This window comes from Ranitomeya imitator, chromosome 1 (genome assembly GCF_032444005.1).
Source record: "Ranitomeya imitator isolate aRanImi1 chromosome 1, aRanImi1.pri, whole genome shotgun sequence".
Classification (NCBI taxonomy): Eukaryota; Metazoa; Chordata; class Amphibia; order Anura; family Dendrobatidae; genus Ranitomeya; species Ranitomeya imitator.
The window spans coordinates 660,937,508-661,225,865 of NC_091282.1; the positions used below are offsets into that span (position 1 = coordinate 660,937,508).

The 288,358-nt window shown below is 46.3% G+C and overlaps 2 protein-coding genes across 6 annotated transcripts; both read left to right on the plus strand.

Annotated features, from left to right (window-relative positions):
• The first annotated feature begins 16,214 nt into the window (after window positions 1–16,214).
• Window positions 16,215–37,384, plus strand: LMNA (lamin A/C). Its single transcript, XM_069728881.1, has 12 exons — window positions 16,215–16,917; window positions 28,811–28,967; window positions 29,044–29,169; window positions 31,509–31,679; window positions 34,097–34,222; window positions 34,297–34,517; window positions 34,587–34,800; window positions 34,886–34,993; window positions 35,098–35,217; window positions 35,324–35,419; window positions 35,505–35,750; window positions 35,842–37,384. The coding sequence occupies exons 1-12, from the start codon at window positions 16,571–16,573 to the stop codon at window positions 35,869–35,871; spliced, it is 1,962 nt and encodes a 653-aa protein (XP_069584982.1). The 5' UTR covers window positions 16,215–16,570; the 3' UTR covers window positions 35,872–37,384.
• Window positions 37,385–82,410: 45,026 nt separating this feature from the next.
• SEMA4A (semaphorin 4A) lies at window positions 82,411–228,252 on the plus strand. Of its 5 annotated transcripts, none has more exons than XM_069728884.1 (15): window positions 82,411–82,739; window positions 134,516–134,655; window positions 137,357–137,517; window positions 139,802–139,861; window positions 140,149–140,247; window positions 140,800–140,911; window positions 141,101–141,217; window positions 141,380–141,519; window positions 143,167–143,339; window positions 157,304–157,454; window positions 157,632–157,821; window positions 157,964–158,085; window positions 158,186–158,349; window positions 158,424–158,533; window positions 227,101–228,252. In XM_069728884.1, the coding sequence occupies exons 2-15, from the start codon at window positions 134,565–134,567 to the stop codon at window positions 227,742–227,744; spliced, it is 2,334 nt and encodes a 777-aa protein (XP_069584985.1). In that variant the 5' UTR covers window positions 82,411–82,739; window positions 134,516–134,564; the 3' UTR covers window positions 227,745–228,252. The 5 variants fall into 5 exon arrangements, with proteins under 5 accessions (XP_069584985.1, XP_069584984.1, XP_069584986.1 ...); XM_069728883.1 differs by lacking the exon at window positions 82,411–82,739 and adding an exon at window positions 105,079–105,213 and having other exon boundaries at window positions 227,101–228,212; XM_069728885.1 differs by lacking the exon at window positions 82,411–82,739 and adding an exon at window positions 113,655–113,673 and having other exon boundaries at window positions 227,101–228,212.
• The last annotated feature ends 60,106 nt before the right edge of the window (window positions 228,253–288,358 follow it).

The following is a 288,358-nucleotide window of genomic DNA, read 5'->3' on the forward strand; positions in this document are numbered from 1 at the left end:
AATGCATCTGCTGATGCAAAGTTTGACGCACATAAAGGATCAGGCGTCTGCAGCAGAGGAAGAGGAAAGCCTTGATGACAGTCAGCCATTGTCTGGCCAGGGCAGTGTACAGGACGAGGTAGCGGGCGAAGAGGAGGAGGAGAATGAGGAGGATGATGGGGATGATTATATTTTTAATGAGGAAGCTTTTCCGGGGCCATTGGAAATTGCTGGCATGGCAAGGCCGGGTTCGGGTTTTTTGAGGGACACAAGTGACGTAGATTTGCCTGAAACTGCCCCTCAACCAAGCACAACCACAGATTTGACAACTGGAACTTTGGCCCACATGGCGGATTATGCCTTATGTATCCTCAAAAGGGACACACGCATTACTAAAATGATGAACGATGACGATTACTGGTTGGCCTACCTCCTTGATCCTCGCTATAAAGGCAAATTGCAAAATATAATGCCACATGAGAACTTGGAACTAATATTAGCAACCAAACAATCAACTCTTGTTGACCGTTTGCTTAAGGCATTCCCAGCACACAGCGCCCGTGATCGTTCTCACACGAGCTGCAGGGGCCAGCAGACCAGAAGTGTTAGAGGTGCAGAAATCAGAAGTGGCGTTGGACAGAGGGGTTTTCTGACCAGGTTGTGGAGTGATTTTGCTATGACCGCAGACAGGACAGGTACTGCTGCATCAATTCAAAGTGACAGGAGACAACATTTGTCCAGTATGGTTACTAACTATTTTTCATCCCTTATCGACGTTCTCCCTCAACCGTCATTCCCATTTGATTACTGGGCATCCAAATTAGACACCTGGCCAGAATTGGCAGAATATGCATTGCAGGAGCTTGCTTGCCCGGCAGCTAGTGTCCTATCCGAAAGAGTATTCAGTGCTGCAGGTTCAATATTAACCGAAAAAAGGACTCGTCTGGCTACCCAAAATGTAGATGATCTAACCTTCATTAAAATGAACCACAACTGGATTTCAAAATCTTTTGCCCCACCTTGCCCAGCCGACACCTAGATTTCCTATAAAAAGGTCTTGCCTGTGGGCTATTCTGAATGACTTTTCCAATCTCGTAATTTGCAGCACCTGATTGTCCAGCATACGACATGTTTCCACCTCCCTAAATGGCCAAACTCCCCACACGGGGCCGTGGTATCGCCACTTGGCGCCAGCACCCGTGAGAGTGCTGTTTGTCTGAAGAGGTGGGTGTGCCCGCTTTTGGTCGACGGCACTGCCACTGGGTCCCTCATAGTACAATAAAGTGTCTCTGGCGGTGGTGGTGCGCACCCAACGTCAGACACACTGTTGTAACATGAGGGGCCCTGGGCCTGTACCGCCGGCCACGAGAGTTCCCCCACCCCCAGGCTCAAACATTGCTAAACCACTTGCACAATTATCTCTCACAGTTCCACCAATGTTTAGTCTATGCGCTGACATCCGTAAATTCCTGCCACTGACAATACCATTGTGTTGACATGTATGATGGTACTTAACATAGTCAGGGGCAGTGTCCTATATTTACCCAAGTAAATACTTTGTGCCAAATTACTAGGTCTGAAACTACGCAGAGGAGCCCACCCCAGTACCGAATGATTGCACCCTTTGGTGGTTTCGTTTTGTTGTCATGCGAGAGATTAACATGTATTTATTGTTTGGGACTACTAACTGGCAGACACTCATTACAATCGGCCTCCGCTGACAACACCAATGCTGCCCGTGTACCCCTGGAACCAATTATAAATTGCCTACAGCCCAATTTTATTATGTTAGGCCTTCGAAGCCTGTCTGCGGTCCCTTCTTTCTACTGCTACTCCACTGACCTGTCTACTGCTGCCCGTGTACCCCTGGAACCAATTATAAAGTGCCTACAGCCCAATTTTTTTTATGTTAGGCCTTCGAAGCCTGTCTGCGGTCCCTCCTTCCACTAGGCCTCCACTGACCTGTCTACTGCTGCCCGTGTACCCCTGGAACGAATTTAAAAGTGCCTACAGCCCAATTTTTTTTATGTTAGGCTTTCGAAGCCTGTCTGCGGTCCGTTCTTTCTACTACTCCTCCACTGACCAGACCAATGCTGCCCGTGTACCCCTGGAACCAATTATAAAGTGCCTACAGCCCAATTTTATTATGTTAGGCCTTCGAAGCCTGTCTGCGGTCCCTCCTTTCTACTACTACTCCACTGACCTGTCTACTGCTGCCCGTGTACCCCTGGAACCAATTAGAAAGTGCCTACAGCCCAATTTTATGATGTTAGGCCTTCAAAGCCTGTCTGCGGTCCGTTCTTTCTACTACTCCACTGACCAGACCAATGCTGCCCGTGTACCCCTGGAACCAATTAGATAGTGCCTACAGCCCAATTTTTTTATGTTAGGCCTTCGAAGCCTGTCTGCGGTCCCTCCTTCCACTAGGCCTCCACTGACCTGTCTACTGCTGCCCGTGTACCCCTGGAACGAATTTAAAAGTGCCTACAGCCCAATTTTTTTTATGTTAGGCCTTCGAAGCCTGTCTGCCGTCCGTTCTTTCTACTACTCCTCCACTGACCAGACAACTGCTGCCCGTGTACCCCTGGAACCAATTATAACGTGCCTACAGCCCAATTTTTTTTATGTTAGGCCTTCGAAGCCTGTCTGTGGTCCGTTCTTTCTACTACTCCTCCACTGACCAGACCACTGCTGCCCGTGTACCCCTGGAACCAATTATAAAGTGCCTACAGCCCAATTTTTTTTATGTTAGGTCTTCGAAGCCTGTCTGCGGTCCGTTCTTTCTACTACTCCTCCACTGACCAGACCACTGCTGCCCGTGTACCCCTGGACCCAATTAGAAAGTGCCTACAGCCCAATTTTATTATGTTAGGCCTTCGAAGCCTGTCTGCGGTCCCTTCTTTCTACTACTACTCCACTGACCTGTCTACTGCTGCCCGTGTACCCCTGGAACCAATTATAAAGTGCCTACAGCCCAATTTTTTTAATGTTAGGCCTTCGAAGCCTGTCTGCGGTCCCTCCTTCCACTAGGCCTCCACTGACCTGTCTACTGCTGCCCGTGTACCCCTGGAACGAATTTAAAAGTGCCTACAGCCCAATTTTTTTTATGTTAGGCCTTCGAAGCCTGTCTGCGGTCCCTCCTTCCACTAGGCCTCCACTGACCTGTCTACTGCTGCCCGTGTACCCCTGGAACGAATTTAAAAGTGCCTACAGCCCAATTTTTTTTATGTTAGGCCTTCGAAGCCTGTCTGCGGTCCCTCCTTCCACTAGGCCTCCACTGACCTGTCTACTGCTGCCCGTGTACCCCTGGAACGAATTTAAAAGTGCCTACAGCCCAATTTTTTTTATGTTAGGCCTTCGAAGCCTGTCTGCGGTCCCTCCTTCCACTAGGCCTCCACTGACCTGTCTACTGCTGCCCGTGTACCCCTGGAACGAATTTAAAAGTGCCTACAGCCCAATTTTTTTTATGTTAGGCCTTCGAAGCCTGTCTGCGGTCCCTCCTTCCACTAGGCCTCCACTGACCTGTCTACTGCTGCCCGTGTACCCCTGGAACGAATTTAAAAGTGCCTACAGCCCAATTTTTTTTATGTTAGGCCTTCGAAGCCTGTCTGCGGTCCCTCCTTCCACTAGGCCTCCACTGACCTGTCTACTGCTGCCCGTGTACCCCTGGAACGAATTTAAAAGTGCCTACAGCCCAATTTTATTATGTTAGGCCTTCGAAGCCTGTCTGCGGTCCCTTCTTTCTACTACTACTCCACTGACCTGTCTACTGGTGCCCGTGTACCCCTGGAACCAATTAGAAAGTGCCTACAGCCCAATTTTATTATGTTAGGCCTTCGAAGCCTGTCTGCGGTCCGTTCTTTCTACTACTCCTCCACTGACCAGACCAATGCTGCCCGTGTACCCCTGGAACCAATTAGATAGTGCCTACAGCCCAATTTTTTTTATGTTAGGCCTTCGAAGCCTGTCTGCTGTCCCTCCTTCCACTAGGCCTCCACTGACCTGTCTACTGCTGCCCGTGTACCCCTGGAACGAATTTAAAAGTGCCTACAGCCCAATTTTTTTATGTTAGGCCTTCGAAGCCTGTCTGCGGTCCGTTCTTTCTACTACTCCTCCACTGACCAGACCACTGCTGCCCGTGTACCCCTGGAACCAATTATAAAGTGCCTACAGCCCAATTTTTTTTATGTTAGGCCTTCGAAGCCTGTCTGCGGTCCTGTTCTTTCTACTACTCCTCCACTGACCAGACCACTGCTGCCCGTGTACCCCTGGAACCAATTATAAAGTGCCTACAGCCCAATTTTTTTATGTTAGGCCTTTGAACCCTGTCTGCGGTCCGTTCTTTCTACTACTCCTCCACTGACCAGACCACTGCTGCCCGTGTACCCCTGGAACCAATTATAAAGTGCCTACAGCCCAATTTTTTTTATGTTAGGCCTTCGAAGCCTGTCTGCGGTCCGTTCTTTCTACTACTCCTCCACTGACCAGACCACTGCTGCCCGTGTACCCCTGGAACCAATTAGAAAGTGCCTACAGCCCAATTTTTTTTATGTTAGGCCTTCGAAGCCTGTCTGCAGTCCGTTCTTTCTACTACTACTCCACTGACCTGTCTACTGCTGCCCGTGTACCCCTGGAACCAATTATAAAGTGCCTACAGCCCAATTTTTTTATGTTAGGCCTTCGAAGCCTGTCTGCGGTCCCTCCTTCCACTAGTCCTCCAGTGACCAGTCCACTGCCGCCCGTGTACCCCTGGAACCTATTTCAAAGTGCATACAGCCTACATTTTTTCTTTTATTTATAATTATAAAGCCCAGATGGACTACGCTGTACCACGGTAAGAGCTACCCAGTCGTCACTTCTTTTGCGAGAAAAGCCATCCCAGCCCTCCACCATCATGTAAAAATCCGCATTGTCCATGCTCTCAGGCTATCTAATAGTAGAAAGGTGCACCTGACAACAGATGCATGGACCAGTAGGCATGTCCACGAAAGGTTACATGTCCATTACGGCGCACTGGGTTAATGTTGTGGATGCATGGTCCACAGGGGACAGCCTACTAAGTCTGTCTGCAGTCCCAAATAGAAATTGTCCTCCGCTTACCACACCAATGCTGCCTGTGTACCCCTGGAACATTTTATAAACTCCATTGACAAAAATTTTGGGTTTAAAGCCTACTTCCAGTAGACGGGCATGGCACCAGGAGATGGAACAGGATCCTTGATGCAAACAACTGGCTAAGACGATGGTGCAGACAACAAGGATTTGGATTCCTGGACCACGGTGTGAATTACTGGTATGATGGACTCCTCGCCAGAGACGGACTACACCTCAACAAACCTGGGAAACACACATTCGCCAGAAGACTCGCTACACTCATCAGGAGGGCGTTAAACTAGAAGAAGAGGGGACGGGAAGAAAAACATTAGACTCGAACAAAGACGACCCAGGAAAACATACTCAGAAGGGAGGTAAGAACATTTCTAAAACAATCCACAGTGAGGAGATTGGAACAAAACAAAATCCTCTAAACTGCATGCTCGCAAACGCCAGAAGCCTGACAAACAAGATGGAAGAACTAGAAGCAGAAATATCTACAGGTAACTTTGACATAGTGGGAATAACCGAGACATGGTTAGATGAAAGCTATGACTGGGCAGTTAACTTACAGGGTTACAGTCTGTTTAGAAAGGATCGTAAAAATCGGAGAGGAGGAGGGGTTTGTCTCTATGTAAAGTCTTGTCTAAAATCCACTTTAAGGGAGGATATTAGCGAAGGGAATGAGGATGTCGAGTCCATATGGGTTGAAATTCATGGAGGGAAAAATGGTAACAAAATTCTCATTGGGGTCTGTTACAAACCCCCAAATATAACAGAAAGCATGGAAAGTCTACTTCTAAAGCAGATAGATGAAGCTGCAACCCATAATGAGGTCCTGGTTATGGGGGACTTTAACTACCCGGATATTAACTGGGAAACAGAAACCTGTGAAACCCATAAAGGCAACAGGTTTCTGCTAATAACCAAGAAAAATTATCTTTCACAATTGGTGCAGAATCCAACCAGAGGAGCAGCACTTTTAGACCTAATACTATCTAATAGACCTGACAGAATAACAAATCTGCAGGTGGTTGGGCATTTAGGAAATAGCGACCACAATATTGTGCAGTTTCACCTGTCTTTCACTAGGGGGACTTGTCAGGGAGTCACAAAAACATTGAACTTTAGGAAGGCAAAGTTTGAACAGCTTAGAGATGCCCTTAATCTGGTAGACTGGGACAATATCCTCAGAAATGAGAATACAGATAATAAATGGGAAATGTTTAAGAACATCCTAAATAGGCAGTGTAAGCGGTTTATACCTTGTGGGAATAAAAGGACTAGAAATAGGAAAAACCCAATGTGGCTAAACAAAGAAGTAAGACAGGCAATTAACAGTAAAAAGAAAGCATTTGCACTACTAAAGCAGGATGGCACCACTGAAGCTCTAAAAAACTATAGGGAGAAAAATACTTTATCTAAAAAACTAATTAAAGCTGCCAAAAAGGAAACAGAGAAGCACATTGCTAAGGAGAGTAAAACTAATCCCAAACTGTTCTTCAACTATATCAATAGTAAAAGAATAAAAACTGAAAATGTAGGCCCCTTAAAAAATAGTGAGGAAAGAATGGTTGTAGATGACGAGGAAAAAGCTAACATATTAAACACCTTCTTCTCCACGGTATTCACGGTGGAAAATGAAATGCTAGGTGAAATCCCAAGAAACAATGAAAACCCTATATTAAGGGTCACCAATCTAACCCAAGAAGAGGTGCGAAACCGGCTAAATAAGATTAAAATAGATAAATCTCCGGGTCCGGATGGCATACACCCACGAGTACTAAGAGAACTAAGTAATGTAATAGATAAACCATTATTTCTTATTTTTAGTGACTCTATAGCGACAGGGTCTGTTCCGCAGGACTGGCGCATAGCAAATGTGGTGCCAATATTCAAAAAGGGCTCTAAAAGTGAACCTGGAAATTATAGGCCAGTAAGTCTAACCTCTATTGTTGGTAAAATATTTGAAGGGTTTCTGAGGGATGTTATTCTGGATTATCTCAATGAGAATAACTGTTTAACTCCATATCAGCATGGGTTTATGAGAAATCGCTCCTGTCAAACCAATCTAATCAGTTTTTATGAAGAGGTAAGCTATAGACTGGACCAAGGTGAGTCATTGGACGTGGTATATCTCGATTTTTCCAAAGCGTTTGATACCGTGCCGCACAAGAGGTTGGTACACAAAATGAGAATGCTTGGTCTGGGGGAGAATGTGTGTAAATGGGTTAGTAACTGGCTTAGTGATAGAAAGCAGAGGGTGGTTATAAATGGTATAGTCTCTAACTGGGTCGCTGTGACCAGTGGGGTACCGCAGGGGTCAGTATTGGGACCTGTTCTCTTCAACATATTCATTAATGATCTGGTAGAAGGTTTACACAGTAAAATATCGATATTTGCAGATGATACAAAACTATGTAAAGCAGTTAATACAAGAGAAGATAGTATTCTGCTACAGATGGATCTGGATAAGTTGGAAACTTGGGCTGAAAGGTGGCAGATGAGGTTTAACAATGATAAATGTAAGGTTATACACATGGGAAGAGGGAATCAATATCACCATTACACACTGAACGGGAAACCACTGGGTAAATCTGACAGGGAGAAGGACTTGGGGATCCTAGTTAATGATAAACTTACCTGGAGCAGCCAGTGCCAGGCAGCAGCTGCCAAGGCAAACAGGATCATGGGGTGCATTAAAAGAGGTCTGGATACACATGATGAGAGCATTATACTGCCTCTGTACAAATCCCTAGTTAGACCGCACATGGAGTACTGTGTCCAGTTTTGGGCACCGGTGCTCAGGAAGGATATAATGGAACTAGAGAGAGTACAAAGGAGGGCAACAAAATTAATAAAGGGGATGGGAGAACTACAATACCCAGATAGATTAGCGAAATTAGGATTATTTAGTCTAGAAAAAAGACGACTGAGGGGCGATCTAATAACCATGTATAAGTATATAAGGGGACAATACAAATATCTCGCTGAGGATCTGTTTATACCAAGGAGGGTGACGGGCACAAGGGGGCATTCTTTGCGTCTGGAGGAGAGAAGGTTTTTCCACCAACATAGAAGAGGATTCTTTACTGTTAGGGCAGTGAGAATCTGGAATTGCTTGCCTGAGGAGGTGGTGATGGCGAACTCAGTCGAGGGGTTCAAGAGAGGCCTGGATGTCTTCCTGGAGCAGAACAATATTGTATCATACAATTATTAGGTTCTGTAGAAGGACGTAGATCTGGGTATTTATTATGATGGAATATAGGCTGAACTGGATGGACAAATGTCTTTTTTCGGCCTTACTAACTATGTTACTATGTTACCAGTGTCTGCCGCTCCAAGGTGTTCTCCGGGTTGCCTTTTCTGAGCTTTGATCTTCAGGCTCTCGTTTAGTATTTTTTGGTAAATCTAACTGCAGTGGGGCTAGTACTTGGGTTGGGGCCTACTACCAGTGTCTGCCGCTCCAAGGTGTTCTCCAGGTTGCCTCTCCATTGCTTCAATCTTCTGGCTCTCGTTTAGTAGTTGTTGAAAACAACACTGCATGCGGCCTACAAGTTGGGTCAGGGGTGTAGAGACGGTGTGTTCCACTCCAAGGTGTTCCCCAGGTTGCCTCTCCATTGCTTCAATCTTGAGGCTCTTGTTAAATAGTTGTTAAATGGAACAACTGCATTTGGCCTACTAGTTGGGTTGGGGCCTACTAACAGTGTCTGCCGCTCCTTGCTGTTCTCCTGGTTTCCTGTCCTGAAATTCCATTTTCAGGCTCTCGTTAAGTAGTTGTTAAACAAAAGAGGAGTTGTTAATGTTAGACTGCATTTGGCCTACTAGTTGGGTTGGGGCCTACTATTGGTGTCTGCCGCTCCTTGCTGTTCTCCTCCACTGAACAAAGCTGTGCCGCCTGTTTACTACTGCTGCCAATTTCGAACTGCATTTAGACTAATTACTGATTTGGGCCTACTCTCTGTGTCAGCCTCTCATTACAGTTGTCCTCCACTGAACAAAGCAATGCCCCCTGGTTAGTCCTCTTACCAATTTTGAACTGCATTTAAACCACTTTATTCTTTGGGCCTATATCGGTGTTTCCTCCTCATCCTGCCCATTGCCCAGCCAGTGATAGATGAGTCTGCTGGTACATTGACCCATAACGCAACATTCCCCGTGCACGCTACACAGCAAGATTGTGACCCTGCTGAAAGTCAGGTTCCTCTTCCCGCATACCATCTTACACGGGGACAAAGAGGAAGGTGCAGATGAAAGTGCAGGTTCCTTCATCAGGTGGGGGGAGGAATACTCGTTGGCGACGTGACTGGCACAGGGCCCCTCATAGTACGCAAAAGTGTCGCTGCCGGTGGGAGGCGCCCCCGCTGTGCAAACACACCGCCGTACTTTGAGGGGCCCTGTGCCAGTGCCAATGCCAACGAATGGGCCCCCCTGCTTGCTCAGGATCACAGCACTTGCAAAGTTTAAATACTTACCTTACCTTAACTATTATTATAAGGGAAATTAAGATTGACAAGCTTCATTAAGAAGAATGCATGGTTTTGGCATTAAAATGGGCACTCTAGGTGTTTTCCTGGCCCCCACTCACTGCCGACTATGCTGCCCCATTGACTTGCATTGGGTTTCGTGTTTCGGTGGATCCCGACTTTACGTCATAATCGGCCGATTTCACTCGACCCGACTATTGAGATCGACTCTAAAAAAGTCAAGGTCGCTCAACCCTACCCGGCACTGCTGTGGGACTGGCCAGGATCTGGGCACTTGTGTGATGAATAGCCGACACTGCTGTGGAACTGGCCAGGATCTGGGCACTTGTGGGATGAATAGCCGGCACTGCTGTGGGACTGGCCAGCGATGGGAAGGCTGGCAGGCACTGCTGTGAGACTGGCCAGGATCTGGGCACTTGTGAGATGAATACCCGGCACTGCTGTGGGACAGGCCAGGATCTGGGCACTTGTGTGATGAATAGCCGGCACTGCTGTGGGACTGGCCAGCGGTGGGAAGGTTGGCAGGCACTGCTGTGGGACTGGCCAGGATCTGGGCACTTGTGAGATGAATAGCCGGCACTGCTGTGGGACTGGCCAGGATCTGGGCACTTGTGGGATGAATAGCCGGCACTACTGTGGGACTGGCCAGGATCTGGGCACTTGTGGGATGAATAGCCGGCACTGCTGTGTGACTGGCCAGGATCTGGGCACTTGTGGGATGAATAGCCAGCACTGCTGTGGGACTGGCCAGCGGTGGGAAGGTTGGCAGGCACTGCTGTGCGACTGGCTAGGATCTGGGTAGTGGTGGAATAGTTAGTAAGCAGGTACTGCTGTGGGACTAGCCTGGCTCTCGCCAGCAGAGGGATAGTAAGCAGGCACTGCTGTGGCACTGTCTAAAATCTGGGCAGTGGTGCGATTATCAGGCACTGCTGTGGCACTGACCAGGAGCTGGGTAACGGTGGAATAGATAGCAGGCACTGCTGTGGGACTGTCAATGGTGTAGGCAGCGGTGGAATAGATAGCAGGCACTGCTGTGGGACTGTCCATGGTGTAGGCAGCGGTGGAATAGATAGCAGGCACTGCTGTGGGACTGTCCATGGTGTAGGCAGCGGTGGAATAGATAGCAGGTACTGCTGTGGGACTGTCCATGGTGTAGGCAGCAGTGGAATAGATAACAGGCACTGCTGTGGGACTGTCCAGGATCTTGGGTAGTGGTGGGATAGATAGCAGGCACTGCTGTGGGACTGTCCAGGGTCTGGGTAGTGGTGGGATAGATAGCAGGCACTGCTGTGGCACTGTCCAGGGTCTGAGTAGAAGTGAGATAGATAGCAGGCACTGCTGTGGGACTGTCCAGGGTCTGAGTAGCAGTGAGATAGATAGCAGGCACTGCTGTGGAACTGTCCAGGGTCTGGGTAGTGGTGGGAGAGATAGCAGGCACTGCTGTGGGACTGGCCAGTGGTGGGAAGGTTGGCAGGCACTGCTGTGGGAGTCGGACTGGCCAGCGGTGGGAAGGTTGGCAGGCACTGCTGTGGGACTGGCCAGTGGTGGGAAGGTTGGCAGGCACTGCTGTGGGACTGTCCAGGATCTGGGCAGCAGTGGGATAGTTAGCAGGCACTGCTGTGGGACTGTCCAGGATCTGGGCAGCAGTGGGATAGTTAGCAGGCACTGCTGTGGGACTGTCCAGGGTCTGGGCAGCGGTGGAATAGATAGCAGGCACTGCTGTGGGACTGGCCAGGATCTGGGCAGCAGTGGGATAGTTAGCAGGCACTGCTGTGGGACTGGCCAGCGGTGGGAAGGTTGGCAGGCACTGCTGTGGGACTGTCCAGGATCTGGGCAGCAGTGGGATAGTTAGCAGGCACTGCTGTGGGACTGGCCAGCGGTGGGAAGGTTGGCAGGCACTGCTGTGGGACTGTCCAGGATCTGGGCAGCAGTGGGATAGTTAGCAGGCACTGCTGTGGGACTGGCCAGCGGTGGGAAGGTTGGCAGGCACTGCTGTGGGACTGGCCAGCGGTGGGAAGGTTGGCAGGCACTGCTGTGGGACTGTCCAGGATCTGGGCAGCAGTGGGATAGTTAGCAGGCACTGCTGTGGGACTGTCCAGGATCTGGGCAGCAGTGGGATAGTTAGCAGGCACTGCTGTGGGACTGGCCAGCGGTGGGAAGGTTGGCAGGCACTGCTGTGGGACTGTCCAGGATCTGGGCAGCAGTGGGTTAGTTAGCAGGCACTGCTGTGGGACTGGCCAGCGGTGGGAAGGTTGGCAGGCACTGCTGTGGGACTGGCCAGCGGTGGGAAGGTTGGCAGGCACTGCTGTGGGACTGTCCAGGATCTGGGCAGCAGTGGGATAGTTAGCAGGCACTGCTGTGGGACTGTCCAGGATCTGGGCAGCAGTGGGATAGTTAGCAGGCACTGCTGTGGGACTGGCCAGCGGTGGGAAGGTTGGCAGGCACTGCTGTGGGACTGGCCAGGATCTGGGCAGCAGTGGGATAGTTAGCAGGCACTGCTGTGGGACTGGCCAGCGGTGGGAAGGTTGGCAGGCACTGCTGTGGGACTGTCCAGGATCTGGGCAGCAGTGGGATAGTTAGCAGGCACTGCTGTGGGACTGGCCAGCGGTGGGAAGGTTGGCAGGCACTGCTGTGGGACTGGCCAGCGGTGGGAAGGTTGGCAGGCACTGCTGTGGGACTGTCCAGGATCTGGGCAGCAGTGGGATAGTTAGCAGGCACTGCTGTGGGACTGTCCAGGATCTGGGCAGCAGTGGGATAGTTAGCAGGCACTGCTGTGGGACTGTCCAGGATCTGGGCAGCAGTGGGATAGTTAGCAGGCACTGCTGTGGGACTGGCCAGCGGTGGGAAGGTTGGCAGGCACTGCTGTGGGACTGTCCAGGATCTGGGCAGCAGTGGGATAGTTAGCAGGCACTGCTGTGGGACTGGCCAGCGGTGGGAAGGTTGGCAGGCACTGCTGTGGGACTGTCCAGGATCTGGGCAGCAGTGGGATAGTTAGCAGGCACTGCTGTGGGACTGGCCAGCGGTGGGAAGGTTGGCAGGCACTGCTGTGGGACTGGCCAGCGGTGGGAAGGTTGGCAGGCACTGCTGTGGGACTGTCCAGGATCTGGGCAGCAGTGGGATAGTTAGCAGGCAATGCTGTGGGACTGTCCAGGATCTGGGCAGCAGTGGGATAGTTAGCAGGCACTGCTGTGGGACTGGCCAGCGGTGGGAAGGTTGGCAGGCACTGCTGTGGGACTGTCCAGGATCTGGGCAGCAGTGGGTTAGTTAGCAGGCACTGCTGTGGGACTGGCCAGCGGTGGGAAGGTTGGCAGGCACTGCTGTGGGACTGGCCAGCGGTGGGAAGGTTGGCAGGCACTGCTGTGGGACTGTCCAGGATCTGGGCAGCAGTGGGATAGTTAGCAGGCACTGCTGTGGGACTGTCCAGGATCTGGGCAGCAGTGGGATAGTTAGCAGGCACTGCTGTGGGACTGGCCAGCGGTGGGAAGGTTGGCAGGCACTGCTGTGGGACTGGCCAGGATCTGGGCAGCAGTGGGATAGTTAGCAGGCACTGCTGTGGGACTGGCCAGCGGTGGGAAGGTTGGCAGGCACTGCTGTGGGACTGTCCAGGATCTGGGCAGCAGTGGGATAGTTAGCAGGCACTGCTGTGGGACTGGCCAGCGGTGGGAAGGTTGGCAGGCACTGCTGTGGGACTGGCCAGCGGTGGGAAGGTTGGCAGGCACTGCTGTGGGACTGTCCAGGATCTGGGCAGCAGTGGGATAGTTAGCAGGCACTGCTGTGGGACTGTCCAGGATCTGGGCAGCAGTGGGATAGTTAGCAGGCACTGCTGTGGGACTGGCCAGCGGTGGGAAGGTTGGCAGGCACTGCTGTGGGACTGTCCAGGATCTGGGCAGCAGTGGGTTAGTTAGCAGGCACTGCTGTGGGACTGGCCAGCGGTGGGAAGGTTGGCAGGCACTGCTGTGGGACTGGCCAGCGGTGGGAAGGTTGGCAGGCACTGCTGTGGGACTGTCCAGGATCTGGGCAGCAGTGGGATAGTTAGCAGGCACTGCTGTGGGACTGTCCAGGATCTGGGCAGCAGTGGGATAGTTAGCAGGCACTGCTGTGGGACTGGCCAGCGGTGGGAAGGTTGGCAGGCACTGCTGTGGGACTGGCCAGGATCTGGGCAGCAGTGGGATAGTTAGCAGGCACTGCTGTGGGACTGGCCAGCGGTGGGAAGGTTGGCAGGCACTGCTGTGGGACTGGCCAGGATCTGGGCAGCAGTGGGATAGTTAGCAGGCACTGCTGTGGGACTGGCCAGCGGTGGGAAGGTTGGCAGGCACTGCTGTGGGACTGGCCAGCGGTGGGAAGGTTGGCAGGCACTGCTGTGGGACTGTCCAGGATCTGGGCAGCAGTGGGATAGTTAGCAGGCACTGCTGTGGGACTGTCCAGGATCTGGGCAGCAGTGGGATAGTTAGCAGGCACTGCTGTGGGACTGTCCAGGATCTGGGCAGCAGTGGGATAGTTAGCAGGCACTGCTGTGGGACTGGCCAGCGGTGGGAAGGTTGGCAGGCACTGCTGTGGGACTGTCCAGGATCTGGGCAGCAGTGGGATAGTTAGCAGGCACTGCTGTGGGACTGGCCAGCGGTGGGAAGGTTGGCAGGCACTGCTGTGGGACTGTCCAGGATCTGGGCAGCAGTGGGATAGTTAGCAGGCACTGCTGTGGGACTGGCCAGCGGTGGGAAGGTTGGCAGGCACTGCTGTGGGACTGGCCAGCGGTGGGAAGGTTGGCAGGCACTGCTGTGGGACTGTCCAGGATCTGGGCAGCAGTGGGATAGTTAGCAGGCAATGCTGTGGGACTGTCCAGGATCTGGGCAGCAGTGGGATAGTTAGCAGGCACTGCTGTGGGACTGGCCAGCGGTGGGAAGGTTGGCAGGCACTGCTGTGGGACTGTCCAGGATCTGGGCAGCAGTGGGTTAGTTAGCAGGCACTGCTGTGGGACTGGCCAGCGGTGGGAAGGTTGGCAGGCACTGCTGTGGGACTGGCCAGCGGTGGGAAGGTTGGCAGGCACTGCTGTGGGACTGTCCAGGATCTGGGCAGCAGTGGGATAGTTAGCAGGCACTGCTGTGGGACTGTCCAGGATCTGGGCAGCAGTGGGATAGTTAGCAGGCACTGCTGTGGGACTGGCCAGCGGTGGGAAGGTTGGCAGGCACTGCTGTGGGACTGGCCAGGATCTGGGCAGCAGTGGGATAGTTAGCAGGCACTGCTGTGGGACTGGCCAGCGGTGGGAAGGTTGGCAGGCACTGCTGTGGGACTGTCCAGGATCTGGGCAGCAGTGGGATAGTTAGCAGGCACTGCTGTGGGACTGGCCAGCGGTGGGAAGGTTGGCAGGCACTGCTGTGGGACTGGCCAGCGGTGGGAAGGTTGGCAGGCACTGCTGTGGGACTGTCCAGGATCTGGGCAGCAGTGGGATAGTTAGCAGGCACTGCTGTGGGACTGTCCAGGATCTGGGCAGCAGTGGGATAGTTAGCAGGCACTGCTGTGGGACTGTCCAGGATCTGGGCAGCAGTGGGATAGTTAGCAGGCACTGCTGTGGGACTGGCCAGCGGTGGGAAGGTTGGCAGGCACTGCTGTGGGACTGTCCAGGATCTGGGCAGCAGTGGGATAGTTAGCAGGCACTGCTGTGGGACTGGCCAGCGGTGGGAAGGTTGGCAGGCACTGCTGTGGGACTGTCCAGGATCTGGGCAGCAGTGGGATAGTTAGCAGGCACTGCTGTGGGACTGGCCAGCGGTGGGAAGGTTGGCAGGCACTGCTGTGGGACTGGCCAGCGGTGGGAAGGTTGGCAGGCACTGCTGTGGGACTGTCCAGGATCTGGGCAGCAGTGGGATAGTTAGCAGGCAATGCTGTGGGACTGTCCAGGATCTGGGCAGCAGTGGGATAGTTAGCAGGCACTGCTGTGGGACTGGCCAGCGGTGGGAAGGTTGGCAGGCACTGCTGTGGGACTGTCCAGGATCTGGGCAGCAGTGGGTTAGTTAGCAGGCACTGCTGTGGGACTGGCCAGCGGTGGGAAGGTTGGCAGGCACTGCTGTGGGACTGGCCAGCGGTGGGAAGGTTGGCAGGCACTGCTGTGGGACTGTCCAGGATCTGGGCAGCAGTGGGATAGTTAGCAGGCACTGCTGTGGGACTGTCCAGGATCTGGGCAGCAGTGGGATAGTTAGCAGGCACTGCTGTGGGACTGGCCAGCGGTGGGAAGGTTGGCAGGCACTGCTGTGGGACTGGCCAGGATCTGGGCAGCAGTGGGATAGTTAGCAGGCACTGCTGTGGGACTGGCCAGCGGTGGGAAGGTTGGCAGGCACTGCTGTGGGACTGGCCAGCGGTGGGAAGGTTGGCAGGCACTGCTGTGGGACTGTCCAGGATCTGGGCAGCAGTGGGATAGTTAGCAGGCACTGCTGTGGGACTGGCCAGCGGTGGGAAGGTTGGCAGGCACTGCTGTGGGACTGGCCAGGATCTGGGCAGCAGTGGGATAGTTAGCAGGCACTGCTGTGGGACTGGCCAGCGGTGGGAAGGTTGGCAGGCACTGCTGTGGGACTGGCCAGCGGTGGGAAGGTTAGCAGGCACTGCTGTGGGACTGTCCAGGATCTGGGCAGCAGTGGGATAGTTAGCAGGCACTGCTGTGGGACTGTCCAGGATCTGGGCAGCAGTGGGATAGTTAGCAGGCACTGCTGTGGGACTGGCCAGCGGTGGGAAGGTTGGCAGGCACTGCTGTGGGACTGGCCAGGATCTGGGCAGCAGTGGGAAGGTTGGCAGGCACTGCTGTGGGACTGGCCAGCGGTGGGAAGGTTGGCAGGCACTGCTGTGGGACTGGCCAGCGGTGGGAAGGTTGGCAGGCACTGCTGTGGGACTGGCCAGCTGCAGCTTTTCCTCAGCTCCTCCCAGGGAATGTTATTATAGTTCCTCAGTGTCAGGCAGTCAGAGCCGGGAGAGTGCAGCTCAGATCCCCATACTCTCTCCTTCATTCTGCTCCAGAGAAAGCTGCGATGGAAACGCCAGGAAACCGGAGGACCAACCGGGGGCACTCGTCCACGCCACTGTCCCCGACCCGTATCACCCGCCTGCAGGAGAAGGAAGACCTGCAGGAGCTTAATGACCGCCTGGCCGTGTACATCGACAAGGTGCGCTCCCTGGAGTCGGAGAATGCGGGGCTGCGCCTGAGGATCACCGAGTCCGAGGAGGAAGTGAGCCGCGAGGCGTCCAGCATCAAGACCGCCTATGAGACGGAGCTCGCCGACGCCCGCAAGACCCTGGACTCTGTGGCCAAAGAGCGGGCTCGGCTGCAGCTAGAGCTGAGCAAGATCCGGGAGGAGCACAACGAGCTGAAGGCACGGTAAGGAATATATGTACCGGGATACAGGGGGGTCTAGGCAGCTGTAGGATATAGGGGGTCGTCATATACGGAGAATAGAAACTGTGATTATACAGCGTAAAATAGATAGGGGAGGTATATACAAGGATAAAGGGCATATAGACTAGGACGGAATATAGGAGGTATGGAGTGCGGGCTATTCCGTGAATTCTAGGAAAGAGTATAACCAGGAGCTATTTCCTACGGGGGTATTCCTATCCGGGGGATATATAGGGCATCTACATGGGATGTGGACTAATGTTGGGTATAGGGCTGTGCACTATGGACTGTATCACCGTTAACCCCTTGTGTGCGGCAGACTTTGCTCCTTTTGCATCTAGTTTTGGTTTGAATCGTGGCGAGGTCTCCCATGGTCACGACTTTCACTTTCTCCAGGAGCGGATATGGGGGTGAAATCCCCGTCCACTGCTCCTGTATTAATAGCCTTTGCTGCAGACAGAAATAATCTGATGGTGGATTGTGTTTGAGGACTGACTCATAGCGAAGCTGAATGCTTCACCCCCCACCCCTGTGCCCGGTACTGTGCTCCCATTACTGCCTGGTGATATACCCCCCAAACTGAGGATTTATTATGCAACCTATAATATGGTTCCCAACATTCAGCCCTCAACATCTGGAATTGATTTTTACGCCTACTGGCAGTCCCATTGCTGAAAGTCGATGCCATCTGGTTAACGTTTTCATGCCCCCTCAATTTTTGTGTTGTATTTGGCATTGAAGCACAGAGTATTTAAGCTTCTCTGTGCTCACAATATCAGGTCACATGGAGACTGGCAGCTGCTTCCTTTGCAGCTGTCATCTTTATCTGCCATTGAGCCTATTGTGCCCTCCTGCCGTGCCATCAGTGTTCTACAGACTGTAGCCATGTCATGTTGTGCTGCTCGTCCATGTGTTGTGTCTGGGCAGCCGAATGTACACTGATATGGGCACACCCAGCGTGCCGCCCGCTATCGACAGAGAAAGTCAGGGCGGGTGATCTTCAACTCCCTATATGGCATCTTCCCTCCGATGCCGGGGAAAAATCTGGTGTCCTGCCAACATCCTTGGTTCTGCTTTTAATTTTCTAACCCATCCTCCTCCTCGTTCTGCCTTTTATCCGTAATTGTCCCCCTCGATCTACCCCCAATTACATACACATGTGGGACGGAGCCGGCATACAAGACTTTTTTTTTTATTTTCCATGGTTGTCAAAATTTCCACCTTAAAATATAGGGAATATCTTTGATCTAAAAGCATGGCCCCTCGCACCGTACCTAATTTTAAGTGTCAAGAATAGTCGTTTTTGCTGAGGTCCCAACATGCGATAAAAAGGGGAATGATTATAATAAGAATAGGGTGATTCACACGAAATGAGCGGGAGACGTTGTGTGACGAGTCGTGCCTATATTGGGAAGCCTCGCTTGTGACAAATCCCCCAGCGTTATACGGAAAAAAAAAACAAAACCTAAAACTTGGCCAGTCAGCTTGTTGTCTCGTTTATTTTGTGACAATGGGAGTAGGTAGCAGCAGGGCGTCACTCAGAATGTGAAAATAAAACTATAAAAATGTGTTTTTGTAAACTAATTAATTGTGGGTTTCACTATCCTTCACAATGGTTACAAGATGGCCGCCACACTGAGGTAAAACCTGTGGCTATAATGAAGTCAGTAACCTATAAAGTTTAATATGTACATAGCAAAGAGGGTGTGATGGGTCCACATGGATTGTTACGAGCGTCCCTCCTGAGGGAACACGTGATAAGCAATATGGTTTCCACCTGATGTTTTGAGGTAAATATATCAGCCAGGTACAGTCATCCTATTCATAAACCAACCAGTGATTTCTGAATGGCACCCCCCCCACCCCCCATTTGACGTAAATTGTATCTCTCGCATAGCTTTGACACGTACGTGTGAAGCAATATGGCCACCGCCTGATAATTTGAGGTAAATCTATCAGACTGTTACAATAAATTAGTCTGTGGTTTCTGAGGAGCACCACCTGTCTGATATAGCGACGATGCATACCTCAACAGGCTGGGAACACGTGCGAGGCAATATGGCCGCCTGATGTTCTGAGATGAATTTACCATCTCATTCATTACCTGTCGGGATGTTCCTCCCCCCAATCCCCCACCCGTCTTACTTAACACTTATCTCTCGTGTAGCTCCTACACACACCACAACGTAGGTTGGGTATAGTGCGTGGGGCGAGGATGCAGGTCGCTGCCACTTTGGGCTGTATGTCTTCAGCCCCACACATTCCTTTAGTGAACGCACAGAGTAATGGTGTTGTCACCTCAGATGAATTCCTTCCGTATCTGAGGTCACCCAGATTTTGGCGTGGTGAATTCTTCTCACTTTCAGGCCCACGCCTGCTGTTGATATTTTACCTGTTGTTTCCATGGCAGATCATAGGCTGGGACCTGCCAGCTCATAAAGTAGTAATGTGCGGCTCATCTCTTGCATAATGCTTCGTAGCTCGGCAGCGAGTTGGGTAACTTGACTGTCGCACACCTTGGCACGGCTTATGTGCTCTGCCGCACCCGTATTGTAATCACAAATACCGTAATTCAGCACGAAAGGGATAAATAGTTATCGTGCTGTGAAACACCTGGTCTGCAGCACAGAGGATTTTAGGACGCCAATTTTAAGATTGAGCACAGAGTATTTAAGGAGGTGTGTATTTGAGCACTGACATCCCAGGCAAAGGCCCTTGTGGCTGTCGGCCATCAGTCAGCATCCCACGTGCCGACGTCTCAAATTCCACATGTCGTCTACATTGCTTCTTCCCGGCAGCCACTCCCGTAACCTTGATAAAAGTCTCTTTGTCCGGACAATCGGCGGGTAGATATGGCCACTAAGGCTGGCAGGTTGCCCTCAAATTTTGTACCCTTTAACCACCTCTGCGCCAGTCACACAAAATACCGAGTGACTGGCAAGACTGACGTTTTTGAGGAACATGTCATGGATCAGATGCTGACAAATAATGTGTTGCCCATAGCAACCAAAGAGTTGAATTTTTCCATTAGCAACCAGTGCTTGCGTCTGTCCCCTAACCAATAAGATCACTGCTTTCACTTTTTAACTAGCTATTCAAAAACTGGTTACTATGGTAATGTCGCAATTTTCTTTATGGTTGCTATGGAAAACACTATAAGTCAGCCATTGCCCTCTAGATTTGCACAGTAGTGTCGTCTCATATCTGCGGGCCACTCCCTGTGGGACAGGGTTCACTTTTTTCTCACATTTTTTTGAATTCCTGACTCTACCGTTAAGCGAAAGCATTTTGTCTTGGTGTGTAATGTGTAAAGAAAGCTGGAAACTCTCCAAATGGGTCACCGGAGGTTGTCAAAGTTACCCGGCATCCATCCAGAAAGTTGCTCCCATACACTTGGTCATTGCACCTGGCAGACATGCCTGTTTACCATTTCCTGGGCAGCGATTGGATGCCCGTATGGGTAGATGTGAGGTTCAAGTTCGTGGTCTTCTCCCATGTTGCGGTCATCGGGTTACATCTTCCTAGTAAAAAAAACAAACACAATACATTGAGCATCGTCTGTATTTCCAGCAAGATCTAGGTGGTGACTTTTGGCCGCCATTTTGAAACGCAGTAAGTGCGCTATTGTGAGCACATACTGTATTTCTTCCTCCCTCTCTGCGGTCAGACCCCTTCCCCTTGATAAATGGTGTGAAAACAGGAACTGACCCCTAGCCTTAGTTAACTAAGGACTGGCAATTGCTTCCTGAATTATACCCCAAACCCTCAGGGACTACAGGCCAAAAAATTTCTGTCACTTACTTGGTAGTCGGTTAGCTGCTGATTTTAATTGACCTGGCCAGGCAGCTTCTTAATGTTGTAGCAGCGCTGTCTCAGCTCGCCCTAAGACATTTCATCACTGTCCCGTCCTCCCCCAAAGGAACTCGCTACAGATCCACGTCCTTTTTTTTTTTTAAATATAAACACGCCGTGCACCAAATTTAAATCACTGGGGGATCATATTTTATGAAAAAAAAAAATCCCATGATATATAACATCAAGGAAAATCTAAAGTGTATGTAAAATCTAAAATAATAAAAATTTAAAACAAATCATGCTGAAATTATTAATAAGATAAGGATATAAAAGAGAAAAATTATAAAAGTGTGTGTATATATATATATATATATATATATATATATATATATATATATATATATATATATATATATATATATATATATATATATATATATATATATATATATATATATATATAGACTATCTAAAATTTAAAAAGGAAAATCTTACAAATGTAAAAAAAATATTAAATATGCTTAAAGAATAAATGCATAAAACATAAAAAAAAAATAAAGGTATGCAAAAAAATAAAATAAACTAAAGATATAAAAAGTAAAAAAAATAATAAAACTGTTTAAAATATAAAAATAAATTAGTTTGTTTTCTAATGGCAAACACCTCCCTTAACAATTTCTATCATCTTGCAGATCTCGCTAACAAAGAGCAGCTTGTGCAAAGTCGATACGGCTTTTTAAATTTTTCCTTTTATTTTTTTCTTCATTTTATCCCGTAAATCGGAGCAGCCCTGGAGCAGAGGGGGTGGGGGATGGGATAGAAGTTTCCACTGTGGTTGTAATTATATTATTATTTCACTCTTGGTTACCGCCCAGCTCATGACTCACAACCAGAAAATATTTCTTCACATTTGTAGTTTGTAAATTAGGTAGAACATTTTTTTTTCTTCATAATTTCTAGAAATTCTTTGCTCAGTAACGGTTTCAAGAGGCGTGTTTTTTTTTTTTTTTTTCCCCCATTTTGGTTGTTCCATGTTATGGGGTTTTGAAGAAGTCATGTTCCTAGTGCAGCTGCTTGGGACGCCTACTTTGCATTTTCTGCAGTTGTCTGGGGAGGCGACAGCCACCATCTCTCGATATGTACCCCCCTATAATGACGGGAGGGGGAGACGTCTCCGCTTTTATCAGCAGTCGTTTGTGTTTATAAGGATGGGGATCTGAGGAAACCCAGCATAACGCGCAGCGTAAAAAACGAGAAGGGGCATCATGTGCTGACTGCCTAAAATCCCAGCTTTTGCTTTGAAGTTTCTTGGAAATTGTATTTCTTTAGTAAAATATTGCCAGTAGTTACTGTTGTAATTTAGTACAAAATATCTCTCTCTCTCTCTCTCTCTCTCTCTCTCTCTCTCTCTCTCTCTATCTATCTATCTATCTATCTATCTATCTATATATATACGAAAAAATAAAATGAGTACCATCGCTACTGCAAAGTAGTCAATTGGGCTTTTTCCATTGAACCAGTCAATGTAAAGGGATGCTCCTGGTTAAAATGATACTGTAAAGGGGGTAGATTATAACACAAGGATTCCCTGTTTTTTTCATACTCGGTCTTCCAATTGTGGACTAGGTATAAAATAACGGTTTTCTCGAGATTTCCATTAAATTTAACGCTCTTCTTCCCAGGGTGTGGCAGTAGAGGAAAACTGAACTCATTCTCTTGATGAGTATTGTAAGGATAAATGACATCCGGATCTCACTCCTGTACACAACAGACTTCCTTCCTACACCAGGAGTCTCTAAAGTGTGGCATATTGGGCTGAGAAACAGTGTGTGTGAACATTGGGTGATTGCCAACCCCGTTGCGGTTCCTAAAGAACATGTAATGCATAGTGCAGCTTCATGATCCTTGAACCTGCTGGTCACAGCAGCAGGTAGTGCATGTCACCTGACCTATGTGAAGCGACTAACAAAAGTCACTGTGCTCTTGGACAACCCTTCTTTACATAGAGATCCTGCTGTAATTTCCACAAAGGGAAATACACAAATAGTAAAAAAAAAAAAAAATGTAGATTTGCAAACACTGTCCTGATATGTCAGTTTCCAGTGATTGATCCCCTTCTCACTCATCATAGCTTATGAACCTGCGATTGTAGCAGGCGATAAGATGGCTGCAGACTTTACTCGGGAAACTTGTAGAAAGGGAGGGTAGGGTGTGGTTCGTTGTAGTGCGCGGTCACTGCTGTATCTGGGAATCTGGGACCTCGTGTGTTGGCATAAGAGATGGCTCTTATAGGGGCCTTCGTATAGATTTTGTATTGGGGCCTAGGAGCTTTGTTTCACCGTTAATGAATGGGATGCAACAATAATGGTGCACTTCTGGGAAAAGTGGCTGTTTTGATGTCATAGTTTTGGTGAGTTTGGTTGAACGGGCACCATACTTAGGTCGGTCAAATGTGTTCTGGGGATTTTTCGAGAGTCATTTTTCGCAAGAAGTGACAGCTTGTCCTATCAGCGACGCCAGATGACGAAGTGGCCAGCTATTCTGGCACGGTTTCCTGTGCTGGCCCTAGATAAATATGGGGTGGTGTGTACTAAGATGTTATATCATTCATTGCAGCAAGAGGATTACACTCCTTCCAGTCATAAGAATGAAGAGTTGGTGGCTATGTTGTGACCCAGCCCACAATGCAAAACAGGTGAAAATGACCACAAAGACAAGCTACTTCTCTGCGAAGATGCCTCAGTGATGTCTCCCAATATTACATCTTCTCCTATGGTGCCTGGGCCGTGGTGAGAATGCACCTGCTGAGCTACTGTATTGAAGTTCACGTGTCCTCATCCTATTATCCCAGCTTGTTTCACAGGGAAAGTATTGAGTAACAGGGAGTGGCGCTAATGTGTCACTATGTCAGAGAAACCTACTGCCCAATACTATATTCTATACAACAGTGAGACAGACCTACGGCTGGTACAGTTATTGAGGGGGGGGGGGGGGATACTGTGGATGTCACGGTTATAGGGGGACACTGGGTGTCACTGGTTTGTGGGGACACTGGGTGTCACTTGTGGGGGAGGACTGTGGGTGTCACTGTTGTAGGGGGGGCTGCCTCTGTAGTTATTGGGGCACCCTATTGGACACTGTGCTGGGGCAACACCTGTTTTATAGGTACAATGTGCACTAGTCATGACATTGACTTGGAGGGGTGTTTTGGGGTGTGTCCTGCATATTTTGGGGTGCAGTGCGTGTCTCTCCCTGATGTCACTGCTTATAATGGGAGTGGTATCTAATAAAGGGAGCGTCTGAGGATGTGGAGATTTCTCAAATTTTGGGTGGAGTGTCCCTTTAAGCCTGTTTATTTTTAGTCACTTCTTCTGATGCATCCTCAAAGTGTCCCGTAAGCTTACCCCCCCCCCCCCCCTCGGATACCAGTCATAGAATATAGTGTCTATTGTGCAGAGGAAATAAAGGCACAGGGACCGCACCAAAGCCCCTGTCTATCACCATAGAAACACAGACACAAACTGTGCCCCCTCCTTGTGGGGTTTCCATACTGGAGTGATGACTCATGTGATGCGGCCTGAGAGGAGGAGGCGGCTGTGGGAGCATTAACCCTGCCACTGCCGGGTCCGCACATGACTGCCTGGGGTCAGATCTCGTTTCCATCCGACTATCACACATGGCAAAACTAGGTGCTGGAAAAATAAGTCCTGCTCTATTGTGACTCCCCAAAAATGGGAAATGTGGTCTTACAGAAGAGATGCACGTGTTTTCGGTACGGTTTACAATTTTTAGGGTTCCCCAGAGGGCTGGGCGGAAATCTGGCGTGTAGAAGTATTAAAAATTGGCGAATGCATAGTAAGGAAGAAAAGGATACGACAGGCGGCAGCAACGTGGCAGCTTTACATGTCAGCCCTTCCTGGCCAGGAGTGTAATAACCTTATAATGTGCCAAGTGTATACACCCTGTGTCTGCAGAGCCTGAGCACAGCATTAGCTCCACCGAAATCCATGTCAACTAGTAGAATTACTGAGATCACTGAGGTATGAGGCACGCTGCGCCTTGGGGAAGCCATCTAGGTGAAGGTGATGACCTGTAAGGATGCCGCCAGGGCCAGATTATTGCATGTGAAGGGACACTGCCAGAGCCAGGTCGTTGCACGTGTGTAGGGACCCTGCCAGGACCAGGTCATTGTGCGCATGTAGAGACGCCGTTGGGGCCAAAGTGGTATTAGGTATTCTGTTTCTCGCTGTTGTAATATAAGTGCGCAGGTAGTGATTCCTTTCGCTGGCCTACATGTATGATCCCCTTCACCTTGTGTTTTCCTGTCTGGTTTGACAAGTTCCGACTTCGCCCCCGGATTGGCTGCACCCTCAGGGGATTTCTGTCAGTTTATGTTACTTTTACCTGAGATCCGGGCGTTCCCTTCATCTCGTAAAACTAAGAATGGCGGGCAGACAATCCACAGTGGGTAGTAGCCTGGCTACAATCCAACTCTGCAAAAATAATTTAAACCCCATTCCTGCAAATTAATCTTGTAAATGTGAAAATAAAATTCTGAAAAACACATTTTTTACCATTTTTATGCAATAAATGTCCTGACGTTGACGGCGGCTCCTGCTGACGTTGGGTAGCGACATCCTCTCCCACCCGCAGTAGACTCCTGTATAAACACTGAGCTTGGAAACTTGGAGTGAGTGTCCATGGAAGTGGCTGCTGCTCCTGGATCTCCGCCATCAAACGCATTACTGTGATCAAACCTTTATTTTTTAGTTTAGAGCTAAAAATACCAGAAATGTTCCGCGTCCTCCACATCCGAGACTTATACAGGGACCTCCGAAATTCATCTCCCAAAGTTTATAGAAGATTTAGCGCTTCTGACAAGTAAAGTCTGATGTCCGGCAGCTGCTGCGCAATCTGGCTATATCTGACCCTGGGAAAGGTGGGTAATAGCCAATATGGGATTGTGAGATATGGGAAAATGGTATCCAATTAATATAATTTTGATATCTGATGGAACTCTCTATCAGATGCAGTTTGGCCCAGGAATACTTGCTCAACCCCCACCTTTGGCATTCCCCCAGACCAATGTTTTTTTTTGATTAGCTGGAGTAAATAGGCCTTTGAAGCTCTCCCTTGTGTCCCCAGCAATTATCACGGGGCGTGAACTCTTGTGTAGTTACCAGCTAACTGGCTTCCTTTGTTTGACTCAGGCTGACACACATAGTGGCACCACAGATCCCAGGCTAAACCAGCACAAGTCTCTGAGATATTGAATCTAGAAAATGACCTATAATAAAATAATGCAATATCTCTGAACCTAGCTGAGCACGTAATCAGAATCTGCATTCCTTTCCCCACAAGCCCATACCATGCAGCCACCACCAGAACTCTGCATTATTGAGTTATAAAGCATAGCTGCCAGGAATTAAATACGGTAACCGTATTTCATCTCCCTGCAAAGATAAAATCCAGCAGAACCCAGTGGCGCCGCTGCCGTTCCATTTAGAGCTTCGGGCGGAATGTTATGGACATCCACTGTTCTGGCCGGAAAACCATGCTCTCTGATATGGGAGGAGGGAGGCTGCCCACCCCAGGGCTTGGCGCAACGTGTCAGAGGGGGCCATGCAGCCACCACCAGAACTCTGCATTATTGAGTTATAAAGCATAGCTGCCAGGATTTAAATACGGTAACCGTATTTCATCTCCCTGCAAAGATAAAATCCAGCAGAACCCAGTGGCGCCGCTGCCGTTCCATTTAGAGCTTCGGGCGGAATGTTATGAACATCCACTGTTCTGGCCGGAAAACCATGCTCTCTGATATGGGAGGAGGGAGGCTGCCCCTCATTTTTTCTACTGCCAGGAGGCCCGTTGGCTGATGCGGCCAGGGAATCGCGTAACAAAGAATTGGACCTGTGATCTATCAGTGCCTCCCTGTGGTCACATGCTACATTACACAGTAATTGTAATCTATCTATACCCTACCCTTGTACTATACTCCTGACTGTATACGTGTGTATATATATATATATATATATATATATATATATATATATATATATATATATATATATATATATATATATATATATATATATATATATATATATATATATATATATATATATATATATATATATTAGATGGTTGCCCGATTCGAACGCATCGGGTATTCTAGAATATGTATGTCCACGTAGTAGATTGGTCAGCCACGCAGTATATTGCCCAGCCACATAGTAGATTGCTCAGCAGCGTAGTATGTTGCCCAGCCACGTAGTATGTTGCCCAGCCACGTAGTATGTTGCCCAGCCACGTAGTATGTTGCCCAGCCACGTAGTATGTTGCCCAGCCACGTAGTATATTGCCCAGCCACGTAGTATACAGCACAGAGCCACGTAGTATATTGCCCAGTCACGTAGTATACTGCCCAGCCACGTAGTATATTGCCCAGTTACTGGCCAGTGACGTAGTATATTACCGAGGCACGTATGTCACAGGTAAAAAAAAAAAAAAATAAATAAACCTACTCGCCTAACGATCCGAGGGCCCCTTGTAGTTTAACATACTTACCATTCTCGCCGCTGCTCCTCTGGGTCCCGTCTCTCCGCCTCCTGGGATCCTGTGCAGATGGGCGCGCGGCTGCCGCCATCTTGCGTTCCTAGGATGCTTTGCGAAATTACCCATATGACTTGGCGGTCTCGCGAGACCGCTAGGTCTTGTGGGTAATTTCGCAAAGCATCGATGGGAAAGGAAGATGGCGGCAGGCGCGAGCGGACAACGGAGGGTGATTATAGCATGTTTTTTGTTTTTTTTTACTATTTTTAATATTCATTTTTTTTTTTTTTACTATTGATGCCGCATAGGCAGCATCAATAGTAAAAGTTTGGGAAACACAGGGTTAATAGCAGCGGTAACGGAATGCGTTACCCGCGGCAACGCGGTCCGTTACCGCCTGCATTAACCCTGTGTTAGAGGTGACCGGAGGGGAGTATGGAGCGGAGCGCCGGGGACACTGACTGCGGGGAGGGGAGCGCCGGGGACACTGACTGCGGGGAGTACGGAGCGGCCATTTTCTTCCGGACTGTGCCCGTCGCTGATTAGTCGTGGCTGTTTTGCGGCGACCAATCAGCGACTTGGATTTCCATGATAGACAGGGGCCACGACCAATGAATATCCGTGACAGAAGGACAGACAGACGGAAGTATCCCTTAGACAATTATGTATATAGATCCCTGTATCTTTCTAGTGCGCTTTTCGGCGATTAAATATAAAATTAATCTTGGGCTGCCCTTTTATCTCAATTTACGAGTCCGCACGCTCAGCTGGTTATTATACGCTACCCAGGTTGGTTTCTGACCCGATAAAAGCCTGTTGTCGGACGGGGCTCATATCTGCCGAGGAACTGGTGGCAGCATACCGTACTGTTAGTGAGGAACTCTGACAGCGACGGCCGGGAGGTTTACATATATGTCCTTAGCCGGACTGGTGATGTATATTCCCTCTCACTGGGAGCACCTCAATAACTCGTTCCTCTAACAAAGCCTTTCCAGTGACTATTTGCCCTCGGTGCAGTTCACTGACTGACCTGGGCAAGTGGTGGTGCCAGAGAGCCGATCCCTGCTGGGGAGAGATGAGGGAAGACTACTCACCCCTTCCCCTGTATGGTCCGTTACAGCGATGATCACCGAAGAGCCTGCAAATCTCCTGGGTGCCTAAATACTCAATTTTCCTTGTCCCTGTGCTTCCCCTCCACTATAGCCAAGTTTTAGCAGGTGGTAAACGGAGAAGGTTTGGGCCAAGGTTTGTACACTGTGAAGGTCTGTTTACAGGGGGTATGGTCTACATACAGAGAGTTCTGGTCTGGAACCTGTAACCAGTGGCCAGGGGCTGTATACAGTGTGTGGAGTATCTTGTGTCTGTATATTGTGGGGTGGTCTGAGGTCTGTGTATGTATGTTGGCTGATGGCACTATTATATGGTTTATTTGCCTCCTTCGCAATGCATGGCTTAGAAACAAGGCCTAAAGCCAGCTCCGCAAGGGTGGTGCCAAGATCTAACCTACAATGGTATTTGTGTTTTCCAGAAACAAGAAGAAAGAGGCTGATCTTCTGGCAGCTCAGGCCCGACTGAAGGATCTAGAGGCACTCCTTAACTCCAAGGATGCAGCACTGTCCACCGCTCTCGGGGAGAAGAGAAATTTGGAGGCAGAAGTGCGGGAACTCAGGGGCCAAATCGCCAAGGTCAGGCATCTATATCACCAAGGGTGGTGGATATTGTCTATATCATGTGTTGTATACTGAATAATTCTCTTTACAGCTGGAAGGAAGTCTCACCGATGCGAAGAAGCAGCTCCAGGATGAGATGCTGCGCCGCGTGGATGCCGAAAACCGTAACCAAACCCTGAAAGAAGAGCTGGAATTTCAGAAGAGCATCTACAGTGAGGTTGGTACATGATCACAGATCTGTATACCTGGTGATTGTGCTACATACTGTTGTATATGCAAAAACAATAATCAAAAAGCACAGTTTATGTATTAAGGCTGAGAGCATATTAAAATCAAGCTCTCCCAGTCTAAAATAGTCGTATAATTGCTAAGGAGGAGTACTACAAACAATTGTTACCATCCACCTCTCGTGTCTCCCCTTTTCCCCATAGTTTGTAAGCTTGCGAGCAGGGCCCTCACTCCTCCTGGTATCTGTTTTGAACTGTATTTCTGTTATGCTGTAATGTTTATTGTCTGTACAAGTCCCCTCTATAATTTGTAAAGCGCTGCGGAATATGTTGGCGCTATATAAATAAAATTATTATTATTATTATTATTATGTATCCAAGACAAAAGAAAAAAAAAAAAGAGTAGGAAAAAGACCACCAAGTAATAAAATGAATAAATAACTTTTATTAAATAATCAAACACAGTCAGACTAGACATAATACAAGTACAAAAAAGGGAAAAGGAGGAGACATGAAGGAAGACAAGGGAAAGACTGTAGGATCAAAAATAGGACTTGGACAAGCAGAAGAAAGAAATAGTCACAGTGTAAAACTCAAAAGTGCACACAAAAAAAAATCTTCCTTATTTTTCATATTACTGCTTTATAGCCCTTTTGCCCTTATGGCTGTACGTATATATCCCTTTATGCTTTGCAGCACTTGTTACACAATTTCTTCTTTAATTAACATATGGCTCCTTTATTTGGAGATTATATTACACTTTGTATAATAGTGTAATATATTACTCCTTTGCACACACTCTCTGGTTTAAATGGGTTATATTCCCATTTCCCTTTCATTCACATTGTTCGTGTTGTATTTCTTTTCCCCTTTACACTTACAGTATATCTTTCATGTGCCCTGTAGCATCTGTTACACTCTTTTGTTCATATTCTTTTTATATTACCTCTATTATGTCTTGCTTTACAACATCGGCTCGTTCTGATGTTGGAGCTGTTTTATGGAACATGGTATTTCTTTGGTACCTGGTATGATGTCTACGGTCTTCTGTTCTTCAATGAAATGGCCACCGATAGCATGCATACGCACTGTGACTTGCCCAACACTTTGATTCTCTGGTGGCTAACAAACCAACACAGTGTGCATGTTCAGTGACGTCATCGGTGCTACGTCACCCTCATGCGCACAGCGTGTTGGTGGCGGAGGAAGTGATGTATTACGTGTTTGGAGTCTGGGGCACATGTGCCATAATTATCGGTGACGTTCGGTCTCATATATAGCCCTTCAGAGACAGGACACTCTTACCACTCCCCCTTTGATAAAGCAAGCACTCGAAACGCGTGTCAGGGGTCAATGGAAGTCTGCTTGAGGTCTGGACTTGCGATGGGTAAGCCGGTATTTTACTATAGCATTTCATTTTAGTGGAATATAGGTATACCATAAAACCATCTACAACATCTGCCAGTCAGTGTTAATTTTGTGCACTTTTGAGTATTACACTGGGACTATTTCTTTCTTCTGCTTGCCCAAGTCCTATTTTTGACCTACAGTCTTTCCCTTGTCTACCTTCATGTCTCCTCCTTCTCCCTTATTTGTACTTGTATTATGTATAGCGTTTCACATTTCGATCCAAATAATGGGTCGAGCACAGAAGAGATCCATATAAAACATGATTTTATTTAATATTAAATTAAAACATAATAAAAAAGCAGATAATGGCACTAAGATCAGACTCGGATGATGGTCATACAGAAAGACCAGTGTAGTAAATTATTAATTGTGGAAAATACACAAACTAAATGCATATAAATTTAGCTAGATATTTACATCATCATTACAAAAGAAATGGGTTCACATAATGTTTGCAGTATCTGGCTTTCAGTAATAATACAGTCAAAAGCTGCCCTTTTTTCCATTATTTTGTATAAACACGGATAAATCCAAATTAGAGGCAGCTTTAAATTGATCCACCTTTTATATGATCACGAAATGATCGTGTTCTAACTACAGATAGACTGCTAAATAACATTTAGTCCACAGTTCCTCCCATGACCGTGCATACATTACGCATTCACTTTATATCTGCCATATAAGTGCTGCCTTTGTGTTGCAGTTAAATGTACCTGGTAATAGGAGATTCGTGATAGTTCTGCTGCCCACGGTCCATTTAGCTTCCCCTCACCCTGACTGTTTGATTAGTTAATAAAAGCTATTTATTCATTTTATTATTTGGTGGTCTTTTTGCTACTTTTTTGGGGGGGATACTGTTGTATATGCAGTGTCTTTGACTTTGTAGTTGACGTTAACGCCACCATCCTATTTATTTCAGGAACTGCGAGAGACCAGGAGTCGACATGAAACACGACTGGTAGAAGTTGATAGCGGCCGCCAGCGTGAGTTTGAAAGTAGACTCGCTGATGCTCTACAGGACCTCCGGGCTCAACACGAGGGACAGATCTCCTTGTATAAAGAGGAGCTGGAGAAGACATACAATGCGAAGGTGACATGGAGGAAGTGGCTGTGGATAGCTTCTTGTGGCCTATATATGGCAAATTACTAATGATATCATACTATAGTACTACCCCTGTGTACAAGAATGGAACTATTAAAAATACTGCCCCTGTGTCCAAGAATATAACTACTATAATACTGCCCCTATGTACACGAATATAACTACTATAATATTGCTCCTATGTACAAGAATATAACTACTATAATAATGCTCCTATGTACAAGAATATACTATAATACTGCCCCCTATGTACAAGAATATAACTGCTATAATATTGCTCCTATGTACAAGAATATAAATACTATAATGCTGCTCCTATGTACAAGAATATAACTACTATAATACTGCTCCTATGTACAAGAATATAACTACTATAATACTGCCCCTATGTACAAGAATATAACTGCTATAATATTGCTCCTATGTACAAGAATATAAATACTATAATGCTGCTCCTATGTACAAGAATATAACTACTATAATACTGCTCCTATGTACAAGAATATAACTACTATAATACTGCCTCCTATGTACAAGAATATAATTACTATAATACTGCCTATGTACAAGAATATAAATACTATAATATTGCTCCTATGTACAAGAATATACTATAATACTGCCCCCTATGTACAAGAATATAACTGCTATAATACTGCCCCCATGTACAAGAATATAACTGCTATAATATTGCTCCTATGTACAAGAATATAACTACTATAATACTGCTCCCTATGTACAAGAATATAGCTGCTCTAATACTGCCCCTATGTACAAGAATATAACTGCCATAATACTGCCCCCTATGTACAAGAATATAACTGCTATAATACTGCCCCCATGTACAAGAATATAACTGCTATAATACTGTTCCTATGTACAAGAATATAACTGCTATAATACTGCCCCTATGTACAAGATAACTGCTATAATACTGCCCCTATGTACAAGAATATAATTACTATAATACTGCTCCTATGTACAAGAATATAACTACTATAATACTGCTCCTATGTACAAGAATATAACTACTATAATACTGCTCCTATGTACAATATAACTACTATAATACTACCCCCATGTACAAGAATATAACTACTATAATACTGCCCCTATGTACAAGAATATAACTACTATAATACTGCCTCCTATGTACAAGAATATAACTGCTATAATACTGCCCCCATGTACAAGAATATAACTACTATAATACTGCCCCTATGTACAAGAATATAACTACTATAATACTGCCTCCTATGTACAAGAATATAACTGCTATAATACTGCCCCCATGTACAAGAATATAACTGCTATAATACTGTTCCTATGTACAAGAATATAACTACTATAATACTGCTCCTATGTACAATATAACTACTATAATACTTCCCCCCATGTACAAGAATATAACTACTATAATACTGTTCCTATTTATGTACAAGAATATAACTACTATAATACTGCTCCCTATGTACAAGAATATAACTACTATAATACTGCTCCTATGTACAAGAATATAACTACTATAATACTGCCCCTATGTACAAGAATATAACTACCATAATACTGCCCCCTATGTACAAGAATATAACTACTATAATACTGCCCCCTACGTACAAGAATATAACTACTATAATACTGCCCCTATGTACAAGAATATAAATACTATAATGCTGCCTCCTATGTACAAGAATATAACTTCTATAATACTGCCCCTATGTACAAGAATATAACTGCTATAATACTGCTCCTATGTACAATATAACTACTATAATACTTCCCCCTATGTACAAGAATATAACTACTATAATACTGCCTCCTATGTACAAGAATATAACTACTATAATACTGCCTCCTATGTACAAGAATATAACTACTATAATACTGCCCCTATGTACAAGAATATAACTACTATTATACTGCCCCTATGTACAAGAATAGAACTACTATAATACTGCCCCCTATGTACAAGAATAGAACTACTATAATACTGCCCCCTATGTACAAGAATAGAACTACTATAATACTGCCCCCTATGTACAAGAATAGAACTATTATACTGCCCCTATGTACAAGAATAGAACTACTATAATACTGCCCCCTATGTACAAGAATAGAACTACTATAATACTGCCCCCTATGTACAAGAATAGAACTACTATAATACTGCCCCCTATGTACAAGAATAGAACTACTATAATACTGCCCCCTATGTACAAGAATAGAACTATTATACTGCCCCTATGTACAAGAATAGAACTACTATAATACTGCCCCCTATGTACAAGAATAGAACTATTATACTGCCCCTATGTACAAGAATAGAACTACTATAATACTTCTGCCTGTGGGCTGTCATGTGGAGGTAAATCTCAGTATGACATAACCGTTTGATGTTTTTACAGCTGGAAAATGCCAAGTTGTCGGCGGAGCGGAACAGTTCGATGGTCGGTGAGGCTCATGAAGAGATTCAGCAGAGTAGGATCCGAATAGACAGCCTGAGCGCTCAGCTTAGTCAGCTGCAGAAACAGGTGAGCGGGACTGTCATTTATATGGAATAGATGGAGGTGGTACGAGATGTTAACTAGCATTGTGTCTACTACAGCTGTCTGCCAAGGAGGCGAAGATACGGGACCTGGAAGACGCTCTGACCAGGGAGAGGGACTCCAATCGCAGAATTTTGGCAGAAAAGGACCGGGAGATGGCAGAGATGAGGGCTCGTATGCAGCAGCAGCTGGATGAGTACCAGGAATTGCTGGACATCAAGCTGGCCCTGGACATGGAGATCCACGCCTACCGCAAACTCCTGGAGGGCGAGGAGGAGAGGTGGGTTTCCCGGAGGGTGGGAACTTTCTAGGGTCTCAAAGGATGAACTGAGATGTCTTGTACCTACAGGTTGCGGCTGTCACCCAGCCCTACTGGACAGAAGAGGGTCTCACGAACGGTACATTCCGGGGCTCATGTTTCTTCTACCTCCAAGAAGAGGAAGCTGGAGGCCGAATCTAGGGTCATCAGCTACCAACAGCACGCCAGGACCACCGGTAAAGTGGCCGTTGAGGAGGTTGATCCAGAGGGAAAATTTGTCCGTCTGAAGAACAAGTCCGGCGAGGTGACGACCACTAAGTGGCGACATGATGTTTTCAGTGCTGCGGTTGTGTACAGCTTCTCTTGACGCTATTTTCATTGTATTCCAGGATCAGGCCATGGGGAACTGGCAGATAAAACGTCAGATCGGAGAGGACAAGCCAATCATATTCCGCTTCCCCCCCAGGACCATGCTGAAGGCGGGGCAGACTATGACGGTGAGTGTGTTTGGTGATTAGAAGTGTCCTCCTCCCTCCTAGCACCCCCTGGTGCTGGATGATGTTGTAATATTAGGCTCATTACATCTTTCCTCTCTACTTAGGTTTGGTCCTCCGGGGCTGGCGTTGCTCACAACCCACCCTCTGATTTTGTCAATAAGTCGCTCGCTTCCTGGGGGACAGGGGACAGTATCCGCACAGCCCTGCTTACCTCCAGTAATGAGGTGAGTGCCCACTAGTCTGAGGGAGATGGAGGTGCAGGGTTACGTGTACTCAGCTGGGGCATACTGTTTATCCTATCAAAAACATGATTTTGCCTCATTTCTGCAGGAAGTTGCTATGCGTAAGCTTGTCCGAGCAATAGTTAATGATGAAGATGATGATGATGATGATGATGAGAGCGGGCACCACCACCACCATCATCATGTAAGTAAAGGATGACTCCTGCTTTAGTTTCTCTATTGCCCCTGGCTCTGAAGGGTTGAACTACATCTTCTCATATTCACTGCAGGATGGGCAGAACTCTGCTGGAGACCCCGGCGAGTACAACCTGCGTTCCCGCAACATCACTTGCACCACCTGCGGGCAGCCGGCTGAGAAGGGGTTAGCGGGTGCCCAGGGTGCGGGAACCTCCTCTTCCTCCTACACCACAGTCACCCGTACCTTCCGCAGTACTGGAGGAACTGGCGGGGGCAGCACCCTGGGGGAGAGCCTGACACCTCGATCCTTCATCGTCGGGGACAACCAACGTACCAAGGTAACACACCCTCCCATTATAACCATTAACAAGTCATAAATAGCAGCCACACATCATCTTCCTGACCTCCGTCCCTTCTCTATACACACAGGTGTCCCCGGAGAGCTGCGGCATCATGTAAGAACACCATGACGCCAGTGCTCATCCCGCGAAGCTTTATTTTTTCCTGTGGGAATTTTTTTTTTTCTTACATTTTTTAATTTCTTACATCAGGAATTTTATATAGAAGAATTTTTTCTTTCTTTTTGAAGGCATCCATTTTTTTTTCTTAAATGAAACCAAAGCTAAAACCAAAATAAATGCCCCCCCTCCCTGCCGTTTGCTGATGCGCCTACCTCCTGTTGACTTTGCGCTGTGGTGCCACTGTCGCAGAATCCTCAGTGGTTCTACAGATAAAAGGATTTTTTTTTCTACTTTTTCAAAAAAAAATTTTGTATTTTTTTTTTTTTTTTGTATTCACTCGGTACTCATATAAATCTATGAGTAAGAAAACGGAACACTCCCGGGCACAATACAGAGGACTGGCGCAAAGATGGTGACTCTTGCTTCATAGGTCAAAGAACCAAAGAAGACGCTTGTTACACAGAGCCGAATTTACAAGACTGATTGCGAGCCAGTTTTCCGATGTTTTCGTGTCCTCTATCATAGTATTGTAAGCAGCCGCCATTTTGTTGTAGTCCTGCCACGTTCGGCTTTGACCTGAAACGATTGCACTCTGTCTACCATTGTTCTGGTAGCCATACAAATGGGAGCAGCCTACTATGCACCAAATCTCAGAGTATAGGATATTTTTTAGGGTTGGGGGTGATGTTTATTATCGGTGGGTGCAGAGTCAGGCGAGGGAGTCATTCCCACATTTAACACTAGCCTCTATTGCTTTAATACTTTTTTTTTTTTTCTGGGGCCCCAACTCAGGTGTCATGGTCAGGGGCCACATGTTTGGATTCATTTGGGGTCTCTCTGCCATTTTGCTTTCTGTTGTATGCTGCTTATTTTCCATAGTTACCCGTGTATCCATATTTATACATTGCATGTTGAGAGATAAATATATATATTATGCTTGGTTTGATTATTTGGGGTGCTAACATTTATTTTTTATTAACTCCAAATTGTATTTTTTGAAAGATAAAAAAAAATACTCATTTAAAGGAATACCGCGTATATATATTAGGCTCCACCTCTTTGGGTGGGGGTGTCCCTTTAAAACTGGCCTTTCATAATCTGCTTTACCCTAAGCACATATTCTCCGGGGTGGAACGCTTTGATTGTCGTAGATGATGATCTATATATATATAATGGTAAATGAAGAGTTAATCCTGGCAGCGGGGTTATATCATGGAGTCCTGTATGTCATTCTGGATTAGATCGCAGTTTGGGTTTACGATGAGGCGTCAGTGAAACGCGTCAGACCCAGCTGCACTGAAAGTTGGGAGATCAGGGATGACCGGCTTGTCCGGTGCGGTAACTCGTGGACCCGATAGCTGGTACTACTGGATAGAGTCCATCGTTGGGCAGGTTTATGTTCAGGTTGTTGTCCAAGTGCCTTAGAAGCTTTTGAAGTGCCTTTCCTCCTTCCCCCTGTCCCCAGCTTCTAACTTCTGTGCAATTTTGAAATAAAAAGCCAATGGTCCAGATTTTTCTGAGTCTCTTGTCTCTTTAAGGATTGGGGTTAACTACTAACTCCGAGTATGGGAAGATTATAGTCAGAAAGCTTATTTACAGCAGGGGTGCACAACTCCAGCCCTAGGGCCACCAACAGTGCATATTTTCAGGACTTCCTTAGTATTGCCCAGGTGATAATTTAATCATCTGCACAGGTGATGATTCCAAACTCATGTGCAATACTATGGAAATCCGGAAAACATGCACTGTTGGTGGCCCTTGAGGGCTGGAGTTGTGCACCCGTTTTACAGTCAAATGGCACCCAGAGGCCGATGGTGCTCCAGTGATCGCCAAAACATACCTCAAATGATGACACTACTTTTATAAATGCCAGATGGCAACTCAAAATCCCAGATGATTATAGCCCTATGGTGCTCATCAGAGTACTATGCTGACTCCCAGGGAATAATACTATTCTCATGACTATCCAAGGGTGATGCGGAGCACCCGAAAAAGACGCAATGTTGACTGCCACAAGGTAAGGTGCCACAAGGTGCAAGTCCCCTCTATAATTTGTAAAGCGCTGCGGAATATGTTGGCGCTATATAAATAAAAATTATTATTATTATTATTAATATTCGTTTCATAACTACCAGAGGGTGATGCTAATTCCCAGAAGATACTATTGTGATGAGCACCAGGGGGCAATGTTGACCACCAGAAGGTGATATTATTCTGATTTCCACCAGAGGGTGATGCTAATTCCTAGGAGATACTATTTTGATAAGCTTGAGAGAGCAATATTGACCACCAGAAGGTGATATTCTGATGACCACCAGAAGGTGAAATAATTCTGATGACCACCAGAGGGCGATGTTGACCACCCGAAGGTGATATTCGGATGACCACTAGAAGGTGATATAATTCTGATGACCACCAGAGGGCGATGTTAACCACCAGAAGGTAATAATATTCTGACCAGCATCATAGGGCAATGGTGTTCTGCCAGAACAGGGAATATGTGCACATTGATGTGCAGGTGAGTGAGAGGAAGTGTAGAAACTTTCCTGCCCTTGTTAATCAGCACTATATATTGCGTTGCTGGAGACATTAATAGAGGTGGATAATGTCAGTGGTACCAATGGGGTTGCTGGAGAGGGTAGAGAGATCCGCCCGCCACTTTCTGAATCTCCTGTAATCTGCTCTCCTGGGCTCTCGGTATCTCCGGCACCAGCTGAGTGTAGAGGTTGACAAATGACACAGACGCCAGCTTCTCACGGGATCACCACGGGCACAGTAAATGACACTGGTATACCTACCTGCTCTGTTATAAGAGGATAAGAAATGAAAGTAACATGTCTTCACGTTTTCTAGCTGCTCCTGACTACCTGATCAGAGCTTGGGGACCTCCTCAGGGAAAAGATGGGCAAGAACCAACACCAATATGGCCGACATGACAGCCCACTGCCCAAGATGTTGTCCGTCCAAACTAGGGTACCTGTTAAGTGCAGAGGCGTATCTAGGGAGATCAGGTGGGGAATCTGCCTCGGACTCAGCCAGCATGGGGGTGCCATTGGCTGCCTGATGCGATGGTTCTGAGGTGTCTCCCCAGCGGCTGCATTTTGCTGCCCCCACCCAGATTGAGTCGGTCGTTCCCTGAGTCGGCTCAGAGAAAGTGCAGCGTACCGGCTCCCAGTGATCAATTGTACTACCGTCTTTCAGAGGGGAGAACATTTGAAGCAGTGACCGCCAGGTCAGAGTGACGTCAACAGCGTGATCACGCTGCTGATGTCACTCGCCAGCACTGAAAGGCACATACAAAGGTCACAAGTGCCCCAGTGGAGCTGAAGGCGACGAAGATTTAGTGTACAGGGGGAGAAGAAATAAGATTTAAGAACACAGTTTGGGGGGGGTGGGAAAATAAATAATTTTCAGGATACAGTTTGGAGAATGAGGAAGGGATGGGTGCGGACACACTATGGTAAAGGGGAAGCTGGAGACATTTGAGGACACAATTTGAGGAGCAAGTGGGAAGATGGGGGGGGGGGGGGGTATGTATGAGGAAACAGTGAGCGGGGCACTGGTGCAGTCACAGTATGATAAGCAAGGAGGGAATATAAGTGGGATCAGAATGGGGAGCGAGTGTGGAAGTGGATGAGTGGACACAGTATGGGGAGTGGGGGATGGGTGCAGACAATATGAGGGGGGAGAGAGGAAGAATCTAGACAGAGTATAGGGAGCGAAGGTGATGGGATGAGTGCAGACAGAGTATAGGAGAATCGAGATGTATGAGGAGGCAGTATGCAGAGTGAGGGTGTAAATATGTGAGGAGACAGTATGGTTACCAAGGAGGATGTGAGAGGACAGTGTGACAATAGTATGAGGGGAGGAAAGAGTGAGAGGGCACAGAATAAAGATTGAGTAGTGCGCCAAACTGAATTATTGCTTCGGGAGCTGGAAAACCTAGATACACCTCTGAGTGAGTGTCACGCTCCATTTACTGACCACCACATGGGCACGTCAAAATATTGCTATTGTACTACCAGCAATGTTATAATGTATGAGGCTCCTATCACAGTGTAGATTATTATCCTGCTGGGTAAGGTTACAGATGACGATCCCCTTATTCATGATTTCCCCCATATTTCTGTGTGTATATTTTTATTTAAACGAGCAGAGGAGGATACTGAGTGCCCACAAAACAGAAAGACACCATCAGAGCTCACGGAGCTGCGCCATTTTTACCTTGAAGACAGAATCCTGATGTCACTATTATAGTATAGTATACTATAGAATAGTTAGTCTTGTACATAGGAGCAGTATTATAGTAGTCATATTCTTGCACATAAGGGCAGTATTTTAGTAGCTATATTCTTGTACATAGGGACAGTATTATAGTAGTTATATTCTTGTATATAGGAGCAGTATTATAGTAGTTATATTCTTGTACATAGGGGCAGTATTATAGTAGTTATATTCTTGTACATAGGGACAGTATTATAGTAGTTATATTCTTGTACATAGGGGCAGCATTATAGTAGTTGTATTCTTGTACATAGACAGTATTATAGTAGTTATATTCTTGTACATAGGGGCATAAAGAAATAGAGGTATTAAATGGCAACATCACCTAAAATCTATATTAATATTAATATTGCCCTATAATGGATCCATAAAAAACCCAGTCGTATAACATTACATAGAAAGGGAGTGTGGAAACCACATAAAGAACGACCAAAATGAGGTATTAATACATAAACATCTTTATTGACAAACAAAGTTACAATCCTAAAAAAGCCTAAATAGGCTTGAGACAAAAAACAGAACAAGGTGAAGTAATGGTGGCGATTGCCCCAACCAGTCGCCACTATGTCTGAAAAACGTGCGGACCAGAGAACTAAGGCTGCCAAAAAGGACGCTAATGAGGATAAATTCTATACCTAGAAATATCTATAAATCCTAGTACATACATATATGATATACCTAACGGGATGACAAACAATGTAAATAAAAATAAATACCACAATGCGGTGCAAGCGGCAATGTCAATGATGATATACCCGTATGCAGCCAATAACGCCACTCCAAATATGTATAAAGAATATCACACCTAACTATGTCCCTCCCCCATCGTAACCTAAGACCGTGCAACTCCCCATATGGCTGCCCGGTGAATACCAGGACTAGTCGCCGCTATGCGGCTGGAAGTTTTACCTGTAACAGGGGGGTACTGGTTGGCAGCCCGGTCTGGTCCCACACGTGCACCCGACGCGCGTTTCGGAGCGGAGGCTCCTTCGTCAGTAGTTATATTCTTGTACATAGGGGGAAGTATTATAGTAGTTATATTGTACATAGGAGCAGTATTATAGTAGTTATATTCTTGTACATAGGAACAGTATTATAGTAGTTATATTGTACATAGGAGCAATATTATAGCAGTTATATTCTTGTACATAGGGGCAGTATTATAGTAGTTATATTCTTGTACATAGGGGCAGCATTATAGTAGTTATATTCTTGTATATAGGAGCAGTATTATAGTACCTCAATGCTTGTATATAGGTTACAATATTGTACTGTATGTTAAAGTAGTTATATTGTACATAGGGGCAGCATTATAATAGTTATATTATTGTACATAAGGAGCAGTATTATAGTACTTAAATGCTTGTATATAGGTTACAGTATTGTATGTTAGGATTAGATACTCAGATCGGACAGTATCACATGATATGATTAGATCCCTTCTTTTCTGAACATTAGAAGGAAAAGATTTTTTGTGTGCTGTGGATAAATCAGGCACACTAGTAGTTAATATCCTGAGCAGATGTTGGGGGTTTTAATCTCTTTATTCATATAAACTCCTTTTCTCATCCAGACATCACAGATTCATAAATCATTGGTCTTATAGTTAATACCAGGATTGGAGGTCACTGGGGATTAACCCTCTGATGATTTGAGGGAGTGAAACATCAGATGTCACGTGATCAGCAGATACAATGTACCAATCAAAAATGTGTCTTTTTGCTGAGAGACAGGAACATAAAGTTGCTGTATTGGTATATGGCTCTAATAGTGTGACATCTTGTAATGTGTATTCAAAATTAATGTGGTGCACAATTACTCCTGAAACTAGAAGAGATCCATTATAATAAAATATATACTTTTATTAATTTCATTTAAAACCATAAATGCAACAACAAATTGGTAGAAAAGCATAGTGCCTCATAAGGAGGATGCCATAAACTCCTGGTAATGTACGGTATATAATGAAATAAGGAGTTAAACTCCTAAATATTAATATGTACTGAGGTAGTATTAGGCAAAGCTAAAGGAGAGGACTAGAAATGCATTGTATAATACAGATACATTATTAGATAGTAAATGGTACATTCATAAGATCATATCTCCTATCTTGATAGAACAATAACTAACAGATAAAGTAAGGTAAAAAATAGTCCCAAAAAGCTCCTGCCATCAAAGTAGCCAGTAGATGCAAACGTGTATATGTAGCTCAATTACCCGTAGGCTATTACCCAACTGTTAGGTGAGGTTACACACAAAATATCACGTGTGTAACCTCACCTGGTCTCTGGTTGAGCACAAGTCTATATTGGCTACACGGTATGCATGCTTAGGTAGCTCATATGTCACAAGTGTTATGTGATCTTGTACTTATTACGATGCAGCATATGCTAATAGTAATATATAGTACTTGGCCTCCCATTTCTTGTTAAGGTGCTTGTGCACTATGGCACTGGTTATTATTTTTGTTCAGTTAATAAAGCTTTATTTTAATGTACTCTGGATCTCTTTGTTTCGGCTGCTTGTTAGGTTAGACCGAAGGTTGTTTTGGTCAAGTCATACACTGTAGGGAAACAACCAGACGAATACCAAATCAGGGATAGGGAACAGGTCTCACACAAATACGGGAAGTCGGAGGCAGAAGGATCACCAGGGTATACGGGTCAGCTGCTCTAGCCTGGAAGCATGAACTACCACTGAGGCTGGCCAGCAGACTGCAGAGGACTTAAAGTCCAGCCAGCTCCAAAATGAGGCTGAGAGGATTAACCCCGCATGACCAGTCCAGAGAGATGATAGCAGAAAACAAACCCCGAACTGGATCATGACAACACTTCTGCCGTGCCCTGTATGACGTGTCACTTCCTGGACAGTGCTGTCATGAGCTGCAAGCATGGAACTCAAGCAGTCACGTGTGAAGCGCTTCCGGAAATCACCCGAGGTCAGGAAAGCTGTGTACGTGCACTGCCACAATGATGATACTGGGAGCATGCGATAAATAAAGTATAAGTACATGGCATGGGAGGACATATCGTCTGTTCAACTGGTGCAGCTGCACCAGGGCCCGGAGGCTCTGGGGGGCCCCCGCAGGGTGGCTAATAATAAGGGCAATCTGGCCAGTTTACCCAGCCCTGAGGCCCCTGGCCAGATTGCCCTCATGTGCGGCGGGCAAGGAGCGGAGCCGCAGGGAATGGAATGGATCCATCCTGCTTCCTGTCTGCGCTTCCTGTCTCACACAGCAGGGGCTGAATGACCTCATCATTCAGCGCCGCGACTGTGCAAGACAGGAAGCTGCCGGCGATGGTGCGGCTTCAGGATACCGTGCGCAGAGGTGAGGTCTGTGTGTGTATGCAGAGAAGTGAATGGTGCTGTGTGTAGGTGGAGGAGAGGGCAATGATGGGGCAGAAGGCAATGATAGGGGTGGTGGGGGAGAAAGCAATGATGGGGGTGGTGGAAAGGGCAATAATGGGGGTAGTGGGGAGGAGGAAATGATGAAGGCGGTGGAATGGGCAATGATGGAGGTGGTGGGAGAAAAGAATGATGGTGGTGGAAAGGGCAATGATAGGGATGGTGGGGGAGGAGGATATGATGGAGGTCGTGGAATGAGTAATGATGGGGTGGTGAGGGAGAAGACGGCAGTGGAAAGGACAATGATGGGGTGGTGGGGAGGAGGCATCGATGGAGGTGGTGGAATGGGTAATGATGGGGTGGTGGGGGAGAAGTTATGATGGTGGCAGTGGAAAGGTCAAGGATGAGGCTGGTGGAGAGGAGGCAATGATGGAGGTGGTAGAATGGGCAATAATTTTGTCATGTATAACACCGTCCTTTATTACGTACCATCCTCTCTAGTTATAATTGATGCCCTCCCTTATTGTATAGCTTCCTCTGCTGTTATGTACAGTGCTGTCTCTTACATAGTGCATTCTTGTTGTTTTTGTTATTCACAGCACCCTCTTTTATTACATAGTCCCCTCTCTTGTTAGATATAAAATGACTACTGATGAAGGAGTCGATGACCAGTCCATCAGCTCATCCTTTAGAAAAGCAGCTTTCCCATGCTCCATCAGCCATCATTGCATTATACAGCTAACAAGAGAGGACTGTATGTAATAAAAAACAGGGCTCTATAAAATCCAATATGTAAGGGACGGTGCTGTACGTAACGAGAGGGCACTGTATAATAAGGGATGGCAAAATGCATAATAAAGGAGACTATGTAATATATACATGTATGTGTGTGTGTGGCTATATACAGTGTATGTGTATATCTACTATATAATTGTCTAAGGGTCACTTCCATCTGTCTGTCTGTCACAGATATTCATTGGTCGCGGCCTCTGTCTGTCATGAAAATCCAAGTCGCTGATTGGTCACGGCAAAACAGCCACGACCAATCAGCGACGGGCACAGTCCGGAAGAAAATGGCCGCTCCTTACTCCCCGCAGTCAGTGCCCGGCGCCCGCATACTCCCCTCCGGTCACCGCTAACACAGGGTTAATGCCGGCGGTAACGGACTGTGTTATGCCGCGGGTAATGCACTCCGTAACCGCTGCTATTAACGCTGTGTGTCCCCAACTTTTTACTATTGATGCTGCCTATGCGGCATCAATAGTAAAAAAAGTAATGTTAAAAATAATTAAAAAACAAAAAACCTGCTACTCTCACCCTCCGTAGTCCGCCGAGCCGATCGCGCCTGCCGCCATCTTCCGTTCCCAGCGATGCATTGTGAAATTACCCAGAAGACTTAGTGGTCTCGCGAGACCGCTAAGTCATCTGGGTAATTTCGCAATGCATCCTGGGAACGGAAGATTGCAGCAGCCGCGCTCGTATCGCCAGAGCTTCGGAGGATCCCAGGGGGTGAGTATATAACTATTTTTTTATTTTAATTATTTTTTTTAACGGATATGGTGCCCACACTGCTGTATACTACGTGGGCTGTGTTAGATACCGCGTGGCTGCTATATACTACATAGGCAGTGTTATATACTATGTGGGCTGTGTTCTATACTGCATGGGCTGTGCTATATATTACGTGGCCACTGTTATATACTGCGTGGGCAGTGTTACATACTACGTGGCTGCTATATACTGCATGGGCTGTGCTATATATTACGTGGCCAGTGTTATATACTGCGTGGCCTGTGTTATATACTGCGTGGCTGCTATATACTGCGTGGGCAGTGTTATATACTACATGGCTGCTATATACTGCATGGGCTGTTCTATATATTACGTGGCCAGTGTTATATACTGCGTGGCCTGTGTTATATACTGCGTGGCTGCTATATAGTACGTGGCTGTGTTATATACTGCGTGGCCACTGTTATATATTGCGTGGCCTGTATTAACACATCAGGTATTCTGCAATATGTATGTATGTATATAGCAGCCACATAGTATATAGCATAGGCCACGTAGTATTTGTCTGCTATATACTACATGGCTCCTATATACTACGTGGTCTGTGCTATCTATAATATAACGCTGGGAGCGTCACTCTGTCCGAAGCCTCTATAGACTGCGCAAGCGCAAGCGCCGGCGCAGTCTGGGCCTCACAGAGCGACGCTCCCGGGAGATCGCGGTATGCGTAAGCACTGAACGCATACCGCGATCTCCACCGGAGAGTCAGGGAGCGCCAGGAGGGAGGGTAAGTATACTCACCTTTCCCGGTTCCAGCGCTGCTTGCGGCTCCGTCTCCCGGCTCTTCTGCTCCCGGCTCCGGAGGGCGCGGACTGTGCAGGCGCCGATTCCTGCTGCCGGAATCGGCGCCTGCGCAGTCCGCGCTTTCCGGCGCCATTTTCTTGAAGACACACTCCGGCTCCACTGCAGGTGTGTCTTCAAGAAAATGGCGCCGGAAAGCGCGGACTGCGCAGGCGCCGATTCCTGCTGCCGGAATCGGCGCCTGCGCAGTCCCCGCTTTCCGGCGCCATTTTCTTGAAGACATACCTGCAGTGGAGCCGGACGATAGGTGAGTATGGTATTTTTTTTTTTTTTATATGGCAGCAGCATTCGGGGGCATACACACTGGAGCGGGGGGCATATAATACAATGGTGGCGCAGGATGGGAGCAGCACATGACAGAACGGGCGCAGGATGGCAGCAGCACATGACAGAACGGGCGCAGGATGGCAGCAGCACATGACAGAACGGGCGCAGGATGGCAGCAGCACATGACAGAACGGGCGCAGGATGGCAGCAGCACATGACAGAACGGGCGCAGGATGGCAGCAGCACATGACAGAACGGGCGCAGGATGGCCGCAGCACATGACAGAACGGGCGCAGGATGGCCGCAGCACATGACAACGGGCGCAGGATGGCAGCAGCACATGACAGAACGGGCGCAGGATGGCAGCAGCACATGACAGAACGGGCGCAGGATGGCCGCAGCACATGACAGAACGGGCGCAGGATGGCCGCAGCACATGACAACGGGCGCAGGATGGCAGCAGCACATGACAGAACGGGCGCAGGATGGCCGCAGCACATGACAGAACGGGCTCAGGATGGGAGCAGCACATGACAGAACGGGCGCAGGATGGCCGCAGCACATGACAGAACGGGCTCAGGATGGGAGCAGCACATGACAGAACGGGCGCAGGATGGCCGCAGCACATGACAGAACGGGCGCAGGATGGCCGCAGCACATGACAGAACGGGCGCAGGATGGCAGCAGCACATGACAGAACGGGCGCAGGATGGCAACAGCACATGACAGGACGGGCGCAGGATGGCAGCAGCACATGACAGAACGGGCGCAGGATGGCAGCAGCACATGACAGAACGGGCTCAGGATGGGAGCAGCACATGACAGAACGGGCGCAGGATGGCCGCAGCACATGACAGAACGGGCGCAGGATGGCCGCAGCACATGACAGAACGGGCGCAGGATGGCAGCAGCACATGACAGAACGGGCTCAGGATGGCCGCAGCACATGACAGAACGGCCGCAGGATGGCCGCAGCACATGACAGAACGGGCGCAGGATGGCCGCAGCACATGACAGAACGGGCGCAGGATGGCCGCAGCACAAGACAGAACGGGCGCAGGATGGCCGCAGCACATGACAGAACGGGCGCAGGATGGCAGCAGCACATGACAGAACGGGCGCAGGATGGCAGCAGCACATGACAGAACGGGCTCAGGATGGCCGCAGCACATGACAGAACGGCGGCCGCAGGATGGCCGCAGCACATGACAGAACGGGCGCAGGATGGCCGCAGCACATGACAGAACGGGCGCAGGATGGCCGCAGCACAAGACAGAACGGGCGCAGGATGGCCGCAGCACATGACAGAACGGGCGCAGGATGGCAGCAGCACATGACAGAACGGGCGCAGGATGGCAGCAGCACATGACAGAACGGGCGCAGGATGGCAGCAGCACATGTCAGAACGGGCGCAGGATGGCCGCAGCACATGACAGAACGGGCGCAGGATGGCAGCAGCACATGTCAGAACGGGCGCAGGATGGCAGCAGCACATGTCAGAACGGGCGCAGGATGGCCGCAGCACATGACAGAACGGGCGCAGGATGGCAGCAGCACATGACAGAACGGGCGCAGGATGGCCGCAGCACATGACAGAACGGGCGCAGGATGGCAGCAGCACATGACAGAACGGGCGAAGGATGGCAGCAGCACATGACAGAACGGGTGAAGGATGGCAGCAGCACATGACAGAACGGGCGCAGGATGGCAGCAGCACATGACAGAACGGGCGCAGGATGGCAGCAGCACATGACAGAACGGGCGCAGGATGGCAGCAGCACATGACAGAACGGGCGCAGGATGGCAGCAGCACATGACAGAACGGGCGCAGGATGGCAGCAGCACATGACAGAACGGGCGCAGGATGGCAGCAGCACATGACAGAACGGGCGCAGGATGGCAGCAGCACATGACAGAACGGGCGCAGGATGGCAGCAGCAAATGACAGAACGGGGACGCAGGATGGGAGCAGCAAATGACAGAACGGGCGCAGGATGGGAGCAGCAAATGACAGAACGGGCGCAGGATGGGAGCAGCAAATGACAGGATGGCAGCAGCAAATGACAGAACGGGGACGCAGGATGGGAGCAGCAAATGACAGAACGGGCGCAGGATGGGAGCAGCAAATGACAGGATGGGAGCAGCAAATGACAGAATGGAGGCGCAGGATGGGAGCAGCACATGACAGAACGGGGGCGCAGGATGGGAGCAGCACATGACAGAACGGGGGCGCAGGATGGGAGCAGCACATGACAGGATGGGGGCGCAGGATGGAGCAGCACATACCAGGATGGAGACCATATACCAATATAAATGCTCGCCACCCGGGCGTAGAACGGGTTCAATAGCTAGTATACTATATGGCTGCTATATACATACATAAATACATATTCTAGAATACCCGATGCATTATATATATCTTCTTTGTCACCTTAAACACCTTAAAAGGAGGGGGGCCTAGACACGTTTCCTGCACAGGGGCCCCAAGCTGTCTGTGTCCGCCCTGGCATATAGACCAGCAAAAATTGGCACGCGTGTGGCAGGTAACCCAAATACCTATACCATTGGGAACACCCAATAAGCAAATAAAAAGTGAGTGCACAGTGCCCATAAATAGGTGTGATATGGTGCAAAGTATGAACCAAGAATATAAAAGTGATATCCCTGTTGAAACCATCGGCAAAACGCGTCTGGCAGGTGCAATACTTGTGGGTCAGTATACTCAATCAATTACTTACCGTCTGTTTGTATTCACCTCTTTACTTTGAAAATTATTTAGATGTGAGAGTCTCTTTTCTTTGGTCATCCTTTGTCATTTTTATCCTATGCTGTTATGCATTCATGATGCAAACATGATATACATTTACACGTGTACCTTGCCATGTGGCCCCTTTGCCCACATCCTTTTGTCCACAGATATGCACTTTCACTTTTGGCTATTGCTAGTTGATTTTGCTTATATACTTATAACGGTGTATTTTTCTGTGGCCATTTAAACCTACTTATGAGCACTTTAATATTTATGTAAAACATTTTCTGCAATTTGCTTAGGCCTTCTTCACATATTATGTTATTTTAATATGAACACATGGTATCTTAATCATGTTTTGACATTCCATGACGTTAATTTCTACCACCCCTGTATATGTACTTTTTGAGGTTCCCTCCGTTCCGTTTTTTTGTAATTACTTTGATTGTTTTAAAATATATTTAATAAAAAAACATTTTTAAAAGTGATATAATTGTGTCCTTGATGTCCGTGTTGGATACAAAGGAAAAATCATACACGAAATTGGATGATAAAGTGCATGGAGACGTGATTCTTTTGGCAGGGATCCCCTCTGTTGACACTGGATATCCTGACAGGTAAACGCTGAGTTTCACTTAGTGGATATGCCTATAAAGTTACCGAATACTCCGCTTTAAAGAACATGGTTAAAATATCTATAAAAAATAAAAGCACAAAATCAATAGATGTATCATAACAATTACAACACAAATAAAAAATGTACATATACCCCTAACACCTAAAATTGTGAAACCTGTTTATAAATATGCTACAAAACCAAAGTTCTCGTTTAGACCAGCAGGGCTCAGGGTGCCTAAATGGTATATCCACTTACTTTCTAGGCAAGCAAGGGTTTTCGCCAGATCTCCACCTCATGGGCCTATATCCACTTGATCAATTCCCTTAATTTCAAGGCCTCTAGGGTTGCAGTTGTGAAAACATTTGAAAAGACAAGGTAGAGTTTTCAAGACCGTATTCGTCTTGTAAAGTGCTTGCTTTCACGATATTGCGAATATGCTCTCTAACCCTAATCTTAAGCTCTTTAGTTATCCATTCCACATATTTTCCCGCAAGGGCATTCCGCATGGTAAATTACACCCTTTGAAGAGCATGTCAATTTTTTTTTATTTGGAATGTTTTTGATCCATCCTGATTCTTAAAACATGTTTTAGTTAAATTGAGACAGGTTTTTCACATGCTGCATGGAAAAAAGTCAGATCCTAAATTTTTCTTGGTATTCACTTTTTTGGATCATAATGGCTGTGTACCAGGAGGTCTTTCAAATTTGCTGATCTTCTGGCCACACAGGAAGGAAAAGTGGGCAATATTTGTTTTAATACAGGGTCAACCTGAAGGATTTTCCAATGTTTATGAACAAGCAGAAGCAGAAATATCTACAGGTAACTTTGACATAGTGGGAATAACCGAGACATGGTTAGATGAAAGCTATGACTGGGCAGTTAACTTACAGGGTTACAGTCTGTTTAGAAAGGATCGTAAAAATCGGAGAGGAGGAGGGGTTTGTCTCTATGTAAAGTCTTGTCTAAAGTCCACTTTAAGGGAGGATATTAGCGAAGGAAATGAGGATATCGAGTCCATATGGGTCGAAATTCATGGAGGGAAAAATGGTAACAAAATTCTCATTGGGGTCTGTTACAAACCCCCAAATATAACAGAAACCATGGAAAGTCTACTTCTAAAGCGACTAGATAAAGCTGCAACCCATAATGAGGTTCTGGTTATGGGGGACTTTAACTACCCGGATATTAACTGGGAAACAGAAACCTGTGAAACCCATAAAGGCAACAGGTTTCTGCTAATAACCAAGAAAAATTATCTTTCACAATTGGTGCAGAATCCAACCAGAGGAGCAGCACTTTTAGACCTAATACTATCTAATAGACCTGACAGAATAACAAATCTGCAGGTGGTTGGGCATCTAGGAAATAGCGACCACAATATTGTGCAGTTTCACCTGTCTTTCACTAGGGGGACTTGTCAGGGAGTCACAAAAACACTGAACTTTAGGAAGGCAAAGTTTGACCAGCTTAGAGATGCCCTTAATCTGGTAGACTGGGACAATATCCTCAGAAATAAGAATACAGATAATAAATGGGAAATGTTTAAGAACATCCTAAATAGGCAGTGTAAGCGGTTTATACCTTGTGGGAATAAAAGGACTAGAAATAGGAAAAACCCAATGTGGCTAAACAAAGAAGTAAGACAGGCAATTAACAGTAAAAAGAAAGCATTTGCACTACTAAAGCAGGATGGCACCATTGAAGCTCTAAAAAACTATAGGGAGAAAAATACTTTATCTAAAAAACTAATTAAAGCTGCCAAAAAGGAAACAGAGAAGCACATTGCTAAGGAGAGTAAAACTAATCCCAAACTGTTCTTCAACTATATCAATAGTAAAAGAATAAAAACTGAAAATGTAGGCCCCTTAAAAAATAGTGAGGAAAGAATGGTTGTGGATGACGAGGAAAAAGCTAACATATTAAACACCTTCTTCTCCACGGTATTCACTGTGGAAAATGAAATGCTAGGTGAAATCCCAAGAAACAATGAAAACCCTATATTAAGGGTCACCAATCTAACCCAAGAAGAGGTGCGAAACCGGCTAAATAAGATTAAAATAGATAAATCTCCGGGTCCGGATGGCATACACCCACGAGTACTAAGAGAACTAAGTAATAGTAACATAGTAACATAGTAACATAGTTAGTAAGGCCGAAAAAAGACATTTGTCCATCCAGTTCAGCCTATATTCCTACATTACATAAGTAATGTAATAGATAAACCATTATTTCTTATTTTTAGGGACTCTATAGCGACCGGGTCTGTTCCGCAGGACTGGCGCATAGCAAATGTGGTGCCAATATTCAAAAAGGGCTCTAAAAGTGAACCTGGAAATTATAGGCCAGTAAGTCTAACCTCTATTGTTGGTAAAATATTTGAAGGGTTTCTGAGGGATGTTATTCTGGATTATCTCAATGAGAATAACTGTTTAACTCCATATCAGCATGGGTTTATGAGAAATCGCTCCTGTCAAACCAATCTAATCAGTTTTTATGAAGAGGTAAGCTATAGGCTGGACCACGGTGAGTCATTGGACGTGGTATATCTCGATTTTTCCAAAGCGTTTGATACCGTGCCGCACAAGAGGTTGGTACACAAAATGAGAATGCTTGGTCTGGGGGAAAATGTGTGTAAATGGGTTAGTAACTGGCTTAGTGATAGAAAGCAGAGGGTGGTTATAAATGGTATAGTCTCTAACTGGGTCGCTGTGACCAGTGGGGTACGGCAGGGGTCAGTATTGGGACCTGTTCTCTTCAACATATTCATTAATGATCTGGTAGAAGGTTTACACAGTAAAATATCGATATTTGCAGATGATACAAAACTATGTAAAGCAGTTAATACAAGAGAAGATAGTATTCTGCTACAGATGGATCTGGATAAGTTGGAAACTTGGGCTGAAAGGTGGCAGATGAGGTTTAACAATGATAAATGTAAGGTTATACACATGGGAAGAAGGAATCAATATCACCATTACACACTGAATGGGAAACCACTGGGTAAATCTGACAGGGAGAAGGACTTGGGGATCCTAGTTAATGATAAACTTACCTGGAGCAGCCAGTGCCAGGCAGCAGCTGCCAAGGCAAACAGGATCATGGGGTGCATTAAAAGAGGTCTGGATACACATGATGAGAGCATTATACTGCCTCTGTACAAATCCCTAGTTAGACCGCACATGGAGTACTGTGTCCAGTTTTGGGCACCGGTGCTCAGGAAGGATATAATGGAACTAGAGAGAGTACAAAGGAGGGCAACAAAATTAATAAAGGGGATGGGAGAACTACAATACCCAGATAGATTAGCGAAATTAGGATTATTTAGTCTAGAAAAAAGACGACTGAGGGGCGATCTAATAACCATGTATAAGTATATAAGGGGACAATACAAATATCTCGCAGAGGATCTGTTTATACCAAGGAAGGTGACGGGCACAAGGGGGCATTCTTTGCGTCTGGAGGAGAGAAGGTTTTTCCACCAACATAGAAGAGGATTCTTTACTGTTAGGGCAGTGAGAATCTGGAATTGCTTGCCTGAGGAGGTGGTGATGGCGAACTCAGTCGAGGGGTTCAAGAGAGGCCTGGATGTCTTCCTGGAGCAGAACAATATTGTATCATACAATTATTAGGTTCTGTAGAAGGACGTAGATCTGGGGATTTATTATGATGGAATATAGGCTGAACTGGATGGACAAATGTCTTTTTTCGGCCTTACTAACTATGTTACTATCTGTCAACTCTTGTCATTCTGTACAGTCACTTCAAATGAAACGTATTTGTACTTTGTCCTTATGCGTGGTCTTGTTATTATTACCATATAACAATTTGTTTCTCGTGGTTCAGGCTGCTTGTCTAATAAACCTATTACTATATCCATGTTATTGAAATCTTCATACCAAATTCTCTGTTTTATCATCAGAGCAAATGCCTTTTGCTCTCAAAAATTGTCTGACGAGAATACTTCTTATTGTAGACTTAGGATGGGAAGAGTCTGCCATAAGAAACTATTTGGTTGCTGTTGGTTTGCAGTAGATATCCGTGTGTAAGTCACCCTGAACTGATGCTGTAATTTGGATATCTAAGAATTGCAGTGTTCAACCTGTTTTAAAGGTTAATTTGGTGTCAAAATCGTTGGAATTAAGGTTGTGCATGAGCCCCTCCAGTTGATTTTCGGATCCCTCCCAGATGAAGAAAGAGTCATCTATATATCTGATCCAATTATAGACTCTCTCCATTTCCTGGATGCCATCTCTCTAGAAAATACTCCATTCCCAGGCTCCTAACAATAAATTAGCATGAGGTGGCGCATGGCGCCCCCATTGCTGTACCTTGCAGTTGAAAGTAGGTATGGGAGTTAAATGTCAATACATTGTGATTCAACAGAAATTCCAATAGAGTCACAGTGAGGTCACATAAGGAATAAAACATTGGTAGCATAGATGGTATTTAGAAGTAGTTTTCCAAGATTTCAACCAACTCCATCTGAAAGGAAGTCATAGGATTGCGGTAACACTTACTGTCTCTGAGTACTTTGTATGCCTGTTTCTCGTACATCTGTCAGCCAGATTACAAGGTTTCCTTTTTTATCTGCTGGTTTAAAAAGGACATCATTCCATGATTTCAATTCCTGTAAAGCTATAGGTGCTTCTCACAAAATTAGAATATCATCAAAACGTTTTTTGGTTTTCACTGGCTGGAAGCCATAATCATCAACATTAACATAAATAAACACTTGAAATAGATCACGGTTTGTAATGACTCTTCTGAGAAGCACCTGTAAGTTCTCATTTTTAATGAGATTAGATGAGTAGTTGCATTTTTGAGCTAAAGCCTCTATATCAGATGAGTCAAGTCTGGTGAATATTTCTACCGCTGGACATAAACCTAGGGAAGGAAAGGTATTAGATTTGGAAAAGTGTTTATTTCTGTTAATGTTGATGATTATAGCTTACAGCCAATGAAAACCCAAAGGCATTATCTCCGTAAATTAGAATACTTTCTAACACCAGCTTGAAAAATTATTTTAAAATCCGAAATGTTGGCCTACTGAAATTTATGTTTAGTAAATGCACTCAATACTTGGTCGGGCTCCTTTTGCATCAATTACTGCATCAATGCTGCATGGCATGGAAGCGATCAGCCTGTGGCACTGCTGAGGTGTAATGGAAGCCCAGGTTGTTTTGATAGCAGCCTTCAGCTCGTCTGCATTGTTGGGTCTGTGTCTCTCATCATCCTCTTGAACAGACCTGGGCAAGATGCGGGCCGCATCCGGCCCGCCTGATGATTTTAAGCGGCCCGCCAGCTAGCTGTCACTTCTGACAGCCGCCCTCGGCACCACTCGGCCAGCCGCTTCTGAGGAGGAGCAGAGCCGGGTTGATTGCCTATTTATCGGTGGCGGCAGCCATCTTCCCGAGGCCGCGCGTGCGCAGATGGAGTGCTCTGCTTCACGGGGCTTCAGGAAAATGGCCGCGGGAGGCCACGCGTGCGCAGATGGAGATCGCGGCGGCCATTTTCCTGAAGCCGAGTTTGCAGATTTAGATCAAAAATGGCCGCCGCAATCTCCATCTGGAGGTGATGCTCCTGGCCACAATTTACAAAGCGGGGTGAGTGGTGGCAGTACTATGTGCCTAGTAGTTTTGATCCTTATCGTTGTTAACTCTTTCACTGCAGACCCTCTTATTATTTACATTTGGAGGATGAAATCTTTGAGTACTGCTCACACAGCTGATGGATTCATTACAATGTGTCAGTCTGGACAATCCTCTTCCCGCAGGTTACAACCTGATAGTGATCGCCCTTCTCCAAAGACCAGACCTGAAAGTCCTGGAAGTGACAGAGGAACGCATAGACTAACCAAAGAGAGTGGCTGGCCAAGACGTAGACCCTTCACAATATGATACAGCAGATGTCCATCAGCCTGGCCCAGGCACGCCATCATAAACATCGAATTGCTCAGTGCCTTCATAGAGCAAATTGCTATTGTTTCGAGAGAGAGGCAAAACTTCCCCAGAGATCAAAAGGTCCTCATTCAATACAGTTTTTATCAAATACTAGATGGTAGCCCGATTCTAACGCATCGAGTATTCTAGAATATGTATGTAGTTTATTTATGAAGATTTTAGAATAATACATTGAATACACAGGATTCGGCCGGCCGCGACCAATTAGCGAAGCGTGGTTCAAATCCCCCGCCAATTCACAGCCGGACTGCACCTGTCGCTGATTGTTCGTGGCCGGCCACGTAGTAAATAGCACAGCCACGTAGTATATAGCATAGCCACGTAGTATATAGCACAGCCACGTATATTGCACAGCCCGCGCAGTACCACGCACGCAGTGTATAACACAGGCCACGTAGTGTGTAACACACGCCTCGTAGTGTATAGCACAGCCCACGCAGTATATTGCACAGCCCGCGTAGTACATTGCACAGCCCGCGTACTATATTGCACAGGCCGCACAGTACCACGCATGCAGTATATAACACAGGCCACGTAGTGTATAGCACAGCCCGCATAGTACATTGCACAGCCCGCGCAGTACATTGCACAGCCCACGCAGTATATTGCACAGCCCACATAGTATATTGCCCAGCCCACGTAGTATATAACACAGCCCACGTAATATATTGCACAGCCCACGCAGTATATAGCAATGTGGGCGCCATATCCCTGTTAAAAAAAAAAAAGAATTAAAATAAAAAAGTTATATACTCACCCTCCGTTGGCCCCCGGATCGAAGCGGTTACCGATGCTCCTTGCGCGCTCCGGTCTGAAGAGTGCATATTGCGGTCTCGCGAGACCGCACGTCATCATCTCGCGAGACCGCAATGCATGGAGCTGTCACCGGGGCATCACAAGGAGCGGGAAAGGCCTGTCCCTGATCCGGGGGGCTGACGGACGGTGAGTATATAACTATTTTTTATTTTTTGAATTATTTTTAACATTAGATCTTTTTACTATTGATGCTGCATAGGCAGCATGAATAGTAAAAAGTTGGTCACACAGGGTTAATAGCAGCGGTTACGGAGTGCGTTACGGCATAACGCGGTCCGTTCCCGCCGGCATTAACCCTGTGTTAGCGGTGACCGGAGGGGAGTATGCGGGCGCTGGGCACTGTCGGAGGGGAGTAGCGAGCGGCCATTTTCTTCAGTGTTAACCAAGTGCGTTACACCGCGGTCAACGCTGCCATTAACCCTGTGTGAGCACTGACTGGAGGAGATTATGGAGCGGGCACTGACTGCGGGGAGGAAGGAGCGGCCATTTTTCCGCAGGACTGTGCCCGTCGCTGATTGGTCATGGCTGTTTTGCCACGACCAATCAGCGACTTGGATTTCCATGACAGACAGAGGCCGCGACCAATGAATATCCATGACAGACAGACAGACGGAAGTGACCCTTAGACAATTATATAGTAGATGGCATGATAGAAGACGACCTGATGGAAAGTACTAGCAACTTGCCTGATTTCGGCATCAAATGCTGTTTCAGGACGTGTTCACACTATGCATTCTCAATGTGTATGTATTTTCTTTTTTATGATATTTACAGTGTTTTTGAAAAAATGCAACAGAAGCAAAGCATCATGTGAACATAGCCTTAGGGGTTTGTTTTTGTTAGTATATTACATAATATAATGTCATACGTAATGTCATGTACGGTCTTTTCCAATTTTCTTTTCCATTTTTTTTTCAGATGTATTTTTTTTTGTTTCTATACATTTCTGTGCCAGCAATTCTGTATATAATGTGCTCTAATCTTTTTATGAATGGTTATACGCAGAGAACCCAGCAAAACTGGCACCAAACCAGCCAAGGCGTAAGGTACTCCAGCTAAAAAGAGTCTTAAAGGGCCAGAATACTCTTCACCCTGCTCCCAGTAAATGGGAGTGGGACTTTAGCAGAACTCTTTCCAGGTCCTCAGTTGGAGGGCAAATGGTGATGCGGTCGGAGCTTAGTCGAGATCGGGTAGGTACCTCTTCGAGAAACCCTGGCAGTGTAGCACAAAGAGAAAGGGCAACAAACTGTAAGTCTAACCCTGAAAGAGAGCAATCAAGACTGCAAGCACCACTCGCCACCACAGTACATAGGAAGTGCATTAGACAGCAAAGACCTAGACTGGGAAAAGGGTTAAATGTCCTTCCTGATGCTGAATGAAATGATCAGGTGTTGAATACCTCCCAGTTATCCCCAGACAATCACTTCCTGCTAACCCGCACAGCAGAATGGATACAATGCCACCACTGCCTAGTACCAGACACAGCAGCGTCCTGCATTGCCTGGCAATCGAGGGACACAGTGAGCCTCCTCCCTCATCTCCCTCCCCTTTTCTCCCTCATCTTCTCCCTCTCCGCCTCCCGTCTCCTTCCTCGTCTTCTCCCTCTCCGCCTTTCCTCTACTTCCTCGTCTTTTCCCCCTCCCTCGTCTTTTCCCCCTCCCTCATCTTCTCCCTCTCGCTCTCCCTCGTCTTCTCCCTCTCCGCCTTTCCTCTACTTCCTCGTCTTTACCCCTCCCTCTCGCTCTCCCTCGTCTTCTCCCTCTCGCTCTCCCTCGTCTTCTCCCCCTCCTCTCTTCTCCATTTCCCCCTACCCTCTCTCATCTTCTCCATCTCCCATTCACCCATCTTCTCCATCTCCTTCGCTCTTCCACTCCTCCCTCTCATTTATCTATTGCCTTATCTCTTCCCCCTCCTCATATTCTCCCTCTAAATCATCTTCTTCCTCATCCCCTCATCCTTTCCTCCGCCATTTTTTTTGCTCTCCCCCTCCCCTCCATCATCCCCTTCTCCCCTGTCACTCCCACCTTCCTTCCTTCCTCACTTTCTCTCCTCCCACACTCCCTTCATCGCAAGTAACCAGACAGTGGCTCAAATTCCCAGAAGGTTATACTATTCTGTATAACCTCTTCCTCCCTCACTCACTCTCTTACTCCTCCTCCCTCCTTCGCTTGTTCGTTCTTACTTCTTCCCTCCCCAGTAACCAAATGGTTATACTATTAACCATTAAGGTTATACTATTCTGATGAGGTCCTTCCTTCAACCCCCTCCCTCCTTCCTCCCTCCCTCACTCCTGCCTTCCTCCTTCATCCCTCCTTCCTTACTCCCCAGTCACCAGAGGGCGACTCAACATACCAGGTTACACTATTCTGGTGACCTCCTTCCTCCCATCCCTCACTCCTCCTTCCTAACTCCCTTCTTCCTTCCTCACTCTTCCTCCTCCTCCCTCCTTATCGCCCCAAAGCACAAACATCTTCCTCATCATAGGGAGATAGACTGTTTGTGCTTTGGGGCGGCCTGTGGGCAGAGTCTTTCCTTTTGTTTCCCCTGACTAGAGCAGGAAGATAAGACTGCCTACAGTCCGGCTGTGGAGCACAAGCATTTCATTAACTGAAAACTTCTAAAACTGAATACACAAGAACCACAAGACGGATTTCTTCACCCCAGGTATAATGTTAATCAGTTTAACACAGCCAAGTGGACAATGCCTGTAGTTTACTTAGCAAAATTCTAAATTATATTTTTCAAGAGACCTTGGAAGCTGCAAAGCTAGTTTCTAGAAAATGACATGGTTCCAAATGTTTTCCTAGTTATTAATAGCAGCTATATGTGATAACCACCAGAGGGCAATGCTGCTCTAGCCCACATGATGATACTGTTCTGATGATCACCAGAGGGTGACTGAAAATCCCAGGTTATACTATTCTGATGACCACCAGAGAGCAATGCCGACTTCCTGAAAGTGATTTTATCACTAGTGAGTTTTGCTGACTCCCAAATGGTGATGCTGTTCTGATTACCACCAATGGGCGATGCTGACTTGGAGAACGTGACATTATTCTGATAACCACCAGAGGGTGATGTTGAATCTCAGAAGGTGATATTATTCTGATGAAGGCCAAAGGACGATGTTGTTCTGCTACCAGAGGAGGAAATATGTATGCTTTGCTGTACAGATGAGTGAGAGGAAATGTAGAAACTTTCCTGCCCTCAATGATCAGCAGGAAGAGGGACAGGGAGTCTCCACCCGAGCAGTTTGTGACTGCAATCTTGTCGAGGTTGCTGACATGGAGCTGATGGGTGCCGATCCTGCTGGTGTGCACATGGAGGAGGAAGAAAGGATGTATTTCTGGCACACTGATCAGGTAAAAATGAAAATTTTTATTAGAACACTGTTAAAATAAAATTATAAAAACAACCGGTTGTTTGTATAGTTTTGTTTTAACCATGTTCTAATAAAATTTGGATTTTTACCTGGTCGGTGTGCCAGAAACACATCCTTTCTTCCTCCTTCATTATATCTCACATTGCTGGAGATATTAGTGGAGGGAAATATTAGTGGAGGTGTGCAAATTGCCTCCTCGGAGAGCAAAAGGACTTGAACTCTGCTGCCATCTGTAGCAATTCTAAAAGTCAATATTGACCCCCATTAAGGAGTCTTACCACATGATTTAGGTTTAAAGTCAACCCATAATCTGAATTTGCAGACATGTGTTTTGGTGTGTTGCCCCTCCTCTATGTAAAGCATAACAAGGCCCTAGTGAGGGCCTTTCATACAGCCAAATCAAAGCTCAAGCTTTGCACTGATGAGGGGCAACACCCCAAAACACGTGTCTGTAAATTGAGATTCTGGTCTGGCTTTTATCCTAAGTTTCTGGGTCTGTCACTTGGATGAGGCGGTGTCCCTCGTCTACAGTCTTTGCACTCGTCAGTGGTACTAATGGGGTTACTGGAGAGGGTGGAGAGATCTGCCGCTTCCTAAATCTCCTGTAATCTGCTTTCCTGGAGCTCTCGGTAACTTTGGCACCAGCTAAGTGCAGAGGCTGACGAGTGACACAGAGATGCCAGCTCCTCACAGGACCACCGTGGGCACAGTAAGTGGCACTATGTACTATACCTACCTGCTCTGTTATAAGGGGAGAAGAAATGGGAGTAACATGCCTTCATATTTTCTAGCTGCTCCTGACTGCCTGATCAGAGCTTGGGCTCTTCCTCTAGGGAAAGGTGGGCGAGAATCAATATGTCACAGACACTAGGAAAGCTGGGTGACAACTACAGTGCGATCTGTAACTGTTGCAACAGTGGTTATCAGTGATAGATAAGACTCCGTCAATGTTGTTGCCCAGTACAAGGCTTTACTAGTCCCGTGAATAGCTATGCTATCTTCTAAAGTCAGAACAGATGGTAAAGGGTCAAAACCCTATAAAGATGTGAGAAGTTTAAGGCATTGGCAGCCCCTTAAAGCCCACTGAGTGGCTATCCCTTTAAATGTGAGTCCCCATGAGTGTGGATATTATTGGCTATAAGTGTCTTAGAGGAATTTGAAGAATGAGAGTTTAAAAGATTTCCTAATAGATCGCCCCCTCCCCGCGCCAGCCGTGGAAATCGCATTCTCATGAAGATTTCCTGCCATAGAAAGATTCCTTTTTGAAGAAATATGGACCAATCAGAACTGGGAATTCAGGGGCGTGGCCAGAAATCAATATGGCGGCTCCCACACTGTACAGCTCTACACCTTATGCAGCAGCACCAGCTCATCATCTATTGCTGCTGACAACAAGCCTGTATAGCATGTGTGACAGGTTGTCAGCCCCGTCCTCTGATGATGACATCACTGATAGTGTTAGGCCAGCGTCACACTAGCGTATTGCATCCGATGCGAGCACATCAGATGCGATATGCTAATGACCCTTGGCTCCTGCTCTGCTGTGAGCGGGAGCCGAGTGTCATGTGTCTGTGCACCAAGCCTCTCGCACAGGGAGGATCGGAGCACAGCTGCGGAGGAGGCAGAGAAACTAATTTCTCCATCTCCTCCATTGCCAGGGTCAGCGGATGATATCTGAGTGGTGTGCGCTGTCTCACTCGCACCCATAGGCTTATATGGGTGCGAGTGAGCCGAGAGTCGGCCGAGTGTCCGTGACAATCGCAGCATGCTGCCATTGTCTCGGACCGAAGAAAACGGCCAACAAAAAATCGGCTGCTGGGGCTGCCCCATAGTGTAACATTGGTCCGAGTGCAATGCGATTTTTTTATTGCATTGCACTTGTCCGTTTAAGTCGCCAGTGTGACGCCAGCCTCACTGTGATCAGACATGAGACCCACTGCAATTGCCCACCATCCCGTATCCATGTAATTTTTAATACACTTCTACTATATAATTGTCTAAGGGTCACTTCCGTCTTTCTGTTTGTCTGCCTGTCATGGAAATCCCAAGTCGCTGATTGGTCGCGGCAAAACAGCCACGACCAATCAGCGATGGGCACAGTCCGGCGGCAAAATGGCTGCTCCTTACTCCCCGCAGTCAGTGCCCGCTCCATACTCCCCTCCAGTCAGCGCTCACACAGGGTTAATGGCAGCGTTAATGGACCGCGTTATGCTGCTATTCATATTCTAGAATACCCGATGCATTAGAATTGGGCTACCATCTAGTTAAATAAATAAACATCACAAATCAGGAAATAAGGCTACTTTCACACTAGCGTTGTTTTCAATACGTCGCAATGCGTCGTTTAGGGGAAAAAACGCATCCTGCAAAGTTGTTTGCAGGATGCGTTTTTGCCCCATAGAGTATCATTACCGACGCATTGCGACGTATATTGACACACGTCGCAACCGTTGTGCGACGGTTGCGCAGTGTTGTGACGGACCGCCGGGAGCAAAAAACGTTAAATGTCACTTTCTTTGCTGCCGACGGACCGCTTTCTCCGACTGCGCATGCGCGGCTGGAACTCCGCCCCCACCTCCCCACACCTCCCAATGGGGCAGCGGATGCGCCGGCCGGAGAAATGCATCCGCTGCACCCGTTGTGCAGCGCATCAAACGCTAGCGTTGGAATCTCGGCCCGATGCATTGCGACGGGCCGAATCCGACACTAGTGTGAAAGTAGCCTAACATGGACATATTTGTATTCCAGTAATCGTAACAACCCGCACAACGCAGTGATCACATACTTTAATGTAGTTATATGTAATTCTGAGGCTCCACATAGTAAGCCTATAGAGAAAAAAGCACCAAAACTACAGAGCACAGAAGCGTCTTTAAACACACTGCGAACAGAGATTTTGTGACATTAGACATTTAGGCAGTCAGGGCCGGCTGCAGGCTTTCATTGGCCCTGGGCGAAAGAGTCTCAGTGGGCCCCTTTAACACATACCACAATTCATAATGCACGGATACGGCAGAGAAATATAGGTATAGTACAATGCCAAAGATTTCACTTACTTCTTACATTACATGAGTGATATCTATTGTGCATTCTACTTTAGCTCAGAAACCAGACAGTATAGACCTCTATACAGAATAATGTGCCCCATATATTGCTCTAAACAGAATAATGAGCGCCATATAGTGCTCCATACAGTATAATTGGCACCACATAGTCCTCTATACAGAATAATGAGCCCCATATATTGCTCCATACAGTATAATTGGCACCACATAGTCCTCTATACAGAATAATGAGCCCCATATATTGCTCCAAACAGAATAATAAGCTCAATATTATGCTGCATACAGAATAATGAGCCTCATATAATGCTCCATACAGTATAATGAGCACCAGAGTGCTCCATACAGAATGAGCCGCATATATTGCTCAATACGGAATTGACCCCATATAATGCTCCATACAGTATAATAAGCCACATATAATTCTCCATACAGTATATGATGGGCCCCATCTATTGCTCCATATATAATGGGCCTCATATAATGCTCCATACAGTATATGATCGGCCCCATACAGTATACCGAGTCCCATATATTGCTCCATACAGTATAATTGGCACCACATAGTCCTCTATACAGAATAATGAGCCCCATATATTGCTCCAAACAGAATAATAAGCCCAATATTATGCTGCATACAGAATAATGAGCCTCATATAATGCTCCATACAGTACAGTATAATGAGCACCAGAGTGCTCCATACAGAAGGAGCCGCATATATTGCGCAATACGGAATTGACCCCATATAATGCTCCATACAGTATAGTGAGCCACATATTCTCCATGCAGTATATGATGGGCCCCATCTATGCTCCATATATAATGGGCCTCATATAATGCTCCATACAGTATATGATCGGCCCCATACAGTATACCGAGTCCCATATATTGCTCCATACATAATGGGCCCCATATGATGCTCCATGCAGAATGGGCCCAATATGATGCTCCTTACAGAATGGGTCCCATATAATGCTCCAAAAATATTTGGCCCCATAAGATGCTCCATGTATAATGGGCCCCATATAATGCTCCATATATAATTGGCCATATAAAATGCTCCATATATAATTAGTCCTATAAGATGCTTCATATATTATTGGCCCCATATACTGCTCCATATGTAATTGGCCCCATATACTCCTCCATATTGACTTGGCCCCATAAGAAGCTCCTTATTAAATTGGCCCCATATAATGCTCCCTATAGAATTAGCTTCATAAGATGCTCCTATATTATTGGCCCATAAATACTCCATATAGAATTAGCCCCATATAATGCTCCATACATGGGCCCCTTCTGATGGTTCCCATATATTGCTCCAAATATAAAAAAAATGGAATACTCACCTCTCGTTGCTTGACGCTGCTCTGCTCTGGACTCCTCACAGTCGACGTCTTCCTGCTCTCTGTGCTGTAACTGCTCAGGCAGAGGGCGCGCACTGGTGACGTCATCGCGCCCTCTGACCTGAACGTCACAGAGGATGGAAGACGCTGCAGCGCTTGAACCGGGAGAGGTAAGTATTGAGAGGTAAGTATCGCAAGTGCCGGGGCCCGGAGCAGGCAAGAGGGTCCATTCGTGGCAGTGTTCACATGTAACGTAAATACTGCGCTATTTCTGCAGCTTTTGTTTTGCACAGAAATTCTGTGTTTAACTGTCCAAGCAAAGTGGATGTGATTTTATGAAAACTGCGCCCCCTGTGGTCTAAAGACTCTGCTGAACTGTGCGGTTTTGGTGCTCTTTTTCCTTGTCTTCTATGTAGAGTGTAAAAAAACGCATGTAAAAACTGCACGTACTTTATTAGGCCGGTTTCACACATCAGTGGCTCCGGTATGTGAGGTGACAGTTTCCTCACGTACCGGAGACACTGACTCACGTAGACACATTGAAATCAATGTGTCTCTACACATGTCAGCGTGTTTTCACGGACTGTGTGTCCGTGTGCAAAACACGGAGACATGTCAGTGTTCGTGGGAGCGCACGGATTACACGGACCGCACACGGACGCTGTCCGTGTGCAGTCCGTGTGCCGTGCAGGAGACAGCGCTACAGTAAGCGCTATTCCCCCCACATGGTGCTGAAGTCGACATTCATATCTTCTCTCCAGCAGCGTTTGCTGGAGAGAAGATATGAAAAATCCTTTTTTTTGTTTTTTTGTGTTTAAAATAAAGATCCCTGTCCCTACCCCCTCCCATCCCCTGTGTGCCCGCCCGCTGTTAATAAAATACTCACCCGGCTCCCTCGCAGCATCCTGTCCTCGCCGCGCCTTTTCCTGTATGAGCGGTCACGTGGGGCCGCCGATTACAGTCATGAATATGTGGCTCCACCTCCCAAACGCTGCTGGAGAGAAGATATGAATGGCGGCTTCAGCACCAGATGCAGGGGACAGCGCTTATCTCTAGCGCTGTCTCCTGCACGCTCCGTGTGGTACCCAGTCGGCACACGGGCGGCACACGTGTGCCACACTGATGTGCCACATAAATGCACGGACACACGGACATGGATAATTCCGGTACCGATTTTTCCGGTACCGGAATTATCTGGATGTGTGAGACTGGCCTTACATGCAGAATCAAAGCTTTTCTGTAATATAGGAAGCGCATTAAAAACGCGGCTTCACATCTGCACCAAAAACGCATCAAATAATGGGAAAAGGCCAAAAAAAGGACAACAAAGATGCAATCAGAGAAGATTGTTATTGCATAGTTTGGATGCAGTGTGTGCACGTGTCCGTGTGTAACATGCAGTGTGTGCACGTGTCCGTGTGTAACATGCAGTGTGTGCACGTGTCCGTGTGTAACATGCAGTGTGTGCACGTGTCCGTGTGTAACATGCAGTGTGTGCACGTGTCCGTGTGTAACATGCAGTGTGTGCACGTGTCCGTGTGTAACATGCAGTGTGTGCACGTGTCCGTGTGTAACATGCAGTGTGTGCACGTGTCCGTGTGTAACATGCAGAGTGTGCACGTGTCCCTGTGTAACGTGCAGTGTGTGCACGTGTCCCTGTGTAACGTGCAGTGTGTGCACGTGTCCCTGTGTAACATGCAGTGTGTGCACGTGTTCGTGTGTAACATGCAGTATGTGCACGTGTCCGTGTGTAACATGCAGTATGTGCACGTGTCCGTGTGTACATATCCGTGTGTAACATGCAGTGTGTGCACGTGTGTCTTTGTGTCCAGGTTACTGGGCAGATAAATGGTTCCTGGTGAGTTAGAGCTGTAATTGGGGGTGATTTCCTGCCCTGTTCCCATTATTATCAGCCTGCCTGTTGTGCTGCTCTGGTGACACCTCCCCCATGCGGCTTCCGTGTGACATACATGTCTGCCGTATCTATCTAATATATAATTGCCTAGAATACTACTTCCTGCAATTTGTGCCAACTTCCTGTCCGGAGCTAATGTCCGGAGCTAATGTCCGGAGCTAATGTCCGGAGCTAATGTCCGGAGATAAGTGATGTCAACAGTGTCCAGTGTCTGATTGGTTGCCGCCTGCTGCGAGCGACCAATCAGAAACGTGCCGTACTGTGACACACTCCGCCCGCCATTTTGGTGTTATTTATGAATTTTTACCTCACAGCAAGTTTCTACTGCGTGGAGGCGGGCCCAGTGACGTTGCTCTTCAAGCTCCTGCCGAATTTCGTCAAAAAAATGATAAGACCATTTACCAAAACTATATATATTTAGTTGTGAAGTGGTTCAGTGACATTTTCACACCAATTTTGAACTTTTGTTTGGTGTTTTCTCCATATACTGCCTATTATTCACTGACTGTTATACTGAGAGACTGCCGTTTATTAACCTCTTCTTTGCCACATTGGGTATATTGCTCTATTATTTGCCACATAAGGACATTGTCCATTATTGCCCAGCAATTTCTCTGCAATATAAACTGCCTATTTATTAATATCTGCATTCCTGCAAAGAACTATTGCCTATTATTAACTGGCTATTTTCCTACTACCTGACACTGCCTCTTATTAACCTGTTGTTTGCCACCACCACGCTTAAAGCTGTTTAGCTTAGCCAACATGAGCTCTAATAGTAAGGATACTAATGACACAGAGCCCAAAGCTGCTGATGGCGCACGTAAGATTAGGTCTGATAGAAAGTATACTAATAATGCAGAGCAAAAAGACGCTGCTGCCGCACGTAAGCGCAAACAGCGTGCTAACAAGAGTACAGAGGATAGATGCAAGCGCATGGACACTGTTAAGTATACTAATGACACAGAGTCCAAAGCTTATGATGGCGCACGTAAGATCAGGTCTGATATAAAGTATGGTAATGATGCAGAGCGAAAAGCCGCCGATGCCGCATGTAAGCGCAAACAGCGTACTAAGTCTGATGTCTTTCATCCCTCCCCTCATAAGCATGTTCATGGATCCTGTGTAACTGTACCTTAAATAACAAGAATTGTCAAGAGTTGGTGAGTGCAGCCATTTTTTGTTCTTTCTTACTATTATTTATTAATTGTATTATTCTTACATTTGAATAAATAAAGTATATATGGATTTTAGAATCGGGCTGCCATCTAGTATATATATAATTGTCTAAGGGTTTTTCCGTCTGTCTGTCTGTCTTTCTGTCCGTCTGTCCAGGAAATCCCGCGTCTCTGATTGGTCGAGGCCACCAGGCCTCGACCAATCAGCAACGGGCACAGCGACGATGATGTCATAATGGTTGCCATGGCGACGATGATGTCATAAAGGTTGCCTCGGCCAATCAGCGACGGACACAGCATCGACGTAGAAATCCCACGTCTCTGATTGGTCGAGGCTGCCAGGCCTCGACCAATCAGCGACGGGCACAGCGACGATGATGTCATAAAGGCCGTAGACATCCCGCGTCTGATTGGTCGAGGCTGCCAGGCCTCGACCAATCAGCAACAGGCACAGCGACGATGATGTCATAATGGTTGCCATGGCGACGATGTCATAAAGGTTGCCTCGACCAATCAGCGATGGGCACAGTCTGCCGCGAATTCTGGAATCATCATTGTCCATATACTACGGGGACATGCATATTCTAGAATACCCGATGCGTTAGAATGGGGCCACAATCTAGTCTATATATATAATTGTCTAAGGGTTTTTCTGTCTGTCTGTCCTGGAAATCCCGCAGTCTCGACCAATCAGCGACGGGCACAGTATCGACGTAGATGTCATAATGGTTGCCATGGCGACGATGATGTCAAAGGTTGCCTCGACCAATCAGCGACGGGCACAGTATCGACTTAATGTCATAATGGTTGCCATGGCGACGATGTCATAAAGGTTGCTTCGACCAATCAGCGACGGGCACAGTCTGCCGCGAATTCTGGAATTATCATTGTCCATATACTACGGAGACATGCATATTCTAGAATACCCGATGCGTTAGAATGGGGCCACCATCTAGTTTACATATAAATGTATATTAAAAATATTTACAAAACATGGGGAAGCTGCCCCGAGATGTGATAAGCTCCTCATTGATAAACGACACAAATCCACTAATAAAAGAGGAACTCCCTGATTAACAGGGAACTCCATCCCTGGACATGTGATGTCCCAAAGTTGCTGTGCATGTTCCTGTAAGATGCAGCAGAGCCGGCAGCTCTCTCACTAGGTTTGCACAATGGTCACATTCCCCTTCGCAGGTGATGAACCTTACAGTTCAGTACATAGCAGCGGTTTGTATATGTGCACAGTGATGGACTTCTCATGTTCTGCTGTCAGGAGGTTGTCAAGAGACAATAAAGCAGCCCTGCTTTCCATATATGGCCATATGGTCACATGGATAGATCACATGACCAGGTCCTGGGCTTAGCACTGAGAGGAGACCCTTTGTATGCACCAGTGAGTTGCTCAGAAAAACTGAAGGAGCAGGTAGGGAACAGAGCAGAAATCCCCTAAGGACAGTCCCACACGTCCAGATAATTCCGGTACCGGAAAAATCGGTACCGGAATTATCCGTGTCCGTGTGCCCGTGCGTTTCTGTGGCACATCAGTGTGGCACACGTGCGGCACACATGTGCCGCCCGTGTGCCCACTGGGTACCTCACGCACCGTGCGGGACACAGCCCTAAAATTTAGCGCTGTCCCCCCCACTGGTGCTGAAGCCGCGATTCATATCTTCTCTGCAGCAGCGTTTGCTGTAGAGAAGATATGAATATTCCTTTTTTTTTGTTTCTCGTGTTTAACATAAAGCTCCATGTCCCCATCCCCCTCCCAGCCCCTGTGCGCCCGCCCCGCTGTTATTAAAATACTCACCCAGCTCCCTCGCTGGCGCTGCTTCCTGTCCTGGCCGCACCTTCTACTGTATGAGCGGTCACGTGGGGCCGCTCATTTACAGTAATGAATATGTGGCTCCACCCCTATGGGAGGTTTGTGCCGCATATTCATGACTGTAATCGGCGGCCCCACGTGACCGCTCATACAGTAGAAGGTGCGGCCAGGACAGGAAGCAGCGCCAGCGAGGGAGCTGGGTGAGTATTTTAATAACAGCGGGCGGGCGCACAGGGTGTGGGAGGGGGGTGGGGACATGGATCTTTATTGTAAACACGAGAAACAAAAAAAAAAAGGATTATTCATATCTTCTCTACAGCAAACGCTGCTGCAGAGAAGATATGAATGGAGGCTTCAGCACCAGTGGGGTGGACAGCGCTTACTGTAGCGCTGTCTCCTGCACGGCACACGGACTGCACACGGACAACGTCCGTGTGCGGTACGTGTTTTACATGGACCCATTGACTTTAATGGGTTCGTGTAATCCGTGCGCTCCCACGAACACTGACATGTCTCCGTGTTTGGCACACGGAGACACGGTCCGCAAAAAATCTATGACATCTGCACAGATGCATTGATTTCAATGTGTCTACGTGTGTCAGTGTCTCCGCTACGTGAGGAAACTGTCACCTCATGTACCGGAGCCACTGACGTGTGAAACCGGCCTAAAGGAGAAACCACAACCCCAGCGAGACAGCTGTGTGATCACTGCACCATTCCTATATCTGCATGACTAAGGCTGCCGTCACACTAGCAGTATTTGGTCAGTATTTTACATCAGTATTTGTAAGCCAAAACCAGGAGTGGGTGATAAATGCAGAAGTGGTGCCTATGTTTCTATTATACTTTTCCTCTAATTGTTCCACTCCTGGTTTTGGCTACAAATACTGATGTAAAATACTGACCAAATACTGCTGGTGTGACGGCAGCCTAAGTAACTGTGACTGCTGCATTGGAATTGAATCTCTGTTAAAACAAGGCTAAAAACAATGCTTTATCATCATACCGTTGCACAAAAGGTGGAATACAACGCGATCAAAAAGACAAATGTTAATAAAAATGGTATTGCTAAAACGTCATCCTGTATCGCAAAAGAAAGTTGCCATAAAGCTCTGACAGTGGAAAAATAAAAAAGTTATAGCTCTCAGAATAAAGCAATGCAAAATGAATTATTTTTTGGCTATAAAATAGTTTTTATTGTGTAAAAGCAGCAAAACATTGAAAAAAACAATGTGGTTTTGCTGTAATCTTACTGACCCAAAGAATAAAGCTTCCTTATCAATTTTACAAACGCGAAAAGGTACAGCCCCCCTTCCCCCCCAAAAAAAAAAACAATTGATGGTTTTTGTTCATTCTACCTCCCAAAAATCGGAATAGAAAGCGATCAAAAAATGCCATGTGCCCAAACATGGTGCCAATAAAAACTTCAGCTCTTCCCGTAAAAAAAAAAGTCCTCACATCACCAGCTGCAGAAATATGAAAAAATTATAACTCTCAAAATATGGCAGTGCAACAACTAGTTTTTCCAATAAAAAGCGTCTTTTAGTGTGTGACAGTAGCCAAACATGAAAACGCTATATAAATCTGGTATCGTTGTAATCTCACCGACCCAAAGAATAAAGTTGTCTAATCCACACCACACAAGGAAGGCGTAAAAAATGAAAATAATTCTTCACATGCTGTTGATTTGCTAATTCTGCCTCCCAAAGATTGCAGTAAGGCTTGGCGCATGTTTCTCCAGTGCTGAGCGCTTATACAGGGGTTTCCGTATAAATCTCTGAAATACGTGATTTAGACAGAACTCCAGGCGAAAGATTGAAGATTGAATGAGGCAGATGGAGGCACTATGAACTCCATAGGACCCATGATCCGGCAGTGTCTGTCTTTTTTGGATTGCATAAAAAGAGCAACTCTGCTGTCTCATTATAGTGAATGGATCCCTCGGGGATTTCATCTGTCACGTCAATCAGAGATTTAGATGGAAACCCTGATATAAGTGCTCAGCGTAGAGCGCCGGATAAATGTGATATTAAATGTTATGTAAAAATGTTCCCAATAAAAGCTTCAACTCAATCCACAAAAAAAGCAAGTCCCCCCTCAGGTCCGTCATTTGTTAATGGAAATATAGGGGGGGCTTCCACGTTACTGGCAGTACAAAGGCTCTGGAAACGTGAAATAGCTCCTCACCCCTCAAAAGAAATTCAGCAAATTCTGCTCTCCCAAATCCAAATGCTCCCCCTTCCTTCTGAGCCCCAGCATGCCTAAACCACATTTAGCCCCACATGTTTGGCATTTCTGTAGTGATGGGAGCCCGCCTAATTTACAGGTGTGTATCTCCAGAAATATGAGCTGGGCATAATGTACTGGTCACTATAATGTACTGGTCACTATAGCGTACCGGTCACTACAACGGCAGTTGGCAATTTTCACTCAGCAACATCCACTGCTGCTTGTTTCTGGAAAACACTCATGGCGTCAAAATTGTCACCACATCTGTAGATAAATTCACAAAGGGTTAGAATTTCCAAAATGGGCTCACTTGAGGGGGGGGGGGGGATTCTGCTCTTCTAGCACTTAGGGGCTTTGTATATGGAGTCTACAAACTGTTCTAGGAAAACCTGCGCTCCAGGAGGCAAATAGCGCTCCGTCCATCCTGGGTCTCGCTGTATGGTTAAGCAGTGCTGTACAGCCACATACTGGGTATTTCTACAGTCAGCAGAAATTGTGGGACAAATTTTGATGCCATTTTTACCCATTTGCCAGTGTGAAAATGTAAAATTTTGGGCTAAGGGCAGTCTCACACGTCCAGATAATTCCGGTATCGGAAAAATCGGTACCGGAATTATCTGTGTCCGTGTGCCGGTGCGTTTCTGTGGCAGATCAGTGTGGCACACGTGTGCCGCCCGTGTGCCCACTGGATACCACACGGACCATGCCGGAGACAGCGCTAAAGTTTAGCGCTGTCCCCTGCATCGTGCTGAAGCCCCATTCATATCTTCCCTGCAGCAGTGTTTGCTGTAGAGAAGATATGAATAATAGTGTGTAAAATCCAGATCCAGGTCCCCCCCTACCACCTCCTGTGCGCCCCCCCCCCCCCCCCCCCGCGGTGATTAAAATACTCACCCAGCTCCCGGCTCCCTCGCCGCGTCCTCTCCTGGCCGCACCTTGTACTGTATGAGCGGTCACGTGGGGCCGCTCATTTACAGTAATGAATATGCGGCTCCACCCCTATGGGAGGTGGAGCCGCATATTCATTAGTGTAAATGAGCGGCCCCACGTGACCGCTCATACAGTACAAGGTGCGGCCAGGACAGGAAGGAGCGAGGGAGCCGGGAGCTGGGTGAGTATTTTAACCACTGCGGGGGGGATCTGGACTTTACACACTATTATTCATATCTTCTCTACAGCAAACGCTGCTGCAGGGAAGATATGAATCGCGGCTTCAGCACCAGTGGGGGGGACAGCGCTTAATGTAGCGCTGTCTCCTGCACGGCACACGGACTGCACACGGACAACGTCCGTGTGCGGTACGTGTTTTACACGGACCCATTGACTTTAATGGGTCCGTGTAATCCGTGTGCTCCCACGAACACTGACATGTCTCCGTGTTTGGCACACGGAGACACGGTCCGCAAAAAATCAATGACATCTGCACAGATGCATTGATTTTAATGTGTGTACGTGTGTCAGTGGCTCCGGTACGTGAGGAAACTGTCACCTCACGTACCGGAGCCACTGACGTGTGAAACCGGTCTAACACACAATCTTTGTGGTAAAAATGTAAATAATTTTTTCTTCACTGCCCAATTGTATAAAATTCTGTGACACACCTGTGGTGTCAATATAATCACTGCAGCCCTAGATGAATTCATTGAGAGGTGTAGTTTGTAAAATGGGGTCACTTATGGGGAGGTGTTCTGCTGTTCTGGCACCTCAGGGGCTCTGCCAATGTAACATGGCACCCTCAAACAAGTGCAGCCAAATTTGCACTGTAATATGGCACTACTTCCCTTCTGAGCTTTGCATTGCGCGTCAAAAGTTTTCAACCACATATGGTGAACCAGTTTTTTTCGCGGCTCAACATTATAAACTTCTATGAAGCACCTAGGATTTCAAGGTGCTTAATACACATCTAGATAAGTTCCCTGATGGGTCTAGTTTCCAAAATGGTGTCACTTGTGGTGCGTTTCCACTGTTTAGGCACATCAAGGGCTCTCCAAATGCGACATGGCAACCGCTAATTATTACAGCAAATTTTACGTTCAAAAAGTGAAAAGGCGCTCCTTCCCTTCCGAGCCCTGCCGTGCACCCAAACAGTAGATTTCCCCCACATATGGGGTATCGGTGTACTCAGGAGAAAATTCACAACAAATTGTATGGTCCATTTTCTCCTTTACCCTTGTGAAAGAAAAAAAAAATTTTGGTGACGAAAAGTTGAATGTTTATTTTTTCCTTCCATGTTCCATTAATTCTTGTGTAGCACCTGAAGGGTTAATAGACTTCTTGAATATGGTTTTGAGCACCTTGAGGGGTGCAGTTTTTAGAATGGTGTCACTTTTGGGTATTTTCTGTCATATAAACCCCTCAAACTGACTTCCAATGTGAGCAGGTCCCTAAAAAGAATGGTTTTGCAAATTTTGTTGGAAAAACGAGAAATCGCTGGTCGACTTTTAACTCTTATAACGTCCTAACAAAAAAAAAAAGATGTTTTAAAAATCGCGCTGATGTAAGGGAGACATGTGGGCAATGTTATGTATTAACTATTTTGTGTGACATGGCTCTCTGATTTAAGGGCATAAAAATTAAAAGTTTGAAAATTGTAAATTTTTCGCCAAATTTCTTGTTTTTTTTCACAAATAAGTGCAAGTCATGTTAAAGAAATGTTACCACTAACATGAAGTACGATATGTCACAAAAAAAAAACCATTCTCAGCATCACTGGGATCCTTGAAGCGTTCCAGAGTTATGACCTCATAAAGTGACAGTGGTAAAATTGTTAAAAAATGGCCCGGTCACAAGGGTGAAAACAGGCTTAGGGATGAAGGGGTTAAGTGCACCCTGGCATCACAAACTTGGAGTTCTTTTATTGTTGTCCCTGCCATTGTGCGGGACCTACAGCGTAGTAGTGCATCTCAGCATTACAGAAAGAGTCCCAGATTTGTGTATAGCCCCTATACCTAAGCACACCATGTTATGTCACCCCTGGGGGTCGTCCTGGGGGCTTCATCTATGGATTTCTATCATTCATTGATCATATGGACAGATCTATGAGACTACCTGACAGAGCAACTGTCTGTAATCCATTGCAACCAATCACAGCACAGCTTTCATGTCACACTGTGCACTTGCATAATGAGAGATGCTGTGATTGGTTGCTAATGACATGACAGTTTGTCTTTCAGGTAGCTTACCAGATCTCCCTCCTGTGCAGCGCTGGGGGCGGCTCCATACCTGCAGCTGCCATCTACGTGTCTATGTCGTTACCATGGTCACCAGGTGCCGCCCGGGTTTATCCGTATGACATCACCATCCTGCTCATAAAATATTCAGTATTTACTTTCCACACCTGTGGGCAATAGCCAGAAAAATGTGACCCAAGGCAACAGAGCCGCAGAACATCGCTCCTTCACTTCCTGACACACCATGATATATTCTGCAGATTATTACACCACTGACCTCTCTGTAGAACATCGCTCCTTCACTTCCTGACAGATACATAGTGATATATCCTGCAGATTATTACACCACTGACCTCTCTGCAGAACATCGCTCCTCTACCTCCTGACAGATACATAGTGATATATCCTGCAGATTATTACACCACTGACCTCTCTGCAGAACATCACTCCTTCACTTCCTGACAGATACATAGTGATATATCCTGCAGATTATTACACCACTGACCTCTCTGCAGAACATCGCTCCTCCACCTCCTGACAGATACATAGTGATATATCCTGCAGATTATTACACCACTGACCTCTCTGCAGAACATCACTCCTCTACCTCCTGACAGATACACAGTGATATATCCTGCAGATTATTACACCACTGACCTCTCTGCAGAACATCGCTCCTCCACCTCCTGACAGATACATAGTGATATATCCTGCAGATTACACCACTGACCTCTCTGCAGAACATCGCTCCTCCACCTCCTGACAGATACATAGTGATATATCCTGCAGATTATTACACCACTGACCTCTCTGCAGAACATCGCTCCTCTACCTCCTGACAGATACATAGTGATATATCCTGCAGATTATTACACCACTGACCTCTCTGCAGAACATCGCTCCTTCACTTCCTGACAGATACATAGTGATATATCCTGCAGATTATTACACCACTGACCTCTCTGCAGAACATCGCTCCTTCACTTCCTGACAGATACATAGTGATATATCCTGCAGATTATTACACCACTGACCTCTCTACAGAACATCGCTCCTCCACCTCCTGACAGATACATAGTGATATATCCTGCAGATTATTACACCACTGACCTCTCTGCAGAACATCGCTCCTCCACCTCCTGACAGATACATAGTGATATATCCTGCAGATTACACCACTGACCTCTCTGCAGAACATCACTCCTCCACCTCCTGACAGATACATAGTGATATATCCTGCAGATTATTACACCACTGACCTCTCTGCAGACCATCGCTCCTCCACTTCCTGACAGATACATAGTGATATATCCTGCAGATTATTACACCACTGACCTCTCTGCAGAACATCGCTCCTCCACCTCCTGACAGATACATAGTGATATATCCTGCAGATTACACCACTGACCTCTCTGCAGAACATCGCTCCTCCACCTCCTGACAGATACATAGTGATATATCCTGCAGATTACACCACTGACCTCTCTGCAGAACATCACTCCTCCACCTCCTGACAGATACATAGTGATATATCCTACAGATTATTACACCACTGACCTCTCTGCAGAACATCGCTCCTCCACCTCCTGACAGATACATAGTGATATATCCTGCAGATTATTACACCACTGTCCTCTCTGCAGAGCATCGCTCCTCCACCTCCTGACAGATACATAGTGATATATCCTGCAGATTATTACACCACTGACCTCTCTGCAGAATATCACTCTTCCACCTCCTGACAGATACATAGTGATATATCCTGCAGATTACACCACTGACCTCTCTGCAGAACATCGCTCTTCCACCTCCTGACAGATACATAGTGATATATCCTGCAGATTATACCACTGACCTCTCTGCAGAACATCGCTCCTCCACCTCCTGACAGATACATAGTGATATATCCTACAGATTATTACACCACTGACCTCTCTGCAGAACATCGCTCCTCCACCTCCTGACAGATACACAGTGATATATCCTGCAGATTATTACACCACTGACCTCTCTGCAGAACATCACTCCTCCACCTCCTGACAGATACATAGTGATATATCCTGCAGATTACACCACTGACCTCTCTGCAGAACATCACTCCTCCACCTCCTGACAGATACATAGTGATATATCCTACAGATTATTACACCACTGACCTCTCTGCAGAACATCGCTCCTCCACCTCCTGACAGATACATAGTGATATATCCTACAGATTATTACACCACTGACCTCTCTGCAGAACATCGCTCCTCCACCTCCTGACAAATACATAGTGATATATCCTGCAGATTATTACACCACTGACCTCTCTGCAGAACATCGCTCCTCCACCTCCTGACAAATACATAGTGATACATCCTGCAGATTATTACACCACTGACCTCTCTGCAGAACATCGCTCCTCCACCTCCTGACAAATACATAGTGATACATCCTGCAGATTATTACACCACTGACCTCTCTGCAGAACATCGCTCCTCCACCTCCTGACAAATACATAGTGATACATCCTGCAGATTATTACACCACTGACCTCTCTGCAGAACATCGCTCCTCCACCTCCTGACAAATACATAGTGATACATCCTGCAGATTATTACACCACTGACCTCTCTGCAGAACGTCGCTCCTCCACCTCCTGACAGATACATACTGATATATGCTGCAGATTATTACACCACTGGCTTCTATGCAGAACATCACTCCTCCACCTCCTGACAGACACAGTGATCTATCCTGCAGATTATTACACCACTGTCCTCTCTGCAGAACATCACTTCTCCACTTTCTGACACACCATGATATATCCTGCAGATTATTACACCACTGTCCTCTCTGCAGAACATCACTTCTCCACTTTCTGACACACCATGATATATCATGCAGAATATTAGACCACTGTCCTCTCTGCAGAACATCACTTCTCCACCTCCTGACACATCATGATATACACTGCTCAAAAAAAATAAAGGGAACAATTAAACAACAAAATATGACTCCAAGTAAATCAAACTTCTGTGAAATCAAACTGTCCACTTAGGAAACAACACTGTTTGACAATCAATTTCACATGCTGTTGTGCAAATGGAATAGACAACCCATGGAAATTATTGGCAATTATCAAGACACACTCAATAAAGGAGTGGTTCTGCAGGCGGGGACCACAGACCACATCTCAGTACCAATGCTTTCTGGCTAATGTCTTGGTCACTTTTGAATGTTGGTTGTGCTTTCACACTCATGGTAGCATGAGACGGACTCTACAACCCACACAAGTGGCTCAGGTAGTGCAGTTCATCCAGGATGGCACATCAATGCGAGCTGTGGCAAGAAGGTTTGCTGTGTCAGTCAGTGTAGTGTCCAGAGGCTGGAGGCGCTACCAGGAGACAGGCCAGTATATCAGGAGACGTGGAGAGAGCCATAGGAGGGCAACAACCTAGCAGCAGGATCGCTACTTCAGCCTTTGTGCAAGGAGGAACAGGAGGAGCACTGCCAGAGCCCTGCAAAATGGCCTCCAGCAGGCCACAAATGTGCATGTGTCTGCACAAACGGTTAGAAACTGACTCCATGAGGATGGTCTGAGTGCCTGATGCCCACACCGTGCAGGACGCTTGGCATTCGCCACAGAACACCAGGATTGGCAAATTTGCCACTGGTGCCCTGTGCTCTTTAGGCTACGTTCACATTTGCGTTGTGCGATGTTGCGAGACGCAACGCAGAACGCAAACAAAAACGCAACAAAATGCACGCTAAAACGCAACGTTTTGCGACGCATGCATCCTTTTTTGTAGAAATTTGGACGCAAAAAAATGCAACTCGCTGCGTCCTCTGCGCCCTACGCTTGCGGCAAAAAAAAATGCATGGGTCGCAAAACGCAGCACAACGCATGTCCATGCGCCCCCCATGTTAAATATAGGGGCGCATGACGCATGCGTCGCCACGGTTGCGCCCGACGCAACGCAAATGTGAACGTAGCCTTACAGATGAAAGCAGGTTCACATTGAGCACATGTGACAGACGTGACAGAGTCCGGAGACGCCGTGGAGAGTGATCTGCTCCCTGCAACATACTTCAGCGTGACCGGTTTTGGCAGTGGGTCAGTAATGGTGTTGGGTGGCATTTTTTGGAGGGCCGCACAGCCCTCCATGTGTTCGCCAGAGGTAGCCTAACTGGTAGCCTAACTGCCATTAGGTACCGAGATAAGATCCTCAGACCCCTTGTGAGACCATATGCTGGTGCGGTTGGCCCTGGATTCCTCCTAATGCAGGACAATGCCAGACGTCATATCATACCTCCCAACTTATGAAGATGGGAAAGAGGGACAAAGTTTGCGGCGCGCAACGCGGCAAATTTTAGGCCACGCCCCTGACCACACCCATTCATAATTAGTTACACCCATATCCACGTCCCAACCACACCCATTTAGCACTGCTGATCACACGGTTTCATATACAATAATTATAAACAAAAAAAATGGCCACACAGTGCTCCATACTGTATAATGGCCACACATGATGCTCCATACTGTATAATGGCCACTCATGATGCTCCATACTGTATGATGGCCACACATGATGCTCCATACTGTATATTGGCCGCACATGATGCTCCATACTGTATATTGGCCGCACATGATGCTCCATACTGTATATTGGCCGCACATGATGCTCCATACTGTATAATGGCCGCACATGATGCTCAATACTGTATAATGACCGCACATGATGCTCAATACTGTAATGACCGCACATGATGCTCCATACTGTATAATGACCGCACATGATGCTCCATACTGTATAATGGCTCCACATGATGCTCCATACTGTATAATGGCGACACATGATGCTCCATAATGTATAATGACCGCACATGATGTTCCATACTGTATGATGGCCGCACATGATGCTCCATACTGTATATTGGCCACACATGATGATCCATACTGTATAATGACCCCACATGATGCTCAATACTGTATAATGACCGCACATGATGCTCCATACTGTATAATGGCCCCACATGATGCTCAATACTGTATAATGGCCCCACATAATTCTCCATACTGTATAATGACCGCATATGATTCCATACTGTATAATGGCTCCACATGATGCTCCATACTGTATAATGACAGCACATGATGCTCCATACTGTATAATGGCCCCACATGATGCTCCATACTGTATAATGACCGCACATGATGCTCCATACTGTATAATGACCGCACATGATGCTCCATACTGTATATTGGCCGCACATGATGCTCCATACTGTATAATGGCCCCACATGATGCTCCATACTGTATAATGACCGCACATGATGCTCCATACTGTATAATGGCCCCACATGATGCTCCATACTGTATAATGGCCCCACATGATGCTCCATACTGTATAATGACCGCACATGATGCTCCATACTGTATAATGGCCCCACATGATGCTCCATACTGTATAATGACCGCACATGATGCTCCATACTGTATAATGACCGCACATGATGCTCCATACTGTAGCACTTCGTACCATATAATGGCGACACATAGCACTTCGTACCATATAATGGCGACACATAGCACTTCGTACCATATAATGGCGACACATAGCACTTCGCACCATATAATGGCGACACATAGCACTTCGCACCATATAATGGCGACACATAGCACTTCTTACCATATAATGGCGACACATAGCACTTCGTACCATATAATGGCGACACATAGCACTTCGTACCATATAATGGCGACACATAGCACTTCTTACCATATAATGGCGACACATAGCACTTCGTACTATATAATGGCGACACATAGCACTTCGTACCATATAATGGCGACACATAGCATTTCGTACTATATAATGGCGACACATAGCACCTCGCACGCACACGGCTCCGCTCCGTACACCTCGCACACACACGGCTCCGCTCCGTACACCTCGCACACACACGGCTCCGCTCCGTACACCTCGCACACACACGGCTCCGCTCCGTACACCTCGCACACACACGGCTCCGCTCCGTACACCTCGCACACACACGGCTCCGCTCCGTACACCTCGCACACACACGGCTCCGCTCCGTACACCTCGCACACACACGGCTCCGCTCCGTACACCTCGCACACACACGGCTCCGCTCCGTACACCTCGCACACACACGGCTCCGCTCCGTACACCTCGCACACACACGGCTCCGCTCCGTACACCTCGCACACACGGCTCCGCTCCGTACACCTCGCACACACACGGCTCCGCTCCGTACACCTCGCACACACACGGCTCCGCTCCGTACACCTCGCACACACACGGCTCCGCTCCGTACACCTCGCACACACACGGCTCCGCTCCGTACACCTCGCACACACACGGCTCCGCTCCGTACACCTCGCACACACACGGCTCCGCTCCGTACACCTCGCACACACACGGCTCCGCTCCGTACACCTCGCACACACACGGCTCCGCTCCGTACACCTCGCACACACACGGCTCCGCTCCGTACACCTCGCACACACACGGCTCCGCTCCGTACACCTCGCACACACAAGGCTCCGCTCCGTACACCTCGCACACACACGGCTCCGCTCCGTACACCTCGCACACACACACGGCTCCGCTCCGTACACCTCGCACACCTCACACTGTACACCTCCTGAACCCACACAAGGCAGCATACTTACCTCATCCTGCGTCTGCAGCACCATGTGGCAGCAAGTTGGCAATCAGCACAGGCAGCGAGTCCTGCAATCCACGGAGGTCCCGCTCATGTGACCCCCTGACTCCTCCCCTCCTGTGACCTCATCACAGGTCCTGTGCACAGAAAGCAGGCAGCCATACGGAAGGGTAAGGGCCCGGGGCATGGCTTAACATAAGGGGGCGTGTCAGTCCTGCTGTCTGTGGGTGCGGGATCAGAGCGTCCCGTGCAGGACAGCAGGCCAAAGGTTCAAATCCGGGACCATCCCGCACAATGAGGGACGGTTGGGAGCTATGGTCATATGGCTGGAGTGTGTCAGCAGTTCCTGCATGATGAAGGCATTGAAGCTATGGACTGGCCCGTCCACTCCCCAGACCTGAATCCGATTGAACACATCTGTCTCGCACCATCCACCAACGTCACAGTGCATCACAGACTGTCCAGGAGTTGGCGGATGTTTTAGTCCAGGTCTGGGAGGAGATCCCTCAGGAGACCATCCCCTGTCTCATAAAGAGCATGCCCAGGTGTTGTAGGGAGATCATACAGGCACATGGAGGCTACACACTACTAAGCATCATTTCCTTGTCTTGAGGCATTTCCACTGAAGTTGGATCAGCCTGTAACTTCATTTTCCGCTATGATTTTGAGCATCATTCCAAGTCCAGACCTCCGTGGGATATTAGTTGTGATTTATGTTGATAATTTTTAGGTTTTATTGTTCTCAACACATTCGACTATGTAATGAATAAAGATTTACAACTGGAATATTTCATTCAGTGATATCTAGGATGTGGGATTATAGTGTTCCCTTTATTTTTTTGAGCAGTGTATATTCTGCAGATTATTACACCACTGTCCTCTATGCAGAACATCGCTCCTCCACCTCCTGACAGATACATACTAATAGATTCTGCAGACTATAACACCACAGACCTCTCTGCAGAACATCGCTCCTCCATCTCCTGACACACCAAGATATATCCTGCAGATTATTACACCACTGACCTCTCTGCAGAACATCACTCCTCCACCTCCTGACAGATACATAGTGATATATCCTGCAGATTATTACACCACTGACCTCTCTGTAGAACATCGCTCCTCCACCTCCTGACAGATACATAGTGATATATCCTGCAGATTATTACACCACTGACGTCTCTGCAGAACATCGCTCCTCCACCTCCTGACAGATACATAGTGATATATCCTGCAGATTATTACCCCGCAGGCATCTCTATAAACCTGCAGAGCATTGCTCCTAGTACATGTTAATGGGGAGGGGTAGGGCTCAGCTGTCATCTCTCACACGCACACAATAGGTGGGATCTCCCTCATCATCGCCGCTCCATCGTCGCTCCGTCTTCCTCAGTCTTTCATTTGAACATCTGGAGGTTCCCTCCTCCCACCTTCCTCTTACAACCACAGGACCACCGCCCGCCCCAGGGATTAAATGGTGTGATGTCGCTATGGTAACCATAGGATGTGGCATCCACCGTTAACGAGCGTTTTCAGCTGCTGACAATAGCAGGTTAGCGCACAGCGGCACTCACCGTACAGGAGGGAGGGTCCCCCGTCCATGCCGGAGGATTAAAGGAAAGAGGCGAGACCCTCAGGACAAACCCGGGCATCCCACACCCACTGGTGAGTGTCACGCTGCATGTACCGACCACCACATGGGCACGTCATAATACTGCTATCATACATCAGAAAAGCCATAATGTATGAGGCTCCTGTCTCATAATGTATGAGGCTCCTGGATAAGGTTACAAATGACAATTCTCTTACTCTATGATTAATGTACACCCCCTCCCATATCTATCTATATACCTCCTGTATAATCGCCTGTACCGCCACAATATGCCGTCTAATGTAGGTTGCGCATTTCTCTACCTGCTCAGAGTTTGGAGGTACACCTGTCAGATTATGTAATGGTGGAAGCTCCCACAGGTGAGACGAGCAGAGGAGGATACTGGGTGCCCACAATACAGAAAGACACCATCAGAGCTCACAGAGCTGCGCCATTCTTAATCTGGAGACCGAATCCCGATGTCTCTATTGTATTCAATTATAGTAGTTATATTCTTGTACATAGGGGGCAGTATTATAGTAGTTATATTCTTGTACATAGGGGGCAGTATTATAGTAGTTATATTCTTGTACATAGGGGGCAGTATTAGTTATATTCTTGTACATAGGAGCAGTATTATAGTAGTTATATTCTTGTACATAGGGGGCAGTATTATAGTAGTTATATTCTTGTACATAGGAGCAGTATTATAGTAGTTATATTCTTGTACATAGGGGGCAGTATTATAGTAGTTATATTCTTGTACATAGGAGCAGTATTATAGTAGTTATATTCTTGTACATAGGGGGCAGTATTATAGTAGTTATATTCTTGTACATAGGGGGCAATTTTTATTATAAAACCAAACATAAATACAATTATAATAAAAACAAAAATCACCCAGCATTACAAAAACACAAATCACTTAGGTTACATATACACAAGTACTAAATAGTCAGATCATATTCATATATAAATTAAAGTGTCCACACCTGGAGGGAGAAGAAAATTAAACAAAACAAAATAAATATATACCATCATATTTCCTAACTGAAATTTATGTTGCTCCATAACTTAATGTTCCTCTGACTCCTTCCAACTTCTAGCGATTTTATCCACCGGAGTTCTGACATTACCTGACCAGCCGCAGCGGTGTGATCAAACAGCTCATTGTGCAGTGACACCCGGGTTCTCATGTGCCAATGATAGTACTTGATAACACTTATAATAATGTACATTGTCTCTCTGTCGATGTTACTAACAGTAGAGGGGACACCATAGATTATGTCAGAATAGTTTAGAGTCCGCAATCTGGGGATTTTTAGATTATCTGACACTTCCTCCCAGATCTTCCTCCCTCCCCAGCAATCACATATAAAGTGCTCCATAGTCTCCTCCTGCTGACAACCAAGGGGACAATTCCTATCAGAGACACTCAGATGTTTCAGGTTCCCCCTGACAAAGAGTCGACCATGCAGTGAAAGCCAAGTGATATCAAACAGTTTAGGAGGAAGTCGTTTCCCGTTTAGGAACCTAAGACTTTCCTGCAGGGTGGTCGTGACACAATCTCTCAGGGCCAGTGGAGAGTAGAAGAAAGTCCTACATACATGAGCATACAGGTCTCTTCTCGTACTGCTCTCAATGTAAGACTTCTCCAGTCCCCACCTTCTAACACACTTCAGACCGTAATCCAGATACTGGGGGAGGTGGTCACCTGTCCATCTCCTCCTCTTGAGACTGCCGCCTCGCACCCAAGATTCTGCAAAAGGCAATATCCAGTACCTGATACTATTTACCCACAGGGAGCTACTGTTTGAGTCCATGTTCCCAAAATTTACCTTTAGAAACAAGGAGTCAAAGAAAACCCTTGGATTCAAAATATCCAGCCCACCCTCTCTCCGCCGTAGGTACGTTATTCCCCTCTTTATTAGGTTCAACCTATTCCCCCACAAGAGCTGGAAGAACAGGCTGAAGAGCCTCGCTGAGAAAGATTCTGGCAAAGGGAAAATGACAGAGACATACAAGAAAACAGGGACCAGGTAAGTCTTCAACATTGCGACCCTTTCTCTGTAGGTCAGCCTCCAGTTCTTCCATCGCTGAACCTTTGCATTTCCGGCTTCCAATTTCTCCTCCCAATTTAGGGTGGCATTATCATCCCTCCCAAATTTAACCCCGAGGATCTTAATATGGGTGGAGGCTTTGTCAAACTGCAGCAGATCATAGCTGGGATCAGTATCTAATGTCCACAGAGCTTGACTCTTCTCAAGGTTAACCAGAGACCCGGAGGCCTCTGAGTAACTTCTGATAGACGCAGATAACATCTGCACCTCTCGAGGATTAGAGATCACCAACGTCACATCATCCGCATAGGCAACAACCTTCAGAGGCAGGCAATGGGGGACCGGCACCCCCTGAAAATCACACTCCTGCAGTGACCTCAGAAACGGGTCTAGGGCAAAAACATACAGGAGCGGACTCAGTGGGCAACCCTGTCTCACCCCTGCCTCAACTCCAAAAGTGTCACCCTGCCAACCATTAATCAGAGGAAAGCTCACCGCCTCTCTGTACAATGTCTTCAGCCAATCCACAAATTGTCCCGGAATACCGTACTTTGACAAAGTGGCCCACAGATAGTCATGATCAACCCTGTCAAAGGCTTTAGCCTGGTCCAGACTAACAATATATTTCCCACACCGCAGAGCTTTACATCTCTCAAACATCTCCCGTATCGAGATGACTGCTCCAGAGATGTTCCGCCCTTTTACTGTGCCAAACTGAGAGCCTGCCAACAGTGCTGGGGACAAACAGACTAATCTAGAAAACAGGATCTTTGCTAGAATCTTCCTGTCCACATTCAAGAGGGCAATCGGCCTCCAGTTCTTGATGTCGCTCGGCTCTTTACCTTTAGACAGCAGAATCAACGAGGACACTCTCATGGATGGAGGCATCAGGTGATTTTCTAGACAACTTCTATACACATCCACGAGGATTGGAGCCAGGAGGTCTCTGAATTTCCTATAAAATTCTGCTGTTATGCCATCTGGACCTGGTGCCTTCTTCAGATGTAATTTATCAATAGCCTCCTTAACTTCCTCCACCGTTAACTCCGCTGTCAAAGGAGAAAAGTCCAGATCATTAGTATCAGGCGCAGGAGTTGCCTCCAAGAATTGAGCCATCTTATCTTTATCCAAAACTTTCCTCTGAAACAAGTCAGCATAGTAAGATCTCACCACCTCCAGGATACCCTCCCGTGAATCCTGCAATACACCCTGGAAGTCAGTGAGACCCGTGACCATTTTTTTGACTACCCTCTCCCTGCAATTCTCAAAGGGATCAGGAGCCCCCAAGGACCCATAATCCCGTTCAAGAACCAGGGAGGTATACCTACTATACTGATACTGCCTTATCTCAGATTTCAGTTGGTCGATCTTCACTTTGTCATCCCCGCCCGCCGAATATAGTGACTCCAATTCTTTACGCAGCTTTAGGTACTGGCTGTACTTATTCCTCCCTTTATTAACTGACAGTCTCTTTAAGAGGGATCTGATATCCTCCTTGACGTCCTCCCACCAGTCGGTCATGTTATCATAAAAGTCAACCCTATCTAGATGAAGCTGGATAAGGGAGTAGACACGACTCTGAACATAAGCATCATCCAGGAGACTGGAATTGAGCTTCCACAGCCCTCTACCAATGTCCGGACGGTTAGAGGTCCCCAGACAGAAGCACAAGGCGAGGTGATCAGAGTAAGGGACGACCTTCTCACTCAGGGTGTCGACAGCCTCAGTAGGACTCACAAAAGCAAAATCTATCCTACTGCTCCTGTTGGAACATGAATATGTGAATTTTGGCTGTCGACCTCCCTGTGCGAAAACGTCAGTCATTCCAGCCTGCATTATAATGTTATGTAGGACTTTCCCGTCTCTGGTCACTGTCCTGCCCGAGGAACTGTCACCTGACGTCAGTATGGCGTTAAAGTCCCCTGCCATCACCACCGGAAGAGAAGTGAAGAGGTAAGGCTTAACGTTATTAAATAGCTGAATCCTGTCAGTCACTGTCTGTGGCCCATAGATGTTAATAAGCCGGAGTCGCCTCCCATGAATAGTGACTTCCAGGACCAAACATCTTCCCATGACCACCTCCGTCATCCTATGCACAGTCACATCATTGGTGTTAAACAGGACAGCGACTCCGGCGTAAGGCTCCACAGCCAGTGACCAGAAAGAAGGACCGCACCACCATTCCCTCTCAGCCTCTCTCATAAGCCCCAGAGATGTCAGTCGTGTCTCCTGCAGGAAAATTACATCGGTGTCCAGATGTGTGAGATGTTCATACACCACATGTCTCGTCCTCCTTGCCTTAATACTGTTGACATTACTTGAGGTTAGTGTTAATGAGAACCCCGCCATCACAACACAATAGAGAAGGAGCACAGTGACTGCCATCATCATGAGTCAGGGATGTTCTGTCCACCACCGGTGTCCATGTCAGACTCTACCTGAGGGTCCACCGATAAAGGCTTCCGCTTTGACGGAGGGTGGTCCTCTATGTCCCTGTCACACTCTGCATCAACTTTCCTCAACTCTGTCTCATAATCATCATCATTAAACTCCGATAAAACTCCATACTTGTTGGATACAACCATCACTCCTGCACAATTCTGAACCTTCTTAGTAGCACTCTGACCGGTGTCATATTCTGCCTCAGGTTTACGGGAGGATGTGCTCTTTTTCTTCCTTTTGTTGTGATTAACGCTCCAGTCATCAGATTCAGACAGTGATGCTGAAGGGGGGGCTACCTGAGGCTGCTGGACCCGAGGAGCGACCTCCAAGTTCCCCTCTGCACCCTCTATACCCTGCTTATGAGTGGACTCCTGTTGGGCATCTGGGCTGGTCACCATCTCTCCTGAAATTAAATCCTCCCCCTCATGCGCCCCTGCCACCACATCCTCATCCTCCTGAGCCTCTGCCCCTGCCAGTACAGCCTCATCAGGGAAGACTCTGCAGATATTATGCCAGGCGTCTGGACAGTCCCTGTGAGGGTGGCCCATCTTACCGCAGAGGTTGCACCTAACATCCCGGCAATCCACAGCGACATGGCCGATATCCCCGCACAGGCTGCACTTCACCACAGTACAGGCGTTGGCCAGATGACCTTTCTCACCACATTTGAAGCATTTTCTGGGCTGCCCGGGGTAATAACATCTTCCCTTCTCCCTCCCAATGAAGAAGGAGTTAGGTAAATGGGCAGTAATGTTATTGAGTTGGCGCAGTTTCACCACAGCTTTCCACCCCATTGTCCAGATACCATCCTCATCTCTGACCTTGGAGAGTCCAGAGGCGAGGTCACAGTGTCTCCGGAGCCACACCTCGATGTCCTGTGGTGGAACGGCCTCATTCCAGAAGGTGATATTTACCGTGACAGTGTCCGGCCTGGAGATAGGAACCAATATAAATTTATTCCAGCCTTCAGCGTCTCTGAACCTGGGGTAATTGGACCAGAACCTGTCCAGGTCACACTGCAGCTTGAAGCTGACCTCATAGCCCTGTCTGTCCAGAAGATTGGACACCGCCAGTATTTCATTTACCACAAACCCCATCTGGCCGCAGAGCAGCTCTCTCACCACATACCTGCGCTGTGGCAGATCCTCCTTGGCACCTATGTATTTAAACCGCACCACATTAATACGTTTAAATGTCTGGCCGGTATACCTGGCGCTGGAAGTGAAGGATGGGGCGCCGCGGCTCCAGGCATTCCTGGGGGGCACCTGCCGCGTCACACTGGGCTGACTGACAGGGAGAGGGTCTGCAGCAGGGGGGGCTGCCACACCTTGTGGACTAGATGGTAAGGGGGGATAGTCACACATATCATGCATATTATTATTAGCAGCATCATTATCAGACAGTGCCACGTCCATGACAGAATGTGAAACCCCTCCAACCCCTGACCCCATGGGCACAACATCACCAGCCCCAGTCTGTGCCTCAGCCTCGGCCTCATCAGCACAAACAGTCTTACATATAATGTCCTGCTCCTGCATGGGGCATTCTGGGACCTGTGGTGCCTCTGCTGGAGTCTGAAGTGCAAGCTCCTCTTCACACTCAGCTGCCTCAGCAGCACAAACAGTCTCACATATGCAGTCCGGCTCCTGCATGGGGCATTCTGGGACCTGTGGTGCCTCTGTTGGAGTCTGAAGTGCAAGCTCCTCTTCACACTCAGCTGCTTGCTGCTGCAGTTTTTTTCCTTCTTGGAAGCAGAAGCGGGCAGCCTGTAACACTGGCCGTGTCCGCTGCTGGGGGGTCTCGGTCTCTACAGCACAGTCCTGCTTATAGGAGGCGAACCGCTCCCGGTTCCTGTAGGTCTCCGCCAGGGGCCCCATGCCCTCCAGCACAGATTCAATGTCCTGCACCACACTTGCCAGCTGCACCCCCAGCGTGTTCAGTCTCAGGTCATACACATCATTACTGGCAGGATTAGTGGTCTTTAGACTATAGATAAAGTCTACTTCCATTTGCAGCGCTTTTTTTTGCTGCTGTAACTCACCCAGTTTCCTGACAAGTCCCGGCATCTCGTCCGCTAGCTGCAGCTCGGGTGCACGCGCCGGCTGCACAGGTTTTGCCTTCACCACGGGTACAGGGGCTTTGAATACAGTCTTGTGCGGTTCCACCACAGATGGCTTTGTGGCTCCTCGGCTGGATGCCGGCTCCGCGGCTGGATGCCGGCTCCGCAGCAGGTTTATCGCTGCCACCTGACTGTGACCGGGTGCGTCCTGACAGCGCCACACTGCCCTGTTGCTGTAAGTTCTCCTGGATAGTCTGTCTTTCCAAAGACGTCCGTCTCTGCCTGGAAGCAGCAGAGGTGATTGATACAGCTGAGGCTGATTTCACCTGTGCCTCAGGCAGGGGCTGCTGACTGACCGGGGAGTTACAGGACTTCATACTGTGCTGTGGAACATCACTCACCAACACTTTACCTTCTGGCTTCTTTGCTGGACTTGGAGTAGATTTTCCTCCCAAAACTTTACTTGCAAGTTTTTCTTCCTTCACAGAACTGCTGCAGCTTTGGCTTGCTGCATTCACCGGTCTCACAGTGGCTTTGGGATTAGCATTCCCATTCAGAGAGGCCTGGGAGCCTTGTCCCAGTGTAGGCCGAGAAGCCTGGGCCTTGCCTGGGGAGCTTCCCCGCCCAGGGTGGCCCCTCCCTGAGCTTCCTCCAGACATCAGGAGAGCAACAGACACACAACCTCACAGCTAGGAGGCAGTATTATAGTAGTTATATTCTTGTACATAGCGGGCAGTATTATAGTAGTTATATTCTTGTACATAGGAGCAGTAGTATAATAGTTATATTCTTGTACATAGGGGGCAGTATTATAGTAGTTATATTCTTGTACATAGGGGGCAGTATTATAGTAGTTATATTCTTGTACATAGGGTGCAGTATTATAGTAGTTATATTCTTGTACATAGGAGCAATAGTATAATAGTTATATTCTTGTACATAGGGGGAAGTATTATAGTAGTTATATTCTTGTACATAGGGGCAGTGTTATAGTAGTTATATTCTTGTACATAGGAGCAGTATTATAGTAGTTATATTCTTGTACATAGGGGGCAGTATTACAGTAGTTATATTCTTGTACATGGGAGCAGTAGTATAATAGTTATATTCTTGTACATGGGGGCAGTATTAAAGTAGTTATATTCTTGTACATAGGAGCAGTATTATAGCAGTTATATTCTTGTACATAGGGGGCAGTATTATAGTAGTTATATTCTTGTACATAGGAGCAGTATTATAGTAGTTATATTCTTGTACATAGGGGGCAGTATTATAGTAGTTATATTCTTGTACATAGGAGCAGTAGTATAATAGTTATATTCTTGTACATAAGGGGCAGTATTATAGTAGTTATATTCTTGTACATAGGGGCAGTGTTATAGTAGTTATATTCTTGTACATAGGAGCAGTAGTATAGTAGTTATATTCTTTTACATAGGGGGCAGTATTATAGTAGTTATATTCTTGTACATAGGGGGCAGTATTATAGTAGTTATATTCTTGTACATAAGGGGCAGTATTATAGTAGTTATATTCTTGTACATAGGAGCAGTAGTATAATAGTTATATTCTTGTACATAGGGGGCAGTATTATAGTAGTTATATTCTTGTACATAGGGGCAGTGTTATAGTAGTTATATTCTTGTACATAGGAGCAGTATTATAGTAGTTATATTCTTGTACATAGGGGGCAGTATTACAGTAGTTATATTCTTGTACATAGGAGCAGTAGTATAAGGCTGTGTGCACACGATGCAGATTTGGTGCAGAAAAATCTGCTGCAGTTCTGCACTAAATCTGTATCTCCTGGCAGAATCTGCAGGTGCGTTTTTGATGCGTTTTTGATGCGTTTTTGATGCGTTTTTTGAGCACAAATCTGCACAAAAAACGCATCAAAAACGCATAAAAAACGCACCTGCAGATTTCTATTATGGAGGGGTGCAGAAACGCTGCAGAACTGCACAAAAGAAGTGACAGGCACTTCTTTGAAATCTGCAGCGTTTCTGCGCAGATTTTTCTGCACCATGTGCACAGCTTTTTTTTTTCACATTGATTTACATTGTACTGTGATCACAGTGCAGTTCTGCAGCGTTTCTGCTGCAGAAAAATCTGCTGCAGTTCTGCACTAAATCTGCATCGTGTGCACATACCCTAATAGTTATATTCTTGTACACAGGGGGCAGTATTAAAGTAGTTATATTCTTGTACATAGGAGCAGTATTATAGTAGTTATATTCTTGTACATAGGGGGCAGTATTACAGTAGTTATATTCTTGTACATAGGAGCAGTAGTATAATAGTTATATTCTTGTACATAGGGGGCAGTATTAAAGTAGTTATATTCTTGTACATAGGAGCAGTATTATAGCAGTTATATTCTTGTACATAGGGGGCAGTATTATAGTAGTTATATTCTTGTACATAGGAGCAGTATTATAGTAGTTATATTCTTGTACATAGGGGCAGTATTATAGTAGTTATATTCTTGTACATAGGGGCAGTATTATAATAGTTATATTTTTGCACATATGAGCAGTATTATAGTAGTTATATTCTTTTACATAGGGGGCAGTATTATAGTAGTTATATTCTTGTACATAGGGGGCAGTATTATAGTAGTTATATTCTTGTACATAGGGGGCAGTATTATAGTAGTTATATTCTTGTACATAGGAGCAGTAGTATAATAGTTATATTCTTGTACATAGGGGGCAGTATTATAGTAGTTATATTCTTGTACATAGGGGGCAGTATTATAGTAGTTATATTCTTGTACATAGGGGGCAGTATTATAGTAGTTATATTCTTGTACATAGGAGCAGTAGTATAATAGTTATATTCTTGTACATAGAGGGCAGTATTATAGTAGTTATATTATTGTACATAGGGGCAGTGTTATAGTAGTTATATTCTTGTACATAGGAGCAGTATTATAGTAGTTATATTCTTGTACATAGGGGGCAGTATTACAGTAGTTATATTCTTGTACATAGGAGCAGTAGTATAATAGTTATATTCTTGTACATAGGGGGCAGTATTAAAGTAGTTATATTCTTGTACATAGGAGCAGTATTATAGCAGTTATATTCTTGTACATAGGGGGCAGTATTATAGTAGTTATATTCTTGTACATAGGAGCAGTATTATAGTAGTTATATTCTTGTACATAGGGGCAGTATTATAGTAGTTATATTCTTGTACATAGGGGCAGTGTTATAGTAGTTATATTCTTGTACATAGGAGCAGTAGTATAGTAGTTATATTCTTTTACATAGGGGGCAGTATTATAGTAGTTATATTCTTGTACATAGGGGGCAGTATTATAGTAGTTATATTCTTGTACATAAGGGGCAGTATTATAGTAGTTATATTCTTGTACATAGGAGCAGTATTATAGCAGTTATATTCTTGTACATAGGAGCAGTATTATAGTAGTTATATTCTTGTACATAGGGGGCAGTATTATAGTAGTTATATTATTGTACATAGGGGCAGTATTATAATAGTTATATTTTTGCAGATAGGAGCAGTATTATAGTAGTTATATTCTTGTACATGGGGGGCAGTATTATAGTAGTTTTATTCTTGTACGTAGGGAGCAGTGTTATAGTAGTTATATTCTTGTACATAGGGCCAGTATTATAGTAGTTATATTCTTGTACATAGGGGCAGTATTATAGTAGTTATAGTCTTGTACATAAGGGGCAGTATGATAGTAGTTATAGTCTTGTACATAGGAGCAGTGTGATAATAGTTATATTCTTGTACATAGGAGCAGTATTATAATAGTTATATTCTTGTACATTGGAGCAGTATTATAGTAGTTATATTCTTGTACATAGGGGGTAGTATTATAGTAGATATATTCTTGTACTTAGGGGGCAGTATTATAGTAGTTATATTCGTGTACATAGGAGCAGTAGTATAGTAGTTATATACTTGACATAGGGGCAGTATTATAGTAGTTATATTCTTGTACATAGGAGCAGTATTATAGTAGTTCTATTCTTGAACATAGGAGCAGAATTATAGTACACCGTGTTCTAAATTATTATGCAAATTTGATTTAAGTATCATAAAGATTTAATTGTTTTGTTTTTTAAATAAACTCGTGGATGGTATTGTGTCTCAGGGCTCAATGGTTCACTGAAATCAATCTTAAACATGTGATAATTAGTTTTCCAGGTGATTCGAATTAAAGGAAAACTACATAAAAATGATGTTCCACATTATTAAGCACGCCACAGCTTTCAGGCAATATGAGAAGTAAACAAGGGATGAAAACATTAGATATTTCCCGAAAACTCAAGCGTAATCATCGTACTGTTAAGAGATTTGTGGCTGAATCTGAGCACAGATGTGTTCGTGCTGATAAAGGCATAATGAGGAAGGTTTCTGCCAGACAAATTCATTGGATTAAGAGAGCAGCTGCCAAAATACCATTACAAACCAGCAAACAGATATTTGAAGCTGCTGGTGCCTCTGGAGTCCCTCGAACCTCAACGTGTAGGATCCTTCAAAGGCTTGCTGTGGTGCATAAACCTACTATTCGGCCACCCCTAAACAGTTTTCACAAGCAGAAACAGTTATAGTGGGCCCAGACATACATGAAGACTAATTTTCAAACGGTCTTGCTACTGATGAGTGTCGAGCAACCCTGGATGGTCCAGATGGATGGAGTAGTGGATGGTTGGTAGATGGCCACCATATCCCAAGAAGACTGTGACATCAGCAAGGAGGTGGAGGAGTCATGTTTTGGGCCGGAATCATAGGCAAACAGCTGGTAGAGCCCTTTAAGGTTTCTGAAGGTGTGAAAATGACCTCTGAAGAGTATATGGAGTTTCTGAATGACAACTTTCTTCCATGGTATAAAAAGCAGAAACGTGCCTTCAGGAGCAAAATCATCTTCATGCATGACAATGCCCCATCTTATGCTGCAAAGAATACCTCTGAGTCATTGGCTGCTATGGGCATAAAAGGAGATAAACTCATGGTGTGGCCACCATCTTCCCCTGACCTCAAGTCAACACTATAGAGAAACTTTGGAGTATCATCAAGGCAAAAGATCTATGAGGGTGGGAGGCAGTTCACATCAAAACAGCAGATCTGGGAGGCTATTCTGACTTCATGCAAAGAAATACAAGCAGAAACTCTCCAAAAACTCACAAGTTCAATGGATGCAAGAATTGTGAAGGTGATATCAAAGAAGGGGTCCTATGTTAACATGTAACTTGGCCTGTTAGGATGTTTTGGAGTTAAATAGCTTTTTTGTTCAGTGAATGTGACCTCCCAATGCTGCAAATTCCACAAATGAGCATTTTCAGTTCTTTAAAACATCAAATGTTTAGAAATTCTACTGTGCCTAATAATTTGGAACAATGCATTTTGAGTTTTTATTCATTTTGGAAATTATATTGTTATTATTGGGAGGTTTCTTCAATAAAATTCGATGTATACTCTAACGGCTGATGACTTTTATTAGACTGACTGTCATTTGCACCGACCATTTAGGAAAATCCGAGAAAAATGTCATTTGCATAATAATTTGGAACATGGCATAGTTATATTCTTGTATATATAAGGGCAGTATTACAGTAGTTATATTCTTGTACAAAGGGAGCAGTATTATAGTAGTTATATTCTTGTACATAGGAGCAGTATTATAGTAGTTATATTCTTGTACATAGGGGCAATATTATAGTAGTTCTATTCTTGTACATAGGAGCAATATTATAGTTGTTCTATTCTTTTACAGAGGGGGCAGTATTATAGTAGTTATATTTTTTTATATAGGGAGCAGTATTATAATAGATATATACTTGTATATAGGGGCAGTATTATAGCAGATATATTCTTGTACACAGTGGGCAGTATTATAGTACCGTATATACTCGGGTATAAGCCAACCCGAGTATAAGCCGAGACCCCTAATTTTGCCACAAAAAACTGGGAAAACTTAATGACTCAAGTATAAGCCTAGGGTGGGAAATGCAGCAGCTACTGGTAAATTTCAAACATAAAAATAGATACCAATAATAGTAAAATTATTTGAGACATCAGTAGGTTAAGTGTTTTTGAATATCCATATTGAATCAGGAGCTCCTTAAGATGCTCCATACAAAATATGCCCCATATAATGCTCCATACAAAATACACCCCATATAATGCTTCATAAAGTTTATGATGGGCCCCATAAGATGCTTCATACAAAAATATGCCCCATATAACGCTGCACAAAAATTGATTATGGCCCCATAAGATGCTCCATAGAAAATGTGCCCCATATAATGCTGCATAAAGGTTGATTATGGCCCCATAAGATGCTCCATAGAAAATGTGCCCCATAAAATGCTGCATAAAGGTTGATTATGGCCCCATAAGATGCTCCATAGAAATATTTGCCCCATATAATGCTGCATAAAGGTTGATTATGGCCCCATAAGATGCTCCATAGAAAAGTTTGACCCATATAATGCTGCATAAAGGTTGATTATGGCTCCATGGAAACATTTCCCCCATATAATGCTGCACATGGCCCCATAAGATGCTCCATAGAAACACTTGCCCCATATGCTGCTGCAATTTAAAAAAATAATGACATAGTCACCTCTTGTCCTGAGCAGGCCGCGACACTGGCACTTGCGATATTCACCTGTCCCCGTTCCACCGCCGCGCACTGCTGTGTCTTCTGGCTCTCTGCAGTGACTGTTCAGGCAGAGGGCGGCGCGCACACTAAACACGTCATTGCTCCCTCTGAATTGAACGTCACAGCCAGAGGACGCGGAAGACGGAGCCCGGCAGTGGAACGGGGACAGGTGAATATTGCATGGCTCACCTTCCCCCGTCATACTCACCCTCCCGAAGTGGTCCATGGCAGCTTCTCCAATGCGATGGTCTCTCCAGCAGCAGCAGCTTGTTCCGGTGTTCAGCGGGCATTTGTACCGCTCATTAAAGTAATGAATATGCGCTCCACCCCTATGGGAGTGGAGTAGCGTCCATATTCATTACATTAATGAGCGGTACCACGTGACCATTGAACACAGGAAGAGCTGCGGGTGCTGGAGAAGCAGGGACATGCAGAGACGCGCTGGGAGCAGGTAAGTATGATGTGACAGAGAAACGGGCCGGGGGGAGAGGGGAGACAGACCGGTGGAGGTGACTCGAGTATAAGCCGAGAGGGGCACTTTCAGCCTAAAAAAATGGACTGAAAATCTCAGGTTATACTCTAGTATAAATGGTACTCTTGTACATAGGAGCAGTATTATAGTAGTTATACTCTTGTACATAGGAGCAGTATTATAGTAGTTATATTCTTGTACATAGGAGCAGTATTATAGTAGTTATACTCTTGCACATAGGAGCAGTATTATAGTAGTTATATTCTTGTATATAGGAGCAGTATTATAGTAGTTATATTCTTGTATATAGGAGCAGTTTTATAGTAGTTATATTCTTGTACATAGGGAGCAGTATTACAGTAGTTATATTCTTGTATATAGGAGCAGTATTACAGTAGTTATATTCTTGTACATAGGAGCAGTATTATAGTAGTTATACTCTTGCACATAGGAGCAGTATTATAGTAGTTATATTCTTGTATATAGGAGCAGTATTATAGTAGTTATATTCTTGTACATAGGGGCAGTATTATAGTAGTTATATTCTTGTACATAGGGGCAGTATTATAGTAGTTATATTCTTGTACATAGGGACAGTATTATAGTAGTTGTATTCTTTTACATAGGAGGCAGTATTATCTATATATATAATTGCCTAAGGGTTTTTCCGTCTGTCTGTCTGTCTTTCTGTCTGTCTGTCTGGCTGTCCTGGAAATCCCACGTCTCTGATTGGTCGAGGCCGCCAGGCCTCGACCAATCAGCGACGGGCACAGCATGGCGACGATGATGTCATAAAGGTTGCCTCGACCAATCAGCGATCTTCACAGTCTGCCGTGAATTCGCCTCGACCAATCAGCGACGGGCACAGTATCGACGTAGATGTCATAATGGTTGCCATGGCGACGATGATGTCATAAAGGTTGCCTCGACCAATCAGCGACGGGCACAGTCTGCCGCGAATTCTGGAATCATCATTGTCCATATACTACGGGAACATGCATATTCTAGAATACCCGATGCGTTAGAATCGGGCCACAGTCTAGTAGTAGTTATATTCCTGTACGTAGGGGCAGTGTATTAGTAGTTATATTCTTGTACATAGGGGGCTGTATTATAGTACTTATATTCCTGTACATAGGGGACTGTATTATAGTAGTTATATTCTTGTACATAGGGAGCAGTATTATAGTAGTTGTATTCTTGTACATAGGAGGCAGTATTATAGTAGTTATATTCTTGTACATAGGGAGCAGTATTATAGTAGTTGTATTGTTGTACATAGGAGGCAGTGTTATAGTAGATACATTCTTGTACATAATGAGCAGTATTATAGTAGTTATATACTTGTACATAGGGAGCAGTATTATAGTAGTTATATTCTTGCACATAGTGGCAGTATTATAGTAGCTATAGTCTTGTACATAGAGGGCAATATTATAGTAGCTATGTTCTGGTGCATAGGAGTAGTATTATAGTAGTTATAGTCTTGTTCATGGAGGCAGTATTATAGTAGTTATATTCTTGTACATAGGGACAGTACTATTGTAGTTATATTCTTGTACATAGGGGCAGTATTATAGTAGCTATAGTCTTGTACATAAGGGCAGTATTATAGTAGTTATATTCTTGTACATAGGGGCAGTATTATAGTAGTTATATTCTTGCACATAGGGGCAGTATTATAGTAGTTATATTCTTGTACATAGGAGGCGGTATTATAGTAGTTATATTCTTATACATAGGGGCAGTATTATAGTTGTTATATACTTAAACATAGAGGGCAGTATTATAGTAGTTATATTCTTGTACATAGGAGCATTATTATAGTAGTTATATTCTTGTTCATGGAGGCAGTATTATAGTAGTTATATTCTTGTTCATGGAGGCAGTATTATAGTAGTGATATTCTTGTACATAGTTACAGTATTGTACTGTATGTTAGGATTAGAGACTCCATTCGGACAGTATCACATGATAGGAGTAGATACCTTATTTTCTGACCATTAGTAGGAAGAGACTTGATTTCTTTTTGTGCTGTGGATAGATCAGGCACACTAGTAGTTAATATCCAGAGCAGATGTTGGGGGTTTTAATCTCTTTATTCATATAAACTCCTTTTCTGGTTCAGACATCACAAATTCATAAATCATTGGTCTTAGAGTTAATACCGGAGATTGGAGGTCTCTGGGGATTAACCCTCTGATGACTTATGGGGGTGAAACATCAGATGTCAGTGACCAGCAGATACAATGTACCAATCAGAAATGTGTCTTTGTTGAGAGACAGAAACATAAAGGTCTTTTATCGGTATATGGCTCTATAGTGTGACATCCTGTAATGTGTGCAGTCATCATGAAAGTCTCACCACCGCAGGATGTAAAGAACATTATAAGCCAAATATAGAAAACTCACAAAATAAGAATCAAATGTCACAAATGCATTATATGGCGGCACACTATTAGTTGTCTTATCTCTCTGATATGTGACTCCTACTTGTACCCTGCAGCCAATCAGCGGTACAGTATGAGGAAAGTCTCATCATCCGTCCAGTTACCAAAGGTTTAATCATGAAAAATTAATGTGAAATTCCTGGAGCCCCGGAAACTGTGCACCTATAATAACCACCATCATCCGGTGATGTCTTATCAGGTTATCAGCCGGGGTTAACTCTTTCAGATACAGGATTCAGCACATAATCAGAGTACTGCTGTCATGTCTGATACTGTCTGCTAAGCTGTGTACCTAAGCCTGGTGTATCTCCAGCCTGAGCTCTGTATCTAAGCCTGGTGTATCTCCAGACTCAGCTCTATACCTAAGCCTGGTGTATCTCCAGCCTGAGCTGTGTACCTAAGCCTGGTGTATCTCCAGCCTGAGCTCTGTACCTAAGCCTGGTGTATCTCCAGCCTGAGCTCTGTACCTAAGCCTGGTGTATCTCCAGCCTGAGCTCTGTACCTAAGCCTGGTGTATCTCCAGCCTGAGCTCTGTACCTAAGCCTGGTGTATCTCCAGCCTGAGCTGTGTACCTAAGGCTGTGTATCTCCAGCCTGAGCTGTGTACCTAAGCCTGGTGTATCTCCAGCCTGAGCTGTGTACCTAAGCCTGGTGTATCTCCAGCATGTTTCGCTGTTATCATGCAGTTTGGTCCAGAGAACATTCCGCGCTGAGAACATTCCTGGACAGCACAGACCCGTCTTTTCTTGAGCAGATGGCACAGTCCCAGCAAGAACAATGAGGATCATTAAACTCTGGAGTGTCCAACTGCACGCGACATCCCGAGCCCAAACCAGAGACTGATACACACTCCTCAACACTGACATTGTAGCATCAAGAAGGAAAGATGGTGGAAAGATGAAAATCACTGGATCGGTAGACAGGTGACTGTGATGGAAAACTGAAAACAACATATTCAAAATTCTGGTAAATGCCTCTTCACGACCTCACACCACTACTCTCAGCGGACAAAATGGTGCAGAGCATGACTTCAATGGAGGCCCATGTCTTTCAACCATGTCTTGGAGACCACTTGCTGGACCCTCTAGTCTTCATTTCTGATGTATTAAAAGCTTGGCGTTACACGGATTTAGTGGTGTAATCAGTGGGGCAGCCAGTTCTTTGGGGTCCCAGGAAACGTTTTCCAACACATCATCCCACACATTACTGGTACTACCGTGGCCTCAACTCCTGTGTCTGCAGCCTCTCCGGACAATGTACCTATTATATCTATCATCCATCTATCACCTATTTATTTTCTATTATCTATCTATCTATCTATCTATCTATTTATTATCTATCTACTATTTATCTATCTATCTATCATCTATTATCTATATATTATCTATTATCTATCATCTATCTATTATCTATCATATATCTATCTTTTATATCTATTATCTATCTATCATCTGTCTATGTATCTGTCTATTATCTATCTACTATTTATCTATCATCTATTATCTATATATTATCTATCATCTATCATCTATCTATTATCTATCTGTCATCTATTATCTATGTATTGTCTATTATCTATCTATCATCTATCATATATCTATCTATCTATTAGCTATATATTATCTATCATGTATCTATTATCTATCTAATATCTATCTATCATCTATCTAATCTATCTATTATCTAGCTAATCTATTATCTATCTATTATCTATCTAATAATCTAATCTATCTATCTATTATTTATATCTATTATCTGCCTATTATCTATTATCTAATCTGTTATCTATCTATTATCTATCTGTTATATATCTATTATCTATCTATCTAATCTATCTACCTATCTATCTATTATCTATATTTATTATCTGCCTATCATCTAATCTATTATCTATCTGTTTTAAATCTATTATCTGTCTATCTATTATCTATCTACACTGTGTGCAGAATTATTAGGCATGTTGTATTTTTGATTACATGATACTTTTTATACATGTTGTCCTACTCCAAGCTGTTCAGGCTTGAGAGCCAACTATTAATTAAGTAAATCCGGTGATGTGCATCTCTGTAATGAGGAGGGGTGTTGTCTAATGACATCAAAACCCTATATAAGGTGTGCGTAATTATTAGGAAACTTCCTTTCCTTTGGCAAAATGGGTCAGAAGAGAGATTTGACGGGCTCTGAAAAGTCCAACATTGTGGGATGTCTTGCAGAGGGATGCAGCAGTGTTGAAATTGTCAAACTTTTGAAGTGTGATCACCGAACAATCAAGCGTTTCATGGCAAATAGCCAACAGGGTGGCAAGAAGCGTGTTGGGCAAAAAAGGTGCAAAATAACTGCCCATGAATTGAGGAAAATTATGTTTTATTATATTTATTTATTTTTGTATATAGCGCTAACATATTCCGCAGCGCTTTACACACATTATCATCGCTGTCCCCATTGTGGCTGACAATCTTAATTCCCTATCATACTGAGTCTTTGGAATGTGGGAGGAAACCGGAGAACCCGGAGGAAACCCACGCAAACCCGGGGAGAACATACAAACTTCTTGCAGATGTTGTCCTTGATGGGATTTGAACCTAGGACTCCAGTGCGTGTCAAGCGTGAAGCTGCCAAGATGCCATTTGCCACCAGTTCTGCCATATTTCAGAGCTGCAACGTTACTGGAGTAACAAAAATCACAAGGTGTGCGATACTCAGGGACATGGTCAAGGTAGGGAAGGATGAAAAACGACCACCTTTGAACAAGAATCATAAGATAAAACGTCAAGACTGGGCCAAGAAATATCTTAAGACTGACTTTTCAAAGGTTTTATGGACTGATGAAATGAGAGTGACTCTTGATGGGCCAGATGGATGGGCCACAGGCTGGATCAGTAAAGAGCAGAGAGCTCCACTCCGACTCAGACGCCAGCAAGGTGGAGGTGGGGTACTGGTATGGGCTGGTATCATCAAAGACGAACTTGTGGGACCTTTTTGGGTTGAGGATGGAGTGAAGCTCAACTCCCAGACCTACTGCCAGTTTCTGGAAGACTTCTTCAAGCAGTGGTACAGGAAGAAGTCTGTATCGTTCAAGAAAAACATGATTTTCATGCAGGACAATGCTCCATCACATGCCTCCAACTACTCCACAGCGTGGCTGGCCAGTAAAGCTCTCAAAGAAGAAAAAATAATGACATGGCCCCCTTGTTCACCTGATCTGAACCCCATAGAGAACCTGTGGTCCCTCATAAAATGTGAGATCTACAGGGAGGGAAAACAGTCCACCTCTCGGAACAGTGTCTGGAGGCTGTGGTGGCCGCTGCAATGTTGATCGTAAACAGATCAAGCAACTGACAGAATCTATGGATGGAAGGCTGCTGAGTGTCATCATAAAGAAAGGTGGCTATATTGGTCACTAATTTTTTTTTTTTTGGGGGGGTTGTTTTTGCAAGTCAGAAATGTTTATTTCTAAATTTTATGCAGTTATATTGGTTTACCTGGTGAAAATAAACAAGTGAGATGCGAATATATTTGGTTTTTATTAAGTTGCCTAATAATTCTGCACAGTAATAGTTACCTGCACAAACAGATATCCTCCTAGGATAGCCAAATCTAAAAAAAAAACCACTCCAACTTCCAAAAATATTAAGCTTTGATATTTATGAGTCTTTTGGGTTGATTGAGAACATAGTAGTTGACCAATAATAAAAATAATCTTCCAAAATACAACTTGCCTAATAATTCTGCACACAGTGTATCTATTACCTATCTAATCTATCTATTATCTATCTATCGCTCTATCTAATCTATCTATCTAATCTATTATCAAATTTATCTATTATCTATCGCTCTATCTATTATTTATCTATCTATTATCTATCTAATCTATCTATCTATTACAGTCATGGTCAAAAGTATTGACACCCCTGCAGTTCTGTCAGATAATACTCAGTTTCTTCCTGAAAATGATTGCAAACATAAATGATTTGGTATTATTATCTTCATTTAATTTGTCTTGAATAAACACAAAAGAAAATGAAGCAAAAAGCAAAACATTGATCATTTCACACAAAACTCCAAAAATGGGCCAGACAAAAGTATTGGCACCCTCAGCCTAATACTTGGTTGCACAACCTTTAGCCAAAATAACTGCGACCAACCGCTTCCGGTAACCATCAATGAGTTTCTTACAATGCTCTGCTGGAATTTTAGACCATTCTTCTTTGGCAAACTGCTCCAGGTCTCTGATATGTGAAGGGTGCCTTCTCCAAACTGCCATTTTTAGATCTCTCCACAGGTGTTCTATGGGATTCAGGTGTGGACTCATTGCTGGTCACCTTAGAAGTCTCCAGTGCTTTCTCTCAAACCATTTTCTAGTGCTTTTTGAAGTGTGTTTTGGGTCATTGTCCTGCTGGAAGACCCATGACCTCTGAGGGAGACCCAGCTTTCTCACACTGGGCCCTACATTATGCTGCAAAATTTGTTGGTAGTCTTCAGACTTCATAATGCCATGCACATGGTCAAGCAGTCCAGTGCCAGAGGAAGCAAAGCAACCCCAAAACATCGGGGAACCTCCGCCATGTTTGACTGTAGGGACAGTGTTCTTTTCTTTGAATGCCTCTTTTTTTCTCCTGTAAACTCTATGTTGATGCCTTTGCCCAAAAAGCTGTACTTTTGTCTCATCTGACCAGAGAACATTCTTCCAAAACGTTTTAGGCTTTTTTAGGTAAGTTTTGGCAAACTCCACCCTGGCTTTTTTATGTCTCAGGGTAAGAAGTGGGGTCTTCCTGGGTCTCCTACCATACAGTCCCTTTTCATTCAGACGCAGACGGATAGTACGGGTTGACACTGTTGTACCCTCGGACTGCAGGGCAGCTTGAACTTGCTTGGATGTTAGTCGAGGTTCTTTATCCAACATCCGCACAATCTTGCGTTGAAATCTCTTGTCAATTTTTCTTTTCCGTCCACATCTAGGTAGGTTAGCCACAGTGCCATGGGCTTTAAACTTCTTGATGACACTGCGCACGGTAGACACAGGAACATTCAGGTCTTTGGAGATGGACTTGTGGCCTTGAGATTGCTCATGCTTCCTCACAATTTGGTTTCTCAAGTCCTCAGACAGTTCTTTGGTCTTCTTTCTTTTCTCCATGCTCAATGTGGTAAACACAAGGACACAGGACAGACATTGAGTCAACTTTAATCCATGTCAACTGGCTGCAAGTGTGATTTAGTTATTGCCAACACCTGTTAGGTGCCACAGGTAAGTTACAGGTGCAGTTAATTACGCAAATTAGAGAAGCATCACATGATTTCTCGAACAGTGCCAATAATTTTGTCCACCCCCTTTTTTATGTTTGGTGTGGAATTATATCCAATTTGGCTTTAGGACAATTCTTTTTGTGTTTTTTTCATTTAAGACAAATTAAATGATGATAATAATAACAAAGAATTTGTGTTTGCAATAATTTTCAGGAAGAAAATGAGTATTATCTGACAGAATTGCAGGGGTGTCAATCTATCTATTATCTATCTATTATCTAATCTATTATCTATCACTCTATCTATTATCTATTTATCTCTCTCTCTATTGTCTATCAATGGCTCCCGATGTCTGAGGTGACTCTCCCGGGCACAATTACGAGTGAGTGGTGGCAGTACTATGTGCCCGGTGTGGGTGAGCGGGTGTGTGGCGTGTTTATAGGATTACACAGCGTTTCTAGCTGCGGCCTTGATCCTCCCCGTTGTTAACCCTTTCCCTGCTGTCCCGGTCATACTCTGGACTGTCGGATTCCGCCACTAGTGAGGCTTCTGCAGACTGTCAGGTCAGTACTTTCCGTCCCTACATGATGGGCTCCTGCTGCCCCTTTTTCTTATACTCTGTGTTTCTATTCCTCATCATTTCCTTCCTCTCGGATTGCTGTCATTGAATAGAGACACTTATTATTCACATTCAGAGGATGAAAACCTTTGTCCTGCACACACAGCTGATGGGCTCGTTACAATGTGTCAGTGTGGGCATTTATCCGGTAAGACACTGACACAATGTAACAAACCATCAGCTGTACCGGTCTCGGTCAGGATGGGTCTTCAGCTTTTCATTGTCAATAAGCAAAGAGGTTTTCAAACACGATTATCCACCTCCCAACCCTGAGCTGAGAGGTTTGTAAGACGAGCTTCCAATGTCCCGGGGTGCAGGGGCCACACACTGTCATACCTCCGGTGTGGGGACGCTGTGGGTGGGTGGATCGTGGCTCCTTCCTGTCCACAGGTGAGGAGGAGGCTCTCGCCCTGTGGGTGTCACATTCCTGCTGCGCTATGTGGTCGGTTGACGTAGAGTTTCAGTCAGTAAATGATTTCCGGACAGTTCATCAATGTGAGTCAATGAGGTGAAGATCCGCAGTCTGCCTGTGCCAGGCTCCTGACAACCGACACCAGGTAATGGAGAGGTAGAGGGAGGGTATCCTACTGTGCCAGGCTCCTGACAACCGACACCAGGTAATGGAGAGGTAGAGGGAGGGTATCCTACTGTGCCAGGCTCCTGACAACCGACACCAGGTAATGGAAAGGTAGAGGGAGGGTATCCTACTGTGCCAGGCTCCTGACAACCGACACCAGGTAATGGAGAGGTAGAGGGAGGGTATCCTACTGTACAAGGCTCCTGACAACCGACACCAGGTAATGGAGAGGTAGAGGGAGGGTATCCTACTGTGCCAGGCTCCTGACAACCGACACCAGGTAATGGAGAGGTAGAGGGAGGGTATCCTACTGTGCCAGGCTCCTGACAACCGACACCAGGTAATGGAGAGGTAGAGGGAGGGTATCCTACTGTGCCAGGCTCCTGACAACCGACACCAGGTAATGGAGAGGTAGAGGGAGGGTATCCTACTGTGCCAGGCTCCTGACAACCGACACCAGGTAATGGAGAGGTAGAGGGAGGGTATCCTACTGTGCCAGGCTCCTGACAACCGACACCAGGTAATGGAAAGGTAGAGGGAGGGTATCCTACTGTGCCAGGCTCCTGACAACCGACACCAGGTAATGGAGAGGTAGAGGGAGGGTATCCTACTGTGCCAGGCTCCTGACAACCGACACCAGGTAATGGAGAGGTAGAGGGAGGGTATCCTACTGTACAAGGCTCCTGACAACCGACACCAGGTAATGGAGAGGTAGACGGAGGGTATCCTACTGTGCCAGGCTCCTGACAACCGACACCAGGTAATGGAGAGGTAGAGGGAGGGTATCCTACTGTGCCAGGCTCCTGACAACCGACACCAGGTAATGGAGAGGTAGAGGGAGGGTATCCTACTGTGCCAGGCTCCTGACAACCGACACCAGGTAATGGAGAGGTAGAGGGAGGGTATCCTACTGTGCCAGGCTCCTGACAACCGACACCAGGTAATGGAGAGGTAGAGGGAGGGTATCCTACTGTGCCAGGCTCCTGACAACCGACACCAGGTAATGGACAGGTAGAGGGAGGGTATCCTACTGTGCCAGGCTCCTGACAACCGACACCAGGTAATGGAGAGGTAGAGGGAGGGTATCCTACTGTGCCAGGCTCCTGACAACCGACACCAGGTAATGGAGAGGTAGAGGGAGGGTATCCTACTGTGCCAGGCTCCTGACAACCGACACCAGGTAATGGAGAGGTAGAGGGAGGGTATCCTACTGTACCAGGCTCCTGACAACCGACACCAGGTAATGGAGAGGTAGAGGGAGGGTATCCTACTGTGCCAGGCTCCTGACAACCGACACCAGGTAATGGAGAGGTAGAGGGAGGGTATCCTACTGTGCCAGGCTCCTGACAACCGACACCAGGTAATGGAGAGGTAGAGGGAGGGTATCCTACTGTACCAGGCTCCTGACAACCGACACCAGGTAATGGAGAGGTAGAGGGAGGGTATCCTACTGTGCCAGGCTCCTGACAACCGACACCAGGTAATGGAGAGGTAGAGGGAGGGTATCCTACTGTACCAGGCTCCTGACAACCGACACCAGGTAATGGAGAGGTAGAGGGAGGGTATCCTACTGTGCCAGGCTCCTGACAACCGACACCAGGTAATGGAGAGGTAGAGGGAGGGTATCCTACTGTGCCAGGCTCCTGACAACCGACACCAGGTAATGGACAGGTAGAGGGAGGGTATCCTACTGTACCAGGCTCCTGACAACCGACACCAGGTAATGGAGAGGTAGAGGGAGGGTATCCTACTGTACCAGGCTCCTGACAACCGACACCAGGTAATGGAGAGGTAGAGGGAGGGTATCCTACTGTGCCAGGCTCCTGACAACCGACACCAGGTAATGGAGAGGTAGAGGGAGGGTATCCTACTGTGCCAGGCTCCTGACAACCGACACCAGGTAATGGAGAGGTAGAGGGAGGGTATCCTACTGTGCCAGGCTCCTGACAACCGACACCAGGTAATGGAGAGGTAGAGGGAGGGTATCCTACTGTGCCAGGCTCCTGACAACCGACACCAGGTAATGGAGAGGTAGAGGGAGGGTATCCTACTGTGCCAGGCTCCTGACAACCGACACCAGGTAATGGAGAGGTAGAGGGAGGGTATCCTACTGTGCCAGGCTCCTGACAACCGACACCAGGTAATGGAGAGGTAGAGGGAGGGTATCCTACTGTGCCAGGCTCCTGACAACCGACACCAGGTAATGGACAGGTAGAGGGAGGGTATCCTACTGTACCAGGCTCCTGACAACCGACACCAGGTAATGGAGAGGTAGAGGGAGGGTATCCTACTGTACCAGGCTCCTGACAACCGACACCAGGTAATGGAGAGGTAGAGGGAGGGTATCCTACTGTGCCAGGCTCCTGACAACCGACACCAGGTAATGGAGAGGTAGAGGGAGGGTATCCTACTGTGCCAGGCTCCTGACAACCGACACCAGGTAATGGAGAGGTAGAGGGAGGGTATCCTACTGTGCCAGGCTCCTGACAACCGACACCAGGTAATGGAGAGGTAGAGGGAGGGTATCCTACTGTACCAGGCTCCTGACAACCGACACCAGGTAATGGAGAGGTAGAGGGAGGGTATCCTACTGTGCCAGGCTCCTGACAACCGACACCAGGTAATGGAGAGGTAGAGGGAGGGTATCCTACTGTGCCAGGCTCCTGACAACCGACACCAGGTAATGGACAGGTAGAGGGAGGGTATCCTACTGTACCAGGCTCCTGACAACCGACACCAGGTAATGGAGAGGTAGAGGGAGGGTATCCTACTGTACCAGGCTCCTGACAACCGACACCAGGTAATGGAGAGGTAGAGGGAGGGTATCCTACTGTGCCAGGCTCCTGACAACCGACACCAGGTAATGGAGAGGTAGAGGGAGGGTATCCTACTGTGCCAGGCTCCTGACAACCGACACCAGGTAATGGAGAGGTAGAGGGAGGGTATCCTACTGTACCAGGCTCCTGACAACCGACACCAGGTAATGGAGAGGTAGAGGGAGGGTATCCTACTGTGCCAGGCTCCTGACAACCGACACCAGGTAATGGACAGGTAGAGGGAGGGTATCCTACTGTGCCAGGCTCCTGACAACCGACACCAGGTAATGGAGAGGTAGAGGGAGGGTATCCTACTGTGCCAGGCTCCTGACAACCGACACCAGGTAATGGAGAGGTAGAGGGAGGGTATCCTACTGTGCCAGGCTCCTGACAACCGACACCAGGTAATGGAGAGGTAGAGGGAGGGTATCCTACTGTACCAGGCTCCTGACAACCGACACCAGGTAATGGAGAGGTAGAGGGAGGGTATCCTACTGTGCCAGGCTCCTGACAACCGACACCAGGTAATGGAGAGGTAGAGGGAGGGTATCCTACTGTGCCAGGCTCCTGACAACCGACACCAGGTAATGGAGAGGTAGAGGGAGGGTATCCTACTGTACCAGGCTCCTGACAACCGACACCAGGTAATGGAGAGGTAGAGGGAGGGTATCCTACTGTGCCAGGCTCCTGACAACCGACACCAGGTAATGGAGAGGTAGAGGGAGGGTATCCTACTGTACCAGGCTCCTGACAACCGACACCAGGTAATGGAGAGGTAGAGGGAGGGTATCCTACTGTGCCAGGCTCCTGACAACCGACACCAGGTAATGGAGAGGTAGAGGGAGGGTATCCTACTGTGCCAGGCTCCTGACAACCGACACCAGGTAATGGACAGGTAGAGGGAGGGTATCCTACTGTGCCAGGCTCCTGACAACCGACACCAGGTAATGGAGAGGTAGAGGGAGGGTATCCTACTGTGCCAGGCTCCTGACAACCGACACCAGGTAATGGAGAGGTAGAGGGAGGGTATCCTACTGTACCAGGCTCCTGACAACCGACACCAGGTAATGGAGAGGTAGAGGGAGGGTATCCTACTGTGCCAGGCTCCTGACAACCGACACCAGGTAATGGAGAGGTAGAGGGAGGGTATCCTACTGTGCCAGGCTCCTGACAACCGACACCAGGTAATGGAGAGGTAGAGGGAGGGTATCCTACTGTACCAGGCTCCTGACAACCGACACCAGGTAATGGAGAGGTAGAGGGAGGGTATCCTACTGTGCCAGGCTCCTGACAACCGACACCAGGTAATGGAGAGGTAGAGGGAGGGTATCCTACTGTACCAGGCTCCTGACAACCGACACCAGGTAATGGAGAGGTAGAGGGAGGGTATCCTACTGGGCCAGGCTCCTGACAACCGACACCAGGTAATGGAGAGGTAGAGGGAGGGTATCCTACTGTACCAGGCTCCTGACAACCGACACCAGGTAATGGAGAGGTAGAGGGAGGGTATCCTACTGTACCAGGCTCCTGACAACCGACACCAGGTAATGGAGAGGTAGACGGAGGGTATCCTACTGTGCCAGGCTCCTGACAACCGATACCAGGTAATGGAGAGGTAGAGGGAGGGTATCCTACTGTACCAGGCTCCTGACAACCGACACCAGGTAATGGAGAGGTAGACGGAGGGTATCCTACTGTACCAGGCTCCTGACAACCGACACCAGGTAATGGAGAGGTAGAGGGAGGGTATCCTACTGTACCAGGCTCCTGACAACCGACACCAGGTAATGGAGAGGTAGAGGGAGGGTTTCCTACTGTACCAGGCTCCTGACAACCGACACCAGGTAATGGAGAGGTAGAGGGAGGGTATCCTACTGGGCCAGGCTCCTGACAACCGACACCAGGTAATGGAGAGGTAGAGGGAGGGTATCCTACTGTACCAGGCTCCTGACAACCGACACCAGGTAATGGAGAGGTAGAGGGAGGGTATCCTACTGTACCAGGCTCCTGACAACCGACACCAGGTAATGGAGAGGTAGACGGAGGGTATCCTACTGTGCCAGGCTCCTGACAACCGACACCAGGTAATGGAGAGGTAGAGGGAGGGTATCCTACTGTACCAGGCTCCTGACAACCGACACCAGGTAATGGAGAGGTAGACGGAGGGTATCCTACTGTACCAGGCTCCTGACAACCGACACCAGGTAATGGAGAGGTAGAGGGAGGGTATCCTACTGTACCAGGCTCCTGACAACCGACACCAGGTAATGGAGAGGTAGAGGGAGGGTTTCCTACTGTACCAGGCTCCTGACAACCGACACCAGGTAATGGAGAGGTAGACGGAGGGTATCCTACTGTGCCAGGCTCCTGACAACCGACACCAGGTAATGGAGAGGTAGAGGGAGGGTATCCTACTGTGCCAGGCTCCTGACAACCGACACCAGGTAATGGAGAGGTAGACGGAGGGTATCCTACTGTGCCAGGCTCCTGACAACCGACACCAGGTAATGGAGAGGTAGAGGGAGGGTATCCTACTGTACCAGGCTCCTGACAACCGACACCAGGTAATGGAGAGGTAGAGGGAGGATATCCTACTGTGCCAGGCTCCTGACAACCGACACCAGGTAATGGAGAGGTAGAGGGAGGGTATCCTACTGTACAAGGCTCCTGACAACCGACACCAGGTAATGGAGAGGTAGAGGGAGGGTATCCTACTGTGCCAGGCTCCTGACAACCGACACCAGGTAATGGAGAGGTAGAGGGAGGGTATCCTACTGTGCTGGGCTCCTGACAACCGACACCAGGTAATGGAGAGGTAGAGGGAGGGTATCCTACTGTGCCAGGCTCCTGACAACCGACACCAGGTAATGGAGAGGTAGAGGGAGGGTATCCTACTGTACAAGGCTCCTGACAACCGACACCAGGTAATGGAGAGGTAGACGGAGGGTATCCTACTGTGCCAGGCTCCTGACAACCGACACCAGGTAATGGAGAGGTAGAGGGAGGGTATCCTACTGTGCCAGGCTCCTGACAACCGACACCAGGTAATGGAGAGGTAGAGGGAGGGTATCCTACTGTACAAGGCTCCTGACAACCGACACCAGGTAATGGAGAGGTAGACGGAGGGTATCCTACTGTGCCAGGCTCCTGACAACCGACACCAGGTAATGGAGAGGTAGAGGGAGGATATCCTACTGTGCCAGGCTCCTGACAACCGACACCAGGTAATGGAGAGGTAGAGGGAGGGTATCCTACTGTGCCAGGCTCCTGACAACCGACACCAGGTAATGGAGAGGTAGAGGGAGGGTATCCTACTGTGCCAGGCTCCTGACAACCGACACCAGGTAATGGAGAGGTAGAGGGAGGGTATCCTACTGTGCCGAGCTCCTGACAACCGACACCAGGTAATGGAGAGGTAGAGGGAGGGTATCCTACTGTGCCAGGCTCCTGACAACCGACACCAGGTAATGGAGAGGTAGAGGGAGGGTATCCTACTGTACAAGGCTCCTGACAACCGACACCAGGTAATGGAGAGGTAGACGGAGGGTATCCTACTGTGCCAGGCTCCTGACAACCGACACCAGGTAATGGAGAGGTAGAGGGAGGATATCCTACTGTGCCAGGCTCCTGACAACCGACACCAGGTAATGGAGAGGTAGAGGGAGGGTATCCTACTGTACAAGGCTCCTGACAACCGACACCAGGTAATGGAGAGGTAGACGGAATGTATCCTACTGTGCCGGGCTCCTGACAACCGACACCAGGTAATGGAGAGGTAGAGGGAGGGTATCCTACTGTGCCGGGCTCCTGACAACCGACACCAGGTAATGGAGAGGTTGAGGGAGGGTATCCTACTGTGCCAGGCTCCTGACAACCGACACCAGGTAATGGAGAGGTAGAGGGAGGGTATCCTACTGTACAAGGCTCCTGACAACCGACACCAGGTAATGGAGAGGTAGACGGAGGGTATCCTACTGTGCCAGGCTCCTGACAACCGACACCAGGTAATGGAGAGGTAGAGGGAGGGTATCCTACTGTGCCGGGCTCCTGACAACCGACACCAGGTAATGGAGAGGTAGAGGGAGGGTATCCTACTGTACAAGGCTCCTGACAACCGACACCAGGTAATGGAGAGGTAGATGGAGGGTATCCTACTGTGCCAGGCTCCTGACAACCGACACCAGGTAATGGAGAGGTAGAGGGAGGGTATCCTACTGTGCCGGGCTCCTGACAACCGACACCAGGTAATGGAGAGGTAGAGGGAGGGTATCCTACTGTACAAGGCTCCTGACAACCGACACCAGGTAATGGAGAGGTAGGCGGAGGGTATCCTACTGTGCCAGGCTCCTGACAACCGACACCAGGTAATGGAGAGGCAGAGGGAGGGTATCCTACTGTGCCAGGCTCCTGACAACCGACACCAGGTAATGGAGAGGTAGAGGGAGGGTATCCTACTGTACCAGGCTCCTGACAACCGACACCAGGTAATGGAGAGGTAGAGGGAGGGTATCCTACTGTGCCAGGCTCCTGACAACCGACACCAGGTAATGGAGAGGTAGAGGGAGGGTATCCTACTGTACCAGGCTCCTGACAACCGACACCAGGTAATGGAGAGGTAGAGGGAGGGTATCCTACTGTGCCAGGCTCCTGACAACCGACACCAGGTAATGGAGAGGTAGAGGGAGGGTATCCTACTGTACCAGGCTCCTGACAACCGACACCAGGTAATGGAGAGGTAGAGGGAGGGTATCCTACTGTGCCAGGCTCCTGACAACCGACACCAGGTAATGGAGAGGTAGAGGGAGGGTATCCTACTGTACCAGGCTCCTGACAACCGACACCAGGTAATGGAGAGGTAGAGGGAGGGTATCCTACTGTGCCAGGCTCCTGACAACCGACACCAGGTAATGGAGAGGTAGAGGGAGGGTATCCTACTGTACCAGGCTCCTGACAACCGACACCAGCTAATGGAGAGGTAGAGGGAGGGTTTCCTACTGTGGCAGGCTCCTGACAACCGACACCAGGTAATGGAGAGGTAGAGGGAGGGTATCCTACTGTACCAGGCTCCTGACAACCGACACCAGGTAATGGAGAGGTAGAGGGAGGGTATCCTACTGTGCCAGGCTCCTGACAACCGACACCAGGTAATGGAGAGGTAGAGGGAGGATATCCTACTGTGCCAGGCTCCTGACAACCGACACCAGCTAATGGAGAGGTAGAGGGAGGGTATCCTACTGTACCAGGCTCCTGACAACCGACACCAGGTAATGGAGAGGTAGAGGGAGGGTATCCTACTGTGCCAGGCTCCTGACAACAGACACCAGGTAATGGAGAGGTAGACGGAGGGTATCCTACTGTACCAGGCTCCTGACAACAGACACCAGGTAATGGAGAGGAAGAGGGAGGGTATCCTACTGTGCCGGGCTCCTGACAACCGACACCAGGTAATGGAGAGGTAGAGGGAGGGTATCCTACTGTACCAGGCTCCTGACAGCCAACACCAGGTAATGGAGAGGTAGAGGGAGGGTATCCTACTGTGCTAGGCTCCTGACAACCTACACCATGTAATGGAGAGGTAGAGGGAGGGTATCTTACTGTGCCAGGCTCCTGACAACAGACACCAGGTAATGGTGAGGTAGAGGGAGGGTATCCTACTGTACCAGGCTCCTGACAACCGACACCAGGTAATGGAGAGGTAGAGGGAGGGTATCCTACTGGGCCAGGCTCCTGACAACTGACACCAGGTAACAGAGAGGTAGAAGGTTAACCAAACTGAGTTGGGTTTCTGACAACCTCACACTAGGATCACTCACAATAAGTTAAAGCAGTGCTATACTGTGTCTTTAAATATAATATGGCGCTGTCTCTTTAAATGCAGTTTGGCAATGTATGTTGTTTTTTATTGTAATTTTTATTGAATTTTTTCAAATTTTACAGTAAAAGAATAAATAATGAGGCATTTTAGATGTTTCACAATCATTTATAGGTTAACAATCAATCTTATACATAGGAATAGTTAAACATTTTCAAGTAGATAAAGAGTAACATTTTACAAATAAACACACAGCCTCAGACAAAAGGAAAAGGGGGGGAATGATGTGGAATGCTATGACCTCTTTATAGCCATCTCATAGAGGTCATATATATAACATGGAACAAAAGGAATCCCAAGGGGACCAAACAAGGTAAAATCTCTACAGAATTGTCCCTAAGGGCTGCCTGGTATTCAGAGTTCCTGATAGCTTTGATGCGAGAATATAGATCTAGTTGGGAAGCTGGAGAGGTTTTCTTCCAATGGCAGGCAATCACAAAGCGTGCTGCTGTTAACATATGTAAGAGAAATCTAATGGATCTCTAGGACATGGATTCAGGGAAAATATTTAATAGAAAGAGCTGATGACCTAATAGGAGATCCACTCCAAAAACTTACTTAATGAGGAACGGTTTAATCAGTGGACAGTCCCAAAAAATGTGAAATACAGAAGCTCTAGACAGGACGCAATGCCAGCAAAGGGAAGGAATAGATGGCTCCATTTTATGTAAAAGCTCAGGTGTATGCCACCAGAGCAATGCATGTTGTTTAATGTGGTGATGTCTCTATATTTAAAAGGGGAGACCCCTATTTGAACACATTGACGATTGTTTGTTGTGGGGTCTTTTAATGTTATGTGCGTTGTGTCCAGGGCCAGCGTCAGCACTCGGGCAAGTGCCGAGGCCCTGAGCAGGCAGGGGGCCCACTCGCCGTCGGGGACACTGGCGTGCTATAGTGCCGACCCCCGCGAGTGGACCCCCCGCCTGCTCCGGGCCCCGGCACTTGCGATACTTACCTCTCCCGGTTCCAGCGCTGCAGCGTCTTCCATCCTCTGACTGTGACATTCAGGTCAGAGGGCGCGATGACGTCACCAGTGCGCGCCCTCTGCCTGAGCAGTCACAGCACAGAGAGCAGGAAGACGCCGACGCTGAGGAGTCCAGAGCAGAGCAGCGACAAGCAACGAGAAGTATTTCATTTATTTTTAATATTTGGAGCAATATATGGGAACCATCAGAAGGATCCCATATATGGAGCATTATATGGAGCTAATTCTATATGGAGCAGTATATGGGGCCAATTACATATGGAGCAGTATATGGGGCCAATAATATATGAAGCATCTTATGGAACTAATTATATATGGAGCATTTTATATATGTCCAATTATATATGGAGCATTATATGGGGCCCATTATACATGGAACATCTTATGGGGCCAATTATTTTTGGAGCATTATATGGGACCCATTCTGTAAAGAGCATCATATGGGGCCCATTCTGTATGGAGCAATATTTGGGACTCAGTATACTGTATTTGGCCGATCATATACTATATGGAGCATTATAAGAGGCCCATTATATATGGAGCAATAGATGGGGCCCATCATATATTGTATGGAGAATTATATGTGGCTCACTATACTGTATGGAGCATTATATGGGAACAATTCTGTATGGAGCAATATATGCGGATCATTCTGGATGGAGTACTCTGTGGTGCCCATTACACTGTATGAAGCATTATATGAGGCTCATTATTCTGTATGGAGCATAATATTGGGCTCATTATTCTGTTTAGAGCAATATATGGGGCTCATTATTCTGTATAGAGGACTATGTGGTGCCAATTATACTGTATAGAGCACTATATGGGGGCCATTATTCTGTTTGGAGCAATATATGGGGCTCATTATTCTGTATAGAGGACTATACTGTCCGGTTTCTGAGCTAATGTAGAATGCACAATAGATATCACTCATGTAATGTAAGAAGAGGGTGAAATCTTTGGCATTGTACTATATCTCTATATTTCTCTGCCGTATCTGTGCATTATGAATTGTGGTATGTGTTAAAGGGGCCCACCGGGACTCTTTCGCCAAGGGCACATGAAAACCTGGAGCCGGCCCTGGTTGTGTCTATTACATCTTTTGATGACACTCTGTCAGGGTATGCTGGGAGTTGTAGTTTTGCAACAGCCGGAACATCACAGGTATACAATTAGTTTTGCGGATAAATAGACATATGAGGTTCTGTCCTTTTATATCTTCCAGTATATAGTTATCGCAGGATGTGATCGCTGTCTGTGCGTTCTAATAATATGTGCTCTGTCCCTTTAATAGATGCGCCCTCACCTTCTAATAAGTGGGCTGTTCCTTTAAATGACTGCTTCATTAACACTGACCATGTGCTGTCTATCCTGTAATGTGGCGCTGTCTTTTTAAATCTTGCTGAAGTAAATCCCTGCAGCGGCTCTTTAACAATGGCCGCCGTTCCTTGTAACGTGCCTGTTGCTTACATTTTCTATAGGTTCACATTGCGTTAGTGGGTGTCTGCTAATGGAATCCGTTACATGGCGAAATTGGTTGGCGCAAATTAATTGGCGCAATTAACGCTATGTAACGGATCTGTTAGCGCACCCATTGACCGCAATGTGCTAACGGATCGCTAATGCATTGCTAACGTATGCCTTTTTTGGCATGCGTCAGCGATGTCCCGTTATTTTCGGATGGACCTCGAACGCTGCTTGCAGCGTTCAGGGTCCGTTCTTCGCTAGTGCAGATCGGGCATCTGCGCTAGCGGGATCGCCAAACGCGATCCCTTTTTGGACATTGCGTTAGCGCATTCCGTTAGCGTATGCGCTATACGGATTGCACTAACGCAATGTGAACCTATGCCGTTTCTGCATGTTAAATTATATAAAGTAGGGCTCGTATCTTTAAATGATATAAAGTGGCTCTTTCCCTTTAAAACTTTTTTAACCAAGTATTTCTAGAGGTTTCCTTCGGTTATCTTTTTTTGTGTGCGCTGTTCCTTTAAATAGTTCTGAAGTTGACAGTAGAGGGGTATTGTTGTCGCTCAGGCTGTGGTTTTTGCCTGCTGTCCCTTTAAGAAGCGGCAGCCGCCCGGAGGCAGAGCTGTTGGGACTTGCTGTGATCGCTCTTCCTCATTCCTCAGTCACACACACAGCGACAGAGGGCCCGGGGTCGGCACAGAGGAGGTGAGTACCCCCAGCCGGGCACCCCCTGAAGACCAGGAATTGACACTGTACAGGGCCCCTGTGTAACACCACATATGGGCCCCTCATACTGCCCCATCTATGCTGCTCCAGGGCTGGTAGTGCCCCTAAGGTCCACCCCAGTGCTGGGCACCGTAGCCATAGCCAGCACTACTGTGCCCAGCGTGGATGATGGGAGGTGGAGTACTGCTGTGGACCCTCCTCCGGCACAACAACAGAAGCATTGTGATTGCCAGCAGAGTATTACCCCCGACCCCATAGAGATGTGCAGAACATTGCGTGACCCCCTGTGGCATCCCGACAGATGCAGGGCGATGTGTTCTGCAGGCTATCACACCACCATTGGTCTGCAGAGCATTGCTCCTGTGAGTCCCATTATCTGGATTCCCATCAGTTTCCATCCTCTTATGTCTCTGCCTTCAGGGTCTTGTCTCAATGCAGTGATACAGAGGGAGGGGGACATGGCTGATCAGTGTGATGAATGGTGACCCCAGGATGCGGTATATAGTGTCATCTGTGTAGTGCGGGGCATCAACAGCTCACGAGTCACAGCAGAGTCATGTACACGCCCAGGATTTTTAGCTTTTTTTTAGCGTTTATTTTGGCCGTTTTCCGCTAAAAAAAAGCTTACATAAGCACCCGATCATTTTTAATGCATTCCGCATTTTTTGTGCACATGCTGCGATTTTTTTCCGTGGTGGAATTGCATTCCGGAAAAAAACGCAGCATGTTCATTCTTTGTGTGGAATCGCGGGGATTCCGCACACATAGGAATGCATTGATCCGCTTACTTTCCGTATGGGGCTATGCCCAGCATGCGGGAAGTAAGCGGATAATGTGCGGATGGTACCCGGGGTGGAGGAGCGGAGACTCTGCTCCAGGCCCTGGGAACCATATAAGTGTTTAAAAAAAAGGATTAAAATAAAAAATCGTGATATTCTCACCTTCTGACGTCCCCGGCAGCCTTCCTGCTCCTCGCGAGGCTCCCGTTCCCAGGGATGCTTTGCGGCAATGACCTGTGATGACGTAGCGGTCTCGCGTGATGCTATGTCATCTGGGGTCACTGCCGCAAAGCATCCCTGGGAACGTGAGCATCGCGAGGAGCAGGAAGGCTGCCGGGGACGTCGGAAGGTGAGAATATCACGATTTTTAATTTTTTAAATTATTTTTAACATTAGATCTTTTACTATTGATGTTGCATAGGCCGCATCAATATTAAAAAGTTGGTCACACTTGTCAAACACTGTTTGACAAGTGTGACCAACCTGTCAATCAGTTTTCCAAGCAATGCTACAGATCGCTTGCAAAACGCTAGTGCTTAGCAGGAATATGCATGCCAATTCTGCAACGTGTGCACATAGCCTTACAGTACCAGCAAAGCCTATGAGATTTCAGAAATCTCGTGCACACACATTGGGTTTTTTGTATCAGTATTTTGTGCTTTGCTGCGTTTTTTGCACATAGGGCATGTCACTTCTTTCAGCATTTTTTCAGCATTTTCCACCCATTGACTTGAATGGATGGTGAAAAACGCTGCAAATACGCAGGTTGACTGCAGCGGATTTGCTACAGAAAAGTCAATGAGAGCCGGATGTGATGTCACACTCGGCTCTGCTACATCTAAATGGCAGGCTGCATGATGCGTCCATACAGCCTGTTATCAAGCAGAGCGGACCCAAACCCCATTCACTTGAATGGGGAGTCTGACATTACAGTGTTTGACACGCTGTCATATGCATGACAACACGGCAAACACCGCTCCTGATCGGCGGGGAAATCATCCCCGACGGTCAGAGAGCCGCGATTGTCAAATGACAGCAGGAGCGCTCAGCTGTGATCGGAGGTATAAACTTCACCTCCGATCACTGGTGTCAGCTGATGGGACTACTGCTCCCATCATCTGACACCTACAGCCGCTAATTACAGTGACAGCAGGAGCAGCGGATGGGAGTTTTCATCTGTCGCTCCTGCGCTATAAATAAATAATAAAAAAAATAAGCGGGCGTGGGTTCCCCCCGAATTTTGATAACCAGCCAGACAAAACTCACAGCTGGGGACTGCAGCCCCCAGCTGTCAGCTTCAGCAAGGCTACTTATCAAGAATAGAGGGGTCCTCATGCTTTTAAAAAAAAAAAATTATTAAAATCATTTAAAAAAACGGCGTGGGGTCCCCCTCATTTTTGACAACCAGCCTTGCTAAAGCTCACAGCTGGGGGTGGGATTCTCAGGATGGTAAGGGGGCCAGTGATATAGCCCCCCAGCCTAAAAATAGCAGCCCACAGCTGTCCAGAATTCTGGCGCTTTGCCCACCTCTTCCCACTTGCCCTGTAGCAGTGGCAAGAGGAGTAATGAGGGGTTAATGTCACCTTGCTATTGTAAGCTGACATTAAGCTGGCTTAGGCTTCTTTCACATTTCCGTTGGTACGGGTAAGGGGCCATGACGAAGCGTCGGCGCGACGTACCGACGGAAGTGTGTGCTTTCACATTTCCGTCCGACTGCAAGATGAGGAAAGATCGTGAGAGCGATATTTCCTGCTGGGCATGCGCAGTCTGAAACACTGGAATCGACGTACAGCAAACATTCCCTTGAACGTTTTTCTGTGACGACAGTCCACCAAAACCCGACGCATCCAGTGCACGACGGATGCAACGTGTGGCCATACGTCACGATCCGTCGGCAATACAAGTCTATGGGAAAAAAACATCCAAATTTGAAGGAAGCGTTTTTTTCCCAAAACAACGCATTGCGACAGATTAAAAAAAACGGAAATGTGAAAGTAGCCTTAGTAATGGAGAGGCGTCAATAAGACACCTATCCATTGCTAATCCTATATTAATTAAAGAATTAAATAAACACACACACATGCAGAAAAATATACTTTAATGAAATAAAACACCACACAGTTTTGACCTTTTTATTATTCTGTCATTTCAAAGCAAAGCCCTCGATCTTCTGTAATAAAAATAAAATAAAAAAGCAAAAGTATACTCCCTGATCCATCGTAGTCCAATATAATGAGTGTCCCACAACGTATCTGGGGGAGATAAAGCTTAACCTCTGCACCGTGGGAAAATGCCAGGGAATAGGATACCGCAGGTAATGTATCTATTCTATTCTATCTATTCTATGTATTCATTCTATCTACAGGAAGTTGTTTTTTTTTCTCTGTGTGCACTCAACTTTATTGGCATGCAGAAAGAGAAAAAAACGCATGAAAAAATGCCCCATAACGCGGCAAAAACGCAGCTAAAAACACACCTAAACCTCCGTTTTTGGCCCAGCTTCTTTCCTGCCAAGATGATCACGTTTTGCTGCAGAAAAAAAAGCAGCAAAAATGCCCTGTGTGAACTTACCCTAAATCTGCGACCAATCTTCCTTACTGGACCAATCTTCCTTACTGGTGGGGTCCCCGAATACATGTTACAGGACTTATCGAATTACCTCCTGTATTATACTCCAGAGCTGCGCTCATTATTCTGCTGCTACAGTTACTGTGTACATACATTACTGATCCTGAGTTACATCCTGTGTTAAACCCCAGAGCTGCACTCACTATTCCGCTGGTGAAGTCACTGTATACATACATTACTGACTGCAGAGACCCGTGTGTCGTAACCAGTGCCTTCCCCCGTCCCACCACTCCGTAATAAAAGATACCAACAATCCTGGATGGGTTGAACAGGTCGGTCACAGTTTTATTAATTGCAAAGTAGAGAAGGGCAATTACACATCGCGACGCACTCATTGCTGAAGGCCCCAGCCGACGACCGCTGGGCCAGCAAGCCGATGAGAGGTTACGAACCTTTGCCCCCTCTACCTACCGCCACTGTGACGTATATAAAAGAACATCAAAATCTTTTTTTTTTTTTTTTTTTTTTTTTTTTTTTTTAAATTTAAAATTCAAAACATTTTAACAGTAATTGCACAGCACATTTATCAATTTATAAGGGAGGGAGGGTGGGACAACAGCTTCCAAGGGTCAACCGGGGAGAAAGAGGGAGAACCTGGCCCGGTCACTGGAATTTAACCCCTGAGGGTGTGGCCTGACTCACCTCCTCTCCCCGGTTGGTCCGCTGGGCGTCCCTATCATGACCTCACCTGGGGAGGTAGTGGGAGGGGGGAATTGGGCACTGCACTGATTTCCCCTCTAGCTATCCCTTAGGGGCTCTGCAGTCAGAGGCACGTTCCTTATACAGTGCCGTGCCTACCAGACTGCAGAGACCCGTGTGTCGTAACCAGTGCCTTCCCCCGTCCCACCACTCCGTAATAAAAGATACCAACAATCCTGGATGGGTTGAACAGGTCGGTCACAGTTTTATTAATTGCAAAGTAGAGAAGGGCAATTACACATCGCGACGCACTCATTGCTGAAGGCCCCAGCCGACGACCGCTGGGCCAGCAAGCCGATGAGAGGTTACGAACCTTTGCCCCCCTCTACCTACCGCCACGGAGGATCATGTGTATGACCTACACAGGACTCCGACCCCCACACAACATCATTAGAGCCTGTTCAACACCATCCCGCAAACCCTCCAAGAATATGTCCAGTCCGATGTCCGTGAGGTGGATGCCATCTGGTCTCAGCAAAGCAAAATTGTTCCCTTCTAACTCCTGGTGTCGAACCACAATGCCGTAATTTTCTCTCACAAACTTCGACATCTTTGTGTTAATCCTTTTTCTTGCGTTTTCGATGGCTTTTACGTCCTTAGCTCCGTGCCAGACCGCTCGAGGTATTATCTCTGACCACACCACCACCATATCTGGTAATAAACAGACAAACCGCTCGATGTCCGTTGACATTACTGTGTACAGCTCGGCCCCTTTCCGCTTGCCCAAATCATTGCCTCCGGCATGTAGCACCAGAACCACCGGCCCCTTGGCCTTCTTAGCGATGTCGACCAACTCCGGGAAGATCTGACGCCACCGAAGCCCTCTGACGCCTCTCCAGTTGACTTCCAAATTCGGAAAGCCAAAATTGGTTCCCCCCGTCCTGAGTTTGGCCCTTTTGCACGCCCAGTAGACAAAAGAATGCCCCACTACCCAAACTGTGGGCTTAAAGCTGCCTGGAAGAGACAAGAAGTGTTAGAGCAGGTCTGGTCTTATGTATCTTGCAAAGCATGCGGATTTCCAGCGGCCCATTCTCTGCACCTCGACTTCCGATACCCCCGCTCTAGCTGCTTCGGTCGCCGCCCCTATTCGGAATGAATGTGTCCCATATTCCTTTGGAGCCACGCCGAGTGCCTCTAGGCACTGTCTAAAAATCGCTTGAAATTGATATTTAGTAAGAGGGGACCCGTCGGTGTGTGAAAGGAGGAATCTACCCGGATGTCTTACTAGCGCATAGTTTTTAACTATTTTTACGGGGCATATAGGGCCGCCTGACGCCTTGACCAATACCCATGTCCCCCTCCCGGTGGGGTCGCACTTGGATCTCCGTACTCTAATGCGCAGAGCTTCGCTGCATATGACGAGGTCTTCATTGATTAAGCCGCCTATTGATGCTGTTTTTGACTGGGGCACTAATTCGCTGATGCGAAGTGCCCCGAAGAAGGCGATTGCGAACGCTGCGGATATCAGCGTTGCCTCGTATTGTGATTTGCACACCGATGAAGAAATTGCAATTATGTCGGCCAGCAGCCTTAAGGAAACTGGGCGTCGGCATTCCTGACTAGGTTGCAGCCTTCTCCAGCCTTTAACGGCTTGTTTGATGAAAAAATATTTGGTTACGTCCACCCACCCCAGCAGCTGAAAGAAGAATGCTATTCCCGACAGATGACGTTGCGCTAATGTCCCTGACGCACCTCCCTGCCTGAGCTTTTCTAAAAGTTCTACTAGGACGTCGCATCTCGTCCGGTTGCACCTATCGACTGGTCTTCCTTGCGTTAGCGAGCACCACTCCTCCCACGCCTTACCGTAAACCTGCCAAGTCGCCGGTGTCACTGAAGCGCGGATCAAGGGCATCAATGATTGGACACCATGTCCAAGAGAGAAGGAGGACACCGCAGGCCCGACGTTCGCGCCCTGGGGAGGAAGAGTTTGAATGCCTGCCAATCGGAAGATAACAAAGAGTTAACAATTTTATCATCGACAGTCGCCGTAAATCTGGCCCGGCACCAGATGTTGTGCTTCAGGCATAATAGTGCTAGGCGGCGCAACAGCGCGAGTACCGGCTGAGAAGAAGAGGACATGCTGTTTAGGGCTTTTGCTGTTCTCAGCTGTTTTGTTGTAAATCTGATGTTTGTATTTTCCAATTGGGCACCCCATAGCTCGACTGATGTTACTATCGCCAGAATTTCCACCAGTGCTGGGTCACGGCCCCATGCGGCCGTGGTCCATAGTTCAGGCCATTGGCCTTTGCACCACTGGTTTTTGTATATCGCCGCGAAACCATCAGTAATATTTCCACCAACCATCAAGTCTAAATCTTTGCTTGGCGTCTCCTGCGCCATAACGCATGTATGCCCATTGTAGGACTCCAGGAATGTCCTCCAGACCAGCAAGTCTGCCTTCAGGGAACGGTTTAGCCTAATTCTGTGGCTCGGCTGGGCTATGCCCTTGGTTGACAGTGATAGTCGGCGTGAAAACGCTCTGCCCGCCGGCATTACACGACAGGCAAAGTTGAGCAATCCTAGCAGGGACTGCATCTGCTGCAGGGTAACTTTTTTTGCTTCGTAGCAATTTTTAACCATTTGCAGAGTTTTTTGCAGCTTATCAGCTGGTAATCGAAACACCATTGCATTGGTGTCTATTTCAATACCGAGGAAAGGCAAAACGTTACAAGGGCCGACTGTTTTATCCGGTGAAAGTGGTACCCCAAATTTTTTGGCTAAAAACTTAAACTTTTGGAGAAGAAAGGAGCAGAGTCTGGAGTCCCCGGGACCGACGAACAAAAAATCGTCGAGGTAGTGAATCGTTGAGTTGCTACCAGTTTCGTATCGTAATACCCAGTCTAGGAAGGTGCTGAAAAGCTCGAAGTAATGACAGGAAATGGAGCAGCCCATTGGTAGGCACATATCAAAGTAAAATAGCCTGTCCACCTCACAGCCTAATAAATGAAAACATTCCGGGTGAACGGGCAAAAGGCGGAAGGCTGACTCTATGTCGGATTTCGCCAGCAGGGCACCGGGCCCGGCTGCGCGCACGAGCTCGACCGCCTTGTCAAAAGAAGAGTAGGTTACGGACGAGTCTTCCGCGGGTATTGCGTCGTTAACCGATGCGCCTTTCGGGTAGGAAAGGTGATGTATTAGCCGATATTTTCCTGGCTCCTTTTTGGGAACAATACCTAAAGGCGAGATTCTGAGATTTTTAAATGGCAACGAACTAAAAGGTCCCGCCATCCTGCCCAGCTCAACTTCTTTTTGGATTTTTTGCTGTAAAATATCAGGGAATTCGCGTGCCGATTTTAAATTATTTGCAATAGTTGGCGAGGGGCTGGGTTTGAAAGGGATATAAAAACCGTGTTTAAAACCGAAATATAGTTGTTCTGCCGCTTCTTTATTGGGATAACGGCTTAGCCATGGGCCCATTGCGGTTACGTTCACTGGGGTTAAACCTCGCAGGTGCTCTATTTGACTGGCGGGTACATCTGGCCGCAGGGTGTCCTCCTCCGCAGGAGGAGCATTCGTGTCTATATTTACAGGACCCTTGGAAACGGCAGTATCCATCGTTAAACAGTAAGCAGGCCCCAGGTCCGCGTGCGACCACTGTGTTCTGGCCTGCTGCTGTTGAGTGATAAGTGGTCGCTGCAGAAAAGGGGGGCTGTTTTTGGGACAACATCAGTCGTAACCAAACGTCCGTCGCTTTCACCCCCCAGCCCAAGTCTGGTTGCATGGCCAACCGCCTGCGGAACTCCTCGTCGTACCGTTTCCATGCCGCCCCGCTGTGGCACTTATATGAATTATATATTAGATCTTGGTAAATAAATAATTCGGAACAACGCTCAGGGTGCTTTTGGCCCATTATACATCCGAGAACCGCGAAGGCCTGGAGCCAGTTATTCATTGTTTGAGCTATTTTTGGTTTGCTCCTATCTTGCAACCGCTCGCCAGTCCTCCTTTCCTTGTCTACGGACTGTTGGTCGGCCGATAACAGTGACCATATATCCACATAACCATTTTCCCAAATTTTTTGCTTTGTCTCCAAGTCAACATGCGCTCCCAGTGGGCTAACTCCACAGAAAAATGCATCCTTGTGCAGACTAGCTGCTTGGGTGGTGCTAGCATCAGTTGGTACGCCTGGGCGTGTCAACTGCTGAACTAGGGTCTTAATAGCGGCCGCCAGCTCGCTTTCTCCCACATTTTGCATTGTAGAATGTTCACCAACATCAAAGAACTCACCGCTGTCAGATGCCGGCCGAGTGTCTCCGGACGGAGGTACTCTGGCTCCTGCCGTGGCGCTGTCCTGGTGCTGGCCGCCCGCCCGGGAGGATGAAGATGGCAGGCCAGCGGCCAGCGCCGTGGCACGGGGATGTGTTCTCGTCTGGTGCCGAGCGTCTCCTGGAGAGGGAGGTGCTCCGGCGTCAGTTGTCTCCATGGTTCGGTGCTGGCTGGTGGACCGGGGAGGTACGTATGGCGTGTCTCCCTGTGCGTCAGCCCAGGACGGAGCTCGGTGCTGGCTGGTGGACCGGGGAGGTACGTATGGCATGTCTCCCCGTGCGTCAGCCAATGACGGAGCACGTGACGGATGAGATCTGTCGTGTGCTCGATGATGAGAGGCTATTGGGGCTCCGATCTCTGCCTGGTCGGTAACGGGGGGTGTCAGTGTCTGTTCCCACCGGGTACCCGCTCTGGGTGTCCGGTGAGACCGCCGTCTTTCGGCGTGTGACCGGTACCGCCCGTTGTGACTCCCCGATGTTTCTGAACCGGTTGTGGATGGCAAACGCCATCTGGAGGAGCGGGATCTGTGGTGGCTCCTGCGTGAGTGGTGTCGGCGTCTGGAGTGGGAATGGCGACAGCTAGAGGGACAGCGGGAATGGTGGCGGGAATCTACTGATGAGGGTGAGGACGATCTGCGGCATCTATGTCTGCGATCGCCCTGTCTAGGGGTTGTGTTAGGTGCATTCACCTCGGGAGTAAGGGGGACGTTATCTTGGCCACGGGGCGTGAGTGGCGGTGCAGGGGGTAGAGCCGGGGAAGGTGCGGAGACTATTAGGCTGGAACCGCAGGGTGAGCGCAAAAGGGCGGGGACTGATAGGAAACTGTGTGCAATTTGCGTTTGGGAGCATGGGGGTGTTGGCGGCGCGTAATTTATTGCAGCTGTGTTAGTGTTTGGTGCGACTGTATGTGTGTTTGGTGCATACATTCCTGGCTGCGGAGCGTGCTGGCTGGTCTGAATAGACCAGGCATCACGCTCCGCGGCCGTGTTCGTGGCTCTGGCCCCCGACTGCCTGCCCCCCCGCACAGGCAACGCCGATGTGCCTGCTGGGGGGACGCGGTGGGCCAGGTGTGGGCTGGCCAGAGGTCCACGGTGCTGCAGTCCTGTTCTGGCAGGGGCCGGTCCAGCGCTCCGTGGTGGGTACTGGCACGGGGGGCTAGTGAGCGCTGTCTGTGAGGCGCCCCCCCGACCGATTTGGCGGGTTGGGGCCCCACAGACTAAAGCTGCGCTGCTGCTGCCTCCCGGGGAGTAAGTGGGCATCAGGGAGGGGAGAGTCCCTGACGCTGCAGGGGACTCGCGGTGTGCCTGGGCTGGCTGCCCACGCTGCCCCCTGGTCCTCTTGAGCGGCTGGCGCGCCGCCGAGGACACCGAGGCAGCGGGCAACAGCTTCCAAGGGTCAACCGGGGAGAAAGAGGGAGAACCTGGCCCGGTCACTGGAATTTAACCCCTGAGGGTGTGGCCTGACTCACCTCCTCTCCCCGGTTGGTCCGCTGGGCGTCCCAATCATGACCTCACCTGGGGAGGTAGTGGGAGGGGGGAATTGGGCACTGCACTGATTTCCCCTCTAGCTATCCCTTAGGGGCTCTGCAGTCAGAGGCACGTTCCTTATACAGTGCCGTGCCTACCAGATCCTGAGTTACATCCTGTATTAGTCCAGAGCTGCACTCACTATTCTGTTAAATTTAATTTATTCATCTCATTATCCATCTCTTGTCTGGCCATTTGACTCTTCATAGGTCTGTGTGGACTGACAGGTGCAGCTCTATAGATCAGTGAAAATGCGTTGCAGCGCACAGTACCTCCTCCTCCACACAACACCTGGGAAGTTTGCATTATTTGAAAGGCAAATATTGATGTGTTCTACTTCTAAGTGAAGTGGAAAGGGATTGAGAAGCAAAATGCCAGGAGCCGGCTTCACCGAGCTTACAACCCCTTGCCCTGGTAAATCTCCATACTTATCTTACACTACACAGTACCACTTCTCCTGCCTGTCCTGTATACTGGGTGTAATTCTCAGTATCTGTATTATTCTGTATATATACACTGTACAGTACTTCTCCTGTCCTGTATACTGGGTGTAATTCTCAGTATCTGTATTATTCTGTATATATACACTGCACAGTACCACTTCTCCTGTCCTGTATACTGGGTGTAATCCTCAGTATCTGTATTATTCTGTATATATACACTGCACAGTACCACTTCTCCTGTCCTGTATACTGGGTGTAATTCTCAGTATCTGTATTATTCTGTATATATACACTGCACAGTACTTCTCCTGTCCTGTATACTGGGTGTAATTCTCAGTATCTGTATTATTCTGTATATATACACTGTACAGTACTTCTCCTGTCCTGTATACTGGGTGTAATTCTCAGTATCTGTATTATTCTGTATATATACACTGTACAGTACTTCTCCTGTCCTGTATACTGGGTGTAATTCTCAGTATCTGTATTATTCTATATATACACTACACAGCACCACTTCTCCTGTCCTGTATACTGGGTGTAATTCTCAGTATCTGTATTATTCTGTATATATACACTACACAGCACCACTTCTCCTGTCCTGTATACTGGGTGTAATTCTCAGTATCTGTATTATTCTGTATATATACACTGCACAGTACCACTTCTCCTGTCCTGTATACTGGGTGTAATTCTCAGTATCTGTATTATTCTGTATATATACACTGCACAGTACCACTTCTCCTGTCCTGTATATTGGGTGTAATTCTCAGTATCTGTATTATTCTGTATATACACACTGCACAGTACCACTTCTGTCCTGTATACTGGGTGTAATTATCAGTATGTGTATTATTCTGTATATATACACTGCACAGTACCACTTCTCCTGTCCTGTATACTGGGTGTAATTCTCAGTATGTGTATTATTCTGTATATATACACTGCACAGTACCAATTCTCCTGTCCTGTATACTGGGTGTAATTCTCAGTATCTGTATTATTCTGTATATACACTGCACAGTACCACTTCTCCTGTCCTGTATAGCGGGTGTAATTCTCAGTATCTGTATTATTCTGTATATATACACTGCACAGTACCACTCCTCCTGTCCTGTATACTGGGTGTAATTCTCAGTATCTGTATTATTCTGTATATATACACTGCACAGTACCACTTCTCCTGTCCTGTATACTGGGTGTAATTCTCAGTATCTGTATTATTCTGTATATATACACTGCACAGTACCACTTCTCCTGTCCTGTATACTGGGTGTAATTCTCAGTATCTGTATTATTCTGTATATATACACTGCACAGTACCACTTCTCCTGTCCTGTATACTGGATGTAATCCTCAGTATCTGTATTATTCTGTATATATACACTGCACAGTACCACTTCTCCTGTCCTGTGTACTGGATGTAATTCTCAGTATCTGTATTATTCTGTATATATACACTGCACAGTACCACTTCTCCTGTCCTGTATACTGGGGTAATTCTCAGTATCTGTATTATTCTGTATATATACACTGCACAGTACCACTTCTCCTGTCCTGTATACTGGGTGTAATTCTCAGTATCTGTATTATTCTGTATATACACTGCACAGTACCACTTCTCCTGTCCTGTATACTGGGTGTAATTCTCAGTATCTGTATTATTCTGTATATACACACTGCACAGTACCACTTCTGTCCTGTATACTGGGTGTAATTCTCAGTATGTGTATTATTCTGTATATATACACTGCACAGTACCACTTCTCCTGTCCTGTATACTGGGTGTAATTCTCAGTATGTGTATTATTCTGTATATATACACTGCACAGTACCACTTCTCCTGTCCTGTATACTGGGTGTAATTCTCAGTATGTGTATTATTCTGTATATATACACTGCACAGTACCAATTCTCCTGTCCTGTATACTGGGTGTAATTCTCAGTATCTGTATTATTCTGTATATACACTGCACAGTACCACTTCTCCTGTCCTGTATAGCGGGTGTAATTCTCAGTATCTGTATTATTCTGTATATATACACTGCACAGTACCACTCCTCCTGTCCTGTATACTGGGTGTAATTCTCAGTATCTGTATTATTCTGTATATACACTGCACAGTACCACTCCTCCTGTCCTGTATACTGGGTGTAATTCTCAGTATCTGTATTATCCTGTATATATACACTGTACAGTACCACTTCTCCTGTCCTGTACACTGGGTGTAATTCTCAGTATCTGTATTATTCTGTATATATACACTGCACAGTACCACTTCTCCTGTCCTGTACACTGGGTGTAATTCTCAGTATCTGTATTATTCTGTATATATATACTGCACAGTACTACTTCTCCTGTCCTGTATACTGGGTGTAATTCTCAGTATCTGTATTATTCTGTATATATACACTGCACAGTACCACTTCTCCTGTCCTGTACACTGGGTGTAATTCTCAGTATCTGTATTATTCTGTATATATACACTGCACAGTACCACTTCTCCTGTCCTGTATACTGGGTGTAATTCTCAGTATCTGTATTATTCTGTATATATACACTGCACAGCACCACTTCTCCTGTCCTGTATACTGGGTGTAATTCTCAGTATCTGTATTATTCTGTATATATACACTGCACAGTATCACTTCTCCTGTCCTGTATACTGGGTGTAATTCTCAGTATCTGTATTATTCTGTATATATACACTGCACAGTACCACTTCTCCTGTCCTGTATACTGGGTGTAATTCTCAGTATATGTATTATTCTGTATATATACACTGCACAGTACCACTTCTCCTGTCCTGTATACTGGGTGTAATTCTCAGTATCTGTATTATTCTGTATATACACTGCACAGTACCACTTCTCCTGTCCTGTATACTGGGTGTAATTCTCAGTATCTGTATTATTCTGTATATATACACTGCACAGTATCACTTCTCCTGTCCTGTATACTGGGTGTAATTCTCAGTATCTGTATTATTCTGTATATATACACTGCACAGTACCACTTCTCCTGTCCTGTATACTGGGTGTAATTCTCAGTATCTGTATTATTCTGTATATATACACTGCACAGTACCACTTCTCCTGTCCTGTATACTGGGTGTAATTCTCAGTATCTGTATTATTCTGTATATACACTGCACAGTACCACTTCTCCTGTCCTGTATACTGGGTGTAATTCTCAGTATCTGTATTATTCTGTATATACACACTGCACAGTACCACTTCTGTCCTGTATACTGGGTGTAATTCTCAGTATGTGTATTATTCTGTATATATACACTGCACAGTACCACTTCTCCTGTCCTGTATACTGGGTGTAATTCTCAGTATGTGTATTATTCTGTATATATACACTGCACAGTACCACTTCTCCTGTCCTGTATACTGGGTGTAATTCTCAGTATGTGTATTATTCTGTATATATACACTGCACAGTACCAATTCTCCTGTCCTGTATACTGGGTGTAATTCTCAGTATCTGTATTATTCTGTATATACACTGCACAGTACCACTTCTCCTGTCCTGTATAGCGGGTGTAATTCTCAGTATCTGTATTATTCTGTATATATACACTGCACAGTACCACTCCTCCTGTCCTGTATACTGGGTGTAATTCTCAGTATCTGTATTATTCTGTATATACACTGCACAGTACCACTCCTCCTGTCCTGTATACTGGGTGTAATTCTCAGTATCTGTATTATCCTGTATATATACACTGTACAGTACCACTTCTCCTGTCCTGTACACTGGGTGTAATTCTCAGTATCTGTATTATTCTGTATATATACACTGCACAGTACCACTTCTCCTGTCCTGTACACTGGGTGTAATTCTCAGTATCTGTATTATTCTGTATATATATACTGCACAGTACTACTTCTCCTGTCCTGTATACTGGGTGTAATTCTCAGTATCTGTATTATTCTGTATATATACACTGCACAGTACCACTTCTCCTGTCCTGTACACTGGGTGTAATTCTCAGTATCTGTATTATTCTGTATATATACACTGCACAGTACCACTTCTCCTGTCCTGTATACTGGGTGTAATTCTCAGTATCTGTATTATTCTGTATATATACACTGCACAGCACCACTTCTCCTGTCCTGTATACTGGGTGTAATTCTCAGTATCTGTATTATTCTGTATATATACACTGCACAGTATCACTTCTCCTGTCCTGTATACTGGGTGTAATTCTCAGTATCTGTATTATTCTGTATATATACACTGCACAGTACCACTTCTCCTGTCCTGTATACTGGGTGTAATTCTCAGTATATGTATTATTCTGTATATATACACTGCACAGTACCACTTCTCCTGTCCTGTATACTGGGTGTAATTCTCAGTATCTGTATTATTCTGTATATATACACTGCACAGTACCACTTCTCCTGTCCTGTATACTGGGTGTAATTCTCAGTATCTGTATTATTCTGTATATATACACTGCACAGTATCACTTCTCCTGTCCTGTATACTGGGTGTAATTCTCAGTATCTGTATTATTCTGTATATATACACTGCACAGTACCACTTCTCCTGTCCTGTATACTGGGTGTAATTCTCAGTATCTGTATTATTCTGTATATATACACTGCACAGTACCACTTCTCCTGTCCTGTATACTGGGTGTAATTCTCAGTATCTGTATTATTCTGTATATATACACTGTACAGTACCACTTCTCCTGTCCTGTATACTGGGTGTAATTCTCAGTATCTGTATTATTCTGTATATATACACTGCACAGTACCACTTCTCCTGTCCTGTATACTGGGTGTAATTCTCAGTATCTGTATTATCCTGTATATATACACTGAACAGTACCACTTATGTCCTGTATACTGGGTGTAATTCTCAGTATCTGTATTATTCTGTATATATACACTGCACAGTACCACTTCTCCTGTCCTGTATACTGGGTGTAATTCTCAGTATCTGTATATATACACCGCACAGTAAGACTTCTCATATTTGCTATATTCTCTATATATTTATTACTCGGCACATTTTCATTCTCTCAAGTTTTTTCCTGTGCGGTTTGAGTGGTGGCGCACTGTACTAATAATATGCATATGTTATATATAGCGAAGGAGACTTGATAGTATGAGCGGTGGATTCTGGTGTCAGTTTTTGGACCGCAGCACATCACTATCACAACTCGTCTAGTTACACTACAGCACAACTGTTTCCTGGAGTCCTTACTGGCATAGCCACTGGTTCGGCAGTGATATGGGATTGGGTTAAAGCGAGAGAGGAATAATTTTGCATCTCTGTCTGGTAGAAGCAGGTGACTGATTATTTGGTCACCACAACAGCTCACATATGGGTTGTCACCCAAAGCTTTGTGTCACAAGCACAGGATGGAGGTGGGGGAACGTCTGCAAATGTCACATCTATTCAGAATGAAACCACAAGAGCTTTAAGCGGAAAGTAATAAAAAAAAGAGGAAAGAAGGGGCTAAACGAAGGTACTTGGCGTCAGATTAAAGTGATGTGAGCATGAGTCAAAATGAGAAAGTATTTGAGCGGTGTACGGATTATTATATGAGCACAATGTGCGGTAGTATTTTGGTAGTGTATGGAGTATTACATGGGCACCCCAAGGAGTAGTATTTTGTTAATGCTCTATAACACCGTGTGCAGTAGTATTTTGGTAGTGTATGGAGTCTTACATGGGCACCACAAGGGGTAGTATTTTGTTAATGCTCTATAACACCGTGTGCAGTAGTATTTTGGTAGTGTATGGAGTATTACATGGGCACCCCAAGGAGTAGTATTTTGTTAATGCTCTATAACACCGTGTGCAGTAGTATTTTGGTAGTGTATGGAATATTACATGGGCACCCCAAGGGGTAGTATTTTGGTAGTGCTCTATGTACACCGTGTGCGGTAGTATTTTGGTAGTGTATGGAGTATTACATGGGCACCTCAAGGGGTAGTATTTTGGTAGTGCTCTATGTACACCGTGTGCAGTAGTATTTTGGTAGTGTATGGAGTATTACATGGGCACCCCAAGGGGTAGTATTTTGGTAGTGCTCTATGTACACCGTGTGCAGTAGTATTTTGGTAGTGTATGGAGTATTACATGGGCACCCCAAGGCAAGGGGTAGTATTTTGGTAGTGTTATATGTACACCGTGTGCGGTAATATTTTGGTAGTGTATGGAGTATTACATGGGCACCCCAAGGGGTAGTATTTTGGTAGTGTTATATAGACACCGTGTATGGAAGTATGTGGATACACTATTATATGGGCACCACATCTGGCAGTACTTTGAGTATTATGTTGCACGCTCCCCTCCCCCACTGTATAAACTTATTTACGGGAAACCACCGTGGAACTGCAGTGACGTCACTGATACTAGGAAAACGGAGCCATATAACCAGAGTCTGCCCTCCGCTCCTTCCCCATTATGAGACCTGTAGGCCACCGTTAGGGAAGTTGTGGTGGTCAGTGTCAGACATGATTTCAACATCATAGTGAATGTAAATGATGAAAAGTCTCCGGATCAGGCCAGTGCCGCCATAATGGTGCCAGACATACCCACACTGTTGCTGGTGCAATCATTGGTTATCACATAACTATTTGACCTGGTGTCGTAACATAAGGGGTCTGTATATAACTAACGCACAGTCGCCTCCAATCACGGCGATTCCACATGATAATGTCACCAGGGTCTCGATAACATTTCCCATAATCCTTTGCAGCGACACCTACATATAACTTATTATTGCCACCTCATCCTGCATGTGTGTTATATTGTACAGGCGCCTGACATCGAAACACAGAACTGGAGAATCTTCCAACATCCGCTCTAAAGAGGAATCGAATGGCTCCCTTCCCCATTTACATGAATAGCAGCAAAACAACCTGCAGAGCATCGCGACACTTAATAACACATACATATACATCTGTAAAGGAGAGGTTCAATGCTCTGTAGAACATTTCCTCTACATCCTGACAGATACCTTGTGATATATGGTATTCTGCAGATAAGGAGCAACTATGGCCTAGGGGTCGCTTACTTTCTTCTCTCTCTTTTCGCAGATCTTGGCCATAAGCAATACTTAGGGCCTGTGATCATCTTCTTGTCGTCATGCCTTGCTGGGTGGTCGGTCAGTGGTTGGCATTGGTGCTGCTGTTGTATGTTGATGCAGAGACTGTGCCCAGGATCACATTCCAGCGGGGTAAGTGGCCCTTCTGGTTCCTGTGAAGCTGTGTGACAAACAATATGGCATTGGGGACTGTTTCCCTTGAGGTCTAGGTCTCTTATGGACTGTTTCCCTTGAGGAATAGGTCTCTTGGCGACTGTTTTCCCTGAGAAATTAGTCTCTTGGGGACTGTTTCCCTTGAGGACTAGGTCTCTTAGGGACAGTTTCCATTGAGGACTAGGTCTCTTAAAGATTGTTTCCCTTGAAAACTATGTCTCTTGGGGACTATCTCCCTTGAGGACTTGGTCTCTTGGGGACTGTTTCTCTTGACGACTAGGTCTCTTGGGGACTGTTTCCCTTGAGGATTAGGTTTCTTGGGGACTATTTTCCTTGAGGATTAGGTCTCTTGGGGACTGTTTCCCTTGAGGACTTAGTCTCTTGGGGACTGTTTCCCTTGAGGACGAGGTCTCTTGAGGACTGTTTCCCTTGGGGACTAGGTTTCTTAGGGACTGTTTCCTTTGAGGACTAGGTATCTTAGGGACTGTTTCCCTTGAGGACTAGTGTTATGATCTGGTGGCCTAGGAGCAGCATGAGACGGACTCTGGAGAAGGTGGTCCCTGTACTGACCGCAAACCCTGAACCTAGCAGCGCAACTAGAAGTAGCCGTGGGGGGTACCTAACACTCCCTAGACCCCTCGGCACAGCCTAAGATCTAACTACCCCTAAAGACAGAAACAGGAAACCTATCTTGCCTCAGATAATCCCCAAAGGATAGATAGCCCCCCACAAATATTGACTGTGAGAGGAGAGGGAAATAACATACGCAGATATGAAATCAGATTTTAGCATAGGAGGCCATACTAGCTAAAAAGAAAGAATAGAAAAGAGTACTATGCGGTCAGTATAAAAACACTAGAAAATATCCACCGCAGAAAATACAAAACACCACATCTGACTAAAGACATGGGGGGTATATCTGCATCTCCAGAGAAATAGCTAGGCTGCAAAAAATCCTTCACAGACAAAACTGGACAAGACAAAAACATGAATATGCACAGAACTATAAGGTCCACAGCAGGTGGACAGCAAAAACAAAGCCAGGACTTATCTTTGTAGAAAAGCACAGCAAACTGGAGAGACCAGCAGGGAAGTGAATCCTTCAAAAACAATGAACAACTGGCACAGACTAAAGGATCCTGCAAAGCTATATACCCCAGTCAGTTTTGCAATTAGTAGATACACATGTCCACTCCTGCAGTCCAGGCACAACTGCATTACCCTCTACAACCACCGGAGGGAGCCCAAAAGCTGAATTCACAACAGACTAGGTCTCTTGAGTACTGTTTCCCTTAAAGGCTAGGTCTCTTAGGGACTGTTTCCCTTGAAATTTAGGTCTCTTAAAGACTGTTTCCCTTGACGACTAGGTCTCTTGGGGACTGTTTCCCTTGAGGACTTGGTCTCTTGGGGACTGTTTCTCTTGAGGACTAGGTCTCTTGGGGACTGTTTCCCTTGAGGACTTGGTCTCTTGGGGATTGTTTCCCTTGAGGACTAGGTCTCTTGGGGACTGTTTCCCTTGAGGACTTGGTCTCTTGGGGACTGTTTCTCTTGAGGACTAGGTCTCTTAGGGACTATTTCCCTTGAAGTCTAGGTCTCTTAGGGACTGTTTTCCTTGAGGACTAGGTCTCTTAGGGACTATTTCCCTTGAAAACTAGGTCTCTTAGGGACTGTTTCCCTTGACGACTAGGTCTCTTAGGAACTGTTTCCATTGAAAACTATGTGTCTTGGGGACTATTTCTCTTGACGACTATGTCTCTTGGGGACTGTTTCCCATGAGGACTAGGTCTCTTTGGGACTGTTTCCCTTGAGGACTAGGTCTCTTGGGGACTGTTTCCCTTGGGGACTAGGTCATTAAGGGACTATTTCCCTTGAAAACTAGGTCTCTTAGGGACTGTTTCCCTTGACGACTAGGTCTCTTAGGAACTGTTTCCATTGAAAACTATGTGTCTTGGGGAATATTTCTCTTGACGACTATGTCTCTTGGGGACTGTTTCCCATGAGGACTAGTTCTCTTTGGGACTGTTTCCCTTGAGGACTAGGTTTCTTAGGGACTGTTTCCCTTAAAGACTAGGTATCTTAGGAATTGTTTCAATTGAGGACTAGGGCTCTTAGGGACTGCTCGCCTGGCCTCTGAGATACTCTATTACTTGGGAGTGTTTCCATGAAGTTTATCTGGAGGACTTTGTTTCTGAGGGACTGTTCTTTAGAGGTATTGTTCCTCGGGAAAACTGTTTACCTAACTTTTGAGGGATTTTGTTTCCTGGGGACGGTTTTGCTGAGGTTTCTCTCAATGAATTTGTCCCTGAGGGTCTATTCTTCATATGGAATGTTTCTCTGGAAGACTATTTCTTAGAAAAACTGGGAGAAAACTAATATTGCAGCTCTCACTGAGGTGGTCTCCCTGATTTTCCTGAAGAAGACATGACTTATACTTACTGGAAGATTCCTTTTGACTTTGATACTAGAAGTGATCAGAGACTCAGGTCCCATCACCCGCAGAAAGTCCCTGGAGAACAAGCAGAACAGGTTGTGCCATGTGATATTTCACCGCAGGGTCATGTCGGTTTCCTATGTAAAGTTTGTAATGTTGATAAACATGTGACTGAGTCTGTCCACTCCCTCCCCTGGGTCACTACAGACAAGTGTCATTATTGTAATACATCTGCTACCTGTGTCTTAGGTGACCCATCCAGATCAGTCAACATCTTTAGTAGAAGTGACATCCAGCACTATGATCGCCTGCTCCTCTCAGAGGACAAGGAGACGCTGTATGTGGGCGCCAGGGACAACATCCTTGCCTTCAGCATGAAGGACCCCCGGAACATTAAGCTGACAGGAGAGGTAAGACCCTTACGTTCAATGAGAGAACAGTGCCTTTGATAAACTATTTCTCTAAAGGCCCCTTCACATTAAGCGACGCTGCAGCGATACCGACAACGATCCGGATCGCTGCAGCGTCGCTGTTTGGTCGCTGGAGAGCTGTCACACAGACCGCTCTCCAGCGACCAACGATGCCGGTAACCAGGGTAAACATCGGGTAACTAAGCGCAGGGCCGCGCTTAGTAACCCGATGTTTACCCTGGTTACCGTCCTAAAAGTAAAAAAAACAAACACTACATACTTACCTACAGCCGTCTGTCCTCCAGCGCTGTGCTCTGCACTCCTTCTGTACTGGCTGTGAGCACAGCGGCCGGAAAGCAGAGCGGTGACGTCATCGCTCTGCTTTCCGGCTGACCGACGCTCACAGCCAGTACAGGAGGAGTGCAGAGCACAGCGCTGGAGGACAGACGGCTGTAGGTAAGTATGTAGTGTTTGTTTTTTTTACTTTTAGGATGGTAACCAGGGTAAACATCGGGTTACTAAGCGCGGCCCTGCGCTTAATTACCCGATGTTTACCCTGGTTACCAGTGAAGACATCGCTGAATCGGTGTCACACACGCCGATTCAGCGATGTCTGCGGGGAGTCCAGCGACCAAATAAAGTTCTGGACTTTCTTCCCCGACCAGCGACAGCACAGCAGGGGCCTGATCGCTGCTGCCTGTCACACTGGACGATATCGCTAGCGAGGACGCTGCAACGTCACGGATCGCTAGCGATATCGTCTAGTGTGACGGTACCTTTAGGGACTACTCAGGAGTATCATGTCTCTAAGGACTGCTTCTCTGGAGGACTATATCTCTGAAAGACTGCTTCACTGAAGGACCATGTCTTTGAGAGACTGCTTCTCTGGAGATCTACATCTCTGTGGGACTGCTTCTCTGGAGGACCATGTATCTGAGGGACTACGCCTTTTGAGGACCATGTCTCTGAGGGACTAGTTCTCTGGAGGACCATGACTCTGAGAGACGGCTTCTCTGGAGGACCATGTCTTTGAGGGATTGTTTCTCTTGAGGATCATGTCTTTGAGGGACTGCTGCTCTGAAGGACCATGTCTCTGATGGACTGCTTCTCTGGATAACCATGTCTCTGAGGTACTGCTTCTCTGGAGCACCATGTCTCTGATAGATTGCTTCTCGTGACGACCGTTTGTCTCAGGGATCTCTTTTCTGGAAGACCATGTCTATGAGGGACTGCTTCTCTGGAGGACCATGTCTTTAAAAGACTTCTTCTTTAGAGGACTATGTCTCTTAGGGCCCATTTATCTGGATGACCATTCTCTGAGGGATTGATTCTCTTGAGGACTACATCTCTGATAGACTGCTTCTTTGGAGAACCATGTCTCAGAGAGATTTATGATCTGGAGGACCATGTATCTGAGGGACTTCTTCTCTGGAGGACTGTGTTTGAGGGACAGCTTCTCTTGAGGACCATGTCTCTGAGGAACTGTTTCTCTGGAGGACCATATTTCTGAGGGACTGTTTCTCTGGAGGACCATATGTCTGAGGGACTGTTTCTCTAGAGGACCATGTCTCTAAGGAACTGCTTATCTGGAGGACTGTCTCTGAGGGACTGCTTATCTAGAGGACCATGTTTCTAAGGAACTGCTTCTCTTGAGGACCATGTCTATGAGGGACTGATTCTTTAGAGGATAAAGTCTCTGAGGGACTGCTTCTCTTGAGGACCACGTCTCTGAGGGACTTAGTGTCTGGTGGACCCTGTCTCTGAGGGACTGATTCTCTGGAACACCATGTCTCTGAGGGACTGATTCTCTGGAAGACCATGTCTCTGAGAAACTATCTATATGGCGGACCATGGCTTAGGTAGACTATTTTTTTGAATGACGGTGTTTCTAAAGGACTTTATCTCTAGAGGACTATGTCTCTGGGGACTGCTTCTCTGTTGTTCTGGTCCTTTGAGGGACTATTTGTTTATTACCGGTACTCATTTACTGAAGTTTCTCTGGAGGACTTTATATCTGAAGGACTAGGTCTTCAAGGAACTATTTATTTTGGTGTCTGTTTATCTGGATTACTGTGTCTTATGGGAACTGTGCGTAAAGGGAACTGTTTCTCTTGAGGACCGTTTCTTTAGGGGACCAATTCTTCGAGGGATTGTTTCTTCTGATGACTGTTTCTCCTAAAGACGATTCTTGCTTGAAACTGTTTCTCTGGAGGACTGCTGTGTTTTACAGGATTATATTAGAGGCCCTGACCAACATTTCTCTCTGCAATTTCTATTCCCTCAGATTTCTTGGGCTTCTAAACACGATCAGATTGACAACTGTAAGTCTAAGGCGCGGAAAGAGGTGAGAACCGGCGCTGTGTTACCTGATAAACACACATGATGTCATATATGAAGACATAGGCTACAGGACAGGGTCACATGGGGAAAATCTAACACCTTAATCAGACCCCTGACTCAAATTAGCAGTGTGTGAGTGCAATATGTGCACATTAGTGCCTAAGCCTAATGCCAGACACAACAGCGACACATATAGGTCATTGTAGGACCTGAGGAATCTAGATACAACAGAGACCCCTATAGGTCAATATTGACCAATAAACACCCTAACATTTTTTATCATATTTTTAGACTGAATGTCTGAATTTCATTCGAATCCTGCTCCCTCTAAATGCCACCCACCTGTACGTCTGTGGGACCAACGCCTTTAGTCCAAGCTGCACCTATGTGGTAAGTACCTGCAACTTTTCCCCAGATTCCTCCAAGAGTCAGCATGTAGGAACGGGATGTACTGTCTGACCATGATCTGCAGCATTGCAATACCAGGATTAGGCACAATACAGCCAGGAAAAGAGCTTGTGAAGTGGCTGATAACAGAGGAAAGCAGCTTGTCCTGACGCAGATATAATATGTATATAGTGATTAAAGAGTCGAATCTGAGAGCAGTTACTCACACATTACGCCACTCCTATAATTACAATAGAGGGCGGCTAATCAGTAAATTACGGATCTTATACTCATTAACCAATTATGTTCCGCAGTTAAGCGCCAACATGAAAGAAGCGTTATGACCTCATCAGCTGTGACACTAGGTGCTGACAATCTATTATTGTCTTAGGCGCCTCAGACCTCAAGCTCTGCAGTTTGGAATTATAGGGGTCAATCCGTGACCAAAGCGTTTACAATCTATCATTGTCTTAGAAGTTTTGGTGCTGTAAGTTTAGAGAGACAGTGGATGTGAATTCTGGACCAAAGAGCTTACAATCTGTTTGTCGATTTCAGGACCTGACCACATTTTCTTTGTGGCGCAATCAAAACAACGAGACCATAACGGTTGAAGGGAAGGGTCAGTCGCCCTTTGATCCTGAGCACTCACACACGGGCATCATGGTAGGTAAGTATGCCCAGGGTCGCATCAAAAGTGGGGGGCCTTGCTGGGATGGCAGGGGTTCAGTGCCATGTTCTCCAATTTCTTAGTTATGGGAAAACACGGTGATGACTGGTGCACGTGGGAACAGCCATGTCTATTCTCACCTAGCTCTTCAGGTATCTAGGTAACATTCATTGTTCTCTTTCCTTGTAGATGGGGAGCTGTATACTGGAACCATGAACAAATTCATAGGAAACGAGCCCATCATCCTGAGGAGCCTGGGTACCCGGCTGCCCCTCAAGACCGACGCCTCTCTGGGCTGGCTGCACCGTAAGAGATATATAATGAGAGTCCAGCCAAAATTGTTTTAGAATTTCACTTAATGTTCCTGCCCCGTTAAGGGAGCAAAGGTTTAAGTCGAGTGGTGCTGTAGTAATTGTCCTTAGTGTCAGGCTGAGTGACCCCTACATTCATTATTTCCTTCTCTGTTAGCTGATGCCTCATTTGCGGGGTCGTTCTACATCCAGGACCCAGACTCATCCGGCAGGGTCTACTTCTTCTTTGAGGAGACCGGGAAAGAATTTGATTTCTTTGACAAGGTGACGGTGTCCAGGGTCGCCCGCGTGTGCAAGGTGATGATTAATACTTGCCATAAAGACTAGTATTCAATTCTACCTATATTCAAGATGGCAGGATATACAGTGGGTACGGAAAGTATTCAGACCCCTTTAAATTGTTCACTCTTTGTTTCATTGCAGCCATTTGGTAAATTCAAAAAAGATCATTTTTTTTCACATTAATGTACACTCTGCACCCTATCTTGTCTGAAAAAAAACAGAAATGTAGTAATTTTTGCAAATGTGTTAAAAAAGAAAAACTGAAATATCACATGGTCATAAGTATTCAGACCCTTTGCTCAGTATTGAGTAAAAGCACACTTTTGAGCTAATACAGCCATGAGTCTTCTTGGGAATGATGCAACAAGTTTTTCACACCTGGATTTGGGGATCCTCTGCTATTGTTCCTTGCAGATCCTCGCCAGTTCCGTCAGGTTGGATGGTGAATGTTGGTGGACAGCCATTTTCAGGTCTCTCCAGAGATGCTCAAGTGGGTTTAGGTCAGGGCTCTGGCTGGGCCAATCAAGAATGGTCACAGAGTTGTTCTGAAGCCACTCCTTTGTTATTTTAGCTGTGTGTTTAGGTTCGTTGTCTTGTTGGAAGGTGAACCTTCTGCCAAGTCTGAGGTCCAAAGCACTCTGGAAGAGGTTTTCATCCAGGATATCTCTGTACATGGCCGCATTCATGTTTCCTTCAATGACAACCAGTCATCCTATCTCTACAGCTGAAATACACCCCCATAGCATGATGCTGCCACCACCATGTTTCACTGTTGGGATTGTATTGGGCAGGTGATAAGCAGTGCCTGGTTTTCTCCACACAGACCGCTTAGAATTATCACCAAAAAATTCTATCTTCGTCTCATCAGACCAGAGAATCTTATTTCTCATAGCCTGGGAGTCCTTCATGTGTTTTTTTTAGCAAACTCTATGCAGGCTTTCATATGTCTTGCACTGAGGAGAGGCTCCCATCTCCCTACCACATCTCTGGAGCTCAGCCATAGTTATCTTGGGGTACTTCTTTATGTCTCTCACCAAGGCTCTTCTCCCATGGTTGCTCAGTTTGGCTGGACGGCCAGGTCTAGGAAGACTTCTGGTGGTCCCAAACTTCTTCCATTTAAGGATTATGGAGGCCACTGTGCTCTTAGTAACCTTGAGTACTGCAGAAATTCTGTTGTAACCTTGGCTAGATCTGTGCCTTGCCACAATTCTGTCTCTGAGCTCCTTGGCCAGTTCCTTTGACCTCATGATTCTCATTTGGTCTGCCATGCACTGTCAGCTGTGAGGTCTTATATAGACAGGTATGTGCCTTTCCAAATCAAGTCCCATCAGTTTAATTAAACACAGCTGGCCTCCAATGAAGGAGTAGAACCATCTCAAGGAGGATCACAAGGAATTGGACAGCATGTGACTTAAATATGAGTGCCTGAACAAAGGGTCTAAATACTTATGACCATGCAATATTTCAGTTTTTCTTTTTTATTAAATTTGCAAAAATTTCTACATTTCTGGGTTTTTTTTCAGTCAAGATGAGGTGTACATTAATGAGAAAAAAATGAACTTTTTTGAATTTACCAAATGTCTGCAATGAAACAAAGAGTGAAAAATTTTAAGGGGTCTGAATACTTTCTGCACCCACTGTAGTCTTCCATTATAATTCCAGGATGACATAGGAGGAGACAAAGTTCTACAGAAAAGATGGACAACGTTCCTAAAAGCTCAACTTGTCTGCAACTACCTGGACAACTTCCCCTTCAATGTCATACATCACGTGGTGCTGCAAAATGCAGAAAACCCTGAAAATACTGTGTTCTATGGAGTCTTCAGCTCCCAATGGTGAGTATCACATGAATGGCTGTATTATAGTAGTTACGTGTTTTCTTGTACATACGGGGCTGTATTATAGTAGTTACAGATATCTTCACATTACGCCAACAAACTTAATTGTATTCTATTGGGATTGACCGTTCACCTAAACTAACTTCCCAAGCAAGGAGCGCTTAAAGGGACTCTGTCACCTGAATTTGGAGGGAACTATCTTCAGCCATAGGGGTGGGGTTTTCGGGTGTTTGATTCACCCTTTCCTTACCCACTGGCTGCATGCTGGCTGCAATATTGGATTGAAGTTCATTCTCTGTCCTCCGTAGTAAATGCCTGCACAAGGCCCCCCCGTGGCTACGATCGCTCTGATTGGCTGTTGAAAGTGAAACTGCCAATCAGAGCGATTTGTAATATTTCACCTAAAAAACTGGTGAAATATTACAATCCAGCCATGGCCAATGCTGCAATATCATCGGCAATGGCTGGAAACACTGATGTGCCCCCACCCCACCGATCTCCCCCCCCAGTCCTCCGATCTGTGGTCCGCTCCCCTCCGTCCTGCGCTCCGCTCCCCCGTCCTCCTCTCCGCTCCCCCCGTGATCCTATGCCACCCCCCCGTGCTCCGACGCCCCCCCGTGCCCCGATCCCCCCCCCCCCCTTATACTTACCGAGGCTCCCGGTGTCCGTCCGTCTTCTCCATGGGCGCCGCCATCTTCCAAAATGGCGGGCGCATGCGCAGTGCGCCCGCCGAATCTGCCGGCCGGCAGATTCGTTCCATGTACATTTTGATCACTGTGATAGGTTTTATCACAGTGATTAAAATAAAAAAAGTAAATGAACCCCCCCCCTTCATCACACCCATAGGTAGGAACAATAATAAAATAAAGAAAAAAATTTTTTTTCCACTACAGTTAGAATTAGGGTTAGGGTTAGGGTTGAGTTAGGGAATGTGCACACGTATTCTGGTCCTCTGCGGATTTTTCCGCAGCGGTTTTTATGAATCCGCAGTGCAAAACCGCTGCAGATTTACCGCGGTTTTCTGCGGATTTCACTGCTATTTTCTATTGTAGTAGTTCTAAAACCGCTGCGGAATCCGCAGAAAGAAGTGAAATGTGCGGAACGTAAACCGCTGCGTTTCCGCGCTGTTTTTTCCGCAGCATGTGGGCAGCGTTTTTTTGTAAACTCATGGGAAACTGCTGCGGACCCGCAGCGGCAGAAACGCTGTGGATCTGCAGCGTTTTCCGCATCGTGTGCACGTACCCTTAGAATTAGGCTATGTGCACACGGTGCGGATTTGGCTGCGGATTGGCCGCTGCGGATTGGCCGCTGCGGATTCGTAGCAGTTTTCCATCAGCTTTACAGTTCCATGTAAACCTATGGAAAATCAAATCCACTGTGCCCATGGTGCGTAAAATACAGTGCGGGAACGCTGTGTTGTATTTTCCGCAGCATGTCAATTCTTTGTGCGGATTCCGCAGCGTTTTACACCTGTTCCTCAATAGGAATCCGCAGGTGAAATCTGCAGTGGAAATCCACGGTAAATCCGCAGGTAAAACGCAGTGCCTTTTACCCGTGGATTTTTAAAAAATGGTGCGGAAAAATCTCACACGAATCCGCAACGTGGGCACATAGCCTTAGGGTTAGGGTTGGAATTAGGGCTAGGGTTAGAAATAGGGTTAAGATTAGGCTTGTGGTTAGGGTTGTAGTTAGGGTTAGGATTATGGTTAGGGTTGGGATTAGGGTTAGTGGTGTGTTGGGGTTAGGGCTGTGGTTAGGGGTGTGTTGGGGTTAGGGTTGTGATTAGGGTTATGGCTAGAGTTGAGATTAGGGTTAGGGGTGTGTTGGGGTTAGTGTTGGAGTTAGAATTGAGGGGTTTCCACTGTTTAGGCACATCAGGGGTCTCCAAACGCAACATGGCGCCACCATTGATTCCAGCCAATCTTGCGTTCAAAAAGTCAAATGGTGCTCCCTTCCGTCCGAGCCCCGACGTGCGCCAAAACAGTGGTTTACCCCTACATATGAGGTACCCGCATACTCGGGACAAACTGGGCAACAACTATTGGGGTCCAATTTCTCCTGCTACCCTTGTGAAAATAAAAAACTGCTTGCTAAAACATCATTTTTGAGGAAAGAAAAATTTATTTTTTTATTTTCACGGCTCTGCGTTATAAACTTCTGTGAAGCACTTGGGGGTTAAAAGTGCTCACCACATATCTAGATAAGTTCCTTGCGGGGTCTAGTTTCCAAAATGGGGTCACTTGTGGGGGGTTTCTACTGTTTAGGCACATCAGGGGCTCTGCAAATGCAACATGACGCCCGCAGACTATTCCATCAAAGTCTGCATTTCAAAGCGTCACTACTTCCCTTCAGAGCTCCGACGTGTGCCCAAACAGTGGTTTATCCCCACATATGGGGTACCAGCATACTCAGTGCAAACTGGGCAACAACTATTGGGGTCCAATTTCTCCTGTTACCCTTGTGAAAATAAAAAATTGCTTGCTAAAACATCATTTTTGAGGAAAGAAAAATTATTTTTTTATTTTCACGGCTCTGCGTTATAAACTTCTGTGAAGCACTTGGGGGTTAAAAGTGCTCACCACATATCTAGATAAGTTCCTTGCGGGGTCTAGTTTCCAAAATGGGGTCACTTGTGGGGGGTTTCTACTGTTTAGGCACATCAGGGGCTCTGCAAATGCAACATGACGCCCGCAGACTATTCCATCAAAGTCTGCATTTCAAAGCGTCACTACTTCCCTCTTCAGAGCTCCGACGTGTGCCCAAACAGTGGTTTATCCCCACATATGGGGTACCAGCATACTCAGTGCAAACTGGGCAACAACTATTGGGGTCCAATTTCTCCTGTTACCCTTGTGAAAATAAAAAATTGCTTGCTAAAACATCATTTTGAGGAAAGAAAAATAATTTTTTTATTTTCATGGCTCTGCGTTGTAAACTTCTGTGAAGCACTTGGGGGTTCAAAGTGCTCACCACATATCTAGATAAGTTCCTTGGGGGGTCTAATTTTCAAAATGGGGTCACTTGTAGGGGCTTTCTACTGTTTAGGCACATCAGTGGCTATGCAAACGTAACATGATGCCCGGAGACCATTCCATCAAAGTCTGCATTCCAAAACGTCACTACTTCCCTTCTGAGCCCCGAGGCGTGCCCAAACAGTGGTTCACCCCCACATATCGGGTATCAGCGTACTCAGAACAAACTGGATAACAACTTTTGGTGTCCAATTTCTCCTGTTACTCTTGTGAAAATAATAAATTGCGGGCTAAAAAATAATTTTTGAGGAAAGAAAAATGATTTTTTATTTTCACGGCTCTGCGTTATAAACTTCTCTGAAGCACTTGGGGGTTTAAAGTGGTCACCGCACATCTAGGTTAGTTCCATGGGAGGTCTAGTTTCCAAAATGGGGTCACTTGTGGGGGAGCTCCAATGTTTAGGCACACAGGGGCTCTCCAAACGCGACATGGTGTCCGCTAAAGATTGGAGCCAATTTTTCATTGAAAAAGTCAAATGGCGCTCCTTCCCTTACGAGCCCTGTCGTGCGCCCAAACAGTAGTTCCCCCCACATATGGGGTATCGGCGTACTCAGGACAAATTGTACAATAACTTTTTGTGTCCAGTTTCTTTTTTTACCCTTGGGAAAATAAAAAAATTGTTGCTAAAAGATCATTTTTGTGACTAAAAAGTTAAATGTTCATTTTTTCCTTCCATGTTGCTTCTGCTGCTGTGAAGCACCTGAAGGGTTTATAAACTTCTTGAATGTGGTTTTGAGCACCTTTAGGGGTGCAGTTTTTAGAATGGTGTCACTTTTGGGTATTTTCATAGACCCCTCAAACTTACTTCAAATGTGAGGTGGTCCCTAAAAAAATGGTTTTGTAAATTTTGCTGTAAAAATGAGAAATCGCTGGTCAACTTTTAACCCTTATAACTTCCTAACAAAAAAAAAATTTGTTTCCAAAATTGTGTTGATGTAAAGTAGACATGTGGGAAATGTTATTTATTAACTATTTTGTGTCACATAACGCTCTCGTTTAACAGAATAAAAATTCAAAATTTGAAAATTGCGAAATTTTCAAAATTTTAGCCAAATTTCCATTTTTTTCACAAATAAACACAAAAATTATCGACCTAAATTTACCACTATCATGAAGCCCAATATGTCACGAAAAAACAATCTCAGAACCGCTAGGATTCGTTGAAGCGTTCCTGAGTTATTACCTCATAAAGGGACACTGGTCAGAATTGCAAAAAACGGCCAGGTCATTAAGGTCAAAATAGGCTGGGTCATGAAGGGGTTAAAATCTACTAATAAATTGTATTGAAATATTTTAAACCCACTCACTATCTACTATTTACACCAGACATAATCAATTTAATTTAATTGTTGGCACGGTGTCCAACATTGGTGGATCAGGAGAAGATGTAATATGATATGCTCAGTTAAAACCCCCCAAAAATCAAAGGTATGGAGTGCAAGGCTATAAAGCAGTGTCTTGTGCTGGCGCGCACAGACACCATGAGGGAGGGGAACCGTGCATTCCCCGAAAAGCGTCAGATAGCTTTTTGGTCTTTGAGACACTCCATAGAGTAGTGATGTCACACGCCGGATAGCTCTGTCTGCCATTTTTTTTGTCGGGTAACTAGGGACGCCACTGGCAGGGGCGCCCCTGGCTCTGCGCGGATGCTCTTTGATCCCCACTGTGTTGGAACATCTTTCATTACCATCATAGCGAACACTGCAGGAAAGGACAGGATTCCAAGGTATGGGACCGGGACGGAGCCACAGCAGGTTAGGTCTCAGACCATTGAGGCTGCACTGATATGATTATCGTCTGCCTTTCATTGTATCCTTTTTCCCTGAGCTATTCTACCTGCTGTGTTCTACCTGCTGCATACTTTAGCCTCCTTCCTTTGCCCAAGCATTTTATATGTGTACGAAACTATGTACATTGGTGAGGATTCACATTGCCTATTGTGCTTTCATTAAGAAATTGGTCAGTATTGCATTTTTCTTTGAAATTAAACACCGCAATTCTAATCAGCCATTCCAATATTGTACTGATTAGGGTACTTTCACACTGGCGTTTTTTTTAATACGTCGCAATGCGTCGTTTAGGGGAAAAAACGCATCCTGCAAAGTTGTTTGCAGGATGCGTTTTTGCCCCATAGAGTAAGATTACCGACGCATTGCGACGTATTAACACACGTCGCAACCGTCATGCGACGGTTGCGCCATGTTGTGGCAGACCGCCGGGAGCAAAAAACGTTAAATGTAACGTTTTTTGCTCCAGACGGACCGCTTTTTCCGACCGCGCATGTGCGGCCGGAACTCCGCCCCCACCTCCCCGCACCTCACAATGGGTCAGCGGATGCGCCGGAGAATGCATCCGCTGCACCCGTTGTGCGGCGCTAACAACGCTAGCGTCGGAATCTCAGCCCGATGCAATGCCGAATTCCGATGCTAGTGTGAAAGTAGCCTTAAGCACCCAGTATGCCATGCTGTATCCGTTTTTTTAATCTTGCAGTACCACTAGTGGAAGGAATTGTTAATTAAATTAATCATCCATTGTTATGTATATTAATGAACACTGCAAAGGTTAGCGCAACAAACTAAATATATATTGTATTTGTGAGACCAAAGTAGAACATTTTGGGTTAAATGCAGAATACTATGTGTGGTGGAAAAGTAACACTTCACATCACCCTGAAAACACCATCCCCACTGTCACACATGGTGGTGGCAGCATCATGCTGTGGGGAGGCTTTTCTTTAGAAAGGAAAGGAAAGCTGGTCAGAGTTGATGGGAAGATGGATGGAGCTAAATATAGGGCAATCTTGGAGGAAAACCTGTTAGAGACTGCAAAACACTTCAGACTGGGGCGTAGGTTCATCTTCCAGCAGTTCAACGACCCTAAACGTACTGCCGGTGCTACAATCGATTGTTTACATCAAAGCATATTTATGAAATCAAGAATAATTCCTCACAAAATAGAGAGACCCCTTCACAAAAGAGGAAACAAACCTACTGTGACCTTGAAGGAGCGATATGATCAAGAAGCATAGCAAAATATACATTTTATTGAAAATATATTAGAATAAATAATACATAATAAAAGGAATATGGAAGCTATAAAATAACTTAAACATGGTGGGGCAAACATATAAAAAACATAAACACAGTTGAACATCCCTAGATGGCAGTCATGTTGCAATAGTCACGATATGAGTAGTACTTTACATTGTCTGTTGTAGAATAAAGTTACTACATACCGCTAAATCCAACATAAAGGAAGGAAAGAACCTGTGTGTGAATGGCCCAGTCACAGTGCAGACCTAAATCCCATTGAGGATCTGTGGCTAGACTTGACTCAGGCAAGCGCAATTCAAGCACAAGTTACAACTTTCAAATTCGTTTATTAAACAACAACAAAATTAATGAATAGCAGTTAGAAGAGTATAGCCCAATAAAATTAAAACATAACCTTTACTAATAATATTAAAAAATGGACAAACAATACACAACACATATCAAAATAAAGTGCTCACACCGAAAACTGTGCTCTAATAAAAAACTGGTTTGATCTCACCAATTACGGACGAAGGGTACCCATGCCAATGAAAGGGGGTCCCAGGGAGGGTCCAATAGTTGTAGGGTAAGAAAGAGGGGACTGGGACCTTTTTCCTAAACCCCTGTCATGCCCCAGCAATGACTCCTGTCCTCACAAGGACAGGCCCAAATGAGCCCTATTATGGACGCCCCCCACCGTGTATAATATGGTTAACGCCTTCCTACGCGTTTCTTCTCCAATCGCGGAGATTCATCAGGGGAGTTTCCAATGGCCAAAAGGCCCAGATGTAAGCTCAAAAGTCCATAAGTTATGGGTATACGCAGTGGCTGTATAACATCCCGAGGATAAGCAGTCCTCTGTGACGGTCTGCCACAGTAAGTGAGTCAGCTACGTACGGCGCCCGCTACCTCCTTATAAGTATTACAAACGAGGGACCCCTCCCCCCTGGCATCTGAGATGATTAGTAACCACCCCCGCCGGAACTTACCGGACCGAATCCACGCTGCGCTCCAAAGCTGGAACGCACGCCGTACTCCCCCCATGTCATAGGGCTGCTGGCCCTATCAATAATGTTTGCGACCGCTTGCGTTCCACCCCAGGGCGCCTACTGGTGACATGGACCTACGATCAAATACGCTCCGTTATGGATACTGCTGCCCACTTATTCTCCCATCAATGAAGCGCAAGCATCATTAGTCCACAGGGCACCAAACAACAACATAGATCCATGAATAGACGCGCTCATATGTAGTGGTACACTATAACCCATTCCGTACCACATATATATTATGCATACCATACATGATATAGACCAATAATTAAGGGAGAAAAAACATAAAAAAAAAACAAAAACGTTCCAAATGTTATATATGCAGGCTGGAAGTGTCCATGCCTACTAGTATGCTGAGAATATATGAGATGTGGGATTGACAAAGTTGCCCCACCACCTAGAGGAGGTGACTTTGATAAGATCCTGTTGCAAAGGGAAACAAGGTGGATCTTTCTGTTGTACACGTGCCACCCCCCATGGACTCAATGACCAGCTCAACTTCAGCTGCGTTCTCTAGGCCCACCTGAGCATCGAAAATAGACCCTCTGATGTCTTCTCATACCTCCTTCCCTGGCTTCCTCATATCGTTAGTTATTATGTGGCTTGGTCCCTTTCCTTTTCCTTTCCCCCTACAACCCCCGCACCCCCCCACCCGTTCTGTATTTAGAGTACATGTATATATGCCTTTCGGTCAGTGTCTTGGACCTCCTGTCCTTAGAAATAGCCATAATAAACAAAACATTTGCAATATTTTGGCGCAGGGTCACTACTCTGTACCATCGTTCCCCTCTTCACTTTATTCCTGGTATCGGTTAGCAGGGATTCTATATGCGCCACCGAAGGATTCTCCAGGGATGAGGGGTGTTTGTGTTATGTGTGGACAAATTTTACAGCCTTAAACAACTATGGCATTATTGCTGGTACTAATTGGTAGCAGCACTCCCGCATAAATATAGTTCTATTACTCTTTACCTCTCTCATCCCTCCTACCTTGCCTTTCCCCCCCCCCCTCCCACATTATTGATATCCGTATCATCGTAGATGCGCCCTTGTAGTTTGTATAGTCTGGACACTTCCAGCTACAAAACATCTTATATATTCTCAGCATACTAGTAGGCATGGACACTTCCAGCCTGCATATATAACATTTGGAACGGTTTTTTTTTAATGTTTTTTCTCCCTTAATTATTGGTCTATATCATGTATGGTATGCATAATATATATGTGGTACGGAATGGGTTATAGTGTACCACTACATATGAGCGCGTCTATTCATGGATCTATGTTGTTGTTTGGCGCCCTGTGGACTAATGATGCTTGCGCTTCATTGATGGGAGAATAAGTGGGCCGCAGTATCCATAACGGAGCGTATTTGATCGTAGGTCCATGTCACCAGTAGGCGCCCTGGGGTGGAACGCAAGCGGTCGCAAACATTATTGATAGGGCCAGCAGCCCTATGACATGGGGGGAGTACGGCGTGCGTTCCAGCTTTGGAGCGCAGCGTGGATTCGGTCCGGTAAGTTCCGGCGGGGGTGGTTACTAATCATCTCAGATGCCAGGGGGGAGGGGTCCCTCGTTTGTAATACTTATAAGGAGGTAGCGGGCGCCATACGTAGCTGACTCACTTACTGTAGCAGACCGTCACAGAGGAGTGCTTATCCTCTGAATGTTATACAGCCACTGCGTATACCCCTAACTTATGGACTTTTGAGCTTACATCTGGGTCTTTTGGCCATTGGAAACTCTCCTGATGAATCTCCGCGATTGGAGAAGAAACGCGTAGGGAGGCGTTAACCATATTATACACGGTGGGGGGCATCCATAATAGGGCTCATTTGGGCCTGTCCTTGTGAGGACAGGAGTCATTGCTGGGGCACGACAGGGGTTTAGGAAAAAGGTCCCAGTCCCCTCTTTCTTACCTTACAACTATTGGACCCTCCCTGGGACCCCCTTTCATTGGCATGGGTACCCTTCGTCCGTAATTGGTGAGATCAAACCAGTTTTTTTATTAGAGCACAGTTTTCGGCGTGAGCACTTTATTTTGATATGTGTTGTGTATTGTTTGTCCATTTTTTAATATTATTAGTAAAGGTTACGTTTTAATTTTATTGGGCTATACTCTTCTAGCTGCTATTCACTATTTACCCCAAGAGTTGTGCAACAGCTTGGTATATCTAAGCTGCAGCTGTCTGTCTAAGACTACGTTCACATTTGCGTTGTGCGATGTTGCGTCGGCGACGCAACGTACAACGCAAACAAAAACGCACGCTAAAACGCATATTTTTGCGACGCATGCGTCCTTTTTTACCGTATTTTGGACGCAAAAAAAATGCATCTTGCTGCGTCCTCTGCGCCCTAACGCTTGCGGCAAAAAAAACGCATGCATCGCAAAACGCATGCAAATGCATGTCCATGCGCCCCCATGTTAAATATAGGGGCGCATGGCGCCCGACGCAGCCCGGCAGAACGCAAATGTGAACGTAGCCTAACAACAAAATTAAGACATACATGGTTGGCATATATTCAAATCAGAACATATACAGTCATCATAATATCTATGAAGAAAACAATAAAAGTAGCTCAAGATATTACAGTATGTCTAAAGCAGTTACTTAAAACCTAAAACAATCCTACTGCCATAACAATCTCCATCCCATTGATAAAGTTACAACTTTCAGATTTATATTTTCTTAAAAATTAGAAAACCTTGTATAATTTCCTTTACACTTCACAAAAATTTGCTACTTTGTGTTAGTACCAAATACAATCCCAATAAAATACATTTCAGTTTGTGGGTGTGATAAAATGTGGAAAAGTTCACAGGGCATGAATACATTTTCAAGGCACTGTATTTGTATTTTCCTGTATTTAGGAACAGTATTATAGTATTTATACAGTTAGGGCCATATATATTTGGACAGAGACAACAGTTTTCTAATTTTGTTTATAGACATTACCACAATGAATTTTAAACAAAACAATTCAGATGCAGTTGAAGTTCAGACTTTCATCTTTCATTTGAGGGTATCCACATTAAAATTGGATGAAGGGTTTAGGAGTTTCAGCTCCTTAACATGTGCCACCCTGTTTTTAAAGGGACCAAAAGTAATTGGACAGATTCAATAATTGGGAATAAAATGTTCATTTCTATTACTTAGTTGAAAACCCTTTGTTGGCAATGACTGCCTGAAGTCTTGAACTCATGGACATCACCAGACGCTGTGTTTCCTCCTTTTGATGCTCTGCCAGGCCTTCACTGTGGTGGTTTTCAGTTGCTGTTTGTTTGTGGGCCTTTCTGTCTGAAGTTTAGTCTTTAACAAGTGAAAAGCATGCTCAGTTGGGTGGAGATCAGGTGACTGACTTGGCCATTCAAGAATATTGCACTTCTTTGCTTTAATAAACTCCTGGGTTGCTTTGACTTTATGTTTTGGGTCATTGTCCATCTGTAGTATGAAACGACGACCAATCAGTTTGGCTGCATTTGGCTGGATCTGAGCACACAGTATGGCTCTGAATACCTCAGAATTCATTCAGCTGCTTCTGTCCTGTGTCACATCATCAATAAACACTAGTGACCCAGTGCCACTGGCAGCCATGCATGCCCAAGCCATCACACTGCCTCCGCTGTGTTTTACAGATGATGGGGCATGCTTTGGATCATGAGCTGTACCAAGCCTTCACCATACTTTTCTCTTTCCATCATTCTGGTAGAGGTTGATCTTGGTTTCATCTGTCCAAAGAATGTTCTTTCAGAACTGTGCTGGCTTTTTTAGATGTTTTTTTAGCAAAGTCCAGTCTAGTTTTTTTATTCTTGATGCTTATGAGTGGCTGCATCGTGCAGTGAACCCTCTGTAGTTACTTTCATGCAGTCTTCTCTTTATGGTAGATTTGGATATTGATACGCCGACCTCCTGAAGAGTGTTGTTCACTTGGTTGGCTGTTGTGAAGGGGTTTCTCTTCACCATGGAGATTATTCTGCGATCATCCACGACTGTTGTCTTCCGTGGACGCCCAGGTCTTTTTGCATTGATGAGTTCACCAGTGCTTTCTTTCTTTCTCAGGATGTACCAAACTGTAGATTTTGCCACTCCTAATATTGTAGCAATTTCTCGGATGGCACATGTTAAGGAGCTGGCACTCCTAAACCCTTTATCCAATTTTAATGTGGATACCCTCAAATGAAAGCTGAAAGTCTGAACTTCAACTGCATCTGAGTTGTTCTGTTTAAAAGTCATTGTGGTAATGTCTATAACCAAAATTAGAAAAATGTTGTCTCTGTCCAAATACATATGGACCTAACTGTATTCTTGTACATAGGGGCAGTATTATATTAATTATATTCTTGTACATAGGGGGCAGTATTATAGTAGTTACATTCTTGTACATAGGGGCAGTATTATCGTAGTTATATTCTTGTACATAGGAGCAGTATTATAGTAGTTATATTCTTGTACATAGGGGTAGTATTATAGTAGTTATATTCTTGTACTTAGGGGGCAGTATTATAGTAGTTATATTCTTGTAGATAGGGGCAGTATTATAGTAGTTGTATTCTTGTACTTAGGGGGCAGTATTATAGTAGTTATATTCTTGGACACAGGCAGTATTATAGTAGTTATATTCTTGTACATAGGGGGCAGTATTATATTAGTTATATTCTTGTACTTAGGGGGCAGTATTATAGTAGTTATATTCTTGTACTTAGGGGGCAATATTATAGTAGTTATATTCTTGTACATAGGGGGCAGTATTATAGTAGTTATATTCTTGTACTTAGGGGCAGTATTATAGTAGTTACATTCTTGTACTTAGGGAGCAGTATTATAGTATTTATATTCTTGCACCTAAGGGCAGTATTATAGTAGTTATATTCTTGTACATAGGGGCAGTATTATAATAGTTATATTCTTGTACATAGGGGGCAGTATTATAGTAGTTATATTCTTGTACATAGGGGCAGTATTATAGTAGTTACATTCTTGTACATAGGGGCAGTATTATAGTAGTTATATTCTTGTACATAGGGGCAGTATTATAGTAGTTACATTCTTGTACATAGGAGCAGTATTATAGTAGTTATATTCTTGTACATAGGGCCAGTATTACAGTAGTTATATTCTTGTACATAGTGGGCAGTATTATAGTAGTTATATTCTTGTACATAGAGGGCAGTACTATAGTAGGTATATTCTTGTACATAGGGGGCAGTATTATAGTAGTTATATTCTTGTACATAGGGGCAGCATTATAGTAGTTATATTCTTGTACATAGGGAGCAGTATTACAGTAGTTATATTCTTTTACATAAGGAGCAGAATTACAGTAGTTATATTGTACATAGGGGCAGTATTATAGTAGTTATATTCTTGTACATAGGAGCAGTATTACAGTAGTTATATTGTACATAGGGGCAGTATTATAGTAGTTATATTCTTCTACATAGGGGCAGTATTATAGTAGTTATATTCTTCTACATTGGGGCAGTATTATAGTAGTTATATTCTTCTACATAGGGGCAGTATTATAGTAGTTATATTCTTCTACATTGGGGCATTATTATAGCAGTTATATTCGTGCTCATATGGAGCAGTATTATAATACTTGCTAATGAAGAGTAAATAATCTTTAGCTGCGGTTGTCAATGGTTCCTTTTTGCAGATCATATATGAAGGGGGTGACAAATTTCCTATAGTACATGGCAGGACATGCGTTCTGTACATTGGGAAGAAAATTGCAGTGATTATGGGGGTGTACTGCCCCTCGTGGACCTGTGCATGCGGCTCATCGTTAATAGTCTGATGTATAGTAATGCGATGTAAACTTCTCTCTGCTCCCTGATCAATAATCTGCACGATATGGTAGCGACAGCCATATTTACTGCTGAACAATATGTTTAATCAATGGAAATGAGCACATATTCATGTGTTTGATGCCTGCCTATAGTCAGCTGTACAGCCATTGTATCTATTCCTATGGTATGATACTGTCTGCTAAGCTGTGTATCTAATCCTATATTGTGATACTATCTGCTGAGCCGTGTGTCTAATCCTATCATGTGTGATACTGTCTGCTGAGCCATGTATCTAATCCTATCCTGTATGATACTGACTGCTGAGTCGTGTATCTAATCCTATCCTGTGTAATACTGTCTGCTGAGCCGTGTATCTAATCCTATCCTGTGTGATACTGACTGCTGAGCCGTGTATCTAATCCTATCCTGTGTGATACAGTCTGCTGAGCCGTGTATCTAATCCTATCCTGTGTGATACTGTCTGCTGAGCCGTGTATCTAATCCTATCCTGTGTGATACTGTCTGCTGAGCCGTGTGTCTAATCCTATCATGTGTGATACTGACTGCTGAGCCGTGTATCTAATCCTATCATGTGTGATACTGTCTGCTGAGCCGTGTGTCTAATCCTATCCTGTGTGATACTGTCTGCTGAGCCGTGTATCTAATCCTATCATGTGTGATACTGTCTGCTGAGCCGTGTATCTAATCCTATCATGTGTGATACTGTCTGCTGAGCTATGTATCTAATCCTAAAATGTGATACTGTCTGCTGAGCTATGTATCTATTCCTATCCTGTGTGATACTGTCTGCAGAGTTGTGTATCTAATCCTTGTCACGTGTGATACTGTCTGCTGAGCTATGTATCTGATCCTAAAATGTGATACTGTCTGCTGAGCTGTGTATCTAATCCTATCATGTGTGATACTGTCTGCTGAGCTATGTATCTAATCCTAACATGTGATACTGTCTGCTGAGTTGTGTATCTAATCCAATCCTGTGTGATACTGTCTGCTGAGCTGTGTATCTAAGCCTTTGATAATGTGTCTCTTGCAGGCAGGTTGGGGGCTCCAGCTCCTCCGCTGTCTGCTCCTTCAGGCTGAAGGAGATTGAAGATGCTTTTAATGGGAACTACAAAGAGCAGAATAAGGAAAGTTCTAAGTGGACACGATATACAGGCCCCGTGTCCAGTCCCCGGCCGGGCAGTGTAAGTATTTACACTATCACCCCCATCATCTCCCACAATTAGGGAAAATTTCAATGATAATATAATTTGTAATATGACTGCAATACCTCAGTCAACCTTCAGGTGGCTCCACATCACATTCCTATCCTGTAATGCTTTGTGCTGCTCTGTGACCAAGACCTCCATTTTCCCATCCAGTGCTCCTCAGGAAAGTTCTCAGACACTGACCTGAACTTCATGAAGGATCACTTCCTGATGGATAGGAAGGTGTCTCCAGTCGGCAGTCAGCCATTGCTCATCCAGCAGAGCGTCAGCTACACGCGCATGGCCATAGATACAGTGAGGGTCCTGTCAGGAGAGCCATACACGGTGATGTACCTGGGCACAGGTAAGAACCGCTGTGCCCTGTGCTGGTGGAGCTCACACCTGTACCCACATGAAAACCCAGCTCTCCCAGTATCAGCCGGTTAATGTGGGGAAAACAATGTCTCACAGAAGTATCCCTTTAACAAGTCTCCTCTGTGCTGCAGATCAGGGGTCAGTACATAAAGCCGTACTGGTAAAAGGGGGCACAGAATCCTACATCATTGAGGAAATCAACCTCCTGCCCCGGGATGAGACCATCGGGACCCTCCTACTGGAGTCCACCAAGGTGATAAGTCATCTGTCATTATAACATAATCTATTGTTTTCTGTTATCAGCCACGTATGTGGATCTGCTTCCCCTGTAGTTTACATGTAATCTCTTACAGAAGATGCTGTACGTGGGCGCCAAAAATGGTATCCTGCAGGTCCCCCTGGCGAACTGCAGTGTCTACAGGACCTGCATCGAGTGCATCCTGGCAAGAGATCCGTACTGTGCCTGGAACATGCCCAATGGCGAGTGTCAAGTGGTGCCATCCGTCCAGGAGAATCGGTAAGTGATACCCAACATGTGCCCGAAACCTTCAATTTGTACAGTCTGGACTAACATGTCTATATTACCCACAGAGAGGTCTGGCTGCAAGATATTGAGAATGGAAACCCTAACACCACTTGCCTGAGCCTCCGAGGAAGAAGCCCTAGACCTGGGCACAGCACTGACAACCCACCCACAAGAGGTGATTGATAGCACCACTGATCCCTAATGATGGATAGGAGGCATTCTCAGTGATGTCACCTCTGATCTCTAGTGATGGATAGGAGGCATTCTCAGTGATGTCACCTCTGATCTCTAGTGATGGATAGGCGGCATTCTCAGTGATGTCACCGCTGATCTCTAGTGATGGATAGGAGGCATTCTCAGTGATGTCACCGCTGATCTCTAGTGATGGATAGGAGGCATTCTCAGTGATGTCACCTCTGATCTCTAGTGATGGATAGGAGCCACTCTCAGTGATGTCACCTCTGATCTCTAGTGATGGATAGGAGGCATTCTCAGTGATGTCACCTCTGATCTCTAGTGATGGATAGGAGCCACTCTCAGTGATGTCACCGCTGATCTCTAGTGATGGATAGGAGTCATTCTCAGTGATGTCACCTCTGATCTCTAGTGATGGATAGGAGGCATTCTCAGTGATGTCACCTCTGATCTCTAGTGATGGATAGGAGCCACTCTCAGTGATGTCACCTCTGATCTCTAGTGATGGATAGGAGGCATTCTCAGTGATGTCACCTCTGATCTCTAGTGATGGATAGGAGCCACTCTCAGTGATGTCACCGCTGATCTCTAGTGATGGATAGGAGGCATTCTCAGTGATGTCACCTCTGATCTCTAGTGATGGATAGGAGCCACTCTCAGTGATGTCACCGCAGATCTCTAGTGATGGATAGGAGTCATTCTCAGTGATGTCACCTCTGATCTCTAGTGATGGATAGGAGGCATTCTCAGTGATGTCACCGCTGATCTCTAGTGATGGATAGGAGGCATTCTCAGTGATGTCACCTCTGATCTCTAGTGATGGATAGGAGGCATTCTCAGTGATGTCACCTCTGATCTCTAATGATGGATAGGCGGCATTCTCAGTGATGTCACCGCTGATCTCTAGTGATGGATAGGAGGCATTCTCAGTGATGTCACCGCTGATCTCTAGTGATGGATAGGAGGCATTCTCAGTGATATCACCGCTGATCTCTAGTGATGGATAGGAGCCACTCTCAGTGATGTCACCGCTGATCTCTAGTGATGGATAGGAGGCATTCTCAGTGATGTCACCGCTGATCTCTAGTGATGGATAGGCGGCATTCTCAGTGATGTCACCTCTGATCTCTAGTGATGGATAGGAGGCATTCTCAGTGATGTCACCTCTGATCTCTAGTGATGGATAGGCGGCATTCTCAGTGATGTCACCGCTGATCTCTAGTGATGGATAGGAGGCATTCTCAGTGATGTCACCTCTGATCTCTAGTGATGGATAGGAGGCATTCTCAGTGATGTCACTGCTGATCTCTAGTGATGGATAGGAGGGATACTCAGTGATGTCACCGCTGATCTCTAGTGATGGATAGGTGGCATTCTCAGTAATGTCACTGATCTCTAGTGATGGATAGGAGACATTCTCAGTGATGTCACCTCTGATCTCTAGTGATGGATAGGAGGCATTCTCAGTGATATCACCGCTGATCTCTAGTGATGGATAGGAGGCATTCTCAGTGATATCACCGCTGATCTCTAGTGATGGATAGGAGCCACTCTCAGTGATGTCACCGCTGATCTCTAGTGATGGATAGGTGGCATTCTCAGTGATGTCACTGATCTCTAGTGATGGATAGGAGACATTCTCAGTGATGTCACCTCTGATCTCTAGTGATGGATAGGAGGCATTCTCAGTGATATCACCGCTGATCTCTAGTGATGGATAGGAGCCACTCTCAGTGATGTCACCGCTGATCTCTAGTGATGGATAGGAGGCATTCTCAGTGATGTCACCGCTGATCTCTAGTGATGGATAGGCGGCATTCTCAGTGATGTCACCTCTGATCTCTAGTGATGGATAGGAGGCATTCTCAGTGATGTCACCTCTGATCTCTAGTGATGGATAGGCGGCATTCTCAGTGATGTCACCGCTGATCTCTACTGATGGATAGGAGGCATTCTCAGTGATGTCACCTCTGATCTCTAGTGATGGATAGGAGGCATTCTCAGTGATGTCACTGCTGATCTCTAGTGATGGATAGGAGGGATACTCAGTGATGTCACCCCTGATCTCTAGTGATGGATAGGTGGCATTCTCAGTGATGTCACTGATCTCTAGTGATGGATAGGAGACATTCTCAGTGATGTCACCTCTGATCTCTAGTGATGGATAGGAGGCATTCTCAGTGATGTCACTGCTGATCTCTAGTGATGGATAGGAGTCATTCTCAGTGATGTCACCTCTGATCTCTAGTGATGGATAGGAGGCATTCTCAGTGATGTCACTGCTGATCTCTAGTGATGGATAGGAGGCATTCTCAGTGATATCACCGCTGATCTCTAGTGATGGATAGGAGGCATTCTCAGTGATGTCACCTCTGATCTCTATTGATGGATAGGAGGCATTCTCAGTGATGTCACTGCTGATCTCTAGTGATGGATAGGAGGCATTCTCAGTGATGTCACTGCTGATCTCTAGTGATGGATAGGAGGCATTCTTAGTGATGTCACCTCTGATCTCTAGTGATGGATAGGAGGCATTCTCAGTGATGTCACCGCTGATCTCTATTGATGGATAGGAGGCATTCTCAGTGATGTCACCTCTGATCTCTAGTGATGGATAGGAGGCATTCTCAGTGATGTCACCACTGATCTCTAGTGATGGATAGGAGGCATTCTCAGTGATGTCACTGCTGATCTCTAGTGATGGATAGGAGTCATTCTCAGTGATGTCACCTCTGATCTCTAGTGATGGATAGGCGGCATTCTCAGTGATGTCACCTCTGATCTCTAGTGATGGATAGGAGGCATTCTCAGTGATGTCACCTCTGATCTCTAGTGATGGATAGGCGGCATTCTCAGTGATGTCACCGCTGATCTCTAGTGATGGATAGGAGGCATTCTCAGTGATGTCACCTCTGATCTCTAGTGATGGATAGGAGGCATTCTCAGTGATGTCACTGCTGATCTCTAGTGATGGATAGGAGGGATACTCAGTGATGTCACCCCTGATCTCTAGTGATGGATAGGTGGCATTCTCAGTGATGTCACCTCTGATCTCTAGTGATGGATAGGAGACATTCTCAGTGATGTCACCGCTGATCTCTAGTGATGGATAGGAGGCATTCTCAGTGATGTCACCTCTGATCTCTAGTGATGGATAGGAGGCATTCTCAGTGATGTCACCGCTGATCTCTAGTGATGGATAGGAGGCATTCTCAGTGATGTCACCCCTGATCTCTAGTGATGGATAGGAGACATTCTCAGTGATGTCACCTCTGATCTCTAGTGATGGATAGGAGGCATTCTCAGTGATGTCACCGCTGATCTCTAGTGATGGATAGGAGGCATTCTCAGTGATGTCACCTCTGATCTCTAGTGATGGATAGGAGGCATTCTCAGTGATGTCACCTCTGATCTCTAGTGATGGATAGGAGGCATTCTCAGTGATGTCACTGCTGATCTCTAGTGATGGATAGGAGGCATTCTCAGTGATGTCACTGCTGATCTCTAGTGATGGATAGGTGGCATTCTCAGTGATGTCACTGTTGATCTCTAGTGATGGATAGGAGGCATTCTCAGTGATGTCACTGCTGATCTCTAGTGATGGATAGGAAGCATTCTCAGTGATGTCACCGCTTATCTCTAGTGATGGATAGGAGGCATTCTCAGTGATGTCACCGCTGATCTCTAGTGATGGATAGGAGGCATTCTCAGTGATGTCACTGCTGATCTCTAGTGATGAATAGAAGGCATTCTCAGTGATGTCACTGCTGATCTCTAGTGATGGATAGGAGGCATTCTCAGTGATGTAACTGCTGATCTCTAGTGATGGATAGGAGGCATTCTCAGTGATGTCACCGGTGATCTCTAGTGATGGATAGGAGGCATTCTCAGTGATGTCACCGCTGATCTCTAGTGATGAATAGGAGGCATTCTCAGTGATGTCACCGCTGATCTCTAGTGATGGATAGGAGGCATACTCAGTGATGTCACCCCTGATCTCTAGTGATGGATAGGAGGCATTCTCAGTGATGTCACCGCTGATCTCTAGTGATGGATAGGAGGCATTCTCAGTGATGTCACCGCTGATCTCTAGTGATGAATAGGAGGCATTCTCAGTGATGTCACCGCTGATCTCTAGTGATGGATAGGAGACATACTCAGTGATGTCACCCCTGATCTCTAGTGATGGATAGGAGGCATTCTCAGTGATGTCACCGCTGATCTCTAGTGATGGATAGGAGGTATTCTCAGTGATGTCACCGCTGATCTCTAGTGATGAATAGGAAGCATTCTCAGTGATGTCACCGCTGATCTCTAGTGATGGATAGGAGGCATACTCAGTGATGTCACCCCTGATCTCTAGTGATGGATAGGTGGCATTCTCAGTGATGTCACCGCTGATCTCTAGTTATGGATAGGAGGCATTCTCAGTGATGTCACCGCTGATCTCTAGTGATGGATAGGAGGCATTCTCAGTGATGTCACTGCTGATCTCTAGTAATGGATAGGAGTCATTCTCAGTGATGTCACCTCTGATCTCTAGTGATGGATAGGAGGCATTCTCAGTGATGTCACTGCTGATCTCTAGTGATGGATAGGAGGCATTCTCAGTGATATCACCGCTGATCTCTAGTGATGGATAGGAGGCATTCTCAGTGATGTCACCGCTGATCTCTATTGATGGATAGGAGGCATTCTCAGTGATGTCACCTCTGATCTCTAGTGATGGATAGGAGGCATTCTCAGTGATGTCACCACTGATCTCTAGTGATGGATAGGAGGCATTCTCAGTGATGTCACTGCTGATCTCTAGTGATGGATAGGAGGCATTCTCAGTGATATCACCTCTGATCTCTAGTGATGGATAGGAGGCATTCTCAGTGATGTCACTGCTGATCTCTAGTGATGGATAGGAGACATTCTCAGTGATGTCACCTCTGATCTCTAGTGATGGATAGGAGGCATTCTCAGTGATGTCACCGCTGATCTCTAGTGATGGATAGGAGGCATTCTCAGTGATGTCACCTCTGATCTCTAGTGATGGATAGGAGGCATTCTCAGTGATGTCACTGCTGATCTCTAGTGATGGATAGGAGACATTCTCAGTGATGTCACCTCTGATCTCTAGTGATGGATAGGAGGCATTCTCAGTGATGTCACTGCTGATCTCTAGTGATGGATAGGAGGCATTCTCAGTGATGTCACTGCTGATCTCTAGTGATGGATAGGTGGCATTCTCAGTGATGTCACTGTTGATCTCTAGTGATGGATAGGAGGCATTCTCAGTGATGTCACTGCTGATCTCTAGTGATGGATAGGAGGCATTCTCAGTGATGTCACCGCTTATCTCTAGTGATGGATAGGAGGCATTCTCAGTGATGTCACCGCTGATCTCTAGTGATGGATAGGAGGCATTCTCAGTGATGTCACTGCTGATCTCTAGTGATGAATAGAAGGCATTCTCAGTGATGTCACTGCTGATCTCTAGTGATGGATAGGAGGCATTCTCAGTGATGTAACTGCTGATCTCTAGTGATGGATAGGAGGCATTCTCAGTGATGTCACCGCTGATCTCTAGTGATGGATAGGAGGCATTCTCAGTGATGTCACCGCTGATCTCTAGTGATGAATAGGAGGCATTCTCAGTGATGTCACCGCTGATCTCTAGTGATGGATAGGAGGCATACTCAGTGATGTCACCCCTGATCTCTAGTGATGGATAGGAGGCATTCTCAGTGATGTCACCGCTGATCTCTAGTGATGGATAGGAGGCATTCTCAGTGATGTCACCGCTGATCTCTAGTGATGGATAGGAGGCATTCTCAGTGATGTCACCGCTGATCTCTAGTGATGGATAGGAGACATACTCAGTGATGTCACCCCTGATCTCTAGTGATGGATAGGAGGCATTCTCAGTGATGTCACCGCTGATCTCTAGTGATGGATAGGAGGCATTCTCAGTGATGTCACCGCTGATCTCTAGTGATGAATAGGAAGCATTCTCAGTGATGTCACCGCTGATCTCTAGTGATGGATAGGAGGCATACTCAGTGATGTCACCCCTGATCTCTAGTGATGGATAGGTGGCATTCTCAGTGATGTCACCGCTGATCTCTAGTTATGGATAGGAGGCATTCTCAGTGATGTCACCGCTGATCTCTAGTGATGGATAGGAGGCATTCTCAGTGATGTCACTGCTGATCTCTAGTGATGGATAGGAGTCATTCTCAGTGATGTCACCTCTGATCTCTAGTGATGGATAGGAGGCATTCTCAGTGATGTCACTGCTGATCTCTAGTGATGGATAGGAGGCATTCTCAGTGATATCACCGCTGATCTCTAGTGATGGATAAGAGGCATTCTTAGTGATGTCACCTCTGATCTCTAGTGATGGATAGGAGGCATTCTCAGTGATGTCACCGCTGATCTCTATTGATGGATAGGAGGCATTCTCAGTGATGTCACCTCTGATCTCTAGTGATGGATAGGAGGCATTCTCAGTGATGTCACCACTGATCTCTAGTGATGGATAGGAGGCATTCTCAGTGATGTCACTGCTGATCTCTAGTGATGGATAGGAGTCATTCTCAGTGATGTCACCTCTGATCTCTAGTGATGGATAGGAGGCATTCTCAGTGATGTCACTGCTGATCTCTAGTGATGGATAGGAGGCATTCTCAGTGATATCACCGCTGATCTCTAGTGATGGATAGGAGGCATTCTTAGTGATGTCACCTCTGATCTCTAGTGATGGATAGGAGGCATTCTCAGTGATGTCACCGCTGATCTCTATTGATGGATAGGAGGCATTCTCAGTGATGTCACCTCTGATCTCTAGTGATGGATAGGAGGCATTCTCAGTGATGTCACCTCTGATCTCTAGTGATGGATAGGAGGCATTCTCAGTGATGTCACTGCTGATCTCTAGTGATGGATAAGAGGCATTCTCAGTGATGTCACCGCTGATATCTAGTGATGGATAGGAGGCATTCTCAGTGATGTCACTGCTGATCTCTAGTGATGGATAGGAGTCATTCTCAGTGATGTCACCTCTGATCTCTAGTGATGGATAGGAGGCATTCTCAGTGATGTCACTGCTGATCTCTAGTGATGGATAGGAGTCATTCTCAGTGATGTCACCTCTGATCTCTAGTGATGGATAGGAGGCATTCTCAGTGATGTCACCGCTAATCTCTAGTGATGGATAGGCGGCATTCTCAGTGATGTCACTGCTGATCTCTAGTGATGGATAGGAGGCATTCTTAGTGATGTCACCTCTGATCTCTAGTGATGGATAGGAGGCATTCTCAGTGATGTCACCGCTGATCTCTATTGATGGATAGGAGGCATTCTCAGTGATGTCACCTCTGATCTCTAGTGATGGATAGGAGGCATTCTCAGTGATGTCACCGCTGATCTCTAGTGATGGATAGGAGGCATTCTCAGTGATGTCACTGCTGATCTCTAGTGATGGATAGGAGGCATTCTTAGTGATGTCACCTCTGATCTCTAGTGATGGATAGGAGGCATTCTCAGTGATGTCACCGCTGATCTCTATTGATGGATAGGATGCATTCTCAGTGATGTCACCTCTGATCTCTAGTGATGGATAGGAGGCATTCTCAGTGATGTCACCGCTGATCTCTAGTGATGGATAGGAGGCATTCTCAGTGATGTCACTGCTGATCTCTAGTGATGGATAGGAGTCATTCTCAGTGATGTCACCTCTGATCTCTAGTGATGGATAGGAGGCATTCTCAGTGATGTCACTGCTGATCTCTAGTGATGGATAGGAGGCATTCTCAGTGATGTCACCTCTGATCTCTAGTGATGGATAGGAGGCATTCTCAGTGATGTCACCGCTGATCTCTAGTGATGGATAGGAGGCATTCTCAGTGATGTCACCGCTGAACTCTAGTGATGGATAGGCGGCATTCTCAGTGATGTCACCGCTGATCTCTAGTGATGGATAGGAGGCATTCTCAGTGATGTCACCTCTGATCTCTAGTGATGGATAGGAGGCATTCTCAGTGATGTCACCGCTGATCTCTAGTGATGGATAGGAGGCATTCTCAGTGATGTCACCACTGATCTCTAGTGATGGATAGGAGGCATTCTCAGTGATGTCACTGCTGATCTCTAGTGATGGATAGGAGTCATTCTCAGTGATGTCACCTCTGATCTCTAGTGATGGATAGGAGGCATTCTCAGTGATGTCACTGCTGATCTCTAGTGATGGATAGGAGGCATTCTCAGTGATATCACCGCTGATCTCTAGTGATGGATAGGAGGCATTCTTAGTGATGTCACCTCTGATCTCTAGTGATGGATAGGAGGCATTCTCAGTGATGTCACCGCTGATCTCTATTGATGGATAGGAGGCATTCTCAGTGATGTTACCTCTGATCTCTAGTGATGGATAGGAGGCATTCTCAGTGATGTCACCTCTGATCTCTAGTGATGGATAGGAGGCATTCTCAGTGATGTCACTGCTGATCTCTAGTGATGGATAGGAGGCATTCTCAGTGATGTCACCGCTGATATCTAGTGATGGATAGGAGGCATTCTCAGTGATGTCACTGCTGATCTCTAGTGATGGATAGGAGTCATTCTCAGTGATGTCACCTCTGATCTCTAGTGATGGATAGGAGGCATTCTCAGTGATGTCACTGCTGATCTCTAGTGATGGATAGGAGTCATTCTCAGTGATGTCACCTCTGATCTCTAGTGATGGATAGGAGGCATTCTCAGTGATGTCACCGCTGATCTCTAGTGATGGATAGGCGGCATTCTCAGTGATGTCACTGCTGATCTCTAGTGATGGATAGGAGGCATTCTTAGTGATGTCACCTCTGATCTCTAGTGATGGATAGGAGGCATTGTCAGTGATGTCACCGCTGATCTCTATTGATGGATAGGAGGCATTCTCAGTGATGTCACCACTGATCTCTAGTGATGGATAGGAGGCATTCTCAGTGATGTCACTGCTGATCTCTAGTGATGGATAGGAGTCATTCTCAGTGATGTCACCTCTGATCTCTAGTGATGGATAGGAGGCATTCTCAGTGATGTCACTGCTGATCTCTAGTGATGGATAGGAGGCATTCTCAGTGATGTCACCGCTGATATCTAGTGATGGATAGGAGGCATTCTCAGTGATGTCACTGCTGATCTCTAGTGATGGATAGGAGTCATTCTCAGTGATGTCACCTCTGATCTCTAGTGATGGATAGGAGGCATTCTCAGTGATGTCACTGCTGATCTCTAGTGATGGATAGGAGTCATTCTCAGTGATGTCACCTCTGATCTCTAGTGATGGATAGGAGGCATTCTCAGTGATGTCACTGCTGATCTCTAGTGATGGATAGGAGGCATTCTCAGTGATATCACCGCTGATATCTAGTGATGGATAGGAGGCATTCTCAGTGATGTCACTGCTGATCTCTAGTGATGGATAGGAGTCATTCTCAGTGATGTCACCTCTGATCTCTAGTGATGGATAGGAGGCATTCTCAGTGATGTCACTGCTGATCTCTAGTGATGGATAGGAGGCATTCTCAGTGATGTCACCTCTGATCTCTAGTGATGGATAGGAGGCATTCTCAGTGATGTCACCGCTGATCTCTAGTGATGGATAGGCGGCATTCTTAGTGATGTCACTGCTGATCTCTAGTGATGGATAGGAGGCATTCTTAGTGATGTCACCTCTGATCTCTAGTGATGGATAGGAGGCATTCTCAGTGATGTCACCGCTGATCTCTATTGATGGATAGGAGGCATTCTCAGTGATGTCACCACTGATCTCTGGTGATGGATAGGAGGCATTCTCAGTGATGTCACTGCTGATCTCTAGTGATGGATAGGAGTCATTCTCAGTGATGTCACCTCTGATCTCTAGTGATGGATAGGAGGCATTCTCAGTGATGTCACTGCTGATCTCTAGTGATGGATAGGAGGCATTCTCAGTGATATCACCGCTGATCTCTAGTGATGGATAGGAAGCATTCTTAGTGATGTCACCTCTGATCTCTAGTGATGGATAGGAGGCATTCTCAGTGATGTCACCGCTGATCTCTATTGATGGATAGGAGGCATTCTCAGTGATGTCACCTCTGATCTCTAGTGATGGATAGGAGGCATTCTCAGTGATGTCACCTCTGATCTCTAGTGATGGATAGGAGGCATTCTCAGTGATGTCACTGCTGATCTCTAGTGATGGATAGGAGGCATTCTCAGTGATGTCACCGCTGATATCTAGTGATGGATAGGAGGCATTCTCAGTGATGTCACTGCTGATCTCTAGTGATGGATAGGAGTCATTCTCAGTGATGTCACCTCTGATCTCTAGTGATGGATAGGAGGCATTCTCAGTGATGTCACTGCTGATCTCTAGTGATGGATAGGAGGCATTCTCAGTGATGTCACCGCTGAAATCTAGTGATGGATAGGCGGCATTCTCAGTGATGTCACCGCTGATCTCTAGTGATGGATAGGAGGCATTCTCAGTGATGTCACCTCTGATCTCTAGTGATGGATAGGAGGCATTCTCAGTGATGTCACCGCTGATCTCTAGTGATGGATAGGAGGCATTCTCAGTGATGTCACCACTGATCTCTAGTGATGGATAGGAGGCATTCTCAGTGATGTCACTGCTGATCTCTAGTGATGGATAGGAGTCATTCTCAGTGATGTCACCTCTGATCTCTAGTGATGGATAGGAGGCATTCTCAGTGATGTCACTGCTGATCTCTAGTGATGGATAGGAGGCATTCTCAGTGATATCACCGCTGATCTCTAGTGATGGATAGGAGGCATTCTTAGTGATGTCACCTCTGATCTCTAGTGATGGATAGGAGGCATTCTCAGTGATGTCACCGCTGATCTCTATTGATGGATAGGAGGCATTCTCAGTGATGTTACCTCTGATCTCTAGTGATGGATAGGAGGCATTCTCAGTGATGTCACCTCTGATCTCTAGTGATGGATAGGAGGCATTCTCAGTGATGTCACTGCTGATCTCTAGTGATGGATAGGAGGCATTCTCAGTGATGTCACCGCTGATATCTAGTGATGGATAGGAGGCATTCTCAGTGATGTCACTGCTGATCTCTAGTGATGGATAGGAGTCATTCTCAGTGATGTCACCTCTGATCTCTAGTGATGGATAGGAGGCATTCTCAGTGATGTCACTGCTGATCTCTAGTGATGGATAGGAGTCATTCTCAGTGATGTCACCTCTGATCTCTAGTGATGGATAGGAGGCATTCTCAGTGATGTCACTGCTGATCTCTAGTGATGGATAGGAGGCATTCTCAGTGATGTCACCGCTGATCTCTAGTGATGGATAGGCGGCATTCTCAGTGATGTCACTGCTGATCTCTAGTGATGGATAGGAGGCATTCTTAGTGATGTCACCTCTGATCTCTAGTGATGGATAGGAGGCATTCTCAGTGATGTCACTGCTGATCTCTAGTGATGGATAGGAGTCATTCTCAGTGATGTCACCTCTGATCTCTAGTGATGGATAGGAGGCATTCTCAGTGATGTCACTGCTGATCTCTAGTGATGGATAGGAGGCATTCTCAGTGATATCACCGCTGATCTCTAGTGATGGATAGGAGGCATTCTTAGTGATGTCACCTCTGATCTCTAGTGATGGATAGGAGGCATTCTCAGTGATGTCACCGCTGATCTCTATTGATGGATAGGAGTCATTCTCAGTGATGTCACCTCTGATCTCTAGTGATGGATAGGAGGCATTCTCAGTGATGTAACTGCTGATCTCTAGTGATGGATAGGAGGCATTCTCAGTGATGTCACCGCTGATCTCTATTGATGGATAGGAGTCATTCTCAGTGATGTCACCTCTGATCTCTAGTGATGGATAGGAGGCATTCTCAGTGATGTAACTGCTGATCTCTAGTGATGGATAGGAGGCATTCTCAGTGATGTCACCGCTGATCTCTAGTGATGAATAGGAGGCATTCTCAGTGATGTCACCGCTGATCTCTAGTGATGGATAGGAGGCATACTCAGTGATGTCACCCCTGATCTCTAGTGATGGATAGGAGGCATTCTCAGTGATGTCACCGCTGATCTCTAGTGATGGATAGGAGGCATTCTCAGTGATGTCATCGCTGATCTCTAGTGATGAATAGGAGGCATTCTCAGTGATGTCACCGCTGATCTCTAGTGATGGATAGGAGGCATACTCAGTGATGTCACCCCTGATCTCTAGTGATGGATAGGTGGCATTCTCAGTGATGTCACCGCTGATCTCTAGTGATGGATAGGAGGCATTCTCAGTGATGTCACCGCTGATCTCTAGTGATGGATAGGAGGCATTCTCAGTGATGTCACTACTGATCTCTAGTGATGGATAGGAGGCATTCTCAGTGATGTCACTGCTGATCTCTAGTGATGGATAGGAGGCATTCTTAGTGATGTCACCTCTGATCTCTAGTGATGGATAGGAGGCATTCTCAGTGATGTCACCGCTGATCTCTATTGATGGATAGGAGGCATTCTCAGTGATGTCACCTCTGATCTCTAGTGATGGATAGGAGGCATTCTCAGTGATGTCACCTCTGATCTCTAGTGATGGATAGGAGGCATTCTCAGTGATGTCACTGCTGATCTCTAGTGATGGATAGGAGGCATTCTCAGTGATGTCACCGCTGATATCTAGTGATGGATAGGAGGCATTCTCAGTGATGTCACTGCTGATCTCTAGTGATGGATAGGAGTCATTCTCAGTGATGTCACCTCTGATCTCTAGTGATGGATAGTAGGCATTCTCAGTGATGTCACTGCTGATCTCTAGTGATGGATAGGAGTCATTCTCAGTGATGTCACCTCTGATCTCTAGTGATGGATAGGTGGCATTCTCAGTGATGTCACTGCTGATCTCTAGTGATGGATAGGAGTCATTCTCAGTGATGTCACCTCTGATCTCTAGTGATGGATAGGAGGCATTCTCAGTGATGTCACTGCTGATCTCTAGTGATGGATAGGAGTCATTCTCAGTGATGTCACCTCTGATCTCTAGTGATGAATAGGAGGCATTCTCAGTGATGTCACCGCTGATCTCTAGTGATGGATAGGCGGCATTCTCAGTGATGTCACTGCTGATCTCTAGTGATGGATAGGAGGCATTCTTAGTGATGTCACCTCTGATCTCTAGTGATGGATAGGAGGCATTCTCAGTGATGTCACCGCTGATCTCTATTGATGGATAGGAGGCATTCTCAGTGATGTCACCTCTGATCTCTAGTGATGGATAGGAGGCATTCTCAGTGATGTCACCGCTGATCTCTAGTGATGGATAGGAGGCATTCTCAGTGATGTCACTGCTGATCTCTTGTAATGGATAGGAGGCATTCTTAGTGATGTCACCTCTGATCTCCAGTGATGGATAGGAGGCATTCTCAGTGATGTCACCGCTGATCTCTATTGATGGATATGAGGCATTCTCAGTGATGTCACCTCTGATCTCTAGTGATGGATAGGAGGCATTCTCAGTGATGTCACTGCTGATCTCTAGTGATGGATAGGAGTCATTCTCAGTGATGTCACCTCTGATCTCTAGTGATGGATAGGTGGCATTCTCAGTGATGTCACTGCTGATCTCTAGTGATGGATAGGAGTCATTCTCAGTGATGTCACCTCTGATCTCTAGTGATGGATAGGAGGCATTCTCAGTGATGTCACTGCTGATCTCTAGTGATGGATAGGAGTCATTCTCAGTGATGTCACCTCTGATCTCTAGTGATGAATAGGAGGCATTCTCAGTGATGTCACCGCTGATCTCTAGTGATGGATAGGCGGCATTCTCAGTGATGTCACTGCTGATCTCTAGTGATGGATAGGAGGCATTCTTAGTGATGTCACCTCTGATCTCTAGTGATGGATAGGAGGCATTCTCAGTGATGTCACCGCTGATCTCTATTGATGGATAGGAGGCATTCTCAGTGATGTCACCTCTGATCTCTAGTGATGGATAGGAGGCATTCTCAGTGATGTCACCGCTGATCTCTAGTGATGGATAGGAGGCATTCTCAGTGATGTCACTGCTGATCTCTTGTAATGGATAGGAGGCATTCTTAGTGATGTCACCTCTGATCTCCAGTGATGGATAGGAGGCATTCTCAGTGATGTCACCGCTGATCTCTATTGATGGATATGAGGCATTCTCAGTGATGTCACCTCTGATCTCTAGTGATGGATAGGAGGCATTCTCAGTGATGTCACCGCTGATATCTAGTGATGGATAGGAGGCATTCTCAGTGATGTCACTGCTGATCTCTAGTGATGGATAGGAGTCATTCTCAGTGATGTCACCTCTGATCTCTAGTGATGGATAGGAGGCATTCTCAGTGATGTCACTGCTGATCTCTAGTGATGGATAGGAGGCATTCTCAGTGATGTCACCTCTGATCTCTAGTGATGGATAGGAGGCATTCTCAGTGATGTCACCGCTGATCTCTAGTGATGGATAGGAGGCATTCTCAGTGATGTCACCGCTGATCTCTAGTGATGAATAGGAGGCATTCTCAGTGATGTCACCGCTGATCTCTAGTGATGGATAGGTGGCATTCTCAGTGATGTCACTGATCTCTAGTGATGGATAGGAGACATTCTCAGTGATGTCACCTCTGATCTCTAGTGATGGATAGGAGGCATTCTCAGTGATGTCACCGCTGATCTCTAGTGATGAATAGGAGGCATTCTCAGTGATGTCACCTCTGATCTCTAGTGATGGATAGGAGGCATTCTCAGTGATGTCACTGCTGATCTCTAGTGATGGATAGGAGGCATTCTCAGTGATGTCACTGCTGATCTCTAGTGATGGATAGGAGACCTTCTCAGTGATGTCACCTCTGATCTCTAGTGATGGATAGGAGGCATTCTCAGTGATGTCACTGCTGATCTCTAGTGATTGATAGGAGGCATTCTCAGTGATGTCACTGCTGATCTCTAGTGATGGATAGGTGGCATTCTCAGTGATGTCACTACTGATCTCTAGTGATGGATAGGAGGCATTCTCAGTGATGTCACTGCTGATCTCTAGTGATGGATAGGAGGCATTCTCAGTGATGTCACCGCTTACCTCTAGTGATGGATAGGAGGCATTCTCAGTGATGTCACCGCTGATCTCTAGTGATGGATAGGAGGCATTCTCAGTGATGTCACTGCTGATCTCTAGTGATGAATAGAAGGCATTCTCAGTGATGTCACTGCTGATCTCTAGTGATAGATAGGAGGCATTCTCAGTGATGTAACTGCTGATCTCTAGTGATGGATAGGAGGCATTCTCAGTGATGTCACCGCTGATCTCTAGTGATGAATAGGAGGCATTCTCAGTGATGTCACCGCTGATCTCTAGTGATGGATAGGAGGCATACTCAGTGATGTCACCCCTGATCTCTAGTGATGGATAGGAGGCATTCTCAGTGATGTCACCGCTGATCTCTAGTGATGGATAGGAGGCATTCTCAGTGATGTCACCGCTGATCTCTAGTGATGAATAGGAGGCATTCTCAGTGATGTCACCGCTGATCTCTAGTGATGGATAGGAGACATACTCAGTGATGTCACCCCTGATCTCTAGTGATGGATAGGAGGCATTCTCAGTGATGTCACCGCTGATCTCTAGTGATCGATAGGAGGCATTCTCAGTGATGTCACCGCTGATCTCTAGTGATGAATAGGAAGCATTCTCAGTGATGTCACCGCTGATCTCTAGTGATGGATAGGAGGCATACTCAGTGATGTCACCCCTGATCTCTAGTGATGGATAGGTGGCATTCTCAGTGATGTCACCGCTGATCTCTAGTGATGGATAGGAGGCATTCTCAGTGATGTCACCACTGATCTCTAGTGATGGATAGGAGGCATTCTCAGTGATGTCACTGCTGATCTCTAGTGATGGATAGGAGTCATTCTCAGTGATGTCACCTCTGATCTCTAGTGATGGATAGGAGGCATTCTCAGTGATGTCACCACTGATCTCTAGTGATGGATAGGAGGCATTCTCAGTGATGTCACTGCTGATCTCTAGTGATGGATAGGAGTCATTCTCAGTGATGTCACCTCTGATCTCTAGTGATGGATAGGAGGCATTCTCAGTGATGTCACCGCTGATCTCTAGTGATGGATAGGCGGCATTCTCAGTGATGTCACTGCTGATCTCTAGTGATGGATAGGAGGCATTCTTAGTGATGTCACCTCTGATCTCTAGTGATGGATAGGAGGCATTCTCAGTGATGTCACCGCTGATCTCTATTGATGGATAGGAGGCATTCTCAGTGATGTCACCTCTGATCTCTAGTGATGGATAGGAGGCATTCTCAGTGATGTCACCGCTGATCTCTAGTGATGGATAGGAGGCATTCTCAGTGATGTCACTGCTGATCTCTTGTAATGGATAGGAGGCATTCTTAGTGATGTCACCTCTGATCTCCAGTGATGGATAGGAGGCATTCTCAGTGATGTCACCGCTGATCTCTATTGATGGATATGAGGCATTCTCAGTGATGTCACCTCTGATCTCTAGTGATGGATAGGAGGCATTCTCAGTGATGTCACTGCTGATCTCTAGTGATGGATAGGAGTCATTCTCAGTGATGTCACCTCTGATCTCTAGTGATGGATAGGTGGCATTCTCAGTGATGTCACTGCTGATCTCTAGTGATGGATAGGAGTCATTCTCAGTGATGTCACCTCTGATCTCTAGTGATGGATAGGAGGCATTCTCAGTGATGTCACTGCTGATCTCTAGTGATGGATAGGAGTCATTCTCAGTGATGTCACCTCTGATCTCTAGTGATGAATAGGAGGCATTCTCAGTGATGTCACCGCTGATCTCTAGTGATGGATAGGCGGCATTCTCAGTGATGTCACTGCTGATCTCTAGTGATGGATAGGAGGCATTCTTAGTGATGTCACCTCTGATCTCTAGTGATGGATAGGAGGCATTCTCAGTGATGTCACCGCTGATCTCTATTGATGGATAGGAGGCATTCTCAGTGATGTCACCTCTGATCTCTAGTGATGGATAGGAGGCATTCTCAGTGATGTCACCGCTGATCTCTAGTGATGGATAGGAGGCATTCTCAGTGATGTCACTGCTGATCTCTTGTAATGGATAGGAGGCATTCTTAGTGATGTCACCTCTGATCTCCAGTGATGGATAGGAGGCATTCTCAGTGATGTCACCGCTGATCTCTATTGATGGATATGAGGCATTCTCAGTGATGTCACCTCTGATCTCTAGTGATGGATAGGAGGCATTCTCAGTGATGTCACCGCTGATATCTAGTGATGGATAGGAGGCATTCTCAGTGATGTCACTGCTGATCTCTAGTGATGGATAGGAGTCATTCTCAGTGATGTCACCTCTGATCTCTAGTGATGGATAGGAGGCATTCTCAGTGATGTCACTGCTGATCTCTAGTGATGGATAGGAGGCATTCTCAGTGATGTCACCTCTGATCTCTAGTGATGGATAGGAGGCATTCTCAGTGATGTCACCGCTGATCTCTAGTGATGGATAGGAGGCATTCTCAGTGATGTCACCGCTGATCTCTAGTGATGGATAGGCGGCATTCTCAGTGATGTCACCGCTGATCTCTAGTGATGAATAGGAGGCATTCTCAGTGATGTCACCGCTGATCTCTAGTGATGGATAGGTGGCATTCTCAGTGATGTCACTGATCTCTAGTGATGGATAGGAGACATTCTCAGTGATGTCACCTCTGATCTCTAGTGATGGATAGGAGGCATTCTCAGTGATGTCACCGCTGATCTCTAGTGATGAATAGGAGGCATTCTCAGTGATGTCACCTCTGATCTCTAGTGATGGATAGGAGGCATTCTCAGTGATGTCACTGCTGATCTCTAGTGATGGATAGGAGGCATTCTCAGTGATGTCACTGCTGATCTCTAGTGATGGATAGGAGACCTTCTCAGTGATGTCACCTCTGATCTCTAGTGATGGATAGGAGGCATTCTCAGTGATGTCACTGCTGATCTCTAGTGATTGATAGGAGGCATTCTCAGTGATGTCACTGCTGATCTCTAGTGATGGATAGGTGGCATTCTCAGTGATGTCACTACTGATCTCTAGTGATGGATAGGAGGCATTCTCAGTGATGTCACTGCTGATCTCTAGTGATGGATAGGAGGCATTCTCAGTGATGTCACCGCTTACCTCTAGTGATGGATAGGAGGCATTCTCAGTGATGTCACCGCTGATCTCTAGTGATGGATAGGAGGCATTCTCAGTGATGTCACTGCTGATCTCTAGTGATGAATAGAAGGCATTCTCAGTGATGTCACTGCTGATCTCTAGTGATAGATAGGAGGCATTCTCAGTGATGTAACTGCTGATCTCTAGTGATGGATAGGAGGCATTCTCAGTGATGTCACCGCTGATCTCTAGTGATGAATAGGAGGCATTCTCAGTGATGTCACCGCTGATCTCTAGTGATGGATAGGAGGCATACTCAGTGATGTCACCCCTGATCTCTAGTGATGGATAGGAGGCATTCTCAGTGATGTCACCGCTGATCTCTAGTGATGGATAGGAGGCATTCTCAGTGATGTCACCGCTGATCTCTAGTGATGAATAGGAGGCATTCTCAGTGATGTCACCGCTGATCTCTAGTGATGGATAGGAGACATACTCAGTGATGTCACCCCTGATCTCTAGTGATGGATAGGAGGCATTCTCAGTGATGTCACCGCTGATCTCTAGTGATCGATAGGAGGCATTCTCAGTGATGTCACCGCTGATCTCTAGTGATGAATAGGAAGCATTCTCAGTGATGTCACCGCTGATCTCTAGTGATGGATAGGAGGCATACTCAGTGATGTCACCCCTGATCTCTAGTGATGGATAGGTGGCATTCTCAGTGATGTCACCGCTGATCTCTAGTGATGGATAGGAGGCATTCTCAGTGATGTCACCACTGATCTCTAGTGATGGATAGGAGGCATTCTCAGTGATGTCACTGCTGATCTCTAGTGATGGATAGGAGTCATTCTCAGTGATGTCACCTCTGATCTCTAGTGATGGATAGGAGGCATTCTCAGTGATGTCACCACTGATCTCTAGTGATGGATAGGAGGCATTCTCAGTGATGTCACTGCTGATCTCTAGTGATGGATAGGAGTCATTCTCAGTGATGCCACCTCTGATCTCTAGTGATGGATAGGAGGCATTCTCAGTGATGTCACCGCTGATCTCTAGTGATGGATAGGCGGCATTCTCAGTGATGTCACTGCTGATCTCTAGTGATGGATAGGAGGCATTCTTAGTGATGTCACCTCTGATCTCTAGTGATGGATAGGAGGCATTCTCAGTGATGTCACCGCTGATCTCTATTGATGGATAGGAGGCATTCTCAGTGATGTCACCTCTGATCTCTAGTGATGGATAGGAGGCATTCTCAGTGATGTCACCGCTGATCTCTAGTGATGGATAGGAGGCATTCTCAGTGATGTCACTGCTGATCTCTAATGATGGATAGGAGGCATTCTTAGTGATGTCACCTCTGATCTCTAGTGATGGATAGGAGGCATTCTCAGTGATGTCACCGCTGATCTCTATTGATGGATAGGAGGCATTCTCAGTGATGTCACCTCTGATCTCTAGTGATGGATAGGAGGCATTCTCAGTGATGTCACCGCTGATATCTAGTGATGGATAGGAGGCATTCTCAGTGATGTCACTGCTGATCTCTAGTGATGGATAGGAGTCATTCTCAGTGATGTCACCTCTGATCTCTAGTGATGGATAGGAGGCATTCTCAGTGATGTCACTGCTGATCTCTAGTGATGGATAGGAGGCATTCTCAGTGATGTCACCTCTGATCTCTAGTGATGGATAGGAGGCATTCTCAGTGATGTCACCGCTGATCTCTAGTGATGGATAGGAGGCATTCTCAGTGATGTCACCGCTGATCTCTAGTGATGAATAGGAGGCATTCTCAGTGATGTCACCGCTGATCTCTAGTGATGGATAGGAGGCATACTCAGTGATGTCACCCCTGATCTCTAGTGATGGATAGGTGGCATTCTCAGTGATGTCACCGCTGATCTCTAGTGATGGATAGGAGGCATTCTCAGTGATGTCACCGCTGATATCTAGTGATGGATAGGAGGCATTCTCAGTGATGTCACTGCTGATCTCTAGTGATGGATAGGAGTCATTCTCAGTGATGTCACCTCTGATCTCTAGTGATGGATAGGAGGCATTCTCAGTGATGTCACTGCTGATCTCTAGTGATGGATAGGAGGCATTCTCAGTGATGTCACCTCTGATCTCTAGTGATGGATAGGAGGCATTCTCAGTGATGTCACCGCTGATCTCTAGTGATGGATAGGAGGCATTCTCAGTGATGTCACCGCTGATCTCTAGTGATGAATAGGAGGCATTCTCAGTGATGTCACCGCTGATCTCTAGTGATGGATAGGAGGCATACTCAGTGATGTCACCGCTGATCTCTAGTGATGGATAGGAGGCATTCTCAGTGATGTAACTGCTGATCTCTAGTGATGGATAGGAGGCATTCTCAGTGATGTCACCGCTGATCTCTAGTGATGAATAGGAGGCATTCTCAGTGATGTCACCGCTGATCTCTAGTGATGGATAGGAGGCATACTCAGTGATGTCACCCCTGATCTCTAGTGATGGATAGGAGGCATTCTCAGTGATGTCACCGCTGATCTCTAGTGATGGATAGGAGGCATTCTCAGTGATGTCACCGCTGATATCTAGTGATGGATAGGAGGCATTCTCAGTGATGTCACTGCTGATCTCTAGTGATGGATAGGAGTCATTCTCAGTGATGTCACCTCTGATCTCTAGTGATGGATAGGAGGCATTCTCAGTGATGTCACTGCTGATCTCTAGTGATGGATAGGAGGCATTCTCAGTGATGTCACCTCTGATCTCTAGTGATGGATAGGAGGCATTCTCAGTGATGTCACCGCTGATCTCTAGTGATGGATAGGAGGCATTCTCAGTGATGTCACCACTGATCTCTTGTGATGAATAGGAGGCATTCTCAGTGATGTCACCGCTGATCTCTAGTGATGGATAGGAGGCATACTCAGTGATGTCACCGCTGATCTCTAGTGATGGATAGGAGGCATTCTCAGTGATGTAACTGCTGATCTCTAGTGATGGATAGGAGGCATTCTCAGTGATGTCACCGCTGATCTCTAGTGATGAATAGGAGGCATTCTCAGTGATGTCACCGCTGATCTCTAGTGATGGATAGGAGGCATTCTCAGTGATGTCACCGCTGATCTCTAGTGATGAATAGGAGGCATTCTCAGTGATGTCACCGCTGATCTCTAGTGATGGATAGCAGGCATACTCAGTGATGTCACCCCTGATCTCTAGTGATGGATAGGTGGCATTCTCAGTGATGTCACTGCTGATCTCTAGTGATGGATAGGAGTCATTCTCAGTGATGTCACCTCTGATCTCTAGTGATGGATAGGAGGCATTCTCAGTGATGTCACTGCTGATCTCTAGTGATGGATAGGAGGCATTCTCAGTGATATCACCGCTGATCTCTAGTGATGGATAGGAGGCATTCTTAGTGATGTCACCTCTGATCTCTAGTGATGGATAGGCGGCATTCTCAGTGATGTCACCGCTGATCTCTATTGATGGATAGGAGGCATTCTCAGTGATGTCACCTCTGATCTCTAGTGATGGATAGGAGGCATTCTCAGTGATGTCACCTCTGATCTTTAGTGATGGATAGGAGGCATTCTCAGTGATGTCACTGCTGATCTCTAGTGATGGATAGGAGGCATTCTCAGTGATGTCACCGCTGATATCTAGTGATGGATAGGAGGCATTCTCAGTGATGTCACTGCTGATCTCTAGTGATGGATAGGAGTCATTCTCAGTGATGTCACCTCTGATCTCTAGTGATGGATAGGAGTCATTCTCAGTGATGTCACCTCTGATCTCTAGTGATGGATAGGAGGCATTCTCAGTGATGTCACCGCTGATCTCTAGTGATGGATAGGCGGCATTCTCAGTGATGTCACTGCTGATCTCTAGTGATGGATAGGAGGCATTCTTAGTGATGTCACCTCTGATCTCTAGTGATGGATAGGAGGCATTCTCAGTGATGTCACCGCTGATCTCTATTGATGGATAGGAGGCATTCTCAGTGATGTCACCACTGATCTCTGGTGATGGATAGGAGGCATTCTCAGTGATGTCACTGCTGATCTCTAGTGATGGATAGGAGTCATTCTCAGTGATGTCACCTCTGATCTCTAGTGATGGATAGGAGGCATTCTCAGTGATGTCACTGCTGATCTCTAGTGATGGATAGGAGGCATTCTCAGTGATATCACCGCTGATCTCTAGTGATGGATAGGAGGCATTCTTAGTGATGTCAACTCTGATCTCTAGTGATGGATAGGAGGCATTCTCAGTGATGTCACCTCTGATCTCTAGTGATGGATAGGAGGCATTCTCAGTGATGTCACTGCTGATCTCTAGTGATGGATAGGAGTCATTCTCAGTGATGTCACCTCTGATCTCTAGTGATGGATAGGTGGCATTCTCAGTGATGTCACTGCTGATCTCTAGTGATGGATAGGAGTCATTCTCAGTGATGTCACCTCTGATCTCTAGTGATGAATAGGAGGCATTCTCAGTGATGTCACCGCTGATCTCTAGTGATGGATAGGCGGCATTCTCAGTGATGTCACTGCTGATCTCTAGTGATGGATAGGAGGCATTCTTAGTGATGTCACCTCTGATCTCTAGTGATGGATAGGAGGCATTCTCAGTGATGTCACCTCTGATCTCTAGTGATGGATAGGAGGCATTCTCAGTGATGTCACCGCTGATATCTAGTGATGGATAGGAGGCATTCTCAGTGATGTCACTGCTGATCTCTAGTGATGGATAGGAGTCATTCTCAGTGATGTCACCTCTGATCTCTAGTGATGGATAGGAGGCATTCTCAGTGATGTCACTGCTGATCTCTAGTGATGGATAGGAGGCATTCTCAGTGATGTCACCTCTGATCTCTAGTGATGGATAGGAGGCATTCTCAGTGATGTCACCGCTGATCTCTAGTGATGGATAGGAGGCATTCTCAGTGATGTCACCGCTGATCTCTAGTGATGGATAGGCGGCATTCTCAGTGATGTCACCGCTGATCTCTAGTGATGAATAGGAGGCATTCTCAGTGATGTCACCGCTGATCTCTAGTGATGGATAGGTGGCATTCTCAGTGATGTCACTGATCTCTAGTGATGGATAGGAGACATTCTCAGTGATGTCACCTCTGATCTCTAGTGATGGATAGGAGGCATTCTCAGTGATGTCACCGCTGATCTCTAGTGATGGATAGGAGGCATTCTCAGTGATGTCACCTCTGATCTCTAGTGATGGATAGGAGGCATTCTCAGTGATGTCACTGCTGATCTCTAGTGATGGATAGGAGGCATTCTCAGTGATGTCACTGCTGATCTCTAGTGATGGATAGGAGACATTCTCAGTGATGTCACCTCTGATCTCTAGTGATGGATAGGAGGCATTCTCAGTGATGTCACTGCTGATCTCTAGTGATGGATAGGAGGCATTCTCAGTGATGTCACTGCTGATCTCTAGTGATGGATAGGTGGCATTCTCAGTGATGTCACTGCTGATCTCTAGTGATGGATAGGAGGCATTCTCAGTGATGTCACTGCTGATCTCTAGTGATGGATAGGAGGCATTCTCAGTGATGTCACCGCTGATCTCTAGTGATGAATAGGAGGCATTCTCAGTGATGTCACCGCTGATCTCTAGTGATGGATAGGAGACATACTCAGTGATGTCACCCCTGATCTCTAGTGATGGATAGGAGGCATTCTCAGTGATGTCACCGCTGATCTCTAGTGATCGATAAGAGGCATTCTCAGTGATGTCACCGCTGATCTCTAGTGATGAATAGGAAGCATTCTCAGTGATGTCACCGCTGATCTCTAGTGATGGATAGGAGGCATACTCAGTGATGTCACCCCTGATCTCTAGTGATGGATAGGTGGCATTCTCAGTGATGTCACCGCTGATCTCTAGTGATGGATAGGAGGCATTCTCAGTGATGTCACCACTGATCTCTAGTGATGGATAGGAGGCATTCTCAGTGATGTCACTGCTGATCTCTAGTGATGGATAGGAGTCATTCTCAGTGATGTCACCTCTGATCTCTAGTGATGGATAGGAGGCATTCTCAGTGATGTCACCACTGATCTCTAGTGATGGATAGGAGGCATTCTCAGTGATGTCACTGCTGATCTCTAGTGATGGATAGGAGTCATTCTCAGTGATGTCACCTCTGATCTCTAGTGATGGATAGGAGGCATTCTCAGTGATGTCACCGCTGATCTCTAGTGATGGATAGGCGGCATTCTCAGTGATGTCACTGCTGATCTCTAGTGATGGATAGGAGGCATTCTTAGTGATGTCACCTCTGATCTCTAGTGATGGATAGGAGGCATTCTCAGTGATGTCACCGCTGATCTCTATTGATGGATAGGAGGCATTCTCAGTGATGTCACCTCTGATCTCTAGTGATGGATAGGAGGCATTCTCAGTGATGTCACCGCTGATCTCTAGTGATGGATAGGAGGCATTCTCAGTGATGTCACTGCTGATCTCTAATGATGGATAGGAGGCATTCTTAGTGATGTCACCTCTGATCTCTAGTGATGGATAGGAGGCATTCTCAGTGATGTCACCGCTGATCTCTATTGATGGATAGGAGGCATTCTCAGTGATGTCACCTCTGATCTCTAGTGATGGATAGGAGGCATTCTCAGTGATGTCACCGCTGATATCTAGTGATGGATAGGAGGCATTCTCAGTGATGTCACTGCTGATCTCTAGTGATGGATAGGAGTCATTCTCAGTGATGTCACCTCTGATCTCTAGTGATGGATAGGAGGCATTCTCAGTGATGTCACTGCTGATCTCTAGTGATGGATAGGAGGCATTCTCAGTGATGTCACCTCTGATCTCTAGTGATGGATAGGAGGCATTCTCAGTGATGTCACCGCTGATCTCTAGTGATTAATAGGAGGCATTCTCAGTGATGTCACCGCTGATCTCTAGTGATGGATAGGAGGCATACTCAGTGATGTCACCGCTGATCTCTAGTGATGGATAGGAGGCATTCTCAGTGATGTAACTGCTGATCTCTAGTGATGGATAGGAGGCATTCTCAGTGATGTCACCGCTGATCTCTAGTGATGAATAGGAGGCATTCTCAGTGATGTCACCGCTGATCTCTAGTGATGGATAGGAGGCATACTCAGTGATGTCACCCCTGATCTCTAGTGATGGATAGGAGGCATTCTCAGTGATGTCACCGCTGATCTCTAGTGATGGATAGGAGGCATTCTCAGTGATGTCACCGCTGATCTCTAGTGATGAATAGGAGGCATTCTCAGTGATGTCACCGCTGATCTCTAGTGATGGATAGGAGGCATACTCAGTGATGTCACCCCTGATCTCTAGTGATGGATAGGTGGCATTCTCAGTGATGTCACCGCTGATCTCTAGTGATGGATAGGAGGCATTCTCAGTGATGTCACCACTGATCTCTAGTGATGGATAGGAGGCATTCTCAGTGATGTCACTGCTGATCTCTAGTGATGGATAGGAGTCATTCTCAGTGATGTCACCTCTGATCTCTAGTGATGGATAGGAGGCATTCTCAGTGATGTCACTGCTGATCTCTAGTGATGGATAGGAGGCATTCTCAGTGATATCACCGCTGATCTCTAGTGATGGATAGGAGGCATTCTTAGTGATGTCACCTCTGATCTCTAGTGATGGATAGGAGGCATTCTCAGTGATGTCACCGCTGATCTCTATTGATGGATAGGAGGCATTCTCAGTGATGTCACCTCTGATCTCTAGTGATGGATAGGAGGCATACTCAGTGATGTCACCCCTGATCTCTAGTGATGGATAGGTGGCATTCTCAGTGATGTCACTGATCTCTAGTGATGGATAGGAGTCATTCTCAGTGATGTCACCTCTGATCTCTAGTGATGGATAGGAGGCATTCTCAGTGATGTCACCGCTGATCTCTAGTGATGGATAGGAGGCATTCTCAGTGATGTCACCGCTGATCTCTAGTGATGGATAGGAGGCATACTCAGTGATGTCACCCCTGATCTCTAGTGATGGATAGGAGGCATTCTCAGTGATGTCACCGCTGATCTCTAGTGATGGATAGGAGGCATTCTCAGTGATGTCACCGCTGATCTCTAGTGATGGATAGGAGGCATTCTCAGTGATGTCACCGCTGATCTCTAGTGATGGATAGGAGGCATTCTCAGTGATGTCACTGCTGATCTCTAGTGATGGATAGGAGGCATTCTCAGTGATGTCACCGCTGATATCTAGTGATGGATAGGAGGCATTCTCAGTGATGTCACTGCTGATCTCTAGTGATGGATAGGAGTCATTCTCAGTGATGTCACCTCTGATCTCTAGTGATGGATAGGAGGCATTCTCAGTGATGTCACTGCTGATCTCTAGTGATGGATAGGAGTCATTCTCAGTGATGTCACCTCTGATCTCTAGTGATGGATAGGAGGCATTCTCAGTGATGTCACCGCTGATCTCTAGTGATGGATAGGAGGCATTCGCAGTGATGTCACTGCTGATCTCTAGTGATGGATAGGAGGCATTCTTAGTGATGTCACCTCTGATCTCTAGTGATGGATAGGAGGCATTCTTAGTGATGTCACCGCTGATCTCTAGTGATGGATAGGCGGCATTCTCAGTGATGTCACCGCTGATCTCTAGTGATAAATAGGAGGCATTCTCAGTGATGTCACCGCTGATCTCTAGTGATGGATAGGAGGCATACTCAGTGATGTCACCCCTGATCTCTAGTGATGGATAGGTGGCATTCTCAGTGATGTCACCCCTGATCTCTAGTGATGGATAGGAGGCATTCTCAGTGATGTCACCTCTGATCTCTAGTGATGGATAGGCGGCATTCTCAGTGATGTCACCGCTGATCTCTAGTGATGGATAGGAGGCATTCTCAGTGATGTCACCTCTGATCTCTAGTGATGGATAGGAGGCATTCTCAGTGATGTCACCGCTGATCTCTAGTGATGGATAGGAGGCATACTCAGTGATGTCACCCCTGATCTCTAGTGATGGATAGGTGGCATTCTCAGTGATGTCACTGATCTCTAGTGATGGATAGGAGACATTCTCAGTGATGTCACCTCTGATCTCTAGTGATGGATAGGAGGCATTCTCAGTGATGTCACTGCTGATCTCTAGTGATGGATAGGAGGCATTCTCAGTGATGTCACTGCTGATCTCTAGTGATGGATAGGAGGCATTCTCAGTGATGTCACCGCTGATCTCTAGTGATGGATAGGAGGCATTCTCAGTGATGTCACCGCTGATCTCTAGTGATGGATAGGAGGCATTCTCAGTGATGTCACTGCTGATCTCTAGTGATGAATAGAAGGCATTCTCAGTGATGTCACTGCTGATCTCTAGTGATGGATAGGAGGCATTCTCAGTGATGTAACTGCTGATCTCTAGTGATGGATAGGAGGCATTCTCAGTGATGTCACCGCTGATCTCTAGTGATGAATAGGAGGCATTCTCAGTGATGTCACCGCTGATCTCTAGTGATGGATAGGAGGCATACTCAGTGATGTCACCCCTGATCTCTAGTGATGGATAGGAGGCATTCTCAGTGATGTCACCTCTGATCTCTAGTGATGGATAGGAGGCATTCTCAGTGATGTCACCGCTGATCTCTAGTGATGGATAGGCGGCATTCTCAGTGATGTCACTGCTGATCTCTAGTGATGGATAGGAGGCATTCTTAGTGATGTCACCTCTGATCTCTAGTGATGGATAGGAGGCATTCTCAGTGATGTCACCGCTGATCTCTATTGATGGATAGGAGGCATTCTCAGTGATGTCACCTCTGATCTCTAGTGATGGATAGGAGGCATTCTCAGTGATGTCACCGCTGATCTCTAGTGATGGATAGGAGGCATTCTCAGTGATGTCACTGCTGATCTCTTGTAATGGATAGGAGGCATTCTTAGTGATGTCACCTCTGATCTCCAGTGATGGATAGGAGGCATTCTCAGTGATGTCACCGCTGATCTCTATTGATGGATATGAGGCATTCTCAGTGATGTCACCTCTGATCTCTAGTGATGGATAGGAGGCATTCTCAGTGATGTCACTGCTGATCTCTAGTGATGGATAGGAGTCATTCTCAGTGATGTCACCTCTGATCTCTAGTGATGGATAGGTGGCATTCTCAGTGATGTCACTGCTGATCTCTAGTGATGGATAGGAGTCATTCTCAGTGATGTCACCTCTGATCTCTAGTGATGGATAGGAGGCATTCTCAGTGATGTCACTGCTGATCTCTAGTGATGGATAGGAGTCATTCTCAGTGATGTCACCTCTGATCTCTAGTGATGAATAGGAGGCATTCTCAGTGATGTCACCGCTGATCTCTAGTGATGGATAGGCGGCATTCTCAGTGATGTCACTGCTGATCTCTAGTGATGGATAGGAGGCATTCTTAGTGATGTCACCTCTGATCTCTAGTGATGGATAGGAGGCATTCTCAGTGATGTCACCGCTGATCTCTATTGATGGATAGGAGGCATTCTCAGTGATGTCACCTCTGATCTCTAGTGATGGATAGGAGGCATTCTCAGTGATGTCACCGCTGATCTCTAGTGATGGATAGGAGGCATTCTCAGTGATGTCACTGCTGATCTCTTGTAATGGATAGGAGGCATTCTTAGTGATGTCACCTCTGATCTCCAGTGATGGATAGGAGGCATTCTCAGTGATGTCACCGCTGATCTCTATTGATGGATATGAGGCATTCTCAGTGATGTCACCTCTGATCTCTAGTGATGGATAGGAGGCATTCTCAGTGATGTCACCGCTGATATCTAGTGATGGATAGGAGGCATTCTCAGTGATGTCACTGCTGATCTCTAGTGATGGATAGGAGTCATTCTCAGTGATGTCACCTCTGATCTCTAGTGATGGATAGGAGGCATTCTCAGTGATGTCACTGCTGATCTCTAGTGATGGATAGGAGGCATTCTCAGTGATGTCACCTCTGATCTCTAGTGATGGATAGGAGGCATTCTCAGTGATGTCACCGCTGATCTCTAGTGATGGATAGGAGGCATTCTCAGTGATGTCACCGCTGATCTCTAGTGATGGATAGGCGGCATTCTCAGTGATGTCACCGCTGATCTCTAGTGATAAATAGGAGGCATTCTCAGTGATGTCACCGCTGATCTCTAGTGATGGATAGGTGGCATTCTCAGTGATGTCACTGATCTCTAGTGATGGATAGGAGACATTCTCAGTGATGTCACCTCTGATCTCTAGTGATGGATAGGAGGCATTCTCAGTGATGTCACCGCTGATCTCTAGTGATGAATAGGAGGCATTCTCAGTGATGTCACCTCTGATCTCTAGTGATGGATAGGAGGCATTCTCAGTGATGTCACTGCTGATCTCTAGTGATGGATAGGAGGCATTCTCAGTGATGTCACTGCTGATCTCTAGTGATGGATAGGAGACCTTCTCAGTGATGTCACCTCTGATCTCTAGTGATGGATAGGAGGCATTCTCAGTGATGTCACTGCTGATCTCTAGTGATTGATAGGAGGCATTCTCAGTGATGTCACTGCTGATCTCTAGTGATGGATAGGTGGCATTCTCAGTGATGTCACTACTGATCTCTAGTGATGGATAGGAGGCATTCTCAGTGATGTCACTGCTGATCTCTAGTGATGGATAGGAGGCATTCTCAGTGATGTCACCGCTTACCTCTAGTGATGGATAGGAGGCATTCTCAGTGATGTCACCGCTGATCTCTAGTGATGGATAGGAGGCATTCTCAGTGATGTCACTGCTGATCTCTAGTGATGAATAGAAGGCATTCTCAGTGATGTCACTGCTGATCTCTAGTGATAGATAGGAGGCATTCTCAGTGATGTAACTGCTGATCTCTAGTGATGGATAGGAGGCATTCTCAGTGATGTCACCGCTGATCTCTAGTGATGAATAGGAGGCATTCTCAGTGATGTCACCGCTGATCTCTAGTGATGGATAGGAGGCATACTCAGTGATGTCACCCCTGATCTCTAGTGATGGATAGGAGGCATTCTCAGTGATGTCACCGCTGATCTCTAGTGATGGATAGGAGGCATTCTCAGTGATGTCACCGCTGATCTCTAGTGATGAATAGGAGGCATTCTCAGTGATGTCACCGCTGATCTCTAGTGATGGATAGGAGACATACTCAGTGATGTCACCCCTGATCTCTAGTGATGGATAGGAGGCATTCTCAGTGATGTCACCGCTGATCTCTAGTGATCGATAGGAGGCATTCTCAGTGATGTCACCGCTGATCTCTAGTGATGAATAGGAAGCATTCTCAGTGATGTCACCGCTGATCTCTAGTGATGGATAGGAGGCATACTCAGTGATGTCACCCCTGATCTCTAGTGATGGATAGGTGGCATTCTCAGTGATGTCACCGCTGATCTCTAGTGATGGATAGGAGGCATTCTCAGTGATGTCACCACTGATCTCTAGTGATGGATAGGAGGCATTCTCAGTGATGTCACTGCTGATCTCTAGTGATGGATAGGAGTCATTCTCAGTGATGTCACCTCTGATCTCTAGTGATGGATAGGAGGCATTCTCAGTGATGTCACCACTGATCTCTAGTGATGGATAGGAGGCATTCTCAGTGATGTCACTGCTGATCTCTAGTGATGGATAGGAGTCATTCTCAGTGATGTCACCTCTGATCTCTAGTGATGGATAGGAGGCATTCTCAGTGATGTCACCGCTGATCTCTAGTGATGGATAGGCGGCATTCTCAGTGATGTCACTGCTGATCTCTAGTGATGGATAGGAGGCATTCTTAGTGATGTCACCTCTGATCTCTAGTGATGGATAGGAGGCATTCTCAGTGATGTCACCGCTGATCTCTATTGATGGATAGGAGGCATTCTCAGTGATGTCACCTCTGATCTCTAGTGATGGATAGGAGGCATTCTCAGTGATGTCACCGCTGATCTCTAGTGATGGATAGGAGGCATTCTCAGTGATGTCACTGCTGATCTCTAATGATGGATAGGAGGCATTCTTAGTGATGTCACCTCTGATCTCTAGTGATGGATAGGAGGCATTCTCAGTGATGTCACCGCTGATCTCTATTGATGGATAGGAGGCATTCTCAGTGATGTCACCTCTGATCTCTAGTGATGGATAGGAGGCATTCTCAGTGATGTCACCGCTGATATCTAGTGATGGATAGGAGGCATTCTCAGTGATGTCACTGCTGATCTCTAGTGATGGATAGGAGTCATTCTCAGTGATGTCACCTCTGATCTCTAGTGATGGATAGGAGGCATTCTCAGTGATGTCACTGCTGATCTCTAGTGATGGATAGGAGGCATTCTCAGTGATGTCACCTCTGATCTCTAGTGATGGATAGGAGGCATTCTCAGTGATGTCACCGCTGATCTCTAGTGATGGATAGGAGGCATTCTCAGTGATGTCACCGCTGATCTCTAGTGATGAATAGGAGGCATTCTCAGTGATGTCACCGCTGATCTCTAGTGATGGATAGGAGGCATACTCAGTGATGTCACCCCTGATCTCTAGTGATGGATAGGTGGCATTCTCAGTGATGTCACCGCTGATCTCTAGTGATGGATAGGAGGCATTCTCAGTGATGTCACCGCTGATATCTAGTGATGGATAGGAGGCATTCTCAGTGATGTCACTGCTGATCTCTAGTGATGGATAGGAGTCATTCTCAGTGATGTCACCTCTGATCTCTAGTGATGGATAGGAGGCATTCTCAGTGATGTCACTGCTGATCTCTAGTGATGGATAGGAGGCATTCTCAGTGATGTCACCTCTGATCTCTAGTGATGGATAGGAGGCATTCTCAGTGATGTCACCGCTGATCTCTAGTGATGGATAGGAGGCATTCTCAGTGATGTCACCGCTGATCTCTAGTGATGAATAGGAGGCATTCTCAGTGATGTCACCGCTGATCTCTAGTGATGGATAGGAGGCATACTCAGTGATGTCACCGCTGATCTCTAGTGATGGATAGGAGGCATTCTCAGTGATGTAACTGCTGATCTCTAGTGATGGATAGGAGGCATTCTCAGTGATGTCACCGCTGATCTCTAGTGATGAATAGGAGGCATTCTCAGTGATGTCACCGCTGATCTCTAGTGATGGATAGGAGGCATACTCAGTGATGTCACCCCTGATCTCTAGTGATGGATAGGAGGCATTCTCAGTGATGTCACCGCTGATCTCTAGTGATGGATAGGAGGCATTCTCAGTGATGTCACCGCTGATATCTAGTGATGGATAGGAGGCATTCTCAGTGATGTCACTGCTGATCTCTAGTGATGGATAGGAGTCATTCTCAGTGATGTCACCTCTGATCTCTAGTGATGGATAGGAGGCATTCTCAGTGATGTCACTGCTGATCTCTAGTGATGGATAGGAGGCATTCTCAGTGATGTCACCTCTGATCTCTAGTGATGGATAGGAGGCATTCTCAGTGATGTCACCGCTGATCTCTAGTGATGGATAGGAGGCATTCTCAGTGATGTCACCACTGATCTCTTGTGATGAATAGGAGGCATTCTCAGTGATGTCACCGCTGATCTCTAGTGATGGATAGGAGGCATACTCAGTGATGTCACCGCTGATCTCTAGTGATGGATAGGAGGCATTCTCAGTGATGTAACTGCTGATCTCTAGTGATGGATAGGAGGCATTCTCAGTGATGTCACCGCTGATCTCTAGTGATGAATAGGAGGCATTCTCAGTGATGTCACCGCTGATCTCTAGTGATGGATAGGAGGCATTCTCAGTGATGTCACCGCTGATCTCTAGTGATGAATAGGAGGCATTCTCAGTGATGTCACCGCTGATCTCTAGTGATGGATAGCAGGCATACTCAGTGATGTCACCCCTGATCTCTAGTGATGGATAGGTGGCATTCTCAGTGATGTCACTGCTGATCTCTAGTGATGGATAGGAGTCATTCTCAGTGATGTCACCTCTGATCTCTAGTGATGGATAGGAGGCATTCTCAGTGATGTCACTGCTGATCTCTAGTGATGGATAGGAGGCATTCTCAGTGATATCACCGCTGATCTCTAGTGATGGATAGGAGGCATTCTTAGTGATGTCACCTCTGATCTCTAGTGATGGATAGGCGGCATTCTCAGTGATGTCACCGCTGATCTCTATTGATGGATAGGAGGCATTCTCAGTGATGTCACCTCTGATCTCTAGTGATGGATAGGAGGCATTCTCAGTGATGTCACCTCTGATCTCTAGTGATGGATAGGAGGCATTCTCAGTGATGTCACTGCTGATCTCTAGTGATGGATAGGAGGCATTCTCAGTGATGTCACCGCTGATATCTAGTGATGGATAGGAGGCATTCTCAGTGATGTCACTGCTGATCTCTAGTGATGGATAGGAGTCATTCTCAGTGATGTCACCTCTGATCTCTAGTGATGGATAGGAGTCATTCTCAGTGATGTCACCTCTGATCTCTAGTGATGGATAGGAGGCATTCTCAGTGATGTCACCGCTGATCTCTAGTGATGGATAGGCGGCATTCTCAGTGATGTCACTGCTGATCTCTAGTGATGGATAGGAGGCATTCTTAGTGATGTCACCTCTGATCTCTAGTGATGGATAGGAGGCATTCTCAGTGATGTCACCGCTGATCTCTATTGATGGATAGGAGGCATTCTCAGTGATGTCACCACTGATCTCTGGTGATGGATAGGAGGCATTCTCAGTGATGTCACTGCTGATCTCTAGTGATGGATAGGAGTCATTCTCAGTGATGTCACCTCTGATCTCTAGTGATGGATAGGAGGCATTCTCAGTGATGTCACTGCTGATCTCTAGTGATGGATAGGAGGCATTCTCAGTGATATCACCGCTGATCTCTAGTGATGGATAGGAGGCATTCTTAGTGATGTCAACTCTGATCTCTAGTGATGGATAGGAGGCATTCTCAGTGATGTCACCTCTGATCTCTAGTGATGGATAGGAGGCATTCTCAGTGATGTCACTGCTGATCTCTAGTGATGGATAGGAGTCATTCTCAGTGATGTCACCTCTGATCTCTAGTGATGGATAGGTGGCATTCTCAGTGATGTCACTGCTGATCTCTAGTGATGGATAGGAGTCATTCTCAGTGATGTCACCTCTGATCTCTAGTGATGAATAGGAGGCATTCTCAGTGATGTCACCGCTGATCTCTAGTGATGGATAGGCGGCATTCTCAGTGATGTCACTGCTGATCTCTAGTGATGGATAGGAGGCATTCTTAGTGATGTCACCTCTGATCTCTAGTGATGGATAGGAGGCATTCTCAGTGATGTCACCTCTGATCTCTAGTGATGGATAGGAGGCATTCTCAGTGATGTCACCGCTGATATCTAGTGATGGATAGGAGGCATTCTCAGTGATGTCACTGCTGATCTCTAGTGATGGATAGGAGTCATTCTCAGTGATGTCACCTCTGATCTCTAGTGATGGATAGGAGGCATTCTCAGTGATGTCACTGCTGATCTCTAGTGATGGATAGGAGGCATTCTCAGTGATGTCACCTCTGATCTCTAGTGATGGATAGGAGGCATTCTCAGTGATGTCACCGCTGATCTCTAGTGATGGATAGGAGGCATTCTCAGTGATGTCACCGCTGATCTCTAGTGATGGATAGGCGGCATTCTCAGTGATGTCACCGCTGATCTCTAGTGATGAATAGGAGGCATTCTCAGTGATGTCACCGCTGATCTCTAGTGATGGATAGGTGGCATTCTCAGTGATGTCACTGATCTCTAGTGATGGATAGGAGACATTCTCAGTGATGTCACCTCTGATCTCTAGTGATGGATAGGAGGCATTCTCAGTGATGTCACCGCTGATCTCTAGTGATGGATAGGAGGCATTCTCAGTGATGTCACCTCTGATCTCTAGTGATGGATAGGAGGCATTCTCAGTGATGTCACTGCTGATCTCTAGTGATGGATAGGAGGCATTCTCAGTGATGTCACTGCTGATCTCTAGTGATGGATAGGAGACATTCTCAGTGATGTCACCTCTGATCTCTAGTGATGGATAGGAGGCATTCTCAGTGATGTCACTGCTGATCTTTAGTGATGGATAGGAGGCATTCTCAGTGATGTCACTGCTGATCTCTAGTGATGGATAGGTGGCATTCTCAGTGATGTCACTGCTGATCTCTAGTGATGGATAGGAGGCATTCTCAGTGATGTCACTGCTGATCTCTAGTGATGGATAGGAGGCATTCTCAGTGATGTCACCGCTGATCTCTAGTGATGAATAGGAGGCATTCTCAGTGATGTCACCGCTGATCTCTAGTGATGGATAGGAGACATACTCAGTGATGTCACCCCTGATCTCTAGTGATGGATAGGAGGCATTCTCAGTGATGTCACCGCTGATCTCTAGTGATCGATAAGAGGCATTCTCAGTGATGTCACCGCTGATCTCTAGTGATGAATAGGAAGCATTCTCAGTGATGTCACCGCTGATCTCTAGTGATGGATAGGAGGCATACTCAGTGATGTCACCCCTGATCTCTAGTGATGGATAGGTGGCATTCTCAGTGATGTCACCGCTGATCTCTAGTGATGGATAGGAGGCATTCTCAGTGATGTCACCACTGATCTCTAGTGATGGATAGGAGGCATTCTCAGTGATGTCACTGCTGATCTCTAGTGATGGATAGGAGTCATTCTCAGTGATGTCACCTCTGATCTCTAGTGATGGATAGGAGGCATTCTCAGTGATGTCACCACTGATCTCTAGTGATGGATAGGAGGCATTCTCAGTGATGTCACTGCTGATCTCTAGTGATGGATAGGAGTCATTCTCAGTGATGTCACCTCTGATCTCTAGTGATGGATAGGAGGCATTCTCAGTGATGTCACCGCTGATCTCTAGTGATGGATAGGCGGCATTCTCAGTGATGTCACTGCTGATCTCTAGTGATGGATAGGAGGCATTCTTAGTGATGTCACCTCTGATCTCTAGTGATGGATAGGAGGCATTCTCAGTGATGTCACCGCTGATCTCTATTGATGGATAGGAGGCATTCTCAGTGATGTCACCTCTGATCTCTAGTGATGGATAGGAGGCATTCTCAGTGATGTCACCGCTGATCTCTAGTGATGGATAGGAGGCATTCTCAGTGATGTCACTGCTGATCTCTAATGATGGATAGGAGGCATTCTTAGTGATGTCACCTCTGATCTCTAGTGATGGATAGGAGGCATTCTCAGTGATGTCACCGCTGATCTCTATTGATGGATAGGAGGCATTCTCAGTGATGTCACCTCTGATCTCTAGTGATGGATAGGAGGCATTCTCAGTGATGTCACCGCTGATATCTAGTGATGGATAGGAGGCATTCTCAGTGATGTCACTGCTGATCTCTAGTGATGGATAGGAGTCATTCTCAGTGATGTCACCTCTGATCTCTAGTGATGGATAGGAGGCATTCTCAGTGATGTCACTGCTGATCTCTAGTGATGGATAGGAGGCATTCTCAGTGATGTCACCTCTGATCTCTAGTGATGGATAGGAGGCATTCTCAGTGATGTCACCGCTGATCTCTAGTGATTAATAGGAGGCATTCTCAGTGATGTCACCGCTGATCTCTAGTGATGGATAGGAGGCATACTCAGTGATGTCACCGCTGATCTCTAGTGATGGATAGGAGGCATTCTCAGTGATGTAACTGCTGATCTCTAGTGATGGATAGGAGGCATTCTCAGTGATGTCACCGCTGATCTCTAGTGATGAATAGGAGGCATTCTCAGTGATGTCACCGCTGATCTCTAGTGATGGATAGGAGGCATACTCAGTGATGTCACCCCTGATCTCTAGTGATGGATAGGAGGCATTCTCAGTGATGTCACCGCTGATCTCTAGTGATGGATAGGAGGCATTCTCAGTGATGTCACCGCTGATCTCTAGTGATGAATAGGAGGCATTCTCAGTGATGTCACCGCTGATCTCTAGTGATGGATAGGAGGCATACTCAGTGATGTCACCCCTGATCTCTAGTGATGGATAGGTGGCATTCTCAGTGATGTCACCGCTGATCTCTAGTGATGGATAGGAGGCATTCTCAGTGATGTCACCACTGATCTCTAGTGATGGATAGGAGGCATTCTCAGTGATGTCACTGCTGATCTCTAGTGATGGATAGGAGTCATTCTCAGTGATGTCACCTCTGATCTCTAGTGATGGATAGGAGGCATTCTCAGTGATGTCACTGCTGATCTCTAGTGATGGATAGGAGGCATTCTCAGTGATATCACCGCTGATCTCTAGTGATGGATAGGAGGCATTCTTAGTGATGTCACCTCTGATCTCTAGTGATGGATAGGCGGCATTCTCAGTGATGTCACCGCTGATCTCTATTGATGGATAGGAGGCATTCTCAGTGATGTCACCTCTGATCTCTAGTGATGGATAGGAGGCATTCTCAGTGATGTCACCTCTGATCTCTAGTGATGGATAGGAGGCATTCTCAGTGATGTCACTGCTGATCTCTAGTGATGGATAGGAGGCATTCTCAGTGATGTCACCGCTGATATCTAGTGATGGATAGGAGGCATTCTCAGTGATGTCACTGCTGATCTCTAGTGATGGATAGGAGTCATTCTCAGTGATGTCACCTCTGATCTCTAGTGATGGATAGGAGGCATTCTCAGTGATGTCACTGCTGATCTCTAGTGATGGATAGGAGTCATTCTCAGTGATGTCACCTCTGATCTCTAGTGATGGATAGGAGGCATTCTCAGTGATGTCACCGCTGATCTCTAGTGATGGATAGGCGGCATTCTCAGTGATGTCACTGCTGATCTCTAGTGATGGATAGGAGGCATTCTTAGTGATGTCACCTCTGATCTCTAGTGATGGATAGGAGGCATTCTCAGTGATGTCACCGCTGATTTCTATTGATGGATAGGAGGCATTCTCAGTGATGTCACCACTGATCTCTGGTGATGGATAGGAGGCATTCTCAGTGATGTCACTGCTGATCTCTAGTGATGGATAGGAGTCATTCTCAGTGATGTCACCTCTGATCTCTAGTGATGGATAGGAGGCATTCTCAGTGATGTCACTGCTGATCTCTAGTGATGGATAGGAGGCATTCTCAGTGATATCACCGCTGATCTCTAGTGATGGATAGGAGGCATTCTTAGTGATGTCAACTCTGATCTCTAGTGATGGATAGGAGGCATTCTCAGTGATGTCACCGCTGATCTCTATTGATGGATAGGAGGCATTCTCAGTGATGTCACCTCTGATCTCTAGTGATGGATAGGAGGCATTCTCAGTGATGTCACCTCTGATCTCTAGTGATGGATAGGAGGCATTCTCAGTGATGTCACTGCTGATCTCTAGTGATGGATAGGAGGCATTCTCAGTGATGTCACCGCTGATATCTAGTGATGGATAGGAGGCATTCTCAGTGATGTCACTGCTGATCTCTAGTGATGGATAGGAGTCATTCTCAGTGATGTCACCTCTGATCTCTAGTGATGGATAGTAGGCATTCTCAGTGATGTCACTGCTGATCTCTAGTGATGGATAGGAGTCATTCTCAGTGATGTCACGTCTGATCTCTAGTGATGGATAGGAGGCATTCTCAGTGATGTCACCGCTGATCTCTAGTGATGGATAGGCGGCATTCTCAGTGATGTCACTGCTGATCTCTAGTGATGGATAGGAGGCATTCTTAGTGATGTCACCTCTGATCTCTAGTGATGGATAGGAGGCATTCTCAGTGATGTCACCGCTGATCTCTATTGATGGATAGGAGGCATTCTCAGTGATGTCACCTCTGATCTCTAGTGATGAATAGGAGGCATTCTCAGTGATGTCACCGCTGATCTCTAGTGATGGATAGGAGGCATTCTCAGTGATGTCACTGCTGATCTCTAGTGATGGATAGGAGGCATTCTTAGTGATGTCACCTCTGATCTCTAGTGATGGATAGGAGGCATTCTCAGTGATGTCACCGCTGATCTCTATTGATGGATAGGAGGCATTCTCAGTGATGTCACCTCTGATCTCTAGTGATGGATAGGAGGCATTCTCAGTGATGTCACCGCTGATATCTAGTGATGGATAGGAGGCATTCTCAGTGATGTCACTGCTGATCTCTAGTGATGGATAGGAGTCATTCTCAGTGATGTCACCTCTGATCTCTAGTGATGGATAGGAGGCATTCTCAGTGATGTCACTGCTGATCTCTAGTGATGGATAGGAGGCATTCTCAGTGATGTCACCTCTGATCTCTAGTGATGGATAGGAGGCATTCTCAGTGATGTCACCGCTGATCTCTAGTGATGGATAGGAGGCATTCTCAGTGATGTCACCGCTGATCTCTAGTGATGGATAGGCGGCATTCTCAGTGATGTCACCGCTGATCTCTAGTGATGGATAGGAGGCATACTCAGTGATGTCACCTCTGATCTCTAGTGATGGATAGGAGGCATTCTCAGTGATGTCACTGATCTCTAGTGATGGATAGGAGACATTCTCAGTGATGTCACTGCTGATCTCTAGTGATGGATAGGAGGCATTCTCAGTGATGTCACTGCTGATCTCTAGTGATGGATAGGAGGCATTCTCAGTGATGTCACCGCTGATCTCTAGTGATGGATAGGAGGCATACTCAGTGATGTCACCTCTGATCTCTAGTGATGGATAGGAGGCATTCTCAGTGATGTCACTGATCTCTAGTGATGGATAGGAGACATTCTCAGTGATGGATAGGAGACATTCTCAGTGATGTCACTGCTGATCTCTAGTGATGGATAGGAGGCATTCTCAGTGATGTCACTGCTGATCTCTAGTGATGGATAGGAGGCATTCTCAGTGATGTCACCGCTGATCTCTAGTGATGGATAGGAGGCATTCTCAGTGATGTCACCGCTGATCTCTAGTGATGGATAGGAGGCATTCTCAGTGATGTCACTGCTGATCTCTAATGATGAATAGAAGGCATTCTCAGTGATGTCACTGCTGATCTCTAGTGATGGATAGGAGGCATTCTCAGTGATGTAACTGCTGATCTCTAGTGATGGATAGGAGGCATTCTCAGTGATGTCACCGCTGATCTCTAGTGATGAATAGGAGGCATTCTCAGTGATGTCACCGCTGATCTCTAGTGATGGATAGGAGGCATTTTCAGTGATGTCACCGCTGATCTCTAGTGATGGATAGGAGGCATTCTCAGTGATGTCACCGCTGATCTCTAGTGATGGATAGGAGGCATACTCAGTGATGTCACCCCTGATCTCTAGTGATGGATAGGAGGCATTCTCAGTGATGTCACCGCTGATCTCTAGTGATGGATAGGAGGCATTCTCAGTGATGTCACCGCTGATCTCTAGTGATGAATAGGAGGCATTCTCAGTGATGTCACCGCTGATCTCTAGTGATGGATAGGAGGCATTCTCAGTGATGTCACTGCTGATCTCTAGTGATGGATAGGAGGCATTCTCAGTGATGTCACCGCTGATATCTAGTGATGGATAGGAGTCATTCTCAGTGATGTCACTGCTGATCTGTAGTGATGGATAGGAGTCATTCTCAGTGATGTCACCTCTGATCTCTAGTGATGGATAGGAGGCATTCTCAGTGATGTCACTGCTGATCTCTAGTGATGGATAGGAGTCATTCTCAGTGATGTCACCTCTGATCTCTAGTGATGGATAGGAGGCATTCTCAGTGATGTCACCGCTGATCTCTAGTGATGGATAGGCGGCATTCTCAGTGATGTCACTGCTGATCTCTAGTGATGGATAGGAGGCATTCTCAGTGATGTCACCTCTGATCTCTAGTGATGGATAGGAGGCATTCTCAGTGATGTCACCGCTGATCTCTATTGATGGATAGGAGGCATTCTCAGTGATGTCACCTCTGATCTCTAGTGATGGATAGGAGGCATTCTCAGTGATGTCACCGCTGATCTCTAGTGATGGATAGGAGGCATACTCAGTGATGTCACCGCTGATCTCTATTGATGGATAGGAGGCATTCTCAGTGATGTCACCGCTGATCTCTAGTGATGGATAGGAGGCATTCTCAGTGATGTTACCTCTGATCTCTATTGATGGATAGGAGGCATTCTCAGTGATGTCACCTCTGATCTCTAGTGATGGATAGGAGGCATTCTCAGTGATGTTACCTCTGATCTCTATTGATGGATAGGAGGCATTCTCAGTGATGTCACCTCTGATCTCTAGTGATGGATAGGAGGCATACTCAGTGATGTCACCGCTGATCTCTAGTGATGGATAGGAGGCATACTCAGTGATGTCACCGCTGATCTCTAGTGATGGATAGGAGGCATTCTCAGTGATGTTACCTCTGATCTCTATTGATGGATAGGAGGCATTCTCAGTGATGTCACCTCTGATCTCTAGTGATGGATAGGAGGCATTCTCAGTGATGTCACCGCTGATATCTAGTGATGGATAGGAGGCATTCTCAGTGATGTCACTGCTGATCTCTAGTGATGGATAGGAGTCATTCTCAGTGATGTCACCTCTGATCTCTAGTGATGGATAGGAGGCATTCTCAGTGATGTCACTGCTGATCTCTAGTGATGGATAGGAGGCATTCTCAGTGATGTCACCTCTGATCTCTAGTGATGGATAGAAGGCATTCTCAGTGATGTCACCGCTGATCTCTAGTGATGGATAGGAGGCATTCTCAGTGATGTCACCGCTGATCTCTAGTGATGGATAGGCGGCATTCTCAGTGATGTCACCGCTGATCTCTAGTGATGAATAGGAGGCATTCTCAGTGATGTCACCGCTGATCTCTAGTGATGGATAGGAGGCATACTCAGTGATGTCACCCCTGATCTCTAGTGATGGATAGGTGGCATTCTCAGTGATGTCACCGCTGATCTCTAGTGATGGATAGGAGGCATTCTCAGTGATGTCACCGCTGATATCTAGTGATGGATAGGAGGCATTCTCAGTGATGTCACTGCTGATCTCTAGTGATGGATAGGAGTCATTCTCAGTGATGTCACCTCTGATCTCTAGTGATGGATAGGAGGCATTCTCAGTGATGTCACTGCTGATCTCTAGTGATGGATAGGAGGCATTCTCAGTGATGTCACCTCTGATCTCTAGTGATGGATAGGAGGCATTATCAGTGATGTCACCGCTGATCTCTAGTGATGGATAGGAGGCATTCTCAGTGATGTCACCGCTGATCTCTAGTGATGAATAGGAGGCATTCTCAGTGATGTCACCGCTGATCTCTAGTGATGGATTGGAGGCATACTCAGTGATGTCACCGCTGATCTCTAGTGATGGATAGGAGGCATTCTCAGTGATGTCACCGCTGATCTCTAGTGATGGATAGGAGGCATTCTCAGTGATGTCACCGCTGATCTCTAGTGATGAATAGGAGGCATTCTCAGTGATGTCACCGCTGATCTCTAGTGATGGATAGGAGGCATACTCAGTGATGTCACCCCTGATCTCTAGTGATGGATAGGTGGCATTCTCAGTGATGTCACCGCTGATCTCTAGTGATGGATAGGAGGCATTCTCAGTGATGTCACCACTGATCTCTAGTGATGGATAGGAGGCATTCTCAGTGATTTCACTGCTGATCTCTAGTGATGGATAGGAGTCATTCTCAGTGATGTCACCTCTGATCTCTAGTGATGGATAGGAGGCATTCTCAGTGATGTCACTGATGATCTCTAGTGATGGATAGGAGGCATTCTCAGTGATGTCACCTCTGATCTGTAGTGATGGATAGGAGGCATTCTCAGTGATGTCACCCCTGATCTCTAGTGATGGATAGGAGGCATTCTCAGTGATGTCACCTCTGATCTCTAGTGATGGATAGGAGGCATTCTCAGTGATGTCACCTCTGATCTCTAGTGATGGATAGGCGGCATTCTCAGTGATGTCACCGCTGATCTCTAGTGATGGATAGGAGGCATTCTCAGTGATGTCACCTCTGATCTCTAGTGATGGATAGGAGGCATTCTCAGTGATGTCACCGCTGATCTCTAGTGATGGATAGGAGGCATACTCAGTGATGTCACCCCTGATCTCTAGTGATGGATAGGTGGCATTCTCAGTGATGTCACTGATCTCTAGTGATGGATAGGAGACATTCTCAGTGATGTCACCTCTGATCTCTAGTGATGGATAGGAGGCATTCTCAGTGATGTCACTGCTGATCTCTAGTGATGGATAGGAGGCATTCTCAGTGATGTCACCGCTGATCTCTAGTGATGGATAGGAGGCATTCTCAGTGATGTCACCACTGATCTCTAGCGATGGATAGGAGGCATTCTCAGTGATGTCACTGCTGATCTCTAGTGATGAATAGAAGGCATTCTCAGTGATGTCACTGCTGATCTCTAGTGATGGATAGGAGGCATTCTCAGTGATGTAACTGCTGATCTCTAGTGATGGATAGGAGGCATTCTCAGTGATGTCACCGCTGATCTCTAGTGATGAATAGGAGGCATTCTCAGTGATGTCACCGCTGATCTCTAGTGATGGATAGGAGGCATACTCAGTGATGTCACCCCTGATCTCTAGTGATGGATAGGAGGCATTCTCAGTGATGTCACCGCTGATCTCTAGTGATGGATAGGAGGCATTCTCAGTGATGTCACCGCTGATCTCTAGTGATGAATAGGAGGCATTCTCAGTGATGTCACCGCTGATCTCTAGTGATGGATAGGAGGCATACTCAGTGATGTCACCCCTGATCTCTAGTGATGGATAGGTGGCATTCTCAGTGATGTCACCGCTGATCTCTAGTGATGGATAGGAGGCATTCTCAGTGATGTCACCACTGATCTCTAGTGATGGATAGGAGGCATTCTCAGTGATGTCACTGCTGATCTCTAGTGATGGATAGGAGTCATTCTCAGTGATGTCACCTCTGATCTCTAGTGATGGATAGGAGGCATTCTCAGTGATGTCACTGCTGATCTCTAGTGATGGATAGGAGGCATTCTCAGTGATATCACCGCTGATCTCTAGTGATGGATAGGAGGCATTCTTAGTGATGTCACCTCTGATCTCTAGTGATGGATAGGAGGCATTCTCAGTGATGTCACCGCTGATCTCTATTGATGGATAGGAGGCATTCTCAGTGATGTCACCTCTGATCTCTAGTGATGGATAGGAGGCATTCTCAGTGATGTCACCTCTGATCTCTAGTGATGGATAGGAGGTATTCTCAGTGATGTCACTGCTGATCTCTAGTGATGGATAGGAGGCATTCTCAGTAATGTCACCGCTGATATCTAGTGATGGATAGGAGGCATTCTCAGTGATGTCACTGCTGATCTCTAGTGATGGATAGGAGTCATTCTCAGTGATGTCACCTCTGATCTCTAGTGATGGATAGGAGGCATTCTCAGTGATGTCACTGCTGATCTCTAGTGATGGATAGGAGTCATTCTCAGTGATGTCACCTCTGATCTCTAGTGATGGATAGGTGGCATTCTCAGTGATGTCACTGCTGATCTCTAGTGATGGATAGGAGTCATTCTCAGTGATGTCACCTCTGATCTCTAGTGATGGATAGGAGGCATTCTCAGTGATGTCACTGCTGATCTCTAGTGATGGATAGGAGTCATTCTCAGTGATGTCACCTCTGATCTCTAGTGATGAATAGGAGGCATTCTCAGTGATGTCACCGCTGATCTCTAGTGATGGATAGGCGGCATTCTCAGTGATGTCACTGCTGATCTCTAGTGATGGATAGGAGGCATTCTTAGTGATGTCACCTCTGATCTCTAGTGATGGATAGGAGGCATTCTCAGTGATGTCACCGCTGATCTCTATTGATGGATAGGAGGCATTCTCAGTGATGTCACCTCTGATCTCTAGTGATGGATAGGAGGCATTCTCAGTGATGTCACCGCTGATCTCTAGTGATGGATAGGAGGCATTCTCAGTGATGTCACTGCTGATCTCTTGTAATGGATAGGAGGCATTCTTAGTGATGTCACCTCTGATCTCTAGTGATGGATAGGAGGCATTCTCAGTGATGTCACCGCTGATCTCTATTGATGGATATGAGGCATTCTCAGTGATGTCACCTCTGATCTCTAGTGATGGATAGGAGGCATTCTCAGTGATGTCACCGCTGATATCTAGTGATGGATAGGAGGCATTCTCAGTGATGTCACTGCTGATCTCTAGTGATGGATAGGAGTCATTTTCAGTGATGTCACCTCTGATCTCTAGTGATGGATAGGAGGCATTCTCAGTGATGTCACTGCTGATCTCTAGTGATGGATAGGAGGCATTCTCAGTGATGTCACCTCTGATCTCTAGTGATGGATAGGAGGCATTCTCAGTGATGTCACCGCTGATCTCTAGTGATGGATAGGAGGCATTCTCAGTGATGTCACCGCTGATCTCTAGTGATGGATAGGCGGCATTCTCAGTGATGTCACCGCTGATCTCTAGTGATGAATAGGAGGCATTCTCAGTGATGTCACCGCTGATCTCTAGTGATGGATAGGTGGCATTCTCAGTGATGTCACTGATCTCTAGTGATGGATAGGAGACATTCTCAGTGATGTCACCTCTGATCTCTAGTGATGGATAGGAGGCATTCTCAGTGATGTCACCGCTGATCTCTAGTGATGGATAGGAGGCATTCTCAGTGATGTCACTCCTGATCTCTAGTGATGGATAGGAGGCATTCTCAGTGATGTCACCTCTGATCTCTAGTGATGGATAGGAGGCATTCTCAGTGATGTCACTGCTGATCTCTAGTGATGGATAGGAGGCATTCTCAGTGATGTCACTGCTGATCTCTAGTGATGGATAGGTGGCATTCTCAGTGATGTCACTGCTGATCTCTAGTGATGGATAGGAGGCATTCTCAGTGATGTCACTGCTGATCTCTAGTGATGGATAGGAGGCATTCTCAGTGATGTCACCGCTTATCTCTAGTGATGGATAGGAGGCATTCTCAGTGATGTCACTGCTGATCTCTAGTGATGGATAGGAGACATTCTCAGTGATGTCACCTCTGATCTCTAGTGATGGATAGGAGGCATTCTCAGTGATGTCACTGCTGATCTCTAGTGATGGATAGGAGGCATTCTCAGTGATGTCACTGCTGATCTCTAGTGATGGATAGGTGGCATTCTCAGTGATGTCACTGCTGATCTCTAGTGATGGATAGGAGGCATTCTCAGTGATGTCACTGCTGATCTCTAGTGATGGATAGGAGGCATTCTCAGTGATGTCACCGCTTATCTCTAGTGATGGATAGGAGGCATTCTCAGTGATGTCACCGCTGATCTCTAGTGATGGATAGGAGGCATTCTCAGTGATGTCACTGCTGATCTCTAGTGATGAATAGAAGGCATTCTCAGTGATGTCACTGCTGATCTCTAGTGATGGATAGGAGGCATTCTCAGTGATGTAACTGCTGATCTCTAGTGATGGATAGGAGGCATTCTCAGTGATGTCACCGCTGATCTTTAGTGATGAATTGGAGGCATTCTCAGTGATGTCACCGCTGATCTCTAGTGATGGATAGGAGGCATTCTCAGTGATGTCACTGCTGATCTCTAGTGATGGATAGGAGGCATTCTTAGTGATGTCACCTCTGATCTCTAGTGATGGATAGGAGGCATTCTCAGTGATGTCACCGCTGATCTCTATTGATGGATAGGATGCATTCTCAGTGATGTCACCTCTGATCTCTAGTGATGGATAGGAGGCATTCTCAGTGATGTCACCGCTGATATCTAGTGATGGATAGGAGGCATTCTCAGTGATGTCACTGCTGATCTCTAGTGATGGATAGGAGTCATTCTCAGTGATGTCACCTCTGATCTCTAGTGATGGATAGGAGGCATTCTCAGTGATGTCACTGCTGATCTCTAGTGATGGATAGGAGGCATTCTCAGTGATGTCACCTCTGATCTCTAGTGATGGATAGGAGGCATTCTCAGTGATGTCACCGCTGATCTCTAGTGATGGATAGGAGGCATTCTCAGTGATGTCACCGCTGAACTCTAGTGATGGATAGGCGGCATTCTCAGTGATGTCACCGCTGATCTCTAGTGATGGATAGGAGGCATTCTCAGTGATGTCACCTCTGATCTCTAGTGATGGATAGGAGGCATTCTCAGTGATGTCACCGCTGATCTCTAGTGATGGATAGGAGGCATTCTCAGTGATGTCACCACTGATCTCTAGTGATGGATAGGAGGCATTCTCAGTGATGTCACTGCTGATCTCTAGTGATGGATAGGAGTCATTCTCAGTGATGTCACCTCTGATCTCTAGTGATGGATAGGAGGCATTCTCAGTGATGTCACTGCTGATCTCTAGTGATGGATAGGAGGCATTCTCAGTGATATCACCGCTGATCTCTAGTGATGGATAGGAGGCATTCTTAGTGATGTCACCTCTGATCTCTAGTGATGGATAGGAGGCATTCTCAGTGATGTCACCGCTGATCTCTATTGATGGATAGGAGGCATTCTCAGTGATGTTACCTCTGATCTCTAGTGATGGATAGGAGGCATTCTCAGTGATGTCACCTCTGATCTCTAGTGATGGATAGGAGGCATTCTCAGTGATGTCACTGCTGATCTCTAGTGATGGATAGGAGGCATTCTCAGTGATGTCACCGCTGATATCTAGTGATGGATAGGAGGCATTCTCAGTGATGTCACTGCTGATCTCTAGTGATGGATAGGAGTCATTCTCAGTGATGTCACCTCTGATCTCTAGTGATGGATAGGAGGCATTCTCAGTGATGTCACTGCTGATCTCTAGTGATGGATAGGAGTCATTCTCAGTGATGTCACCTCTGATCTCTAGTGATGGATAGGAGGCATTCTCAGTGATGTCACCGCTGATCTCTAGTGATGGATAGGCGGCATTCTCAGTGATGTCACTGCTGATCTCTAGTGATGGATAGGAGGCATTCTTAGTGATGTCACCTCTGATCTCTAGTGATGGATAGGAGGCATTCTCAGTGATGTCACCGCTGATCTCTATTGATGGATAGGAGGCATTCTCAGTGATGTCACCACTGATCTCTAGTGATGGATAGGAGGCATTCTCAGTGATGTCACTGCTGATCTCTAGTGATGGATAGGAGTCATTCTCAGTGATGTCACCTCTGATCTCTAGTGATGGATAGGAGGCATTCTCAGTGATGTCACTGCTGATCTCTAGTGATGGATAGGAGGCATTCTCAGTGATATCACCGCTGATCTCTAGTGATGGATAGGAGGCATTCTTAGTGATGTCACCTCTGATCTCTAGTGATGGATAGGAGGCATTCTCAGTGATGTCACCGCTGATCTCTATTGATGGATAGGAGGCATTCTCAGTGATGTCACCTCTGATCTCTAGTGATGGATAGGAGGCATTCTCAGTGATGTCACCTCTGATCTCTAGTGATGGATAGGAGGCATTCTCAGTGATGTCACTGCTGATCTCTAGTGATGGATAGGAGGCATTCTCAGTGATGTCACCGCTGATATCTAGTGATGGATAGGAGGCATTCTCAGTGATGTCACTGCTGATCTCTAGTGATGGATAGGAGTCATTCTCAGTGATGTCACCTCTGATCTCTAGTGATGGATAGGAGGCATTCTCAGTGATGTCACTGCTGATCTCTAGTGATGGATAGGAGTCATTCTCAGTGATGTCACCTCTGATCTCTAGTGATGGATAGGAGGCATTCTCAGTGATGTCACCGCTGATCTCTAGTGATGGATAGGCGGCATTCTCAGTGATATCACTGCTGATCTCTAGTGATGGATAGGAGGCATTCTTAGTGATGTCACCTCTCATCTCTAGTGATGGATAGGAGGCATTCTCAGTGATGTCACCGCTGATCTCTATTGATGGATAGGAGGCATTCTCAGTGATGTCACCTCTGATCTCTAGTGATGGATAGGAGGCATTCTCAGTGATGTCACCGCTGATCTCTAGTGATGGATAGGAGGCATTCTTAGTGATGTCACCTCTGATCTCTAGTGATGGATAGGAGGCATTCTCAGTGATGTCACCGCTGATCTCTATTGATGGATAGGAGGCATTCTCAGTGATGTCACCTCTGATCTCTAGTGATGGATAGGAGGCATTCTCAGTGATGTCACCGCTGATATCTAGTGATGGATAGGAGGCATTCTCAGTGATGTCACTGCTGATCTCTAGTGATGGATAGGAGTCATTCTCAGTGATGTCACCTCTGATCTCTAGTGATGGATAGGAGGCATTCTCAGTGATGTCACTGCTGATCTCTAGTGATGGATAGGAGGCATTCTCAGTGATGTCACCTCTGATCTCTAGTGATGGATAGGAGGCATTCTCAGTGATGTCACCGCTGATCTCTAGTGATGGATAGGAGGCATTCTCAGTGATGTCACCGCTGATCTCTAGTGATGGATAGGCGGCATTCTCAGTGATGTCACCGCTGATCTCTAGTGATGGATAGGAGGCATTCTCAGTGATGTCACCTCTGATCTCTAGTGATGGATAGGAGGCATTCTCAGTGATGTCACCTCTGATCTCTAGTGATGGATAGGCGGCATTCTCAGTGATGTCACCGCTGATCTCTAGTGATGGATAGGAGGCATTCTCAGTGATGTCACCTCTGATCTCTAGTAATGGATAGGAGGCATTCTCAGTGATGTCACCGCTGATCTCTAGTGATGGATAGGAGGCATACTCAGTGATGTCACCCCTGATCTCTAGTGATGGATAGGTGGCATTCTCAGTGATGTCACTGATCTCTAGTGATGGATAGGAGACATTCTCAGTGATGTCACCTCTGATCTCTAGTGATGGATAGGAGGCATTCTCAGTGATGTCACTGCTGATCTCTAGTGATGGATAGGAGGCATTCTCAGTGATGTCACTGCTGATCTCTAGTGATGGATAGGAGGCATTCTCAGTGATGTCACCGCTGATCTCTAGTGATGGATAGGAGGCATTCTCAGTGATGTCACCGCTGATCTCTAGTGATGGATAGGAGGCATTCTCAGTGATGTCACTGCTGATCTCTAGTGATGAATAGAAGGCATTCTCAGTGATGTCACTGCTGATCTCTAGTGATGGATAGGAGGCATTCTCAGTGATGTAACTGCTGATCTCTAGTGATGGATAGGAGGCATTCTCAGTGATGTCACCGCTGATCTCTAGTGATGACTAGGAGGCATTCTTAGTGATGTCACCGCTTATCTCTAGTGATGGATAGGAGGCATTCTCAGTGATGTCACCGCTGATCTCTAGTGATGGATAGGAGGCATTCTCAGTGATGTCACCGCTGATCTCTAGTGATGGATAGGAGGCATACTTAGTGATGTCACCCCTGATCTCTAGTGATGGATAGGAGGCATTCTCAGTGATGTCACCGCTAATCTCTAGTGATGGATAGGAGGCATTCTCAGTGATGTCACCGCTGATCTCTAGTGATGAATAGGAGGCATTCTCAGTGATGTCACCGCTGATCTCTAGTGATGGATAGGAGGCATACTCAGTGATGTCACCCCTGATCTCTAGTGATGGATAGGTGGCATTCTCAGTGATGTCACCGCTGATCTCTAGTGATGGATAGGAGGCATTCTCAGTGATGTCACTGCTGATCTCTAGTGATGGATAGGAGTCATTCTCAGTGATGTCACCTCTGATCTCTAGTGATGGATAGGAGGCATTCTCAGTGATGTCACTGCTGATCTCTAGTGATGGATAGGAGTCATTCTCAGTGATGTCACCTCTGATCTCTAGTGATGGATAGGAGGCATTCTCAGTGATGTCACCGCTGATCTCTAGTGATGGATAGGCGGCATTCTCAGTGATGTCACCGCTGATCTCTATTAATGGATAGGAGGCATTCTCAGTGATGTCACCTCTGATCTCTAGTGATGGATAGGAGGCATTCTCAGTGATGTCACCGCTGATCTCTAGTGATGGATAGGAGGCATTCTCAGTGATGTCACTGCTGATCTCTAGTGATGGATAGGAGGCATTCTTAGTGATGTCACCTCTGATCTCTAGTGATGGATAGGAGGCATTCTCAGTGATGTCACCGCTGATCTGTAGTGATGAATAGGAGGCATTCTCAGTGATGTCACCGCTGATCTCTAGTGATGGATAGGAGGCATACTCAGTGATGTCACCCCTGATCTCTAGTGATGGATAGGTGGCATTCTCAGTGATGTCACCGCTGATCTCTAGTGATGGATAGGAGGCATTCTCAGTGATGTCACTGCTGATCTCTAGTGATGGATAGGAGGCATTCTCAGTGATGTCACCGCTGATATCTAGTGATGGATAGGAGGCATTCTCAGTGATGTCACTGCTGATCTCTAGTGATGGATAGGAGTCATTCTCAGTGATGTCACCTCTGATCTCTAGTGATGGATAGGAGGCATTCTCAGTGATGTCACTGCTGATCTCTAGTGATGGATAGGAGTCATTCTCAGTGATGTCACCTCTGATCTCTAGTGATGGATAGGAGGCATTCTCAGTGATGTCACCGCTGATCTCTAGTGATGGATAGGCGGCATTCTCAGTGATGTCACTGCTGATCTCTAGTGATGGATAGGAGGCATTCTTAGTGATGTCACCTCTGATCTCTAGTGATGGATAGGAGGCATTCTCAGTGATGTCACCGCTGATCTCTATTGATGGATAGGAGGCATTCTCAGTGATGTCACCTCTGATCTCTAGTGATGGATAGGAGGCATTCTCAGTGATGTCACTGCTGATCTCTAGTGATGGATAGGAGGCATTCTTAGTGGTGATGTCACCTCTGATCTCTAGTGATGGATAGGAGGCATTCTCAGTGATGTCACCTCTGATCTCTAGTGATGGATAGGAGGCATTCTCAGTGATGTCACCGCTGATCTCTATTGATGGATAGGAGGCATTCTTAGTGGTGATGTCACCTCTGATCTCTAGTGATGGATAGGAGGCATTCTCAGTGATGTCACCGCTGATCTCTAGTGATGGATAGGAGGCATTCTCAGTGATGTCACCGCTGATCTCTAGTTATGGATAGGAGGCATTCTCAGTGATGTCACCGCTGATCTCTAGTGATGAATAGGAGGCATTCTCAGTGATGTCACCGCTGATCTCTAGTGATGGATAGGAGGCATACTCAGTGATGTCACCCCTGATCTCTAGTGATGGATAGGTGGCATTCTCAGTGATGTCACCGCTGATCTCTAGTGATGGATAGGAGGCATTCTCAGTGATGTCACTGCTGATCTCTAGTGATGGATAGGAGGCATTCTCAGTGATGTCACCGCTGATATCTAGTGATGGATAGGAGGCATTCTCAGTGATGTCACTGCTGATCTCTAGTGATGGATAGGAGTCATTCTCAGTGATGTCACCTCTGATCTCTAGTGATGGATAGGAGGCATTCTCAGTGATGTCACTGCTGATCTCTAGTGATGGATAGGAGTCATTCTCAGTGATGTCACCTCTGATCTCTAGTGATGGATAGGAGGCATTCTCAGTGATGTCACCGCTGATCTCTAGTGATGGATAGGCGGCATTCTCAGTGATGTCACTGCTGATCTCTAGTGATGGATAGGAGGCATTCTTAGTGATGTCACCTCTGATCTCTAGTGATGGATAGGAGGCATTCTCAGTGATGTCACCGCTGATCTCTATTAATGGATAGGAGGCATTCTCAGTGATGTCACCTCTGATCTCTAGTGATGGATAGGAGGCATTCTCAGTGATGTCACCGCTGATCTCTATTGATGGATAGGAGGCATTCTCAGTGATGTCACCTCTGATCTCTAGTGATGGATAGGAGGCATTCTCAGTGATGTCACCTCTGATCTCTAGTGATGGATAGGAGGCATTCTCAGTGATGTCACTGCTGATCTCTAGTGATGGATAGGAGGCATTCTCAGTGATGTCACCGCTGATATCTAGTGATGGATAGGAGGCATTCTCAGTGATGTCACTGCTGATCTCTAGTGATGGATAGGAGTCATTCTCAGTGATGTCACCTCTGATCTCTAGTGATGGATAGGAGGCATTCTCAGTGATGTCACTGCTGATCTCTAGTGATGGATAGGAGTCATTCTCAGTGATGTCACCTCTGATCTCTAGTGATGGATAGGAGGCATTCTCAGTGATGTCACCGCTGATCTCTAGTGATGGATAGGCGGCATTCTCAGTGATGTCACTGCTGATCTCTAGTGATGGATAGGAGGCATTCTTAGTGATGTCACCTCTCATCTCTAGTGATGGATAGGAGGCATTCTCAGTGATGTCACCGCTGATCTCTATTGATGGATAGGAGGCATTCTCAGTGATGTCACCTCTGATCTCTAGTGATGGATAGGAGGCATTCTCAGTGATGTCACCGCTGATCTCTAGTGATGGATAGGAGGCATTCTTAGTGATGTCACCTCTGATCTCTAGTGATGGATAGGACGCATTCTCAGTGATGTCACCGCTGATCTCTATTGATGGATAGGAGGCATTCTCAGTGATGTCACCTCTGATCTCTAGTGATGGATAGGAGGCATTCTCAGTGATGTCACCGCTGATCTCTAGTGATGAATAGGAGGCATTCTCAGTGATGTCACCGCTGATCTCTAGTGATGGATAGGAGGCATACTCAGTGATGTCACCCCTGATCTCTAGTGATGGATAGGTGGCATTCTCAGTGATGTCACCGCTGATCTCTAGTGATGGATAGGAGACATTCTCAGTGATGTCACTGCTGATCTCTAGTGATGGATAGGAGGCATTCTCAGTGATGTCACCGCTGATATCTAGTGATGGATAGGAGGCATTCTCAGTGATGTCACTGCTGATCTCTAGTGATGGATAGGAGTCATTCTCAGTGATGTCACCTCTGATCTCTAGTGATGGATAGGAGGCATTCTCAGTGATGTCACTGCTGATCTCTAGTGATGGATAGGAGTCATTCTCAGTGATGTCACCTCTGATCTCTAGTGATGGATAGGAGGCATTCTCAGTGATGTCACCGCTGATCTCTAGTGATGGATAGGCGGCATTCTCAGTGATGTCACTGCTGATCTCTAGTGATGGATAGGAGGCATTCTTAGTGATGTCACCTCTGATCTCTAGTGATGGATAGGAGGCATTCTCAGTGATGTCACCGCTGATCTCTATTAATGGATAGGAGGCATTCTCAGTGATGTCACCTCTGATCTCTAGTGATGGATAGGAGGCATTCTCAGTGATGTCACCGCTGATCTCTATTGATGGATAGGAGGCATTCTCAGTGATGTCACCTCTGATCTCTAGTGATGGATAGGAGGCATTCTCAGTGATGTCACCTCTGATCTCTAGTGATGGATAGGAGGCATTCTCAGTGATGTCACTGCTGATCTCTAGTGATGGATAGGAGGCATTCTCAGTGATGTCACCGCTGATATCTAGTGATGGATAGGAGGCATTCTCAGTGATGTCACTGCTGATCTCTAGTGATGGATAGGAGTCATTCTCAGTGATGTCACCTCTGATCTCTAGTGATGGATAGGAGGCATTCTCAGTGATGTCACTGCTGATCTCTAGTGATGGATAGGAGTCATTCTCAGTGATGTCACCTCTGATCTCTAGTGATGGATAGGAGGCATTCTCAGTGATGTCACCGCTGATCTCTAGTGATGGATAGGCGGCATTCTCAGTGATGTCACTGCTGATCTCTAGTGATGGATAGGAGGCATTCTTAGTGATGTCACCTCTGATCTCTAGTGATGGATAGGAGGCATTCTCAGTGATGTCACCGCTGATCTCTATTGATGGATAGGAGGCATTCTCAGTGATGTCACCTCTGATCTCTAGTGATGGATAGGAGGCATTCTCAGTGATGTCACCGCTGATCTCTATTGATGGATAGGAGGCATTCTCAGTGATGTCACCTCTGATCTCTAGTGATGGATAGGAGGCATTCTCAGTGATGTCACCTCTGATCTCTAGTGATGGATAGGAGGCATTCTCAGTGATGTCACCTCTGATCTCTAGTGATGGATAGGAGGCATTCTCAGTGATGTCACCGCTGATATCTAGTGATGGATAGGAGGCATTCTCAGTGATGTCACTGCTGATCTCTAGTGATGGATAGGAGTCATTCTCAGTGATGTCACCTCTGATCTCTAGTGATGGATAGGAGGCATTCTCAGTGATGTCACTGCTGATCTCTAGTGATGGATAGGAGGCATTCTCAGTGATGTCACCTCTGATCTCTAGTGATGGATAGGAGGCATTCTCAGTGATGTCACCTCTGATCTCTAGTGATGGATAGGCGGCATTCTCAGTGATGTCACTGCTGATCTCTAGTGATGGATAGGAGGCATTCTTAGTGATGTCACCTCTCATCTCTAGTGATGGATAGGAGGCATTCTCAGTGATGTCACCGCTGATCTCTATTGATGGATAGGAGGCATTCTCAGTGATGTCACCTCTGATCTCTAGTGATGGATAGGAGGCATTCTCAGTGATGTCACCGCTGATCTCTAGTGATGGATAGGAGACATTCTCAGTGATGTCACCTCTGATCTCTAGTGATGGATAGGAGGCATTCTCAGTGATGTCACCGCTGATCTCTATTGATGGATAGGAGGCATTCTCAGTGATGTCACCTCTGATCTCTAGTGATGGATAGGAGGCATTCTCAGTGATGTCACCGCTGATCTCTAGTGATGAATAGGAGGCATTCTCAGTGATGTCACCGCTGATCTCTAGTGATGGATAGGAGGCATACTCAGTGATGTCACCCCTGATCTCTAGTGATGGATAGGTGGCATTCTCAGTGATGTCACCGCTGATCTCTAGTGATGGATAGGAGGCATTCTCAGTGATGTCACTGCTGATCTCTAGTGATGGATAGGAGGCATTCTCAGTGATGTCACCGCTGATATCTAGTGATGGATAGGAGGCATTCTCAGTGATGTCACTGCTGATCTCTAGTGATGGATAGGAGTCATTCTCAGTGATGTCACCTCTGATCTCTAGTGATGGATAGGAGGCATTCTCAGTGATGTCACCGCTGATCTCTAGTGATGGATAGGAGGCATACTTAGTGATGTCACCTCTGATCTCTAGTGATGGATAGGAGGCATTCTCAGTGATGTCACCGCTGATCTCTAGTGATGGATAGGAGGCATTCTCAGTGATGTCACCGCTGATCTCTAGTGATGAATAGGAGGCATTCTCAGTGATGTCACCGCTGATCTCTAGTGATGGATAGGAGGCATACTCAGTGATGTCACCCCTGATCTCTAGTGATGGATAGGAGGCATTCTCAGTGATGTCACCTCTGATCTCTAGTGATGGATAGGAGGCATTCTCAGTGATGTCACCGCTGATCTCTATTGATGGATAGGAGGCATTCTCAGTGATGTCACCTCTGATCTCTAGTGATGGATAGGAGGCATTCTCAGTGATGTCACCTCTGATCTCTAGTGATGGATAGGAGGCATTCTCAGTGATGTCACCTCTGATCTCTAGTGATGGATAGGCGGCATTCTCAGTGATGTCACTGCTGATCTCTAGTGATGGATAGGAGGCATTCTTAGTGATGTCACCTCTCATCTCTAGTGATGGATAGGAGGCATTCTCAGTGATGTCACCGCTGATCTCTATTGATGGATAGGAGGCATTCTCAGTGATGTCACCTCTGATCTCTAGTGATGGATAGGAGGCATTCTCAGTGATGTCACCGCTGATCTCTAGTGATGGATAGGAGACATTCTCAGTGATGTCACCTCTGATCTCTAGTGATGGATAGGAGGCATTCTCAGTGATGTCACCGCTGATCTCTATTGATGGATAGGAGGCATTCTCAGTGATGTCACCTCTGATCTCTAGTGATGGATAGGAGGCATTCTCAGTGATGTCACCGCTGATCTCTAGTGATGAATAGGAGGCATTCTCAGTGATGTCACCGCTGATCTCTAGTGATGGATAGGAGGCATACTCAGTGATGTCACCCCTGATCTCTAGTGATGGATAGGTGGCATTCTCAGTGATGTCACCGCTGATCTCTAGTGATGGATAGGAGGCATTCTCAGTGATGTCACTGCTGATCTCTAGTGATGGATAGGAGGCATTCTCAGTGATGTCACCGCTGATATCTAGTGATGGATAGGAGGCATTCTCAGTGATGTCACTGCTGATCTCTAGTGATGGATAGGAGTCATTCTCAGTGATGTCACCTCTGATCTCTAGTGATGGATAGGAGGCATTCTCAGTGATGTCACCGCTGATCTCTAGTGATGGATAGGAGGCATACTTATTGATGTCACCTCTGATCTCTAGTGATGGATAGGAGGCATTCTCAGTGATGTCACCGCTGATCTCTAGTGATGGATAGGAGGCATTCTCAGTGATGTCACCGCTGATCTCTAGTGATGAATAGGAGGCATTCTCAGTGATGTCACCGCTGATCTCTAGTGATGGATAGGAGGCATACTCAGTGATGTCACCCCTGATCTCTAGTGATGGATAGGAGGCATTCTCAGTGATGTCACCTCTGATCTCTAGTGATGGATAGGAGGCATTCTCAGTGATGTCACCGCTGATCTCTATTGATGGATAGGAGGCATTCTCAGTGATGTCACCTCTGATCTCTAGTGATGGATAGGAGGCATTCTCAGTGATGTCACCTCTGATCTCTAGTGATGGATAGGAGGCATTCTCAGTGATGTCACTGCTGATCTCTAGTGATGGATAGGAGGCATTCTCAGTGATGTCACCGCTGATATCTAGTGATGGATAGGAGGCATTCTCAGTGATGTCACTGCTGATCTCTAGTGATGGATAGGAGTCATTCTCAGTGATGTCACCTCTGATCTCTAGTGATGGATAGGAGGCATTCTCAGTGATGTCACTGCTGATCTCTAGTGATGGATAGGAGTCATTCTCAGTGATGTCACCTCTGATCTCTAGTGATGGATAGGAGGCATTCTCAGTGATGTCACCGCTGATCTCTAGTGATGGATAGGCGGCATTCTCAGTGATGTCACTGCTGATCTCTAGTGATGGATAGGAGGCATTCTTAGTGATGTCACCTCTCATCTCTAGTGATGGATAGGAGGCATTCTCAGTGATGTCACCGCTGATCTCTATTGATGGATAGGAGGCATTCTCAGTGATGTCACCTCTGATCTCTAGTGATGGATAGGAGGCATTCTCAGTGATGTCACCGCTGATCTCTAGTGATGGATAGGAGGCATTCTTAGTGATGTCACCTCTGATCTCTAGTGATGGATAGGAGGCATTCTCAGTGATGTCACCGCTGATCTCTATTGATGGATAGGAGGCATTCTCAGTGATGTCACCTCTGATCTCTAGTGATGGATAGGAGGCATTCTCAGTGATGTCACCGCTGATATCTAGTGATGGATAGGAGGCATTCTCAGTGATGTCACTGCTGATCTCTAGTGATGGATAGGAGTCATTCTCAGTGATGTCACCTCTGATCTCTAGAGATGGATAGGAGGCATTCTCAGTGATGTCACTGCTGATCTCTAGTGATGGATAGGAGGCATTCTCAGTGATGTCACCTCTGATCTCTAGTGATGGATAGGAGGCATTCTCAGTGATGTCACCTCTGATCTCTAGTGATGGATAGGCGGCATTCTCAGTGATGTCACCGCTGATCTCTAGTGATGGATAGGAGGCATTCTCAGTGATGTCACCTCTGATCTCTAGTAATGGATAGGAGGCATTCTCAGTGATGTCACCGCTGATCTCTAGTGATGGATAGGAGGCATACTCAGTGATGTCACCCCTGATCTCTAGTGATGGATAGGTGGCATTCTCAGTGATGTCACTGATCTCTAGTGATGGATAGGAGACATTCTCAGTGATGTCACCTCTGATCTCTAGTGATGGATAGGAGGCATTCTCAGTGATGTCACTGCTGATCTCTAGTGATGGATAGGAGGCATTCTCAGTGATGTCACTGCTGATCTCTAGTGATGGATAGGAGGCATTCTCAGTGATGTCACCGCTGATCTCTAGTGATGGATAGGAGGCATTCTCAGTGATGTCACCGCTGATCTCTAGTGATGGATAGGAGGCATTCTCAGTGATGTCACTGCTGATCTCTAGTGATGAATAGAAGGCATTCTCAGTGATGTCACTGCTGATCTCTAGTGATGGATAGGAGGCATTCTCAGTGATGTAACTGCTGATCTCTAGTGATGGATAGGAGGCATTCTCAGTGATGTCACCGCTGATCTCTAGTGATGACTAGGAGGCATTCTCAGTGATGTCACCGCTGATCTCTAGTGATGGATAGGAGGCATTCTCAGTGATGTCACCGCTGATCTCTAGTGATGGATAGGAGGCATTCTCAGTGATGTCACCGCTGATCTCTAGTGATGGATAGGAGGCATACTTAGTGATGTCACCCCTGATCTCTAGTGATGGATAGGAGGCATTCTCAATGATGTCACCGCTGATCTCTAGTGATGGATAGGAGGCATTCTCAGTGATGTCACCGCTGATCTCTAGTGATGAATAGGAGGCATTCTCAGTGATGTCACCGCTGATCTCTAGTGATGGATAGGAGGCATACTCAGTGATGTCACCCCTGATCTCTAGTGATGGATAGGTGGCATTCTCAGTGATGTCACCGCTGATCTCTAGTGATGGATAGGAGGCATTCTCAGTGATGTCACTGCTGATCTCTAGTGATGGATAGGAGGCATTCTCAGTGATGTCACCGCTGATATCTAGTGATGGATAGGAGGCATTCTCAGTGATGTCACTGCTGATCTCTAGTGATGGATAGGAGTCATTCTCAGTGATGTCACCTCTGATCTCTAGTGATGGATAGGAGGCATTCTCAGTGATGTCACTGCTGATCTCTAGTGATGGATAGGAGTCATTCTCAGTGATGTCACCTCTGATCTCTAGTGATGGATAGGAGGCATTCTCAGTGATGTCACCGCTGATCTCTAGTGATGGATAGGCGGCATTCTCAGTGATGTCACTGCTGATCTCTAGTGATGGATAGGAGGCATTCTTAGTGATGTCACCTCTGATCTCTAGTGATGGATAGGAGGCATTCTCAGTGATGTCACCGCTGATCTCTAGTGATGGATAGGAGGCATTCTCAGTGATGTCACCGCTGATCTCTAGTGATGGATAGGAGGCATACTCAGTGATGTCACCCCTGATCTCTAGTGATGGATAGGTGGCATTCTCAGTGATGTCACCTCTGATCTCTAGTGATGGATAGGAGGCATTCTCAGTGATGTCACCGCTGATCTCTAGTGATGGATAGGAGGCATTCTCAGTGATGTCACTGCTGATCTCTAGTGATGGATAGGAGGCATTCTTAGTGATGTCACCTCTGATCTCTAGTGATGGATAGGAGGCATTCTCAGTGATGTCACCGCTGATCTCTAGTGATGGATAGGAGGCATTCTCAGTGATGTCACCGCTGATCTCTAGTGATGGATAGGAGGCATACTCAGTGATGTCACCCCTGATCTCTAGTGATGGATAGGTGGCATTCTCAGTGATGTCACCGCTGATCTCTAGTGATGGATAGGAGGCATTCTCAGTGATGTCACTGCTGATCTCTAGTGATGGATAGGAGGCATTCTCAGTGATGTCACCGCTGATATCTAGTGATGGATAGGAGGCATTCTCAGTGATGTCACTGCTGATCTCTAGTGATGGATAGGAGTCATTCTCAGTGATGTCACCTCTGATCTCTAGTGATGGATAGGAGGCATTCTCAGTGATGTCACTGCTGATCTCTAGTGATGGATAGGAGTCATTCTCAGTGATGTCACCTCTGATCTCTAGTGATGGATAGGAGGCATTCTCAGTGATGTCACCGCTGATCTCTAGGGATGGATAGGCGGCATTCTCAGTGATGTCACTGCTGATCTCTAGTGATGGATAGGAGGCATTCTTAGTGATGTCACCTCTGATCTCTAGTGATGGATAGGAGGCATTCTCAGTGATGTCACCGCTGATCTCTATTGATGGATAGGAGGCATTCTCAGTGATGTCACCTCTGATCTCTAGTGATGGATAGGAGGCATTCTCAGTGATGTCACCGCTGATCTCTAGTGATGGATAGGAGGCATTCTCAGTGATGTCACTGCTGATCTCTAGTGATGGATAGGAGGCATTCTTAGTGGTGATGTCACCTCTGATTTCTAGTGATGGATAGGAGGCATTCTTAGTGATGTCACCGCTGATCTCTATTGATGGATAGGAGGCATTCTCAGTGATGTCACCTCTGATCTCTAGTGATGGATAGGAGGCATTCTCAGTGATGTCACCGCTGATATCTAGTGATGGATAGGAGGCATTCTCAGTGATGTCACTGCTGATCTCTAGTGATGGATAGGAGTCATTCTCAGTGATGTCACCTCTGATCTCTAGTGATGGATAGGAGGCATTCTCAGTGATGTCACTGCTGATCTCTAGTGATGGATAGGAGGCATTCTCAGTGATGTCACCTCTGATCTCTAGTGATGGATAGGAGGCATTCTCAGTGATGTCACCGCTGATCTCTAGTGATGGATAGGAGGCATTCTCAGTGATGTCACCGCTGATCTCTAGTGATGGATAGGCGGCATTCTCAGTGATGTCACCGCTGATCTCTAGTGATGAATAGGAGGCATTCTCAGTGATGTCACCGCTGATCTCTAGTGATGGATAGGAGGCATACTCAGTGATGTCACCCCTGATCTCTAGTGATGGATAGGTGGCATTCTCAGTGATGTCACCGCTGATCTCTAGTGATGGATAGGAGGCATTCTCAGTGATGTCACCGCTGATATCTAGTGATGGATAGGAGGTATTCTCAGTGATGTCACTGCTGATCTCTAGTGATGGATAGGAGTCATTCTCAGTGATGTCACCTCTGATCTCTAGTGATGGATAGGAGGCATTCTCAGTGATGTCACCTCTGATCTCTAGTGATGGATAGGAGGCATTCTCAGTGATGTCACCGCTGATCTCTAGTGATGGATAGGAGGCATTCTCAGTGATGTCACCGCTGATCTCTAGTGATGAATAGGAGGCATTCTCAGTGATGTCACCGCTGATCTCTAGTGATGGATAGGAGGCATACTCAGTGATGTCACCGCTGATCTCTAGTGATGGATAGGAGGCATTCTCAGTGATGTCACCTCTGATCTCTAGTGATGGATAGGAGGCATTCTCAGTGATGTCACCGCTGATCTCTAGTGATGGATAGGAGGCATTCTCAGTGATGTCACCGCTGATCTCTAGTGATGAATAGGAGGCATTCTCAGTGATGTCACCGCTGATCTCTAGTGATGGATAGGAGGCATTCTCAGTGATGTAACTTCTGATCTCTAGTGATGGATAGGAGGCATTCTCAGTGATGTCACCGCTGATCTCTAGTGATGGATAGGAGGCATACTCAGTGATGTCACCGCTGATCTCTAGTGATGGATAGGAGGCATTCTCAGTGATGTAACTTCTGATCTCTAGTGATGGATAGGAGGCATTCTCAGTGATGTCACCGCTGATCTCTAGTGATGAATAGGAGGCATTCTCAGTGATGTCACCGCTGATCTCTAGTGATGGATAGGAGGCATACTCAGTGATGTCACCCCTGATCTCTAGTGATGGATAGGAGGCATTCTCAGTGATGTCACCGCTGATCTCTAGTGATGGATAGGAGGCATTCTCAGTGATGTCACCTCTGATCTCTATTGATGGATAGGAGGCATTCTCAGTGATGTCACCTCTGATCTCTAGTGATGGATAGGAGGCATTCTCAGTGATGTCACTGCTGATCTCTAGTGATGGATAGGAGGCATTCTCAGTGATGTCACCGCTGATATCTAGTGATGGATAGGAGGCATTCTCAGTGATGTCACTGCTGATCTCTAGTGATGGATAGGAGTCATTCTCAGTGATGTCACCTCTGATCTCTAGTGATGGATAGGAGGCATTCTCAGTGATGTCACCGCTGATCTCTAGTGATGGATAGGCGGCATTCTCAGTGATGTCACTGCTGATCTCTAGTGATGGATAGGAGGCATTCTTAGTGATGTCACCTCTGATCTCTAGTGATGGATAGGAGGCATTCTCAGTGATGTCACCGCTGATCTCTATTGATGGATAGGAGGCATTCTCAGTGATGTCACCACTGATCTCTGGTGATGGATAGGAGGCATTCTCAGTGATGTCACTGCTGATCTCTAGTGATGGATAGGAGTCATTCTCAGTGATGTCACCTCTGATCTCTAGTGATGGATAGGAGGCATTCTCAGTGATGTCACTGCTGATCTCTAGTGATGGATAGGAGGCATTCTCAGTGATATCACCGCTGATCTCTAGTGATGGATAGGAGGCATTCTTAGTGATGTCACCTCTGATCTCTAGTGATGGATAGGAGGCATTCTCAGTGATGTCACCGCTGATCTCTATTGATGGATAGGAGGCATTCTCAGTGATGTCACCTCTGATCTCTAGTGATGGATAGGAGGCATTCTCAGTGATGTCACCTCTGATCTCTAGTGATGGATAGGAGGCATTCTCAGTGATGTCACTGCTGATCTCTAGTGATGGATAGGAGGCATTCTCAGTGATGTCACCGCTGATATCTAGTGATGGATAGGAGGCATTCTCAGTGATGTCACTGCTGATCTCTAGTGATGGATAGGAGTCATTCTCAGTGATGTCACCTCTGATCTCTAGTGATGGATAGGAGGCATTCTCAGTGATGTCACTGCTGATCTCTAGTGATGGATAGGAGTCATTCTCAGTGATGTCACGTCTGATCTCTAGTGATGGATAGGAGGCATTCTCAGTGATGTCACCGCTGATCTCTAGTGATGGATAGGCGGCATTCTCAGTGATGTCACTGCTGATCTCTAGTGATGGATAGGAGGCATTCTTAGTGATGTCACCTCTGATCTCTAGTGATGGATAGGAGGCATTCTCAGTGATGTCACCGCTGATCTCTAGTGATGGATAGGAGGCATTCTCAGTGATGTCACTGCTGATCTCTTGTAATGGATAGGAGGCATTCTTAGTGATGTCACCTCTGATCTCTAGTGATGGATAGGAGGCATTCTCAGTGATGTCACCGCTGATCTCTATTGATGGATATGAGGCATTCTCAGTGATGTCACCTCTGATCTCTAGTGATGGATAGGAGGCATTCTCAGTGATGTCACCGCTGATATCTAGTGATGGATAGGAGGCATTCTCAGTGATGTCACTGCTGATCTCTAGTGATGGATAGGAGGCATTCTCAGTGATGTCACCGCTGATATCTAGTGATGGATAGGAGGCATTCTCAGTGATGTCACCGCTGATCTCTAGTGATGGATAGGAGGCATTCTCAGTGATGTCACCGCTGATCTCTAGTGATGGATAGGCGGCATTCTCAGTGATGTCACCGCTGATCTCTAGTGATGAATAGGAGGCATTCTCAGTGATGCCACCTCTGATCTCTAGTGATGGATAGGAGGCATTCTCAGTGATGTCACCGCTGATATCTAGTGATGGATAGGAGGCATTCTCAGTGATGTCACTGCTGATCTCTAGTGATGGATAGGAGTCATTCTCAGTGATGTCACCTCTGATCTCTAGTGATGGATAGGAGGCATTCTCAGTGATGTCACTGCTGATCTCTAGTGATGGATAGGAGGCATTCTCAGTGATGTCACCTCTAATCTCTAGTGATGGATAGGAGGCATTCTCAGTGATGTCACCGCTGATCTCTAGTGATGGATAGGAGGCATTCTCAGTGATGTCACCGCTGATCTCTAGTGATGAATAGGAGGCATTCTCGGTGATGTCACCGCTGATCTCTAGTGATGGATAGGAGGCATACTCAGTGATGTCACCGCTGATCTCTAGTGATGGATAGGAGGCATTCTCAGTGATGTCACCGCTGATCTCTAGTGATGGATAGGAGGCATTCTCAGTGATGTCACCGCTGATCTCTAGTGATGAATAGGAGGCATTCTCAGTGATGTCACCGCTGATCTCTAGTGATGGATAGGAGGCATACTCAGTGATGTCACCCCTGATCTCTAGTGATGGATAGGTGGCATTCTCAGTGATGTCACCGCTGATCTCTAGTGATGGATAGGAGGCATTCTCAGTGATGTCACCGCTGATCTCTAGTGATGGATAGGAGGCATTCTCAGTGATGTCACCGCTGATCTCTAGTGATGGATAGGAGTCATTCTCAGTGATGTCACCTCTGATCTCTAGTGATGGATAGGAGGCATTCTCAGTGATGTCACTGATGATCTCTAGTGATGGATAGGAGGCATTCTCAGTGATGTCACCTCTGATCTCTAGTGATGGATAGGAGGCATTCTCAGTGATGTCAACTCTGATCTCTAGTGATGGATAGGAGGCATTCTCAGTGATGTCACCGCCGATCTCTAGTGATGGATAGGAGGCATTCTCAGTGATGTCAACTCTGATCTCTAGTGATGGATAGGAGGCATTCTCAGTGATGTCACCTCTGATCTCTAGTGATGGATAGGAGGCATTCTCAGTGATGTCAACTCTGATCTCTAGTGATGGATAGGAGGCATTCTCAGTGATGTCACCGCCGATCTCTAGTGATGGATAGGAGGCATTCTCAGTGATGTCACCTCTGATCTCTAGTGATGGATAGGAGGCATTCTCAGTGATGTCAACTCTGATCTCTAGTGATGGATAGGAGGCATTCTCAGTGATGTCACCGCCGATCTCTAGTGATGGATAGGAGGCATTCTCAGTGATGTCACCTCTGATCTCTAGTGATGGATAGGAGGCATTCTCAGTGATGTCACCGCTGATCTCTAGTGATGGATAGGCGGCATTCTCAGTGATATCACCGCTGATCTCTAGTGATGGATAGGCGGCATTCTCAGTGATGTCACCGCTGATCTCTAGTGATGGATAGGAGGCATTCTCAGTGATGTCACCGCTGATCTCTAGTGATGGATAGGAGGCATTCTCAGTGATGTCACCGCTGATCTCTAGTGATGGATAGGAGGCATTCTCAGTGATGTCACCGCCGATCTCTAGTGATGGATAGGAGGCATTCTCAGTGATGTCACCGCTGATCTCTAGTGATGGATAGGAGGCATTCTCAGTGATGTCACCGCTGATCTCTAGTGATGGATAGGAGGCATTCTCAGTGATGTCACCTCTGATCTCTAGTGATGGATAGGAGGCATTCTCAGTGATGTCACCGCTGATCTCTAGTGATGGATAGGAGGCATTCTTAGTGATGTCACCGCTGATCTCTAGTGATGGATAGGAGGCATTCTCAGTGATGTCACCGCTGATCTCTAGTGATGGATAGGAGGCATTCTCAGTGATGTCACCGCTGATCTCTAGTGATGGATAGGAGGCATTCTCAGTGATGTCACCGCCGATCTCTAGTGATGGATAGGAGGCATTCTCAGTGATGTCACCTCTGATCTCTAGTGATGGATAGGAGGCATTCGCAGTGATGTCACCGCTGATCTCTAGTGATGGATAGGAGGCATTCTCAGTGATGTCACCGCTGATCTCTAGTGATGGATAGGAGGCATTCTCAGTGATGTCACCGCTGATCTCTAGTGATGGATAGGAGGCATTCTCAGTGATGTCAGCGCTGATCTCTAGTGATGGATAGGAGGCATTCTCAGTAATGTCACCGCTGATCTCTAGTGATGAATAGGAGGCATTCTCAGTGATGTCACTGCTGATCTCTAGTGATGGATAGGAGGCATTCTCAGTGATGTCACTGCTGATCTCTAGTGATGGATAACGGGGCATTCTCAGTGATGTCACCGCTGATCTCTAGTGATGGATAGGAGGCATTCTCACTGAAGTCACCGCTGATCTCTAGTGATGGATAGGAGGCATTCTCAGTGATGTCACCGCTGATCTCTAGTGATGGATAGGAGGCATTCTCAGTGATGTCACCTCTGATCTCTAGTGATGGATAGGAGGCATTCTCAGTGATGTCACCTCTGATCTCTAGTGATGGATAGGAGGCATTCTCAGTGATGTCACTGCTGATCTCTAGTGATGGATAGGAGGCATTCTCAGTGATGTCACCGCTGATCTCTAGTGATGGATAGGAGGCATTCTCAGTGATGTCACTGCTGATCTCTAGTGATGGATAGGCGGCATTCTCAGTGATGTCACCTCTGATCTCTAGTGATGGATAGGAGGCATTCTCAGTGATGTCACTGCTGATCTCTAGTGATGGATAGGAGGCATTCTCAGTGATGTCACCTCTGATCTCTAGTGATGGATAGGAGGAATTCTCAGTGATGTCACCTCTGATCTCTAGTGATGGATAGGAGGCATTCTCAGTGATGTCACTGCTGATCTCTAGTGATGGATAGGAGGCATTCTCAGTGATGTCACCTCTGATCTCTAGTGATGGATAGGAGGCATTCTCAGTGCTGTCACCGCTGATCTCTAGTGATGGATAGGAGGCATTCTCAGTGATGTCACCTCTGATCTCTAGTGATGGATAGGAGACATTCTCAGTGATGTCACTGCTGATCTCTAGTGATGGATAGGAGGCATTCTCATTGATGTCACTGCCGATCTCTAGTGATGGATAGGCGGCATTCTCAGTCATGTCACCGCTGATCTCTAGTGATGGATAGGAGGCATTCTCAGTGATGTCACCGCTGATCTCTAGTGATGGATAGGAGGCATTCTCAGTGATGTCACTGCTGATCTCTAGTGATGGATAGGAGGCATTCTCAGTGATGTCACCCCTGATCTCTATTGATGGATAGGAGGCATTCTCAGTGATGTCACCCCTGATCTCTAGTGATGGATAGGAGGTATTCTCAGTGATGTCACCGCTGATCTCTAGTGATGGATAGACGGTATTCTCAGTGATGTCACCCGTGATCTCTAGTGATGGATAGGAGGCATTCTCAGTAATGTCACCGCTGATCTCTAGTGATGGATAGGAGGCATTCTCAGTGATGTCACCGCTGATCTCTAGTGATGGATATTAGGCATTCTCAGTGATGTCACCCCTGATCTCTATTGATGGATAGGAGGCATTCTCAGTGATGTCACCCCTGATCTCTAGTGATGGATAGGAGGCATTCTCAGTGATATCACCGCTGATCTCTAGTGATGGATAGACGGTATTCTCAGTGATGTCACCCCTGATCTCTAGTGATGGATAGGAGGCATTCTCAGTAATGTCACCGCTGATCTCTAGTGATGGATAGGAGGCATTCTCAGTGATGTCACCGCTGATCTCTAGTGATGGATATTAGGCATTCTCAGTGATGTCACCCCTGATCTCTATTGATGGATAGGAGGCATTCTCAGTGATGTCACCGCTGATCTCTTGATGTAATTTCTTTCTTCCAGTTGGTAACATCTCCGCTGCGTATAATTCTATCATCGAGCTCCAGTGCCCACGCCTATCATCTCTTGCCACATACAGCTGGAAACACCGTGGACAATCCCCGGAGAAGCAGGTGGTGACCTCTGCAGGCACTCTGGTTGTCACAGTGAAGAGAGACACCCTGGGGCAGTACGAGTGCTGGGCCAATGAGAACGGCTTTCAATATATGGCCGCCCAGTACTGGATCAGGGACCTCAATGGGGTGGGCATCAGTCACAAGGACTCCTACAACCGGGACAGTAACATGGCAATTGAGAACGGGTCCCCGTTCAGCAGCAGTGAGCAGGACTACTACAAGCCATTTGTGGCAGTAACGGTGCTGCTGACGCTGACGCTGTGCGGGTGTGTGTTTCTGGTGCTGTATTCCTGGCGGGACCAGATCAGAGCGAAGAGTAAGATCCAGGGATGCAGTACACCCGAGTCTGAGAAACTTTCTGGCTCTAAAGTGCAGGAGAAGATCCCGCTCAATGGCTTTTGCCAATATGGCCGTGACATCACCAAACCATGTTGTGTGCCCTGCAGAGGAGGCAGCACGATGGACGTAGACAACAACAGCATCAACCTGACGCCTAACGGGGCTGCAGCTGATGCGGCCTCTGATGTGTGAGCCGCCATCCCCGCTACGCTACTGTACCAGCTAACAGACTGCCATCTTTTATAGGGAGGGAGTTATGGCGGATCTTCTGGTCCCCCGTTTTATGTGACTATGATGGCCGTCTATATCCCACATGAGTGCCGCTACACTGGACCAAATATGACTTTTCGGACCATGAGCCAAGATGGCTGCCCAGAAGATGTCGACTGTTACCCCTTTTTTAATGTGAACCCATGTGTACATAGAAACATGATCACTGCCGGGAAGAGCAGGTATCTGGGGTACAAAGTGCCAGCGTCGGCGGTGAATGACCAGGATCCCGGCGCCACAACGCACATAAAGCCACGTGACACGCTTGATCAAAGCTGCAAGCGTGTTCATATGTGTGAGAAGCTATCGTGTCCTTGTCCGTACCGTATCAGTATTATAGGGGGCGTTGTGTGCATGAGATCTCACTGCCAGAGGGGGGCTGTTTTTTATAAAAAATGAAACAAAATAATAATACCTCCGTGTCATCGCTACATAGCAACTGTACCTGAAGACGATCATCGCATCCTCCTAAGACATGTAACGTTGGATACAGGGCTCAGCAGACAGTATCACACAGGATAGGTTTAGGTACACAGCTCATCAGACGGCATCACACAAAGGGTTGGATGCACAGCTCAGAGCAGTCAGTGTCACACAGGATAGGTTTATGTACACGGTTCATCAGACAGCATCACACTTAAGGTTAGATGCACAGCTAAGCAGACAGCGTCACACATGCAGGAGTAGATACATGCTTCAGCAGACAGAATTACACATGATAGAATTACATACAGCTCAGGCGCTTTATCCTCTATGATGGTATTCAGATTTGGATGCATTTTTCTTTTTGTGGTCCTCTATCGCCACATTGTGGACAGTAGAAGTCACTGCAGGTAAAATGATTACTTCTGATGTGTGTGGCATTACAGAAGGTTGCATACCCCTGGTATAGTGGCATTGTAGATGTGCGTGAACCCATAGAGTGATGGCTTGCAGAGGATCACATACCCCTGTGATGGTGGCACTGCAGACATGAGTGAATCCTTGGGGCAATAGCATTGCAGAATGTCATGTACCCCTGAGGTGGTGGCATAGGAGAGGGAAGTATACCCCTAAGTGGTGGCATTGAGAGGGTAATGTACCCCTGGGGTGGTGGCATTGCAGAGGAAGGGGCACATACCTCTGGGGTGGAAGCATTTTAAAGGGTCACATCCCCCTGGGGTGAACCCATTGCAGAGGGTTCTGTCTGCCTGGAGTGGTGGAATTGCATAGGGGCATGTTTCGGTAGGGTGGTGGCATTGTAGTGGGGTGAATACTTCTATGGCGGTGGCATTTCATAAGGTCTCGTACATCTGGGGTAGTGGCATTGCAGAGTGTCACAGACATCTGGAGTGGTGACATTGCAGAATTAAGGGCATATACAGTACAGACCAAAAGTTTGGACACACCTTCTCATTTAAAGATTTTTCTGTATTTTCATGACTATGAAAATTGTAAATTCACACTGAAGGCATCAAAACTATCAATTAACACATGTGGAATTATATACTTAACAAAAAGTGTGAAACAACTGAAAATATGTCTTATATTTTAGGTTCTTCAAAGTAGCCACCTTTTGCTTTGATGACTGCTTTGCACACTCTTGGCATTCTCTTGATGAGCTTCAAGAGGTAGTCACTGGGAATGGTCTTCCAACAATCTTGAAGGAGTTCCCAGAGATGCTTAGCACTAGTTGACCCTTTTGCCTTCACTCTGCGGTCCAGCTCTCCCCAAACCATCAGGTCATCTGGCGTAGCACCCCATCACTCTCCTTCTTGGTCAAATAGCCCTTACACAGCCTGGAGGTGTGTTTGGGGTTATTGTCCTTTTGAAAAATGAATGATGGTCCAACTAAACGCAAACCGGATGGAATAGCATGCCACTGCAAGATGCTGTGGTAGCCATGCTGGTTCAGTATGCCTTCAATTTTGAATAAATCCCCAACAGTGTCACCAGCAAAGCACCCCCACACCATCACACCTCCTCCTCCATGCTTCACGGTGGGAACCAGGCATGTAGATTCAATCCGTTCACCTTTTCTGCGTCGCACAAAGAAACTTTGGTTGGAACCAAAGATCTCAAATTTGGACTCATCAGACCAAAGCACAGATTTCCACTGGTCTATTGTCCATTCCTTGTGTTCTTTAGCCCAAACTAGTCTCTTCTGCTTGTTGCCTGTCCTTAGCAGTGGTTTCCTAGCAGCTATTTTATCATGAAGGCCTGCTGCACAAAGTCTATTTTCTTAACAGTTGTTGTAGAGATGTGTCTGCTGCTAGAACTCTGTGTGGCATTGACCTGGTATCTAATCTGAGCTGCTGTTAACGTGCGATTTCTGAGGCTGGTGACTCGGATAAACTTATCCTCAGAAGCAGAGGTGACTCTTGGTCTTCCTTTCCTGGAGCGGTCCTCATGTGAGCCAGTTTCTTTGTAGCGCTTGATGGTTTCTGCAACTGCACTTGGGGACACTTTCAAAGTTTTTCCAATTTTTTGGACTGACTGACCTTCATTTCTTAAAGTAATGATGGCCACTTGTTTTTCTTTACTTAGCTGCTTTTTTCTTGCCATAATACAAATTCTAACAGTCTATTCAGTAGGACTATCAGCTGTGTATCCACCAGACTTCTGCTCAACACAACTGATGGTCCCAACCCCATTTGTAAGGCAAGAAATCCCACTTATTAAACCTGACAGGGCACACCTGTGAAGTGAAAACCATTTCCGATGACTACCTCTTGAAGCTCATCAAGAGAATGTCAAGAGTGTGCAAAGCAGTCATCAAAGCAAAAGGTGGCTACTTAGAAGAATCTAGAAAAGAAGACATATTTTCAGTTGTTTCACACTTTTTTGTTAAGTATATAATACCACGTGTGTTAATTTATAGTTTTGATGCCTTCAGTGTGAATTTACAATTTTCAGTCATGAAAATACGGAAAAATCTTTAAATGAGAAAGTGTGTCCAGACTTTTGGTCTGCACTGTACCTTTGGATAGTAGCATTGCAGAGGGGTGCATACCTCTGGAATAGTGGTATTGCAGAGGGGCATGTATCCCTGGAATGGTGACAATGTAGTGGGGCATATACCCCTGGGGTGACTGCATTGCAGAGAAGCATGTATCCATAACCCATCACCCCAGCACATGACATTGCAGTGTGGAACCCGGGCATCCTTGGATCCACTCCAGCTGTGGTGTAATCTCTCCCTAGCTCTATAAGGAGATTATCGTGGACGATGTGACCTTCGCTGATCTGATCATCATGTAACTACCCATATAGATATTATTACAGACTCATTAGTGGCCGACACCGATAATGGAGAATGGGGCCTCAAGGACAATTTTAAAGCCGTTTTCCTGTAATCGGCAGGCTCAGAGTTGCTTCTGGTTTGGTCCATACCATTATATATTAAATATTAAGGTGTTTATGAAAAAGTGCTGAGGGCACTCCATTTAAGATCGGGATCAGTCAACTGCACACCAATGCAAGCATGTAATATAACAAAAGAAGTCTGCAAGACCAGTTAGGGTCACCAAATAAAATTATAAATTATTTAAAGAGCAAGAACAAACAGTGACATATAGTTATAAGAGCAATAAAAAAGCAAACAAGCTAAGATGATCACGGGATGTGTCCATATTAGGACTAGCACCCCTCCTCCAATGTCTGCGCCAAGATAAACCACTAAACCAGGGATGTCAAACTGAAATACACAGAGGGCCAAAATTAAGTCGCGGGACAACCTTGATCGATATTAAAAAAATGTCTACAATTGAGGAAGTTTTTCCTTATCATCAAATATAACAATGAACGTTTTCATATGAAAATAAAGCTAAAGGGGTTCTCCCACGAGCAAAGTACATTTTAATTAATAGATCTTAGAATAAAGTATTGGAATAATATATGTCATGGAAGAGCAGTAAAAAGCATATGGCCCATAGCCTAATTTAGATATGTAATAAATTATTAAAAAAAACTTGAATAATACACATAAAGTATGATGCAAACAAAAGTGCCCCCCAAACACAGTAGACCACCAAAGTGAATTCCTCCACAGTACCCTACACACACACGGTATGATGACCCTAATGCAGACCTGGGCAAAGTGCAGCCCACAAGCCACATCCGGCCCTCTGGCTGTCTCAGTCTGGCCCGCAGACCGAGACAGCCGTTGGGCTGGAAACCAGAGGTCCACGGGCCGCACCGTGCCCGCCCGGTCGCTGTCTCTATCTGCACTGACTGCATTGGTGAAGGAGGAGTCTCTGGCTACTTCCTCCACTACTCAGTGTGTGACACAGCTGACGCCATGACATCATTTCATCACGTCAGCTATGTGCTGCGGAGAGTCAGCGCACCAAAAACACTGAGACAGAAGCAGAGCGCCGGGGAACAGGACCAAAGTGAGTATGTGGTGTTCAATTTTTTTATCCATATGTTTAGTTGAGCATTGGGAAGCTAAGGGGTGTCATGCTGCACATGGGGATGTTATGGGGGTGACAAGCAGCACATGGAGAGGCTATGGGGCTGTCATTCTGCATATGGAGAGGCTATGGGGGACTCATGCAGTATATAGGGAGGCTATGGGGGCATCATGCTACGCATGGGGATGTTATGGGGGTGTCATTCTGCACATGGAAAGGCTATGGGGGTGTGATGCGCATGGGGAAGCTATGGGGTGTCATGCAGCACATGGTGAGGCTATGGGGGTGTCATTCTGCACATGGAGAGGCTATGGGGGTGTCATGTTGCATATGGGGAGGCTATGAGGGCCTCATGCAGTATATAGGGAGGCTGCGTGGGGCTCATGCAGTATATAGGGCGTCTATGGGGCTCATGCTGTATATAGGGAGGCTGTGTGGGGCTCATGCAGTATATAGGAAGGCTGTGGAGGCCTCATGCAATATATAGGGAGGCTCTGTGTGGCTCATGCAGTATATAGAGAGGCTGTGTGGGGCTCATGCCGTATATAGGGAGGCTGTGTGGGGCTCATGCCGTACATAGGGAGGCTGTGTGGGGCTCATGCAGTATATAGGGCGTCTATGGGGCTCATGCTGTATATAGGGAGGCTGTGTGGGGCTCATGCAGTATATAGGAAGGCTGTGGAGGCCTCATGCAATATATAGGGAGGCTCTGTGTGGCTCATGCAGTATATAGAGAGGCTGTGTGGGGCTCATGCCGTGTATAGGGAGGCTGTGTGGGGCTCATGCAGTATATAGGGCGTCTATGGGGCTCATGCTGTATATAGGGAGGCTATGTGGGGCTCATGCAGTATATAGGAAGGCTGTGGGGACCTCATGCAATATATAGGGAGGCTGTGTGTGGCTCATGCAGTATATAGAGAGGCTGTGTGGGGCTCATGCCGTATATAGGGAGGCGGTGTGGGGCTCATACAGGATATATAGGGAGGCTGTGTGGGGCTCATGCCATATATAGGGAGGCTGTGTGGGGCTCATACAGTATATATAGGGAGGCTTTGTGGCGCTCATGCAGTATATATAGGGAGGCTGTGTGGGGCTCATGCAGTATATAGGAAGGCTGTGGAGGCCTCATGCAATATATAGGGAGGCTCTGTGTGGCTCATGCAGTATATAGAGAGGCTGTGTGAGGCTCATGCCGTATATAGGGCGTCTATGGGGCTCATGCTGTATATAGGGAGGCTGTGTGGGGCTCATGCCGTATATAGGGCGTCTATGGGGCTCATGCTGTATATAGGGAGGCTGTGTGGGGCTCATGCAGTATATAGGGCGTCTATGGGGCTCATGCTGTATATAGGGAGGCTGTGTGGGGCTCATGCAGTATATAGGAAGGCTGTGGAGGCCTCATGCAATATATAGGGAGGCTCTGTGTGGCTCATGCAGTATATAGAGAGGCTGTGTGGGGCTCATGCCGTATATAGGGCGTCTATGGGGCTCATGCTGTATATAGGGAGGCTGTGGGGGGCTCATGCAGTATATAGGAAGGCTGTGGGAATCTCATGCAATATATAGGGAGGCTGTGGCTCATGCAGTATATAGAGAGGCTGTGTGGGGCTCATGCCGTATATAGGGAGGCGGTGTGGGGCTCATACAGGATATATAGGGAGGCTGTGTGGGGCTCATGCCATATATAGGGAGGCTGTGTGGGGCTCATACAGTATATATAGGGAGGCTTTGTGGCGCTCATGCAGTATATATAGGGAGGCTGTGTCGGGCTCATCCCGCATATGGATGAGGCTGTGGGGCTCATGCAGTATATATAGGGAGGCTGTGTGGGGCTTATGCAGTATATAGGGGAGGCTGTGTGAGGCTCACGCAGTATATGGGGAGGCTGTGTCGGGCTCATCCAGCATATGGAGGAGGCAGTGTGGGGCTCATGCCGCATATAGGGGAGGCTGTGTGGGGCTCTTACAGTATATAAGGAGCCAGCGTCGGACTGGAGCACCTTGGGCTCACCAGAGAAAATCACCATTGGGGCCCACTTTGTAGCTACATAGAAATAAATACAAGACCACCAATTGTGCGGTAAAGCACGCTAATATCAGGGTATAATATAAGGTAGTACACGTCTTAATTATGTAGCAGGGGTTGGGTTAGCCCCCTCATAGAATATAATATAGACTCCATAATAGAATATAATGTAGCCTCCCTCCTAGAAAATAATGTAGCCACCCTCATAGAATATAATGTAGCCCCCCCATAGAATATAATGTAGCCCCCTCATAGGTTATAATGCAGCCCGGTATGATGCTGCCCCCCTCATAGGGTATAATGCTGCCCCCCCTCATAGGGTATATTGCTGCCCCCCCCCCACAGGGTATAATGCAGACCCCTTATATAGTATAATGCAGCCCACCTCTGCCTCCATCATTGTTCTCCCCCACCACCCCAATCATTGCCCATTCCACCATCTCCATCATTGCCTTCTCCCCCACCACCATCATTGTCCTTTCCACCACTGCCATCATTGTCCTTTACACCACAATCATCATTGCCTTCTCCCCCACCACCCCATCATAGCCTTCTCCCCCACCACCCCCATCATTGCCCTTTCCACCACCTCCATCATTGCTTTCTCTCCACCACTCCCATCATTGCCCTCTCCATCTCTCCCATCGTTGCCTTCTCCCCACCACCCCCATCATTGCACATTCAAACACCTCCATCATTGCCCCTCCACCACCACCACCATCATTGTCCTTTTCACCACAACCATTATTGCCTTCTCCCCATCACCTCATCATTGCCCATTCCACCACCTCCATCATTGCCTCCTCCCTCATCACCCCATCGTTCTTTCCACCACCAACAACATTGCCTTCTCACTGCTCTCTCCATCACCCACATCATTGCCCTCTCCAATACACACAGCACCACACCACTCTCACACACAGCACCACACCACTCTCACACACGCATGCTTGCAGACAGACACACACCACTCACCTCTCCGCATGTTCGCCGCAGCACATCCAGGCAGCATCTTCGTCGCCGGCAGCTTTCTTTCTAATACGTGCTGAATGATGATGTCATCCAGCTGCTGCTGTGTCAGACAGGAAGCGCCGGGCAGGAAGCAGGATGGCATCGGATCACTGCAGCTCCGCTCTGTTGCCATTGCCCACCGATTGCCCTTAGTGTTAGCCACCCTGCAGGGGCTCACCTCCGGGGCCCGATGCAGCCGCTCCGGCTTTACATGCGGGCAGTGTTAGCCTCAGCCTGAGGTTAACACTGTCCGCTATTAAAGTGAAATGAATATTCACTCCTCTCCACGCCCATGGGGGCGTGGGGAAGCGTGAATATTAATTTCTCTTTAGCAGCAGGGACAGGCTTCTGTCTCCAGCTGCTGCTCCGCTGGCACCAGGCGGGCCCCCCTGACTCACAGATCCTATAGCAGCTGGGTGTGCCACTATTAGTGACCCGCCACTGGCTGGGAGCCCCAGGAGCAGCAGGGGCCCTAGACAGTGCCTGGACCCACTGGAGAATCCTCCAGTTCCCCGGTGGGCCAGTCCGACTCTGTAAGGGGCTGTGGGGGGCTCATACAATACACAGAAGGGGCTGTACTCAGGTTCAAACTATATATAGGGGTGTCAGCATACTTAATTCTGCTCAATATTAAGTGACACAATTACTATTAATATAATTATCAATAATATAATAATTATATATTAATATTGAGTAGAATTAATTGCAGCCTATTGGCTTGGCCCTCCACAACTGTCACGGTCTCTAACGTGGCCCCTTGGGAAAAATTTATTGCCTACCCCTACTGTACCCACCTCTCTCAATCCCCCAAACAAATAATGGTGAACCCATCACAGTACTACTCTCCAACTGTGATCCCTTCACACAGCGTCGGACTTTAGCACCTTGGGCCCACCAGAGAAAATCATTCTAGATGCCCACTATGTAGCTACATAGAAATAAATACAAGACCACCTATTGTGCGGTAAAACACGCTAATATCAGGGTATAATATAAGGTAGTACACGTCTTAATCATGTAGCAGTGGTTGGGGTAGTGTCCTCATAGAACATAATGTAGCCCCCTCATAGAATATAATACAACCCCCTCATGTATTATAATGCAGCCTCCTCCATAGAATATAATGTAGCCCCTCTATAGAATATAAAGTAGCCCCCTCATAAAAAAATAATGTAGCCCCCCATATAGTTTAATGTAGCCCCCACATAGAATATATTGTAGCCCCCTCATAGAATATAAAGTAGTCCCCTCATAAAATATAATGCAGCCCTCATGTAGTATACTGCAGCCCCCTCACAAAATATAATGTAGCCCCCTCATAGAATATAATGCAGCCCCCCATAGAATATAATGTAGCACACTCATAGGGTATAATGCAGCCAGCCTGATATAGTATAATGCAGCCCCCCACAAAATATAATGTAGCCCCCTCACAGTATAATGCAGTTCCCCTCATATAGTATAATGTATCCCCCCACAGAATATAATGTAGCCCCCACAGAATATAATGCAGCCCCCAATAGGGTATAATGCTGCCATCCTCATAGAGTATAATGCATCCCCCTCATAGGGTATAATGCTGCCCCCCTCATAAGGTATAATTCACCCCCCTGGTATAATGCACGCCTCATAGGGTACAATTCCATCATGGCAACCAAAAAAATGTAATTCTGGTGTTTTGACTTTTTTTTTCGCTACGCCGTTTAGCGATCAAGTTAATCCTTTTTTTTATTGATAGATCGGGTGATTCTCAACGCGGCGATAACAAATATGTGTATGTTTGATTTTTTTTAATTGTTTTATTTTGAAAAAGGCAAAAGGGGGGTGATTAAAACTTTTATATTTTTTTATTTTTAAAAACATTTTTGTTTTAATTTTGCCATGCTTCAATAGCCTCCATAGGAGACTAGATGCTGGCACAACTCGATCAGCTCTGCTACATAGAGGTGATGTTCAGATTGCCTCTATGTAGCTGAATTGCTGACTTGCTATGAGCACCGACCACTGAGTTCAAAACAGCTGAAATGTCGGGGAAAAGATGTGGGCTCACCTCCGGAGCCCACATCAAAGCAGGGGATACCGACATCAGCGTACTATTACCCCCGATGTCAGTAAGGGGTTAAAGTGAAATAAATATTCACCCCTCTCCACATCCATGGGGGCATGGGGAAGAGTGAATATTCATTTCTCTTTAGCAGCGGGGACAGGCTTTAGTCGCAGCAGCCAGCATCTGCCTCCTATCACCCGCTGCTGCTCCACCGCCACCACCGGGGGCTCATATAGCAGCTGCATGGTGTGCCGCTATTAGTGACATGCCACTGGCTTGGGGCCCTGGAGCTGTGGAGGCCCTAGGCAGCTGCTGGCCCTGTATGCCAGCAAGTGTCAGTGCCTGGGCCCACCGGAGAATCCTCCGGTTCTCCAGTGGGCCAGTCCGACCCTGCCTACACAGCTATAATGGCCATTAGCCCCTTAGTGACGGAGCCAAATTTTTGAAAACTGACCAGTGTTACTTTATGTGGTAATAACTCTGCAACGCTTCAACATATTCCAGTAATTTTGAGATTTTTTTTGTGACACATTATACTGTATGATAATGGTAAATTTAGTTTTTTATAAATAAACACAAAACATATCAGAAATCTGAGAAAAATGTAAAAAAAATTAGCAATTTTCAAACTTTGAATGATTATCCCTTTAATCCATATAGTCATAACATGCTAAAACATTAATAAGTAACATTTCCCACACATCTGCTTTACATCAGCACCATTTATAAAATATTCAAGCATTTTAGGAGGCTTCAAAATGTAGCAGTAATTTTTAATTTTTTCAAGGAAATTTACAAAATTTATTATTTTAGGGACCTATCCATGATTGAAGTTCCTTTAGTGGTCCCATATACTGGGAAACCCCCAAAAGTGATACCATTTTAAAAAAACAGCAACCCCTGACATATTGAAAACTGCTGTCAGGTAGTTTATTAACCCTTCAGGTGATTTTCAGGAATTAATGCAAAGTGGCATAACAGAGATGAAAATGTGTATTTTTACCACCTAAGTGCCACTAACTTCTGAACAGGTTACAACAACCTTCAGACTCTAAGGCCGCTATTTGGTTATGAATTGCCATGGCAAACATCAGGACCACACTATCATGATCTGAGGGCACCAATTTGGGTAAAGAGGAAGCCCCCACACTCTGTTAACCATTTATAATGATGTAGTCACTATTGACATCAGCATTTAAGGGGTTAAATAGATCACTGATCGTGGCTGATGCAGTAAGTTGTCAGTTATATTAGACAGCCAACAGCTGCTGGATTGTCACCTGTATGGGGAGGCTATTCTCTTATATCTCAGGTCAGTTAAAAGCCGTATCGGCTGTCATTAAGGGAATTGTTCCCTGCAGTATAACGAGGCTCTGCATTGTTTTCCATACAGTATAATGGCCCCACATAGTTCTCCATACAGTATAATAGCCTAGCAAAGAGCTCCATACAGCATAATGGCCTCACATAGTGCTTCGTAAAGTATAAAGGACTCCATGAATTAGATAATAATAGTAATAATAATAAGTGGATATTGCTCCATACAGTATAATAGGATGCACATAGTGCTCCATACAGTATAAAAGGCTCCACATAGTGCGCCATACAGTATAATGGCCCCACATAGTGCTTCACACAGTACAATGGCCCCACATACAGTATAATGGCACCACATAGTGCTCTATACAGTATAAAGGGCTACACCTAGTTCACCATACAGTATAATAGCATCGCATAGTGCTCCATGCAGCGTAATTGCCTCACATAGTGCTCCATAAAATAAAGGGCTTCACATAGCGGTCCATACAGTATAATTGCCCTACATAGTGCTCCATACAGTATAAAGTGTTCTACATTGTGCTCCATACAGTATAATGGCCCTATATAGTTCTATATACAGCGTAATGACCTCACATAGTACTTCATACAGTATAAAAGCCCCACATAGTGCTCAATACAGTATAGTGCACCCCACACAGTACTTGATACAATATAATGGGCCCTACATCATCCTCCATGCAGTATAATGGGCCCACATAATGCTCCATACCGTATAATGACCTCACATAGTGCTCCATACATCATAATGGCGTCACATAGTGCTCCATAAAGTATAAAGGACTCCACATAGTGCTCCCTACAGTATAATTGTCCCACATAGTGCTTCATACAGTGTAATGGTCTGACATAGTGCTACATACAGTATAAATAGCTCCACATAGTCTTCCATACAGTATAATGGCCTAATATAGTCCTCCATGCAGTATAATGACCTCACATAGTGATCCATACAGCATAATGGCCTCACATAGTGCGCCATAAAGTAGAAGGGGCTCCACATAGTGCTCCATACAGTATAATTGCCCTACAGAGTGCTCCATACAGTTTAATGGTACTGCATAGTTCTCTATACAGTATAAAAGGCTCCACATAGTGCTCTATACAGTACAATGGCCCCATATAGTGCTTCATACAGTTTAATGGCCTCACATAATGCTTCATACAGTATAAAGGGCTACACATAGTGCTCCATAAAGTATAAAGGGCCCCACATAGTGCTCCATACAGTTTAATGGTCTGACATAGTGCTCCATACAGTATAAATAGCTCCACAAAGTCTTCCATACAGTACAATGGCCTAATATAGTCCTCCATGCAGTATAATGACCTCACATAGTGCTCCATACAGTTTAATAGCCACACATAGTGCTCCATACAGTATAAAGCACCCAACATAGTGCTTCATACAGTATAATGGGCCCCACATCATCCTACGTACAGTATAATGGGCCCATATAGTCTTGCATACAATCTAATGGCCCCACATAGTGCTTCTTACAGTATAATGACCCCACATAGTGCTTCATACAGTATAATGGCCTCACATAGTGCTCCATACTGTATAATAGTCCCACATAGTGCTCCATACGGTATAATGGTCCCCACATAGTGTTCCATATGGTGTAACGGTCCCCACATAGTACTCCATACTGTATAATGGGCCCCACATAGTTCTCCATACAGTATAATGGCCCCACAAAGTGCTCCATACAGTATAATGGCCCCACATAGTGCTCCATACGGTATAATGGTCCCCACAGAGTGCTCCATACTGTATAATGGAACCCACATAGTCCTCCATACAGTATAATGACCCCACATAGTGCTCCATACAGTATAATGGCCCCACATAGTGCTCCATATGGTAAATGGTCCCCACATAGTGCTCCATACTGTATAATGGGCCCAACATAGTTCTCCATACAGTATAATGGCACCACATAGTGCTCCATATGGTATAATGGTCCCCACATAGTGCTCCATATTGTATAATAGATCCCACATAGTCCTCCATACAGTATAATGGCCCCACATAGTGCTCCATACGGTATAATGGTCCCCTCATAGTGCTCCATACAGTATAATGGCCCCACATAGTGCTCCATACAGTGTAATTGCCCCACATAGTGCTCCATACAGTATAATAGCTCCACATAGTGCTTCATACAGTATAATGGCCCCACATAGTGCTTCATACAGTATAAAGGGCTACACATAGTTCACCATACAGAATAATAGCCTTGCATAGTGCTCCATACAGCATGATGGCCTCACATAGTGCTCCATACAGTATTATGGTCCCAGATAGTGCTCCATACAGCATAAATGCCTCACATAGTGCTCCATACAGTATAATGGTTCCACATAGTGCTCTATACAGTATAATAGCCACGCATAGTGCTCCATACAGCATAATGGTCCCACATAGTGCATCATGCAGTACAATGGCCCCACATAGTGCTCTATACAGTACAATGGCCCCACATAGTGATTCATAGAGTATAATGGTCCCACATAGTGCTTCATACAGTGTAAAGGGGTACACAAAGATCACCATACAGTATAATAGCCTCACATAATGCTCCATACAGCTTGATGGCCTCACACAGTGCTCCATACAGTATAATGGTCCCACATAGTGTTTAATGCAGTATAATGGCCACATAATTGCTCCATACAGTATAACGGGACCCTGCATTGTCTTCCATGCAGTATAATGGCCCTATCATAGTGAAGTCCATGAGGGTATGGGGTAATAAATAATGGTCAGTAAATGTGTGGGCTTAAATAAAAACTGAGCCCTCCCCTCTTCCCTAAAAAAGGCTGTTTGGAAAGATGTTATACCTGTATAAAGAAAGGAGGTCCAAATGTCTACACAGTACAATGGCCCAACATACTCCATACAGTATAATGGGCCCCTCATATTGATCCATACAATATAATGGCTACACATAGTGCTCCACTGATTATAATGGCTCCACATAGTGCTTCATACAGTATAATGGGTCTTACTTAATGCTCCATACAGATTAATGGCTCCACATAGTGCTCCATACAGTAAAATGGGCCCCACATAGTCATCCATACAGTATAATGTGCCCCACAAAGTGCTCTATACAGTATAATGTGCCCAATATAATACTACATATAGTGAAATGGCCCACATAGTGCTTCTTACAGTATAATGGCCTCACATAGTGCTCCATACAGTTTAATGGCCATAAAAATTGCTCCATACAGTGTAATAGCCACAAATAAGTGCTCCCTACAGTATAATGGCCCCACATAGTGCTTAATGCACTATAATGGTCACACATAGTGCTTTTTGGAAGTGCATTTGAACAGCAAGGTGGATTGCTGTTAAGGGAACTAGAGAAAGAAAAAAAAATCTATAAATCTTCAGCATAGCGAGTGTGAGCGAGCTGAGTGTGGCCTGAGCGTAAGTGTGGACGGCGGTAAGTGTGACTTGTGATTCAGTGACTTTGGATTCAGGGAGTTTCCAAGGGAGGAATTACTGAATTGCTGTCTGTTTCTTATTAATACGTTGTATTTATTTTTTATTTTTTTTTATTTAACTTTTCTGTCTGGTGCAATCCCCATTAGGAAATGTGCTCCACTCTTGTTAATGCCATCCAGTGCACATCTTGCCACATGTATGCAATCCTTGAGCAGCCGGTCGAGGGTGCATACTGCTGTGCGAGATGTGAGCACATTGTGCATTTGGAAACCCAGATTCTGAATCTAAATGTGCAGCTGGCAACACTGAGATCCATAGACAATATGGAGAGGAGTCTTCTGCTCACAGAGCAGACACTCAATGGGACAGATGAGGGGGGAGGATGGTGGGATGGAGCTGCAGGACGATGAAGTAGCAAGCTGGGTGACAGTTAGGAAGCGGGGTAGAGGGAAGAGTGCTAGGGAGGCTAGTCCTGATCTGGAACACCCCAATAAGTTTGCTAAGTTGGCAGATGAGGGGGGTGCCAGTACAGGGGTAGCACTGCTGCAGCCAGGCATGTCCTCTGAAAGCCGGAGGAGTGACTGCTCCAGTAAGGAGGGAAATAGGAGAGCAGGGCAGGCCAGACAGGTGCTGGTAGTGGGAGACTCAATTATTAGGGGTACAGATAGGGCAATCTGTCACAAAGACAGGGATCGTCGAATGGTGTGCTGCCTACCTGGCGCTCGAGTCTGACACATCGCTGATCGGGTGGACAGATTATTGGGAGGGGCTGGTGAGGACCCAGCGGTCATGGTGCACATTGGCACAAATGACAAAGTTAGAGGTAGGTGGAAGGTCCTTAAAGATGATTTCAGGGAATTAGGCTGCAAGCTGAAAGCAAGGACCTCCAACATGGTATTCTCCGAAATACTGCCGGTACCACGTGCCACGCCAGAGAGGCAACGGGAGATTAGGGAGGTTAATAAGTGGCTCAAGAATTGGTGTAGGAAGGAGGGGTTTGGGTTCCTGCAGAACTGGGCCGACTTCTCAGTTGGCTGCAGGCTCTACGCTAGGGACGGGCTGCACCTCAATGGGGAAGGTGCAGCTGTGCTGGGGGAGAAAATGGCTAGAAGGTTGGAGGAGTGTTTAAACTAGGAATTGGGGGGGAGGGTATTCATTTTATAGGAGGGGAAGATAGTGCAGACAGAGACCTGGGCACAAATAAGGAAGTTGGGGGTGGCGGTGGCATGGGGGGTGGGGTTAGAACAGTTAATAATTTAAGATATAGAGGTACAGAGAGGAACATCAAGTGCATGTATACTAATGCCAGAAGCCTCGCCAACAAAATGGACGAATTAGAACTAATGTTGTTGGAGCATAATTATGACATGGTGGGGATATCTGAAACGTGGCTGGATGAGAGCCATGACTGGGCTGTTAACTTGCAGGGCTATAGCCTGTTCAGAAATGACCGTACAGATAAGCGAGGGGGTGGGGTGTGTCTGTATGTAAAATTATCCTTAAAACCCATCCTGCGTGATAGTATAGGTGAATTTAATGAAAATGTAGAATCCCTGTGGGTGGAGATAAGGGGAGGGGGAAAAAATAATAAATTACTGATAGGGGTTTGTTATAAATCTCCAAAAATAATGGAAGCAATGGAGAATATCCTCGTAAAACAAATAGATGAAGCAGCGACTCAAGGAGAAGTCATTATTATGGGGGACTTCAACTACCCTGAAATAGATTGGGGAACAGAAACCTGCAGTTCCAGCAAAGGTAATCGGTTTTTGACAACTATGAGAGACAATTACCTTTCACAACTGGTTCAGGACCCAACAAGAAGGGGGGCACTGCTAGACCTAATATTAACCAACAGGCCAGACCGCATATCAAACATAAGGGTTGTGGGGTCACTTGGGAAATAGCGATCACAAAATAATAAGTTTTCATGTATCCTTTAATAAGATTTGTAGTAGAGGGCTTACAAGGACACTAAATTTCAGGAGGGCAAATTTCCAACGGATGAGAGAGGATCTTGGTGCAATTAAGGGTACTTTCACACTAGCGTTTTTTTTAAATCCGTCACAATGCGTCGTTTTGCAGAAAAAACGCATCCTGCAAAAGTGCTTGCAGGATGCGTTTTTTCCCCATACACTTCTATTGACGACGCATTTGCGACGGATTTGCACACTTCGCATCCGTCTTGCGACGAATGCGTCGTGCTTTGGCGGACCGTCGGGAGAAAAAAAACCTACATGTAACGTTTTTTTCTCCCGACGGACCGCTTTTTCCGACCGCGCATGCGCGGCCGGAACTCCACCCCTACCTCCCGGCACCTTACAATGGGGCAGCGGATGCGCCGGAAAAATGCATCCGCTGCACCCATTGTGCAATGCAGCAAACGCTAGCGTCGGAATCTCCCCGTCGCAATGCGTCGGGGAGATTCCGACGCTAGTGTGAAAGAAGCCTAACTGGGACGATATCCTGAGACATAAAAATACACAAAGAAAATGGGAGACGTTTATTAGCATCCTGGATAGGACCTGTGCACAGTATATACCGTATGGGAATAAACATACTAGAAATAGGAGCTAAATAGAGCTGTAAGGAGCGCAATAAGTGACAAAAAGAAAGCATTTAGAGAATTAAAGGAAGTAGGTAGTGATGAGGCATTAAATAAATACAAAAAAATAAACAAATTCTGTAAAAAGCAAATCAAGGCAGCAAAGATTGAGACAGAGAGACTCATTGCCAGAGAGAGTAAAAATAATCCTAAAATATTCTTTAACTACATAAATAGTAAGAAACTAAAAAATGATAGTGTTGGCCCCCTTAAAAATAGTCTGAATGAAATGGTGGATGAGGATGAGGAAAAAGCCAATATGCTAAATGACTTTTTTTCATCAGTATTTACACAAGAAAATCCCATGGCAGACAAAATGACTAGTGATAGAAATTCCCAATTAAATGTCACCTGCTTAACCCAGCAGGAAGTGCGGCGGCGTCTAAAAATCACTAAAATTGACAAATCTCCGGGCCCGGATGGGGTACACCCCCGAGTACTGCAGGAATTAAGTACAGTCATTGATAGACCATTATTTTTAATCTTTACAGACTCCATAATAACAGGGTCTGTACCACAGGACTGGCGTATAGCAAATGTGGTGCCAATATTCAAAAAGGGGACAAAAACTGAACTCGGAAATTATAGGCCAGTAAGCTTAACCTCTACTGTGGGTAAAATCCTGGAGGGAATTCTAAGGGATGCTATACTGGAGTATCTGAAGAGGAATAACCTCATGACCCAGTATCAGCACGGGTTTACTAGGGACCGTTCATGTCAGACTAATTTGATCAGTTTCTATGAAGAGGTAAGTTCCGGATTGGACCAAGGGAACCCAGTGGATGTAGTGTATATGGACTTTTCAAAAGCTTTTGATACAGTGCCACACAAAAGGTTGATACATAAAATGAGAATAATGGAGATAGGGGAAAATATGTGCAAGTGGGTTGAGAGCTGGCTCAGGGATAGGAAACAAAGAGTGGTTATTAATGGAACACACTCGGACTGGGTAGCGGTTAGCAGTGGGGTACCACAGGGGTCAGTATTGGGCCCTCTTCTTTTTAACATATTTATTAATGATCTTGTAGGGGGCATTCAGAGTAGAATTTCAATATTTGCAGATGACACTAAACTCTGCAGGGTAATCAATACAGAGAAGGACAGTTTTATATTACAGGATGATTTATGTAAACTAAAAGCTTGGGCTGATAAATGGCAAATGAGCTTTAATGGGGATAAATGTAAGGTCATGCACTTGGGTAGAAGTAATAAGATGTATAATTATGTGCTTAATTCTAAAACTCTGGGCAAAACCGTCAATGAAAAAGACCTGGGTGTATGGGTGGATGACAAACTCATATTCAGTGGCCAGTGTCAGGCAGCTGCTACAAAGGCAAATAAAATAATGGGATGCATTAAAAGAGGCATAGATGCTCATGAGGAGAACATAATTTTACCTCTATACAAGTCACTAGTTCGACCACACTTAGAATACTGTGCACAGTTCTGGTCTCCGGTGTATAAGAAAGACATAGCTGAACTAGAGCGGGTGCAGAGAAGAGCGACCAAGGTTATTAGAGGACTGGGGGTCTGCAATACCAAGATAGGTTATTACACTTGGGGCTATTTAGTTTGGAAAAACGAAGACTAAGGGGTGATCTTATGTTAATGTATAAATATATGAGGGGACAGTACAAAGACCTTTCTGATGATCTTTTTAATCATTGACCTGAAACAGGGACAAGGGGGCATCCTCTGCGTTTGGAGGAAAAAAGGTTTAAGCATAATAACAGACGTGGATTCTTTACTGTAAGAGCAGTGAGACTATGGAACTCTCTGCCGTATGATGTTGTAATGAGTGATTCATTACTTAAATTTAAGAAGGGACTGGATACCTTTCTGGAAAAGTATAATGTTACAGGGTATATACACTACATTCCTTGATAGGGCGTTGATCCAGGGAACTAGTCTGATTGCCGTATGTGGAGTCGGGAAAGATTTTTTTTTCCCCAATGTGGAGCTTACTCTTTGCCACATGGGTTTTTTTTGCCTTCCTCTGGATCAACATGTTAGGGCATGTTAGGTTAGGCTATGGGTTGAACTAGATGGACTTATAGTCTTCCTTCAACCTTAATAACTATGTAACTATATAGTATAATGGCCCACTTAGAGCTCCATTCAGTTTAATGCCTCACATAGTGCTCAATAAAGTATAATGGCCACAAAGGAGTGATCCATATAGTATAATGGCCCCAAATAAGAGCTCCATACGGTACAATGGCCCCACATAGTGCTGTATGCAGTATAATGGCTCTATATAGTGGTCCATGGAGAATAATGGGCCCACATAGTGCTCTATGCGGTATAATGGCCCCACATAGTGCTCAATGCAGTGTAATGGTCACCAGATAGTGTTCCATACAGTATAATTGGCACCACATAGTGCTCCATACAGTATAATGGGCACCACATTGTGCTCCATACAGTATAATGGCCCCACATAGTGCTCCATATGGTATAATGGCCCCCACATAGTGCTCCATACTGTATAATGGATCCCACAAAGTCCTCCATACAGTATAATGGCCCCACATAGTGCTCCATACAGTATAATGGCCCCACATAGTGCTCCATACAGTATAATGGTCCCCACATAGTGCTCCATATTGTATAATGGGCCTGACATAGTTCTTCATACATTATAATGTTCACACATAGTGCTCCATACAGTATAATGGCCCCACATAGTGCTCCATTCAGTGTAATTGCCCCACATAGGGCTCCATACAGTATAATGGCGCTACATACAGTATAAAAAGCTCCACATAGTCCTCCATACAGTTTAATTGCCCCATGCAGTGCTCCATCTATATATATAATTGTCTAAGGGTTTTTCCGTCTGTCTGTCTGTCTGTCTGTCTGTCCTGGAAATCCCGCGTCTCTGATTGGTCGAGGCCGCCAGGCACAGGCCGCCAGGCCGCCAGGCACAGTCTGCTGCGAATTCTGGAATCATCATTGTCCATATACTACGGGGACATGCATATTCTAGAATACCCGATGCGTTAGAATCGGGCCACGACCAATCAGAGACGGGCACAGTATCGACGTAGAAATCCCGCACCTCTGATTGGTCGAGGCCGCCAGGCCTCGACCAATCAGCAATGGGCACAGCGACGATGATGTCATAAAGGACATAGAAATCCCACGTTTCTGATTCAGTGATGGGCACAGTATTGATGTAGATGTCATAATGGTTGCCATGGCGACGATGATGTCATAAAGGTTGCCTCGACCAATCAGCGACGGGCACAGTCTGCCGCGCATTCTGGAATCATCATTGTCCATATACTACGGGGACATGCATATTCTAGAATACCCGATGCGTTAGAATCGGGCCACAATCTAGTACATTATAAAGGGCTACACAAAATTCACCATACAGTATAATGGCCTCACATAGTGCACCATACAGCATAATAGCCTTACATAGTACGCCATAAAGTAGAAGGGGCTTCACATAGTGCTCCATACAGCATAATTGCCCTACAGAGTGCTTCATACAGTATAATGGTCCCACATAGTTCTCTATACAGTATAAAAGGCTCCACATAGTGCTCTATACAGTACAATGGCCCCATATAGTGCTTCATACAGTACAATAGCCCCACATACTGCTTCATACAGTATAAAAGGCTACACATAGTTCACCATACAGTATAATAGCCTCGCATAGTGCTCCATACAGCATGATTGCCTCACATAGTGCTCCATACAGTATTATGGTCCCAGATAGTGCTCCATACAGCATAAATACCTCACATAGTGCTCCATACAGTATAATGCTTCCACATAGTGCTCTATACAGTATAATAGCCACGCATAGTGCTCCATACAGCATGATGGCCTCATATAGTGCTCCATACAGTATAATGGTCCCACATAGTGCTTCATGCAGTACAATGGCCCTACATAGTGATTCATACAATATAGTGGCCCCCACATAGTGCTTCATAAAGTGTAAAGGGGTACACAAAGATCACCATACAGTATAATAGCTTCACATAGCGCTCCATACAGCTTGATGGCCTCACATAGTGCCCCATACAGTATAATGATCCCACATAGTGTTTAATGCAGTATAGTGCTCCATACAGTATAATGGCCACATAATTGCTCCATACAATATAACGGGACCCTGCACTGTCTTCCATGCAGTATAATGGCCCTACATAGTGCTCCATACAGGGTGACTAAAAACAGTATGTCAGTGCACAAACATCAAGGTTATGTACAGAAATATACAATATTTATATTCCTGTATAAAGAAAGGAGGTCCAAATGTTTACACAGTACAATGGCCCAACATAGTCCTCCATACAGTATAATGGGCCCGTCATATTGATCCATACAATATAATGGCCACACATAGTGCTCCACTGATTATAATGGCTCCACATAGTGCTTCATACAGTATAATGGGTCTTACTTAATGCTCCATACAGATTAATGGCTCCACATAGTGCTCCATACAGTAAAATGGGCCCCACATAGTCCTCCATACAGTATAATGTGCCCCACATAGTGCTCTATACAGTATAATGTGCCCAATATAATACTACATATAGTGAAATGGCCCACATAGTGCTTCTTACAGTATAATGGCCCCACATAGTGCTCCATACAGTTTAATGACCATAAAAATTGCTCCATACAGTGTAATAGCCACAAATAAGTGCTCCCTACAGTATAATGGCCCCACATAGTGCTTAATGCACTATAATGGTCACACATAGTGCTCCATATAGTATAATGGGCCCACTTAGAGCTCCATTCAGTTTAATGCCTCACATAGTGCTCAATAAAGTATAATGGCCACAAAGGAGTGATCCATATAGTATAATGGCCCCAAATAAGAGCTCCATACGTTACAATGGCCCCACATAGTGCTGTATGCAGTATAATGGCTCTATATAGTGGTCCATGGAGAATAATGGGCCCACATAGTGCTCTATGCAGTATAATGGCCCCACATAGTGCTCCATATGGTATAATGGCCCCACATAGTGCTCCATACAGTATAATGGCCCCACATAGTGCTCCATACAGTATAATGGTCCCCACATAGTGCTCCATATTGTATAATGGGCCCGACATAGTTCTTCATACATTATAATGTTCACACATAGTGCTCCATACAGTATAATGGCCCCACATAGTGCTCCATTCAGTGTAATTGCCCCACATAGGGCTCCATACAGTATAATGGCCCCACATAGTGCTCCATATGGTATAATGGCCCCACATAGTGCTCCATACAGTATAATGGCCCCACATAGTGCTCCATACGGTATAATGGTCCCCACATAGTGCTCCATATTGTATAATGGGACCTACATAGTTCTTCATACATTATAATGTTCACACATAGTGCTCCATACAGTATAATGGCCCCACATAGTGCTCCATTCAGTGTAATTGCCCCACATAGGGCTCCATACAGTATAATGGCGCTACATACAGTATAAAAAGCTCCACATAGTCCTCCATACAGTTTAATTGCCCCATGCAGTCCTCCATCTATATATATATAATTGTCTAAGGGTTTTTCCGTCTGTCTGTCTGTCTGTCCTGGAAATCCCGCGTCTCTGATTGGTCGAGGCCGCCAGGCACAGGCCACCAGGCACAGTCTGCTGCGAATTATGGAATCATCATTGTCCATATACTACGGGGACATGCATATTCTAGAATACCCGATGCGTTAGAATCGGGCCTCGACCAATCAGCGACGGGCACAGCGACGATGATGTCATAAAGGACATAGAAATCCCACGTTTCTGATTCAGCGATGGGCACAGTATCGATGTAGATGTTATAATGGTTGCCATGGCGACGATGATGTCATAAAGGTTGCCTCGACCAATCAGCGACGGGCACAGTCTGCCGTGCATTCTGGAATCATCATTGTCCATATACTACGGGGACATGCATATTCTAGAATACCCGATGCGTTATAATCGGGCCACGACCAATCAGAGACGGGCACAGTATCGACGTAGAAATCCCGCACCTCTGATTGGTCGAGGCCGCTAGGCCTCGACCAATCAGCAATGGGCACAGCGACGATGATGTCATAAAGGACATAGAAATCCCACGTTTCTGATTCAGCGACGGGCACAGTATCGACGTAGATGTCATAATGGTTGCCATGGCGACGATGATGTCATAAAGGTTGCCTCGACCAATCAGCGACGGGCACAGTCTGCCGCGAATTCTGGAATTATCATTGTCCATATACTACGGGGACATGTATATTCTAGAATACCTGATGCGTTAGAATCGGGCCACAATCTAGTACATTATAAAGGGCTACACAAAATTCACCATACAGTATAATGGCCTCACATAGTGCACCATACAGCATAATAGCCTTACATAGTACGCCATAAAGTAGAAGGGGCTTCACATAGTGCTCCATACAGCATAATTGCCCTACAGAGTGCTTCATACAGTATAATGGTCCCACATAGTTCTCTATACAGTATAAAAGGCTCCACATAGTGCTCTATACAGTACAATGGCCCCATATAGTGCTTCATACAGTACAATAGCCCCACATACTGCTTCATACAGTATAAAGGGCTACACATAGTTCACCATACAGTATAATAGCCTCGCATAGTGCTCCATACAGCATGATTGCCTCACATAGTGCTCCATACAGTATTATGGTCCCAGATAGTGCTCCATACAGCATAAATACCTCACATAGTGTTCCATACAGTATAATGCTTCCACATAGTGCTCTATACAGTATAATAGCCACGCATAGTGCTCCATACAGCATGATGGCCACATATAGTGCTCCATACAGTATAATGGTCCCACATAGTGCTTCATGCAGTACAATGGCCCTACATAGTGATTCATACAATATAGTGGCCCCCACATAGTGCTTCATACAGTGTAAAGGGGTACACAAAGATCACCATACAGTATAATAGCTTCACATAGCGCTCCATACAGCTTGATGGCCTCACATAGTGCCCCATACAGTATAATGATCCCACATAGTGTTTAATGCAGTATAGTGCTCCATACAGTATAATGGCCACATAATTGCTCCATACAATATAACGGGACCCTGCACTGTCTTCCATGCAGTATAATGGCCCTACATAGTGCTCCATACAGGGTGACTAAAAACAGTATGTCAGTGCACAAACATCAAGGTTATGTACAGAAATATACAATATTTATATTCCTGTATAAAGAAAGGAGGTCCAAATGTCTACACAGTACAATGGCCCAACATAGTCCTCCATACAGTATAATGGGCCCTTCATATTGATCCATACAATATAATGGCCACACATAGTGCTCCACTGATTATAATGGCTCCACATAGTGCTTCATACAGTATAATGGGTCTTACGTAATGCTCCATACAGATTAATGGCTCCACATAGTGCTCCATACAGTAAAATGGGCCCCACATAGTCCTCCATACAGTATAATGTGCCCCACATAGTGCTCTATACAGTATAATGTGCCCAATATAATACTACATATAGTGAAATGGCCCACATAGTGCTTCTTACAGTATAATGGCCCCACATAGTGCTCCATACAGTTTAATGGCCATAAAAATTGCTGCATACAGTGTAATAGCCACAAATAAGTGCTCCCTACAGTATAATGGCCCCACATAGTGCTTAATGCACTATAATGGTCACACATAGTGCTCCATATAGTATAATGGGCCCACTTAGAGCTCCATTCAGTTTAATGCCTCACATAGTGCTCAATAAAGTATAATGGCCACAAAGGAGTGATCCATATAGTATAATGGCCCCAAATAAGAGCTCCATACGGTACAATGGCCCCACATAGTGCTGTATGCGGTATAATGGCTCTATATAGTGGTCCATGGAGAATAATGGGCCCACATAGTGCTCTATGCAGTATAATGGCCCCACATAGTGCTCAATGCAGTGTAATGGTCACCAGATAGTGTTCCATACAGTATAATTGGCACCACATAGTGCTCCATACAGTATAATGGGCACCACATTGTGCTCCATATAGTATAATGGGCACCACATTGTGCTCCATACAGCATAATGAGCACCTCATAAAAAAAACCTCAGCCCATTCCCCCACTGCTCTGGTCTCTTCATGGTGTATTCCGATCCTCTGCACATCTCTGTACAGCGGGTGCATTGTAATGATGTTGTCAACGACTCAGTTATCAGGTGACCCAGGACAGGGGCTCCTTCCCTGTCCCTACCACTAGGGGGCTCCCTAGCTTGCCCTATTCCCTGGGATACTTCTGAAGGTGAAGATGACGCAGCCGCCACCCTTGCCTTATCTTCTGAGTTACCCTCCATCTGTTCTCCTCCCCCACCCAGGGAAGAGGGGCACTACTGGGCACCACAGTACACCTGTCACGCTGTTAACGGCGATAAAGGGGCAGGACAGCGTACTGGGACATGCACTTGTCCCTGCCACTATAATGGCGCCCTGACTTTCCCTTATCTCAGGGGTACCTATGATGGTTAGGAGGCCTGAGCCGCCAGCACATCCCTGTCTCCTGTGCAAGCCCTATCAGTGGCCCCCTCTCACCCCCAGGGAGGAGGACTGCACCAGTGTATAAATACAGAAATAAACAGGGCATACAGACAAGGTAACTAAAAGTCTCAAACTCACCAAATGCTCACACAACCACATAGGTAACACATAGAAGGGAAGAGAAGGAAAAAACTAGGAAGGAAAACAGGTTTAACATGCAACCAAAACAGCAGACACCGATCTCTGTAAATAAACCTCCAAGCTCCAAATACTACGCTCCTTCAACCTCCAAGCCAGGCAGCAGAACTGATCACTGACAATAGCTGTATTCAAGGCTGGGTCTATATAGAGGAGATTACAAAATCCACTTCAGCTGAGAAGGGATATCACATCCCGCTGTCTGCCACCAGTGTAACGGGGTCTACCAAGCTGGGGTGCCTCTTTCAGTACCACCCCGTGTTTCAGGAGGTCCAATCTGTTTTTCCTAGATTCTGAATGAAGGGCGCTGGCAGGAATTTCTTGATTACATGAGAGCATATAAAAGCTGACTGCTTCTCTACGTATTTCCAGTCTAAGAACACCCTTTATTTACAGCACACAGAATATAAAACACAGACACACAGGGCAAGCCAATAGGAAAACAGCCAGCCAGACACACACCATAATAGCCGCAGGGGGCCGGAGCCTGCTGGTATTTACTGTGGGAATCACAAAGGTGGGGGGAGGTCAGAAAGAGAATATCTTGTCCAGGGGTGCAGCCTGTGGACTGATGCATTTCACATGGAAACTATTATACATACATATACTGCATAACATTCTTGGTGCTGTTTTAACGTCCCGTTAAAGCGCTCACACAACCCATTGGTTTGCGGGTGGTACGGGGCGCTTCTAATGGACTTTACGCCGCACAGCTTCCACAGTTGGTTGGTCACCTCTGCTGTAAACTGGGTACCTCTGAGATAATCTCCCGGGGAAATCCAACCCAAGAGAAAACCTGGAGCAAGGCAGCCGCCACCATCTCTGCCAGTATGTTAGGTAACGCAACCGCCTCTGGATACCGTGTGGCATAATCTACCACTGTCAATATATACCTTTTCCCTGACGGACTGGGTTTGGCTAACGGCCCTATCAGATCGACCGCTACTCTGCTAAGTGGTTCCTCCACAATGGGGAGGGGGCGTAATTTGGCCTTGCATCGATCTCCGCTTTTGCCAATGCGCTGGCAACTGTCACAGGTCTGGCAGTATTGACGAACATCATAGGTTACCCCCGGCCAAAAGAAGTTTTGTGTCAGACGATGCCTGGTGCGACTGACGCCGAAGTGCCCGGCCAAGGGTATATCATGAGAGATTCGCAGTAACTCCTGCCTATACTTCTTGGGAACTACCAGCTGTCGTTTTATAGTGGGGCTCGTCCCTGTGTGGTGCTGCTATGTGATCCGGTAGAGGAGTCCCTGCTTCCATATAAACTGTTCCCCTTCCAGTACCCCTCTCCCCTCCTGTGCCTTCCCACGATATCCCTCCAATGAAGGATCCTCAAGTAACTCCCTCTTAAATTCATCTGGGGTGGCCCAAGAAATGTGTCTGGCTATGGGAATATGTGTAGGGCTGGGATGTCTTACCTGGGCCTCCTCTGAGTGTGATTCCGCCTCCGCAGCTCGAGCTTGTCTCCGGGTGGTCACAGGATATGTCTCAGCCAGAGGGGCAACCAAGAAGGCAGACAACATGGGCCCCAAGTCATTTCCCAGCAAAACGTCTGCAGGCAAATCCTCCATCAAGCCGACCTCAACAAGGCCATCCCCAACTCCCCAGTTCAGGTGAATCCTGGCAGTGGGGAGTCGATGTATGGCTCCCCCTGCTACACGGACTGCCACTGTCCGGTCCGTCTTCTCTTGGTCCCGGACGAGATGAGGCTTCACAAGGGTCAAAGTTGCTCCGGAATCTCTTAGTCACTGCATGCGTTTCCCATTAACCCACACGACCTGTCGATGCTGTTGTTGATTATCTGCCCGGGCTGCCTGCACGGTGTCTACTTTATGCAGCACTTCCTCCATGTCTTCCACCCCTTGGTTAGTTGTAGCCCCCAATGCCGGGTCAGCTTCGCCTTGGTAGCAGTGTACAGCGGCCCGGCGGAATATAGCTGTTCCCGCCTTTGGCCACTGGGTATGCTGAGTCCGGTTGGGACATTGTCTTTGCAGGTGGCCCAGCTGACGGCAGGTGTGGCATCGCGCCCCAGGGGAACTGTGGTATGCCGGGTTTCTAGCTGGTCCCCTTACAATCTTCGGTGGTTTGGGGCCCTCCAGGTCCATGGGCGGACCCCTAGTGACCATCTTTGATCCGGACAACTGAGGCCTCCTGGCGTCATGATGTTCATCGGCCAGACGAGCGGCTTCCTCAAGAGTCATTGGCCGCCTGTCCTGAAGCCATTCCTGTGTCTCGGGGTTTAGTCCATTAAAGAATCGTTCTAACAAGAAGAGCTGGGGGACGTCCTCCGTAGTGGTTGCTTGGCTCCCTTGTACCCACTGTAGCAGTGACCGCCGTAATTTACAGGCCCATTCAGCGTGGGTATCGGTTACTCGTTTTATAAGTCCGCTGAACTTTTGGCGGTATGCCTCTGGTGTCAGCGCATACCGGGCCAAGATCGCTTCTTTGATCTGTTCATAGTCCATACAGTCCTCATCGGGTACCATGCGATAGGCGTCCGCTGCCCGGCTTGTCAGCTTGCTGGCCAGAATCTGAACCCGTTCCTCCGGCTTCACTTGATGAAGGGCACACTGCCACTCAAAGTCCTGCAGAAAGCCATCAATGTCTTCCTCTGCCTCCCCCAACTGTCGGAAGGCATTATACTGGATCTTTTTGTGGCTTACGGTTGAAGGTACCTGGGCGGAGGCCAGAGCTCCCCTTGCTCGCTGACTCTCCTCTCTCCGCTCTGCCATCTCCATCTTGGCCAGCTCCACTTTGGTCCGCTCTGCCATCTCCATCTTGGTTAGCTCTATCCTGGTCCGCTCGGCCATCTCTTCCTTCAGATCAGTACGCACATCAGCCATCACCTCTCGTATGATCTCTACTGCAGGGTTTGGGCCATAGAACGCCAGTCTGTTCTTTACCTCCCTCTGGAATTCAGTCTCCTCCACGTTCACATTGGGGGGCGCTGCACTGTCGTGTTCCATGATGGCTGCTATCAAATCCGCTTTTGTTTTGTTGCTGGCGATTAACCCTCGGGCTTCCACCAGATCTTTTAATGTAGTCCTCTTTAACTTCTGGTAGTTGTCTTCCATTCATTCCTTTCCTCCTGTAGAAGGGATATCACATCCCGCTGTCTGCCACCAGTGTAACAAGGTCTACCAAGCTGGGGTACCTCTTTCAGTACCACCCCGTGTTTCAGGAGGTCCAATCTGCTTTTCCTAGATTCTGAATGAAGGGCGCTGGCAGGAATTTCTTGATTACATGAGAGCATATAAAAGCTGACTGCTTCTCTACGTATTTCCAGTCTAAGAACACCCTTTATTTACAGCACACAGAATATAAAACACAGACACACAGGGCAAGCCAATAGGAAAACAGCCGGCCAGACACACACCACAATAGCCGCAGGGGGCCGGAGCCTGCTGGTATTTACTGTGGGAATCACAAAGGTGGGGGGAGGTCAGAAAGAGAATATCTTGTCCAGGGGTGCAGCCTGTGGACTGATGCATTTCACATGGAAACTATTATACATACATATACTGCATAACATTCTTGGTGCTGGGGGGTTCTGTAACACCCAGCTCACATCAACTCAGCAACAAGGTTAACTCCTGCACTGCTGGCACAAAGCAGCCGGGTCAGAATACAGGAGAAGAGCTTCTGTTCACTGTGTGTGAACGAGGCCCAGAGCGCTGCGGTTCTCTGGAGCCTCTCTGTCGCGGTAGCCCCGTGAAAGTACCCCCCCTTCTACGAGGGACCTCCGGAACCTCAGGACCAGGTTTCTCAGGATGAGCTGTATGAAATGCCTGAACCAACCTAACCGCATGTACATCGGCAGCAGGTACCCACGTCCTCTCCTCATTACCGTACCCTCTCCAGTGTACCAGATATTGTAGGGACCGACGAACTAAATGAGAATCTATAACCCTGGAAATCTGGAACTCGAGATTTCCATCAACAAGGACCGGAGATGGAGGTGAAGAGGACGGATTGGATGACGCCACAACCTTCTTGTGTAAGGAGCGATGAAAAACATTATGGATCTTAAATGACTGAGGCAAAGCCAGCCGAAAAGCAACTGAATTCACGACGGCCACAATCCTATAAGGGACAATGAACCTAGGGCCCAATTTCCACGAGGGAACTCTCAGCTTAATATTTTTCGAGGACAACCAAACCCAATCACCCACACACAGGTCCGGAACTTCCACACGTCTCCGATCAGCCGCATTCTTATACCTAGAACCCATCCTCTTTACTTTATCAAGAACCCCTTGCCATACGAACGTGATGGATGAAGAAAACCTCTCCTCTTCAGGAACACTTGAAGAATCCCTCCTATTAAATGAATTAAATTGAGGATGAAAACCATATGCCCCGAAAAACGGGGACTTACCAGTAGACTCATGAGTATGATTGTTTATAGCAAATTCTGCTAATGGTAAGTACTTAACCCAGTCCTCCTGATTCTCTGAGATGAAACACCTAAGATAAGTCTCAAGATTTTGATTTATGTGTTCAGTCTGACCATTGGATTGAGGATGAAAAGCTGAAGAAAACGACAAATGAGTCCCCAGCCGGCTGCAGAAAGCCCTCCAAAACTTAGAAATAAACTGCACCCCCCGGTCTGAGACAATATCTGAAGGAATACCATGCAGTCTCACAACCTCCTTGATAAAGACCTGTGCCAGAGTCTTAGCATTTGGTAATGCGGGGAGCGCAATGAAGTGAGACATCTTGCTAAATCTATCAACTACAACTAAAATAACTGTATTACCCTCCGAAACTGGTAAGTCAGTGATGAAATCTATTGACAAATGGGTCCAAGGTCTACTCGGAATCTCCAGAGGTTGGAGAGACCCAGACGGCCAAGAACGAGAGGACTTGGAACGCGCACACACACTGCATGCAGCGACATATTCCTGTACATCATGTCTTACCCCAAACCACCAAAAACACTGAGAGAGTAGGTCCATGGTAACCTTACTTCCAGGGTGTCCAGCCAAAACCGAGTCATGATGCTCATTTATAACCCGGAGACGGAGATTAGCTGGAACAAAAAGTTTACCTAACGGACAGGCTGCTGGGGCGTCCCCCTGTGCCTCTACCACCTCTTTCTCAAGATCAGAATTAATTGCGGCAACTACTACACCCTTCTGCAGTATAGGACCCGGTTCACAATTATCCCCACCCCCCGGGAAACAACAGGATAACGCGTCAGCCTTGACATTCTTACTTCCTGGCCTGTATGTAATGTAGAAATTGAACCTGGCGAAGAACAGAGACCACCTTGCTTGCCTAATAGTGAGACGCTTTGCCGATTCTAAATACAACAGATTTTTGTGATCTGTGATCACCATGACTGGATGAAGTGCTCCCTCCAAAAAATGACGCCATTCCTCAAATGCCCATTTTATTGCCAACAGCTCCAGTTACCAATATCATAATTCCTCTCCGTAGGAGATAATTTTTTCGAGAAAAAAGCACACGGACGCCACTTACTCGGAGAAATCCCCTGTGATAGATAATATAGCTCTCACCCCTACCTCAGAGGCTTCCACTTCTACCACAAATGGCTGAGAGATATCAGGCTGTATTAATACGGGTGCAGTGGAAAAACACTTTTTCAAAGTTTCAAAAGCCTCACAGGCCGCACTGGACCATACAGAGAAGTCTGTGCCTCTCTTGGTCATGTCAGTCAATGGTTTGGCTACCTTTGAGAAGTCTTTAATAAATTTGCGATAGAAATTTGCAAAACCTAAAAACCTCTGTAAAGCCTTAAGGTCCTCAGGACGATCCCACTCCAAGACCGCCCTGACCTTAGCCGGATCCATACGAAAACCTGTGGAGGACAAAAAATAACCCAAAAACGGAATCTCTTTAACTGCGAACATGCATTTCTCAATCTTGGCAAATAATTTATTGTCCCTGAGTACCTGGAGAACCTGCCTAACATGAACTTGATGAGACTCAAGGTCAGGAGAATAAATTAAGATGTCATCGAGATATACCACCACAAACCTACCAATCAGGTGACTAAGTATATCGTTGACAAAGTGTTGAAACACGGCAGGGGCATTACATAACCCAAAGGGCATAACCAGGTTCTCATAGTGCCCCTCTGGAGTATTAAATGCCGTCTTCCATTCATCCCCCTCCCTCATGCGAATGAGATTATATGCCCCCCCTGAGATCCAATTTGGAGAACCACCTAGCCCCCACAATTTGATTAAAGAGATCCGGAATAAGAGGGAGCGGAAAAGAATCCTGGACCATAATTTAGTTCAATTCGCGGAAATCCAGGCATGGGCGTAAACCCCCGTCCTTCTTCACAAAGAAGAACCCAGCCGCAATGGGAGACGAGGAGGGCCTGATATGACCTTTGGCCAGACTCTCCGTGATATTGTCCTTCATGGCCTGTCTCTCTGAGGCAGAGATGTTGTATAGCCTACTCTTAGGCAGTTTAGCACCAGGAATGAGACGTATGGCGCAATCATAAGGACAGTGTGGAGGCAGCTCTTGACTTCCCTCCTCAGAGAATACATCCTCAAAATCTGAGATGAACTCTGGCAAAACCTGAGAACTCAACCCGGCCAGCCGAGTGCCCAGGCAATGTTCCTGACAAAACTCACTCCATCTAGTAATCTCCCGAGTCTGCCAGTCTAACACCGGGTTGTGTAACGTGAGCCATGGTAAACCGAGAACTACAGGCGATGGCAAACCCCCCAACACATAACAATCTATTGACTCAGAGTGCAACGCCCCTATTTGTAGGCTCACCCCACGGACGATCTGAGTGAAAGTCCCCTGGCTCAAAGGTGCAGAGTCAATAGCAGTTATAGGTATGGGTCTAGACAACTCTTGAGTCTTAAGCCCATGTGCCTGAACAAACCCAGCATCAATTAAATTAAACCCTGCCCCAGAGTCCAGAAAGGCAGAGATATTGAGCCTACTTTCACCTAGACGAATCTCGGTTGGTAGGAAAAATTGTGGTTTACCTAAGGAGAAAACTAGTACACCCGAATTGCCAACCTCCCCGCAACCCGGGCTCAATAGTTTTCTGACGGTTGTTTTTTAGAAGGACACACATTCACATAATGACCCCTTCTTCCACATAAAAACATGCACCTCCCTTACGCCGTACTACTGCAGCCCCCTTAGAACGAGATGCGCCACCCAACTGCATAGGTTCTCTTAGAGACTCAGAATCTGGTGAGTCCAAATCTGAATTACCCTTGAAAAGCGGTGATTCATTAAGTCTCTGGCGCAGGCGGCGGTCCACACGGATCGCAAGAGACATAGCTGCCTCCAGTGTGATTGGTGTCTACTGTAGGGCATCTTTTATTTTATCAGATAGGCCCTGATAAAATTGACTGCGGAGTGCAGAGTCATTCCACAATGTGTCAGTAGCCCATCTCCGAAACTCAGAGCAGTACTCCTCTACTGGCCGGTCTCCCTGTGTAAGATGGCGTATTGTGGACTCAGCGAGGGAGATGCGGTCAGGATCATCATACACTTGACCTAAGGCTTGAAAAATTCCTCCACAGTCCGTAACGGCAAAGCGTCAGCAGGAAGTGAAAAAGCCCAGGCCTGAGGGTCACCTTGTAGGAGCGATACTACAATTCCAACCCTCTCCTCCTCTGAACCTGAAGTGTGAGGACGCAACCTAAAATACAATTTACAGGCCTCCCTGAAAGTAACAAATTTGTCGTGCCCCCAGAGAACCTGTCAGGTAACGCAATTTTAGGCTCCAGCGAAGCTTGTGGAGGTGTAGCAACCCCTGCAGTGGCCACTGGAGTGCGCTGTACAACCGCCGAGCGGAGGTCAGCCACCTCTAGACTGAGCTGCTGTAATTGTCCAGCTAAAGCAGCAATGGGGTCCATATTGGACCAAGAAAATTTTTAAGGTCAGTGATACTGTCACGCCGTTAACGGCGATAAAGGGGCAGGACGGCGTACTGGGACCCACACCTGTCCCTGCCACTATAATGGGGCCCTGACTTTCACTTATCTCAGGGGTACCTATGATGGTTAGGAGGCCTGAGCCGCCAGCATATCCTGTCTCCTGTGCAGGCCCTATCAGTGGCCCCCTCTCCCCCCCCCCCCAGGGAGGAGGACTGCAGCAGTGTATAAATACAACAATAAACAGGGTATACAGACAAGGTAACTAAAAGTCTCAAACTCACCAAATGCTCACACAACCACAGAAGAAACACATAGAAGGGAAGAGAAGGAAAAAACTGGGAAGGAAAACAGGTTTAACATGCAACCAAAACAGCAGACACCAATCTCTGTAAATAAACCTCCAAGCTCCAAATACTACGCTCCTTCAACCTCCAAGCCAGGCAGCAGAACTGATCACTGACAATAGCTGTATTCAAGGCTGTGTCTATATAGAAGAGGAGATTACAAAATCCACTTCAGCTGAGAGACCCAGCTCACAGCAACTCAGCAACAAGGTTAACTCCTGCACTGCTGGCACAAAGCAGCCAGGTCAGAATACAGGAGAAGAGCTTCTGTTCACTGTGTGTGAACGAGGCCCAGAGCGCTGCGGTTCTCTGGAACCTCTCTGTCGCGGTAGCCCTGTGACAACACCAACCCAACAAACAAGGCTATACATATAAGGGGTGACTGAAAATACCAGGCATACAAATATTCACTCACATAAAACAGAGGAATGCAGGGAGTGGAGGATGGGGAAAAACCAAAGTAAGAGGAGGGAAGGGAATTACCACACTTACAAACCACTCAACATTCACAGATAACTCCTCCAAAACTCCTTCTCATAAGAACACCTCTCCTCCTAAGCCATGCAGCAAAAGATAGCTCTGACATGTGTTTGAATCAGGACCCAGAATATAAAGGGGATATAGAAGAGAGAAGTGCTTCTTCTCAGCACAGGAGTAGTAGCAATCAGATGCTGCGGTCTTCTGGCACCTGTTATCTCTGTTGCGATAACCCCGTAACAGACATCATCGTGCCCGATGTGCTGAGACGTCACACGCAGAGGGGGAATGATGGGGAGGGAGTGTCAACTGATCCGCCTGGCTTTGGGGGCAAAATATACTCACCCTGCGGGCCAGAGTTTGACATATGTGCACTAATCAAATAAAATTATAACCACAGTAAGTATGCAAAACACCATGGAGTAAAACATGGAGTCCCTCTATAAGAAATTTGAATGTGCAAAATGTATACAAATATATACAAAGTTATGGACTGAAGTCATCAAATAAAGACATGGGAGTGCTGAATAAATGTTTGACAAGTCCTGCAGAAAGACAAGGGAATCCAGATAATACAATTAAGTCTCGTACCCATCTCCGTGAATAAAAGTAGTCCGAGTTCCAATTTTGATCCAGAAAAATGGGACGAGTGTCATGCGATTTTCATGCGAGTACAATCCGATTTTAAAACACCTTGCATCTGATTTACGTGTGAATGCGATCCGAGTGCAATGTGATTTTAACATGAGCTTTTACATAGAACAATTCTCTATGTAATTTATACATAGTTTTCGAAGGAGAGGAGAGAGAAGAGAGGGGAGAGAAAAGAAAAGAGAGAGGGGAGAGAGGGGAAAGAGGAGAAAGGGGAGAGAGAAGAGAGGGGAGAGAGGATGAGGAAAGAGAGGACAGAAGAAAGAGGGGAGAGAGATGAGAGAGTGGAGAGGGGAAAGAGGAGAGAGGTGAGAGAAGAGAGTATAGAGGAGCAGTGAGAGGGGAGAGAAAAGAGAGCAGAGAACAGAGAAGAGAGGGGAGAGGAGAGAGGGAATAAAGGAGAGGGAGGAGATAGCAGAGAAGAGAGAGGTGAGAGGAGAGAGAGGAGAAAAGAGAGGAGAGAGAAGAGAGGATATAGAAGAGAGTTGAGAGGAGAGAGAAGAGAGGTGACAGAAGAGAGGTGATAAAAGAGATTAGATAGAAGAGAGTACATAACTTAAACTCAAAACCCGCATATCTGAACACATCACGGGATATTATCCGCACCAATACTTCAAATCGCAACACCTCACAACCATCCAAACATTTCATTTTGCAACACTACAGACATATTTCATCATTTCAGGTTTTTGGCATAGAAAAAGTCGTTAGACACAAAAGGGGTGGTAATTATATGAGACAATTGCACACCGGGAAGCTTTTTGGATTTATAACCTAGACACCTGGGTCCTTTTAACTTTGAATATGCTCAAGGAAATTATGTTTCATTATTAACATTATTAATCTTAGCATTTTCATTTTTTATGTTATTGGATTTTACCATTTTGTATATGTTTTTAGTTTCTTCCTGTCCTTATTTTTTTCTTTGCTAACATACTTTTGTATTTATGGGAATCACATACTGTTTTGCATAATCTGTTCCGGACAGCAGGCGCTCACCTTGCATCATATGACTTAGGATGTTACACCTGTTTGTAATTAGCGCCAGGATATAGTGGCTGCTCTCACTCCGCAATGGGAGTTATGACAAAGGACTCCAGAGTTGTGTTCGAAATGCGTTGCATTGCCTGCTGACCCCTTCAGCCGTTCCTGTTAAGAATGTAATTTTTAAGCAATTTTTAATCAATAAACGCATTGGATTTACTTGGAGCTGGATACACTACCCCCTTCTTTCATATAAGATCATAAGTAGGTGGAACCTGGTTGCGAGGACTGAGTGCATGTGAGGAGTGCAGACCCCACACTTTTCGCCATCGGAAGCATGGCTTCCTCAGATGTAATGGTGGCTAAAATGACCAAAGTTTGTTCTATATATATGCATAATTTGTAATAAATAATTAAAGAATTATTACCATATGGTCATGGCGATGAGAGGTCCAAAACCCAAAACGGAGTTAGGAACGCACTCGACTCCGTTCTGATTTATTTTATTATCTGGAGTCTCATGTCTTTATGCAGGACTTGTAAACCGTTTATTCAGATATAGAAATAAAGGATTTATCATTTTATTTGGGGACCCTAACTGGTTTTGCAAACTTCTTTAGTTCTATTAAATATTAAGGTGTTGGGACCCCTTTGAGGATTGTGCTCTGGTCTTGATGAGCTGATTCCATGCTCCTCACCATACAGGTATTAGCAAGTGACAATCCACAAGCAGGCAAGAGGTGAAGCTGTGAATTAGAATTCACCCACTGCCAGGGATCAAACAGGGTCTTGATGTTACAAGTGCGGCATGATGGGAACGCGGGCCTGGTGGGCTGCACATGTGATGCCCCAGGGTCCGGGCCTTGACAGTGGCATTGCTTTCTCCATGGGAAAAGTGATGTCACGCTTGGAGACGATGAAGGATAAGGCCGGCATCACACTAGCGAGTTTTACGGACGTATGAGCGCAGAAAATATGTCCAGAAAATATGCATTGCACGCTGCTGCTATGGGGCAGCTCCTATCTGCCGAAAATTACGCATCTGTAATATACGGTATGTTACGGGTGTTATCGCAACAGTGAGACACACATATATATATATTTAGATTTAATTCAGCGCTAGATGGCAGAAAAGTCGGGAATTCAATGGCCGGCTTTTCCTATCTCCTTCACAAACCCGACAGGATATGAGACATGGTTTACATACAGTAAACAATCTCATATCCCTTTTTTTATTACATATTCCTCTTTACTAATGTAAGAAGTGTCTTTGTGTCAAATATGGGGACTCTAGCTATTAAATTAAAGGATTAAAACCCAGAAAAAATTTTCTCTGCCAGAGTGGGAAAGCTAGTGACTGAGGGCAGATATTAATAGTCTAGAGAGGGACCATGGTTATTGTCCCCCTCCTCCCCCCCCCCCCCCGGCTAAAAACATCTGCCCCCAGCCACCCCAGAAAAGGCACATCTGTAAGATGCGCCTATTCTTTTACTTAGCCTCTCTCTTCCCACTCCCTTGTAGCGGTGAGATATGGGGTACTGAAGGGTTAATGTCACCTTGCTATTGTAAGGTGACATTAAGCCAGGTTAATAATGGAGAGGCGTCAATTATGACACCTATCCATTATTAATCCAATAGTATGAAATGGTTAATAAAACACACACACATTATTAAAAAGTATTTTAATGAAATACATTTCAACCTTACACAACTTAGACTGCAGAACAGGAAGGTTGCTTAGGCACCTCCCCAGTGAGGAGGAAGCAATATATACTTAATGCCCCACAGCCGTTGGCTGGGGAGGAAATAGCAAGTGCACACGCTGACCCTTTAAGAGGGCGGGAGCGCGTGCATGCGCGGGTGAGTAAAGCGACATACCGGAGTTCCTGCCTGTCAGAGCTATGGTGCTAACAGTACCCCCCCTTTACGCCCCCTTCCCTTCAGGCCATCGAGGAATTTCCGGAGGAGAATCTGAGAGTGAATGTTCTCCTTAGGCTCCAAGGATCTCTCCTTGGGACTAAGTCCCTTCCAGTCGACAAGGAAGAAGGTCTTGCCTCTCACCCGCTTCATGGCCACGATGTTCTCCACCTCAAAAACATCATCTGAGGCAGTTGGCACAGGCGTGGTACTGGGATCTTTGAAGAAGGGAATCAGGATGACCGTCTTCAGCAGAGATACATGGAAAGAATTCGGAATCCATAATGAAGGAGGCAACTCCAGATTAAAGGAGACCTTGTCGTTTCGCTTCAGCACCTCGAAAGTCCCGATAAAACAAGGACACAACTTTTAAGAAGGAACCTTCAATCGGATGTACCTGGACGAGGGCCATGCCTTGTCGCCAGGGCGGAAGCATGGAGGGTCCAGACGCCTCTTATCTGCATGTCTCTTCATATGGGCGGAGGATGTTTCTAAAGTGGCTTTGGTATCCTCCCACAACTTTATAAAATTTTTGGAGAAAACATCTGCGGCAGGAACATCAGAAGGAACAGTCACCGAGATGGGAACCTTGGGTTGCCGACCGAATACAATGTAGAAAGGTGACTCTACCCAGGCTTCACCAACGTGATATTTGTATGAGAACTCAGCTCAGGGAAGTAATTTCACCCACTCATTGTGGTGGGCATTAACCCCTCTGTGACCTTAGACGTACTATCCCGTCGAGGTGCCCTGGGCTTATCTGACCCTGGACGGGATAGTACGTCATAGCCGATCGGCCGCGCTCACGGGGGGAGCGCGGCCGATCGCGGCCGGGTGTCAGCTGCTTATCGCAGCTGACATCCGGCACTATGTGCCAGGAGCGGTCACGGACCGCCCCCGGCACATTAACCCCTGGCACACCGCGATCAAAGATAATCGCGATGTGCCGGCGGTGCAGGGAAGCACCGCGCAGGGAGGGGGCTCCCTGCGGGCTTCCCTGAGCCCCCCGCAGCAACGCGATGTGATCGCGTTGCTGCGAGGGTCTCCTCACCTCCCTCCCTGCTCGAGCCCCGGATCCAAGATGGCCGCGGATCCGGGTCCTGCAGGGAGGGAGGTGGCTTCACAGAGCCTGCTTAGAGCAGGCACTGTGAAGGCTGCAGCGCTGCATGTCAGATCAGTGATCTGACAGAGTGCTGTGCAAACTGTCAGATCACTGATCTGTGATGTCCCCCCCTGGGACAAAGTAAAAAAGTAAAAAAAAAATTTTCCAAATGTGTAAAAAAAATAAAAAAAAATATTCCGAAATAATGAAAAAAAAAAATATATATTATTCCCATAAATACATTTCTTCATCTAAATAAAAAAAAAAACAATAAAAGTACACATATTTAGTATCGCCGCGTCCGTAACGACCCGACCTATAAAACTGTCCCACTAGTTAACCCCTTCAGTAAACACCGTAAGAAAAAAAAAAAAAAAAACGAGGCAAAAAACAACGCTTTATTATCATACCGCCGAACAAAAAGTGGAATAACACGCGATCAAAAGGACAGATATAAATAACCATGGTACCGCTGAAAGCGTCATATTGTCCCGCAAAAAAAGAGCTGCCATACAGCATCATCAGCAAAAAAATAAAAAAGTTATAGTCCTGAGAATAAAGCGATGCAAAAATAATTATTTTTTCTGTAAAATAGTTTTTATCGTATAAAAGCACCAAACCATAAAAAAATGATATAAATGAGGTATCGCTGTAATCGTACTGACCCGAAGAATAAAACTGATTTATCAATTTTACCAAACGCGGAACGGTATAAACGCCTCCCCCAATAGAAATTCATGAATAGCTGGCTTTTGGTCATTCTTCCTCACAAAAATCGGAATAAAAAGCGATAAAAAAATGTCACGTGCCCAAAAATGTTTTCAATAAAAACGTCAACTCGTCCCGCAAAAAACAAGACCTCACATGACTCTGTGGACCAAAATATGGAAAAATTATAGCTCTCAAAATGTGGTATTGCAAAAAATATTTTTTGCAATAAAAAGGGTCTTTCAGTGTGTGACGGCTGCCAATCATAAAAATCCGCTAAAAAACTCGCTATAAAAGTAAATCAAACCCCCCTTCATCACCCCCTTAGTTAGGGAAAAATAAAAAAAAATGTATTTATTTCCATTTTCCCATTAGGGCTAGGGTTAGGGCTAGGATTAGGGTTAGGGATAGGGTTAGGGCTAGGGTTAGGGCTAGGGTTAGGGCTAGGGTTAGGGCTAGGGTTAGGGTTAGGGTTAGGGCTAGGGTTAGGGCTAGGGTTAGGGCTAGGGTTAGGGTTAGGGTTAGGGCTAGGGTTAGGGCTAGGGTTAGGGCTAGGGTTAGGGCTAGGGTTAGGGTTAGGGCTAGGGTTAGGGCTAGGGTTAGGGCTAGGGTTAGGGTTAGGGTTAGGGCTAGGGTTAGGGTTAGGGTTAGGGTTAGGGTTAGGGCTAGGGTTAGGGCTAGGGTTAGGGCTAGGGTTAGGGTTGGGGCTACAGTTAGGGTTGGGGCTAAAGTTAGGGTTAGGGTTTAGATTACATTTACAGTTGGGAATAGGGTTGGGATTAGGGTTAGGGGTGTGTCAGGGTTAGAGGTGTGGTTAGGGTTACCGTTGGAATTAGGGTTAGGGGTGTGTTTAGATTAGGGTTTCAGTTATAATTGGGGGGTTTCCACTGTTTCGGCACATCAGGGGCTCTCCAAACACGACATGGCGTCCGATCTCAATTCCAGCCAATTCTGCTCCTTCCCTTCCGAGCTCTCCTGTGTGCCCAAACAGGGGTTTACCCCAACATATGGGGTATCAGCGTACTCAGGACAAATTGGACAACAACTTTTGTGGACCAATTTCTCCTGTTACCCTTGGGAAAATACAAAACTGGGGGCTAAAAAATAATTTTTGTGGGAAAACAAAAAGATTTTTTATTTTCACGGCTCTGCGTTATAAACTGTAGTGAAACACTTGGGGGTTCAAAGTTCTCACAACACATCTAGATAAGTTCATTGAGGGGTCTAGTTTCCAATATGGGGTCACTTGTGGGGGGTTTCTACTGTTTAGGTACATTAGGGGCTCTGCAAACGCAATGTGACGCCTGCAGACCAATCCATCTAAGTCTGCATTCCAAATGATGCTCCTTCCCTTCCGAGCCCTCCCATGCGCCCAAACGGTGGTTCCCCCCCACATATCGGGTATCAGCGTACTCAGGACAAATTGGACAACAACATTTAGGGTCCAATTTCTCCTGCTAACCTTGGAAAAATACAAAACTGGGGGCTAAAATATAATTTTTGTGGAAAAAAAAATATTTTTTATTTGCATGGCTCTGCGTTATAAACTGTAGTGAAATACTTGGGGGTTCAAAGCTCTCACAACACATCAAGATGAGTTCCTTAGGGGGTCTACTTTCCAAAATGGTGTCACTTGTGGGGGGTTTCTACTGTTTAGGTACATTAGGGGCTCTGCAAACGCAATGTGACGCCTGCAGACCATTCCATCTAAGTCTGCATTCCAAATGGCGCTCCTTCCCTTCCGAACCCTCCCATGCGCCCAAACGGTGGTTCCCCCCCACATATGGGGTATCAGCGTACTCAGGACAAATTGGACAACAACTTTTGGGGTCCAATTTCTCCTGTTACCCTAGGGAAAATACAAAACTGGGGGCTAAAAAATAATTTTTGTGGGAAAAAAATTTTGTTTTATTTTTATGGCTCTGCATTATAAACTTCTGTGAAGCCCTTGGTGGGTCAAAGTGCTCACCACACATCCAGATAAGTTCCTTAGGGGGTCTACTTTCCAAAATGGTGTCACTTGTGGGGGGTTTCAATGTTTAGGCACATCAGTGGCTCTCCAAACGCAACATGGCGTCCCATCTCAATTCCTGTCAATTTTGCATTGAAAAGTCAAACGGCGCTCCTTCCCTTCCGAGCTCTCCCATGCGCCCAAACAGTGGTTTACTGCCACATATGGGGTATCAGCGTACTCGGGACAAATTGGACAACAACTTTTGAGGTCCAATTTCTTCTCTTACCCTTGGAAAAATAAAAAATTGGGGGCAAAAATATAATTTTTGTGAAAAAATATGATTTTTTATTTTTACGGTTCTGCATTATAAACTTCTGTGAAGCACTTGGTGGGTCAAAGTGCTCACCACACCTCTAGATAAGTTCCTTAGGGGGTCTACTTTCCAAAATGGTGTCACTTGTGGGGGGTTTCAATGTTTAGGCACATCAGTGGCTCTCCAAACGCAACATGGCGTCCCATCTCAATTTCTGTCAATTTTGCATTGAAAAGTCAAACTGCGCTCCTTCCCTTCCGAGCTCTCCCATGCGCCCAAACAGTGGTTTACTGCCACATATGGGGTATCAGCGTACTCAGGACAAATTGGACAACAACTTTTGAGGTCCAATTTCTTCTCTTACCCTTGGAAAAATAAAAAATTGGGGGCAAAAATATAATTTTTGTGAAAAAATATGATTTTTTATTTTTACGGTTCTGCATTATAAACTTCTGTGAAGCACTTGGTGGGTCAAAGTGCTCACCACACATCCAGATAAGTTCCTTAGGGGGTCTACTTTCCAAAATGGTGTCACTTGTGGGGGGTTTCAATGTTTAGGCACATCAGTGGCTCTCCAAACGCAACATGGCGTCCCATCTCAATTCCTGTCAATTTTGCATTGAAAAGTCAAATAGCGCTCCTTCCCTTCCGAGCTCTCCCATGCGCCCAAACAGTGGTTTACTGCCACATATGGGGTATCAGCGTACTCAGGACAAAATGGACAACAACTTTTTGGGTCCAATTTCTCCTGTTACCCTTGGTAAAATAAAACAAATTGGAGCTGAAGTAAATTTTTTGTGTAAAAAAGTTAAATGTTCATTTTTATTTAAACATTCCAAAAATTCCTATTAAACACCTGAAGGGTTAATAAACTTCTTGAATGTGGTTTTGAGCACCTTGAGGGGTGCAGTTTTTAGAATGGTGTCACACTTGGGCATTTTCTATCATATAGACCCCTCAAAATGACTTCAAATGAGACGTGGTCCCTAAAAAAAAATGGTGTTGTAAAAATGAGAAATTGCTGGTCAACTTTTAACCCTTATAACTCCCTAACAAAAAAAAAATTGGTTCCAAAATTATGCTGATGTAAAGGAGACATGTGGGAAATGTTACTTATTAAGTATTTTGTGTGACATATCTCTGTGATTTAATTGCATAAAAATTCAAAGTTTGAAAATTGCGAAATTTTCAAAATTTTCGCCAAATTTCCGTTTTTTTCACAAATAAACGCAGGTACTATCAAAGAAATTTTACCACTATCATGAAGTACAATATGTCACGAGAAAACAATGTCAGAATCACCAGGATCCGTTGAAGCGTTTCGGAGTTATAACCTCATAAAGGGACAGTGGTCAGAATTGTAAAAATTGGCCTGGTCATTAACGTGCAAACCACCCTTGGGGGTAAAGGGGTTAATGAAGTGTTGCAAGTAGTTGCCCAGGACCTGGTTGACACTCTCCACTTGTCCATTGGACTGAGGTAGATAGGACGAAGAGAAGTCCAAGACAATATCCAGATGTTTACAAAGAGATCGCCAGAACCTTGAAATGAACTGCAAACCTCAATCGGACACTATGTGACGTGGAAATCCGTACAGGCGGAAAATATGTTTGATGAAGCTGTTAGCCAGTTTAGGAGCAGACGGAAGAGCAGACAACAGGGTTAAATGCGCCATTTTGGAGAAGCGATCCACGACTACCCAGATGATGGTGCAACTCTCAGATACTGGCAAATCTGTAACAAAGGCCATTGCTATGTGCTGCCATGGACCAGACGGCACGGGTAACGGCAGGAGAGAACCAGTAGGAAGTCATCTGGGAACCTTATTGCGGGCACAAATCGGACAGGCAGCCACGTAAACATAGATTATCCTCCTCATGGATGGCCACCTGTAGTGGGGAGAAATCAATTGTAGTGTCTTCTTTTCTCCAGCGTGACCAACCACCTTGGACGAGTGACCCCATGACAAAACTCGCTCCTTCTCGGATTCGGCCACAAGGGTTTTTCCTGGGTGAATTTGTGACAGGCTGACTGGAACGACAGTAACCATCTTGGATGGTTCGATGATAAACTGAGGATCCTCCAATTGATCCCCGGACAGAAATACGCAAGAGAGGGCATCGGCTCTGACATTCTTATCACTGGACCTGAAATGTAATAAAAAGTTAAAGTGGGCAAAAAACAAAGACCATCTGGATTGGCGTGGATTAAGTCTCTGGGCAGACTTAAGCAGCAGGTATCGCCACTCCTCCAAAGCCATCTTAATGGCAAGTAACTCCCAGTCACCAATGGAGTAGTTATGCACTGGAGTGGAGAAGGCCTTAGAGAAGATACCTCAGGACATGTGGCGACCCGAGGAAGATTTCTGAGTGAGCACAGCTCCACCCCTGTTGTGAAGTCTGCTCTTGGGTTCCCTCCAGTGGTTGTAGGTGGGAATGCAGTTGTCTCTGAGTCACAGTCCTGGCCAGGTGTATCTGCTAATTGCTGTTCTGACTGGGATATTTAAGTGTGCAGGATTCATTAGCCCTTGCCAGTTGTCAATGTTCCTTTTGAAGTGTTGGATCACTTTCTGGCTTCTCCTGCTAGCTGCCATATTCAGCAAAGATAAGTGTTTGTTTTTTTGTGTCTGTGGCACACTGCTGTGTGCTTGTTTTTGTTTGTATTCCTGCTCTGATTGTAGGATTCGCTGGAGTTGCAGATATACGCTCCTACATCTTTAGTTAGATGTAGGAAGTTTTTGTATATTCTGCTGTGGATATTTTTGAAGGGTTTAAATACTGACCGCACAGAACTCTGTCCTATCCTGTCCTATTTAGCTAGAGTGGCCTCCTGTGCTAAATCCTGTTTTTCTGCCTGTGTATGTTTTTTCCTCTCCGACTCACCGCCAATATTTGTGAGGGGCTGTCTATCCTTTGGGGATCTGCTCTGAGGCAAGATAGTATTCCTATTTCCATCTTTAGGGGTATTTAGTCCTCCGGCTGTGACGAGGTGTCTAGGTTGTTAGGTACACTCCACGGCTACTTCTAGTTGCGGTGTTAAGTTCAGGATTGCGGTCAGTATAGTGACCACCTTCTCCAGTGAAAGTTCTCATGCTGCTCCAAGGTCACCGGATCATAACACACCCCCTAATGAGGATGCTTCCACCTCTAGGAAGAACTGTCTGTTCAAATCCGTACGATGCAGAATGGGAGCGGTGGAGAAGGACCGTTTAAGAGAGCGGAAGGCCTCCTCAGCCTCGAAGGACCAGTTTTTTTGATCGGCTTCTTTTCAGGTCATAGCAGAGATGGGCATGGTCAAAGTGGTAAAGTGAGGAATGAATTGTCGATAACAGTTAGCAAAGCCAAGGTATCTCTGTATTGCTTTGACTCCAACGGGCAGTGGCCATTTAAGGATGGAAGAGACTTTCTCAGGATCCATCCTGAGTCCGGTATCTGAGATAATGTAACCCAAGAAAGGTAGGGTGGACTGTTCAAAAACGCATTTCTCATACTTGGCGTAGAGTCGATTCTTCCTAAGATGCTGAAGAACTTCCCTAGCGGCTCATCTGTGGGAGGCCAGATCTGGGGAAAATACCAAAATATCGTCCAGATACACAACAATGGAGGAATAAATCAGGTCCTGGAAGATATCATCGACGAACTCTCGAAAAACTGCCAATGCATTACTGAGACCGCAGGGCATCACTCGGTATTCATAATGTCCATCCCTGGTGTTGAAAGCCGTCTTCCATTCATCTCAACGGTGAATGCGGATTAGATTGTAGGTGCCCCTTAAATCTAGTCTGGTGAAGATCTTGGCACCTCTTAATCTGTCAAACAAATCAGGATCAATGGAATAGGGTATTTGTTTTTCACCATGATCTGTTTGAGACCCCGATAATCTATACAGGGTTGGAGTGATCCGTCTTTCTTTTTAACAAAGAAAAACCCGGCCCCAGCAGGAGAGGAGGACTTCTGAATGAACCCCTGGCCAAATTCTCCAGAATGTAGTCCGACATAGCCTGAGTCTCAGCTGGGAAAAGAGGGTAAATTCAACCTCTAGGGGGCGTAGATCAGGGAATTAAGTCGATAGGGCAGTCACACGGTCTGTGGGGCGACAAAGTCTCTGTTTCCTTCTTGTCAAATACATCGGTAAAGAACCAATATGCAGACGGCAAACCGGGCAGCGATGCTGCAGAAGACGGTACCTTAGCCGGACGTACTGGAGCCAGACACTTCTCATGACAGGAATGTCCCCAGCGGAGCACCTCTCCAGTTGCCCAGTCCAACACAGGTTCGTGCTGTCATAGCCATAGTAGACCTAAGAGAAAGGCGTGAGACATGTGGGAAAGAACATAGGAGACTATCTTCTCGGTATGAAGCATCCCAATACAGACCGCAAGCGGCTCAGTGGCCAGAGGAACCGACTCTCGAAAAATTCTCCCATCAACAGATGTTATAGCCAGAGGGTCTTGGAATGGATGAACTGGGATTTGGAAGCAATCCACTACAGCCTGGAGGATAAAATTCCCTGCTACCCCAGAATCCAAATACGCAGTCTCAATAAACTGGGATTCACCAGTTGTCACAACCACAGTCAGGGGTAGAGCGGTGTCTCTCCTACCGACCATAAACGCTGGAGTTTCCCGGCTTCACCAGACAGGCGGAAATGAAGTGGCCTATGTCTCCACAATACAGGCACAGACCTTTAGCACGGCGATCCCTCTGTCGCTGACTGGCGAGGGCAAAGCAGTCGACCGGCATGAGTTCCGGTGAGGCCTCGACAAGGGAGGGTGTAGGAACAAGTGGCCTTTCAAAGGACGGGGACAGGCACCGCGATCCTCCTTCATGTGCCACCTCACGAGCATGCTTTTTGAAACGAAGGTCTATAAGGATGGCGAGGGAGACCAGGTCGTCAAAGGTAGTTGGTAGGTCTCGACCAGCTAGCTTATCCTTATAGTTTCCGGAAAGCCACCGCCAGAATGTAGCCACTAAAGTTTCATTATTCCATCCGAGTTCGGACGCCAGAGTACAGAAGAGTACCGCATATTGTCCCACAGAAGAGTTGGACTGATGTAAACAGAGAAGAGCGGAAGCTGAAGAGGTGGTTCGTCCGGGTTCATTGAATACTTTGTGGAAAGTTTCCAAGAATACGGGCAAATTGGAGGTGATAGGATCCTCTCTTTCCCAGAATGGATTCAGCCACGCTAGGGCTTCACCTCCAATGTGCGATATAAGGAATGCTACCTTTGTTCGGTCGGACGGGAAGTGAAGAGGAAGAAGTTCAAAACGTAGCTGGCACTTATTTATGAACCCTCGGTAGAGCTTTGGATTGCCGTCAAAGTGGGGTCGGGCTGCGAGTCTGGGACCTGAAGATCGAACTAAGCAATCAGACTGAGAAGTTTCTGGAGAAGTCATGGCTGCTTGAACGTGAGGAGACTCTGGAGAGATGTTTCAGGCCTCCTACTTGGTAGTCAGGGACTGTGGATCGCCCCCACGTAAGGGCAATGGGGTACTTGGTACCGGGTCCTTCAGCTCCCTCAGCGAGGATGTCACAGTGGCCCGACCCGGACCGTGGCCCTATGAGGGGCGCCCAATAAAAGACAGAGTTCGTAGATAACAGTAGTGTTCGTGACGCCACCTGTGGTATTTGGTTAGGGTGACCGACGCTACTTAGGGGTCCACTGGGGTGATGTTATGGCAGCTAGATGGTGTACCTTCCCACAGGTGAAGTATTTCCCCAGGGCTTCCCAGAGTGTTGATAGTGGATGATGTAAGGCACGGCGAATAACGAGGACACAATGGGTGCAGTCTCTTTACCTTTACTGAAGGCTTCAGCATCCACAGTCCAGAGTGCCGGATGACAGGGTAGGCAGGGTCCGGTCGGTCTGATGGCAATTCCAGAGTCCCCTTATCCAGGTGGAAATCAGTAGCCTTCCTTCTAGCGCTCGTGCGTTGTAGTACCCCCCTGCTGAGCAACTCGGTAAGGTCCTCACAACTTTTGTGGATGTTATGTCTTTCTCTCTCTCTGTCCCCCAGATGGATAGGACAAACCCGTATGATGGTTTTATAGGGACCCTAGAGACGCCCCTCCTGCACAATTGCCACTGTGTCTGCTTAGGTGTTTAGGTCGGACAGCCAACTTGGAATTGACTGCCCTGCCGGTCTCTGAAGTAAAGCGTAGAGTCTATTACTCCCTCGGTGTTCTGGCCACCAGCCCGCGCTCCAGAAGGAGGCAGCCTCTCTTAGGACAGGACTCCTTCTGGTGTTCGTTCTCCTTTTGCTGTGACTTCGTGGCTCACTCCCTACAACACAATTCCTTTCGTGTCCTTTCTTAGGATGCTGCCGCATGGGTTGCAGGCGCAGCTCCGTGTACTTTCTGTCCTCCTCAGACCGCAGTCTGGATCTGACTGGAGATCACTCCAGCCAGCTCGACCTGGAGACCTTTCCTTGACGGTCTCCAGCCAGGAACTCTCCTCTCCTCCCACTGACTAACTTCCTAACCAACCCACTAGTTTTACCCTGTGTGAGGAGTGGCCTAGTAGATAGAACCCTTAGCTCTCCCTGGTGGACTGGAGTGTGAAGTGTGTGTGTGGCTGTGATACCTGGCAAGGTGAACTCCTTTGGTGCCATCAGACGTAACATCACTCCCCCTTGGTGGAAGAACGACATTACTGCAATGACCAGGACTCTGGGGCGCTGCAACTGCAACTGCATCGCCAACCTCTAGTGCATGCTTTTCTGTAGGCAAAGCTCTTGGCACATGGTCTTTTCAGGTGGGATCTCGGATCCAGCGGGGTCCATGGCTTGAGCAAACTGTCACGGACATGGCTTGTGAAACCACTGTCCCTCGGACCGCGGAGAGCGTGGATGGGCGTGACTAAGCGAGCACCGGACTGTTCACTAGATCCTCTAATGGTGAGGTTAGACTTGGCTTCCAATGAACACCAGGTGCCCCTCCAGGACAGACCAACGGACGCTCGGCAGCTGGTGCCAGAAGGACAGACTGAATGGTGCAGCAGGCAGAGTTTGATTCAGAGTGCAGCAGGCAGAGTGCATGTCAGAGTGCAGCAGGCAGGATCTGCACCAGAGTGCAGCAAGGACTGGTACGCAACCTTACACAACTTACACTGCAGAACAGGAAGGTTGCTCAGGCACCTCCCCAGTGAGGAGGAAGCAATATATACATAATGCCCCACAGCTTTTGGCAAGGGAGGAAATAGCAAGTGCACGCGCTGACCCTTTAAGAGGGCAGGAGCGCGCGTGTGCTCTAAGGACATGGCTGGAAGCTCTGCTGGAAGCATGCAGAGCATGGGGAAGGGAAGCACCGACCGTAGCACGAGTTCGTGAAGTGACAAGCCAGAGATTCTGCCTGTCAGAGCAGGGATCTGGCATGGTGCTAACAGTAATACAGATAATCTCCTATAACTCAGTATAGAAGAGGAAGGTGAGCAGGCCTAGCTTTAGTAATACAGATACTCTCATATAGCTCAGTATAGAAGAGGATGGTGAGCAGACATAGCTTTAGTAATACAGACAATCTCATGTAAATCAGTATAGAAGAGGATGGTGAGCATACCTAACTTTAGTAGTACAGATAATCTCATTTAACTCAGTAGAGAAGATTATGGTGGGCAGATATAGCTTTAGTAATACAGATAATCTCATATAACTCAGTATAGAAGAGGATGGTGAGCAGAACTACTGGCAAAAATTATGGAATCATTGACCTTAGACAATGTTCATTCAGTTGATTCATTTTGTATAAAAAAGCAGATCCCAGACATGGCACAAAACTAAAGTCATTTCAAATGGCAACTTTCTGGCTTTAAGAAACACTAAAAGAAATCAAGAGCAAAAAATCTGGTAGTCAGTAACGGTTACTTTTTTTTAACCAAGCATAGGAAAAAATTATTGACTCACTCAATTCTGAGGAAAAAAATTATGGAATCATGAAAAACATCACTAGTATTTTGCTGCACCACCTCTGGCTTTTATAACAGCTTGCAGTCTCTGAGGCATGGACTTAATGAGTGTCAAACACTACTCTTCATCAATCTGGCTCCAACTTTCTCTGAATATTTTCATAGTTTTTGCTTCATGGCAGGATGCATTATCATCTTGAAAAATGATCTAATCATCCCCAAACATCCTTTCAATTGATGGGATAAGAAAAGTGTCCAAAATATCAACATAAACTTGTGCATTTATTGAAGATGTAATGACAGCCATCTCACCAGTGCCTTTACCTGACATGCAGCCCCATATAATCAATGACTGTGGAAACTTGCATGTTCTCTTCAGGCAGTCATCATTATAAATCTCATTGGAACGGCACCAAACAAAAGTTACAGCATCATCACCTTGCCCAATGCAGATTCACGATTCATCACTGAATATGACATTTATCCAGTCATCCACAGTCCACAATTACTTTTCCTTAGCCCATTGTAACCTTGTTTTTTCCATTTAGGTGTTAATGATGGCTTTCGTTTAACTTTTCTTTATGTAAATCCCATTTCCTTTAAGCGGTTTCTTACAGTTTGGTCACAGACGTTGACTCCAGTTTCCACCCATTCGTTCCTCATTTGTTTTGATGTGCATTACCGGTTTTGGGTACATATTGCTTTAAGTTTCCGGTCTTGACACTTTGATGTCTTCCTTGGTCTACCAGTATGTTTGCCTTTAACAACCTTCCCATGTTGTTTGTATTTGGTCCAGATTTTCAACACAGCTGACTGTGAACCAACATCTTTTGCAACATTGCGTGATGATTTACCCTCTTTTAAGAGTTTCATAATTCTCTCCTTTGTTTCAGTTGACATCTCTCGTGTTGGAGCCATGATTCATGTCAGTCCACTTGGTGCAACAACTCTCCAAGGAGTGATCACTCCTTTTTAGATGTAGACTAACTAGCAGATCTAATTTGATGCAGGTGTTAAGTTTTAGGAATGAAATTTTTCGGGGTGATTCCATATTTTTTTCCTCATAATTGAGTGATTCCAGAATTTTTCCCCTATGCTTGTGTGGTGCCCCAGGGTCCTGGTCGTCACAGTGGTATTGCTTTCCTCTCGGGGAGAGTGATGCCACGTTTGGAGGCAAAGAAGGATAACTGCATCCAGGTATCACAAACATGCAACACATTTCACACTCCAGACCACCAGGGGGAGATTCTGCTCCTATTTATTAGGTCACTCTCCATATATATATAATTGGTAGTCTGTAGGGAGAGTTAGTGAGTTCCAGACAGTAGTCTGAGGTGGACAGAGGGTCCAAAGGAGCTGTGCATGCCATCAGAGCTGCAGCTCCCAGAAAGAGACATTCAGAAGGCAGAACTGTATTGCAGCGAGTGTGAAGGAAGTCGTAGCAAAGGAGAGGATAAAAGAAGGGGACCAGTCCTACACAGGCTGCCTCCTTCTGAGGCGCAGAATCCCGGTGGCCGGAACACCGAGGGAGTAAGGACCTTTATGCTTTGCTCCAGAGACCGGCAGGACAGCTAATTGCAAGTTACCTCTCCGCCCTACACCCAGGAGGCACGGTGGCAACCCATGGAGGCCGGGGCGTGCTAGAGTCCCTATAAACAGCCTCAAGCCACCAGTCATACGGGTTTGTCCCATCCGACTACGGGGGACAGAGAGAAAGACATTACATCTGTGAGACCCTTATGTGAAGCCATAGGCCATAAGGGATGACACCACTGCAGCGCAAGGGAAGGCTACTGATTTCCACCTGGATAAGGGGACTCTGGACTTGCCTTCAAACTGGACAGACTCTGCTGCCCTGTGATCTGGTGTCCTGGACTGTGGATGCTGAAGTCTTCAGTAAAGGTAAAGAGACTGCAACCTTGTGACCTCGTTCTTCTCTGCGCCTCTCACCATCCACCATCTACACACCGGGAAGCCCTGGGGACATACTTCACCTGTGGGAAGGTATACCATCTAGCTGCCATAACATCACCTCAGCGGACCCCTTAAAGCAGCGTCGGTCACTCTGACCGAATACCACAGGTGGCGTCACGAACACAAACTTTATCCCTTTAAAGACCTTTCCCTTTTACACAGACGTCCCAGGGCCACAGACCGGGTCAGCCACCGTGACATCCCCCTGTGAACCGCAGGGCCCGGTACCGAGTACCCCACGGCCCCCACGATCCACTTGGTTAAAAAAAGTAACCATTACTGACTACCACATTTTTTGTTCTTGATTTCTTTTAGTGCATCTTATAGCCAGAAAGTTGCCATTTGAAATGACTTTAGTTTTGTGCCATATCTTTTATCTGCTTTTTTTCTACAAAATTAAACAACTGAATGAGCATCCTGCAAGGCTGGTGATTCCATAATTTTTGCCAGGGGTTGTAGAACTAGATTTACTAATACGAATAATCTTATATGCATCTTGTCAGTCATCCAAATGAATGCCCACAGTAGTGATGTGCACAGGGTATATGTAACATAATACCTATGAACATGCAGCAAACACACAAATATAGCACACTAGGTATCATCACAGTCTAATAACACCATTTCCTTCGCACCTTAGTCTTGATAATTTATGGTAATTGGTCGCTAGTGCCCAGCATGGCTAAATATTTCTCTGGCATCACCTGGGAAGAGAGTTTCATTCCTGTGTTTCTGATCTATAGCCAAACATCACAATAATCATTATATTAATGTGTTTAGAAAAATGAATGCAGGCGTCAGATTTTCATGTCCTAACCAGCTACTTCACCTGCTTATTACAGCAACTTCCTGAATCACACGGTGCCAAACCAAACATATGAAGATTATGCAGCGCCCCAGAGACCTGGTCGTTGCAGTATGGCCACAAGGCGAGTAGCGGTACGTCCGATGGCACTAAAGAGTTCTCCTGACCAGGTATCACCAGAACACATTACACTTCACACTCCGGCCACTAGGGGGAGAAAAAGGCTTTATTTATTGGGCCACTCCTCACACTGGTAAAACTAGGGGCTGGGGAGGAAGTTAGTCAGAAGCTGACTGGGTTGGAACCAGGCAACATCCCGTGGCAGGGGGTGTTGCAGGGAGAAGGCACAGGGAGGACTACAACACACAGGCGCTATTGGTAGGCAACGATTTCCATCTGCGAGGGAAACTCTAGATGTGCCCATCGGACCGGCCGGTCTCTGATAGCCTGGTTGAACGTGCTCTGGACTGAGTGTATTGAAGCCTTCAGTAAAAAGGTAAAGAGACTGCAACCCTGTGTCCTCGTTATTGCCTGCACCTCACACCATCACCATCCACCTTACTGGGAAGCCCTGGGGATTTACTTCACCTGTGGGAAGGTATATCATCCAGCTGCCATTCCATCACCCCAGCGGACCCCACAGCAGCGTCGGTCACCCTGACCGAACACCACAGGTGGCGTCACGAACCCCTGACAGACTGTACTACCACTTTCATTGGACGCCCCTTAGCAGGGTCACGACCGGGTCCAGCCACCGTGACAACCGCATAACTGAGCAGAGAGGACCGGTACCGAGTGACTAGTGGCCCTGTGTCTGGGGGCGCTCCAACTTGGCGTCACGAACAGGATCCTACTAAAGCCTTAGAAGCAGGTCATGTGTGCCTTGGAATTGTGATTGAAACGTGTTGAACTGTGATTTATTGCAAAGACTGTGTATTGCTATCTGCCGCAAGATTCCCGCCAAAACCGCCGCCATTGCCGCGCCACGAGAAGCGCAGGAGAAGAAGAAGGGCGTGGAAGTGGGCGTGAGCAAGCTGAAGAGCGCGAAAAGTAATGGCCGCCCAATCTAAATATTTCTGTACTTTGAGGACGTGTCCGTCAGCAGCCGAGATCCGCCTCCTGATCCTCAGTGGAGGGCGGAGACAAAGAAAACGAAACCGCTCACGAAGGAGAGAGCGGGAAAAGGACAAAGAGGGAGAAGAACTGAACCACGTGGCAGACGCCATGGCCAGCCGACCGGGATCGGAGCGTGGGGTCGGAGCAGAGGACTCTCCCAGCTACCCAGAGAGATACCGTGGCCAGGCGTCAGCCGTGAGCCCCGACTTCCTACAGGCTGGAGTGGACGAGCTCAGCGATCGACTCCGGCGGACGCAGCTGAGCGCTGAGGCCGGGTGGAAGGAGATCGTCACCGAGGGCCTCATCAGACGTCTGTCGGCAGCCTCGTCTGGTCCGGAGCAAGAAAGAAGTTCCAGCGCTCCGAAGCCAGAAAGCAAGGCCGTGCCGAAAAGCGAGATACTGCAAACAGAGATGACGACGCCACAGCGCAAGGCCCCGCAGTTAGCGTTCCAGATCCCAGCGGAGATGGAGCAGGCCGACACCGAAGGGACCACATCTGAAGCAGGTATGGAGAACGACCCTGCCCCAGTAACAGAAGAATTACTGATAAGCTCCGCAGCAGCGCCACCTGCTGCCATGACTAAGACTAACTCTGAACTGACGAATCCTAATACTACTACCACAGTGGGCATTACTGCCGCTACTGAACCTACTACCAAAATTGACATTCGAACCCAGATGATACCTGAAAAACCGATTAGTGACATTGATACCGCATCGGATGAGAGGTCGAACACAGATCTTCCCAGCCCAGGAAGTGTTCGCTACCAACTGATGCCTTGCAACTTACCGTCACGAGGATAAACCTCAGAAACCTGAAACTGTAAATAGTTAACTGTTTGTCTTTTTACTCTTTTTCTACCTAAACCCGTCCAGGGTTATTTCTTAAAGGGATCCCTTTGTTTACCCGGGATCCCTATTGTTTTCTATTTCTTTTTCTACTGTTGCACAAAGTTCATCATTGTTCCAAAGACTGCCGGATCATGGACGGTGAATGATTCAGAACTGCTTTGTAAATAGTTTGCACCTTCTTAAAGGTGCTCCCTACTGGTTTTATAAGCCAAAGAAGACTTTGCGAAGACATGATGCAGAAGGACTTGCTTGCTGTGAACTTGCTGAAAGAGAATCTGCACCAGAGACTTGGGTCCCTCTTAAAGGGAAAGTTTGATGACTACTTCGATAAAGGTTGAAACGTTAATAATGCTGAAGAATTTAGGTAGTTTAATAATGTTAATAAAGATTGAGGACAGGAAAGTTTGAAGTGAGCCCGTAGGGGTTAGAGAGAGAGTCCTCCTGAGAAACGTAGAAAGATGGTCGGCACAATGGCAGTAGGCTCAGCCAAGGAGCTAGGCGGTCCTGCATTGGTGAAGTGAGAACGGAAAAGAAAGTTGAGTTGTTGTAGTACTTGATAGTAGGCCTTTAGTGGGTTCAGCTTATACGCCCTTAAAGAAAGAGTTAGTTTATGGTTCAAAAATTTGCACTTAGTAGAATACTCGGCTGGGTACTGAGAGTTATTCATAGTCATAATGTTATTTAAAAATATTTAACTGTTATTTTTGTTTGTAACGTTCAAGTGTCCTTACCACCCATAAAGGGAAGCACCTTCTCTATTTATTTGTTCTTAGCATCCAACAATTTTGTATGTCTTTCACTGCATTATATTGTTGTTCTTCTTCCCAGTCCAGGAGTACTGGATTTAACCGGGGGTGGGGGGTACGGGTGTGCAGCGCCCCAGAGACCTGGTCATTGCAGTATGGCCACGAGGCGAGTAGCGGTACGTCCGATGGCACTAAAGAGTTCTCCTGACCAGGTATCACCAAAACACATTACACTTCACACTCCGGCCACTAGGGGGAGAAAAAGGCTTTATTTATTGGGCCACTCCTCACACTGGTAAAACTAGGGGCTGGGGAGGAAGTTAGTCAGAAGCTGACTGGGTTGGAACCAGGCAATATCCCGTGGCAGGGGGTGTTGCAGGGAGAAGGCACAGGGGGGTCCCTGTCAGGCGTGGGAACCTGGCAGGTGCCTAGCGAACAGAACATGACGGAACCGCGCCTGCACACCTTGCGGCGGTATCCTAAGAAAGAGACAAGAGGGGAAGAATATTGTGGAACAGTGTAAACGAGATCAGCACAAAGGAGAGCCAGTAAGAGTCGTGCCGAGAGAGGAAGGCAACATCTTACTTAGGCGCGTAGTCGGTGGCCGGATCACCGTAGGAGTAACTGACTTCAGGCCTTACTTCAAATTCCGCTGGACAGTTGATTATAGGTTGGCTGTCTACCTTTTACACCTACGACGACATAGGGGGCAACATTGGGAGAGGGGCGTCTCTAGGGTCCCGGAAGACCTCCAAGCCTTCCCGTCAAACGGGTGGCGTCCTAGCCATAACATATCTGGGGGACGTTAGAAACTAGCAACATCTGGAACCAAAGAACGAGAGAGAGAGAGAAAGCTGTAGAGAACGAACGAAGGAGAACAGCAGTTGTGAGGACTATTCCGAATGCTCAGCAGGGTAGGACTACAACACACAGGCGCTATTGGTAGGCAACGATTTCCATCTGCGAGGGAAACTCTGGATGTGCCCATCGGACCGGCCGGTCTCTGATAGCCTGGTTGAACGTGCTCTGGACCGAGTGTATTGAAGACTTCAGTTAAAAGGTAAAGAGACTGCAACCCTGTGTCCTCGTTATTACCTGCACCTCACACCATCACCATCCACCTTACTGGGAAGCCCTGGGGATTTACTTCACCTGTGGGAAGGTATACCATCCAGCTGCCATTCCATCACCCCAGCGGACCCCACAGCAGCATCGGTCACCTTGACCGAACACCACAGGTGGCGTCACGAACCCTTGACAGACTGTACTACCACTTTCATTGGACGCCCCTTAGCAGGGTCACGACCGGGTCCAGCCACCGTGACAACCGCATAACTGAGCAGAGAGGACCGGTACCGAGTGACTAGTGGCCCTGTGTCTGGGGGCGCTCCAATTACACACAAGCTCAAGTATAAGGGGTGGAACAACAGTGCCTGTGTTGCTATAAAAGTATTATCGCCTGTTACATATGAAAATCCATCCAGGTCAGATAAACCTCACCTGAAATACTCTGTGCTGCTGGGTATTCTGTACTTTCCACTATGTAACTGTCAGAACAATGATACAAGGACAACGACCTGACCCCACATCCCAAGTGCCTAGTTACTACTAGATTAGTCTGTAATAATATAAGGGAATTACTAGATAAAGTAGTTAGCGTAATCACCTCAATTATACACGTGCATCTCACAAAATGAGAATATCATCAAAACGTTAATTTATTTCAGTTCTTCAATACAAAAAGTGAAACTCATATATAGAGTCGCTACAAACAGAATGAGGTATTTCAAGTATTTATTTCTGTTAATGTTGACGATTATGGCTTGCAGCCAATAAAAACCCAAAAGTGGTTATCTCAGTAAATTAGAATACTTTATAACACCAGCTTGAAAAATGATTTTAAAATCTGAAATGCTGGCCTACTGAAATGTATGTTCAGTAAATGCACTCAATACTTGGTTGGGGCTCCTTTGCATCAATGCAGCGTGGCATGGAGGCGATCAGTCTGTGGCATTGCTGAGATGTTATGTAAGCCCAGGTGGCTTTGATAGCAGCTTTCAGCTAGTCTGCGTTGTTGGGTCTGGTGTCTCTCATTTTCCTCTTGACAATACCCCATAGATTCTCTATAGGGATAAGGTCAGGCGAGTTTGCTGGCCAAATAAGCACCGTGATACTGTTGTTTTTAAACCAGGTATTGGTAATTTTGGCAGTGTGGGCAGGTGCCAAATCCTGCTGGAGAATTAAATTTCCATCTCCAATAAGCTTGTCGGCAGAGGAAAGCATGAAGTGCTCTAAAATGTCCTGGCAGACAGCTGCACTGACTTTGGTCTTGATAAAGCACAGTGGACCAACACCAGCAGATGACATGGCTCCAAAAACCATAATTGATTGTGGATACTTCACATGGACTGTATGGTGCTGTCAGGGCAGGAAGAGGAGGAGGGCAACTCCAAGGGTGAGGAATGTGATAACATAGAGGATGATGATGAGGTGGTTGATTCCAGTTGGCGTGAACACAGAGGCAAACAGCTGAGTAGGTCATCTGAGGAGGAAGATGTGGAGATTATGTTGCACTGTATGTCGCAGACACGTAGTGATGCAGCTACGATGAGCATCCTCATCCACAACTGTGATTGTGACCAGCAGCATCCGCGGGTCTGCAGCTCACAGGGGTGGAAAGGGTTGCCCAGCCTGGGCCTTCTTTGACACTGCAAAGGATCAGCCAACTCACGTAATCTGCCAACTTTGCCAAAAGAAAAACCTGAGTAGAGGTAAAAAGTGTAATAATTTGACTACTACATGTATGAACCTTCACATGTGCAATCAACATGCATTACTCTGGGAATCCCACTGCGCTAAAATGTGGATCTCAATAACTATCAGCCACCACATCAATCGCATCTACTGCTTCTTCCTACTCCTCTGTTACCGTGCCAACTATTGAAGCACTGGTCTCCGACCGCAGAACCTTGGGTTCTTTACCCACTCTAGTCACGCTGACTGAGATCCCGCCATCAGCTGTAACAAAAGTGGACATGCCTGCTTTTTTTGACCGATCTCAGAAAATGAGCACACCACAACTTTCTCAATCCACCGTAACATCTTCTCCTGCACCTCCCTCACAGCCAAGCAGTTTGTCCGATTCACCGTACTTCGTCCTCTCTGAGCACTGCAGCCAGCCTACGGTACCGCAGTTGTGGTCATGTAAAAGATTGTTTCCTCCAACACATAACAAAGCTAAGAGGCTGAACTCCGCCATCTCCAATTTGTTGGCCACGGTAATACTGCATTTCAGCCTGGTAGATACAGTTTCCAAAACAGCTGATGTCCATCGCAGTCCCCAAGTACCAGTTGCCCAGTCGCCATTAGTTTTCTAAAAAAAGCTGTGCCTGCGCTACACTAGCATGTCACAGATAACATCACCCGTTCCTTGACTAAATCTATGTCTACTAGACATACTACTAGTAAGCATGGCCAAGGGCGTTACATCTCACTAACAGGGTACTGGGTGACTCTTGTGGCTGTGGGGGCAGTCGGGAAAGGTGCTGCTCCACAAGTCTTGGAATCCCCAATGCTTGGAGGACAAACCGCTATATTTCATACTTTCTCCAATGGTTCTGCCTCCTCCTCTATGTCTCCAACTGTGCCATCAACCTCTGCCTTAATGGGGCACCCGTTCCAACAGTGCTGTTATGATCTGGTGGTTTAGGAGCAACATGGGACGAGCTCTGAAGGAAGTGGTATCTGTACTGACCGCAGTCCCTAAGCTCAACACAACACTAGAAGTAGCCGTGGGATGCTCCTAACACTCCCTAGGCACCTCGTCACAGCCTGAGAACTAACTACCCCTAAAGATAGAAACAGGAAAACTATCTTGCCTCAGAGAAAATCCCCAAAGGATAGATAGCCCCCCACAAATAATGACTGTGAGTGGAGAGGGAAAAGACATACACAGAATGAAACCAGGATGAGCACAGGAGGCCAGTCTAGCTTGATAGATAGGACAGGATGGAATACTGTGCGGTCAGTATAAAACACTACAAAAAATCCACGCAGAGTTTACAAAAATCTCCACACCTGACTAAAGGTGTGGAGGGTAAATCTGCTTCCCAGAGCTTCCAGCATCACTGAATTAATTCATACTGACAAGCTGGACAAACATAGAAAGCACAGAACGGATAAGTCCACAACCTGTGGACAGAAAAGAGCAAGCAAGGACTTAGCTTTGCTGAACTGGTCAGGATAACAGGGAAATCCAAAGAGATGTGAATCCAACCAGGAACCATTGACAAGTGGCACCAGCTGAAGGAAAGAGCCAGGCTAAATAGCCGAGCAGAATAGACAATCAGTGGAAGCAGCTGAAGACAGCTAAATCCAAGGAGCAGCCATACCACTTAAAACCACCGGAGGGAGCCCAAGAGCAGAACTCACAAAAGTGCCACTTACAACCACCGGAGGGAGCCCAAGAGCGGAATTCACAACAGTACCCCCCCCTTGAGGAGGGGTCACCGAACCCTCACCAGAGCCCCCAGGCCGATCAGGACGAGCCAAGTGAAAAGCACAAACCAAATCTGTGGCAACAACCCAAGAATTATCCTCCTGGCCATAACCCTTCCTCTTGACAAGATACTGAAGCCTCCGCCTCGAAAAACGAGAATCCAAAATTTTCTCAACCTCATATTCCAACTCTCCCTCAACCAACACCGGGGCAGGAGGATCAACTGAGGGAACAACGGGCACCACATATCTCAGCAACAAAGATCTATGGAAAACATTATGAATGGCAAAAGAGGCTGGAAGAGCCAAACGAAAAGACACCGGATTAATAATTTCAGAAATTTTATAAGGACCAATAAACCGAGGCTTAAACTTAGGGGAAGAAACCTTCATAGGAACATGACGAGAAGACAACCAAACCAAATCCCCCACACGAAGCCGGGGACCAACACACCAACGGCGGTTAGCAAAACGTTGAGCCCTTTCCTGAGACAACGTCAAATTGTCCACCACATGAGTCCAAATCTGCTGCAGCCTGTCCACCACAGAATCCACACCAGGACAATCAGAAGGCTCAACCTGCCCAGAAGAAAAACGAGGATGAAAACCAAAATTACAAAAGAAAGGTGAAACCAAAGTAGCCGAACTAGCCCGATTATTAAGGGCAAACTCGGCCAACGGCAAGAAAGCCACCCAATCATCCTGATCAGCAGACA

Coding starts and splice junctions, on each gene's coding strand:
- LMNA (XM_069728881.1), top strand. CDS start 16,571: ATGGAAACGCCAGGAAACCGGAGGACCAACCGGGGGCACTCGTCCACG. Junction 28,968..29,043: donor TCAGGGGCCAAATCGCCAAG/GTCAGGCATCTA, acceptor TTCTCTTTACAG/CTGGAAGGAAGTCTCACCGA. Junction 29,170..31,508: donor AGAAGAGCATCTACAGTGAG/GTTGGTACATGA, acceptor TATTTATTTCAG/GAACTGCGAGAGACCAGGAG.
- SEMA4A (XM_069728884.1), top strand. CDS start 134,565: ATGCCTTGCTGGGTGGTCGGTCAGTGGTTGGCATTGGTGCTGCTGTTG. Junction 141,218..141,379: donor CTCTCTGGGCTGGCTGCACC/GTAAGAGATATA, acceptor CTTCTCTGTTAG/CTGATGCCTCATTTGCGGGG. Junction 157,455..157,631: donor CCAGTCCCCGGCCGGGCAGT/GTAAGTATTTAC, acceptor TTTCCCATCCAG/TGCTCCTCAGGAAAGTTCTC.